The 288358-nt window shown below is 37.9% G+C and overlaps 1 protein-coding gene across 1 annotated transcript; it reads right to left on the minus strand.

Moving 5' to 3' along the window:
* Nucleotides 1-18254: 18254 nt before the first annotated feature.
* SNX7 (sorting nexin 7) lies at nucleotides 18255-142704 on the minus strand. The gene is made up of 9 exons (XM_003418432.3): nucleotides 142562-142704; nucleotides 109214-109396; nucleotides 107141-107251; nucleotides 106649-106813; nucleotides 104356-104554; nucleotides 95459-95658; nucleotides 91742-91828; nucleotides 50026-50178; nucleotides 18255-18656 (listed from the first exon to the last, which is right to left on the minus strand). Exons 2-9 carry the CDS (start codon nucleotides 109382-109384, stop codon nucleotides 18579-18581), a joined length of 1164 nt encoding a protein of 387 aa, XP_003418480.2. The 5' UTR covers nucleotides 109385-109396; nucleotides 142562-142704; the 3' UTR covers nucleotides 18255-18578.
* Nucleotides 142705-288358: the final 145654 nt, after the last annotated feature.

Genomic DNA, 288358 nt, shown 5'->3' on the forward strand with positions numbered 1-288358 from the left:
GAAGCAGGAAACCTGTGGTTTGAGAAGCAATTATTGAAAACAGGCATGTGTTCAATGAAAAGTCCATATAAATTTTAGGGTGAATTTTTCTTTTAAGTAAAAGGTGTTATTTTATTGTGATTTGAAAGCTTTTTGTGATGAAGTTCCCATTAATTATTCTTCCATATTACTAACAACAACTATCACAGCACATATCACAACAATCAGTTCAAGAAAGCTACATCAGGAGTTCTACTTCTGGCATAACAGTGTGAGGGGCTCCACGGGTCTGCTCCCCAGTGAAACTGGTGAAAATTATAAAATAAAAAACCATTTAAAATCTCTGGAAATGTCCGTAAGGGCATACAGCAAATAGAAAAAAAACAATCATTCAGGAAACCTACTAAGGTGAAGAAAACCAAAGACTCAAGGGAGCAATTAGTCCAAAGGACTAACGGACTATGTGTACCAGAGCCTACATGACCCCAAGACCAGATGAATCAGATGGTGCTAAGCTACCACTACCGACTGCTCTGACCAGGATCACAATAGAGGGTCCTGGGCAGAGTGAGAGAAAAATGTAGAACAAAAAATCAAATTCATAAAAAAGGCCAGACTTACTGGCCTGATAGAGACTGGAGGAACCCCCAAGACAATGACACCCCTCTGACTTGGAAAGGCAGCCATTTCCAGAAACCACGTTTCAGCCAAGCGATAGGCCTATAAAATAAACAATAATACCCAAAAAGAACATGCTCCATAGCATAAACAATTATACATGACCAAAAGGGCAACATGTGCCCAAAAGTAAAGGGGAGAAGACAGGAAGTGGTAGGAAAACCAGATGAAAGGAAACATGGAACACTGGGCAGAAATGGGGAGAGTACTGACACAGTGAGGGTATTGCAACCAATGTCATGGAACACTTCGTGTATAATTTGTTGACTGGGAAACTAATTTGCTCTGTAAGCTTTCACCTAAAATATAATAAAATATTTTAAAAAGGGTGGAGGACCCACTAAGAACTAGTAAGAACTGTGAGAGTCTGTGGTATTTGAATCAAGGCCCTTGCCCTCTTTTCCCTTGCCCCTTCCCAGGTCAGCAAATTAGAAACTCCACTCTAGGCTAGAATAGCCAATAACAATGGGCTCCCTTTGTCCCCAGCTCCCAGTTAAGGACTATCTTCCTGAGAGGAGCAGGATGTCAGCATTCTTATTCTGCTCCCAGCTACCTCTCACTGGGGCTAAGTTCTAGTCAAACGTGGCCAAGAGGTAATTGCTCCCTTCTGCCCAGTTCCCACTCAGGGGATGATGGCTCTACCTTGCGTGTGATGCCATTGTGAGTACTGGGCACTGATTGCCATTGTCCCAGATCATGGAGTGGGGGTTCCATGCCAAGAGAGGCAACCCTAGGACACCTGGACTTCCTACCTGCCCCATCCACTGAGTGTTCAGCTCCTAAAGTGGGAAAATACCATTGTCCCCAACCCAGCACCAGAGCCATGGCTTAGAGATTTTGCTATGATTGACAGAAGCATCCTATAGAAATGAGAAAACAAACCAAAAACCAAACCCAGTGCCATCGAGTCGATTCCGACTCATAGCGATCCTATAGAGCAGAGTAGAACTACCCAGTAGAGTTTCTAAGGAGTGCCTGGTGAATTCGAACTGCAAACCCTCTGGTTAGCAGCCGTAGCACTTAACCACTACACCGCCAGGGTTTCCACAGAACTGAGAGCTCCAAATATCTCCCCCAAAGAACTGCCTTTATTTGCAAATAGATTATGGAAAAGTTGAATCCTAACACCACTCTCAAAAACAGTGGAGGTTTTGGAGAAACGCAATTGGGAGAAGACTGAAGGTTAATTGGAGATACAATCTAAACAGTAGGCCTGCATGTTCTCCAAAGAAAACTGGGGAAGGAGACACCTGGGAAGAGTCCCCTGGGGTTAGAACAAATCTCAAGCACTTATCTTTGTAACTATTCCTTGAGAAGAGCCTATATTTTGTTGGTTTAATCTGTGGAGCAATTGATACCCCAGGGCATTGTTGAAAACAATAGAGCAATAAACCTGCAATTGGAGACCCAGTGGCACAGTGGTTGAGAGCTACAGCTGCTAACCAAAAGGTCAGCAGTTCTATCTACTAGATGCTCCTTGGAAACCCTACGGAGCAGCTCTACTCTGTCCTATAGGGTTGCTAGAAGTTGGAATCGACCAGACAGCAATCCATTAGTAGAGTTGAACAACTAAGTGTAGTCAGGAAAAGAAAGCCTTGCCAAAACCAGTCATCCCAGGAGCACTGTAGATACACATGTCTGTGACCCCTGAGAAGCAACATCAGAAACTTCACACGAAGTGGTTGTAGAGAGTCTTTACTAAAGTAATACAGAAAAACTAAAGTAATACAGAAAAAAAAAAAAAAAAAAATACAGCCAGTCATAAAACAAGTAAATAAGCAAATCACAATAACGAACCCCGGAGGGGGTGGACCAATACCCGGAGTCACTACAAAATATTGTCCAAAATGTTCGGTTCCCAGCCAAAAAAAAAAATTATGAGACATGCAAGGAAACAGGAAAGTATTACCCATATACTAGAAAAAAGCAGGAAGAAACAAAGAAAAAAACCTGCTTGTGAGAGTAATCAGATATCAGCTGTAACTGAAAAAGACTTTAAAGTGGTCACTTTAAATACGTTCAAAGAACTAAAGGAAACCATGATTAACGAAATAAAGGAAGGTTTGGTGCATCAAATAGAGAATATCAGTGAAGAGTTAAAAAGTAAAATAACTGTAATAAAAATTTAGCAGAGGAGCTCAACAGTAGGTTTTAACTGACAGAAGAATTAGTGAACATGTAGATCAATAGAAATTATACATTCTTAAGAACAGAGAGAAAAAAAGAAGAAAAATAAACACAACCTCAGAGAAATGAGGGATGCCATTCATTGTACCAACATACACATAATGGTTGTACCAGAAGGAGAGGAAAGGAGTAAAAATATATTTGAAGAAATAAAAGCTGAAAGTTTCCCAAATTTACTGAAAAATATTATTTGACACATCCAGGAAGCTCAATAAACTCCAAGGTGGATAAACACAAAGATATCCACATATCATAGTAAAAATGCTGAAAGACAAAGAGAAGGGAACATGTTGACAGTATTAAGAGAAATGTCTCATAACTTATAAGGGATTCCCAATAATATTCTCTCATCAGAAATAAAGGGAGCCAGAAGACAGCGGGATAGCCTATTCAAAGTCCTCAAAGAAAAACTGTCAGTCAAGAAGCTTATATCCAGCAAAGCTATCTTTCAAAAATGAAAACAAAATATATTCCCAGATAAACAAAAACTGAGAGGATTCATTGCTAGCAGGACCATTACTTACAAGAAATACTAAAGGCTACAAACTACTAAACTGACTCAAGAAGAAACAAGACTGACTCAAGAAAAAACAGATAATTCTGAATAGACCTGTAACAAGAGATTGAATTAGTAATCAAAAAATTACTCACAAAGAAAAGTGCAGGTACCCACGACTTTACTGGTCAATTCTACCAAACATGTAAAGAAGAACTAATACAAATTCTTCATACACTCTTCCAAAAAAACAGAAGAAGAGGGAAAATATCCCAAATCATTCTGCGAGGCCAGTACTTTCCTGATGCCAGGGTATCAGACAAGGATATCAGAGAAGAGCATCGTAAGAAAAGAAAACTACATGCCAATATATCTCATGAATATGCCTTAAAAAATGCTCAATAAAATATCAGCAAACTGAATCCAGTAACATAGAAAAAGAATTCTACACCATTATCAAGTGGGATTTATTTCAGAAATGCAAGATTGGTTTAACATATGATTATCAATTAGGTAATATACCATATTAATAAAATAAAAACCAAAAAGCACATGAATAGCTGCAGATAAAGTACTGGGCAAAATCCAACACTTTCATGATACAAACACTCAAAAAACTAGGAATAGAAGGTACCTTTCACAATCCGATGAAAGATATCTATAAAAAACCCACAGCTAACATCATACTTATTGGGGAAAAACTGGATGCTTTCTCCTTAAGATGAAGAGTAAGACAAGGATGAAAACTGTCACTTCTATTCAAAATTGTGCTAGAGGTTGAAACCAAGGAAAGAAAGGAAGGAAGGGAGGAAGGGCACAGATTGGAAAGGAAGAAGAAATACTATTTGCAGAGGACATGTTCTTATACACAGAAAATTCTTATATAAAGGAATCCACTAAAACCCCTATTAGAACTAACAAACAAGCTCAGCAAGGTTGCAGTATACAAGATCAATATACAAAAAGGAACTGCATTTCTATATACTCACAGCAACAGTCCAAAAATGAAATAAAAAAATAATAATAATTCCATTTAAAATAGCATCAAAAACTATAAAATATCTAGACGACATTGTTCGAAGTCAGAAAAAGAAGATCTAAATAAATGGAAATATATCCCATGGTGAAGGATTGAAAGATTTAACATTGTTAACATGGCAATACTCTCGAAATTAATCTATAGGTTCAACACAATCCTTATCAGAACACCATCTGGCTCATTGTCAAGATTGAGAAGCTGATCCTAAAATCCATATGAGATTCAAAGTGACCCAGAATAACCAAAAGAATCTTTAAAAAGAAGAATCAAGTTGGAAGACTAACACTTTCTGGTTTCAAAACTTACTACAAAGCAAAGGTAATCCAGAGAGTATGGTACTAGCATAAGTATAGACATATAGATGAAAGGAATAGAATTGAGACTACAAAAATAAACCTGTTTCTATCATTAGCTGATTTGTAACAAAGGTTCCAAGACCATTCAAAGGGAAAAGAAAGGTATTTTCTACAAATGGTGCTGGAACAACTGCGTATCAACATGCAAAAGACTGAATTTGAACCCTTATCTCGTACCATACACAAAACTTAACTCAAACTGGGATCAAAGACCTAAATCTTTGAGTTAAACTCTTAGAAGAAAAATTTCATGAGCTTGGATTTGGCAAAGGATTCTTAGATATGGCACCAAAAGCACAAGCAACAACAAGAAAAATAGATAAATTGGACGTCATCAACATTAAAAACTTTTATGCTTCAAAGGACATTATCAAGAATAAAGTGAGAATACGGTATCTGAAAATATCTGCATAAAATATTGGCAAATCATATATTTGATAAAAGTCTTGCATCTAGAATATATTTTTAAAAACTCAATAATATAAAGGCAAGTAACTTCATTTAAAAAATGGGCAGAGGATCAGAATCCGCATTTCTTCAAAGAAGATACACAAATGGACAAAAAGGATATGAAAAGATGCTTGACATTATTGCTTATCAGGGAAATACAAATCAAAGCAAAAATGAGACACCATTTCACACTTATTATCCATTACCCATTGCCGTCAAGTCAATTGCGACTCATAGCAACCCTATAGGACAGAGTAGAATTGCCCTATAGGGTTTCCAAGGAGAACCTGGTGGATTCAAACTGCTGACCTTTTGGTTAGCAGCCATAGCTTTTAACCACTACTCCACCAGGGTTTCACACCTACTAGGACGGATAAAATCAAAGTCAGATAATAACAAATGTTAGTGAGGATATAGTGATATTGGAATCCTCGTACACTGGTAGTGGGAATGTAAAATGGTGCAGTCACTTTGAAACACAGTCTGGTAGTTTCTCAAATGATTCAACATAGAGTTATGAGATGACCCAGAAATTCTACTCCTAGGTGCATACCCAAGAAAAATGAAATCATACGTCCACACAAAAACTTGTACGTGGATTTTTATAGCAGTTTTTTCTATTATTATTAATAATAATCAGAAGTAGATACAACCTAAATGTCTATCAACTAATGACTGAATAAACAAAATGTGGTATATTTATACAATGGCGAAGTATTAAGCTACTAAAAGGAATGAAGGGCCGATTCATGCTCCAATATGGATGAATCATGAAAACATTCTAAGAAGCCAATAACAAAAGACGAAGTATTATGTGATTCCATTATATGGAAGGTCCAGAATAGGCAAATCCACAGATGGAAAACAGATTAATTGTTGCTGAGGTCTGAGAGCATTAGGGGTAAGGAAGTCGATAGCTAAAAAGCATGGAATTTCTTTCTTTTTTATATAATATTTTATTGTATTTTTGGTGACACAGCAAATTAGGTTCCCATTCAATAATTTTTATGCATGTTGTTCAGTGACATTGGTTACATTCTTCACATTGTGTCAGCATTCTCATTATTTCTGTTCTAGTTGTTCCATTTCCAATAATCTAGTCTGTCCCACCCCTTCACCTTCTCATCTTTGCTTTAGAGTAATTGTTGACCATTTGGTCTCATACAGATGATTTTAAAGGAGTACAGTATGAGGCTTCTTTTTGAAGTGATAAAAATGTTCTAAAATTGACTATGGTTATACATATATGTGAATATATTAAAAATGACTTAATTGCACACTTTACGTGGGTAAATTATATGGCATATGAATTACATCTCAAACTGTTATTAAAAAACAACAATGCAGCTACACTATTAAAATTGTAGAGATCACTTCAACAGAAAAGTAAACTACTGAAGTAGTCATCATTTATTTTAGAATTAAAATAACTTTAAAACGCAGGGTTCTTTCTTTGATCTAATTCATTTCAAACTGAGAAATCATTTGGGAATTTAAAAACTGAAATCCCTCTAGTGAGGGTTCATTGAGGGCGAATGTTTAAACAGTAACACCGACTGTGGTCTCCCAAAGTTATAAACAAGTAGGACATGCTACAGGGGTCCATTGTTAAGCTGTGTGTTTATCATATTAAATGGAATGTGTTTAAGTTAAATATTATATCACACATAAAGAAGAGTTAAATATTAAATCACACACAATGAGGTGGTAAATATTAAATAATATGCAATGAATAGTTATATTCTTTGGCTGGGAAATTGATGGGTGTGGTTTCTCAGACTCAGTGAAGAACTGTGGGTACAGCTTGAGATATCCAAATCTTTTGTCATGCATCTTAGAAGGTCAGAAAAGAGACAAGGTAAGTTGTTCTACACTTCTGCTGCTTAATGGATACTCCTCTGCTATTATCTTACTATATCTCCGATTTCCCATATTCTTGAGAGTTTTTGTTTGCTTATCTTGATCTGAATGGGAAATCTGACCCTGGCACAATAGCCAAAGGTCCACAGAACAGGATATTGAACCTGCTTATAAACTTGTTAAGTAGTCCTGGTAGCACAGTGGTTAAGCACTAGGCTGCTAATTAAAAGGTCTGAGGTTTGAATCCACTGGCCACTGTACAGAAGAAAGATGTGGCAGTCTGCTTCCGTAAAGATTACGGTCTTGGAAACCCTGTGGGGCAGTTCTACTCTGTCTTGCAGGGTTACTATGAGTTGGAATTGACTTGATGGAAATGGGTCTGGCTTTTTTTTTTTTTTTTTTTTTGGTAAACTTGTTTCACTAAAGGAGGTGTATTAACTCAGGCTAATGCTGAATTGGTGTTCTGGTGGTACAGTGGTTAAGAGCTATGGTGAGCTATGACTGCTAACCAAAGAGCTGGCAGTTCGAATCCACCAGCTACTCCTTGAAAACCCTATGGTGCAGTTCTACTCTGTTCTATAGGCTACTGCCGGTCAGAATCCACTCAATGCCACTGGGTTTAGTTTTTTAGTTTTAGTTTAGTGTTGAATCACTTTATATAGTTTTTAATTCCTGCACATACACAAATTGTATTTATTGTAAAGGGTTTTTTCCTTCCTCCTTCTCATGCTGCTATAAAAAATACAGTAATGGCCTCTAGCTTAGGAAGTGAACACAGTAGGCCCATGTAAAAAAAAAAAAAAAAAGAGGTTCAGAGCATAGATGCTTAAGAAGTTCAGACATCTAGGGCTTAAATATCCACAATCCCCATAACAACTGCTAGCCTTCAGGTGATCCTGAAGATGTAGTTATAAAATATGTGGTGGTAAATTTTAGCAGAAGTTAAAATGGCAAGGGTGGCCAGACATGAAACCCTACAATAGACATTATCTAATATACTTTGTAGCTTGCCTGATCCTACAATACCACCCCAAAATCAAAACCAAACCAAACCAAACCTGTTGCCAACGAGTCTACTCCAACTCATAGTGACACTATATGACAGAGTAGAACTGCCCCATAGGGTTTCCAAGGAGTGGTTGGTGGATTCAAACTGCTGACCTTTTGGTTAGTAGCCAAGCTCTTCACCACTGTGCCATCAGGACTCCACTACCACCCCAGAGAACTCTTTGCCTTCATTGTTTACAGAACTGCCTCTACTTGTTACTCCAACAACCATAATGGAGTAAACTAACACATCTGAAGAAGTAAACTAACACATCTATGGTGCCCAAGTAGCCAGACAGAAGATCACAGTGTATGCCCCTCTCCCCAAATAGAGACTTATGGAAAACTGAGTAACAACAACAAAATAAAACAGTAATACACAAACAAGAGGAAATTCAACCGAAGTCTCAAAACAACTTTCAAATCTATGATTTTTTCAGTAGAACATTTCATAGAAGAACAAAAATCAGGACGGTTACTGAAATACAAAATGGTGAATTCAATAAAAAAATATCTAAAAGCACAGAGAAAACAGAAAGAGGTAGCAACATTAAGGGACAAAGCCAAAAAAAAAAAACCCAGACCCATTGCTGTCGAGTCAATTCTGACTCATACTGACCCTATAGGACAGAGTAGAACTGTCCCATAGAGTTTCCAAGGAGCACCTGGCGGATCTGAACTGCCGATCCTTTGGTTAGCAGCTGTAGTACTTAGCCACTACGCTACCAGCAATTCCATCATTAAGGGATAAGATGAGGAAATCTGAATGATAGGCCTAGGGGCTCTAACATGAGCAGAGTAGAGTTCTAGAAGAAAACGAAAAAAGATGGAAAGAGATATAAAACCATAATAAATAATGGAACATTACCCTGAGCTGAAATAGTACCCGAGTCTTCAGATTGTAAAGGAGTACAGGCAGCACTGAAGAGAAAAGACATGTAGGCATAAAAAAAAAAAAAAAAAATTCCTAAACTCCAAAAATAAAGAGAAAATCTTACGAACTTCCAGAAAAAAGAAAAAGTTACATACAAAGAAAAGATCAGACTGACATTGACTTCTCATCTATAACCTATTAAGCAGGAAGATGATTAGATAACATCTGCGGGCTATCAAGAATAAACGTCTATGGCCCAAGATTTTTACAACAAGCCAAGCTGTCGTTCACCAGTTAGGCACATGCAAAGATTTAGAATATGGCACATTGTATTGACCAATGTTTGGTCAGGAAAGAAAAAAGGATTCTAGACATTTTCAAACAAGAAAAGAGTAAATAAGGAGCTTACAAGCTGCTAGAGTAGCTAAAGACAGTGGTGGTGCTCTAGGTTTCTATCTGTCCATATCTCCCTCCCCCAAAACAAGAAGACAGCATAAAATACACATGTACACAAAATACCCTTATTGCAACTTGAAACAGGAGAGTGTCCAAATTTCAAAATACCTGTAAATAAAAAGAGATCCCTTATACTTTCATCCCAACCCCACCCTGCTGCAAGGCTTCGTTACCAGCTGCCAGTCTGACACAAAGGGTCCTTGTCCTTTCCCGAGTTAAGAATACATGCAAAAGACAAACTTTATCTTCAGCAAGATTTATTTTGCTTGAGTCAAGCAAAAGGAGTCTAAGCCTCTCCAAAAGGCTGACTTGAAAAGGGAAGCAAGGCTAGGGCTTATATGGGTTCAGTGGAGACAACAGAGTAATGAATATTTAGTGGGCTTCTTTCAAGGGATGGGTACTTCTCAGAATGGCGGTGCATGTTTGTTAGGTTGCTTGCTGTACATCTGGAATTCAAGTTGGAACCCGCTGATATGATATTCAAGATGGAGTCCTCTCGGCAGCCCTTGGCATCACTTATTATGGGATATAGAGCAAGCACACTGATCTTTGGCACTACATCACTATCGTCTGCCTGTGCAGGAGCCTGTAAAGGTGGAAGGGACTAGAAAAACACTAAGAAGGAGACAGTAATTCATGGGTTGTTTCAACCTTTTCTCATGTTGACAGGGTGTGGTTCCTGTTTACCCAACTTCTAGATGGTAATCTTTTAAGAGCTTTTTTGTTCCAGCAGCACAGTTAACCCTATCTGTCTCAGCTTTATGGTGAACATAGACAGGCGGAGAAAAACTGTGGAAAGAGCTTTGTTGTTAGTTGTTGTTAGGTGCCCTGGAGTCGGTTTGGACTCATAATGACCCCATGCACAACAGAATGAAACACTGCCGGGTCCTGAGCCATCCTTACAATCGTTGTTATGCTTGAGCTCATTGTTGCAGCCACCGTGTTGATCCACCTCATTGAGGGTCTTCCTCTTTTCCGCTGACCCTGTACTCTGCCAAGCATGATGTCCTTCTCCAGGGACTGATCCCTCCTGACAACATGTCCAAATATGTAAGACGTGGTCTTACTGTCCTTGCCTCTAAAGAGCATTCTGGCTGGAAAGAGCAGAGGCAAGCAAATGAGGAGCTTTTTTAAGGTTGATGCAAAATTACTGTTGGAAAAACTAAGTCTGCCCTAATCTTGAAAATATGGTAACAGTGCATAGGTGGATCAGAGCACAATCAACAGGAAAGTGACTTAAAATTATGTGCCTTTGAGAGAGGAGTCTTTGAAACACATAGCTTCTGGGTGGTAGGGCGGGAGGCAAAACAGAAGGGAGAGGTGCCCCTTGAAAACTGGATAGTGAAGGAGACAATAATTAATGAAAAGTGAAATTTTAGGATCCTGAAGGTGGCATAGTGGTTAAGTGCTACGGCTGCTAACCAAAAGGTCGGCAGTTCAAATCTGCCAGGTGCTCCTTGGAAACTCTACGGGGCAGCTCTACTCTGTCCTATAGGGTCGCTATGAGTCGAAATCGACTCAATGGCAGTGGAAGGACAAAAGAACGTGCATGTGTGTGTGTAATAAACAATAAATTATATGTGTTCATATATATGTGTGCACGTGCACACACACACATACACACCTATTAAAACGCCCCTCCTCCAATGAAATAAAAAGTCCACTGAAGTATCTGGATTTTGTTATACTAATAGAAGAGAACACCCTTTAAAAGGTAATCTTATAAAACATTACAATATCACAAAATTAGAACAAGAAAAAAAATTAAGAGATTCATATAGAATTAATGGGGGGTTGGCAGAAGGGAAATCAACACACAATAACGGGGGAAAATTCACCAGAAAAACAATCATGAAGCAAAAAAAAAAAAAAAAAAACAAGCAAACAAACTGTAGGTATCATGGATTGAATCATGTCCCCCCAAAAATGTGCGTATCAACTTGATTAGGCCACGATTCCCAGTATTGTGTGGTTGTCCTTCATTTTGTGATTGCAATGTTATGTTGAAAGGATTAGGGTGGGATTGTAACACCACCCTTATTCAGGTCGCCTCCCTGATCCAAGGTAAAGGGAGTTTCCCTGAGGTTTGGCCTACACCACCTTTTATCTCTCAAGAGATAAAAGGAAAGGGAAGTAAGCAGAGGGTTGGGGACATCATACCACCAAGAAAGCAGCACCAGGAGCAGAGTAGGTCCTTTGGACCCAGGGCCCCTGTGCCTGAGAAGTTCCTTGACCGCGAGAAGATTGAGGACAAGGGCCTTCCTCCAGAGCCAACAGAGAGAGAAAGTCTTCCCCTGGAGCTGACACCTTGAATTTGGACTTTAAACCTACTTTACCATGAGGGAATAAACTTCTCTTTTTTAAAGCCATCCACTTGTGGTATTTCTGTTGTAGCAGCACTAGATAACTAAGACAACACTCCAAACATAATTAAACATACTTGTGTTGTAAAGAAGTTAAACTGGCCCATAGAGAGATCTGGTTTTTGCCCTCAGCCCTTTGGAATGTCATGCCTAATAAGAGTGTCTTTGTTCACCTGGGGCTGTGGGACACATCAGATGTTCTAACAATATGTTTTAGGGTAGGGGCTCTAGGCCACACCAGGAAGTCTAAAAATGTGATTTACGGTTGTGGTTTTGGATCACCTTCACCTCCAGAAGGGCTGGAGACTGAGGTTAGCCACATGGGCAGCCAATCAAATTATTATGGGTTGAATTGTATCCCCAAATAAGATATGCTGAAGTTACAGTGCTAGTACCTGTGCATGTGACCTTTTGGAAACTGGGTGTTTACAGATAAAATCAAGTTGAGGCCATTAGGATAGGCCCTAATCTGACTGGTGTCCTTACAAGGAGGGAGTAAGAGACATAGACACAGGGGTAAGGCAACCTTGTGAAAATAGAAACAGAGATTGGAATTACATTGCCATAAACCAAGGAATGCCTGGGGCTACCGGCAGTTGGAAGAGACAAGGAAAGATTCTCTCCTAGAGGGCTCCAAGGGAGTATGTTTCAAACTGTTACTGCTGAGGGCATGGAGGCCCCCCGAACTCAATTGGTCTTTGTCCTTCTCTTGTACGAATACACAGAGGAGACAATTTTGGATTCAACTCCAACAGGTTTATTTTACTTGTGACAACTAAAAGGTGTCAGAGAGAACTCAAGCCGCTCCAAAGGTCTGACTTGGAAAGTGGGGGCAAGTTTAGGGCTTATATGCGGTCGGTGGAGACAACAGAGTAATGAATGTTTAGTGGATTTCTTTCAAGGGCAGGTACTTCTCAGAATGGCTACGCATACTATTAGGTTGCACGGGCATCTGGAACACCGCTTATATTCAAGATGGGGTCCTCTCAGCAGCCCTTGGCATCACTTACTATGGGATATAGCACAGGTGCACTGATCTTTTTGGTAGGCTAAGGAAGGTCAAAGACCAGTCACACTTTGTTCCTCCGCATGTGAAGAAGGAACCAGAAAAACAGAAAGAAAAAAAAAAAGGAGGTAGTAATTCACTGGTTGTTTTAACACTAAGAAGGACGTAGTAATTCATGGTCATTTTCACTTATTTCATGTTGGCAGAGTGTGGTTCCTGTTTACTCAACTTTTACATGGTAATCTTTTAACAGCTCTTTTGTTCCACCAGCACAGTTAACCCTATCTGTCTCAAAACCACCCTGTTTATGGTACTTTGTTATAGCAGTCCTAGGAAACTAATACATGGATCTATGTAACTGAGCTTCAATAATAACTGACACCAAAGCTCAGCTGAATTTCTCTGATTGGCAATTCTTCATGTATATTTTCACACAGCGTTGCTGGGAAAAGCAGTGTTGCCTGCAAGGCCACTTGGAGAGGACAACTAGAAGATCTGTGTTTTGAAATTTCCTGGCCTCTGCCCCATATATCTCTTCTCTTAGCTGATTTTAATCTATACCCTTTCATTTTAATGAACTGTAACGATAACAGCTTTCAGTAAGTTCTGTGAGCCCTTCTAACGAATTACTAAACCTGGGAGTGGTCTTGGGGACCTTCAAACTTGCAACTGGTGTCAGAAGTGAGGATGGCCTTGACAACTGCCTCCTGTACTTAATAATACTCAAAACAAATATTTGTGGATATGAAAAAAAAAAAAGAAACCTAGAATCAGAAATTTAAAAATTCTGAAATCCAGAAAAGGCAAGAAGAAATTTAAAGACAGAGTTGATTGAACTCAAGAAAGAAAAGGATTAAGAAAAAAAGTCCTAGAAATTAAATTATAGGATGATTAAATGATAATAAACTCAAGTAAAAAAAAAAAAATTAAAGGGCATTGAGGGAAGACATAAAAACAAATAATAGAATGAAAATAAGAAAAAGATTGTTCACAATAGCAAAAAGATGGAAACAACCTAGATGCCCATGAACAGATAAATTAATAAACTGTGGTACATACACAATGGAGTATTATGCAATGATAAAGACAACAATGAATCTGTGAAGCATCTCATAACATGGATGAATATGGATGACATTATGCTGAGTGAAATAAGCCAATCAGAAAAGGACAAATATTGTATGAGACCACTACTATAAAAACTCATGAAAAGGTTTACATACAAAAAAGAAACAATCTTCGATGCAAAAACACTTAATAAACAATAGACAAGTGGAAACTGGTGAAGGGTAAGACAGTACACAATACTGTGGAAGCTGGCACAAGGCAAGGTCATCGTAGTTCCATAGAAACATCCAAACTCTCTGAGGGACCGAATTACTGGGCTGAAGGCTGTGGGGACCACGATGTTGGGGAATATCTAGCTCAACTGGCATAACATAGTTTATAAAGAATATGTTCTACATTCTACTTTGGTGAGTAGCAAGCGTCCGGGGTTTTAAAAGCCTGTGAGCGGCCATCTAAGATACTCCACCGGTCTCTCCCCTTTGAAAGCAAAGAATGAAGAAAAATAAACATATAAGGGTAAGATTAGCCCAAATGACTAATGGACCACATCTACCATGGCCTCCACCAGACTGAGTCCAGAACAACGAGATGGTGCCCAGCTACCGCCACTGACTGCTGACAGGGATCACAATAGAGGGTCCCAGATGGCGCTGGAGAAGAATGTAGAACAAAATTCTAACTCAAAAAGAAAGACCAGACTTGCTGGTCTGACAGAGACTGGAGAAACCCTGAGAGTATGGACCCTGGACACCCTTTCAGCTCAGTAATGAGGTTACTCCTGATGCTCACCCTTCAGCCAAAGACTGAACAGACTCATGGAACAAAACAAGACTAAAGGGGCATCGGCCCTGGGACAGGGACTAGAAGGCAGGAAGGAATAAGAAAGCTGGTAATAGGGAGCCCAGGGTTGAGCAGGGAGAGTGTTGACATGTAGTGGGGTTGTTAACCAATGTCATGGAAAAATGTGTGTACTAACTGTCTGATGAGAAACTAGTTTGTTCTGTAAACCTTCATCTATAGTAAGATAAAAAAAAAAATGAGAAAAAGAAGTAAAAAAAAAAGGTAGTGGTAATGAAAGGTAAGCAAAAAAAGAATAACTTTCATATCACTGGATTCCTGAAGAAGAAAACAAAGGGTGGGGGGGAGGGAGAAAGAGAAAACAAACAAAAAACCTCTAATATTTAAAACTATAATCTAAAAAACTTAATAGAAATTACAAAAAGACTTGAATATATGCATTAAAAATGTCCACTGGGTAGCTGAGAAAATTAACATAAAATGACTAACTCTGAAATATATCATAGTAAAACAGATTGAAAAGATTAAAAAAAAAAAAATCTCCACTGCTTCCAGGCAAAATTATCAAATAACTTATAAAAGAAACAAACATTTGCTACACACACACTCACAATCTGCATGTATTCTTTGGTACTTCTGTTCCCCAAAAGACTGAGCTGGGTGCATTTTACAATCTAAAATGGCACTGCCCTAAAAGATACAAAAAGCAATTCAACAAATTCAAATTCGAAGACCATTAAAATGTTTTCAAGTTCAATTGTTAGTATAAATTACCATAGGTAGATTACTTAAAAAAAAAAAATTGGTTTATATCTGGAAGATATGCATACAAAGGGTTAAAAGATATAACCTTTTAAGATTTAGCTCTAATCCTAGATTGTTTCAGATTTTAAATCCTGGAAGTCATGCCTCTATTATTACATTGGCTGCCCGTCTGATACCATTGTCACACCAATGTATAAAGCCTCTGAACCACACTCGGAGTTGGCAAAGTAGGCTGTAGGGTTCAGCATAAGTATCATCATGGCTGTTAAAATTACAATTCACATTCATTACAAGTTGTAAATGTTATATTTCCTAATTAAAGGATGATTTTTTTAAAAGGAAAAAAAAGTGTTAGAAAACTCAAATATACCAATTACAACTGAAAATATTAGAAAGGAGGCTAAATACTTATCATTGAAAAAAACAACAAGCCTTGATGGCTTCACAACTGAGTTAATATTTAAAGAATAGGTAATTTTAACATTAAATTATTCTAGTTTATAAAAAAGGATGCAATCTTTTTCTTAATTCAATTTAGGAAGGGAGCATAGCTTTAATACTGACAAGATAAAATCATAGTTAATGGAAACTGCTGACAAATCTCACTTAGGAATATAGGTACAACATTTTAAAAAACAGCAATGCAGCAAACAAGTAATACACTATGACTAATTAGTGTTTATTCCAGGAATGCAAGAGGGGTTCATGTTAGCACACCTACCAACATAATCTACTATATCAACAACTTGCAAAATTAAATATATATATATATGAAAATAGTAATAAATATTGATAAGTCCTTTGATAAAATTCAGCACCATTCCTAAAAGAAAATTTATAAGTAGATTAAAGTAGAATAAATCTATTTCAGTGTAATAAAGCTATTTACAAAAAACTGGGAGCAAGTAATTTTTACATGCCAAAATACTAAAATAATTTCTACTAACATCAGTAACTAAACAAGAATGACTATTTTCACTATTATTATTCAGCAATGTTTATAAGTCTAGAAAATTTATTACAGGAAAAAAGATAAATAATGGGTGTTAATGTTTCAAAAGCAGCCCTGGTGGCACAGTGGTTAAAAGCACTCGGCTGTGAACCAAAATGTCAGTGGTTTGAACCCTCCAGCCACTCTGAGGGAGACAGACGTGACAGTGGGTTTCCATAAAGATTTACAGCCTTGGAAACCCTATGGGCAGTTCTACTCTATCCTATGTGGTCTCTATGAGGCGGAATCAAATTGACGGCAGTGGGCTGTGGGAATGTTTCAAAATTACGAGACATAGCTATCTTTTTGCTGGTAATGTGCTTGAATAATTAGAAAATCTTAAATTACAAAAAAATCATATTGGAATAAATATAGGAGGTTAGATACAAGATATACACATTAAAAACCAATAACTTTTACTTGCAATAAAACCCATTGCCGGCGAGTTGATACCGACTCATAGCTACCCTACAGGACAGAATAGAACCATCCCATAGGGTTTCCAAGGAGCAGCTAGTGGATTCGAACTGTCAACCTTTTAGTTAGCAGCCAAGCTGTTAACGGCTGTGCTACCAGGGCGCCTTCTTTGCAAGAAAGCTGTTGCTGTTGATTCCAACTCGTAATGACCCTATAAACCAAAAAAAAAAAAAAAAAACCCAAACCCACTGCCACCAAGTTGATTCCGACACATAGCAACCCTATAGGACAGAATAGAACTGCCCCCATAGAGTTTCCAAAGACTCTTGGAGGATTTGAACTGCTGACCTCTTGGTTAGCAGCTGTAGCACTTAATCACTATGCTACCAGGGTTTCCAAAGAAGAAAATATTTCACTTCGAATAGTAACAAAGCACATAAACTATTTAGGGGTGAATGGACAAGAAACAGGATCGCCATGAAAAATATTGATAAAACCTTAGTAAAAGTTATGAAATATAATCTAAACAAATGGCAGCAGACTATGGTCTTAGGTGGGAAGACTTAACAAATATACCACTGAAAATTATATAAAATGTACTGCATTCCAATTAGATTTCTAACAGATATTTTTGGAGAAGGATTAGCTAAAATTCTTAAATTCGTATGGAAAAATAGATGCTTAAGTAAAGCTAAGAAAATCATGGGGAAAAAAATGGTAAAGGTATTAGGCAATGCAATAAACACACTACAATCAAATTGATTTGGAATGTTCAAAGTATTAGACAAATAAATCAGTGAAACAGAACATACTCTAGAAATGGTTCTCAGTATTTATGAAAATTTTATACATAACAAAGTGATGGGAAAATGATCAGTACAAAAAACATTAGGCAACCAATGGGCAATTGCAAAGGAGCTCTGGTGGTGCAGTGGTTAAAACACTCACTTGCTAACCAGAAGGTCAGTGGTTTGAAGCCACCAGCAGCTCCATGGGATGGCTTTTTTTTTTTTTAATCTTTACAGAAGCAGACTGCCACATCTTTCTCCCATGGAGCTGCTGATGGCTTCAAACCACTGACCTTCTGGTTAGCAAGTGAGTGTTTTAACCACTGCACCACCAGAGCTCCTTTGCAATTACCCATTGGTTCAGCCTTGGAAATCCTATGGGTAAGTTCTACTCTGTCCTATAGGTCACTATGAGGAGGAAGCGACTCAACGGCAACGGGCTTTTGGGTTTTTTTTATTACATATTTACTTGGAATTCCTAATATCAAAGTGAGTAATATTTCAAAGAAAATTATGATGAAGTAAAAGTGAACACAGAGTATACATATTAACACATGCTGAATTCATGTTAAAATCTATTTCAGTGGCTTGAGGTACTGGTAGAAAAAGAATATACTATAGCCAGCCATTTCATATTAAACTTTTTATTAAAACTGTGTCTTTACAACGTATTTAAAATGGCATGTCCCACAGACAAATACTTAAGGAAAAAAAATTTCCAAATGCAATCATTGGTACACAAATTTAAGAACATAATTAAAACCAAGCTAAATATTTATATATACACATATTCTAATTCATGTCAGTGACCTGGAATACCTGAGTTTTCAAGCTGTTGATTTTCCAGATAGTGTAAAACATTTTTTTATCTACTTTATGGCAGACACAGCCCACTCGGAAAGATTAACTTTGGTCGATAAATGCTGTCTCCTAAGAATCACACAGAAGTCCTCAATGGGATTAAGATTTCTCTTCAGAGGTTTCTTCCAAGTGGAGGTCAGTCTGTGATGTAAGGAAGGATTCCCACGTAGCAAGGCACTAAAAAATGGAAACATACCACCATGAGATCAACAATAGTTACTTTCAAAGTCAAAAAGACTAATAAATACTGACGTATTTGTTCCTATAGCAGTCTGCCCTACTTTCTCCCATCAACTTGCAAAATCTTTGTCATTTTCTACATATTTCAACCCTTAATAAGGGATGTTATTGTTAAATAAGGGAAAAACTATATTAATGGTTAAAAGATTAGAACTATTGTTGTTCTTGGTAGGTGCTGTTGAGTTGGTGCCCAACTCATAGAAAGGACCATTATGCTTCACAGGTTTTCATTGGCTGATTTTCAGAAGTAGATCATCAAACCTTTCTTCCTTCTTTGACTTAGCCTGGAAGCTCCACTGAAGCTTGCTCAGCGTTATAGTAACATGCAAGCCTCCACTGACAGAGGAGTGGTGGCTGTGCTTCAGGTGCACTGGCCAGGAATCGAACCCAGATCTCCTGCATGGAAGGCAAGAATTCTACCTCTGAACTACCACTGCCCTTAGCACTAGTTTCTTTAAATAATCCACTACTACTCCACTGTCAGAACAGAAAACAGAGCTCTGATCTATGGACAAAAAGATGGACATGTTTTGATCCAAGGAGTCAGGCATTAAGCACCTAAAAAAGTAACACAAGCACGCCCTCAACCAGATTTGAATCCCACTCTATCAAGTGTGAGGCATGTGAATTTGGGAAAGCTGAGGAGCTTTTATTAGTTTCTTCAGCTATAAACTAGACTAATGATAGTACTTACCAATAAGGCGACTACGAAAATTAGATGAATAAAATCTAATTATGTGTAAATCTCTATGCAGAATGCTGGGCACAAAGTAAATGCTCCAAAAATTAGCAATTATTATGTTATGACGATCTGTTGGGATTCAGTGGTGAGCCTGGGGCATTAATGTGTCACAGGAAATGAAAAAGGATCAGAGGGGATTGAAGGTGGTAGTGACACACAAGCATAATGTGGCTTATTTCATGATTTTGCCTAGGGCTGTTTTTCTGATAAAAAAAAAAGATAGACTAGTCTAAATTATCCATGTGAAGTTTATCCACAGCATAATTTTAATACTCTGTATACATTTATGATTCTTCTAAAACATATTTACTGTAATGGTGAGTCAGCCTAAGCTATACCTAATTAGGGAAGAAAATGTGCTTTTCCCAAATGTGGGCAGACTGTTAAATGTACATGTTTTTTATACATTTCAAAGCTGGACTTTTCTTCCTAAATATTACCTGAATTTAGGAGAAGTACTATTTCATTTCTTTTCCCTCTAATCCTTTCACATTTTTAACATGCCCATATCTGACAACCAGTACTAACTGGCAGACCAGAGATTTTCCAAATACTATAAAAACATGAATCATGAAAACCTTCATTATAAGTGGGCTGTGTTCCAAAAAATATTTGTGTGTGTATGTATTTTCAAACTGATCATTTAGAACTTGAAAAGCATTTTGTCAAATCAGGTTTTTATAAAGGTTATATATAGTTATGTGATCCTGCGATAGCCCCCAAAAGAGTATGAAATTAATAATGTGGCCATTAGACTGTATATTTGCACAGGAACAATAGATAACACTGTTGAAAAACCTAATTATCAAATAAAAACAAAAATTCTGGATAAAATATACTTATTTTGTAATCCATTTATTTTGAAAGCCTGGCTTGAAAAAATGCAGGTCTTATGAGAATAATCAAGTCTATGGAAACTTTATGGGATATTTTTGCTTTAAAAAGCTCTAGAGAGTACTGGAAGTCAAGAAAAATGCAAGAAGCACAGCCACTGCAGTGAATCAGACATGTACAATAGTAATAATATATCTCATAAACCCACCAAAAAACCCACCGCTGTTGAGTCGATTCCGACTCATAGCGACCCTATAGAACAGAGTAGAACTGCCCATAGAGTTTCCAAGGAGTGCCTGGTGGATTCGAACTGCTGACCTCTTGGTTAGCAGCCATAGCATTTAACTACTACGTCACCAAGGTTTCCAATTTATCTCATTGGGATGGAGAAATAACTAAATAAGACAGGCATACAGAAAGAGTGGGTAGGGAAGACAAATAGGACCAGGTAGTTACTACAGAGACCGCCAGGTCATAGAGGCCTCTTTTTAGATAGGATACGAGAAGAAGACAGATGTCTTTAAGTACATCTACATATTTACACCCATGGAAGAGGATAAAAGATAAATGCTTCACATTTAAAAATACTATTCAAATTAGAAATCAAAGTAATATATAAGTGACCATACTATACCTGATTTGAGATGGGGGAGCATAAAACACCCATTCATTCAATAAGTAGTTTTGGGTTCTTACTATGTGCCAGGGACTATGAAAGTGTGGGGGTAACAGTCCTTGACCTCACAGACCTGTGATTTAGCAAGTAACACCAATGAGCAAAGATAATCACCTATAGGGACTATGAAGTTACAGGGTACCACTGGAGTAAGTAACAGTGGGATCTAAATTGGACTAGGGTATGCTAACTAATGTTTCCTAGTGGAAGTGATCAATGAGTTGAGACTGAAGAATGAGCAGAAGGTAAATCCATGTGTATGATTTTGGAAGGGAAACGGAAAAGACAATATAGTGTAGTGGTTAAGAACTCAGGCTCAGGACTTCTGCTGCTGGCCAACATAGTGTAACAGGGACTGAATTTACTCTTCTGCTGAAAATCAAGACAAACCAAACCAAAAAACAAACAACAAACACCAGTCAAAAATATGAACAATGTTTTTCAAGACCCTGAACATCAGGCAATTGAGGAGAGTGATCCCTGAGAAATGAGAAACAAATGGAGGGAGTCCTATTATTGTCTCAGCTTACTGCTTTAAGAGAACTTCCAGGCCATGGTGGAGGGCGGGTGAACTTGGATATGGCCTGGCAGATTCCCTTAGTTGAAGAGATGCAGATAAGGGAAAACAACGCAGCTAGAGTTCACAGGGCCGAGTGCCAGAGAAGAGAGAGATACAGACAGAGGGAGACCACCAGAGTACTGAAAAATCCACTGGAGATAATCAGAGTGAACAATGTCTAGCATTTTCATAGGGCACAGAATAGTGAAGGATTCCATCAAGCAGAGGGAAACCTCATAATTCATGGAGCATTGGGTAGAATACAAAGAAAGGTCTTACTTTGATAGTGAGAAACTGTTATCCCTACACTAAAAGCTGCCCAAGTAACACCTAATTCTAAAAGCTGACCCCAAAGGATCAAACTACTTCCAAGTAATATGACTGCGTCTCAGAACAAAGCTCAAGAATAGTTACACAAAAATATCCAGTATAATACAAGGTATAACTCACAATGTGTGGCATCCAACTAAAGATTACCAGGAATGCACAGAAGCAGGAAAAAACAACCCATAATGAAGAGAAAAGTCAATCGATTGTAACTGACCCGCACTTGACAAAAAATTAGTAGAAGAGGACACCGAAGCAGTTATTATAACTAAGTTCCAGATGCTCGAAGAGTTCAGTAGAGACATGAAAGATATTTTTAAAAGACTCAAATAGAACTTCTAGAGATAAAAACTAAAATGAGATGAAAAATATACTGGATAGAATTAATGGCATATAAGAAATTGCAGAAGAAAAGATTAGTGAAATTAAAGCTCAGTAATAGAAAATATCTTACCAAAAGAAGCCACACACACACACACGCACACACACAGAGAAAATAAAAGAATCAAGGAACGGAAAAAAGGTACAGAGCATCAGTGGGCTGTGGAACCACCTGAAACAGCGTAATATACGAATAATTAGATTCCTTAAAAGGGGTGGGCAGAAAACATACTTGAAGAAATAGAAGGCCAAACTTTGCCCAAATTTGATGAAAATTCTAAATCCACAGATCCAAGAAACCCAAGAAATCTCAAACATAAGAAACATAAAGAAAAGTGTCCTGTGCCACTTCATAATCATATTCCTCAAAACCAATGATAAGGAAAAATTCTGAAAAAAAGCACATAAAAAAATATGTTATGTACAGAGGACCAAGGATATGGATAGTAGCTTTTCTTATCAGAAATAATGCAAGAGAGAAGACTATGGAGCAACTTTTTTAAAGTTGTGAAAGAAAAAATACTATCAACCTACAATTCTATACACAGCAAAAATATCCACTATCAATGAAATAAAAAGACAGATGTTTCCAAATATACAAAAGCTACAGGAGTTATCACCAGTAGACCACATTACAAAGAGATTAAAAAAAAAGAAAAAAAAAGGTCCTTCAGGCAGAAGGAAAATGACACAAGGTGTAAATACGGATCTGTACAAACAAATGAGGAATGATGGACATGGTAACTACATGTGTACACATATAATTTTTTTTCTTATTTAAACTTATTTAAAATATAATTGACTACTTTATCAAAAATAATAATAAGGTCTTAGAGGGGGTCCTCTAAATATATGATAAAAACAGCAAAAAGGCCAGGGGAATGGGAATAGAAAGATGATATAACTGTAGGTTCTTATCTGACAGATAAAGTGGTATAACATTACTTGATAAGATGCATACAATAAGCCTAACATAACAACTAAAGTAATAAAAGAAACTGTTACACCTAATTTGCCAACAAATGATACAAAATGTAATTACGTAAAATTGACTATAATCCAAAAGAAGGCAAAAATGAGGAAAATGAGAGCAAAAAACAGATGGAACAAATAGAAAACAAATAATAATAGACTCGAATATAACCATATCAATAATCAGCTTATTTGTCAACAGCTTAAACACCTTAACATACAGCAGAAATTGTTCTATTAAATTAAAAAAAGACCCGACTATATTGTGTTCTTAAGAAATGTACTTTAAATATAAAGGTTAAAATAAAATGGATCAAAAAAATTTAAACCAGGTAACCTATGTCAAAATAAACTTGGGTTGGCAATATTAACATCAGAGGAAGTAGGTTTCAAAGGAAAGAATATTATCAAAAATTAAAAAAAAAAAAAGACCATTTCACAATGATACAGGAGCTAATTCATTTAAAGGAAAAAAAAAAAATTCCAAACATTTATACATATAATGAGAGAGCTTCAATATACATGACAGAAATGCAAGGAGGAAGACAAGTTCACAATTATAGTTGATTTCAATACCCCTCTCTCAAGAATTTATATCAACAATGATATGGAAAATTTGAACACTATCAACCAACTTAACCTAAATAACACCTACAGAACAAAATCAGAATACATGGTTTTTCCAAGTGAACACACAACATTTATCAAGACAGGCATATTCAGGTCAATAACTAAGTCTCACTAAATTTAAAATGATTCAGGTCATATAAAGTATGTTCTCTGAATACATGGAACTAAATTAGAAATCAGTAACAGACAGATAAGGAACCCTGGTGGTACAATGGTTAAGCGCTCAGCTGCTAGCCAAAAGGTCAGTGGTTTAAGCTCATCAGTCGCTCCATAGGAGAAAAGACCTGGTGATCTGCTCCATGTTCCCATAAAGATTACCACCTAGGAAACCCTATAGGGCAGCTTTACTCTATCCAATAGGGTCGCTATGAGTCAGAGTCAACTCAATGGCACACAACAGCAACCACAACAGCAGCAGAAAGATTTCTATAAAATCCCCAAATATTTGAAATCTAAATAGGACACTTAAATTAACCTAGTGATCAATTAGGAAATCAAAATAATAATTAGTACTTTTAATAAAAATGAAACCATATTGAAATGTATGGGATGTCTCTGAAGAAATACATAGAAATCGATAGTACTCAATGTTATATAAGAAGGTCACAAATCAATGACCTTAATTTCTACCTTAAGAATTAAAAAAGAACAACAGATTATACAATGTAAGCAGACCAAGAAAAAAAAAAAGACCCAGAAAAGATCAGAGCAGAAATTCATGAAATGGAAAAAAGAAAAACAATAGGGAAAAGTCATTAAAACAAAAAACTGGATCTTTTGGATCAATAAAATCAATAAAGCTCTAGTCAGGTTGATCATAAAAAAAGGAAGACAATATAAATTACCAATATAAAAAATGACAGAGGTGACATCACTTCAGATTCTACTGGTATGAGAAAGAATATAAGTATTATGAACAACTTCATGGCTATATATTTGACAAATCATGTGAAATGGACAAATTCCTTGAAAGACACCAACTACCAAAATTCTCTCCAGAAGAAACTGATAACCTTAATAGCCCTATACTTATTAATGACTTTTAATTTGTAGTTACATGTCTTCCTACAAAGAAAACCTCAAGCCCAGATCGCCTGACTGGTAAATTATACAAATAATACCAATGCAACATAAACTCTTCAAAAAAACTGAAAAGGTAGGAATATTTCCCAGCTAATTCTATTGGATATACACATTAGGCACATAACAAAACAAGGAAAACAAAAAACTGCAGACCCATATCTCTCATGAACATAAATATAAAAATTCTGAATAACATTTTGGCAAACCAAGTCCAGTAATCTATAGAAAAAATTATACATCTGGACCAAATGGAGTTTATCCCAAGAATGAAAGCTGTATTAGCATTCAAATATTACTTTATATAATTCATTATATTAAACTAAGAAAGCATGATCATATAATCATCTCAACTGACACAGAAAAAGCATTTGCAAAGTTAAAATGTCAATTCCTTTTTTTTTTTCTTTAATGTGAATCAATATTTATACTATTTACTGGTATGTGTGATCAGGCAGCAAGAGTGTGAACATTTGTCACACGAGTAGCAGAGGGGCTGGCTGGAGGGGAACAATTTTTCTTCCATGTTTGTGAATTACAAAGCCCCCTTCCCCCAAAAGTGAGCTTGGGTAGGGAGGCAGGAAGAATTACGGCTCACATAGCTGTAGACCCAGACACTCATTCTTACAATGTCAACTCTTGATAAAAACTCTTAGCAAATAAGAAATAGGAAAGAACTTCCATAACCCAAGGAAGAATGTCTGCATAAAACCTACAGCTAACATTGTAATTAATGTTGAAAGACTGGGTGATCAGAAACAAGACAAGGATGTTCACTTTCAACACTCTATTCAACCTTGTACTGGAGGTTTTAGCTAGGTCTGTAAGTCAATTAAAAGAACTAAAGGCATCCACTCTGAAAAGGAAGAAGTAAAACTGTTTCTATTCACAGAAAACATGATTGTACATGTAGAAAACACAAAGGAATCTACAAAAAAAAGCTACTAGAACTATATCAGCGTGTTTAGCTGCTCTGAAGAAAAGAAGATCAATATACAAAAATCCACTATTTTTACATACTAGCAGTGAACAATTGGAGTTGAAATTAAAAAACAGTAACATACAAGAGCACAAAAATATTAAATATTTAGGGACAAATTTGTCTAATGGTATTTAACCTGATATACTAAATTTACAAAACACTGCTGAGAGAAATTAAAGAAGACCTCAGTAAATGGAGAAATATATATTTTCACAAGCTGGAAGACTCAATAGTGTTAAAATGTCAATTTTCCCAAAATTGAGTTATATAGATTCAACACAGTTCCTATCAAAATCCCAGCAGACTATTTTTGTATAAATTGAAAAGTTATTTCTAAAAGTGATATGGAAATACAAAGGCTCTAGAATAGCTAAAATAACTCTGAAAAAGAACAAAATTTGAGGGTTAACAGTACCTGATTTCAAATTTTATTATAAACATACAGTCATCAAGACAGTGTGGACCACATGAGTCTCAAAATACACTCACATACACGGGCAACAGATTTTTGCCAAAAGTGCAAAGGCAGTTTAGAGGAGAAAGGATAGCCTTTCCAACAAACGGTCCTGGAAAAATTAGATACAACCCTACACAAAAAATGAGCTTCAGTTAAAGCTTGCATCAGTTATGAAAATACACGAAATGGATTACACAATTAAATGTATCATCTGAAATCACATTTCTAGAAGAAAATACAAGAAAAATTCTTTCAGATTTTAGGTCAAGCAGATGGTTTAGATATGACACCAAAAGTATGACCCAGAAAAGAAAAAATAAACTTTAACAATTTAAAAATTTTGTTCCTTGAAAAACACCTTTAAAAGAATAATAAGACAAACTACAGATTAGAAGGAAATGCTTACAAAGCATACATCTGATAAATTACTTATATCCAGGATACAGAAAGAACTTTCAAAATTTTCATATAGGAAAGAAAAAGGACATAAGATTTGAACAGATACTTGGCCATGCTCACAATAGTTGCTATGCTTGAGCCTATTATTGTTGCATCCACTGCATCAATCTTTCTCATTGAGGGACTTGCTCTTTTTCCTGACCCTCTACATTACCATGGATGACGTCCTTCTCTAGGGACTGGCCTCTCCTGCCAGTATGTCCAAAATACTTGAGATGAAGTCTCACCATTCTTGCTTCTAAGGAGCATTCTGGCTGTACATCTTCCAAGACAGATTTGCTCATTCTTCTGGCAGTCCATGGTATATTCAACATTCTCTGCCAACACCGTAATTCAGAGGCATCAACTCTTCTTCTGTCTGCCTTACTCACTGTTCAGCTTTCGCATGCACATGAGGTAACTGAAAATACCACGGCTTGAGTCAGGCACGTCATGGTCCTTAAAGTGACATCATTGCTTTTCAACACTTTAAAGAAGTCTTTTGAAGCAGACTGTCTCAATGCAATACACCACTTGATTTCTTAACTGGTCCTTCCATGAGCATTGATTGTGGATCCAAGTAAAATTAAATCCTTGACAACATCAACTTTTTCTCCATTTACCATGATATTGGTTATTGGTCTAGTTGTGAGGATTTTTGTTTTCTTTATGTTAAGGTGTAATCCATACTGAAGGCTATAGTCTTTGATCTTCATCAGTAAGTGCTTCAAGTCATCTTCACTTTCAGCAAGCAAGGTTGTTTTATCTGCATACCGCAGGTTGTTAATAAGTCTTCTTCCAATCCTGGCACCTCATTCTTCTTTATATAACTCAGCTTCTTGGATTATTTGGTCAGCATACAGATTGAATAAGTATGGTGAAAGGATACAACCCTGATGCACACCTTTCCTGATTTTAAACCATGCAGTATTCCCTTACTCTGTTTCAATGACTGCTTCTTGGTCAGTGTAAAGGTTCCACATGAGACAAATGAAGTGTTCTGGAATTCCCATTCTTCACAATGTTATCCAAAATTTATTGTGATCCCTAGTCAATTGCTTTTTGCATAGTCAACAAAACACAGATAAACATCTCCCTGGTATACCCTGCTTTTAGCCAAGATCCATCTGATATCAGCAATGATATCCCTGGTTTCATGTCCTCTTCTGAATCCAGTTTAAATTTCTGGCAGTTCCCTGCCGACACACTGCTGTAACCATTTTTGAGTTATCTTCAGCATAATTTTACTTGCATGTGAGATTAATGATATTGTTCAATAATTAATGCATTCTATTGGATGATTTTTCTTTGAAATGGGCATGAACATGGATCTCTTCCAGTCAGTTGGCCAGCTGTCTTCCAAATTTCTCCAGCAGCATTTCTATCACCAAGGCCGTATTTTCCAACTACCGATCCTTCTTCATTTCAAACTTTGCATTCCAATCACCAGGAATTATCAGTGCATCCTGATTGCATGTTCAATCAATTTCAGACTGCAGAAGCTGGTAAAAATCTTCAGTTTCTTCATCTTTGGCCTTAGTGGTTGGTGCGTATATTTGAATAATAGTCGCATTAACTGGTCTTCCTTGTAGGCGTATGGATATTATCCTATCACTGACAGTGCTGTACTTCAGCATAGATCTTGAAATGTTCTTTTTGATGATAAATGCAATGCCATGACTCTTCAAGTTGTCATCCCCGGGACAGGAGACCATATGGCTGTTCAATTCAGAATGCCCAATACCAGTCCATTTCAACTGACTAATGCTTAGGATATCGATCTTTATGCATTCCATTTCATTTTTGATGACTTCCAATTTTCCTAGATTCATACATCATACATCCCACATCTTGATTATTAATGGACATTTGCAGCTGTTTCTTCTCATTTTGAGTCATGCCACATCAGCAAATGAAGGTCCCAAAATCTTGATTCCATCCATGCCATTAAGGTCAACTCTACTTTGAGGAGGCAGCTCTCCCCAGTTGTCTTTTGAGTGCCTCCTAACCTGGGGGGCTCACCTTCCGGCACTATATCAGACAATGTTCTGGTGCTATTCATTAGGTTTTCACTGGCTAATACTTTTCAGAAGTAGACGGCCAGGTCCTTCTTCCTAGTCTGGAAGTTCAGCTGAAACCCGTCCACCATGCGTGACCCTGCTGGTATCTAAATACTGGTGGCATAGTTTCCAGCACCACAGCAACATGCAAGCCCCTACAGTACAACAAACCGACAGCCACGTGGGGGAGTTGGGGGCAGTTGAACATAGCATTGCCATATCACCCAGTAATTCTATTCGTAGGTATATACACAAAATAATTGAAAACAGGAACTCAAACAGACAACTTGTATGTCAATATTCACTGCAGCATTATTCACAAGAGTCAAAACCTGAAAATACCACATGTTCATTAAGAGATGAATAAACAAAATGTGTATACATATCAAAAAATACACATGTCCTAAAAAGTAATAAAGTTCTAATACATGCTACAACATGGATGAACCTGGAAAACATTATGCTAAATGAAAAAAGCCAGACACAAAAGGACAAATATTGTAGCATCCCACTTAGATGAACAATCTTGAATAGGCAAATTCATGAAGAAAGTAGATTAGATGTTTCCAGGAGCACGGGGTAGGGAGGACTGGGGAGTTATTGCTTAATGAGTTCTTCAGCTCCCTCACATTGGACATGTAGTCAGGAAAGACCAATTGCTAGAAAAGGACATTCTGTTTGGTAGAGCAGAGGGCCAGCAAAAATGAAGGAAACCCTAATGAGATGGACTCACAGCCACAACAACGGATTCAAAAATACTATCTTGAAGATGGCACAAGACTGGGCAATGTTTGGTTCTATTATGCATAAGGTTGCCATGTGTTGGAGATGACGCAGTGACAACAACAAAAACAACTGAGTTTCTATTTGGGGTGATGAAAAAATTTTGGAAATAGTAGTGACAGTTACAAACATTATGAATGTAATGCCATTGAATTGTACACATAAAAAAGTTTAAAATGGCAAATTTTATGTTATATATACATATATTTTACCATAGTGAAAAAATACTAAAAAATAAAAAAAAACCTTACCAAATATACAAACCCTGAATACTTTAGAAAATGAGGCTTTAATTCCAAAACTAACTTTTGTTTTGAGAATAAATCTCTTGTTATTTCAGCAAAGGTGTCAATGACATTTTGCCAACTGCCAAGGTAAATTCTCTTCAGTTCTAGTAAGTGGATATCAAAGCACAACAGGGTAGTGATCTTACCAGCAGAAGTAATCATGTTTTCTAAAGAGTAAATAGTGACAAAAACGGCATTTCAATAGATACAATATAGTTTTTCATGGAAACTTCCAAATTAGTTCCTCAAGCCCATAGAACATGAGGAGATTCTGTTCAATGGTGTAAGGTTCACAAATAAATGAGAAATATTTTCAATTACTACTACTGCTACTAAGGTGACTGGATGGGGTAAATGGTTAATGCTTGACTATTAGTTGGAAGGTTGCTGGTTCAAACCTACCTAGAGGTGCCTTGGAAGACAGGCCTGGTGATTTACTTCCAAAAGATCACAGCTTTAAAAACGTTATGGAGCAGTTCTACTCTGTATATATGGGGTCTTCAGGAGTCGAAATCGACTTGACAGCAATTAGCAACAACAGCAACTCCTGCTGTTATTGTTACTACTGTTACCCACCGCCGCTGAGTCAATTTCAACTCAAAATGATCCTAGAGGACCAAGTAAAACTGCCCCATAGGGTTTCTAAGGCTCTAATCTTTCTGGAGCCAAGACTGCCACATCTTTTCTCCTGTGGAGCAGCTGGTAGATTTGAACTGCTAACAGAAATACCACAAGTGGATAGCTTTAACAAACAGAAATTTATTCTTTCAAAGTCTAGGAGGCTAGACGTTCAAATTCAGGCTGCCAGCTCCAGGGGAAGCCTTTCTCTCTACTCAGCTCAGGGGAAGGTCCTTGTCATCAATCTTCCCCTGGTCTAGGAGCTTCTCAGTGCAGGGATCCTGGGTCCAAAGGACATACTCTCCTCCTGGCACTACTTTTTTTGGTGGTATGAGGTCCCCCTGCCTCTCTACTAGCTTCTCTCTTTTATATCTCCAAAGAGGTTAAGACACAACCTAGTCTTATAGACTGAGTCCTGCCTCATTAACATAACTATTTCTAATTCTGCCTCATCAACATCAAAGAGGTAGGATTTACAACACATTGGAAAATCACATCGGATGACAAAATGGTGGACAATCACACAATACTGGGAATCATGGCCTAGCCAAGTTGACACACATTTGGTGGGACACAATTCAATCCATAACACAACCGTCTGGTTAGCAGTTGAGGAGTTAACTGCTCTGCCACCAGGGATCCTTTAGTATTATTATTACTATTAGGCTAGATTTACTGAATGCTTACCATGTGATTGGCACTGAGTTGTGTTTTATATATTTTATCTTTTCCATTTACAGCTTTGAAATTTATTTTCTATTCTGGCAATGTCAGGTTCAAGTAAAGTAAGTAATGGCTTAAGGGATATGCTAGTTGAGACCCTTGGAGAGATATTTATAAGCATGGGAGCTTAAAAAATATTTTCAGTGACTAACTGGGAATATCAAACTTTGCTTCTATGATTTTTCTTTCATTTGAGTTATTTCATTACATATACATACATAAAAAAATACACATACATAAATACATATATGATTTAATACTCAGTAAATCTATGGGGTAAGTACTATTATTATCAGGACTTTATAGATGAGTAAACTGAGGATCATTGAAAAAAAGAAAAATCCTCAAGGCCCCTTATCTCAAGGTCAAAACTTACACCTATCTAAAGTCCACCCTGTTAGCCAACATGTGATAATGCCAACATAACATCTGACATCTCCCCAGGTAATGCCACCAGCCTGTTCAAAAAAAAATGGACAACAGAAAATTTTGTTTCATCTAGATTATTATACGTTAGAATTTGTAAGATGTTATTTATATATTTACATGGTAAATAAAATAACTAGAAGTTCACCTGCAACAATAAGTGATACCTATTATTATAAATGTGATAAAAGCCAAACCTTTATATATTTCATTTAAATATAGAAATCACATAAATTCTCACATTAAGTCAAAAATTGTTGTTCCTCGACTTTTCTTCTCTAACCTAAAAGTACCTTTTAAAGAGTACCATGGCAAATGCTTCTCTCAATAAATCAAAGAAGAGAAATATGGCTGAGTTTCCTATAATTATATTTAATGCTGTCTCAAATGATTTTGGACACAGATAATATCACCTAGAGTTAAGGACATATTGAAGCTCAAATTTGTAATCATCTGTACAGGAGGCCATTATCACTGCAAAATTATTTAGCATCTATAAAAAATGTGTGGTATGCCTAAAATGAGGCCAATGGGGTGTGTAAACTTTTAGTAATTGCTTTTTATCACTTAGACACCTAAGATTAGGAAGAGTATTGAAAACTTTCCGGAGCCGCATACTTCAAAATTCTGAAATGTAGTCAAATCCAGAGAGGAAGTAAAGTTGCCAAAAGAAAGAAACTTCTATTATTTTGCAATCACTCAAATTATTCATTAAATTTCATTTTAGAAAAGTCTAAATTCAACTTATGAAAATCATGTCAATTTATAATTTTAGAAATGTGAATAACTTTAAAATAACAGGATTTGCATATTATTTTTCTAAAAGCTACTACTTTTAGGTATCTCTCAAGAATGTCTTGTAAATAATGTCTGTACTTGGAATACTGTGAATACTTAAGCGATCATAGCACAGTTAATGCAAAAGGACTCATTAGCCACAAACGCCATCTTGTGGTCCTTTTCTTTTTATTATTCCACAGTTATAAACTAACTCCAGATCTGTTAAAGATAAAATCTTTAGAGATAATTCCATTTCTTTCATTTTTACCCATGGCAAAATTGGGGCTCAAAAAAGGTCTAATATATTGGAAATCCTTATAAGAGGAATTAATACAAGAACCAAAAATTGAATTCATATCCTTTTAACTCACACCTTTTTTTCTATAGCCTATCAGCATTCCCTTTTACTTATTATAAGTCAATTACATGAAATTTGTCCAGTTTAGTAGTAAACACTTCATATATTAAGCTTATTTGTTGTTTAATGATATGTTGCAAGTACAATAAACTATAAACAATAGCATCTTTACCTTTGAATTATTGAAGAATTATCTAGGCACACATTTTTATATTATGTAGAGAGCCCCAGTACGGCAGTGGTTAAGCGCTTGGCTGCTAACTGAAAGGTTGGCAGTTTGAACCCATCAGCCGCTCCATGGGAGAAAGATGTAGCAATCTGCTTCCATAAAGATCACAGCCTTGGAAACCCTATGGGGCAGTTCTATTTTGTCCTATATGATCATTATGAGTTGACTCAGCAGCACCGAGTTTCTATTATACAAAAACATTTTACATATATTTTCTAATTTTATTCTCCTAAAGACTCAGGAGGGGTGTGAGAGCATTGGGAGAGGGGGCAATAGGAGAAGAATCAATTCTTCCATTTGACAGTTAGAAATCTGGGGTATAGAGAGGACATGATTAAGAACTTACAATTAGTTAGTGACAGAGCAGGGATAAACATCCAGGCTTCCTGATATACAACTTCAGTTTTTTCATTAGTAAGCCCACACTCTTTTTTCAAATTGTTATATCATGCAGTGTGTGTGTGTGCAATTGTGTGTGTTCTTAGTAATCTCTTCCTTTTCTTTACAGGAACCGTATTGGCCCATAGTACGCAGTCTGTGATTTATAAAGTACCATAAGGAGAAAGCTATTGGTTCAGAAACTAGACATTTCTATAAATTATTTTAATATGAAATGTCCTTCATTTCAAATCACTAACTACAGAAAAATTACCTGGGCCAAAGGATGAGAAAAGACACAGAATGCCTATGCTCACCAACACCCAGCTCCATTTACATAGATAATTGATCAATAATTATATTGCAGAATATGGAGGACAGGTGTGGTGCAGTGGGTCGCTTTTATATGGCTTCCTTGCCATGGTCTTATAACTTCCATCAAATGATTGAGTGGGACTACAGAAATAAAGTGCTTGTGGCCCATCAAGGGGATCAGAAAGTGTGCTAATAATGCAAATAAGGTGCATGGCACCCTTGGGGGTGGGACCATGCAAATAAGGTATATGGAACACTAATGAGGGGATTGGTCAGTTTTCTTATCCTGCTAGAATCAAAACGAGCCATCCTGGAGGCAGAAAGGGGTACCTCACTACCACCAAGAAGAAGAGATGGGAGCAGTGCACATCTTTTGGACTGAGGGTTCCTGAACCGAGAATCTCCTAGACCCAGGAGATAAAGAGAGAAATCTGTAACACTGGAGATGGTGAGAGGTGGTGAGAAGCAGTGGCAAAGAAATGGCGGCAGCAGAGGCCGCAGAACCAGAAGACTGGCAGAAGATGGCGTGGTGGGCTTCCTGGCCCACAGAGCATCAAAACTTCAGGCAGAAGGCTTGCCAGCTCCAGGCACTTGTCGGTGCAGATAGACTTGCTGACCCATGGAGCTAGAGAGCTGAGAGCCTTTGGGCCAAGGCTTACTGGTGGAGTAGGGTGCCTCTGGGCATTTGTTAGTGGAGCTAAACAGCTTTGTAACACTTGCAGGACAGAGGCAAGTCCGAGAAGCTGAGGGGTCAAGGACCAGAGAGAGATATTGCTGAGAAACTGTCCTGATCGAAGGTCTGTATCCTGAGTTGTTTCTGATACTGAACTGCAACCTGCCACTTTCCTAATAAACCCCATAATCTTGAGCGTTGTGAGTTCTGTGCATTCACTGCGGCGAATTACCAAAGCCAGCAGAGGAGTAGAGTGCCGTGGGAGGGACGGCTAGTGTCAGAATTGGTAAAAAGGTCGAAGAGAGCAGGTATGTCTGACCTCCGCCTCTTAGGAATCAGCTTTGGGCTGTTGATACTGATAATGACACTCCCCCTTGTGAAGTCAGAGGAGACCAGATGCCCCTTGATACCATTTTTACAATTGGACAGAACATTTTTAATAACAGAAGGTTTTAAGAAAATAGACATCTTCAAAACAACAATAATCTTTCTTTAAGACTTATATGAGACATAATAAAAGATGGCATAGTTATGTGGAAACATGAGCTATTGCTATGACTTTAAATATTTAATTCAGAACAGAAAGTGTTACTTAAGAAAACAACAGAATAGCAAAGTGAATAATACTTTAGAATTCTAAAAATGACCAACATTCCATTTCAAAGGTTCCTTTTTTTTTTTTTTAACAAGTAAAAATCATGCCCTGATGCACTTAAACTATCACTGACTGTGTTTAAATACTTATATAATGCTTGGCTGTTACATAGACTACCCATAAACTCATTGCTGTAGAGTCAATTCCGGTTCATAATGACCCTATAGGACAGGGTAAAATTGCCCCATAAGGTTTCCAAGAAGCGGCTGGTGGATTTGAACTGCCGACCTTTTGATTAGCAGCCGAGCTCTTAACCACTGTGCCACTAGGGCTCCATTATATAGATTACAGGCCTTTAAATGAGAAAGGGCACTACTTATACTATGTGTAAGAGATGAAGATACTCTAAAAAAAAAAAATTTTAGAGCAATGCTTCTCAAACTGCCTGTGGCAAAAAACAGAACTTTTTTTTTTTAATTTGCAAAGGCCCTTAAGTGGTCCTACTGAGCATGACTAGTGTGTAGTTCATTCCACATGTGTGTCACTACAAAAGTTAAACAGTACCCAAACTGGTCAACAAGATAAGTCTACTAGTCACCTACATGGATATCATGGCAATGTCTTATTGTTATAAAAGATTTTATTCAATTCCTTTTAATTTCTGAATTTATCTTGTTGAGAACATGTAACGAACAATTTATACTTTTAAGTATCATTATTTCAGAGACACACATAATTAACCAAAGTTTTTCCAAACACGTTCCATGGAACACTAACAGTGCAAGAAAAAACACTGAGGAAAAGATGCTCTATTCAAGGAAATCATACATATTACGATTTACTAACCACAGGAGCACAAAAAAGACTTAGAACTTCTGTAGTAAATAAACCTGCTTAACTTTGTTTAACCCAAACTTATTTGACAGCTGAATCTTTTTTATTAAAGGATAATACTCATTAACATTAAAAAAAATGAGTTTTCCATAGCATGCACTGCTAAACTCTAGTATAGATAGAATTACTAATTTATAATATTCAGTAATTACTTAAAAACTTCCAGAGGAAGGGAAATTGTTTCTTTGCAAGGCAATACCATAAAATTTGGAAAAATTTAATATATTGGCAATACTTCTTTGTTGTGAGTTCAAATTAAACAATTTCGAAGAGTTCATTCTAGATATGTCCTCTCAAGCAGCAATTAAAAAACATATTCCTTCTCCTATGACTGCCCTCTAAAAACCTAAAAAGATCATCCTTTTTTCTCCAATTCTTTTAATAAAGATAAGCTTCTCAGATCACTATGCAGCTTGATAACCCTATTCTGGTCAATGTCTTACTGACCACATCTCAGTTTGCCAATGTAACTCTCAAAATACATCATCAGGACTGAACTCAGTATTCTGGATAGCTGGTGAAGAGTGGAGAAAATTATTTTACTCCAAAAGTTCTTAAAAGAAATGTCATCTAATATAACATAACCTTAACAGGACTCTCATGAAACTTAAATTTTTAAAAAAGACGATTCCAATGCTGTTGCCAAGATAACGACTGTAAATTAATTGAGTTGACCTCTTAAAAGTGCATTATCAATTTAAATGCTGAAAATTGTTTTATGTGAAATAATTTTGGTTTGAATATAAAGATTTCTTCAGAAAGACACTAGTTAGAGACAGATTTACCACTTGAAATATGAAAGCAGGAGCTTTTAATCAATATGGAGGACAATGTTTACCTTCTTATTTTCTGTGTTGGGGGAGAATTCATCTATCAATTTATTCAGACATAAGTTCACAAGGTAGTTGGCTACAACACAGCAGTGTTTTAAGCCACATTCAATTGACGTTTACCATCAAGAGCTCACGGCTACCTAAACTTCTTCAGATGGTAAAAACCTCTAATAAGCATTAGAAGCCCTACATCTCTACCATTTCTCTAAGTGTGTTATAGAGAGCATTTCAGACATTTATTCCACAAATGACTTCTGTGACCAAAAAATCTGGGACATAAAAATTTAAACAAAGGTGAACAGGTTTCTTTTCAGAAGAGTTTCTTAGATAATTTAATATGCTAAGGTGCACTGCCAACAAGATAACCTGGATGGAAGTCACTTAGCTTTCAAGTTGCTATACTCAATGGCTGTCAAAGTAATATCAATGGGAAGTAAATGACTGGGGAATCAACTATGTCCTCAAATATACAACGAATGGAGACCCAAACAACTACACCTGGTCTGCCTCTGACATTTGTAATAGTCAATTACAAAAAGCTATTTATTAAATGTCTTAAATGTAAAAAACTTCTACATAGATTTCACTGAGCACAGCATGTAATTCTCACTTCTTTATTTTATTCATGGCACAATTCATTCCTGGTACAATTTGTCAAACTAAGAAGCCAATCTCCCAATCAGTAATAGATGACCAGAAGAGCCTCCCAGTCCATCTGGGCATTCATTGATGATTTTAGATCCATAATCAATGGGGAAGCTTCTCAGCACAGTAACAATACAAAGTATGGGAACATACAAGATTGCTGCATCTGTGTTTCCCTTGCTCTGATCATTGTTATCGTATGTCTTTAGGTTTACCTAAAATAGGAACTGATTGCTCATCAAACAATGGTTTTCATGTTATATTGTTGCTGTTAGCTGCTGTCAAGTCAATTCTGACTTATGGTGGCCCCATGTATACCTAGTAGAATTGCTCCATAAGGTTTTCAAGGCTGTGGCTTTTCGGAAGCAGATCTTTTGCCTAGTGGTAAAGCGCTTAAATATTTGCACCACCTAGGGACTTCTTCTATGGTATGATGTTGTTGTTAGGTGCACCAAGCCGATTTTAACTCAAAGCGACACCATGTGACAGAATAGAATTGCCCCATAGAGTTTCCAGGTTGTAATCTTTACCAGAGCAGATCGCTGCATCTTTCCTTTGCAGAGCCACTGGGGAGCTACAAACAGCCAACCTTTCAGTTAGCAGCCGAGTGCTTACTCACTGTGCTACCAGGGCTCCTTTCCATGGTACAGATGGTGAAAAGAAGGACAACATTTATCATTAATCAATAGTGCTGGTCTCTTTGGAAACCCTGGTGGCATAGTGGTTAAGAGCTATGGCTGCTAACCAAAGGATTGGCAGTTCGAATCCACCAGGCACTCCTTGGAAACTCTATGGGGCAGTTCTACTCTGTCCTATAGGGTCGCTGAGTCAGAATTGACTCAATGGCACTAGGCTTGGCTTGGCTTTGGGCTGGTCTCTTTATAGGAAATTCAAGAAGAAATTGTCATTTAATAGCATTAAAGAGATGAGAACTCCTTTTGTTTTCCTTTTGATGAAGATGACCAACCCTAAATGAATTGAATGGTCCACAGAAAAGTGGTGTGATGTGGCCTGAATTTTTAATCCTGACATTCAGGCCTCCAGTGAGTACCTCACAACGGATGAGAAAGTAGGTAGAGTGGACTCAGAAGGAGCCTGGGTGGAGCGAGCTGTTTGCGATCGGTTGCTAACCTAAAGGCTAGCAGTTTGAACCCACCCAGCACTCTGGGGAACAAAGTCCTGGTGAACTGCTTCTGTAGAGATTACAGCCAAGAAAACCCTATACAGCAGTTCTACTCTATAATACATGGAGTCAGCCATGAGTTGAGGGTTGACCCGAAAGCAGCTAACAACAATGTGGGCACAAGGATGATCAGAAATGGGTCAGTAGATTTAACAAGTGTAAAAATGATTAGGCTGAGTAAATTTCTAAGCATCTTAAGCCTCTAATGCTGGTGTGTTTGCTTTACAGGAAATCTAGTCTACATACAATTGGGATCTATTCAATGTTGCTGTAGCTCTGAGATATTCTTTAAATAATTTCTAAGATAGACTACTCTTTTCTGAAGAGCTGTTTTATATCATCAGGAAGTCTGTCTTCTAGCGCCCTAGGGCTTATGTCACCTACCAGCTTTGGTGAATGTTAGGAGACATAATTTTTAAAAAGATAAGCACACTGATATGGATTTAAAAAAATCTCTGTATCATAAGCTCTGTGAATAATTCTAGCCCTAGCCAACTTCTTTGTTCTTACACTAAGAAAAGGTAAATTGAGGTAAATTACGTTTAAAGAAGGCATCTGTTCATTCAATTCATCCTAAGAGATGGCCAATGGAAAAAATAATTTTAACAATTTGGTCACAGACCATCTATTATGCCTCTGTCCAGAAATTTTTAAAAGAAGCTAAAAAACCATCTGCCATTTGTTAGGCTCAAAACTATACTAAACTCTTTCTGGGTAAATCCTCTACCACTTCCATCTTTCCCTCTCCAAGATAGATAAGTTGTTCAGAGCTGAGCAGCATCAGGTGATCACGCATGGTGTGCATTAAAAATTAGAGGAGGTAAACTTTTTTTCCAAACAGGTATTATTGCTCCAGTATTCCCAAAAAACTCTCTCTGGAGTTAATTTTAGTATTCACCTGGGAAAGAAATGTGGTTTGCATTTCTGGGGGGTGAGCGGAGGTCTCTAAATCTTTCCTACCTGAGTCTGTTCCGAATCAAGAGCTTCAAGTGGTGGCTCTGTGAGTGCTGCTTTGGGATTTGTAAAGGAAGGGCCTTTGCACCATTCATTGTATAAAAGAATATACCCAGCCTTCCCTTTTGGGGGCAATGGAGAGTTGCTGTTTTATCTCTTCAGATGTACTGGATTTTAGCTACCTTTTGTTTTTTTTTTACTTGTATTTGCCTAACCCTTTTAACTTACACCGTCATTCTCCTTGATGGAGAAAAGAAGAGCGAAATAATAGGTGAAATAGTTCTGCCTTCTCAGTTAGCATTACGTGACTGCCACTAGAGATTCATTTTATGATAGTTTATTTATTCCTAATTTTCTTGCTTCCTAAAGAGGCTCCACATACCCACTCCCATTTGACTCTGGTACGATTTGGAAGTCCTTGGCTATTTATTTATTCAAAAACCTTGCTTCTTCCCAAAAAGCAGCCTCCCAGACACTCCTTGTTTCTCCTGTATCCGTCCTTGGCAATACCTCTCTTCACAGAGCTTAATCATACTTGATTCTTTAGCTGCTTCACTCCTTTCATTTTCTAGAATTGCTCATTCCTCTTGAGTCACATTCTCTTTCAGAATCAGTGACCATAAAATTATAACTAAATTTTCTGTAATTTTTAAAAAGCATTTTACTAAGTTCTGGAGCCCTGGTGGTACAGTGGTTAAGAGCTAGGCTGCTAACCAAAAGGTCAGCAGTTTGAATCCACCAGCCTCTCCCTGGAAACCCGATGGGGCAGTTCTACGCTTCTTATAGGGTCGCTATGAGTTGGAAATGACTCGATGGCCAACAAGGTTGGATTTTTTTTTTTTTCCTTAACTCAATTCTAGAGAATATGACTGAGAATGCTAGGATTTGCTTCCTTTGCTTTTACCTCCTAGACTTTGAAAATGGTATTTTTTCCCCTAGGTTCCTTTTGTGTTACATTACCTGAGACTTTTTCTTAGTTAGAATTTAATCTAGAGAGGACATTCCTCTCGTGACTATTTTTAATTTATATGCTGTTGTTGTTGGTTGCCATCAAGTTGGGTTCAACTCACAGCAAACATATATAAACCAAACCGAAACTCGTCACCTTCGAGTCGATTATGCCCCTGTGGAAACCCCCACAGGGTTTCCAAGGAGCAGCTGATGGATTCCAATTGCCAACCTTTTAGTTAGCAGCCGAGCTCTAACCACTACACCAGAATAAAATGTTTCCCGGTTCTGCACCATCTTCACGATCATTGGTATGTTTCATTCCATAGTTGTGGCTACTGTGTAGTGCCTTCCAACCTAGGGAGCTCATCTTCTAGCACTATACTGAACAATACTCTGTTGTGATCCATTAGGTTTTCACTGACTAATTTTCAGAACTGTATCACCATGCCTTTCTTCCTAGTCTGTCTTAGTCTACAAGCTCTGCTGAAACCAGTCCACCATGGTGATCCTGTTGGTATTTGAAATACTGGTGGCATAGCTTCCAGCACCATAGCAACACGCAAGGCACCACAGTATGAAACTCTGGCACATAGGTGGTGGTGTAATTCATATATTAGCTCAAATCAATAATTTACCCAACTGTTAGCTTTAAAAAGAAAGAAATTTCTGGTAGGTATCTAAATGTCACCCATTAGAATCTTGCTTAGGTGGCAGTTTTATAATCACTACCAATATAGGACCGCTGTGATATCTGTTTTTTTGGTTTTTTTTTTGATGTCTGTGATTTTTACATAGATCATAAATAGCCGGACTTGGATTCAGGAAACCATGAGCAGTATTACTCATTTGGCTAGCTGGTGTATCCTTGTAATGATCTTTTTCTCTCTTCAACTATCTTACTGAAAATTCCTTCGCTATAATTGTTTTTCTCCTTCCTAGATTTCCATGTAGATACATATATTTTTGTCATCCAGTGCGGATAAAATCTTTCTATGAACTCTGTTCATCATGACTTAAGTAAATAAAACTAATTTTAAAACTTTTTCACCTAAAATATTAACATGTTGTAGAGCTTTATTAATCAACTGAAAATACGTTATTCTTCTCTAATAAACTGTAACCTTGTAATGGCAAGGCTTAAGTTTGATTTTAGATCCCTCATAGTGCTTAGTACAGGGTTGTAATGATAACAGAATCTTAAATAAATGATTATACATGAGGCAACTGACATTCTTAAATAAGACTGATAGCATTTGTAATGCAGTTACCTCTGATCTGGTTATTTGTTAAATTCTTATCAAGAAATGTTTTAAAAGACTAATGTTCATAAATATTTTTTGTAGTATTATTTATGAGAGCAAAAAAAGAGAAATAAGATAAATGTACAACTATCAGTAATTATCTAAGCTAAGAAAGGTATAGTAACATAATATACTATATGAAGAATATATTGTTACAAGGAACTGTTATAAAACAAATGAAAAATACGAAAGTCAAAACAATATATATCTACTGTAATCATCATGACACAAATATGTGACCACATATGCTTTTATGTTGACACATTCTAAAGAGCCCATATAGAATTAAATCATTAATATTTTTACCTCAAAATATCAAGTTATTTTTCTGCAATTGTATTTAAATGCACCACTGTCTAGGAGAAAAGGTTATGGGTATTCTTTATTTCTTTATACGTTAGTGTATTTACTTTTTGTTATTTTGCTTATATTTAGTTAAGTAAGCATGTATTAATTTTATAAACAGGAAAATAAATCTATGAAACAAGGGCTTGCATGTATTTAATAATAGTTCCTAGTTCAGTGGTAGAATTCTTGCCTTCCATGCAGAAACCCAGGTTCAATTCCAGGCCAGCGCACCTCAAGCGCAGTCACCACCCATCTGTCAGTGGAGGCTGGGCGTGTTGCAATGATTCTGAACACGTGTCACTAGAACTTCCAGACTAAGATAGACCAGGAAGAAAGGGTTAGCGATCTACTTCTGAAAAAAATCAACCAATGACAACCCTATGAATCACAATGGTCCGATACCCAGCCAATCATGGGGATGATACAGAACCGGGCAATGTTTTCATCGTGCATGAGTCGGAGGCCAACTTGATAGCAGCTAAAAACAACCGACAGCAATAATAACTCTAAAATAAACTATAAAAAGAAATGAATTATATTCCTTTAAGTGCTATAATTACTTAATTACAAACTGCTTTGTTTGGTGAAAATCAACATTATGTGGTCTCTTCTCAATTATGAGTGTTAAAATAAACTTTTAAAAAGAGGACATTTTTCCAATTTGTAGTAACTGCCAAGGACCTCTTCCTCTCAAGCATTCTTTACTACCATTACCATCATCATCAACAACAATAACAAAAACAGATACTCTTGTACTTAACTAGGGAACAATTAAAAACCATTTGTGCAATTTATCTAACACGTCACATTTTATTGTTTTAACATTCCTTAACGTTCTTGTTGTGCGGTGTCGAGTGAATTCCAACTCATAGAAGACTGTAGAGGACAGCGTAGAACTACCCTACAGGGTTTCCAAGACTGTAATCTTTACGGAAGCAGAACGCCACATCTTTTTCCCATGGAGCAGCTGGTGGGTTTGAACCACCAATCTTTCTGTTAGCAGCCGAGCACTTAACCATTGTGCCATCAGGACTCCTTTCTGCCACAAGAGCAGGAAATAATTTTCTTTGGTTAGTTTGGTACCAGTATATTTTGAAATGATTCACCAGTGTTCAATTGAATTTGGGGGTTTATTGTTTAGTCACTTTTTTTTTTTTAAAGACTCAAGGCTGGAACCATTCCTGAAGCCAACTCTTCAGACAGGGATTAGACTGGACTACAAGACAGAAAATGATCCTGATGAGGAGTAAGCTTCTTGGCTCAAGAAGACACATGAGACTATGTGGGCAACTCCTGTCTGGAGGCGAGATGGGAAGGCAGAGGGACACAGGAGCTGGCTGAATGGACACAGAGAATACAGGGTAGAGTGGAGAAGTGTGCTGTCTCATTAGGTGCGAGAGCAGCTAGGAGTACATAGCAAGGTGTGCATAAGTTTTTGTATGAAAGACTGACTTGATTTGTAAATTTTCACTTAAAGCACAATAAAAAGAGAAGACTCAACAAATTTATTAGACAAAAGGGGAATAACATTATTTTACCTATTCAAAGTTTATTTAGAGGCACCTGTTTTATATTTGGCATCAACTGTCTCTAAGTAAATTCACACATCTACGTGCAACATTGTAGTAGAAGATAATTGGAGTCTAATAGAGTCATAGCTCATATTTACACTCTGATTTTCCTCTGTCACACTGACACTTAAATTTTAAGATGTAAATGAGCTGTGACCATTTCAATTCATGCAAGCAAATCCAAAGGCAAGTGTTTACACCCCATTTCATCTATCACACTAGCAACAGACCCTTTGGGAATTTATCTATGCAAATGTTAATGAAAATAAAAAGTATTCCAATAAGAATGTGATTACATTTTTAAAAAGGGGAAGGACAGACAGGAAAACATTTCACTTATTGTATATGTGGAATATTCTGAAGTTAACAGATAATAGTAGACTGCTGCTATTTCAGGCCTTACAGCCTATATGCTAATTAAGAAAACTTGATTTATTTAGGGGCTTCAACTTCCTGATTATGCTTTACTGGACTGATGTGCCAAATCAGTTAAAGTTTTTCATTCAGAAAAACAAAGCAAAAAAAAAAAGTTAAATAGCCGGAGCTGTATGGGGCTTTTGAAGTTATAATAATGAAAACCAAAGATTCCTCCAAATTTATACATCCAAGATGCAAAGCCCTTGACACAGTTTTAGTGTAACACTGAGAATAGAATTCATCTAGGAAAAAGATTTAAACGTAACACACTGCTATACATTGCTGTGAAGAACAAAATTTATAATATGCTAGCTTAGGCAAAACAAAAATCCTCACAACTGGACTAATAAACATCATGATAAACAGAGAAAAGATTTAAGTTGTCAACAATTTCATTTTACTTGGATCCACAATGAATGTCCATGGAAGCAGCAGTCAAGAAATCAAATGACATATTACATTGGGCAAATCTGCTGCAAAAGACCTCTTTAAAGTGTTGAAAAGCAAAGATGTGACTTTAAGGACTAAGGTGTGCCTGACCCAAGCCATGGTGTTTCCAACTGCCTCACATAAATGCAAAGGCTGGACAATGAATAAGGAACATCGAAGAAGAATTGGTGCCTTTGAATTATGGTGTTGGTGAAGAATATTGAATATACAATGGACTGCGAGAAGAACGAACAAATCTGTCTTAGAAGAAGTACAGCCAGAATGCTCCTTAGAAGCAAGGACGGTAAGACTTCGTCTTATATACTTTGGACATGTTATCAGGAAGGATCAGTCCCTGGGCGACATCATGCTTGGTAAACTAGAGGGTCAGTGAAAAAGAGGAAGACCTTCACCAAGATGGATTGACACAGTAGCTGCAACAATGGGCTCAAGCACAACAACGATTGTGAGGATGGCCCACGTTCTAGCAGTGTTTTGTTCTGTTGTACACAGGGTCATTATGAGTCAGAACTGACTCAATGGCACCTACCAACAACAACAACGTTTATGCTAGTTTAACTGTTCTTAAGAAAACAGCATTTTGTGTAAAACAAATTCAAATCTTTGAGTATAATAAAAATATGTATTTATGTAATAGGAATGGCAAAAGCCAAAACATTTCACTTGGGGAGGGGCGGTCTATGGAACTGCTATGAATATTTTCTCTTAAAAAAATACTAAAAGTCCAAATCTAGAAAAGTTTGACAAATCTTATAATATAAAGGAAAATATATTAGGTTTCTTTGTCTTGTGATTTTATACCCTAATATATTTAAGTATATTAAGTATATAATATCTCAAGAATAGATTTGCTATGTTGAACACTAATGATTGAAGACCAGATGAGTTGTGGAATGACATCAAGGACACTAGACATTAAAAAAGCAAGAGGTCATTAAAAAGACAGGCAAGAAAAAAAAGACCAAAATGGATATCGGAAGAGACTCTGAAACTTGTTACTGAACATCAAGTAGCTAAAGGAAAAGGAAGAAATGATGAAATAAAAAAACTGAACAGAAGATTTCAAAGGGTGGCTGGAGAAGACAAAGTAAAGTATTACAATGACATGTGCAAAGAGCTGGAAATAGAAAACCAAAAGGGAAGAACACACTCGGCATTTCTCAAGCTGAAAAAACTGAAGAGAAAATTCAAGACTTGAGTTGCAACAGCGAAGCCTTCTACGGGGAAAGTATTAAACAATGCAGGATGCATCAAAAGAAGATGGAAAGAATACACAGAGCCATTATACCACAAAGAATTGGTTGACGTTCAACCATTTCAGGAGGTAGCATCTGATCAGGAACCAAATGGTACTGAAGGAAGAACTCCAAGCTGCCTGAAGGCATTGGCGAAAAACAAGGCTCCAGGAATTTAAAGAATGTTAGTTGAGATGTTTCAACAAATGGATGCAGCGCTAGAAGTGCTCACTTGTCTATGCCAGGAAGTTCGGAAGATAGCTACCTGGCAAACCGACTAGAAGACAACCATATTTATGCTTATTTCCAAGAAAGGTGACCCAACTGAATGCGAGAATTTTTTTTTTTTATCATTAATATCATAGGCAAGTAAAATTTTGCTGAAGATCATTCAAAAGTGGCTGCAGCAGTACATCAACAGGGGTCTGCCAGAAATTTAAGCCAGATTCAGAAGAGGATGTGGAACTAAGGATATCACTGATTATGTCAGATGGATCCTGGCTGAAAGCAGAGAATACAAGAAAGATGTTTACCTGTGTTTTATAGACTATGCAAAGGCATTCAACTGTGTGGGTCATAACAAATTATGTATAACATTAAGGAGAATGGGAATTCCAGAGCACTTAATTGTGCTCATGAGGAACCTGTACACAGATCAAGAGGCAGCTGTTTGAACAGAATAAGGGGGTACTACATGGTTGAAAGTCAGGAAAGGTGTGCATCAGGGTTGTATCCTTTCGCCATACCTATTCAATCTGTATGCTGGGAAAATAATCTGGGAAGCTGGACTCTATGAAGAGGAACAGGGTATCAGGACTGGAGGAAGGCTTATAAATAACTTGTGTTATGCAGATGACACAGCCTTGCTTACTGAAAGTGAAAAGGACTTGAAACCCTTACTGATGAAGATCAAAGACCACAGCCTTCAGTATGGATTACACCTCAATATTAAGAAAAATACCCTCACAACTGAACCAATACGCAACATCGTGATAAACGGAGAAAAGATTGAGGTTGCCAAGGATTTCATTTTACTTAGATCCACAATCAACATCCATGGTAGCAGCAGTCGAGAAATCAAAGGTCAAATTGCATTGGGCAAATCAGCTTCAAAAGACCTCTTAAAAGTGTTCAAAAGCATGGATGTCACCCTGAGGACTAAGGTGAGCCTGACCCAAGCCTTGGTGTTTTCAGTCACCTCATATGCATGCGAAAGCTGGACAATGAATAAGGAAGACTGAAGAGAGAACTGACGTTTTTGAATTGTGGTTGGAGGATATTGAATATACCATGGACTGCCAAAAGAACGAACAAATCTGTCTTGGAAGAGGTACAACAAGAATCCTCCTTAGAATCAAGGATGGTGAGACTAGTCTCACATACTTTGGACACGCTATCAAGAGGGATCAGTCCCTGGAGAAGGACATCATGCTTGGTAAAGCAGGAAAGAAAAAAAAAAAAAACGTTGCTGTTGAGTCGATTTCAACTCAGAGAGACCCTACAGGACAAAGTAGAACTTCCCCATAGAGTTTCCATGGCGCACCTGGTGAATTCAAACTGCTGACCTTTTGATTAGCAGCTGTTGCACTTAACTGCTATGCAACTATTTTTCTTATAGAGGGTCATCAAAAAAGAGGAAGACCCTCAGTGAGATAGGTTAACAAAGTGGCTGCTACAACGGGCTAAAGCATGGAAACAACTGTGAGGATGGCGCAGGACTGGCAGCGTTTCATTCTGTTGTACATAGATAGGGTCACTACGAGTCGGAACCCACCTGACGGCACCTAACAACATACTTAAGTTTTATAATCATAATCACTTACAGTATATTGCATATTCTAATTTTCAAGGAATTTCCTTATATATTATCTCAGTCGATTGTCACAACAATCCTGTAATGTAAATATGGTTGTATTGTAAAGGAAAAGTAAAGTTACTTCTGTGGATTTAATCTGCTAGGTGGTATACTTAGTGCTAGAAATCCATGTCTTCATGCTGCCCCAAGGCAGTGATGGCTTAGGCAATTACTATTAGAAAGCTTTAAGGTGACAAACGTGACTTATTCAAAAGAATACTCTAAGTCATTTCAAAATATGAGATGAATGAGAAATTCCCTTTATATATTTAAATTCACTTAAGGTTGTAATACAGAATAAAGAATGAAGGGGGGACAGAAATTCATAAGTCCAACTCCACCCCCTAAAAGTAAGTATCACTTGAATCTGTCCACCAGTCTCTAGTCCACTACTACAAGCCAGGTCGGTCCACATCTCTGCCTCAGTTATTGCAAAAGCCTCCTAACTATTCTTACCATCTCCAGTTTTCTACCACTCTCACCTATATATAGGGACCCTGGTGGTGTAGTGGTTAAGAGTTCAGCTGCTAACCAAAAAGCTTGCAGTTCGAATCCACCAGCCGCTCCTTGGAAACCCTATATGGCAGTTCTACTCTGTCCTACAGTGTTGCTATGAGTTGGAATCAACTTGACAGCAACAGGTTTAGTGTTTTCATTTGTTGGTTTGGTTTCTCACCTATACATAGCCAGAATTATCTTCCCAAAAGGCAAGTTTGACCTTGTGACTTTTTGTTGAAAACTCTTTTATGGCTCCCACTTCCTTTAGAATGAACGATAAAAGACTAACTGAATTTATAAGGTCCTCTTTAGCCCCATCCTTCAACTCAAAATTATCTCTATCCCTCCACCTTCCGAAAAGGACCTAAGTTACTTGAACAGGTCATATTCTCTCTCACGTCTGGGCTCCTGTGCATGTTTTCTCTACCTGGAACTCTCTCCCTCACATCTTTATCTGGTGACCTCTTATTCACCATTCTCGTCTCAACTTAAGCATATCCTCTGAGGAGCCTCCCTCATTCTCTCTAGGTTAGGTTAGATGTCCCTCCCTGCAATGTCTCCCCATCATGTAACTTATTACACTTTACTATGACCACTTGTTTTAACTGGCTGTTTCTGTCCTTGACTGTAACTACACGAAAAGGGCTGGTGTGTATCTCGCATGCTGTTCCCTCTAACTGCTCCCCCCCATCTTAGGAAGGTACGCCATTAACATTTGTTGGATGGAAATATCAATTTGCTTATCTTTCAAAATATATACTATTTCAGTTTAAACTATCTTTAAACTCATTTCAGTTTAAATTATCTTTAAACTGATGGGCACTGTGGACTATAACGCATAAAATAATGCTCTCGATTTAAACATTTTATATTCATTAATTCAGCCAGAGATGGTTGAAGATATGTTTAAAATATACTTGCTAGAGAAAGTACGCTTAGAATATGCTGAGTGGAGAAAGGTGAAAAAACCAAAACCTATTACTGTCAAGTTGATTCCAACTGATAGCAACCCTGTAGGACAGAGGAGAACTGCCCCCATAGGGTTTCCAGTCTTTACAGAAGCCAACTGGCACATCTTTCTCCTGTGGAACAGGTGGTAGGTTCAAACCGCAGACCTTTAACCACTGTACCACCACAGCTCCTTGAGAAAAGTGATAGTATTATAAAATTCACTTTAAAAATAACTGCTCTGAAAAAGTTAGTTGTAAAAAATGAAACACAATCATTGAAAATCAAAATGATGACCAGGCTCTTTTCTAAACTAAAAACAAACAAACAAAATGTTGTTACTCTTCAGCAAAAAGAATAGCATACTCCACTGCTGATTTTTTAAACAGCTACAGAAGATGGGGATGGCAAGGGCACAGGGTATAGGTCCTGAACTGGTTTTTGGCTTATTCCAACCTCTGCTCCTTTCCTCCCTTGGCAGAGCTTTATCTTTATAATAGAAGAAGGAGGGAGGGTGGAGGGCACGAGAAGATTTATCAAGTGCTTTTGACGAATTAAAAAATACTAGAACAGTATTGCAAATCCTTCCAAAAAAAGTAACTAAGAAAAATCAAACAAAACAAAACATGGTAGCGTACTCTTTCTCACATCAGGCTTAGCTCGGATTAGGCACTCAGGGCATGCTGTGTAAAAAGGAGAGGTAATCAGTCTTCCTCCACATAAACACAGTTGTTCCCGTCAGCAGGTCTGGTTACTCCTGACTTGTCAGGGAGAGAACCAAATGGAGGCATGGAGCCGCCAAAGAGGCTTTTGAGTGTGTCCCTTTGTTTCTTCATATACTCTTTCAACACAGGAAAAAAAGACAGCAAGAGAGAAAAGAATTTCTTTAAAGTGAAATAATATCAAAGAGCACTAATTACCTGTTCATAGTAGCTGATATTCTCCTCGGCCATATCTGTAAATGCTGACTTGATATCATTTTGCATATTTTGTTTCCATCTTTCCCAGTCTGCTTTCAGGGCGTTATTAGCACATTCCACTTTATCTTCAAGTTTTCCAATCTCTTCTGTAAGCTGAATTAGATCACAAAGAAAGATAAATTGATCTATGTATTCTCACCACTGGATGACTTCATTGAATCTAAGCTGAACATTACATCAAAACAGTTTAAGAATAACTTTTTCTTTGACAAGTCATCAGTGTTTATCATATGGACTAAAACCAAAACCAAACCTCTTGCCATTGAGTCGATTCCGACTCACAGCAACCCTATAGGACAGGGCAGAATGGTCCCACAGGGTTCCCAAGGAGTGGCTGGTGGATTTGAACTGCTGACTTTTCATTAGCAGCCAAGCTCTTAACCACTGTGCCATCAGGGGAGTTATATAAGTGTACTTAAAGGATTCACTGGTTAGTGTAAAAAGGACACTGGGCTCCCTCATGGACACTGAGACATTGAGTAGAGTGCAAAGTCTGTCACCAATTAGCTCACGACCTTGGCTAATTTCTCAATTCCTGGGCTTCAGTGTCACTATTTATAAAATAAAGGAAATTGAACTACTAGTTATCTCAAAGTTCTTTTACACTAACATTCTCATTACCAATAATGTTTGTGTTTAAAGTTTCATTCATTTGGGTTTTCCATTCCTAGACCTCATTTTTCAATTCTCTTTTAGCAGAAAGTTCAACTAATGAACATGTTATAACACCCACAGAGCTTATATACTCTAACCTCGAGGCCCGGGGGATTACTAGCCAAACTTCACTCAGATAGCTGGAAACAAAGGCAGGTTTATACCTCAAGTGCCTGATGGCCTAGTCCATGCTCCATTAGCCATATTTAGTGTGGCATTTGTACCTCTTTCTCCACCTTACCCACTAGCCTTTGAGCATGTGATCCATTGATTTATTCTTTTATTCATGTAGTCAGCAAATATATATATTAAGTATTGACTCTGCATAAGACATTCTTCTAAAAGCTGGGGAGATTTGGTAGTAAAGAAAACAGACAAAAATTCCTGCCTTTACTAGAGCTTATACTCTATTGGGAAACCCTGGTGGCATAATGGGTTAGAGCTACAGCTGCTAGCCAAAAGGTCGGCAGTTTGAATCCACCAGCCACTCCTTGGAAACCCTATAGGGCAGTTCTACTCTGTCCTGTAGGGTCACTGTGAGTCAGGATCTACCTGACAGCAACAGGTTTGTTTTTTTAGTACTCTATTGGGAGAGACAAACCATAAATAAGCAAGCAAAATACGAACTACGTCAGAGGGTTGTAACTGCAAAAGAAAAATAAAGTGGAAAGGGGGATGGGGAATGTTAGAATACTGTGATTTTGGATAAGGTGAGGAGGAAAAGGCTAACATGAGAAAGTGCCATTTGAATAAATATCCTAAATATGAGAGTGAGACATGGAATTCTCAGTAGGAAAAGGAAACAGCAAAGGCAAAGGCCCAGGCCCAGAGGTGGAAGCGTGCCTGGCTTGTTTAAGGAACAGCTAAGAGTGCAGCATGACTGTAACAGAATGAAAAAGAGGGAAAGTCCTAGGAGATGAGGTCAGAAAAGCAGTGAGTGACCCAATCTTGCCGAGCAATGTTTAAACAGGAGCACTTTACATTACCACTGTTGTTGGCTGAAACCATTTGTAAGACCCCATCATTTAAGATGAATTCCTATTTCAGAGATGCTAACGTGTGTGAAAAAATGTGGGCCTTAAAATCTATATAATATAGTACTTTGCTTCCAATGTTTTCTTGAATTATTACTTTTTTGGCTACAGAATGCCATTTCTCTTTTCTTATTTCATCACAATGATATTTGCTTTTATTTTCCTGGTAACAGATGTTTGGTATTACATAAATCCTCCATTACCTATGACAGATTTATTTCAACAGTAAGGTTGATTTTCATGTTTTTTTTTACTTTCTTGTTTTGTTGGTAGGGTAGAACTATCTCAATAAGGCTATTTATTACTCAGTAGGTATATGCAGTCCTTGGAGTAATTATCTCATTAAACCCTTAAAGAAGATATCTAATGGGATGTTACTTGAAGAGCTATTAATGGTAGGCTGTGGTCGCTAGGGGATGAGCTAAGAGTAAAGTTGTTCAAAGGCCAATGTCAAAAAGGATCTAGGCCTGCTGGAAAGAACTCAGGGGTTGATAGGGACCCACACTGCTCTGGGATGTCAGATGTTCTCTTGCCACTTTCATAGTCAGATGGAGATTATTAGCAAAATGTCTTTCCTGCAATCCCTACCAAAAAGTATATACAACTATTATAACCACAGTTACTCTCCTCTGATTAGGTTTTGCAGTCTAAAATTGTTATCACCAGAGTGGGATCACTGGTAGAGTATCAGTACCAGAACAAGTGGTCATCAAGTCAATTCTGACTCATGGTGAACCCCTGTGTATTAGAGTGCAATTGTGCTCCATACGGTTTTTAATGGCTGATTTTTTCAGTAGTAGATTGCCAGGACTTCTTTTGAGGTGCCTCTGAGTGGACTTTTACTTCCGACCTGCCAGTTAGCAGCCAAATGCATTAACTGTTTGTGCCACCACCCAGGGACCTACTTGCAGACTGGCTCTCCCGACTCTGCCATTAGGAAATACGGTACTTTAAAAAAAAATTGTATAATCTATCCTCCTCCTGTAGTGGTGTTACTACCATAAGAGATTTATAGCAAAGCAATAAGCTGCAAATCCCTCCTTCAAGTTCTGGGAAGAGAATGCCCCCAAAAGTGATGATCAGGCTGGGTGGTTCTTCTGCTCTGGCCAAAAGCTATGCTTTCCTAGACAAGGGGTCCTGTGCTGGGACCTGTTCTCTGAATCCCATTCTCACCTACAGAAAGAAGGTGTATGACCTTATCAGTACAGCACAGGGATCAGTACACTAGGGCAGCATACAAGCTGGCTGTGGGTCAGGCTGACCTCAGTTTAAGTCCCAATTCTGTCTTTTAGTTGCTATGTGACATTGGGTAAGATTACCTATTGCAGCTGTAGTTTCTTGATATGTGAAATGAATATTAAAATTTAACACCTATCTTCATATGGTTTTTATAAATATTACATGAGATAATAAACACTGATTCACACAATGCCTGGCAACTTGCCTATTACCACCATCACCACTACACCCTCACCATCACCTCCATCATCATCATCATTATTATTAATTGGTGAAAATGAGCCTGCCTTTCCTCTTCCAGAATTTTAACCTGTCAAAATGTGTCATTCCTCTGCCAGGGCCTAGGTCTTAGGTTAATTTCAAGTGCTGTTTATTAATCTGATCTCATCAGTGTATAAGATGATACATATGCTTTAAATAAGTATAATCAATTCCTGTCATTTTCTGTGTCTGTATTAAAGTTTTTTGTTTTTTCCTTCCTCTGATGACTTCATTGGTATTTTAACTGGAAAAGGAGAAAAGAGGCAGTAGGTATTTCCCTACAATGAATCATCTTCCCAGAATTTCAGTTCTAAGAAACTCTCATTTGTACTAAGCACAGCACACCTAATTCAAATTAAGAATGATCTGGATGCTATCTTTCCTCACAATTTATACATAAAGTATAGTATCATAGGCTGTGCTTCTTCTTAGTTGACTTCAGTGTTAGGGAAGTTCTTTGGTACAAGGTAGTATGCATTCTGACTATGCAAGTCAGGCATACCACCACATACACACTCAACAAATGGTCAATGAAGTATGAAAAGATGTGTTAGAGACTTGCCCTCCTCTAGTTTGGTAACTCTTCAAACACCACATAGCAAGTTTCAGAAACTCTAAAGGTAGAGCATTTAATTCACATTCTCTACTGCAAAATAGCATGCAAAAGACAGGGGTAGAAAGGACTTTCAAGTTAACATCAAGTTGATTTCAACTAATGGCAACTCCGTGTGTTCCAGTGTAGAACTGTGCTCCACGAGGTTTTCAACCGCTGATTTTTTCAGAAGTAGATTACCAGGCCTTTCTTTTGAGGAACCTCTGGGTGAACTCAACTTCCAACCTTTCACGTAGCAGTCAAATGCATTAGTCATTTTCACCACCCATTTTTATGGACTCCAAAAAGGCTCGTGTAATTCTTTCAACCAATACTGGCATCGATTTGGCCCCCCGTTAGTGATAGTGGAAAACTAAAAAAGCAAGCAGTCTTTTTTGCCAGTAAAAAAGATGTAATAATGGAATACGTAGTAATAAAATATTGGAAGACTGAAAAGAAAAAAAAAAGGTTTTACATTTAACAGCAAGGCCAATGGGTAATTTCTAGCTTCAGTTATATTCAGCTAGAAATTACCCACATGATTTAAATGAAAACCTTTAATACTAAGAGTTCTGACAAACAAAACAATACCCTTCTCCAATAATATATCTACTATTGTAACAATAACGGTAGTTAATATTAGTGACCATTTATAGCACTCCTACCAAGGGCCAGGAGCTCTGGGGGCGTAGTAATTAAGAGCTTGGCTGCTAATCAAAAGGTCTGCAGTTTGAATTCACCAGCTGCTCCTTGGAAACCCTATGGGGCAGTTCTACTCTGTCCTGTAGGGTTGGTATGAGTCGGAATCAACTCAGTGGCAATGAGTTTGGTTTTTGGTTTTGGTTTACCAAGGGCCAATGGATTAAGCTACATGCTTAGCATATATTATTTCATTTAATCTTCATAATAATGCTGCAAAGTTAAAATCTTTATCGTCCGTTTACAAGCTGTGAAACAGAGAGAGATGAAAATGGTCACACAGCTTGTTGTGGCATACTAGGGATTCAGACTAAGGTCGGTCTAAGTTGAAGCTCATGTTCTTTCTACACTGACAGAACAAACCAGACATAGAGCTAGCCTGCCCATGGCTTTCAAAGGTAGACTGGATGTAGCTCCAATCTGAAGGAATTGTAATGTATTAGGATACAGATGTTCAAAAACAAAAGCAAACAAATAAAAAGGCTATAATATAATATAGAACATGATACATGCCATAATGAAGGAAAAAACTGAAGCTGTATAGAAAGATACAAAATGGAGGGTTAATTCTGATTGTGGGGTAGAGGGCTCTATGACCATTAATTCACTAGGTAATAACTGGGGCAAGGGATACTTGGTGGAGAGTATGGCATAAAACCACAGAGATGGTATGATATAGAGTACAACAAAGAATGAACTGGTGTTGTGTTTGGAGTCTGGAGTGGGTAAAAAGAAACATAGGAAATGCAGCTGGAAAGGCTGGTTGAAAATGATGCCAAGAGGTTATAAAAGACATTGAGCACGAAATGACTTCTACAGGAAATGAGAAGCCACTAAAGGTTTTTGACCAGGGCAGAACAGTATTTTGGATAGATTCCTCAGTCAGAAGTATGTAGGAACGGTTAAAAGAGAGAGGAGGGGAGGAGGAAGGGAACCAGTTCACTTGAAATAGGACAATTGAGATAACCAAGGAAGGAGACAAGGGGAACTTGGTTCATTCACACTCACACAGCAGAATTCACTCAGCATCTCTCTACACTGTGTCAGGAACTAGGTGGAGGGCAAAGAAATAGAACTTGCCCTCAAAGACACATGCCTAAGAGGAGAAACTGAAAAGCAAATGGATGAAAAAGAAAATGTGAAGGGCATTACATGTAGAAGAAATAACCTATGGAAAGTTACATCATCATGTTTAGTTTGGAGTTTCTAGAGAACTACAGATGGTTCATTATGGTTAACGAGCCCTGGTGGTACAGTGGTTAAATGCCTGGCCGGTAACCAAAAGGATGGCGGTTCAAGCCCACCAGCCACTCCATGGGAGAAAGATGTGGTAGCCTGCTTCCTTAAAGATTTATAGCCATGGGAACCCTATGGTGGCAGTTCTATTCTGTCCTGTAGGGCCACTTTGAGTCAGAGTGACTCGACAGCAATGGTTTTTTTTTTTTTTTTTTTTTTTTCGTGCATGAAAAAGAGAAGAAAAACTGTAAGGAAACTACCCAGAGATGCACTTTACCTCTCAGAGCAGCTGATGTGCAGTTCCGATCTTTTGGGAGAGACCTCTCTCCATTATCACGGTTTTTAACTTGCTATTTTAATGATGCCTACATTTGCTTTAGAGTTCCTTCTAGAACAAAAACCAGTGGTATGGCTCATTTGAAAACTGTTAAAACACTTTCTCCTAGGAAAGGAATGCCTAATCCAACTTATGAAAATGCATAAATATAGAAGCCTGTTTCTATTTGTGGCCTGTGACCTCTTTTGGTACAAGTAATTGTTTTGACATGAAGCATACTAATGCATTATTGGAAGAGTTCTTTTTCTTCACTAGCAGAACATTAATTGATTTTAGAAAGAGTTAAACAAACCTGGACTTATGCATGGTTGATAAATGAAGTGACTGATCATACATTTTACATTTCGATAAAGATTGCAGAATTTAAAAAAATCACCTAATGAAGTTGTTAAATGGCACTTTAAATACAATTTAATCGAAGCCATATACATATCTAAATTCACATCATTTAAATAATAAATTGATCTTACAAAAAATTAGATAATAGAGCTGAAGTTCTTGGACTAAACCTGGAGTTTGGTAACAGTGGAGATTTGGGAACATTATGATCCTGGTCTGATTTTTGTAAGAGGAGCCACAGAACCATACCCTGATTCCATTTCCCAACATTTCTGATTCCCCACTATATGTAATTTATGGGTAAACAAGATAATGAACTTATATGTTGTAAGGAAGACAGAGGTATGAACTTTAATTCCAGGAAAAGTGTTATAAACATTAGAGCCTAGCTGTACAAGGTTTTGGATATAACTTGGAGGCACATATTTAACCAAAATTAACGGAGTAATAATAAGAACAATTTAATTGCTGCTGAGTAGCTTCTGACTCATAGCGATCCTATAGGATGGAGCAGAACTGCCCCATAGGATTTCCAAGGAGTGGCTGGTGGATTTGAACTGCCAATCTTTTGCTTAGCAGCCGTAGCTCTTAACCACTGCACCACCAGGGCTTCTTTTTATTTAGTGCCTTATGGTATGCTCTAAGACCTGGTGATGCAATGTCAAGCACTCGGCTGCTAACTGAAAGGTCGGAGATTAGAACTCTTTGGCAGCTCCACAGGAGAAAAGAACTGGTGATCTGTTCCTTTAAAGATTACCCAGTGCCGTCGAGTCGATTCCGACTCATAACGACCCTATAGAACAGAGTAGAACTGCCCCATAGAGTTTCCAAGGAGTGCCTAGCAGATTCGAACTGCCAGCCCTTTGGTTAGCAGCCATAGCACTTAACCACTATGCCACCAGAGTTTAGGAAACACAATGGGACAGTTCTACTCCAGTCTACATGGGCACGATGAGTAGGAATTGACTTGAAAGCACACAACAGTATGTTCTATGGACTTTACATATACCACTATATTTAATCCTCGTAACAACCCTCTCAGGCAAATATTATTTTCATTTTAGAGGGAAAAAAACTAGGTTCAAAGAAGTTGAGACACGTGCCCAAGTTTCCACCACTAAGAAATGGTAGAGCTGATCTATTTTGTCTGAACTTTTTCCATTGCTTTTTTATACCACGAGGCCTAAAAAAGGGATCAAAGAGAAGGCCGCATCTGAGTTAATTAAAAAAAAGCACGATGATTTCAATAGGTAGAAATGTGACAAAAGCATTCCAAATGCAAGGAATGGTATGAGAACAACAAAGTATCAGTAGAATGCTACCTACACTGTAGAACATACGAGGACGTGAGGTCACAAAGCTTCATTTCAAAACTTTGATTTTGATCAATATAGTGGACTAGATAACATGACCAACTTTCACAATACATAACTCTAAAATGGCTATATAAAATGTAGAAACCATCATTTTAAATGCATTCATGATATGGAAAGAAAATAAGAAATACTGCCTTTCACCCAGAGGGCATTTATAACCCCTAGTAGCACTAGTTTAGTTTTTCAAACTGTAAGATCTTCTTCTCGGATAAACTGAGAACATGAAAGGTCACAGCTTCAAGTGAGGGATAACAAGATATAAACTTGTCTCTCTTCCCTTCAGGGTACAGCAAGTGAAATTGCCTATTTCTAACTCAGTATATGAAAAAATAAAGACATCTCTCCTGAGTATGTAGAACATGGACTCTCAAGCCAGCCCTCATATACCTTTACAGTCTAAATTCATGCAACTAGAAGATTAAAAAACATCAAGCTAAACATTTGTTTTAAAGTGTTACTGGATTGGTGGTACTTAGGTCTACACTCCAGCCGAAGAGGTCTATTGAATTTTCCCCAAAAGAAAACCAAAATAAGCTCTGGAAAAACAAAATTTTATTCCAGGCCTAAGAGTTCTTACACCCCACGTGTCTGTTAGTTTGTCGTACTGTGGGGGCTTGTGTGTTGCTGTGATGCTGGAAGCTATGTCACTGGTATTCAGACACCAGCAGGGTCACCCATGGAGGACAGGTTTCAGCTGAGCTTCTAGACTAAGACAGACTAGGAAGAAGGACCTGGCAGTCTACTTCTGAAAAGCATTAAACCCAAAACCCAGTACCATTGAGTCGATTCCGACTCATAGCGACCCTACAGGACAGAGTAAAAGCATTAGCCGGTGAAAACCTTATGAATAGCGGCAGAACATTGTCTGATATAGTGCTGGAAGATGAGTCCCCTAGGTTGGAAGGCACTCAAAAGATGACTTGGGGAAGAGCTGCCTCCTCAAAGTAGAGTCGACCTTAATGACATGGATAGAGTAAAGCTTTCGGGACCTACATTTGCTGATGTGGCATGACTCAAAATGAGAACAGCTGCAAACATCCATTAATAATCGAAACCTGGAAATGTATGAAGTATGAATCTAGGAAAATTGGAAATCATCAAAAATGAAATGGAACGCATAAACATCGATATCCTAGGCATTAGTGAGCTGAAATGGACTGGTATTGGCCATTTTGAATCGGACAATCACATAGTCTACTATGCTGGGAATGACAACTGGAAGAAGAATGGCGTTGCATTCATCGTCAAAAAGAACGTTTCAAGGTCTATCCTGACGTACAACACTGTCAGTGATAGGATAATATCCATACACCTACACGGAAGACCAGTTAACACGACTATTATTCAAATTTACGAGCCAATCACTAGGGCCAAAGATGAAGAAATAGAAGATTTTCATCAGCTGCTGCAGTCTGAAATTGATCGAACATGCAATCGAGATGCATTGGTAATTACTGGCGATTGGAATGCAAGTTGGAAACAAAGAAGAAGGACCAGTAGTTGGAAAATATGGCCTTGGTGATAGAAACAATGCCTGAGATTGTATGATAGAATTTTGCAGGACCAACGACTTCTTCATTGCAAATACCTTCTTTCACCAACATAAACAGTGACCATACACATGGACCTCACCAGATAGAACACACAGAAAACAAATTGACTACATCTGTGGAAAGAGACAATGGAAAAGCTCAATATCATCAGTCAGAACAAGGCCAGGGGCCGACTGTGGAACAGACCATCAATTGCTCATATGCAAGTTCAAGCTGAAACTGAGAAAAATCTGAGCAACTCCATGAGAGTCAAAATATGACCTGAGTATATCCCACCTGAATTTAGAGACCATCTCAAGAATAAATTTGAAGCATTGAACACTAGCAACCGAAGACCAGATGAGTTGTGGAATGACATCAAGGACATCATCCATGAAGAAAGCAAGAGGTCACTGAAAAGACAGGAAAGAAAGAAAAGACCAAGGTGGATGTCAGAGGAGACTCTGAAACTTGCTCTTGAGCATCGAGCAGCTATAGCAAAAGGAAGAATTGATGAAGCAAAACAACTGAACAGAAGATTTCAAAGGGCGGCTGGAGAAGGCAAAGTAAAGTATTATAATGACATGTGCAAAGAGCTGGAGATGGAAAACCAAAAGGGAAGAACATGCTTGGTGTTTCTCAATCTGAAAGAACTGAAGAAAAAATTCAAGCCTCAAGTTGCAATAGTGAAGGATTCCACGGGGAGAATATTAAATGACACAGGAAGCATCAAAAGAAGAGGGAAGGAATACACAGAGTCATTATACCAAAATGGAAACCCTGGTGGTGTAGTGGTTAAGTGCTACGGCTGCCAACAAAAAGGGTCAGCAGTTTAAATCCACCAGGCACTCCTTGGAAACTCTATGGGGCAGTTCTACTCTGTCCTATAGGGTCACTATGAGTCGGAATCGACTCAACAGCACTGGGTTTTGTTTTGTTTTTTTAATTATACCTAAAAGATTTAGTTGACATTCAACCGTTTCAAGAGGTGGCATATGATCAGGAACCGATGGTACTGAAGGAATAAGTCCAAGCTGCTCTGAAGACATTGGTGAAAAACAAGGCTCCAGGAATTGATGGAATATCAATTGAGATGTTTCAACAAACAGAGGCAGCACTGGAGGTGCTCACTCGTCTATGCCAAGAAATATGGAAGACAGTTTCCTGGTGAACTGACTGGAAGAGATCCATATTTATGCCTATTCCCAAGAAAGGTGATCCAACTGGATGTGGAAATTATAGAACAATATCGTTAATACCACACGCAAGCAAAATTTTGCTGAAGATCATCCAAAAACGGCTGCAGCAGTGTATCAACAGGGAACTGCCAGAAATTCAGGCCGGTTTCAGAAGGGGACGTGGAACCAGGGATATCATTGCTGATATCAGATGGATCCTGGCTGAAATACCAGAAGGATGTTTACCTGTGTTTTATGGACTATGCAAAGGCATTCGACTCTGTGGATCATAACAAACTATGGATAGATAACACTGTGAAGAATGGGAATTCCAGAACACTTAATTGTGCTCATGAGGTACCTTTACATAGATGAAGAGGCAGTTGTTCGGACAGAACAAGGGGATGCTGATTGGTTTAAAATCAGGAAAGGTGTGCGTCAGGGTTGTATTCTTTCACCATACCTATTTAATCTGTAGGCTGAACAAATAATACGAGAAGCTGGACTATATGAAGAAGAACGGGGCATCAGGATTGGAGGGAGACTCATTAACAACCTACGTTATGCAGATGACACAACCTCGCTTGCTAAAAGTGAAGAGGACTTGAAGCACTTACTAATAAAGATCAAAAACCACAGCCTTCAGTATGGATTACACCTCAACATAAAGAAAACAAAAATCCTCACAACTGGACCAATGAACAACCTCATGATAAATGGAGAAAAGTTTGAAGTTGTCAAGGATTTCATTTTACTTGGATCCACAATCAACAGCCATGGAAGCAGCAGTCAAGAAATCAAAAGACTCATTGCATTGGGCAAATCCGCTGCAAAGGACCTCTTCAAAGTGTTGTAGCGCCAAGATGTCACCCTGAAGACTAAGGTGTGACTGACCCAAGCCATGGTATTTTCAATCACATTATATGCATATGAAAGTTGGACAATGAATAAGGAAGACCGAAGAAGAGTTGACGCTTTTGAATTGTGATGTTGGCGAAGAATATTGAATATACCATGGACTGCCAAAAGAACGAACAAATCTGTCTTGGAAGAAGTGCAGCCAGAATGCTCCTTACAGGCAAGGATGGCGAGGCTGTGTCTTATATACTTTGGACATGTTGTCAGGAGGGATCAGTCCCTTGAGAAGGACATCATGCTTGGCAGAGTACAGGGTCAGCGGAAAAGAGGAAGACCCTTAGCGAGGTGGATTGACACAGTGTCTGCAACAATGAGCACAAGCATAACAGCAATTGTAAGGACGGCACAGGACTGGGTAGCATTTCATTCTGTTGTGCATAGGGTCGCTATGAGTCGGAACTGACTCGACAGCACCTAACAACAACAACAAGAGTTCTTACAGATAAAGTTCTAAGTGTATGAGTCACAAACACACAAAAAAGAAGACATTATGAGCAAGAGCTGAAACACGACTCAGAAGAATTATTACCCAAAAATTTCATCGTAGAAAGTATACGTAGAAAGTATATAAAATAAGCATATTAAATATATTGAAATAAATAAAAGAAAGTATTAAAATCATGAGTAAGAAGCAGCAGACTATGGAAAATAACCAAGTACACTGGGAAGGAATCAAAAGAACATCAACAAATAAAATATTTAATGTAATCTGAATATAACCTCTATTAATGACTGACATTTCTAGTACAAATAATGGTAATTACAAATCATTCTTATTAAGAAATATAAATACAAAAGTGCTAAAAAGCAAATCAAATCCAGCAATGGCCAAGCTGGGATAACCCCAGAGATGCAAGGCTGGTTAAATGTTATTTCTTATAGGCCTCCTCAGTGTAAAACCAAAAGCCAGTGCTGTTGAATTGATTCCAACTCATAGCGACTCTATAGAACTTACAGCTGCTAACCAGTCAGCGGTTCGAACCCACTAGGTGCTCCTTGGAAGCCCTATGGGACAGTTCTACCCTGTCCTACAGGGTCACTAAGAGTCAGAATTGACTCGATGGCAATGGGTTTTTTTTTTTCAGTGTATGATACCATTTGATGGAAGAGAAAAATCATACAATTATCTGAATAGATATATAATATCATTTCATAAAATTTAACACCCATTTTTGAATCAAGCTCTAATCAAACAGGAGTAGATAAGAACTTCTTAACCTGATTAAAGGTGTTTACAAAAATATACAGCAAACATGATTATTAATGGAAAAAACATTGAAGGCATTTACTTTAAAATGAAAAATAGTGCTGCATCACTATTAAACACTAAAATGTATTTGTTAGCTATCTCTATAACAAATGAAAAAGATGTATAATGATTGGACAAATGAGATAATACTACCATTATGTACTCATGATAGAATTTTCTATATAGAAAACCTCGAATGGTATACAAATAAGTTATTAAAATTAAAAATAATTTAGAAGATTGTTGAACATAAGATAAATGTTCAAATGTGAATTATATTTCTATACTCTGGACAAACAAAAGCTAGAAAATAAAATTTTAATAATATATAATTTATAGTTAAAACAAACAAAAAAATAATGTAATTAGGAATCTTAGAAATAAATTTAACAAAATACCTAAGAAAAATACATAAAAATTTATTGAGATATATTAAAGAAGACCTAAATAAATGGCATGGTATCTGAAAAATTATTCTCCCTATTCAAATATACTAGCTCAAACTCTTGATTTTAGCTTAAATATCAGATTCTTAGATAATTTTTTCAGAACAGCATTTATGTACAAAGTAGATTCCTATTTGGTATTCCATATCTCAGTTCATTGTTTTTTTCTTCTTAGCATTCACTGTTGTCCTTAGGGGCCATCGAGTCAGCTCCCACTCATAGCAACCCTATGTATAATAGAATGAAACACTGCCTGGACCTGTGCCATACCCACAATCGCTGCTACACTTAAGTCCATTGTTGCAACCACTGCGTCAATCCATTTCGCCAAGGGTCTTCTGTTTTTTCACTCACTCTCTACTTTATTAAAAATGATATCCTTCTCCAGAGACTGATTCCTCTTGATAACATGTCCAAAGTATGTGAGACGAAGTCTCGCCATCCTTGCTTCTAAGGAGCATTCTGGCTGTACTTCTTCCAAGACATATTTTTTCATTCTTCTGGCAGTCCATGGTATATTCAATATTCTTCAACAACACCATAATTCAAAGTCGTCAATTCTTCTCCAGTCTTCCTTATTCAATGTCCAGCTTTCACATATGAGGCAACTGAAAATACCAAGGCTTGGGTCAGGTGCACCTTAGTCTTCAAGGTGACAACTTTGCTTTTTAATACTCTAAACAGGTCTTTTGCAGCAGATTTGCCCAATGCAACATGTCGTTTGATTTCTGGACTGCTGCTTCTATGGGTGTTGATCATAGATACAAGTAAAACGAAATCCTTGACAAAATTAATCTTTTCTCTGCTTATCATGATGTTGCTTACTGGTCCAGTTGTGAGGATTTTTGTTTTCTTTATGTTAAGGTGTAATCCATACTGAAGGCTGTAGTCTTTGATCTTCATCAGTAAGTGCTTCAAGTCCTCTTCACCTTCAGCAAGCAAGTTGTGTCATCTGCCTAACACAGGTTGTTAATGAGTCTTCCTCCAATCCTGATACCCCATTCTTCTTCATACAGTCTGGTTTCTCAGATTATTTACTCATCGTACAGATTGAAGAAGTATGGTGAAAGGATACAACCCTGACCCACATACACCTTTCCTGACTTTAAACCACACAGTATCCTCTTGTTCTGTTCGAATGACTGCCTCTTGATTTATGTACAGGTTCCTCATAAGCATAATTAAGTGTTCTGGAATTTCCATTCTTCACAATATTATCCACAATCTGTTATGATCCACACAGTCGAAAGCCTTGGCATAGTCAATAAAACACAGATAAACATCTTTCTGGTATTCTCTGCTTTCAGCCAGGATCCATCTGACATCGGCAGTGACATCCCTGGTTCCACGTCCTCTTCTCAATCTGGCTTGAATTTCTGACAGTTCCCTGTTGATGTACCCGTGCTATTGATTTTGAGTGATCTTTAGCAAAATTATACTTGTGTGTGATATTAATGATATTGTTCGATAAAATTTCAGAATTCTGTTGGATCATCTTTCTTGGGAATAGGCATAGATATGGATCCTTCCAGTTAGTTGACCAGGTAACTGTCTTCCAAATTTCTTGGCATAGACGAGTGAGTACTTCCAGTGCTGCATCTATTTGCTGAAAAATCTCATTTGGTGTTCAATACACTCCTGGAGCCTTGTTTTTCACCAATGCCTTCAGTGAAGATTAGACCTCTTCCTTCATTACCATCAGTTCCTAATCAAATGCTACCTCCTGAAATGGCTGAACATTGACTAATTTTTTTGGTATAGTGAGTCTGTGTATTCCTTCCATCTTCTTTAGATGCATCCTGTGTCCTTTAATATTTTCCCTGTAGATTATTTAATATTTTCAATACTGCAACTCGAGGCTTGAATTTTCTCTTCAGTTCTTCCAGCCTGTGAAATGCCACGCGTGTTCTTCCCTTTTGGTTTTCTAACGCCATCCAGGTCTTTGCATGTGTTATTACAATACTTTGTCTTCTACAGCCACCCTTTGAAATCTTCTGTTCAGCTCTTCATCATTTCTTCCTTTTACTTTAGCTACTCGACATTCAAGAGCAAGTTTCAGAGTCTCTTCTGACATCCATTTTGGTCTTTTCTTTCTTTCTTGTCTTTTTAATGACTTCTTGCTTTCTTCACGTATAATGTCCTTGATATCATTCCACAACTCATCTGATCTTCGGTAGTGTTTAACATGTCAAATCCACTCTTGAGACGGTCTCTAAATTCAGTGGAATATATTCAAGGTTGTACTTTGGCTCTCATGGACTTGTTCTAATTTTCTTCAGCTTCAGCTTGAACTTGCATATGAGTAATTGATGGTCTATTGGTGCATTCTGCCCCTGGCCTTGTTCTGACTGATGATATTGAGCCTATCCATCATCTCTTTCCACAGAAGTAGTTAATTTGATTCCTGTGTATTCCATCTGGCGAGGTCCACGCATATAGTCCCTGTTTATGTTGTTGAAAAAATGTATTTGCAATGAAGAAGTCATTGGTCTTGCAAAATTCCATCATGCGATCTCTAGCATTGTTTCTATCACCAAGGCCATATTTTCCAACTACTGGTCCTTCTTCTTTGTTTCCAACTTGCATTCCAATCGCCAGTAATTACCAATGCATCTCGATTGCATGTTCGATCAATTTCAGACTGCAGCAGCTGATGAAAATCTTCTATTTCTTCATCTTTGGCCCTAGTGGTTGGCTCGTAAATATGAATAATAATATAGTCGTGTTAACTGGTCTTCCGTGTAGGTGTATGGATATTATCCTATCACTGACAGTGTTGTACGTCAGGATAGATCTTGAAACGTTCTTTTTGACGATGAATGCAACACCATTCTTCTTCCAGTTGTCATTCCCAGCATAGCAGACTATATGATTGTCTGGTTCAAAATAGCCAATACCAGTCCATTTCAGCTCACTAATGCCTGGGATATCGATGTTTATGCGTTCTATTTCATTTTTGACGATTTCCCATTTTCCTAGATTCATACTTCGTACATTTCCAGGTTTCGATTATTAATGGATGTTTGCAGCTGTTTCTTCTCATCTTGAGTTATGCCACATCAGCAAATGAAGGTCCTGAAAGCTTGACTTGATTCACAGCATTGAGGTCAACTCTGCTTTCTTCCTCAGTCGTCTTTTGAGTGCCTTCCCACCTGGGTGGCTCATCTTCCAGCACTGTATCAGATAATGTTCTGCTGCTATTCATAAGATTTTTCCTCACTAATTCTTTTCAGAAATAAACCACCAGGTCCTTCTTCCTAGTATGTCTTAGTCTGGAAGCTCAGCTGGAACCTGTCCACAATAGGTGACCCTGCTGGTATTTGAATACTGGTGGCATAGCTTCCAGCATCACAGCAACATGCAAGCCTCCACAGTAGGACAAACTGACAGATGCATGGGGGAGTATTCATTAGAATTAGCAATTATTTTAATTTTTTTGTCTATGTACTTTCCTGTTGGAATGTAAGTTCTACCACTCAAAGGTAAAATCTCCCGTTTCACCATTGTATCCCTGGTACTGACACTATCTTATTAATATACTTGGCTGCTAACTAAAAAGTTGGAAGTTCTAGTCTACCCAGGGGCACCTGAGAAAAAAGGTCTGGTGAGCTACTTCTGAAAAATCAACCACTGAAAACCCTGTGGAGCACAGTTCTACTCTGACACACATGAGTTTGAACTGACTTAATGACAACTGTTTTCTATAACACTATGTGGGAATTTGGTATTTGTAGAATGAATGATTTTAGAAAAGCAAAATGTTACTTATAACTAGACTTGTTTTCCTACTGCCTTTTCAAAGATTTATTTAAACTTTTAAATGCCACAATACTTTAAAATTTATCTATACCTAACCATAAGGTATATCACCAAAATTTTTTAGCAAAACACTGCAATTTGAATACGATAGTTACTCTTACATAAAAATATCATCATTTTCCTTTTAAAGTGGTTTCTCTATTATTTCCTTTTATGGAAAAAAAATTCAACCATTCAATCTATTTATTCAAATGCTGAAAATTTCTCTTTATAATCAGAAAGGCTGGGAAATTATCATTTTGAAAAGTTCTTGAAAATAATATACCTAAATAAAAAAATTTAATTACCACTCCATCAGAAGACAATGGAAAAATCAAAAATTCAGTTCTAATGTGACAGCTACATCTCCTCAACAAGTATTAATTAAATTGCAGGGGAGAGATAAGAGGCCTCTTAACAATAAAATTATATTATTTTCTGATGTGTAACAGAGGTAAGATGTGTTTGAAGAAATTAGGGGCTTGATTATACAATGCTTTGCAGGCATACGTATGATTATTAAGCAGTGCTTTTTTATACATTTTATAATACAAATATACTTTGTAATTATATACTTTATAATACAAACCTCTCTCCCTGAAACTCTTTGTGGATTTTGTTACTCAAATGTAACTTGTTCAGTTAAAAACAATGTACTTTCTAAAAATGATAAATGGAGTCATACAACACCCACATACGCAGCTGATGCATCGTCCTGAAAGAAAGAATAAATTCCTGATTTCCTGGGACACTGCAGGCAACAGAAAGTCAGTGATTTAACTGTCACGTTTCATAAATATAGAGATCTCCTTTGAATCTCCTGCATAACGTTGGCTCAGTAAATACACGTTGGATTGAAAAGGGTTCATTTCTTTTCAGGAGATTCCATGAGTTGCATTAAAAGAAGCCACTAAAAAAGGAAAGATATGGCTCCTTAAAAGAAAAAAAAAAAAAAAACTCAAGGTCTTTTAAATATGTGAAGTTCCTGTATTTCTTTCTGTAGAAATAACCTAAGCCTAGAAATAATCTAGCCTAAGTAATATGCTATATTATCATTATGTTTTCCAAGGTTTAAAACCCCTTTAAAGCCAGAATCTAAATTTACTTATTTCACAGACTCACAGGCTATACCATTTTCTGTCATGAAATATTTATATTTCACTCACTACTTACTGAACAAGATCTAACAAATTATTTATTTAATTCTCTTTATGCATATATATTTACATATACTTATGTACATTTATATTAAACTTATACATCATATGGAGTCCCTGGGTGATACCAATGGTTAACAAGCTTGGCTGCTAACTGAAAGGCTGGAGGTTCAAGTCCACTCAGAGTCACCTCCGAAGAAAGGCTTGTGGTCTACTTATGAAAAATCAGTCACTAAAACCCCTATGGAAACCCTGGTGGTGTAGTGGATAAGAGCTATGGCTGCTAACCAAAAGGTCAGCAGTTAGAGTCCACCAGCTGCTCCTTAGAAACTGTACGGGGCAGTTCTACTCTGTCCTACAGGGTCACTATGAGTCGGAGTTGACTCGACGGCAATGGGTTTGGTTTTTTGGGTAAAACCCCTACGGAGCACAGTTCTGACACATGGAGTCGCCATGAGTAAGTGTACTCAACAGCTACTGGTACTGATACATATACATACCCAGATGGCAACAGCTCTGCAATTTGATAAAATTGGTCGTTAGGGGCTTGGCTGCTAACCAAAAGGTCAACAGTTCGAGTCCACCAGCTGCTCCTTAGAAACTGTACGGGGCAGTTCTACTCTGTCCTATAGGGTCACCATGAGCCGGAATCGACTGGAAGGCAATGGGTTTTTTTGGTTTTTATGTGTTAACACATTTAGTCATATAAGATAGGTACTATTATGATCTCTAATCTACAAATTAAAAATTGAGGCACAGAGAAGTTAACTAACCTGTCCAAGACCACAGAGTAAAGAGCTGTCAACATCTTATATCCTCTGATTTAGCAATTTCATTTCTACATATTTATCCTACAGATATACTGGTATGTTTATAAAATAATGTATGTACAGACTTATTTCCTGGAGCACTGTTTATAGCAGGAAAAGATTACAAAGAACAAATGTTCATCAGCAGGTTCCAGGTTAATACGTTCTGGTACATCCACACAATGGAATATCAACTAAAATAGCAGTAAGAGAAATGATCTCTAAGATGTTATGTGAAAAAAGCCAAGTACAGAAATATTTATAACATATGTTATCACTTTCACACACACACACAAAAGAAAGGAAATCAGAACGTATATTTTTATTTGTTGTAAATCCATAAAGAAATCTGGAAGGTTACAAAACATGAACAACAATATTTACCTGCAATGCAGGCAGTAGGAACTAGGAGGATAGGATATAGGAGTGGGAAGGCAACTTTTCCCTCAATGTGTTTTATAAATTTAGGAATTTTAAACCATGTGAATATATTACCAGTTCATATAAACCATCTTTCTTTTTCTGGCAATGTGCTAACTAGTTATATGTTAACGACCAAGAATACGTATCATATGGGAGAAATGAAAAATCAAAGTTACTGATATTATATAAAAGACTACTGATGGTTGGAGATTGTATTTGTAGGGACCCCATTACATAAGGATTCAAAAAGTGAGGCATGAGAACGGAAACACTAGGCTCTATTTTTCTGATTGATGAGTGAACATAGTACTTCTTCAAATAAAGTGCGTTAGATGACTCGAGAAGTAGCTCTAGTAATGATGGAGGCATAACTGTTGACAACGCATGTGAAGAGAGTACGGTTGGGTTATGAAATGTGAGAATGGAAAATAGTTTTATTTCTACATTACATATATATGTACGTATTACATGTCTATATACACATTAAAAACAAAAACCAAACTCATTGCCGTCCAGTTGATTCTGACTCATAGCGACTCTATAGGACAAAGTAGAACTGCCCTACAGGGTTTCCAAGGAGCAGTCGTTGGATTTGAACTGCTGACCTGGTGGTTAGCAGCCGAGTTCTTAACCACTCTGGCACCAGGGCTCCATATAGATAAATACACACGTGCATACATACACACGCATACGCGTGCACGCGTGCGCGCACACACACACGTCTTAGTCATCTAGTGCTGCTATAACAGAAATGCCAAATCTGGATAGCTTTAACAAACAGAAATTTATTTTCTCACAGTTTAAGAGTCTAGAAGTCTGAATTCAGAGTGCTGGCTCTAGGGGAAGGCTCTTTCTCTCTGTTGGCTCTGGAGGACCTAAGGTCCTTGTCTCTTCAGCTTCTGTTTCCTGGTTCCTTGGAGATCTCCATGTGTCTTGGTATCTATCTTTCCCCATTTCTCCTCTGCTGCTTGTTTAATCTCTTTTATATCTCAAAAGAGAGTGACTCAGGATACACCCTATACTAATCCTGCCTCATTAACATAATAAAGACAGCCCATTCCCAAAGTGGATTATAATCACCGGCACAGAGGTTAGGATTTACAATACATATTTTGGGGGGCCATAATTCAATCCATAGCAATACATAAATCACATACCTTTAAGTGTGTGATCTTAAATATTTGTAATTAAGTTAATCTACATATATAACTAGAGCCCTGGTGGCATAGTGGTTAAGTGCTCAGCTACTAGCCAAAAGGTCAGCACTTCAAATCCACCAGCCGCTCACTGGAAGCCTATAGTGTCCTTCAGGGTCACTATGAGGACAAAAGCCTTGTCTCCTGGTGAAGGATCTTCCTGGGAAAACTGTGTTGGGGTAGCCTTACATTTGCACTTGTACGTGTAATAAATGATGACCACCTCTGCTACTCCCCTTGTCCATCTGTCATATGTTCATGCCCCTTTCATCCTCTCATTTAGGGAAAACCCATAACGTGCCCGGCTTGTTTCCAGTGCAAGGGTCTGTGACAGGCCTTTTCGTGCACTGGTGATTTGCGTTGAACGCACTTCATTGATATCTCCATCTCTTACATGCTTTAGATTAAAAGTATGTAGATCAGAGGGTCTCACCAAAAAGAGTGTGGTATGTCTTGGGAAGGACAGGCTCTCTGGAAGTTTGTATACCCTGAAAATTCCTCCAGTGATCCTGCTCTTCCCCTCTCCTGGCCACTGAGAGCCACTTACACAGATAAAGGGAAGAAATTGCACCTCCTTCACTCATTTCATACCCTCCTTTTTACAGTGAGACAAGCAAGGCCGGTCAAATTACTCTAAAATAAATACCATTAAAACTTCCAGTTCATTATGACAAGATATTTCAAATCATCAATAATTTTCTGCAGCAAGGATGGCAAATAAAATTCATCACAAATGCAGACTCCAACTGATCGATGGTGTCTGAAGCATGCTCATAAGTATTTTCAGGGATTTGTCTGGGCTCAAAAGTAAAGGCCCACGAAATATCAGTGGTGTCTGCATTGGGTGAAAAGCAGAACTCTCTTTAAAGCTGTTGTCTGTTTTCAAGGCCTGGAATAAGGTTAATAGCACAGTTTCTGGAGTTTTGCTTCAACAATTCCTATGTGTGCAATACTGAGCCAGGAACTTTATTTCTCTGTGCCTCAGTTTTCACACCTATAAAATGATCATAATATATCCTAAGTGGGATAATACATGAAGAATACTTAGAACTCTGCCTGGCACATGTTGTTGTAGTTGTTGTCAGTTGATGCTGAGGCTGCCCCTAACTCATGGCGATGCCATGCACAACAAAAGGAAATGCTTCCTGGTCCTGCACCATCCCTGTGATCAGTTGCAGACTGAACTTTGTTATCCATGGGGTGTTCATTGGCTAATTTTTAGAAGTAGATCACTGGGCCTTTCTTCCTAGCAACACGTAAGCCTCCATTGACAGATGGGCGGTGGCTGTGCATAAGGTGTAGTGGCGGAGCATTGAACCCTGTCTCCCACATGGAAGGTAAGAATTCTACCACTGAACCACCACTGTCCCCTGAGAACCATTAAAACCAGTTGCAAAGGCCTAATCTCTAAAATCTACAAGAAAATCCAACACCTCTACAACAAAAAGATAAACAATCCAATTAAAAAATGGGCAAAGGAAATGAACAAACACTTCGCCAAAGAAGACATGCAAGTGGCTAACAGACACATGAGGAAATGCTCAGGATCTCTAGCCATCAGAGAAATGCAAATCAAAACTACAATGAGATACCATCTCAACCTGGCATTACTGGCACAAATTAATAAAAACAACAGATAACAAATGTTGGAGAGGCTGTGGTGAGATCGGAACTCGTATGCACTGCTGGTGGGAATGCAAAATGATACAACCATTTTAGAAAATGTTATGGTGCTTCCTTAGAAAGCTAGAAATAGAAATACCATATGATCCAGCAATCCCACTCCTAGGAATATATCCTAGAGAAATAAGAGTTGTCACACTGATAGATAGATATACGTACACCCATATTCACTGCAGCATTGTTCACAACAGCAAAAAGATGGAAACAACCTAGATGTCCATCCACAGATGAATAGATAAACAAACTGTGGAACATATACACAATGCAGTATCACGCAACAGTAAAGAGCAACGATGAATCTGTGAAGCATCACATAACATGTATGCATCTGGAGGGCACTATGCTGAGTGAAGTAAGTCAATCACAAAAGGACTAATATTGTATGAGACTACTACCGTAAAAACTCGTGATAAAGTTTACATACAAAAAGAAACAATCTTTGATGGTTATGATGGTGGGAAGGGGTGGGGGTGGAAAAACACTTAATAAACAATAGATAAGCAGTAACTTTGGTGAAAGGTAAGACAGTACACAATACTGGGGAAGCCAGCACAGCCTGTACCAGGCAGGGCCATAGTAGCTCCATAGACACACCCTAACTCCACGAGGGACTGAACTGCTGGGCTGAAGGCTGTGGTGGGGACCATGGTCTCAGGGAACATCTAGCTCAATTGGCATTACAAGGTTTTTGAGGAAAATATTCTACATTCTACTTTGGTGAGTAGCGTCTGGGATCTTAAAAGCCTGTGAGCGGTCATCTAGGAAACTCCACTGGTCTCACCCCTTTGGGGGCAAGGAAGAATGAAGAAAACTAAAGACACATGGCCTCCACCAGGCTGAATCCAATACAACGAGATGGTGCCCAGCCACCACCACTGAGTGCTCTGACAGGGATCACAATAAAGGGTCCGAGACAAAGCTGGAGAAAAATGTAGAACAAAATTCTAACTCAAAAAGAAAGACCAGACTTGCTAGCCTGACGGAGACTGGAGAAACTCTGAGACTATGGCCCCCAGACACCCTTTCAGCTCAGTAATGAGGCCACTTGTGAGGTTCACCTTTCAGCCAAAGATTGAACAGACGCATGGAACAAAACAAGACTAAAGGGGCGTACCAGCCCTAGGGTAGGGACTGGAAAGTAGGAAGGAACAGGAAAAGTAGCAATAGGGAACCCAGGGTTGAGAAGGGTGAGTGTTCACATGTGGCGGGGCTGTTAACCGATGTCATACAACAATGTGTGTACTAACTGATGAGGAACTACTTTGCTCTGTAAACCATCTAAAGATCAATTAAAAAAAAAAAAAAACAGCTACATGACACACAGTAAACATTTAGTAAATGTTAGCTGTATTATCATCAATTAGTTTTAGCATCATTTATTGATCTGTTTAAAACAAAAATCTATATAATTCCTTGAAAGAAAAAAGAATTTCTACTTTCTCTAATCTCTACATATTCCAAAGTGTTTTCAAGTTAAAGCTTCCACTTTATTGTGAAATCTAAGTGTTATTTTTAGAGAGGAAAAAAGAAGAAAGGACTAACTCTTAAAAGTCCTATTTGTTTTTATTTTAGTAGTCAAGCATTGTCATTTGCCTTCAATTTTTTCTACGCCTCTAGACTTCAAACCCACCAACTGGAGGATGAGGGGTGGAAGTATTTGTAAAAGATCAGGAATATAGTGCAAGGGTTATAGGTCTGGCTTTGCTATTTAACTAACTATAAAATTATGATCAAATCATTTAATGTTTCTTCTCAAAATCTTTATTACTACTAATTTAGCTTAAACCACCATCACCTCCGGCCTAGACTTTAATAGACTCATAACAGTTCTCTAGGTTTCCCATACAGAAAACAGAGTATTTGAAAATAGCTATCTGCTCTTCTTTTCTTCTTTCCCTTGCTGAACAATTCAGTCCTGGAGCTATCAAAACACCAAAAACCAAACTCATTACCATCAAGTCGATTCTGACTCATAGCGACTCTACAGGACAGAGTTGAACTGCCCCATAGGGTTTCCGAGGCTGTAATCTTTACTGAAGCAGATTGCCACATCTTTCTCCTGTGGAGTGGCTGGTGGCTTCAAACCACCAACCTTTCAGTTAGCAGCCGAGCACTTAACCACTGCACCACCAGGGCTCCATCGTATTGCTATCAGATAACTTTAAGAGCAAGGATGGTGTCTGTGCTGGCTGACGATAAGGGGACGAAGCCACAGTAAGTCCAGAGCAGCATGTCAGATCATTAGTAAGGTAAAGTACCTGCAGAAAATGGCCTGGTGTGTGTTGGCTAACAGTCCAGGAAGAGTGAGGAGAGTACTATGTAGACAGGTAGCCTGGCATGGGGAATCAGAGTCCAAGATAGGTAAAGAGGATGCCCTCACATGGGTTTGACCACGTGGGGAGAGGAATACTTCTAAGTGAGAAGATGGCACAGGCTATGTAAGATTGGTCATATACATGGGGATTGATCAAATTTGAAAACTTATGAAGGATAATGGGAGCCAGTTTCTCACTGTCAGAAAGAAGCTGCAAATATGGAAAGAAAGAAAACCAGAACAAACCACTACAATATTAAATTAGAATTGGAGGCATTGGTATGAACTCATTGTTCTGAATATACAAACAGAAAAAAACAGATACTAAAAATGTGTATATGTGTATTTTTGTGTGAGTGTACATAGATATATTCCCCAGCTTTATCCACCAAGATCTTAGATTCCAAATATTATTTTTTTTCACTAAAAAGAACAAAGCATCCTTGAACAAATGGCTAATCCCAGGGCTAGGGATGGGTAAGTACAAGAAGATCATGGAATGTCTTGTACCAGAAAGCAAAGAAATGTTAAAAGAATGATGAGAATGTGTCAAAAGGATACAGAAGCCTACCTGAAGGTGGTCCTGTTGGGCAAAATATAGGCAATTTGAGCAGCAAAACAAATAGTAGTAATGAACTGAAATCTACTGACTAAAGTAGGAAGTCACAGTTCATACACACACACACACACACACATACACACAAATTGAAAGTCTGATAAGAGATGAGACAATCACACAGACTTGAAGTAACTCCTCACAAAGGGAAAAGAGTGATTCTGCAGTGGAAAAGCCTGACACCGCCTGAATCCAGTGATCAAAGTGAACATCATTACTAATGGGAAAAATAAAAATTATGCACCCCTGATAAAATGCTGAGAAAAGATCACAGTGTGAATTTAGTTATTATTCCTGTTGAAAATTCATAAATTGTAACTAATCATAAGGAAATAGCAGACAAGCTCAAATTAGAGATATTCTACAAGATAATTGAAGTACAAAAGTGTAAAGGTCATGAAAGTCAAGCAAAGATCTAGGAATTTCTTCAAGACTAAAGGAGACAACTAAACACTGTCAAGAAGAATGTGGAAACAACTAGTAAAACAAGGAACAACTATGGCGTCTGAGCATTAGGTAATAGACATGCATTGACATTACCTTCCTGATGTTAATGACTGCATTGTGGTTATGTAGGAGACTATCCTTGTTGATAAGCAATACACACTGGATGTATGAATGTAAGGTTTGCAACTTACTCTCCAATGGTTCAAGGGAAAAGAGGTCTGTGAACTGGCTTGTAACTATTCTGTAAACTAGTCATTTCAAAAAAAAAAAAAAAGGTACCATATTTAAAAGCAATAACAATTACAGCTCTTCCCTGATCAAAACTACTCTGTGGCTTTTCATTGTAACCAGAATAAAGCTCAAGAGCTATAAACTGTGCCTTTGCTTGCTCTTAGTTTTCATTCCCCAGCCCTTACCATACCTTTGTTCTTTATATTCTACTTACACTGGACTTAAGCCTGCCCCTGAAACATGCTAAGCTTATTCCCATTTCACAGTTTAGCGCATGATTTTCCTTTTAGAGAACTTGTACTCCTTATCATCATTCCACTCTCCTCTCAATGTCACCTCCTCAGAAAGGTCTTCTCTGACCACTTTAGCTAAAATTCTATCCTCCTCCTGGCATTCTCTATTACTGTATCATATTTTCTTCACAGAACTAATCAATGTTAAAAAGTATGCTGTGTTGCTGTTAGGTACTGTCGACTCTCAACTCACAGCAACCCCATGACACAGCAGAACTACCTCATAGGGTTTTCTAGGCTATAATCTTTATGGGAACAGGTTGCCAGGTCTTTCTTCCACAGAGCTACTGGGTGGGTTGGAACTGCCAACCTTTTGGCTAGCAGCAGCATGCTTAACCGTTGTACCACCAGGGCTTCTTATCTAAAAGTATACTATTCATGTACTTATTTTTTTTTTTCATTTATTTTCAATCTCTTTCCATTGTAGTGTAAGCTCCTTAAGGACAAGCACCTTGTCAGTAGTGTTCACTACTGTTTCCCACCACCTAGTATTTGAACAATAAAGAAGCTAATAACTATTTGCCGATTAGTTCTATAAGCCTCAATTTTATCATTAAAAAATGTGAATAAACTATTAGCTACCTAACAAGATTACTTAATGGAAAATCTATGCAAATGATTAGCACAGCACCTGGCATATACTAGGAGTCCCTGGGTGGTGCAAACAGTTAAGTTAAGTGAAAGGTTGGTGGCTGCAATCTACCCAGAGGTGTCTCAGAAGAAAAGCCTAGCAATCTACTTCCAAAAGGTTACAGCCATTGAAAACCCTATGGAGTACAGTTCTATTCTGACACATACAGGACTGCCATGAGTTGGAATTGACTTGATGACAACTTGTTTTTTTTTTTTCTGGCATATCATATGTGATAAATAGATGTTCCACCACCTTTGTGTCAGTTTGTCTTACTGTGGTGACTTTCACATTGCTATGATGCTGGAAGCTATGCCACTGGTATCTCAAACACCAGCAGGGTCACACACAGTGTGCAGGTTTCAGCAGAGCTCCCAGATAAGACAGACTACAAATAAAGGGTGATCTACATCTGAAAATTAGCCAACAAAAGCCTTAGAGATCACAACAGAATATTGTTAATATAGTGCTGAAAGATGAGCCCCCTATGTTGGAAGACACTCAAAATACAGAGTGACCAAAACAATGGATGTAAACATACCAATGATCGTGAAGATGACACACGACCAGGCAATGTTTAGTTCTGTTGTACATGAGGTGGCCATGAGTTGGAGCTGGCTCGATGGCAAATAACAACAGAACAGATGTTAATTATGCTTACAGAAGAAAGCACTGCTTTGGCCTAGAGACTTTTGGAAAACTGAATGGTGATTTGATTGGGTTATTTTCCCCTAAATTTACTCTCCACCTGTCTGTGAGTTTGTCCTACTATGGGGGCTTGCATGTTGCTGTGATGCTGGAAGCTACGCCACCAGTATTTAAACACCAGAAGGGTCACCCGTGGTGGACAGGTTTCAGCAGAGCTTCCAGAGTAAGACAGACTAAGAAGAAAGTCTCGGAGGTCTACTTTTAAAGAGAATTAGCTAGTGAAAACCTTATGAACAACAGCAGAACATTGTCTGACATAGTGCCAGAAGATGAGACCCTCAAGTTGGAAGGCACTCAAAATACAACTGGGGAAGAGCTGCCTCCTCAAAGTACAGTTGACCTTAATGACTTGGATCGAGTCAACCTTTTGGGGCCTTCATTTGCTGATATGGCATGACTCAAAATGAGAAGAAACAGCTGCAAACATCTGCTAATAATCGGAACATGGGATGTACAAAATATGAATCTAGAATAATAGGTAATTGCCAAAAATGAAATGAAACACATAAACATCAATACCCTAGGCATTAGTGAACTGAAATGTACTAGTATTGGCCATTCTAAACTGGACAATCATATGGTCTGCTATTCTGGTAATGACAACCTGAACAGGAGTGGTGTTGTATTTATTGTCAAAAAGAACATTTCAAGATCTATCCAGAAGTACAACACTATCAGTGATAGGATATTATCCATATGCCTACAAGGAAGACCAGTTAATATGATTTTTATTCAAATTCACACATCAATCACTAAGGCCAAAGATGAAGAAACTGAAGATTTTTACCAACTTCTATAGTCTGAAATTGATCAAATATGAAATCAGGATTCATTGATAATTACTGGTGATTGGAATGCAAAAGTTAGAAACAAAGTAGGATTGGTAGTTGGAAAATATGGCCTTGGTGATAAGAACAATGCTGGAGATTGCATGACAGAATTTTGCAAGACCAATGACTTTTTCATTGCAAACACTTTTTTCACTAGCATAAACAGCAACTATACATGTGGACCTTACCAGATGGAATACACAAGAATTAACTACATCTGCGGAGACAATGGAAAAGCTCAATTATCAGCAGTCAGAACACAGCCAGGGGCCAATTGTAGAACAGACCATCAATTGCTCACATAAAAGTTCAAGTTGAAACTGAAGAAAAGTAGAACAAGTCCATGAGAGCCAAAGAATGACCTTGCATGTATTATATCTGTATTTAGAGACCATCTCAAGAATAGATTGGATGTGTTCAACACTAATGACCAAAGACCAGATGAATTGTAGAATGACATCAAGGACATCATACATGAAGAAAGCGAGAGGTTATTAAAAAGACAGGAAAAAAAGAAAAGACCAAAATCAATGTCAGAAAAGACAGAAACTTGCTCTTGAACTTCAAGCAGCTAAAACAAAAGGAAGAAATGATGAAGTAAAAGAGCTGAACAGAAGATTTTAAAGGGCAGCTCAAGAAGACAAAGTTTTATGATTACATGTGCAAAGACCTGGAGATAGAAAATGAAAAGGGAGGAATACACCTGGTATTTTTCAAACTGAAAGAACTGAAGAAAAAACTCAAGCATCGAGTTGCAATAGTGAAGGATTCTATCAGGAAAATATTAAATGATGCAGGAAGCATCAAAAGAAGATGGAAGCAATACACAGAGTCACTATACAGAAAAGAACTGGTTGATGTTCAACCACTTCAGGAGGTAGCATATGATCAGGAACCAATGGTAATGAAGGAAGAAGTTCAAGCAGCACTGAAGGCATTGGCAAAAAACGAGGCTCCAGGAACTGACGGAATATTTACTGAGATTTTTCAACAAATGGATTCAGCGCTGGAGGTGTTCACTCGTCTATGCCAAGAAACTTGGAAGACAGCTACCTGGCCAAACAACTGGAAGAGATCCACATTAAGCCTATTCCCAAGAAAGCTGATCCAACGTAATGTGGAAATTATTGAACAATATCATTAATATCACACGCAAGTAAAATTTTTGCTGAAGATCATTCAAAAGTGGCTGCAACAGTACATGGACAGGGCCCACCCACCACCAACCACATGGACAGGCAGCTACTAGAAATTCAAGCTGGATTCAGAAGAGGATGTGGAACCAGGGATATTACAAAATTAGAACATTGTTTATGTCAAATGGATCCTGGCTGAAAGCAGACAATACCAGAAAGATGTTTACCTGTGTTTTATTGACTATGCTAAACCATTGATTATGTGGATCATAACAAATTATTGATAACATTGAGAAGAACAGGAATTCCAGAACACTTAATTGTGCCCATGAGGAACGCATACATAAAGCAGCAGTCATTGAACAGAACAAGGGAATACTGCATGGGTTAGTCAGGAAAGGTATGCGTCAGGTGTATATCCTTTCCCCATACCTATTCAATCTGTATGCTGAACAAATAATTTAACAAGCTGGACTATATGAAGAACAACGGATTGGAAGAAGACTCATTAACAACCTACATTATGCAGATGACACAATCTTGCTTGCTGAAAGTGAAGAGGACTTGAAACATTTACTGATGAAGATCAAAGGCCACAGCCTTCAGTATGGAGTACACATCAACATAAAGAAGACAAAAATCCTCACAACTGGACCAATAAGCAACATCATGATAAACTGAGAAAAGATTGAATTTGCCGAGAATTTCATTATACTTGGATCCACAATCAACACCCATGGAAGCAGCAGTCAAGAAACCAAAGGATACACTGCATTGGCAAATCTGCTGCAAAAGGCCTCTTCAGAGTGTTGAAAAGCAAAGATGTCACCTTGAAGACTAAGGTGCCCCTGACTCAAGCCAGGGTGTTTTCAATTGCCTCATATGCATGTGAAAGCTGGACAATGAATAAGGAAGACTGAAGAAGAATTGATGCCTTTAAATTGTGGTGCTGGTGAAGAATATTGAACATACCATGGGCTGCCAAAAGAACAAACAGATCTGTCTTGGAGAAGGTAAAACCAGAATGCTCCTTAGAGGCAAGGATGGCGAGACTACGTGTTTTACATACGCTGGACGAGTTATCAGGAGGGATCAGTCCCTGGAGAAGGACATCATGCTTGGTAGGGTAGAGGATCAGCAAAGGAGAGGAAGACCCTCAGTGAGATGGACTGACGCAGCGGCTGCAACAGTGGGCTCAGGCATAGCAAGGATTGTGGGGACGGCATAGGACCAAGCGGTGTTTCATTCTGTTGTGCATAGGGTTGCTATGAGTTGGAATCAACTCGATGGCAGCTAACAACACTGAGCTAAACCTCAATAGAGCGAAAAAACTTATTTTCTAAATCCTAGAAATACAATAAATCAAATGCAGCTAATTTAGTGATATTCCACTGAGCTAGAAGAAAAATTACTCATTCTACTCTTTGTAGAAATCTTATTTTTTATTTTTAAAAGTACTATTTAAATTATTCATACTTTAAATAATATTTTTATGATACCATTACACATTCTCCATTATTCTTTTACACTTTCTTACTATAACTTAATAAAATTTTTACTGACACAAGTTCCTAAATTGGCTTCAAACAGATTTATAAACATTAATTTACCTTAAAAAATTCCTCAAAACAAGCATTATTTCTGCATGCTTATGGATAGAGAATAATTAATGTCTGATTAAGGTTACAAGTTAAGTAAAAGTGAATCAAAGCCCTCTCCAGGCTTCTGACTTCCAGAGTGCTATTGCTATAAGCATAATCAAATATTTATTGAATGCCCAGACAGGGCTGAGAGTAAAAGAGATATGTAAGACAGACCCTTAGGATACATTTCGTACTAACAAAAAGTCTAAATTAAAAGGAAATTGAATCTATTTTGAGTTTCTATATAGGACAGCTGTTTAAACTATCATATGAATTGTCGGCAAAATCCCACAAACCAAAGCACAAATCCATAAGGATGCTATAAGTAGCATTTGTTAAAAGTCCTGAGAAGAAATGACTGGAATTTTAAACTACCTCTTTTACTTATCCATCTGTTACTTTTTCTATTGCAGTTAAACACTGAAAAAAAAAAATGTTACTAGAGAAAGACAAAGCTTACAAGCTTTCTTTAGGAAAATGTATCTACAACGTTACACTGACTCTCTTTTTCCACAGTCTTTCATTGTCTTTCCCCTCCCCCCATCCTCACCCTTTACAAACATACACAGGACTTATTCATCAAGACTGTAAGTTTATATGTTCTTTTCTCAAACTAGTAAACCTTAATATGCAGTAACGTCCCTAAGCAAATTTCATTGGTCAAAATTTTGGAAGTAGTACAATTTCTCCACCTCGCCCTCAAATATCTCCTGCCTGAATGTTTTTGGTAACAGTTATGTGAATCAGTCAGTGTTCAGGCCTGTGATTCCAACAGACATGCTATTGTTTGTGGACTCCAAAAAAAAAAAAAAAACTTAAAACACAATTTTGTCACAGATACATTGTAAGAAAAAAAATGATGTTGATCTTTACGTCTAGATTTTAGTTTCTTTTCCTATATTAGATTTAAGATGGCTTCCAAAATTATACACTACCACTAGTTTAAAGATAGTTAAGTAAAGATACTACTGCAAAGGGAGAATAAGGGTATGGAGAAAACAAGGTAAAGCCAGGGGTGAGGTTAATACACAAAACACACACTTGCCAGGGAGAAATAGGGGATAATTGAGGTTCTCAGTAGTCTAGCAATTAATGCCAAGGGCAGGATAAAGCATGGGATAAGGTCGGGCACAAATACACATTTACAGGCTGAAAAGAAGCCAGTGAGTGGTTCAGGAGAAATTAAATGCTACTGCTGGTACTAAAACCTAAATGGAACTTTTCCCACAAGCCCTCATAATTTATAATGTAGTCAGTGATGTAGATGCTTATTATAAAGAGGTTCTAGCGCTCCCCTTCTTAAAATGCCCCTCATTATAGATCAATGATACACTATCAAGTACAGTTTAGTTAAAATAATTCTAAGGGGGTACAAAATACAACTTTTTCATAGGCTGCATGAATTCAGATACATTTTAAAGTACCTATTCAATTGCCAGGCATCCCTGGGTGGAGTAAATGATTAATGTGCTCATCCATTAACCCAAAGGTTGGCAGTTTGAGTTTACCCAGAGGCACCTTGGAAGAAAGGCCTGGTGTCCTGCTTCTGAAAATCAGCCACTGAAAACCCTATGGAGCACAGTTCTACTGTGGCACACAGAGGACTGCCATGAGTCTGAGTCCACTTGAAGGCAAATGTTTTTGTTTTTTTTGTTTTTTTATTCAATTGCCTAGAATGACTAGGTGGGGCCGATGGGGGGTGGTCACTATTTAGCTCAAGCTAACTGTTGTGTCATTTTTTAAAAAAATAATATGAAGGTCTAACAAGCAGAACTGCACTACTACTTTGCAACCTTTCATCTAGAAAAAGGATGAAAAACCCAATATATACTTCAAAGAAGTATTGTTTATAAAAATGTCTATGACCTAACACAGGTTTGGCACTGGGCTAAAGGTTTTCATGTGCCGATTTAACAATACTCTAGGGAAAATATTACCCACTGTCATGGATTGAACTGTGTCCCCCTCAAAAAAATATGTGTCACCTTGGTTGGGCCATGATTCCCAGTATTGTGTGGTTGTCCTCCATTATGTGATTGTAATTTTGTTAAAGAGGATTAGGGTCCTTACTAAGGTCACATCCCTAATCCAATGTAAAGGAAGCTTCCTGGAGGGGGGCCTACACCACCGTTTATCTTACGAGATAAAAGGATAGTGAAGCAAACAGAGAGTAAAGATCTCATCCCACCAAGAAAGCAGCACCAGAAGCAGAGAGTGTCTTTGGACCTAGGGTTCCTGTGCAGAGAAGCTCCTAGCCCAGGGGAAGACTAATGGCAAGGACCTTCCTCCAGAGCCGACAAGGAAAGAAAGCTTTCCCCTGGAACTGACACCATGAATTTGGACTACTAGCCTACTAGACTGTGAGAAAATAAATCTTTGTTAAAGCCATCCACTTGTAGTATTTGTCTTACAGCAGCACTAGATAACTAAGATACCCACATCTTTCACAGTTGAGGAAATTAACCAAGGAAATGTAAGTAACTTGGCTCAAACTACAAAGACATTAAGTGGCCTCTCTGCCACAGAATGCTGTGGTTGAGGTCACATGCAACACTGCAGTTGGGATTGTTGTTGTTGTTAGGTGCCCTCAAGTGGGTTCTGACTCATAGCGACCCTTTATAAAACAGAACGAAACACTGCCCGGTCCTGCACCATGCTCACAATTGTTGTTATGCTTGAAACCATTACTGCAGCTGTTGTGCCAATCCGTCTCATGGAGGGTCTTCTCTTTTTTCCTGACCCTCCACTTTACCAAGCATCAGGTCCCTCCTGGCAACATGTCAAAAGTACATGAGACGAAGTCTCACCATCCTTGCTTCTAAGGAGCATTCTGACTGTACTTCTTCCAAGACAGATTTGTTCTTCCTTCTGATACTCCATGGTATATTCAATATTCCTCATCAAACCATAATTCAAAGGCATCAATTCTTCTTCACTCTTCCTTATTCATTTTCCAGCCTTCTCATGCATATGAGATGATTGAAAATACCATGGCTTAGGTCAGGTGCACCTCAGTCCTCAAAGTAACATTGTTGCTTTTCGACACTTTAAAGGGGTCTTTTGCAGCAGAACTGCCCAATGCAATGCATTTGATTTCTCGACTGCTGCTTCCATGGGCATTGATTATGGATCCAAGTAAAATAAAATTCTTGACAACTTCATTATTTCCTTTGTTAATCATAATATTGCTTATTGGTCTAGTTGTGAGGATTTTTGTTTTTTATTGGGATTAGACCTTATATTATATCCTGTCCAGAGAATAATGATCTACTTGGAAGTGCCAGGGGCATAAAAATAAATGAGAGAGGGAAAAGGCCAATATGGTTAAGATTTTAAATACAGATCCTGTGCTCAACAGACTCTTGTTCATAGGGTAGACATATTGTTTGCAAATTAATCAAATACTCATTATTAAGTTTATATAAACAGAAACACACAGGTTTTTTTCCTACCACTCAAGTTGGGCCCCGAATGTGAGGCCTTCCAGTGTGGTTATGAAGGGAACGGGAATTATAGACACTGAATTCTGGAGAAGGTTGTCAAGGGCCTTTCTGATTACAGCATCACTCATTCACCCACCCCAAACTCCCCCAAGCTGAGTGTATGTGACGCCAACATGCCTCAACACTACTTGCGGGGGCAGACATTTATTAGTGAATCTGTCCCTACTCCCCTTCTTACTGCCTCGGAGAGTGCTAATTTTTTCAGGTATCTGTGCCAAGAGGTATACTGTGGCCAGTCTAAGACAATTCTTATGGTCATGGACTTTCTGCAATTCTAGCCAAAGAGATGTGAAAATGTCTGCTGGGGCCCTTTTTTCTTCCACTGGATATCGCCATGCCCTTAACTGTTGGGTGAGTGTGTGCATATGTGTGGGGTCTGAGTGTGTATGACCGAGAGAGACACACACACACAGATGTGAACAGACAAAAAAGAGAGAAAGGAAAAATGATTATATTACAAAATGAGGCACATAGAAATCAATGAATTTATAAAAAGGTCAGGGGACAAAGGTGAGCCAGCAAATAAATATCTGATAAAAGGGAAAGGCTAACTCCACCACAACCACAAAAACACTATGTCAATATGGTACTTTTCTGAAAGCTTCCCAGAACTAGAAAGAAGGCAAATCTTGGTCTGTGCAGCATTTAGTACACTACACTGTACATGTGAATATTAATAACCACTATTTGAGAATGACTAAAGTATTTGTTCAAAAATAGCAGTTATACAGAGCAAGGACCAGTTTGAATAAATTTGATGTCTGTTTCAATCTAATGAACGTGGCTATATGCAAATTCAGACTATAATGATCTTATGGAGAAAAAAAACTTTTTTTTTTTTTGCTCACATAAATACACTGCCAAACAACTATGGCATTATTTCTAGATCCAACTCTCAGATTCTATGCACATGTTGCTAAATGTCAAATATATTCATATTCATTTATATTTGAATGTTGCTTTGAGTAGAAAACTATAAACCATCCATTCAAAAATAAAAATAAAATGGATATGCAGCATTATTTAGCACCGCAGATGAACCTTATTTATCTTACAGTTCAGCAGTGAAGTGAATAAGCATTTTTAAACAGAAACTCTGGCTTTGAAAACTTCTAAAGAACTGCAAAAAACACAAGTTCCTCCACATATCTGAGTTTTCCTCATAATCTCAGTCATTGTTACACCTTTCTCTCCACAGTCCAGAATTTTCTTCCTTTGATAGGACAATATCTATTTCATTGACTGTCTTCTTTATTAGAGCACATAACACAACGCTCAATGTCTCTTCAAATATTTCATTATCTAAGCTTGCCTAATTACTACTAATTTGTATCATATTTTTTATAAATGTCTCACAAATGTAAAAGTGGTCTAAAATGTTAAATAACCCTAAATAGGTCTGTTTCATTCATCGTATTGATTCAGTTATCTACCACCAGCCAAAGTTACACTTTGCTTATCCTCACTAGCCACTCCTCTTTTTTCTCCATTATCATTATCTCTTAATGTTGGAATACACCAAGGCTCAATCCTAGGATTGCTTTCTCCTTTTTTTTTTTTTCTCATCCTTTAGTGACCTCAACAAATCCATGGCTTCACATACCATGTATTTAATAACAACTTCCAAATCTATATCTCCAGCTGGACTCCTCGCCTGAACTCGGAATTTCTATATCTAACTACCGACTGAACATCTCCACTTGGGTATCTGATAGGCACATCAATGTCACATGCCCAAATCTGATTTCCCCATCTTCCCCATTAAATCTGCTCTTCCCGAAGTCTGCCACAACTCAACCAATGCCAACTTTTACCTTCCAGCTGCTCAGCCCAAAAATCTCAAAATTATCCTTGAATCCTTTTATCTTCTCACAACCTGCAACCAATCCAACAACAGCTCTACCTTCAAAATATACCTAGAATCTAACTGCCTCTTACCACTTCTACCCTGGTCCAAGCTATCATGTATCACTAGGATTGTAAAAGCTAGTGTCTAGCTTTGGCCTTCCCCCAATCACCTGCACACACAATACAGACATCATCTTCTGTCTTTCACAACCACCGTCATTGTTTTATAATTTAAGTCTGATCATGTTACCCTTCAGTTCAAATGACCTTTAGTGGCTCTCTATATCATGAGACCAAAAGCCTTAGGCCTTATGTGATTGACCCCTGGTTCCCTCTCTGACCTCATTTCCCACAACTCTCTCCCTTACTTGCTCCATTCCAGCAACACAGACTCCCTGCTTTTCCTGGACCATGCCTGGCATACTTCCATTTTGCACCTATTGTTTCCTGTGCCTGGGATGCCCATCTCCCAGGTATTTACATGGCTCAAGATCTCACGTCTTTCAGATTTTATTTAAACACTATCTTCTTGGTGAAGACTTCCCTAACTCTTAATTTAAAAGTGCACCACCATGCAACACCCCGTCTCCTCCACACTTATCACTATACATTTTAATTAATTTCTTATTTTTTGTCTCTACCCACTAGAATGTAAGCCTCATGAGGGCAGGAATTGTTGCCTGTTTTCTTTAATGCTGTTTTTCCAGTACTGGGAATAGTTCTGTTATAGGTAGTCAATAAAATTTTCTGATTTATTTTTGTTGAAAAGCTCTACCTTAAAAATGTCATCTTATCATGACATAAAGTAGCACTTCTCCAAATTTATTCTTCCTTTCATATTCTATAGCTTAGTTTATAGGGCCATTATCTGCCATCCTCACAAGCTAGAAATGTCAGAATCACTAATCACTTGAAACATTGGCTTCCTTTTATTCTCTAGGAGTTCCTGCGTGCTGCAAAGGGTTAACACGCTCAGTTGCTAACCAAAAGGTTGGAGGTTCAAGTCTACACAGAAGTGCCTTAGAAGAAAGACCTGGTAATTTACTTCTGAAAAAATCAGCCACTGGAAACCCTATGGAACATAGTTCTGACACACATGGCACTGCCATGAGTCAGAATCAACTCACTGGCAACTGGTAGTTCATTCTTTAAGTCTATCACCCACCTCTCTCTCTCAAATTTACACCCTCTGTAACTCCAGCACCACCTCCTGAGTTCAGGCTCTCACTGGATCCAAACTGCATGAAGTCCATGTTCCTCAACATGAAAAATGAGGCCCTCTTTCCATCAGAATGCAGCCTACCTTAACAGCCTCATATCTTCAGTTCTCCCCGAAACCCTGCTCTCCACAGATCCTGCTTTCCTCAGTATAGCATGTTCTTTGAGTTTTACTGCTTTTCTTAATACCCCCTCTGCCTAGAAAGAACATTCCTCCTTTGATAAACAATTTCTGAGTCATTTTCCAGGACCCACCTCAAATATCACTTCTATCAAGTCATCAAAATCAGAACAGCTAACAATGACTAAGTGCTTACTGTGATCTAAATAATTTAATTGTATTATCTCATTTAATCCTTAGATTGGAAAGGTATTAATAATTTCCCCAAATTATTGATGATTAAAAAAAAAAGAGGCTAAAAGAAGTGAAGGAGCTTGTTTTAGATTACAAAATGAATGAGAAGATGAGCAAGGTTTTTGATTCTAGGTCTAATTCTAAAGTCTAAAGGAAAAACAGCTGAACTGACTTTCAGATGAGTATTCTGTGTATATTTTGAAGGTAAAGGTATTTGCTCATCTGATTGTCTTTACTGAATTAAGGTCATTTTGAAACTACTGATTTTATTGCCATGAGACAAGAACTACAAACCACAAAAGGTAAGAAGGAACCACTCTACAACTACCCAGATAATAAATTAAGGCGTACACTCTAAAAATTGTGTCAGTTTGCCCCCCCCCAAAAAAAAAAACCGTAGCTTTTGTGGGTAAATGTGTGTGATGAGAATATAACGCCATTACTGTCAATTTATAACTTTTACAAAATCATAGGCAAGGTAGAAAGAACAGAGCCTTGCATTTGTAAGCCATAAAGCCCACATAAAGGTCAATTTATACGTTGAGCATGACCACCCAGTAATTATAATTTCCCTAGTCCTTGCCCTTCTTGATAGAGCTTCATCACCCGACCCTTTCATTTCTGTCGCTTTGCTCGGTTTGCATACAGCATCTCACCCAAAGCAGATTTTGACGCAGCCTCTGAAGGCAGCTTCAGCAGGTCTATAGAAATGGCCCCAGGGTTGTCCCCAAAATGGCCCTGCCTGGGTTGCCATGGTAAACAGCCAGGCTAGAGTGCTATATTCAGTTCTCTGCCAGGGTCGCCATGGTGACTGCAAAGAACTGCTTCTTAGAAGGACCTCACAAGGGCACGTTTCCATGGTGACCCTAGCTTGCATATTTCTAAGCAACCTCCCTTCATTTATACCATGACCAATCACGGCAGGTTCATTTTTAGAGTAACCCTGGAAGGTTTACCCCAAAGACTCCATCATAACACATCAAGATTTGAAAGTTAGAATGTATGTAAACAAGATATAAATGGTGCCATTTGCAAATAAAATCAATCCCTATATATTATAGGAAGGATCTGTTTTGATGGGTAACAAATAATCATAATGATTACAATGCCTCTGTTAAATATGTGTTTCAAATATTAATTGAAAGTAATCTACAGAATATAAAACAGATAACTAAAGTCTCAAATTTCTCCAATCTTAGAATTTAGCAAATAATTAGGTATTAAATACTTTACAGTGGACATGAAACAAACAAATGAAATCATAGATACATATTGACCATTAGGTTATAATAAGAGCACCAAAGACATTTTGATGGAGCAAAAGATAAGTATTTGCCAACCAAATTAAGGAAAAAAAGCAAAAACTAATTTCCTTCAGCTGAGTTTGAAATGCCTACACATATTTGGGACAAATCTATTTTTTTTCCCGTGTTTCTGCTGTTGGAACCATCCCAAGAAATCTTCCTTTCATTTTAAAATACGAATATAGGCCATCCTGAACAGATGCTTGGTTTTTAAGCCATCTTACTCTTCTGGAACTTTAAAATACTGTATTTTTTATAGTACTTGGCCAACAGTAAAATTTTATCTATACACCAATTTTGACATTTTGAATAATTATTTAACAAATAGCAAACAAATTCTAAAGTTCAAGAGATGAAGATAAAATTTCTGTACAACTACCCAAAAAGCAAATAGAAGTTCCTTATTGGCTGGAAAAAGTTGATCTTGGGTACCCTTCCCTTCTCCTCATTTTAAGGTAAAAATATAGACAATTGTTCCCTCAAGCACTAGTTCCATTGATTCAGCATTTTCTATTATTCATTGCCCCAGATTCCTTTCTCCTACTCTGTCCACTGCAGCCCTCCATCTCTATGCACATTCCATTCAGGAGAAAAGAATTTCAGTTTACAAAACTATGGTTATGAAACATAGCAAGTAAAAGCCATACTAACAATTTAATTCATAATTACTATTTAGTGAAATCTCAGTGTTTTTCATAAAACCTGACTTTACAGACACCTGTTGCTAAAAGACACCCATATGTTTTCATGAATCAGATTAGTCACTAATTTTCATCCATTCATTTACTCATTCATTCAGCAAATATTTACTGAGTGACTACCATGGAGCCCTGGTGGCACAATTGTTAACAGCCAAGGCTGGTAACCAACAGGTTGGCAGTTCGAATCTACCAGGCACTCCTTGGAAACCGTATGGGGCAGTTCTACTTTGTCCTTCAGGGTCGCTATGAGTCAGAATCAACTCAAAGGCAATGAGTTACCATGTGCCAGTCATTGTTCTGAGGGCTAGGAACACTGCAGTGAATAAATTAAAAATTCTTCCCTTTCAGGTGCTTAGATTCTGGAGGTAGGGAGAGAGAGGAACATAATATTAGGAAAATCATATATTAGATAGTGATTAAAGCTATGGAGAAAACTAAAGCAGGGAGGAGGGATGCAGAGTCCCCAGCCCAGTCAGGACGGAGGCTACAACGCTACAGATTAACAGGGGACTTCAAGGACTCCTCTACTTACCTGACACGTATATATCCAATACAGTTGTTAATGTTTTTGTTGTGTGCTGTCAAGTTGATTCCAACTCACAGGAACCGTACAGGACAGAGTAGAACTGCCCTATAGGGTTTCCTAGGCTATAATCATTATGGGAGCAGAATGCCAGGTCTTTTCTCCCATGGAACCACTGGTAGGTTTGAACCTTTTGGTTAGGAGACAAGCATTTAACCACTGACCCACCAAGGTCCTTATACTCTGTGCAGTACTCAACTCTAATCTAAATTCTTAAACTAAAAAAAAAAAAAAAAGGAGAATGCATCTTTTATAGACTGCTCAACAGAAGTTAGCTAGAATAATAATCAATTTTTCCCAGCTCTATGCTTGCTTTCTGAGAGACAGCATTGTCTGAAGTGGCCAAGAGATACCATCACCTTCAACCCCACTTCTGTCTTTCAAGAGCTGTATAAACTTGGACAAGTTACTATACCTTCCAAGTCTCTTCCTCAATTTTAAAATGAGAGTAATTCCAATATGATGGGATAATTAAGAAAATATGGAAAGACAGTAAAACACAAATACTAAAATATCTGTGGGTAAAATATATCCTTTGGCATACTTCAGACAAAAAAAAAAAAAACAGATGGAACAGAGAGCTATGAAAAAAGTTTGGCAACATCCTATTGGGAACTGCTGAAGTCCAGTGATGAGTTCATTACATTATTAGATCTCTTTTTGTTTATGCTGGAAAATTGCCCTTATAAAGTATTTTAAGAAAAGCATTCATCTTGCAAAAGATGATAGCTCCTTTGTAAAGACATTTACAATAACTAGGAAAAAAAGCATATAGGAACACCAACTTATTTTATATAAATATCTTATAAACTAGCAATAAGTGGGTTTATTTATTCGGGATCTATTAATCTTCTGGAACAATTGTGGTACTTTCCATGTCTTTTTCTAACACACAATATCCTTTTTAAAAAATTTGTGCTTTCCTCAGAGTATAAGACTTTTAAGTCAGGAAGGCAGAAAGGCATGATTGTTAAACTTGCAGACTCACTTGGTATTCAATGTATAATAGATTCGTTGGCAGAGATTCTAGTATCATTTTCTGAATGCTTAGAAAAAACATGCAACTGAGCTTTACATTGCTAATAAAAATTTTTGACAATGAACTCTGTATGATTATATCAAGAAACTTGAAAACTTACCAGCTCAGTATCTGCCTTTTTGTAGGTCAAAGCTTCAACTTTGGAATCCAGTTCTGCTTGTATTTGGTCTCTTCTTTTCATAACACCCTTCATATAAAACATGAGTATAAAATAGGTATAAACTTTTCTATAATAAAAATATACATTTTAGAATATAAATTGCTTCTCCTCCCCAAGCCATCAGTCTTTTAGGGATAAAAATTGTTTTAAATCTTTAAAAGCTAAATCAAACAGAAGCACATATTAAGAATGTTTTCCATAAATCTTTTTATTAGTCTTCCCATTGCATATTTTACCTGTTTAAGCAACATATGTACAATTTTTGAAGGGGCACCCTAACCACATACAACTCTTTAAAAAGAGCAAAGAGCAAAACAATCATACAAAAGAAAACCAGCAGGTGCACTAGAAATAAAGTCTATAGTACAAACTGGTCACAGCTGAGAGGTTACCATGGGACTCTCACCTGAAAATATCTACAATTAGTGGCAGCCCTCTTATCCAACTCCAAAGAGATGGTTAATCAAAACAGGCAATTATAGTGGGGAATCAGAAAATTGAAGTGTGTATTCACATCTGAAGCATTTTATTTTAGCTCAAAATGTATAAATATTCATTAATTAGCCAAGCTTTTGATGAGAAATCATGGCCTTTTCTTTGACTGACAGGAATCCCAACTTGTTTTCTTGAATAAGCATGATTTCTTGTTTCTTTAACTTGAAACATTCTTGTGAAGAAATTGAATGCAGAATCCATCTACATTTTTTTTTTACTTTTGGCAATCTCTTATAATGTCTTTCTCTTGAAGACTCACTTTTCTCCAAATACATCCTTTTAGACTTTACTGACATAAGGACTCTTTTTATTTTTTAATTTGTGCTCATATTACTTTGATTTTCACACTATCAATTAAATAATGAAATTCTAATAATGAACATAAATAGCCTAAACAGATTAAGGAAAAAAAATAGAGCTAACTCTGGGTAAGTATAACAATCAATGAAAGGGGAAATGCAAGAAGAAAAGGGCCTTATGAGGTAGAGTTCTTTTGGTGTCTCACAGAGGAAGGGAAGAATGTAGAAACGAATCAGTTACACAGAGGTCAAAAAAGACAGCTCTACAGAGTTTGAGTGAGAACTGAGAGGTATTAAGGATAAAAACAATCCTGAGGGCCAAAGATTGAAGAGGCCCATGGAACAAAACAAGACTAAAGGGGCACACCAGCCCTGGGGCAGAGACTAGAAGGCAGGAGGGAACAGCAAAGCTGGTAATAGGGAACGCAGGATTGAGAAGGGAGAGTGTTGACATGTCGTGGGGTTGTTAACCAAAGTCATAGAACAATGTGTGTACTAACTGTTTGATGAGAAACTAGTTTGTTCTGTAAACCATCTAAAGTACAATAAAAAAAAAAAAAAAAAGAATCCTGAGGGCCTGTGTCTGGTGGAGTCACTTTTAAATCATTCAGGAGAGATTGATATTTCTCTATTTTTAAAGAAATCAATAGAAATATTCAACTCAGTACCACAAGTTCCTTTGTATATACTTCAGTGTTTAACTGCCATTAGTGCTGGGAAACCCCTTCCTTTCTCTAACTCAAATGACTCATACTGTAATTTAGTCCCATTTATTTCAGGTCTTTTTCCAAAAAACATGAAGGACGGTTGTGAAAATTACACAAACTTAATAATCATTTTGTCAAGACATATATTTTTTAACTCAGACTGAAAAACAATAATAAAAAAATTCTAACATAAAACAGAACCAGAACACCGCAAAATAAATACAGTAATCATACCCTAAAAGGCTGCAAAATAACACAATTAAATGAGGACCTCAAAAATAATTATTTCTGGTTGCTATTATAATTTTTCCACACCTTTAAAAACACAAGACTTAAAAAGCTCTGACTAGAATTTCCAGCTGACATAATAAGGGCAAAACATCATCCAATTAAGGAAGAAACATATACTATTTTTAATGATACAAATCAGATTTCTTTGTGAACTCGCGCAAGACAGAGATCAATAATAAAGTAAAATGAAGAACACCAAAGACATAAGGAAAATATGAGCCCACAAGAAAGAAAGGGCCACATAAACCAGAGATTCCATCAGCCTGAGACCAGAAAAACTAGATGGTACCTGGCTACCACCAATGACTGCCCTGACTGAGAACACAAAAAAGAATCCCCAATGGAGCAGGATAAAAGAGGGATGCAGACCTCAAATTCTAATTGAAAAAACCAGGTTTAATGGTCTGACTAGGACTGGAGGAACCCCAAAAGCCATGGCCCCTGGACTCTGTTAGCCCAAAGCCAAAACCATTCTCAAAGTCAACTCTTCAGACAAAGATTAGACTGGGCTATAAGACATAAATGATACTGGTGAGGAGTGTGCTTCTTAGCTCAAGTAGTCACATGCGACTATGTGGGCAGCTCCTGTCTGGGGGCCTGATGAGAAGGCAGAGGGGGTTGAATGGACACAGGAAATACATGGTAGAAAAGAGTGTGCTATCACATTGTAGGGAGAGCAACTAGGGTCACTTAACAAAGTGTATATAACTTTTTGTATGAGAAACTGACTTGAATTGTAAACTTTTACTTAAAGCACAATAATAATAACAATGAAGTACAATCATAGGCTATAGCTGAGGAATTTGACAGACAGGACGGAGACTCCACAGCAGTGAACCATTAGAAGATTCAGAAAAGGAAGAAAGGTTTGTTTATAGGGGAACCTCAATAAAGTCAAGCAACAGCAGAAATCTGAAGTATCCCACAAAATATTTAAAGGCTCTGTCAAGGAAGGACCTAAGGATGTGGAAGGCAGTCCATTATCACAGCTCCGCAAGGCTAGGAGAGCTTTCCTTACCAAGACAAAGGCAAAGTTTTAAAAAAGAAAAAAAATTCTAGAAATCAAGTGTACAGGAAAACAGAAAACAGACATGGCTTCAGTTATAAACAGTAGAAGAAATGGGCTATATCTGAATGCAAGCTGACTTCCTTCCCCGACCTTCATGTGAAAACACCAGAGACCTAAGGGTGCCAGTCTGGCTGTACAGGGGACTGTGAAAGGAGAGTACTGAATGATAAGCATTAAATTTGCAGAAATCATTGCCAAATCCCAAATATCTAGAAACCTTAACTTGAACTGAGGACTTAAAATGCAGAACTTTAATTTAAAAGAATAAAAGACTTTTTAAACAGTGAGAGAGAAACATTTTTAACTTCAAGGATTTTTTTTTTTTTTTTTTGAAACATCCTCAATAGGATCTAGAGGATAGAACAAGCATCGAGATCCTACTCGAGTACTTTTTCCAGAATGGTGCTTAGTAAATTGTTCAATCAAATGTATCTGGAAAAGTAAAAGCAACTCTTTGATAAAAGAAATACCCAAAGCACTAAAAGTTCTTAAAAAGTAAAATTAAAAAGGGTGTGGAAACTATTCATTTTCTTTAAGTAGATCTTGACCGAGGATGCTTCCAATCTATACGTAATCTTACGAACATTTTTTTGTGGCTGTTGAGTATTCCTGTCTTTCAGTAATGTATTCTTACATTTAACCATTCATTCAGTGAACTAATATTTATTACGCATTTACATGCAAAGCATCCTGCTAGGATAGGAAGATAGTGCTGAACAAAATAGATATAGAAGCTGCCTTTAAAGAGTTATAATCAGGTAAGGGACTACATAAATGTAGAATTAGGTGTTCTTACCATTAACATTTCACTATAAAGCACGTACTCGTGTACAACAGGCAGCAGGGTCTCTGAGAGTCCGGACATTCGTTTTTCAGTGGCCTTACAGCATTTGTCAATGCAGCTGGCGACACCTTTTAGGCTATCAACCAGGTCCTCTTCTGACGCCGACCAAAGGATATGAATTGGGCCATATTCTTTCATTTCCTCAAAATATTCTACAAAAAAAAATTAATGACTTCTTAATAACTCTTTCAATTTCCACTAGTTTTCAAAGTCCCTATATCATAGTAAGAAAAGACTTTATTTCTCTCATTGTGCACATGTTCTTGCATATGACCATAAGAAAATGGATTTTATCTGTCATTAAATTGACCAGTCATTCCAGTTTGCCCTGGTTAGTCCCTGAATGACTACTGTCCAGGTGTAATCAGTAATAACATCCCTTTTCACCCTCAAAAGTGTCCTGGTTTGGAAGATGAATTACATGACCACCTATCTATCATGGACTTCTAAATGAGCACTAAGTAGTATCAGAATTACAAGTTCTGACTCTTTTGCTATGTCTCTAGGCTCAACATTACTAGGATAAGAATCTCCCCTTCCTATTTCTTCTAGTGCCTCTGCTCTGTCCTTTCCCAATGTGTCAGTCCTCTTTATTTTTGTTTTGCTTCTTCACTTTTTTTTTTTTAAGTCTAAACCAATCTTTTATTTCTTGATATCACCTTAACGTCCTCTCCATATGGAAGTTCTATGATTACGCTATTTAGTTCCTCTTTTTTGTTTTAATGTTGTCATCATTCACATATTGACATCTTTGTTTCCCTATTTTCAGTCATTTAGCTTTAACTTATTTTGTGGCTTCCCCATCTGGGTTGCTATCTGGTTGCTCTGTCCTGTGTTCTAGTCTTAGGTTTTTATCTGATATTGTTGGTTCTCTAACTGGTGGACTCCCTTTAATATTTCTTGTAATTTTGGTTTGGTTTTAACAAATTCCCTTAACTTCTGTTTATCTGTAAATGCCCTAATCCTGCCTTCATATTTAAGAGACAGTTTTGCTGGATATACAATTCTTGGCTGGCAATTTTTTTTTCCTTCAAGGCTATATATATTTCATGCCATTGTCTTCTTGCCTGCATGGTTTCTGCTGAGTGGTCAGAGCTTAGTCTTATTGACTCTCCTTTATAGGTGACTTTTAATTTATCCTTAGCTGCTCTCAAGATTCTATCTTTATCTTTGGCTCTGACAAGATTGATTATAACATGTCTTGGTGACTTTCTTTTGGAAGCCACCTTGTGTGGGGTTCATTGAGCTTCTTGTATAGCTCTTCACTTTTGATGATATCCTTCTCACCATTTTCTCCAAGAAGTGGCAATAAAAATATTAAGAACACTCACCACCTATTTAGTGATTACTGTTGCTCTACATGCTTTATTTAGAAGCGTTACCTCCTTTTTTTTTCCTCCTGATAACCTCCAAAGTGAGTATTACTTACTATTCCCGGAGGAGGAAATAAAGGCCTTCCCCAGCCCCAAGAAGAGGCAGGGCAGAGATATTAGTTCTGTTCTCCTGACTCCAGGCCTAGCATTCTCCACACTACAAATCCTTAGTATTGCCTAAAAACCAAAAACCAAACCCAGGGCCGTCAAGTCGATTCCAACTCATAGGGACCCTATAGGACAGAGTAGAACTGCCCCATAGAGTTTGCAAGGAGTGCCTGGCGGATTCAAACTACCGACCCTTTGGTTAGCAGTAAAAGCACTTAACCACTGCACCACCAGGGTTTCCTAGTATTGCCTAGGCCCTTATATATACTTATCAATCTGCTTGGAAGCTGTCTTTTGGGAATTACACAATTTTGTGTTTATTTCTCTAAGATACTATGTTTCTGCTGACAAGTTTTTTTTAATTTCAGCACTACACTGTGTGGATAACCAGAGGTTCCAGGTTCTAGTTGAGCAAATGAAAAAGAGAGGTTTGGACATCCAGCAGTCCTTGCCCTGCCAAGCTGATATCCTCTCGATAGGCTATCATCCAAAAGGCTACACCCTTCACCTACCACAGGGCACATACAATGAGGCTAGAGAACTATTCCTGTGTGAATCAGCATGGAGAGATTGTTAAAACCTCCTGACCATGCATTCATAATTCTTACTCACAGGACTAATACCCTCAGCTCCAGAACTATATATCTATACCTGCCTACCACACAACAAGAATCCTTGGGTGGTGCAAACAGTTAAGTGCTTAACTAATAGCAAAAAGGTCAGCAGTTCGAACCCACCCAGAGGTATCTCAAAAGACAGATGTGGCAATCTGCTTCTGAAGGTGACAGCCTTGAGAACTCTAGGGAGAAATTCTACTCTGCATATATGGATCACCATGAGTCAGATTCAACTTGAAGGCAAACTAACAACAACAACAAGAACCTGAAGGTCTCCAAACAAAACTTGTCTTCTTTTTCTTCATTTCCCCAATTACATACCCTACTTAGTGTGTAATCCATCCATCTATGCAAAAAATCTGGGTTAATCCTAGACTCCCACTTTCACCAAGCCAATCAATCACCAATTCCAGTATTTCCAGATCTCTCTCTTTCTCCATACATATTTTGGAGATATTCTCCATAGATATTTTGACTTGAGTCAAAATACTTGCTCATTCATAATTTTATATTTATATTAAAGCATTATCCCACTGTATTATAATCATGCGTATAACTTGCTTGATTCTTAAAACAGGACGGAGTTTTCTTATCTTTGTATCCCAAATCCCGATACATAATGTGCTTAATAATATTTTCATATCAATGAAAGAATGATTAATGAAAGACTTCAATATTTGATAAGCTGTTTATTAAAAAATCTAGAGTTCATTTTAAAATCTGAATATTTTTACTTTTTTTTTTACTTTAACAGTATCAACATTCAATGATAAATAACTTTTTATATCTAGGAACTTACTAGCAGTGAGTAATTTTCACTATTTCAACATTCATATAAATACAATGTATTATTTTGTCTAATATTCATACGGAGCTCTGGTGGTCAAGTGGTTAAGAGCTCGACTGCTAATCAAAAGGTTGGCCATTCAAATCCACCAGGTGTTCCTTGGAAGCCCTATGGGGCCATTCTGCTCTGTCCTATGGGGTCGCTATGAGTCAGAATCAACTCGATGACAACAGGTTTGGTTTTGGTTTAATATTCATATGAGTACGACAATACATTTAATCACCTGACTACTCATTAATGTTGGCTGAAATCGGTCATATTGCTCTAAATTAAACCATTACAACTTCAAAATCTTGCATGTTCAAATAAATGGAAAATATAAAGAAAGAAATTTTTTTAAGAAGAAAATATTAGATGTCACCTAATTAAAGTATTAAATTTAATGACCTTTAGAGTTCTTCCAAACTCCAATCTCCTGAGAATATGCCTGGCCTTTATTTTAAATAATGACCACATTCCACTAATATTTCTAGAAAATTTCCCACTTTTTTAATTTCTCAATTTGTGTGTATATCAATGTGTCATTATTTATACCTGTACAATATTTATTCTTACATACAGAGCTTCTGTAAAATTCTAAACAGTGTTTACACAGCACTCAAATCACATCTTCATGCAAATATTTAATGAGCTGCGCTATAATTTGTTTCCCCAACTAGATTGTGAGCTGAAGAACAGGCACCATATTATTCTTCCTTTAATCACCAGCACAAAGAAGTAACACAACAGGATCAGTAAAATTTTGCTGAATAACTGGGAAAAACAAAACAAAACCAAAGAAAAAAATAGTACCCAAAAAGACATAAAAAGGAAACCCTCGAGTTATAATCACCAAATTCTTTGTGATATGAATATGAATGAATACTCTATGTTGCTAAAATAAGATTTTATTTCAAAAAAGAAGAAACCATCTCATCATTTTGCATAAAACTTGGCCGGGGGGCTTCACATTTTAAAGACTAAGAAGCCTTTGAAGTTTGGGCCAGTGACCTCCAAATATGTAATGCTGTTACTGTTAGCCGCTGTTGAGTCAGCTCCTGATTTACAGTGAAGCCATGCACAACAGAACAAAATGAAGCCTGGTATTGCATAAATTCCCATGATTGTTGTAGATAAGACCTTGCGATCCATTCGCTGGTTTTCAGAAGTAGATTATCCAGGCCTTTCTTCCCAGTCCATCTTAGCCCGGATGCTCTGCTGAAATCTGTTCAACATCATAGCAATACACCAGCCTCCATTGACAGATGGGTGGTGGTGGTTGCACATTAGCTGAGAATCGAACCTGGGGCTCCCGCATAAGAGATGGGGATTCTACCACTGAACTGCCATTGTCCCCTAAATATGTAATTAAAAAAAAAAAAAAGGAAATCAAACCCATTGATGTCAAGTCAATTCTGAGTCATAGTGACCCTACAGGACAGAGCAGAACTGCCCCATAGGATTTCCAAGGAGTGGCTGGTAGATTTGAACTGCCAACGTTTTGGTTAACAGCTAAGCGTTTAACCACCGTGGTAGCTCACATTAACAGGAAAACCATTTAATGCTCTCCTTTAAAGACAGTTCAAATTTATAAAGTCTAGCACAAAATCCAGTTTTCCTTCTGAGCAGTTCATAAATAGTATAACCTATCAAAGATTTGGTGGCGTAGTGGTTAGGTGCTATGGCTGCTAACCAAAGGGCTGGCAATTCGAATCTGCCAGGCGTTCCTTGGAAACTCTATGGGGCAGTTCTGCTCAGTCCTATCGGGGGGTCACTATAAGTCAGAATCGACTCGATGGCACTGGGTTTGGTGTGTTTTTTTTTTTTTTGGTTTTATCAAAGATTTTAAAACTATTCCCTTGCACAAATCAATATGACATTCTATAAAGCTCTTAAGTGTCAGGAGTTTCCAGAAGCTTCTTTGAATTACTATCCCACCTAACTACACATTAGCAATCTATGTAACAAAATTGGACTCACAGAACCTTATTAAAAGAATTCACTGTTTGACATCAAAAACAACAGATGGTAAATGCAAGGGCAAACTATAGGGTCACCATGAGTCGAAATCGACTCGATGGCACTGGGTGGGTTTAAGGGTAAACTAAGAAGTCTTAAAGCAAACCATGTTCTGTCACCACATGCCACGATGATCTCAGGCGCAATGCATGGAAATGGAAGGTAGAGGGAAGAGAAAAGTAGAAGCAGCTATAACAATTTTCCATATTTTATCTCTATTTGATGAATAATTATTTCATTATAAAGAAAATTTTCCTATCCCCATTCCTAAATCTTATGTTCATTATTTTTTTAAACACTGAACAAATCTATGTATTCGGCACTTTCTAGATGTTAGATGCTAGAGAGCAGATACCAGATATTGCTATTTCTAGATACTAAAAATAAATTAAAACTTTCCCTTCTTACCTTCATGGACCTTATTGTCTACTGACTTTTGTTTCTCTTTAATTCCTCATCTCGAATACCAACTCGTGCTAGGATATATATTTCCTAACTCAGTTAAAAAAAAAAAAAAAAACCTACCTATTTTTAATGTAGGCAAATGCAAAAATATACCTCCTTCCAATTAGGAAAGAATCATTGCAGAATAAAGTCTAACTTATAAACTGAAAAAATAGAAAACAGAAGTGAAATGGTAATAGAAAATAGAAGAGACCTATTTTCTAAAATATAAATCCATCTACCATGCTTGGGGAGGTCTAGTACAGAGTATTTGTCCCAAAAACTCATTAGAAAATATGGAAACCATTTTCCTTGAAACATCATTTTTTTTTTATCATAAGCTCTGTTCCATATTAAACATGTGATGGCAACTTCATATAATTATATCCAAATCCTTAAGTTTACTTTTCCATTACCCAAAATGGAAGCCAGAACAGCTAGTATCTGAGTAAAGCAATAAGGACTAGCCATGGCTACCTCCATAATGGTTTAGGAATTAGAAAATTTCACAGCATGGCTGGGCATAAGCCACTCCTTAAAGGTGAAATTCTAACTTAATATTGCCATATTGTGCCAGCAAATGTAATGGTCCATCAGAAACTGTTGTTGTTGTTAGGTGCCATCAAGTCCATTCCGACTCATAACGACCCTAGGCATGACAGAACGAAACACTGCCTGGTCCTGCGTCATTCTTAAAATCTTTGTAATGCTTGAGCTCATTGTTGCAGCCACTGTGTCAATCCACCTTATAGAGGGTCTTCCTCTTTTCCACTCTGTACTTTGCGAAGCATCGTGTTCTTCTCCAAGGACCGATCTCCTGACAACACGTCCAAAGTATGTAAGGCACAGTCTCGCCATCCTTACTTCTAAGGAGCATTCTGCTCGGACTTCTTCCATGACAGATCTATCTGTTCTTTTGTCAATCCATGGTATAGTCAATATTCTTCGCCAACATCACAATTCAAAGGTGTCAATTCTTCTTCGATCTTCCTTATTCATTGTCCAGCTTTGACATGCATATGATGCTATTGAAAATACCATGGATTAGTTCAGGGGCACCTTAGTCTTCAAGGTGGCATCTCTGCTTTTCAACACTTTAAAGTGGTCCTTTGCAGCAGATTTACCCAATGCAAATCGTTGTTTGATTTCTTGGCTGCTGCTTCCATGGCTGTTGATTGTGGATCCAAGTAAAATGAAATCCTTGACAACTTCAATCTTTTCTCCATTTATCATGATGTTGCTATTGGTCCAGTCGTGAGGATTTTTGTTTTCTTTATGTTGAGGTGCAATCCATACTGAAGGCTGTAGTCTTTGATCTTCATTAGTAAGTGCTTCAAGTCCTCTTCACTTTCAGCACGCAAGGTTGTGTCATCTGCATAATGCAGGTTGTTAATGAGTCTTCCTCCAATCCTGATGCCCTGTTCTTCACACAGTCCAGCTTCTCAGATTATTTGCTCAGCATACAGATTGAATAGGTATGGTGAAAGAATACAACCCTGACGCACACCTTTCCTGACATTAAACCACTCAGTATCCCCTTGTTCTGTCAAAACAACTGCCTCTTCATCTATGTAAAGGTTTCTCATTAGCATAATTAAGTGTTCTGGAATTCCCATTCTTAGCAAGTTATCCATAATTTGTTATGATCCACACAGTCGAATGTCTTTACATAGTCAATAAAACACAGGTAAACATCCTTCTGGTATTCTCTGCTTTCAGCCAGGGTCTATCTGACATCAGCAATGATATCCCTGGTTCCATGTCCTCTTCTGAAACCAGCCTGAATTCTGGCAGTACCCTGTCGATATACTGCTGCAGCCATTTTTAAATGATCTTCAGCAAAATTTTGCTTGCGTGTGATATTAATGATATTGTTCTATCATTTCCACATTTGGTTGGATCACCTTTCTTGGGAATAGGCATAAATATGGATCTCTTCCAGTCAGTTGGCCAGGAAGCTGTCTTTCATATTTTTTGGCATAGATGAGTGAGCACCCCCAGCGCTGCATCTGTTTGTTGAAACATCTCAATTGATATTCCATCAATTCTGGGAGCCTCGTTTTTTGCCAATGCCTTCAGAGCAGTTAGGACTTCTTCCCTTCAGTACCATCAGTTCCTGATCATATGCCATCTCTTGAAAGGGTTGAACATTGACAAATTCTTTTTGGTGTAATGACTCTGTGTATTCCTTCCATCTTCTTTTGATATTTTCCCCCATAGAATCCTTCACTATTGTAACTCGAGGCTTGAATTTTTTCTTCAATTCTTTCAGCTTGAGAAACGCCGAGTGTGTTCTTCCCTTTTGATTTTCTATCTCCAGCACACGTCATTATAATACTTTGCCTTCTCGAGCCACCCTTTGAAACCTTCTGTTTAGTTATTTCACTTTATCATTGCTTCCTTTTGCTTTAGCTGCTCAACATTCCTGAGCAAGTTTCAGAGTCTCCTGTGATATTCATCTTCGTCTTTTCTTTTTCTTTCTGTCTTTTCAATGACCTTTGCTTTCTTCATGGATGATGTCCTTGGTGTCATTCCACAACTCATCTGGTCTCTGGTCACTAGTGTTCAGTACATCAAATCTATTTTTGAGATGGTCTCTAAATTCAGGTAGGATATACTCAAGGTCATATTTTGGCTCTCATGTACTGGCTCTGATTTTCTTCAGTTTTAGCTTGAACTTGCATATGAGTAATTGATGGTCTGTTCCACACTCGGCCCCTGGCCTCGTTCTGACTGATGATATTGAGCTTTTCCTTCGTCTCTTTCCACAGATGTAGTCAATTTGATTCCTGTGTGTTCCACCTGGTGAGGTCCATGTGTATAGTCGCCATTTATGTTGTTGAAAGAAGGTATTTGCAATGAAGAAGTCATCGCAAACATCCATTAATAATCGGAACCTGGAATGTCTGAAGTACAAATCTAGGAAAACTGGAAATCGTCAAAAATAAAACGGAATGCAAAAACATTGATATCCTAGGCATTAGTGAGCTGAAATGGACTGGTATTGGCCATTTGAATCAGACAATCATACAGTGTACTGTGCTGGGAATGACAACTTGAAGAGGAATGGTGTTGCATTCATCATCAAAAGAACATTTCAAGATCTATCCTGAAGTACAATGCTGTCAGTGATAGGATAATATCCATATGCCTACAAAGAAGACCAGTTAATACCACTACTATTCAAATTTAAGAGCCAACCACTAGGGCCAAAGAGGAAGGAATGGAAGATTTTTATCATCTGCTGCAGTCTGAAATTGATCAAATACGCAATCAGGATGCATTTGATAATTACTGATGATTAGAATGTGAAAGCTGGAAACAAAGAAGAAGGATTGGTAGTTGGAAAATATGGCCTTGATGATAGAAACAATGCTGGCGATCAAATGATAGCATTTTGCAAGACCAATGACTTCATCAGAAACTAAACAACTGAAATACCAGATCAGAGAGTCTACATACCCCTTTCTTCCTTGTAAATTCTCTGAGATATTTTATCGATCAAATTTATTTTCTGGCTAAATGTTTCAATAAAGTTATTCATATCCATGAACTCTTCTGGGCGATTTTTAACTCCTCTCATTGAGGATGCAACAGCTCTGACTGTTTGCCCCATCCGGCTTAGCAATCCAGGCCCTTGCTTCTTGTGAGAAGAGAGTTCCTAGAAACAAAACATGAAATATTTGCACTGAAGCAAGCAACAATATTCCCAGATTCAATAACAAAAGGAACCTAATTAGACGAATAAAATAAAGACAATAAAAATACTCATATAGGTCTTTTTAGTAGCATGGAATAGAAATGTTTTAATGCTAGTTTGAAGAAAATGAGTTTCATTAGGGTACAATTTCTCCTCTAAGTCCGTCTCTTTGGTAATATTCCCTTGCTAAGTACTTACGTAAAACACGTGTACAGACTTTCCTTAAAGCATTCATCTTTATAAGAACAGGGTTTTACGGAGGGAATAGTGCTCAAGAAGATACTAGAGAAGATATGAGGATGACATAATGTGCAACCTATATTTTATAACAGGAACTTAATGGAAAAAATAAAGGAAGATTTCTCAGGACCTGAGTTATTCCATTAAAAAAAAAAATTGGAAAACTCCATTTATTCTTTGATCTTAATAATAGCTAACATTTATTGAGAACTTAACGTATTCTAGGCATTATATTCACATTTTTATATACACAATTCACAACAACTCTATGAAGCAGATTCTATTATTACCCTTATTTTACAGAAGAAAATGGAGGCATAGAAATGTTAGGTAACTTGCTCAAGGTCTAAGAGCTAATAAGTGGTAGAGCAAGAATCTGAATGCTGCCAGTCTGACTCCATAGACTGCTGTTTAGCATTAGCCTATTTTCCTTCTGTAAAGTCACGGGGTGGGTTTACAAAAAAAGATACTACCTGGCCATAGCTTCTCAACCAAATGAGGTGGGGGCTAATTGTGATACCCATTCTACTGGCTGGTTTAATAAGATTTTTGATAAGATATCTAACTAGCTCTTTCATAGTGAATCCATAAAGGACAGTTACAAATGTGCTGAATGAAAGAAATGCTATAAAAGGATCTACTACATAGAAGTATCCCTTCAGAAATATGGCCATGTCTAAAAACAACAACAAAAAGAGGACAAGGGTTCTAAATGATGGCTGTAGCGCTTCTTGAACATAGATCTGGGGACAAAGAGAAGTTGAAGAGGAACACACAAGAAAAAAATCTATAACAGTGATGACTACCTAATTCACAGATAATAATGTTATGTATTATTTACCCAATTATTAAATAAAATATTGTTCATCTTTCTCCAGATTTTCTTTCCCAAAGGTCTTACAGAAAATAATATACATAAACATGTTTATTTCTAAGTCAGTATGATTTGTGTCCAAATAATAACAGATCCCATCTTTGACCAAGCAACATATCCATCTAGGAGTCTGTGGCATCATTTGATACAGTAAGCATTATCAGAGATACCACAAGTCACAACTGACGAGCTGTTACTGCAATTGTTGACTACAGAGAATGTTTCTAACAGCTTCTAAGGTTCAGGAGCTGGGCTAATTTCACATTAGCCACAAAAGGTTTCCCAACAATAAGTCTATCTGTTAAGATTGAGATGAGCCACTTTTTAGGTTCTACCACTTTGGCAAGAACTGACAGACAGAAAACTCAAAAGTGGTCTGTATTTAATAGTGACCGTTTGTCCATCCATTATCTTTCCTCAAGGAGGAAATTAAAAGGAAGAGGACATATACATTTTCTATATTAGAAATGAGACCCTCCATGAGGTAGCTGACAGACAAGTAAGAATACTGTAGCATACATCTATCTAATCAATCTACCTATTGATCTATATCTATCTAATGAAATTTTCATATTAACTTGGAAAACACGGACCCAATCTGACTGCAAAAAGTCTCAATATAAGAATATATTTGCATACGATCTGTACTGGCTATTATATGAACCCCAGCATTAAAAGAAAATTTCTTTCATCTATCAAGAAAAATGAGTGTTTGTACGTGGGGAAGGTATCAGATTTATAATGGTTATAATGTAGAATTGACACAGGGCTATATTTGAAGGATATCGCTCCAAGGTTTTTTTTTTTTTTTTTTTTTTTTTTAAGCCACCTTAAGTCAAGCATGATGATACCTGATTATAAAGGTAAAAAAGAGGAAGTGTACAATCAACTATACACATAGGTACTCAAGGATTATATGAATATAAATCAAAATTCTTTACCCACGCTTGTGCAGTCAGAAAAACTTTAAAGTCTTCATTAAATGTTAAAGTTGGATGATCAGCAATTCGGTTCAAAAATTTATGCAATGCCTTTCTCCGTGTCTCAATGAAGTCATCGTTGAAGCGCTCCACCATTCCTTTCACTATAAACTTTTCTGGCAATGGCTGAAGCAAAAAAAAGATGTCCGAACATTATATTGCACAAGTTTATAAGCTCCTCTATAGGTCATTTCCTTTCTGGAAGACTAGTGTGCATTTAATCATTTCCTACAAAAATCTATTTTTTACATTCACAGTGTTAGAACCAAAATCTTAGAAATAATGTTACAATAGCTCTTTTAAAAATCTATACATAGATTAAAAAGTTAGAAACAAATACTTCTACGATAAATGAATTACACTGAATTTAAAGGTCTCAGATTAGTGTTTAGGCATTCGAAAGACTCACAGAACAAAATGGTAACCAGTCAACGAAACACTTGTAAAGCTTACAGGAATAATCAGAGTGGGGTGTGCTTCTTCAAGTTTTCCCTTCAACCACAGGAAATCTTGATATCGTCTTCTAACTTCAAATTCACTAGAGTCAAATTCACCACGAGATGTCTGAAGAAAGCGGGAAAAAAATAACATCCCATGCAATATGAGACAGGAGACAGTTGCCTAATGTTATTTTAGACATTCTGAAATAAATGGATCTCTAAGAAAAAATAATAAGCCTTAATTATTCAGTGTTTGCCAGCCTGCACTTTTTTTTTTTACAGTCATCTACTCATGTAGCACATGAAACAAAGCAAACTTTCCTGTATTTCCAGAAAGAAAGCAAACATTATGCTGAAATTTAAAATCCACACTCAAAAATCTGTCTCATAACAACCATCTGTCTTCTACAAGATTTTAACTACTATTATCTTTGGCATGACTTTCTTGCTAACAAGTGTGCTCTGAATTTAGGCTTCAAATATATATCTTCTCTCCAGATGATTAGAATTCAGAATTTGAGGAAGGTCCTATTTTTACAGTTTGGAAAATAACCTGGATGTAACTGAGAAAAATGTTTTCCTGGGATTTGCTCAAATGAATTGCTTTGCTAAAATGTGATTTCAGTATATGAAAATTCTAACATTTTACAGAGTGATTTTACCACTGTTTTAAAAATGTTATTAATGGATATTTGATGTGAAAAGGAAATCTTCCTGCCATTTCCCAAGGAATTTTGTATAGAGCTGTATGCCCAAGCTCGTAAAAATTAAGCAAAGACATTAAAATATATGTTCTCAACAAACCGAAAAATCTATGCCAACATGTATGGCAAGAAGAAAACATGGGAACAATCTCAATCTCACTTCTATTGCCTGAATTCCAAGCCAAATACAAAAATCTGGATTATCTAAAGCATACTCACCTCTCACAAGAAAACAGTTACTCCTATCAATATTTCCACATACAACGTGACTGGACCATTGTAATCCACTGGGTTTTCATTGGCTGATTTTTTCGAAAGTAGCTCGCCAAGTATTTCTTCCTAATCTGTCTTAGTTGGACTCTCTGCTGAAACTTTGTTCAGCATCATTGCAACATGCAAGCCTCCATTGACAGAGAGGTGGTAGTTGTTCCTGAGATACACTGGCCAGAACTGAACCTAGGTCTCCCTCATAATAGGAGAAAAGAATTCTACCACTGAACTACCACTGTCCCCTGCCCTAAATCAATTCTTAAATCAACTATACAGTACTAAGTTCTATTATCATCTCAGTTTTATTGAAGCAAAAACTGAGGCCTGGAGGAATTAAATTTATGCTTTTAATTTCTTTGCCATACTGACTCCAACATTTTACATTCTATAAGAGAAAAGTTAGAACAGCATGAGAATACAGAAAAGAGGACTAGTTCAGCCAGGGGGCAATAAACAACCAGAGAAGCTTTCAGTGGCAACTAATATTTTGTGCTGTGCCTTAAAAAATAAATAGGTGTTCTTGTGTCTAAGAGATGGAAGGACACACCAGACAGGAAGAAAAACATGTGCGAACTCCTGAGAGCAAGAAATACCCTAGAATATTCGGACAACAGAAGCAGTTCTATGAGAGTGGTAAGCAAGGTATCTCATGTGGGGAGTTAGAGATGAGTTGCGTATGGTAGGTTGCTCTTTATAAAATGTCATACAAAGGAGTGTGCACTTTGTTCTATAGGAAACGAGGAAGCAAGGGAGATCTTAAACATTTGAGTGAAGAGATCAGATTTCTACATTTTTAAGAATTATTACTAGCAGCAGTGTGGAAGGTGCATTGAAAGATGTGAATATTGGAAGACAGTCCAGAAACTATTCAGCTATAAAAGAGGTTTACTTTTACATTTATAAACTACACTGGGCTAGGTTGAGGCTTCAAAAATAAAATACTATAACTTATAAAGATAGGGCAGATAAGTTGCAGTCTTACCCAAAATGGTTGAACACATAAGTCTATTCAGCTAAGATCTTGTAATGTGGAGAGTTATAATGTACAAGAAGTAATTCTGATAGTTGAAAGAGAGCAGCTATATTCAAGAAAATGCCCATTAAATGTTTACCTTAGTAATAATCCTATAAGTAATGAAAGTTTCAATTGTAGTAACATGGCTTTCAGGTTCATCAACTGTAATGAATAGATCCTTCAAATCTGGCTCATCTTCAAATTTAATTTGGTTTATCATTGACAAAGGGGATGTTGGTATCATAGGGCTGAGGGAATTCACGTCCATCAGTGAGGCATCCTAACGAAGAAAACATTCAAAAAATTACCATCAATAGAAAATATAGTTAAAATCCTGTTTTTTTAAACATCAATAATATTAATGAAACATGTCAAGAATAAAAAGGATAACTGAATTTCTGGTTAAATACATTATACCCATTGCCATCGAGTCGATTTCGACTCATAGTAACCCCATACAGAGTAAAACTGCTTCATAGGATTTCCAAAGAGTGCCTGGTGAATTCGAACTGCCAACCTTTTGGTTAGCAGCCGTGGCTCTTAACCACTATGCCACCAGGGTTTCCTAAATATGCTATAGTGAATATCTATGTTTATCTCTGCTGCCTCTTAAATTCTCACCCCAAAAATGACAGTAAAGAAACAAACTAAATAAATAAATAAAGCATTAAACTTCAAGGATAAAGAAGAGACTATAGCAAACAAGATATGTTAACTATCTTTTGGAAACTGGAAATTTGATCACCGGCAGGATAAGTGAAATAACAATACAGAGAAGGACGGCAAACTACAAATGAAGCAAGCACACTCGACTGAGAATCCCAGGGAGACTCAGGAAGTAGAGGCTCAGGAATCTGTGGGCACAGAGGTACTGTACAGAGCTAAAACCAGAAAGACTGGATGAAAATTTAGTAAAACAAAAAAGAGAATCTTAGATTGTCTCACCTACCCCATGCAATCAGGTGACTGCCCCTCTCCCATTTGGCTGAAACCTAGAAGAATTACTTTTTGAAGGGTCTCTAGGTGACTGCCCCTCTCCCATTTGGCTGAAACCTAGAAGAGTTACTTTTTGAAGGGTCTCTGTACTCAAGGGTAGCAGGCAGAATGAGAGGAGGGGCCTTATGAAATTGCAGGTATCAAATAAAAAGTCCTACATACCAGATAGACACACATCCAACCTCTTTTCTCACTTGCCCCAACAATGTTGGCAACAAGGGGCAAAACCCCAGGGGTTGGAGGTTTCCTCTTTGCTGACCAAGTCCAAAGAAAACTGAGAGTTAGAGCCCCTTACTGAATTAGCCAGGTCTCTGCATAATCACCCTACAGCAGAGGCCCACCATGCATGCAGAATGTCTACTCAGCTTTTCAGTCACACGTGTAGGAACCACCAAACATAATGAAAGCCTGTAAAATGACAGAGAGTCACAAGTCACAAAGAAAAATCAGAAAACCAGAGGAGGCAGATGAAGTAGATAGAGTAGAGCACTAAAAGCAAAAATAAATAAATAAATAAATAAACTATGAAATCATCAGAGAGATAAGAGAAAATATTAAGTCCATGAATAAGAACATGACATTGTAAAAAGAATACTCAGAGATTAACGACAATGAAAAGAGGTTAATAGAAATCAAATGATGACATCAGAATTAATAAAACTACAAAAGTTTGAAAAAAGGACCTCAAGAACCCTTCTGCTAAGTTGAACCAAAAGAACAAGAAACAGGAAATCAAAGAGAACAGACTTTTTTTTTTAATTAAAGGATCCAGGCAGACAGAGCGTAAATAAAAAGAATTCCAGAAAAGGGAAAAGATGGAATTATTAAAGCAATAACATAGGAAAATGTCCTTGAAGTGTTTTCAGATTGATAGGGTCTGTCAAGCCCCCTCAAAATTGATGGGTCAGTGGTGGGGTGGATAGCAAGTGTCATCTGACACTTCAGAATAATAGATGTTAAAGAAAAAATCCTAAAAGCTTTCAGAGAGAATATAAATAGGTAACATACAACAGAAATCTTAGCAATCAGAATGGGATCAGATTTCTCAAAAGCAACACTGGAATCTAAAGGGCAATAAATATCTTCAAAATTTTGAGAAGAAAATATTTTCCATCTAGAATTCTATAGCCAAGCAAATTATTACTCAAGTGTACAGGCATAATAAAGCCATTTCAGACACCTTAGACTTCAAAAACTAATCCCCACCCCTGCCATGCACCTGTTCTTTGGAAGCTTGTTTACTTCTCCTAAACAAGATTATATACCATGAAGAACTAGGATTTAAAAACAGGAGATCCAACAAAATAGAAAAGTAAAGGGAATTTCCTATATAGTGAAAGGAAGTTCACAGTTGACAATCTGCAGCAGATCTAGAGCAAACCTATACAGACTGGACCAGGGAGACAGAGTCTCCAGGGAGGCAGGGAGAAGAAGAGGATCAAAGAATAAAGGAAGAGAAGAAGGAAGGAAGGAGCAAGGGGGAAAGAGAGAGAGATGACTGAGGGAGGGAGGAAAAGAGAGAGAAAGAGAAGAGGAAGAAAGGAAGGAATTAGGGAGGGGAGAGGGAGGTAGGGAGGAAAGGAGGAAGGAAGGAAGAAAGGAAAGGAGGGAGGGAGGAAGGGAAGGAAAGGAGGGATGGAGGGAGGGAGTGAGGAAGGGAGGGAGGGAGCAAGGAAGGGAAGGAGGGTGTGAGGAAGGCAGGGAGGGAGGAAGGAAAGTCATAAATGTCTTATGTGTTTAAACATAATGAGAGAAGGCGCACTTCCATTAGATTTTGGAGAGGAATTACAATTCACATAAGGAAACCAAAAGGAAGGAAGAAAGCAAGAGAGGAAGAAAGGAGAAGGGGAGGAAGAGGGGGGAGGGAGAAAGGGGGAAAGGAACACAGAGGGAGGGAAGAAGGAAGGGAAGAAGGAAAAAGGGGGAGAGAATGAATATGAATATATTAATCCCGAAATCTCAGGAGAAAAAAAAGCTGTACAAGAATGAAAATGTAATCATAGTTCACTATACGGATTGGCTGTCGATAATAAATTGATCTTAATCCTGGATGTAACTAAAAATGGTCATATAATTTGATTAAGATGATGGGAGGAAGGAAAACATATGTATATATTTGAGGGGAGAGGACAATGCTTATAAAATAGCTTCAAAAATGTCAATGCCACGAAGGAAAAAGGATGAGGGAGTGTCCCAGATTGAAGGTGACCAGAGAGACACAATAGCTAAATGTAAGCCATGATCCTGGATTGGATCCTGTACCAGAACTTTTTTTCCCCGAATCTCTCTAAAGGATTATTAGGACACTTTTATTATTACATTAAAAACTTGCCAAAATTCTTTGTTATAGTTCCCTGAACCTTTTTGAGGCAAGAGTGTTTAGAACAGTGTTCTGGGTGTTGCTGGTGCTCCAGAAGCATTTGAATTGATTTGTTTTGGGGGTAAAACCAGTCCCTGTTATGATTTCACCCATTTTTTTCTTTTTCATTTATAGTACCAAAAAAAAAAAAAAAAAAAGGATGCCTTTCCTTGAAGCATCAGAATTTACTATATTTTACTATATTAAAGCATTTGGAATTTTTATTACTTTAGCCATTGAGCTGGAAGAGGTTTTGGAGTTCATCAAGTCCAACTTTTCAATTTCACCTAAAAGGCTAAGTAAACCAGGTTAAGAAAAAAATAGTGCTATTGAGTCATTTCCGACTCATAGCGACCCCATAGGGTTTCCTAGGAGCACCTGGTGGACTTGAACTGCCGACCATTTGGTTAGCAGCAATAGCACTTTTACCTGATGGTTATTAGCTAATGGCAGAGACAGAACTAGGACCCAGTTTCAATTTCCTTATCACAGTTTTCTCTCTCAGAACTGGCCAGCTGTGTTCCTAAGCCTAAGATGGGCTTCGTTGCAGATTTCATCCCCGAATGTGTCAGTTAACTTTACTGTTTCTCATAACAATAGGCAGAATTTTTACTTCTAACTTCTATATCCTTACCTTTGGGAAAAAAAAAAAAGTTATCTAAAAGAGAAAGTATAGAGTTGGAGAATAAATTTGGAGTATATTTTTAGTCTTTAGTTTACTGTATATTATCCTTTTTTCATTTTAAAATGAACATGTAGCCCTTCCTTTCCCATTCGTTCTTTTTTTTAATTAAAAAAAAAATCTATTGAAGGTGGCTGAGAAGATGACCAGTGTGTGTGTGATCAGTGGAACTGGGGCTGAGGAGGTGTCCAACGTGATTGGGATTGAGAATGAGGCTGCCTTGGCCAAAGTGCTCAGGGCTGAGGAGGCAGCTAGCATGGTCCAGAGGTTGATTACATACAGGAGGATTGAGTAAATAATAGATTCAGGTAATGGGAGCCAGACTTCTCACTACTGGAGAAGGGAGTTATAAATATGGAAAACGGGAAGGCTAGAATAAGCCACGTGGTATCAAATCAGTATTGGAGCTACCACTGTGAACTCATGATATTTGGTATCTACTTATTTTTCTATGGAGTCTGGTGGTGCAGTTTGAATCCACCAGCCACTCCTCGGAAACCCCATCGGGCAGTTCTACTCTGTCCCATATGAGTCGAAATTGACTCAATGGCAGTGGGTTTGGTTTTTTTGGTATATTTCTACCTATATATCTGGATCTCAATGTGTGTTTGTGTGTGTGTATCATATATACATTCCCTAGCTTTCCAATCTCCTGTAAAAGTAATGAGGGCTCCTTGGGAGAAATGCCTGATTCTGGGACCCGGACAGGGAAAGTACAAGATGAACACTAAACCTTTTGTTATACCAGAAAGTAAAGAAGTACTCAAGGAATGATGAAGACATATCAAAAGGGAAGCACAGGTACCAGCTTGAAGGAGCTCCCACCAGCCAAATTCCGGGCAGTCTGAGCATCAAAACAAAAATATATTAATGGATTATAGCCCATTGAGTAAAATAGGAATCTATAAGTGATATAATTAAACAAATAGATAAATAATACTCTTCATCCTCCTTAGTAGGCAGCTTACTGATAACATCTAAATTGAAAAATTATAAAAATAGCAACACTGTATTTGAAAGGAGAAAATAACAAGAAAAAATAGCTAAGAGAGTTGTGATCTGCTTCTGAGGAAGATGAGCTGGTAATGACAATACTAGAGGTGGGAATGCTGCCTTTTCAAAAAATTTTGTTTCATTTTAAGCATTATAGAATGATTTCAGTTTTTAAAACTACATACATATTTTTATTTTAAAATAATTTCAGACTTGGAGAGAAGTTGCCAAATTACAAAGTACCTAGATTCCCCAATTGATAACATTTTACCACTTCTGCTTTCTTTGTGTGTAAAGTTGGAGACATATCTCATTATTCGTAAATAGCCCTGTCCATATTTTCTAAAAACAAGGACACTCCTCTACATAGCCAAAACACAAATATTCAAATCAGGAAACTGACATTGATACAATACTGTAGTCTATTCCATAGTTCCATTCACGATCCTCCAATTGTCCTAATAACAAACCATTTTGGCAAGTTTTTAAAGTGATAATATGTAGGACATACTAACGGAAGATGTCAGAAAATAACCGTTATTTAAATTAGGGAGATACAGGCTATTTTTGATCACAAAAACATTTGTAAAAAGAAAAGTATTTAGGCATGATTTGGACCATGGAGTAGAAGGCAATTCCAGTTGGGTTAACCAGACACACAAAAATGTAGAAGCAATAAATATATCACAACCAAAGTTCAGTGAAACAAATTATGCTATATACCTATGATACAATAAAGACTATTCATATGATAAAATACAATAGAGTGATTAAAAATAATGTTTTAGAAGAATATATAGTAACTTGGAAAAAGGTTCACGATTATCTTAAGAGAAAACAGCAGATTATAAAACAGTTGTACAACCCAGATTCAATGTGCGTATGGGGAGAGGGAGTGGGGAGGAAGAAAGAGAGAGAGAAAACAAATTTAGAAGCTGTCATGAATTGAACAGTGTCCCCCCAAAATACTGGTCAACTTGGCTAGGTCATGATTGCCAGTATTGTATGATTGTCCACCATTCTGTCATCTGATGGGATTTCCCTATGTGTTGTAAATCCTACCTCTATGCTATAGTGATAGTTACGTAAACTCAATTAATTATTAATCTACAACTTAAGCCAATATCTTCTGAGATATAAAAGAGAATTGAGCAGAGTGACAGGGGACCTCACACCACCACAAAGGCAGCACTGGGAGCTGAACGTGTCCTTTGGACCTGAGGTTCCTGCATGAAGAAGATCTGAGACCAAGGGAAGATAGATGACAAGGACCTTCCTCTAGACCCAAAAGAAAGAGAAGGCCTTCCCCTAGAACTGGTGCTCTGAATTTGGACTTCTAGCCTCCTAGACTGTGAAAGAATAAATTTCTCTTTGTTAAAGCCATTCACTTGTGCTATTTCTGTTACAGCAGCACTAGATGACTAAGACAGAAGCTATACAGGAAAATACGAACAGAAGTTATTCCAGGTGTTAGGATTACTATTAAATTTAATATTTTTCTATGTGCATGTCTCCATCTTCCAAATATTCTAAAATAAACACACTGTTTTTCAATCGGGGGAAAAAATAAAGGTTAAACTTGATAGAGGCAAGGGTGTATACAATGTGTCCGGAGACAGTAAGAACCACTGTGATAAACCAAAATAATTGTCTAGGGCCACCTGGCAGAAGACCTTGGATTACATTTGATTTTTTTTTTTCTTTTTCTTTTTCCTTAACTCACCGAAGTCGCAGAGTTAAATATAAAACTTAAAAAATAAGTATGGAAAAACAAAAGACAAGAATCACATGATTTTATCAATTGATGCAGAAAAGGCATTTGACAAAGTTCAACACCCATTTATGATAAAAACTCTCAGCAAAATAGGAATAGAAGGAAAATTCCTCAACATAATAAAGGGCATTTATACAAAGCCAACAGCCAACATCACCCTAAATGGAGACAGCCTGAAAACATTCCCACTGAGATCGGGAACCAGACAAGGATGCCCTTTATCACCACTCTTATTCAACATTGTGCTTGAAGTCCTAGCCAGAGCAATTAGGCTAGATAAATAAAGGGCATCCAGATTAGCAAGGAAGAAGTCAAAGTATTTCTATTTGCAGATGACATGATCTTACACACAGAAAACCCTAAGGAATCCTCCAGAAAACTACTGAAATTAATAGAAGAGTTCAGCAGAGTATCGGGATACAAGATAAACATACAAAAATCAGTTGGATTCCTCCACACCAACAAAAAGAACATCGAAGAGGAAATCACCAAATCAATGCCACTTACAGTAGCCCCCAAGAGGATCAAATACTTAGGAATAAATCTTACCAGAGATATAAAAGACTTACACAAAGAAAACTACAGTACACTTCTGCAAGAAACGAAAAAATACTTACATAAGTGAAAGAACATACCTTGCTCGTGGATAGGAAGACCTAACATTATAAAAATGTCTATTCTACCAAAAGCAATCTATACATTTAATGCAATTCTGATCAAAATCCCAAGGACATTCTTTAATGAGATTGAGAAACAAATCACCAGTTCCATATGGAAGGGAAAGAGGCCCCGGATAAACAATGCATTACTGAAAAAGATGAACCAAGTGGGAGGCCTTACTTCACCTGATTTTAGAACCTATTATACTGCCACAGTAGTCAAAACAGCCTGGTACTGGTACAACAACAGATACATGGACCAATGGAACAGAATTGAGAATCCAGACATAAATCTACCCACATATGGCCAGTTGATATTTGACAAAGGCCCCAAAACAGTTAAATGGGGAAAAGACAGTCTTTTTAACAAATGGTGCTGGCATAACTGGATATCCAGCTGCCAAAAAAAGGAAACAAGACCCATATCTCACTCCATGCACAAAAACTAACTCAAAATGGATCAAAGACCTAAATATAAAATCTAGAACGATAAAGATCATGGAAGAAAAAATAGGGACAACGTTAGGAGCCCTAATACATGGCATAAACAGTATTCAAAACATAAAGAATGCAGAAGAAAAACTAGATAACTGGGAGCTCCTAAAAATCAAACACCTATGCTCAACCAAAGACTTCACCAAAAGTAAAAAGACTACCTACAGACTGGGAAAAAGTTTTTAGCTATGACATTTCTGATCAGCGCCTGATCTCTAAAATCTACAGGACACTGCAAAAACTCAAATGCAAAAAGACAAATAACCCAATTAAAAAATGGGCAAAAGATATGAATAGACACGTCACTAAAGAAGACATTCAGGTAGCTAACAGATACATGTGGAAATGTCTACGATCATTAGCCATTAGAGAAATGCAGATCAAAACTACAATGAGATTTCATCTCACTCCAACAAGGCCGGAATTAATCCAAAAAATACAAAATAATAAATGTTGGAGAGGCTGTGGAGAAACTGGAACACTTATACACTGCTGGTGGGAATGTCAAATGGTACAACCACTTTGGAAATCGATTTGGCACTTCCTTAAAAAGCTAGAAGTAGAACTACCATACGATCCAGCAATCCCACCCCTTGAAATATATCCTAGAGAAATAAGAGCCTTTATACGAACAGATATATGCACACTCATGTTTATTGCACCACTGTTTACAACAGCAAAAAGATGGAAGCAACCAAGGTGCTCATTCATGGTTGAATGGATAAATTATGATATATTCACACAATGGAATACTACGCATCGATAAAGAACAGTGAGGAATCTGAAACATTTCATAACATGGAGGAACCTGGAAGGCATTATGCTGAGTGAAATTAGTCAGAGGCAAAAGGACAAATATTGTATAAGACCGCTATTATAAGAACTTGAGAAATAGTTTAAACTGAGAAGAAAACATTCTTTTGTGGTTACGAGAGCGGGGAGGGAGGGAGGGTGGAGAGGGGCATTCACTAATTAGACAGTAGATGAGAACTATTTTAGGTGAAGGGAAAGACAGCACACAATACAGGGGAGGTCAGAACAATTGGACTAAACCAAAAGCAAAGAAGTTTCCTGAATAAACCGAGTGCTTCGAAGGCCAGCATAGCAGGGGCAGGGGTCTGGGGACCATGGTTTCAGGGCACATCTAAGTCAATTGGCATAACAAAATCTATTAAGAAAACATTCTCCACCCCACTTTGAAGAGCGGCATCTAGGGTCTTAAATGCTAGCAAGCAGCCATCTAAGATGCATCAATTGGTCTCAATCCACCTGGATCAAAGGAGAATGAAGAACGCCAAGGACACAGGGCGATTACGAGCCCAAGAGACAGAAAGGGCCACATGAACCAGAGACTACATCATCCTGAGACCAGAAGAACTAGATGGTGCCTGGCTACAACTGATGGCTGTCCTGACAGGGAACACAACAGAGAACCCCTGAGGGAGCAGGAGAGCAGTGGGACGCAGACCCCAAATTCTCATAAGGACCAGACTTAATGGTCTGACTGAGACTAGAAGGACCCCAGTGGTCATGGCCCCCAGACCTTCTGTTGGCCCAGGTCAGGAACCATTCCTGAAGCCAACTCTTCAGACATGGATTGGACTGGACAATGGGTTGGAGAGGGATGCTGGTGAGGAGTGAGCTTCTTGGATCAGGTGGACACTTGAGACTATGTTGGCATCTCCTGCCTGGAGGGGAGATGAGAGTGTAGAGGGGGTTAGAAGCTGGTGAAATGGACACGAAAAGAGAGAGTGGAGGGAGAGAGCGGGCTGTCTCATTAGGGGGAGAGTAATTGGGAGTGTGCAGCAAGGGGTATATGGGTTTTTGTGTGAGAGACTGACTTGATTGGTAAACTTTCACTTAAAGCACAATAAAAATTATAAAAAAAATATGTATGGAATCCTATAAAAATGAGACTGTCAAAGTAAAATACAGAATGTTAACAATGGAATACCAGTCATTAGAAATCAGAATTTAGAGCTTCCAAATAAATGTGCAATCAGCCCATACAAAAACCTCTCTCAATAACCATCTCATATACATAGTAGTTTTCCACCTTAAAAAATTAAAAAAGCTGACAAGTTTTAATTTCACAGGCTAGTGTACTTTAAATCTTACTGACATTGCGTACAAGCATGTGCTTTGGGGTTCTTTGTACTCACCCTCCTAACATGTCACAACCCACTCCTTTTACCACTCTTTTTACTGGATAATTTAGCATTCTATTTCTTCTGCTTAAAATGCACCCTTTTGTAGAGTGGGAAAGAGCTGTATGAATTTACAAAGGCTCACGATTCCAATGAGTAGTGTGGTGTCATAAAAATATGCTTCAACATCTAGTGGAGGAAGAAAATTACAGGCTAAAATTTAGCAACATCCAAGATTTCAGTGGAAAGATTTAAATTACTATGAATCACTCAAAAACATTCTTAAAACTTCAGTAAAATGACTATCTAAAGTGTTTTGTATTCACTTCAAAAAAAAATATACTGATGATACTTAAAAGATTTACATTTGGATATGAATAACTGAGGAAAATAAGTGAGAAGATCCAAAAAAGTAATTAACCAAAAAATTCCATTTAACCTTTTGTATTTGATGCTTTTCAGGGGAATGGATCATTAAAATTTGTTCTTTCCAAAAAAAAGGTCCACCATTATATGTGCTTTCTCTCTCCCTTTCTTCCTCCCTTCTTTCCTTTTTTTTTTTTTTCTTTCACTCATTCTTGACATTTGGATATATGTCCATTATCTTATGGCTTTTTCACAGTAAAAATACATCTTCTCATTTTTTTCTTCAAGAGATTTAAAAAGTCAGAAAAATTATCTCTGTAATACCATTCTCATAGCTAATAAAGTGAAAACACACACACATACACACATAACCAAAAACAAAACAAAAAACCCTGGGATAGTTTCAGGCAGATACTGAATATGTGCAAGAGAGAAATAAGCACAACTTGTTGCTGGAAATCACTGGCTTTTATCCTTACTGTAAAACAACACATCCACTGGAAAAAAACAACTTAAGTAATTTTACTGAAACGACATTAGAATTGTGTTACCGCAATTGGAATTTATTGGCAAAGTTACTTTCAGAGTAACATTTTCTTGTAGTTACTCTTGGTTTACTATAAGCATTTCTGTACATACAAGCGTGTTGTTCTGCAGCTGTGTTGTTAGGTGTCATGAGTCGGTTCCAACTCATAGCGGCCCTATGTACAACTGAACAAAACACTGCCAAGTCCTGCGCCATCCTCATAATCCTTGCTATGTTTGAGCTTCTTGTTGCAGCCACTGTGTCAATCCATCTCATAGGTCTTCCTCTTTTTCATTGGCCCTCTACTTTACCAAGCATGATGTCCTTCTCCAGGGACTGACACCTCCTGAGAAGATATCCAAAGTAGGTAAGACGAAGTATCATCATCCTGGATTCTACGGAGCACTCTGGTTGTACTTCTTCCAAGACAGATTTGTTCGTTCTTCTGGCAGTCCGTGGCATATTCAATGTTCTTCGCCAACACCATAATTCAAACGCATCAATTCTTCTTCAGTCTCCCCTATTTGTTGTCCAGCCTTCAAATATGACAAACAAACAAACAAACAAAAAAAAACCCAGGGCCGTCGAGTTGGCTCTGACTCATAGCGACTCTATAGGATGAGGTGACTGAAAATAGCGCGGTTTAGGTCAGACACACCTCAAAGTGACAACTTTGTTTTTTAATACTTTACAGAGGTTTTTTTGCAGCAGATTTGCCCAACGCAACACGTTCCTTGATTTTTTGACTGCTGCTTCCATGGGCATTGACTGTGGATCCAGGTAAAATGAAACTCCTGTCAAATTCAATCTTTTCTCCATTTACAATTATGTTGTGTATTGGTCCAGTTGTGAAAATTTTTGTTTTCTTTATGTGGAGGTGTAATCCATACTGAAGGCTGTAGTCTTTGATTTTCATCAGTAAGTGCTTCAAGTCCCTTCGCTTTCAGCAAGCAAGGTTGTGTCATGGGCTTATCGCAGGTTGTTAATAAGTCTTCCTCCAATCCTGATGCCTTATTCTTCTTCACATAGTCTGACTTTTTGGATTATGTGCTCAGCATACGGACTGAATAAATATGATGAAGGGATACAACCCTCACACATACATTTCCTAGTTTTAAACCACACAGTATCCCTTTGTTCTGTTCAAATGACTACCTCTTGCTCTTTGTACAGGTTCTGCATGAGCACAATGAAGTGTTCTAGAATTCCCATTCTTCGCAATGTTATCCATAATTTATCATAATCCACATAGTCAAACGCCTTTGCATAGTCAATGAAACAAAGGTAAACATCTTTCCAGTATCCTCTGCTTTCACGCAAAATCTATCTGACATCAGCAATAATATCCCTTGTTCCACATCCTCTTCTGAATCTAGCTTGAATTTCTGGCAGTTTACTGTCAATGTACTGCTACAATCATTTTTTACTTATTTTCAGTAAAATTTTACTTGCATGTGATATTACTGATACTGTTTGATAATTTCCACATTCAGTTGGATCACCTCTCTTGGTACTAGGCACAAATATGGATCTCTTCCAGTCAGTTGGCTAGATAGCTCTCTTCCAAATTTCTTGGCATAGACGAGTTGAGCGCTTCCAGTGTTGCGTCTATTTGCTGAAATATCTCATTTGATATTCTGTCAATTCCTGGAGCCTTGTTTTTTGCCAATGCCTTCAGTGCAGCTTGGACTTCTTCCTTAAGTACCACGGTTGAATGTCGACCAGTTCTTTTTGGTACAGTGACTCTGTGTATTCCTTCCATCTTACTTTGATGGTTCCTGTGTCATTCATTATTTTGCTCATAGAATCCTTCAATATTGTAAATCAAGGCCTGAATTTTTTCTTTAGCTCTTTCAGCTTGAGAAACGCTAAGGTTATTCTTCTCCTTTGGTTTTTTAACTCCAGGTCTTTGTACATTTCATTATAATACTTTGGCTTCTCGAGCTGCCCTTTGAAATCTTCTATTCAGCTCTTTTACTTCATTATTTCTTCCATTCACTTTAGCTACTCTACATTCAAGAATAAGTTTCAGGGTATCTTCTAACATCCATTTTGATCTTTTCTTTCTTTTCTAATTTTTAGTGACCTTTTGCTTTCCCCATGTATGATATCCTTGATGTCATCCTAGAATTCATCATGCCTTTGGTCATCAGTGTTCAATGCATCAAATCTATTCTTGAGATGGTCTCTAAATTCAGGTGGGATATACTCAAGCTCATCCTTTGGCTCTCGTAGGCTTGTTCTAATTTTCTTCAGCTTCAACTTGAACTTGCATATGAGCAACTGATGGTCGTCTATTGGCACATTCTGCCCCGGCCTTGTTCTGACTGATGACATTGAGCTTCTCCATCATCTCTTTCCACAGACGTAATCGATTTGATTCCTGTGTATTCCATCCACGGAAGTGCACATGTATAGTTGCCATTTATGTCATTGAAAAAGGTATTTGCAACAAATAAGTCATTAGTCTTGCAAAATTCTATCATGTGATCTCCAGCTTCATTTCTATCATCAAGTCAATATTTTCCAACTACCAATTCTTCTGTCTCCATCTTTCGCATTCCAATCATCAATAATTATCAATGCGTCCTGATTGCATGTCTGATCCATTTCAGACTTAGATGTTGGTAAAAAAATCTTTAGTTTCTTCATCTTTAGCATGAGTGGTTGGTGCATAAATTGATGTACTTGGTGTGTGCACAGAAGTGTACTCATTGAAAATTTGTCAAAGGAAGCAAGGATGAAGGAAGGAATCATGATTAAAATATTTCATCCTCATTTTCATTCATTCATTTCTTTTCAAGTTAACAATCAGCTCCAATAATTTCTGGAATTTTTTTTTCCTCCCTTCTTTAATGCTATTAGAAAGTTTCAAAAATTCTACTACTGAAGTAAATGGAATATATAGCTGAAATTTAAAACAATGACTTGTTAATATTTGAGTGCTCAGGAGATAAAAACCTAAAGAAACAGGTTAAAAGGTGAAATATGACCTCTCTAAGATATGTCTCTCCTTAATGTGTCTCTATAAAATGCTACTTAGGAACATCTCATAAATATAACATGAATTACTCTGATAATACTAAATCTCAGCCACCATCTGTGCACAAACAGCTATTTTCTTTTTACAAGTAGAGGGGAAAAAAAATCCACGTGTGAAGTGTGATAAATCAGAATACTGGCATGAAAAGGCCATGTAAATAAAATAGCTGATGCACAAGAAACACGCACACCAAGAGACATCTGGTAAAAAGGCAACTTAAAGTGGAAGGAGTTTGAGAAACCATGTTGTTAAGAGGGACACTCATCTTGACAGGCCTAAATTTAGACTTACCAGCTGTGTTTTGGTTTACAAATCCTTCCAATCTGCCTGCTTATAATAATAATAAATGAGAAAGGCCTTCTGTGGAACGTAGTTGAAAAAGTGATTTGGCGGGGAGAGCTGACCTCTGTCATGTTTTATAAAGGAGTGTACAACACTTAACCTTGTTTAACAAATATTCACTCTGTCAAAAAAAAAAAATGTAGTATATTAAAAGGAAAAGTCTCCGTTGTCAGCAGAGCTAAATTTAATCCAAGTTTAGACATACACTAGCTGTGTGAACTTGGTCAAGTCACTTTTCTGAGGTTAAGTTTTCTCACTTGTAACCTCTCAGAAAGGTCGTATCTCACTCACCTTGGATAAGGAAGGATTATCAAGAGATTAAAGAAAGAAAATAAATGTCCATACATATTGGCTTCTTGATATGTGCCACACAGTATGCTGAAGACTTTATATGAATTATTGTATGTAAACCTCATTACAAACACATAGAGTATGTGTTGCATTTTTCCCTCTTTTTAACCAGACAGCAATGCTACTAAGTAGATATTCTTTTACCTCTGTTTTTAGATGAAAAAATAGAGAAGTTAAATCATTTGCTCTTAACTGGAGAATCAGGGTCTGACTTCCTAACTTCCAGTAACTCAAGGTTACATCAAGATACGCTACTGATCCTGGGTTCTGTCACTGAATTCACTTTCGCAGTTTTCCACAAGAGTAAATAGAAATCTAAAGCCAGAGCAGATCAATTTCTCTGGTCAATATACAGCTATGTAGTACACAAAACCTGGGGAAGAACAAGTAAATTCAAGGCAGCACTACTGGAAATTAGATAAAACTAGAAACAAAAGCATGGATAAACAATCAATGTCACAAAACAATTTGTACAGTAATTGTTTAATGAGAAGCTAATTTGCTCTGTAAATTTCACCTGAAACACAATAAAAAAACAAATAGAAGGGATAAATAAATTGTGGTATATGCATACAAAGGCATATATACCACACAGAAGTAAAAATCAACTACAACTTCATGCAACAACATGGATTAATCTCATAAACCAATGTAGAAAAAAAAAGTTATAAAAGAATTCATATAGGATACTATCAATTTGGAAACACTGGTGGCCTAGTGTTTAAGTGCTACGGCTACTAACCACGAGGTCAGCAGTTCAAATCCACCAGGTGCTCCTTGGAAACTCTATGTGGCAGTTCTACTCTGTCCTATAGGGTCACTATGAGTCGGAATCAACTCAATGGCAGTGGGTTTGGTTTTTTGGGGTACTATCAATTTAAAAAGTCTCAAAACATACAAAGTCCAAATATGCATAAATCCTTAAAGTATATTGCTTAGGGGTGCATATGTACAGTAAAATTTTATGTAAAGCAAAAAAAGAATAAACATAAAATTCAGATTATCAACTTCTTTTAAGCAAGAGAAAGATAATCCAGGGAGGAGTCTATAGAGGACATCAAAACTTTTGTTTACATATTACTTCTTAAACTGAGTGCTGAGTACATGGATGTATATTTTATTATTGTTTATACCAGAAGTCTGCAGATTGTTCTGCAAAGGGCCAGACAGTAATAGTTTGTACTCTATGGGCCATATGGTCTCTGTCACAACTACTCAACTCTGTCATTAAAGGGTGAAAGTAGCCACAAGCAATACATAGTGTATGGGAGTTGCTGTCTTCCAATAAAACCTTATTTACAAAAATTGGTGGCAAGCACATTTGGCTCACTGGTCATCGTTTGCCTGTTTCATCCTATGGATGCTACAGAGATAGCTGTTTAATACAGATACATAGACAGATGTAATATAAACACATATATTTATGTATATTCTTTTGTATGCATGAAACCATTCTATGATAAAGACATTTTTAAAGTTTAAAAGGGTATATTCAAATAGGATAAGGATAAAGACTATTAAAATTTGTCCATTAATTTTCTTTTCACAATTTTCTTATGAAACTTAGAAGAAGTAAAAATAAAGTTTTCCTGAGGCGGAAGGTAAGTTCTACATTTTTATCATTTGTGTTTCTTTTAGGGGCTCCTTTTTACTCTGAACCACACACACACACTCACAATCATTGTTTTAATCACCTCTATTTTTTTATAAAGATTACTGCATATGAAAGCAAAGAAAAGTAAAGAACAACCAAAATGCTAAGGATGAAAGATTAGGTAGGCCCATAAAACAAAATGAGACTAAAAGGGCACATGGGCCCAGGTGCAATGACTAGAAGGCAAGAGAAGTCAGGAAATTATAATAAGGAACCCAAGGTCAAGAAGGGGAAAGTGTTGACATGTCGTGGGTTTGGTAACCAATATCACAAAACAATATGTGTACTAACTGTTTAATGAGAAGCTAGTTTGTTCTGGAAACCTTCATCTAATGTACAATTTAAAAAAATAAAATGCTAAGGCAGAAAGGCAAGGCTCCTTCACTAATGAAGCGTGTCCTCTAACACACTGATGTGGTTCATATGTATGCCTCAACAATATGTTGTATTACTATATGCCAGAGATATAGAAAGCCATACATACATACTAACTCTATAAATGATAAAAGAAACAAACAAACCTGTTGCCATCAAGTCAATTTCAACTCATACAGACCCTATAGGAAACAGTAGAACTGCCCCATAGGGTTTCCAAGGACAGCCTGGTAGATTCAAACTGCCAGCATTTTAGTTAGCAGTCGGATGCTTAACCACTGAGCCACCAGAGCTCTGTAAATGATAAAGACCTACTGAAACTGCCTTAAAACAACTTTGGGTACTGGATACACATGAAACACAGTATCAGCCAGCTACCCAATTGTGGATTCAGTGATGATTAACTGAAAGCAGAACAGGCCAAGAAAAATAATTATAGTAAACTGAACTTCTCAAGAGATTGAATACATGTCCTATGGACAGATAATACTGCAGACCCCACTCAGGAATATAATCAAAATGGTGTCTAAGGAGAGCAACAAGCTGACTGCGAGTTTAAGAGGCATGGATCCTGGCCTACAGTGAATTAAAACTACTCCCCTAAACCAAAGTTCTATCGTTGTCGATGTTATCCAGCAAAGGGGTTGAGCGGCCTTCTTTATCTAGCTTCACCTATAAACTTATAGGGCATTTCTGAACAGACTGAATATACACATATGTATCAGAAAAACTGGCAGATAAAACAACTATACCAACTATATTCTCATCTCCTAGTATTTCTAAATAAAGCCTGGCAGATACTATTATGTAATGATTCATTCAGTGGGGGAGGTATACCCGTAAGATAGCATTTAAGAAACAATATCAGAATTTTGGTATCACTCTCAACAGTAACTAGAAAACATATGCTTTAATTATTCCCAAATTAAAAGTAGTCTATCTCCTACATGTCATCTCCATGGAGCCTCCTCTGCCACCATGGAAGTTTTTATCACATTTTCCATTCTTAACTAAGTGGTTCCGTGATTAGTCCTATCTCCTGTTCCCGTTAATTCTGACTCATGGCTATCCCATGTGTTACAGAGTAAAACTGCTCTGAAAAGTTTTCTTGGCTGTCATCTTTAGGGAAGCTACGGCACCACGGGTTAGATTCAAACTGTCAGTATTTAGGTTAGTATACCCAACAAAAAAAAAAACCCAAAAAAATTTAGGTTAGTAGTTGAGTACAAACCTTTTATGCCACCCAGGGACCTTAGTCCCATCCAAACTACTAACATATTACCACAATAAAAAACAAAACCCATTGCCATTGAGTCAGTTCCAACTCATAGCGACCCTATAGGACAGAGCAGAAATGCCCCACAGGGTTTCCTAGGCTGTAATCTTTACAGCCTAGGAAACCCTGGTGGCGTAGTGGTTAAGTGCTACAGCTGCTAACCAAAGGCCTGGCAGTTCAAATCCGCCAGGCACTCCTTGGAAACTCTATGGGGCAGTTCTACTCTGTCCTATAGGGTTGCTATGAGTCAGAATCAACTCGATGGCACTGGGTTTGGTTTGGTTTGGTTTTTAATCTTTACAGGAGCAGATTTCCAGGTCTTTTCCCCTGTGGATTCCAACCATGACCTTTCGGTAAGCAGCCAAGTGCTTAAGCACTGCACCACCAGGACTCCTCATTACCTCCGTTAAATAACTATAAACTCCTGAAAAAGAGGAACAAATATACTTTTGTGATCCTCTGAAGATGTCACTACAAATGAAAAATGGATGCTTATACGATAATAGCAAACACTGTTTCCTAAGTGTCACGAACTGATTCTCAGCACCACATATTTGTATTATTTCATTTAATCCTCTCAACAACCTGATCATCATCCCTGTTTTACAGATAATTAAACTTGTGGCATAGAGATGACGACAATTATCTATTTGCACACAAAAAGCACCTAGTGTAATAGCAATTCCATTTCATTCAACAAATGTTGCTTGAAATGTCTACCATGTGCCTGGGGATACAACAGTGACCAAGGCTGCTCTCTTCAAGCTTGTACTTTAGTTAGGAGGGTACAGATAATAAATAAGCAAACAAATAAACAAGATAATCCTGATATGAATAAGTATTAATAAAAAAGGGAATAAAGAACATTATGCTGATTGAAATAAGTCAATCGCAAAAGGACAAATATTTTAAGATCTCACTTATATAAAATGACAAGAATAAGCTCGTATGGAGACCAAAGTTTATTACTGGTTACCAGGGACAGGAGGCAGAGGAAACCCATCGTTTAGGAAGCAGTGAGTTTCTGTTTATGGTGATGGGAAATTTAGCACTGATGGTAATAGTTGCACACAACATAATTAATGTAATTGATATCCCTAAATTGTTCACCAAAAAAACATTGAACTAGCAAATGTTGTGTTACATATACATTTTTACAACAATAAAAAAAAACAACAACGAAAGGAGGGGGGATAAGTTCTAGAGAGGGTTGCTGGAGTGAGGGATTAAGGCAGGGAAGAAGAATGCTTCTGATAGAGTGGTCAGGGAAGGCATCTTTAAAGAGGTAAAGTAAGGAGTCAGCCATCGAAAACACTGAGGGAAGACAACTACAGGCAGAGGGACCAAGAAGGCCCAAGATAGGAAAGGATATAGGTGGTAAAGACCAAAGAGGAGAACCAACAAAACTCATTTTGACATTTACTGTGATAGAATTTCAAGTATTTACATTGTAACTGTATAGATCGTAAAAAAAAAAAAGGAATGGGAGAGCTCCAGGATAAATGAATGTTGTAGCTGAAAATCCAAAAGTAAGAGATCTGTTGCACAGCCAGATATTTTTAAGGATCTGTGTGGTCTTACTCTGACTACTTATGAACATTAGTCAATTGGAGGTTGTTAATCATGACTAATGCATTTCCATTCATCTCAGTTATGCTTGGGCTATTTCTTAACCAGTAGAAAATTCTGTTTTTTGTATTGAATATTCCATAGGAAAACAATGATCTTCCTTATTTGAAAAGTTTCAATATGACTTTTGCCTGTAACTTTTCCACATAACCATAGTGGGAGATGGTACGACTGTCAACGATCCCTTGTCTCTCAGTGGGAGGATTACACATTCTCACCCATTGCCAGGTGACTTTCAGTGTCTCCTGTGGAAGGGGAATAGTGCCTCACTAATGGGTTTGACCAGTGACTGACTGGACAATGCATGTGTCTGGGGAAGATATGGGGGCCACTACTTGCTTCCATCTGTGCTCATGTTCTTTTTCCTCGCTACGAGAATGACATGTCCCAGTAAGAGGTGGCTCTAGTCAGTTTTGACTCCAAAATTAAGAAAACGTGGAGCAGCCCAGAGCAGAATTACTACTGAGCCACAGCTGACAAGCAAATGAGCAAAAGTAAATCTTTGTCGTAGGTCAGCCAATGCAGTCATGAGGTGGTTTGTATTATAGCATAAACTAGTAAAGGCTAACAGAGATAACATTTGATTTTCAATTATACTACAAAATATATACATTATACATATGAAGTCCTGGTGGCACAGTGGTTAAAAGCCATGGCTGCTAACCAAAAGGTCGGTAGTTGGAATCCACCAGCCACTCCTTGGAAATGCTACAGTGTAGTTCTACTCTGTCCTATAGGGTCACTATGAGTCAGAATCAGCTCGACAGCAACAGGTTTGGTTTTTTTTTGATTATAGATATGTATGTACGTATATACATACGGCACTGGGTTTTTGGGTATGTATGTATATAACCTTAGACTTTTTTTCCCCAGTTTTGAAGATTCATATACCAAGAGTATGCCATTCATTTTTGGCCACACATAATAAGGTTTTCACTTGAATTCGAAACAGAATTTTTATTCTTAATATTTCATTTTAAATGACTAAGTCCTCTGTGTTCCATTTTAAAATAAAAACTTTCTTATATAAAAAAAAAGTGATTAAAAAATAATACAATTACAACAAAAATGAACCTTGAAAACATTACACTAAATGAAAGAAACCAGGAACAAAAGGCCACATATTGTATGGTTCCATTTTCATGAAATGTCCTGAAAAGGCAAATCTGTAGAGACAGAAAGGAATAGATTAGTGGCTGCCTACAGCTGGGAGGGGCAACTGGGATTAACTGTAATTAGACATAGGGACCTTATTAGGGTGATGAAAATGTTCTAAATATGGATTATGGTGATAAATTGAGTACAATTTAATAAATTTGCTAAAAAAAAAAAAACAAATTTTAAACCCCAAATGGGTGAATTTCCTGGTATGCATATTACACCTCAATAAAGTTGGCTAAAAGCAAGAAAAAAAAAAGCATGTTGTATAAAAGCATTTCTGGAAGTCAAAACAACAATAATGATGAAATCCTTTCAGTTTCAACTCTAAAAGCTCTTGGTTTAACTTTCTGCTGTTTTGTCATAAATGTGCTCTGCTGATTTTTTTACGTCAGTATTTGCCTAATGGCTATGATTGCCTGACTATATCCTTTATCATTCATCCTACAGGTAGCACTGTGTTATCCAGCACGATGGATACAAACATGTCAGAGTTAATCAAACACTGTTTAAAACAGACATCTTTTAAGCACATACTTTTCACTTGTTTATTGAAAAAAATTTTTTTTTTCTCTTGAGAAAACTTAAAATATCTGTTTAAAGTAACTGTAATGTCTGTTTTAACTTTTAGTCTTACATCCTCTTTGGGAAGTGCAGGATATACCTAAACTAACACATAGAATAAATTGTAAACACTCTAAGAGTACCGCACCCCACGTGTATGTCAGTTTCTCTTACTGTGGGGGCTATTCAAATTTACCCAGCAACCACAAAGGCAAAAGATGAAGAAACTGAAGATTTTTACCAACTTCTGCTGTCTGAAATTGATCAAACATGCAATCAGGATACACTGATAATTACTGGTGATTGGAATGCGAAAGTCAGAAATAAAGAAGGATTGGTAGTTGGGAAGAACGACCCTGGTAACAGAAACAATGCTGGAGATTGCATGACTGAATTTTGCAAGACCAACAACTTCTTCATGGCAAATACCTTTTTTCACCAACATAAACGGGGACTATACACATGGACTTCACCAGATGGAATACACAGGAACCAAATTGACTACATCTGTGGAAAGATATGATGGAAAAGCTCAATATCATCAGTCAGAAACAAGGCCAGGGACTCACTGCAGATCAGATCATCAATTACTCATATGTAAGTTCAAGTTGAGACTGAAAAAAATTAGAACAAGTCCATGACAGCCAAAGTATGACCTTTAGTATATCCTACCTGAAGTTAGAGGCCATCTCAAGAATAGGTTTGACGCACTGAACACTAATGACTGAAGCCAGATGAGTTCTGGAATGACATCAAGGACATATACATGAAAAAAGCAAGAGGCCATTAAAAAGACAGGAGAGAAAGACAAGATGTCAGAAGAGACTCTGAAACTTGCTCTTGAACATTAAGTAGCTAAAGCAAAAGGAAAAAATATGAAATAAAAGAGCTGAACAGAAGATTTCAAAGGGAAGCTCGAGAAGACAAAGTATTAAGATGACATGTGCAAAGACCTGGAGATAGAAAACCAAAAGGGAAGAACAAGCTCAGCATTTCTCCAGCTGAAAAAAATGAAGAAAAAAATTCAAGCCTCAAGCTGCAATACTGAATGATTCTACAGGGAAATATATTAAATGACACAGGAAGCATCAAAAGAAGATGGAAAGAATACACAGAGTCGCTATAGCGTAAAAAATTGGTCAACGTTCAACCATTTTAGGAGGTAACATATGATCAGGAACCCATAATACTGAAGGAAGAAGTCCGAACTGCACGGAAGGCATTGGGGGAAAACAAGGCTCTAGGAATTGACAGAACACCAATTAGATGTTTCAATAATCGGATGCAGCATGCTTACTCGTCTATACCAAGAAATCTGGAAGACAGCTACCTGGCCAACCAACTGGAAAAGATCCATATTTATGCCTATTCCCAAGAAAGGTGATCCATCTGAATGCAGAAATTATGGAACAATTTCATTAATATCACATGCAAGCAAAATTTTCCTGAAGATCATTTGAAAGCAGCTGCAGCAGTACCTCAACAGGGAAATGCCAGAAATTCAAGCTGGATTTAGAAGAGGACATGGAATCAGGGGTATCGTTGCTGATGTCAGATGGGTCCTGGCTGAAATCACAGAATACCAGAAAGATGTTTGTTTACCTGTGTTTTACTGGCTACACAAAGGTATTTGATTCTGTGGATCCTAACAAATCATGGATAATGTTTCAGAGAGTGGGAATTTTGGAACACTTAATTGTGCTTATGAGGAATCTGTACATGGATCAAGAGGTAGTCTTTCGAACAGAACAAGGGGATACTGCGTGGTTTAAAGTCAGGAAAGGTGTGCATCAGGGCTATATCCTTTCACCATACCTCTTCAACCTGAGAGCAAATAATCCGAGAAACTGTACTATACGAAGAAAGGGGCATCGGGATTAGAGGAGACTCATTAACAACCTACATTATGCACATGACACAACCTTGCTTGCTGAAACTGAAGAGGACTTGAAGCACTTACTGTTGAAGATCAAAGGCCACAACCTTCAGTATGGATTACTCCTCAACATAAAGAAAGCAAAAATCCTCACAACTGGACCAATAAGCAACATCATGATAAACAGAGAAAAGACTGAGGTTGTAAAGGATTTCATTTTATTTGGACCCACAATCAACAGCCATGGAAGCAGCAGTCAAGAAATCAAAAAGATGCACTGCATTGGACAAATCAGCTGCAAAAGACCTCTTTAAGGTGTTTAAAAGCAAAGATGTCACCTTGAGGACTAAGGTGTGCCTGACCCAAGCTGTGGTGTTTTCAACTGCCTCACATGCATGTGAAACCTGGACAATGAAAAAGTAAGACTGAAGAAAAATTGACGCCTTTGAATTGTGGTGTTGGAGAAGAATATTGACTATACCATGGACTGCCAGAACGAACAAGTCTGTCCTGGAAGAAGTACAGCCAGAGTGATCCTTGGAAGTGAGGATGGTGAGACTATGTCTCATATATTTTGGACATGTTATCAGGAGGGATCAGTCCCTGGAGAAGGACATTATGCTTGGTAAGGTAGAAACTCAGTAAAAAAGAGGAAGACCGTCAATGAAATGGACTGACAGTGTGGCTGCAACAATGGGCTCAAGCATAACAACAGTTGTGAGGATGGCGCAGGACCGGGCAGTGTTTCATTCTGTTGTGTAGGGTCACTATGAGTTGGAACCAACTCGACAGCACTTACCAACAACAACAAGAGCACTGCCACTTGTGAAACTGTAGCAGGCCATCAGTTTAGAGTTGTGCTACGGCATCCTATCTGGAATCCCAGGAACGCAAAAATGAAACTCCATCTTTAAACTCAAAGGAAACAAATATGCTTTTAAGAGTATATAAATTCAAGTACAGAATTTTTAAACAATATTTTCCCAAATCATTTGCAGTAATTTCCCCCACTGCCCCTGACCAATAAGTAAGTAAGTATTATCGCTACATAAAACTGAACCTCTCTTGTAGGTTCCTATGGATTTTTCTTTTGGCTATACAACAACCGATCGTTTTCCAAATATAGTATTGAGTAAAGAGCCCTGGTGGTACAATGGTTAAGAACTTGGCTGCTAACCAAAAGGTTAGCAGTTCAAATCCACCAGCTGCTCCTTGGAAACCCTATGGGAGAGTTCTACTCTGTCCTATACGGTTTTTATGAGTTGGAATCAACTAGACAGTCACAGGCTTGGGTTTTGTTTATAGTTCCCTCTAGTGCTTGTCCCTTTTTGCACCTGCCTTTCTAACCTTGTGATCTCTGTAAGCTACCTAGTATTCATCACATTCCTTTCTTGCCAGAGTTGGTTTCCACTGCTTACAACCAAATTCCCTAAGACAGGTCCTATTAACCTGTAAGAATTCATTTTCCAATTAAAAGAAGATTCTTAAATGCTTCCCTTGGGTGTTTGATACTCTGTGTTTATTTCTTCTAATGCAATTTAAATAGGAGATATAGTGTAGAATTGAGGCTCAACATATCTGCATCATGCAGCAATAACATTTACTTACCATTGATTAAAAATGAATTTGTCTTAATTCTGTTTGGTTTAGTATCTGAAAGACCAATACAATACAAACTGAATTTATTAAAATTCAGATCACTGGCAAATTATCATGCTAATTGTGTCTATACCTATGGAAAAAGCCACAGGCCATGTCACTCCTTAATGTATTTATTACATAAATATTCAGAGTTCCTATGCTCTCTATCTTCAAAGAGTTTAATCTACTCCCAGTGCCGTCGAGCTGATTCCAACTCATAGCGACCCTATACGACAGAGCAGAACTGCCCCATAGAGTTTCCAAGGAGCACCTGGCGGATTCGAACTGCCGACCCTTTGGTTAGCAGCCATAGCACTTAACCACTACGCCACCAGGGTTTCCTTTAATCTACTAGAGGTAGACAATCATCAGGTTTTAGAGAAGAGAAATAAGTGCCTATTTATTCTGCAGAATGTATTCAGTATTACAAGACTCAAAACACTATTAAGGGGAGCACAGAGTGGGGTGCTGGGCAGCTCTTGGGGAAGAGATACCTTCTCACAGAGCCACAAACATGAGAAAAGATTTTGTTTTGCTGATTCAGAACTAATTACACAGAAGTAGAGAAATACAGAGTCAGCTCAGGTAATAGCAAGTAGACTAACCTAGATCACTGCTTCTCTATGGGTGCTTTTCAAATTGCAAGGTATATACGAATCACCAGGGAATTCTGTTAAAATACAGATTCATTGGGTCTGAAGTGGGGTGTGCGACTCTACATTTCTAAGAAGCTCCCAGGTGACACTGATGCAAGTGGCTCATGGAACACACTGAACAGTAAGGTTCTAGAGGGGAGAAAGTGGTGAAGAAGAAGGCAGGAGAGCCAGGATACAGGCAGCTTGGTCACCAAGGACCTTCAACGGTAAAATGTGATGGTCTAATCACAACTTGGTGCTCTGGAAACATTAATTTGCTTGGAGCTGGTAGGACTGACGGAAGACGGGAAGAACAAAGATCTAATGAGACTACTGTAATGGTTCCCAGAGGCAACCACATAACTACTCTGTGTCAGTGGGAATGGAAAGAAGACACTGATTCCAGAGACATGGAGAAGGTAAGAGTGATGGGGACTTTTCAAATATATAGATGGAAATGGAAAGAGAGTGAGAGGGATAAGTAGAAGGCAATATTAAGTATTTCATCCTGGATAACCATGACAAATTCTGACATCATTTGCAGAGAACTAAATGGAAAAGAAACAGGTTTGGGAAGAGAAATATAAAAAAAAGGAATAAAAGAAGACAGCTCAGTCTGGGAATTGAGTTGGAGAGGTAAATAAGACCATCTAATAAAAAAAAAAAATTTTTTTTTCTTTTTTTAATTAAAACTGTACAGTGCTCTTACAGTTAAAGTTTACTAAGTTAAAACTTCTTAATAGTGGAAAGGCAAAAGTTCAACTGTCACACCCTCTTTACTTCTGGGACAATTAGTCATTCAGCTTGCAACAGAACACTTTTAGTGACAGTACTCACAAATGTACTGGGTAGTCCCTTTCATTCAGGACCTGCAATTAAAGCGCTATTCCTTAAGCTGACTTAAAACTTGTCTCCAGGTATTTTTGACCCAGTGGTCCTAGTTTTGCCCTTCACAATCACATAAATTTAATCCACCTAGACCACAGCAACTTCACAAAGAGTTGTTAAAAGAACTAACATAACACCCAAGTCTTTACCAAATAAATCCACTTTTATTTATTTTTCTTGCTTCCCCAACCATTCTTCACAGGCCATGATTGCCAGAATGTATTATCATATCATCAGTGAAACTCCTTTGATTATTCTCCTTCATGGATATGTGGCAAGGCTGTTGCTACTTCAGTCCTCCCCCACCCACCCACCTCCTGTGCCAACGAAAGACAGTGCTAATAGAAGCAAGCTCTTCTACAAAAACCAGACAAGATTTCAGGCACCAAATGAACACAGCATTCCAAAGAATCAATAATGAGGCACTGGCATCAGTGGATGAGATAATATCCTTTTGCCATTTTCAGAGAGAGTACGGAATGCAATGGCAAAAATGATATGGAGAATTCAGATTACAGTACAACTAATACTCCATATGACCTTGAAAATATAGTGTCTGTTAAGCTTCAATACTATGTTAATTGTGTAATCTTTCAGTCAACCGAAAACCTCTAGGAATACTTGTACATAAAATACTCGTATACCAGGTGTCACAGATTGAATTGTGTCCCCCCAAAATATGTGTCAACTTGACTAGGCTATGATTGCCAGTATTGTGCGATTGTCCACCATTGTGTCATCTGATATGATTTTCCGGTGTTATAAATCCTACCCCTACGATGTGAATGAGGCAGGATTAGAGGCAGTTACCTTAATGAGGCAGGACTCAATCTACAGGATTAGGTTGTATTTTGAGTCAATCTCTTTTCAGATATAAAAGAGAGAATCAGTAGAGAGGAGCAGGACCTTCTATCACCAAGAAAGCAGAGCTGGGAGTGAAGTGTGTCCTTTGGGCCTGGAGTCCCTGTGCTGAAATGCTCCTAGACCATGGGAAGATTGATGACAAGGACTTTCCCCCAGAACCAACAGAAAGAGAATGCTTTCCCCTGGAGCTGGTGCCCTGAATTCAGATTTATAGGCTTCTAGACTATAAGAGAATAAATTTCTTTTTGTTAAAGCCATCCACTTGTGGTATTTCTGTTGTGGCAGCACTACATAACTAAGCCACCAGGTCTCTCCAAATTTATTCTGAAGTTTTCTTATTTTAATTTTATTGTTGACCACATACACAAACTTATAAAGAAGAACCTGAGGATTTTTCTTCTTCTTTCCACTTGACTTACCTACTCTTCCTCCCCCAGGAAAGGAAACTTTTATATAAAAGAGTACTTAAACATAGAAGAAGGAGCCCCTAGGTAGCATATTTATGCACTCAGCTACTAACCAAATAAAACCAAAGCCAAACGCAGTGCCTTCGAGTCGATTCTGACTCATAGCGACCCTATAGGACAGAGTAGAACTGCCCCAAAGAGTTTCCAAGGAGCGCCTGGTGAATTCGAACTGCCTACCCTTTGGTTAGCAGCCGTAGCACTTAACCACTACATCACCAGGGTTTCTAACCAAAAGGCTGTTGGTTCAAGTCAGCCCAGAGGCACCTCAGAAGACAGGCCTGGCAATCTACTTCTGAATGATCACAGTCACTGAAAAACTATGGAGGACAGTGCTACTCTGACACACATGGAGTCACAGTGAATCAGAATCAACTCCACAGCAACTGGGTAACATAGAAGAGCGCTATTATGGTACAGAGTAGAGCTTGCAGTGGGAAGAATATAAATAGGCCTAGATTAGCCCTACTTTCCTTTGTTTTCTTTCTTTCTTTTAAATTACCAAAATGGTAAGAACCCATTGAGCCAGTATCAGGGTGCAGGCCTTGTGGAAAGGGGAATATGTGGCCTATCTGCATTCCTGCATGCTAGATTTTAAGTTGGGTAATTGAGAATAAATACAGATGCACACGTGTGCACACGCACACCCACACATATGTACATAGTAGCTAATGGCTTTTTGCTACTACAAGTCTCTGAACCAAACCAAAAAACCTGTTGCCGTTGAGTCGATTCCGACTCATAGCGACCCTATAGGGCAGGGTAGAAGAGCCCTACACAGTTTCCAAGGAGCGCCTGGTGGATTTGAACCGCTGACCTTTTGGTTAGCAACCATAGCTCTTAACCACTATGCTACCGGGGTTTCCACAAGTCTCTGAGTGCCTCAATATTCCCTGTTCCTGACTCTACCCACACTTCTATAAATAGTCCTGCCTTAGACTCTCTTCATGTAAACCATTGAAGAATTCTGAGTCTTATAAAGGCCGTGACTGCTACAGACACAGAACAGAAACTAAATAGTGACTATTCAGAGAATGACTCTGAAAAATTAATATGACCTCCAAAGTCTTCCCCCATGTATCTGATAAAATTGTTAAACAGTACATTATGTCTCTTCCACACTATGTTGAATTTCCACATTGGCAGCAATCCGATAGACATAGGAGCTGGATGTCTAAAGAACTATAATCTATTATTCATTCAGCAATAATCTTTTCCACAAAAATGAGTGATTCTTTCAAAAGCCTTGCTCAGATAAACAGTTTCTTTGTTATACTTCTGATCTACCATTAAGACAATCACAGTGTTCCATCATTCTTAAAAAACATGCTACCTTGTATTGATCATCTCCCCTTTTTTAAAAAGTGTTTATAAACAAAATATTAAATAATTCACTATATGATTTTGCTGGAGACTGAAATTAAGGCTATTGATCAGTAACTTCCATAAATTCCTTTTTGCCCATTAATTTAAATAATAAAAAAAAAAAAAGAATTTATCTACTTCTGGTTTGGGGGCATTACTTGGGTGGTGCAAACAGTTAATGTGTTCTGCTGATAAATGAAGGGCTGGAGGTTCAAATCCTCCCAGAGGAGCCTTGGAAGAATGGTCAGGCAATCTACTTCCCAAAAATCAGCCATTGAAAACCCTGGGGAGCACAGTTCTACTTTGATATGCTTAGGGTTACTGAAGGTCAGAATCGACTCAATAGCAACTGAGTTGGGTTTGCGGGGGGAGGTTTGTTAGTTTTGGGGCACTACTCCTACATTCCATGATTTCTCAAAGATCACTAGCGGTGGTACGAATGATTATATCTGCAAGGTGCTTGATTACCTTAGATGATATATGTCTCACTTTATGGTCCTAAATACCCTGAAGAGGCCAATAGTGAGAGATATTTACTGACTGCCGGATAAGCATCTCAATGCTTTATTGTGATCTAGTCACACACCTCTGGGGCCCTGGCAGTGCAGTGGTTAGGCCTTAGGCTATTAACCAAAAGGTTAGCAGTTCCAACCCACCAGCCACTCCTTGGAATTCTATGGGGCAGTTCTATTCTGTCTTAAAGGGTCAGAATCAAGTGGACGGCAATGGGTTTGGGTTTTTTGGTTTAGTCACGTATGCTATGTTTCTTCTACACATTACAGTATATAGTAAAAATAAAGGCAATTTATTTTATTTTTAAAATACTATTCTCCCCCCAAAAGGAGGTTTTTTTTTTTTTTTCTTTAGACGTAGAGAAACTGGCCCTAGACAAAGTTTACTTACCAAGCTATATTATCCTGGCCTAGTTGTCCTAACACTGTTCTTAACAAGGATCTTTTCTTTTGCTTTTCGTACCACTAGTTTTGCCCTTTTACCTTCCAACATTCATGAATACCTATTCTTTTAAGCCAACTCAAGAGAACATCTTCTGTATTCTCAGTGGTGTCTTGAGATGTGGCATCATTTTTCTCCTCAGTGGATTATTTGAAAACTCAGAACAATACTTTGTTTTACTTTCCATCCCTATTGTTTATATTATCATTTAGAGTTTCTGTAATATCTGCCCACCTAGACTGCAGGGTTGTTATAGCAAAAAACAAATTTCATATTTCTTTCTTTCCAAAGAGCACCCAGCACAGTGCCTTACACAAAATTATTGAACATGTTATTTGCACGTACTTGTAGGAAGAAAAGGAATAATTTGTCTGAGTTCCTACTCTAAAATGTTGATCATCAAGAGGGGCAATAGGTACACACACACAAATAATATTGAGAATAAGGGGGCTACGAATGTGAATGTAAACTGAACACACAAGTAGTGAATCTCAAAGTTCTAAAGGGTGGCAACTGTACAATTCGTAACTGTTAGATACCATCCTAGGTAGGCTGGGCAATGGTACTGTACAACTGTACAATCCATAACTCTTAGATACCATCCTAGGTAGGCTGGGCAACGGTACTGTACAACTGTACAATCCATAACTGTTAGATACCATCCTAGGTAGGCTGGGCAATGGTACTGTATGACTGTACAATTCATAACTGTTAGATACTATCCTAGGTAGGCTGGGCTATGGTACTGTACGACTGTACAATTCATAACTGTTAGATACCATTCTAGGTAGGCTGGGCAATAGTACGGTACAACTGTACAATTCATAATTGTTAGATACCATCCCAGGTAGGCTGGGCAATGGTACTATACAACTGTACAATTCGTAACTGTTAGATACCATCCTAGGTAGGCTGGGCAATGGTACTGTACAACCGTACAATTCGTAACTGTTAGATCCTAGGTAGGCTGGGCAATGGTACTGTACAACTGTACAATTCGTATCTGTTAGATACCATCCTAGGTAGGCTGGGCAATGGTACTGTACCACTGTACAATTCATAATTGTTAGCTACCATCCTAGGTAGGCTGGACAATGGTGTTGTTCTACAGAGGAACAGGCTAGAAAGGGAGTAGTACCAAGAGTAGGGCAAATGCAGGGACTTCCTTAAATTTGGCTGTTGAACTATGGTAAATGGTAAAAAAAAAATTCGACTTAAGGAAATGTAAGCAGGCAGCTAAATTTAAAAAATTTCCAAATGTTCTTTCCAGACTTCAACCATTATTATATCTTTACCCTAATGCATGTGGTCAGTTTCTACAGAAGAGGTTCTTAACATTTTTCGCAGTATCTAACACATGTACTTAACACAACACTAATAAGCAGGGTGGATCCCAGTTGTATGAGCCTAAAGCTTACATAATTTGAAATGTATCCTTTTAAAAAGGTACAAAATTACAAATAAAAAATTAGGCTGAAAAGCCAATATTTACTTAGAATGAAAAAAAGACATTTCAACAAATGATTGGAGCCATGGAGATCCAGATTTCTGTCTTCTGAGATAGGTTTAGGCAACTGACCAGAAAGGCTTACTAAGAAATGCTTTTTACTACAACCTCTTATTCCCTTCCCACCTAAAACATCTACAACTCCCAGCAGCTCCCAATACTCCCACAAGCCTAAGCAAATGAACAGCTCTAAAGCTTAAATTTCATTGGCTTCACCTTAGATCTGAAAACAGGGGCTCATTAAAACAGTGATACCTATGAGGAGGCTGGGGCTTAGGGAAAGAGAAACCATATGACAACTTTAAAACAGTCCCACATGGTTCTAATACACAGTTTCTACCTCAGGCCCCCTTCCCATATTGGAAGTTTCATAAGGCATAGCCATACACTAATAATGATGGTGCAGTGGTTAAGAGTTCAGCTGCTAACCAAAAGGTGAGCAGTTCGAATCCATCAGGCACTCCTTGGAAACCCTACAGGGCAGTTCTATCCTGTCCTATAGAGTCCCCATGAGTCAGAATCCACTCAACTGGCAACGTCTTTTTTTTTTTTTTCTTAATAGTATTTAGGAGATGTAAAGAAGAAAGGAGTACAGTAAATAGTCAGCCGACTGTCTTTGATCTGAACATGAAGTATACTAATATATGGAATAGAAAAAGGCAATATTAACTTTTTATAACTGAACATAAAATAACTCCATTATTTTATAATTTCAATAACTTGAGAAGTCCAATAACCTTATCAAGAACACAAAACTGATATAACTGGTCCTACTGTTTCATTTAACCCTAAGAAAAAAATGAGTTTTACGTATTCCTCTTTGGGGTCAAGGTATGCATGTTCGCTATCTAACTTCAGTCAGTTCATTCTCCCAGAATAAAGTAGGGGTTTAAGTAGGTTACTTTATCTAACACCCCAAGTGTTAGGTAACTATTGCCCAGGCATCATAGTAATTAATACAATGTATTGATCTCAAGTGTATACTAGCAGTAACTTGAGAAATTAGAATGACATTCAACCGCCCCATAAGAAAGGTATTTTTTCCAAAACCTTTAGGAAACTTAAATCACCAGTCTACATACACCAAAAGTCTAAAACACACACCCCACGAGCCAATCCCTCCCTAACTCTAACACAAGCTAAGGTGACTTTCGGTCCTAGGTTTCCTGGACATGGGGAAAATGAAAGCTGTTGTCTGTAAACTGGGTGAACGTCTGAGAAATCCTTAGCTCCGCAGTGGAGAAGCTTCCTTTTGGACACACTGAACCGTTTTCTAGTGTTGAGAGAATTCTCTCACACTTAATTCCTACTGAACGTGGAGACTCTTCTCTGGTTTTACTCAAGTCTCAAATTCACAACTAGCCGCTCTAAATCGAGAGCAATTTCCCTAAACTCGGGTTATTTTTCTCCCTAAATTCAGGGCTGGCTGGCCGCGCCCAGAAAGAAAGGGAAAAAAAGAACTGGCAGGGGAGGGCACGGCGTCGAGTCACCCGCTCCCGAGCTCCGGCACTATCCTGAGGACGTGTCCCCGTCAGAGAAGAAAGAGAAAGTGGGGGGGGGGGGCAAACACTACAACTTTGTAGGTGGCACTAAGCCACGGCTAGTCGAGCCGAAGGTCAAAGTGCGGAGGAGGGAGCGGCTGAGATTCAGGGCCCTACCCGGACGCAGCCCCGGGTGCGGCGACAGCTCCAGGCAGGGTCAAGCATCCCGAGGAGACCCCACCCACCTCCGCTCCGAGCCTCAGCTGTTAAGTGTCTTCTCCAAAATTGGGGGCTTTTTGGAAAGCATTACTCGGGCACCGTGGAGGCAACTCTCAGAGTTGACGTGGGAACTTTGCCGGGACGCGCCGCCGCCGCCCTCACCTTACTGAACACCTCCAGGTCGTCCTCGTCCTCGTCCAGATCCAGCACCTCCCCCTGCAGCAGGGTGGAGGAGCCACTGCTGCCCGAGACTGGGGCGCCGCTCCCCGGGCTCTCCGCGCCGGCGCCCCCAGCCGGGAGGCCGGAGGAGCGCGGCTGAGATGCCCGGCGCTCGCCCTCCATCCCGAGAGTGCGCGCCGGGCTGGCCGCCGCCGCCAGCCCAGCTCCCCCGAGCGTGCCCATTGGCTCCCTCGCATCCAGCGCCTCCCGGGCCGGCCCCGCTCCAGCCCCTCGCCCGCTGCGCAGACGCGGAACTGCTGGGACCAGCTCCCCGCCCGGGAAGGGCTGCCGCGGGGCCCGGGGGCATCCCTACCTGGCCTGAGGCCTGCTGGAGACCAAGGAGTGGTCGGACTCCCGCTAGGGTGGGGAAAGGGACGGTAGTGTCCTGGAGGAAAGGTGGGGCTTGAAGGTAGGAGGCGGGCGTTCTCGCGCCGACCTGGCACTGAGGCCGCAAGAGAGGCTTTCCGCCGTGGACGAGGTCTGGGAAGAAGCGAAGGGGAGAACCGTCAACTTTAGGGGATCCACAGCCGCCCTGGAGGCAGCTGACCCATCCCGCAAAGAGGAAAAATCAATACTGTATTTTCATGATTGCTTCCTTTGGTTGTGATTTTCGAGTCGGTCTTTATTAAGACTAATGCAAAAATATGACACATGAAAACCTCTGTTTTATAATTGATTGTTGACCCAGTGACCGGACTGTGGTCATTTCACTGTCAGTCCAGGGAAATTGATATTTAAGAGCTATTTTCAGCCAGTTTCAAATGTATCTCTACTTCTGGAATTCTTCCTGAAGTTAATGACCAAGACTGTTTTTAAGAGCCAAGATCAAGATGGGGCTGTACATTGCTCCGTGAAATGATCTTTGATCTTTGCGTTGCCAGTGCAAAGCTGTAATTATTTAATTATTCACTGCTTATTAAAAAAAAAAAACTATATTTTAAAAATAATGGAAAATTGAATGCAAATTGATTGTTTTGTTGTTGTTGTTAACTATCTTCAGGTTTTGTTATTACTCCCCTCAAGCCCCACCTCTTTTGTTCAGTTGCCTAGCCTGGAAAGAATGTCTAAGAAGTTTGGCTACAGCCAGGGAGGAGGCTAAGTCAAACTTGATTTCTGAAGCTTCTCCTGCCAAAATATTTAGCCCAATGTTTACAATTTTTAGCTTTTATATATATATATATGTAAAATTTATCACTTAGGGAAATAGAGAATTTCTGTGTTTCTGATTACAGGACAAGGTCTTTGTAATATACTCCCTCTTAACCATTTACACGGTGGGTACACCAATGGGCTCAAGCATAACAACTATCATGAGGATTGCACAGGACCAGGTGCAATCTGTTGTACATAGGGTCGCTGTTTTCTGACTGCCTGGCATCTAACAACAACAACCAGTATTCAAATGTACCTCCCATCCATGAGCTAGCTGCTCCTTGGAAACCGTATGGGGCAGTTCTACTCTGCCCTGTAGGGTCGCTATGAGTTGGTAATAACTGCATGGCAATGGGTTTTGGGGTTAATTTCAGTACATGTATCCACCTTTCCAGTCAGGCTGGTCTTGCTACTCCGTGAACATCCAACCTCATTTCTATGCTTTATGGCTCCTGTACCCAAAATATCATCTCCTGCCCATCATTTAAGAATTAACTATAGTCCCATTTTTTCAAGATAACTTTCCAAATGACACAGTTGGCTGCACCCAATTGAGCATTTGATTTTATTCCATCTTACAGATTATATTTGTTTCATAAATATGTCTTGTATTCCTTAGTAAACCATAAGATTTTTAGGTCAGGGATCACATTATGTATTTTTAAACCACATTATCAGATAAATTAATTCAAAGAGGCTCTCTTCTAAGGCCTATTAGGAATACAGGTTATTAAAGGACTTTATTTATTTTTTCCTCTCTAACTTGTTTTCTAACTCATTCTGGCTAATGATAGAGATTCAGGGTTTTCTAATTGCAAGCTGAACCAGGAAATTCTTAACGACACTGAGTGGACTCACAAAATTGTCAGGAAGCATAGAGAGCAGGCTCAGAAAATGAACAGAATAAACCAAAGCTACATAGCTTGGATCACAGCCGTACCACAGAGCTGGTGGTGCAGACATTGCTGACACCATTGCTGAATGCTGGATGCCTGCACATCCTGCCTTAATACCGATGTCCCTGGACACCAGGTGCTGTCACTGAGCACTACCTCAGCTGCCTCTGAGGACCGCCCTTGGTATTACTCAAACAAAAATGTCCGCAGTCCTTTCTTTGTATTAATAGTTCTACCTTCAAAACCATCTGTAGTTATTGGAGAAATAATATCATAAAAGTTTTTGGTTCAGAGCATATGCAACATCTTGTTAAAAAGCCCCACCCCCCCAATTTTTTTCCAGGAGGGTCTCCTGACAGTATAACGGAGCCTTCAATGTGCCTTCCCACCGTTCCTGAAGTCAGCTGTTTCTAGTAATGGGATTCATGATAAGACAAGCCACCCCACGCACACTGGCCAATGGCCTTACTTCTTTTGCTAGAAAATGATTTAATTGGTAAGAAAACGTGTTATGTGCAAAATATGAGAATAGAGCAGTAAGTCCATGGATGATGGTGTTGGGAGAAACTTGCTCAGCAGAAAAAGCACACCCAAGGTGTTTTTCCATTAAGGACAAATCATAGCACCCTCCACATTATGTGGCATTGGGAGCAACATAAGTAGTTGCTGCTGTGGCAAACTGAGCATTTAGCAATGGAAGTAGCCACTTCTTTAACAACAACAACAAAAAAGTTACAGTTGAGTCCGTTCTAACTCATAGTGACCCTATGGGACAGAGTAGAACTGCCCCATAAGGTTTCCAAGGAGCAGCTGGTGGATTCAAATTGCCGACCTTTTGGTTAGCAGCTGCAGTTCTTAACCACAGAGCCACCAGGCCTCCAACGTTGTTGAGCCAACACAAAATATCCATCCCTGGCCCCTGGCTGCTGGGTCTGTGAGGCCATGGAATAAACACTGGAGTACCTCGGAAAGCCATAGGATTAGCATCCACAGAACATGATTTCTTTTCCAATTTATTGTTAAGCATTTTCTCCAAAACTGGGGGTTTTGGGAAAGCATTTCCCTGGGCTACACATATGCTTTTGTTCTGGGACCATTTCAAAAGGTCCACCTGCATTTTCCCAAACCTCCTTAACACCAACATCTAACCTTGTTCTAAGTCCTATACAAAAACCAAACCTATTGCCATTGAGTTGATTCCGACTCATAAATTTCCATACAGTCAAACCATTATTCTTTGTCTTTGAAATGGCATTGGGTCATCACCTAGACTCTACCTCCTTTGAAACAAGTGGGCTTTGTTATGTATCACTGGGAGGATTTCCCTTGTCCACTGTCCTTTAAACTCACAGCAGTTCAGCTGTAGATGATTCCAGCATATGATGAAGAACCATGTGTAAACCACATTTGAATTTTTTTAGTCCTTACTTAATCGTTCAGATGGAACTCTATGAGATCATAGGCGTAGGCTTGCTGGGAGTGAGAGCCACATGTTTTTAGGACCACTTTTATGTGCACCATTTCTATGCAAGTGTGGTGTCCTGAAAACTCATCCAATCTTATGATTTTGTGTATACTATATCACCCAATTCATGATGTGCTTCTCAGGTCACATGGTCATCTTGATAGCCCATTCTCACCAATTTAAAACCAAACCAAACCCATTGCCATCGAGTCAATTCCAACTCATAGCTACCCTATAGGACAGAGGAGAACTGCCCCATAGACTTTCCAAGGAGCACCTGGTGGATTTGAACTGCTGAACTTTTGGTTAGTAGCTGTAGCACTTAACTACTACGCCACCAGGGTTTACCTCAGCAATTTAGTCATTGTCAAAACCTAGTAACAAGCCAGGGGCTGGTTTCTTAAATAGAGAAGAGGGTGTGTTTTGCTTTAAATATTTAGAGGCCTATTCTCAGTTTAGAAACCCTGGTGGCATAGTGGTTAAGTGCTACGGCTGCTAACCAAAAGGTCAGCAGTTTGAACCCACCAAGTGCTCCTTGGAAACTCTATGGGGCAGTTCTACTCTGTCCTATAGGGTCTCTATAAGTCGTAATCAACTCGACGGCACTGGGTTTCTCAGTTTGATTCTCTTTCAGAATTTGTCACAGGTTTCAGAGAACATCCTTTTTTTCCACAGACAAATCAATAATGTTACCATTAATAGCTAATCAGTGCCTATTATGAGTCAGACACTATTATCAGTACTTTATGTAATTAACTCATTTAATCTTCAGGATCATTCTATGATGTAGATGTTATGATTCTCATCCTTATTTTACAGATGAGGAAACTGACAAACAGAAAGGTTTAGTAAGTTACTTGAGGGCTTAACTTGCTCAGCTAGTTAGTGACAAACCTGGGATTTCAACCCAGGTAGTTTGGATCTGGAAGGGTCCTCGTGGCGCAGTGGTTACACATTCTGCTGCTAACCAAGGGTCAGTGGTTCGAACTCACCGACCACTCCAAAGGAGAAACATGTGGCAATCTGCTTCAATAAAGATTTACCAAAAAACCAAGCCCATTGTCATCAAGTTGGTTCCAACTCATAGTGACCCTAAAGGACAGAGTGGAACTGCCCCATAGGGTTTCCAAGGCTGTAATCTTTACGAAAACAGACTGCCACATCTTTCTCCTGCAGAGCAGGTAGTGGGTTTGAACCACCAACCTTTCAGTTATTAGTCGAGTGCTTAACCACTATGCCACCAGAGCTCCTTCCATAAAGATTTACAGCCTTGGGAACCCTATGGGGCAGTTCTACTTTGTCCTGTAGGGTTACTATGAGTTGAAATCAAATGGATGGCTAGTCTTTTTTTTTTTTTTAAGTTTGGATTCAGAGATCAGGTTGCTTTTAGGGTCTAAAAGAGATCATAAAATCAAGTAATAGAGTTGCTTGATTTGCAGCCTGGTTGAGTCATAGGGCTTTTATTTACTCAGTCCACACTCACCAGTGACGTACTTTCAGGTGACCCAGTATAATGAATCAGAGTACAACATTAAATGTTATATATGTTGCCTTCAAAAAATAAATAAATAAATACAAATAGAAAAGAAGAATTATAAGGATATTGGAGGTTCTCAGTTCTTGGAACATAGCAGAACAGGTAAGTCTAAAATCTCCCCACTACAAAGTCTGACAAACTATAACAAGAATCTTTTAAATGCATGGCTGAGCTTGTAAGAAAGTAATTGACTTCCAAGGAAACCGAGAGAATGAGAGTGGTAAATATTTGAGCTGATACTCGGCCTGCCCCCAGGGTTGGGTGGTTTGGGTTGGCCTCAATAGTCTAAAGGTTTGAGTTTGAGTTATCATGAAGGAATGATGAAGGTGTAAATTTGTAAAAATTGTCACTCAGTAACAAAATGCTTCTGAATCATTCTGTACTTTTATTTTGGCAAGAGACCTCCTGCGAAAAAATGGTAACCATGGGTCAGGAAGACACAATTCAAAAAACTAAGATTGTTCCTGGGTTAGTAATATGCTTGAGACCTCTGGCATAACAAACACAAAATCTCTCTTTCAACTCACTTTTAATAGAGTTTCTATAGATTGTTAAAAAATTATAAAACTTCAACATAAGCTTTACTCTGAGCAGTTATTCTATATGCATAAAAACAAACAAACTCATTGTTGTCAAGTCGGACTAGTAGTGATCCAATACAACAGAGTAAAACTGCCCCACAGGGTTTCCAAGGAGTGGCTGGTAGATTGGAACTGCTGACCTTTAGATTAGCAGCCCAGCTCTTAATCACCGCGCCACCAGGGCTCCCCATATGCATATAGGGAGACCATTTTGATTCCAGGACATCAAATGGCTCAAAGAAGCTAGGTACAATGAGGCTTATAAAGAGAAGAAGAGGGAGAAATATAGAATCAACCATTGGCTAATCTTAACGTAAACCGTGCCTTCTTCCCTTTACTGAGATTAACTGACATCAGTTACTTCTGGCTTGGCTGATAGTAATTTGACCTTCCACCCACCTTCAGCCAAGAGACTTTTTAAGATTTAAATTAAGAGGGAATGGTTTGACAGTTATCTTTTTCAATAGGATGAGATAAATTTACTTTGCCATAGAGCAGTTTCTGGCAGGCTTTTTATGGTTTTAATATTTGGCTTCTTGGATAAGAAAAGCCTTAAGATCAAAGTAGCATGTCTGTTATTGATGTTCCTATTCAACAAGATAAAGTCATACTGTAGATGAGATCACAATACAAAATTAAAAACATTCAAGGAAGCAATTTACCATGAGCCAGAATCACCATACAAAATTAATAGAAGGATGAGAGCCTCACAGGACTTTAAATAATCAAACAATACCTCAAAAGTATAAATAATTAAATAATAAAAAGTAATAAAAATAACTACAGGGTACTATAAAAAAGAACTAAAAAGTCTAAAAATGAAAAATATAGTCATTGTGCCAATTGTCTAATTATTGCCTCTCAGCTTCAAATTCACTTTTTGTGCTCGTTCTCTGATAACGGAACTGGGCCTTATAAATATTTCTCCTTTGCCAGCCAGCATAATATTAAGCCTTGTCCATAGTGGGCCTGGAGGGACACTGGAGGAGGAAGGGTTTTTTGTCTTCCTGTTTCTGGTATGCTATCTTACCAGGCTCCTGTGGAGAGCTTTTGCTCCATTATTCGGTTCCTACACAGTTTGTCCTGTGCAAGTCTCCTGCAGGGTGTAGATTTTTACAGTTTTTGACCCACTGGCAAACTCAGGCAGCTGTGATGGCATAGTCCAGAGTCCCAGATATTGTGGGCCTGCCTCATAGTCCATGCTGTTGCATCTTGGAACATACCTTTTCGTTGGTCCCAGGTATTCACACATACACCAAGGCCACTAGCTGCAAACCATCTCCCAACCTTTGTCCTGTTCAGGCACAGTAGTTAAGTGGTCAGCTGGTAATTGAAAGGCCAGCGGTTCAAACCCACCAGCAGCTCCACAGAAGAAAAGACAATCTACTCTGGTAAAGATTACAGCCTAGAAAACCTTATAGTGCAGTTCTACTCTGTGCTATAGGGTTGCTATGAGTCAAAATTGACTCGATGGTGCACAAAACAACCAGCCCAGAGCTGACCCAGCCCGAGATGGACATGGAAGTGTACTAGACACCTGAAGAGGAAGGCCCCTCAAGCTCCTAGCTCCAGCAGTATCCAACAGCCAGCAGCTTCTCCTGGCACCTAACAAGCTCTGAGGCTCAACAGCTTCCAGAGGGTAGATTCTCAACAAGTCCCACCAATGAGGTAATCAATGACTTCTTTACCATCCAGCAAGCCAAGGTCATACTCTTTCCAATGAGTCTGAATCTCAGCTGTAGTAGGGAGAGGGCATTTCTCCGGATGCTTATTTCAGCACTAGGGTAATTCCCACTTCTTATATCTGCGGGTTTTTTTATATCTGCTATTCCTATATCTTTACAGTTACCTTTAGCTCTCATTAGCCAATTCCCCTTTACTGCATTCCCCTGGTAATAACTATTTATATGAAACTCTCTCTATTCAAATGACTATGTGGTTTCTGTCTCCTGACTGGACCTAAACAACAAAGAATTGATACCAGGAATGGTCCCAGGAGACAGGAGATAGCCCTACCAAGATGGCCTCCTGGAAATCTCCTTACAACCAGTTGACTGAAGAGAAAAATCTTGTGCCTGATATGCCAGTACCACCCGAAAGTGGGCAGCTGCAGCACTACAGCCCCAGTCAGGAGTAACATGCAGGAAGTTCCCTCCCAATAGTCAGAACATCAAGTGTTACATTTGGTTGTCCACAATATCTAGAGTGAGAAATGGCTAGAAATACAGGTCTATGATTTATGGGCAGTCGCTAATGGTTTGGCTGGATGGTCAAGGACTTGGAAAGAACAATATTAAAAGATTGGTGAAAAGGAGCTTATGGGCAAAATGGACACAGACTGTGTCCCATGTGAATGCCTGCCAAAAGGCCACTATTGCAAAGGAGGCTCTTAATGATCAGGTGGACAAAATGTACTCTGTTAGATGTCAATCAGCATCACAGTCCTTGCTTAGTGGTCCTGTGAGCAAAGTAGCTGCGGTGGTAGAGATGGCAGAGATGAAACCTATGCATGGGTTTAATTGCATGGACTTTCCTTCGCCAAAGCTGACCTGGCCTGTTGAGTGCCTAATCATTCATCAGCACAGACCAACATTAAGCCTTCCATATTGCATTATTTCTTGGGTTTGTGGGGGCTAAACCAACCATCTAGTGGCAGGCTAGTTACATAGGACATCTGCAGTGATGAAGTGGGCATTGCAATAGACACATTCTGGATATAAATTTACCTTCCCTGCCATCAATGCTACCACCATCCATGGACCCACAGAATTCACCATTATGGCATGTCTTGCAGCATTATATCTGATCAAGAAACTCATTTCACAGAATAGGAAGTGCAACGTGGGCCCTTGCCCATGGAATTAACTGATCTTACCACATATTCTGTAACCTGAATGTGGCCAGCTTAACTGAAGATAGACTAGCTTGCTAAAAATTCAGTTGTGATGCCGACTGGGAGACAACATCCGGAAATAATGGATTTTTGTTTTAGAAGATGCAGTATATACTCTGGATTCATTAAATGATGCTCTCACTCACATAGGTAGAAAATATGGAACCAGGAATCAAGGAGTGAAAGTGAGCTGTTCCTCTCACTGTTACACCTAATAATGCACCTGAAGAACTTTTGCTTTTTTCATCCCACCTCTTCTGGCCCAGCACTAACTTGTGTCTCTTTTGGTCGCAACTTATTTTCCAGAACTGGTCACATGGCTCTATCTAACTATAAAAAAAAAAAAAAAAACCATTGCCATTGAGTTGATTCCGACTCATAGCAACCCTATAGGATAGAGTAGAACTGCCCCATAGGGTTTCCAAGGAGTGGCTGGTGGATTCAAACTGCCAACCATTTGGTTAGCAGCAGAGCTCTTAATCACTGTGCCACCAAGTCTCCTACCTAACTATAGACGGTCAGAAAGTACCATAATCCCAGTAGGCAGATGTGCTGGTTAAGGTTATGTCATCTTGGCTGGGTCTTGATTCTCAGGGGTTTGGCAGTTATGTAATGATGTAGTTCTGCAGTTACATAATGATGTTGTTTGGTAGTTATGTAATTTGGCAGTTATGTGATGATGCAGTTATCCTCCATTTTGTGATATAATATAATCAGCTCCATAATGTGATCTGATATGATCAGCCAATCAGTTGTAAGGGGAGTTTCCTTAGGGGCGTGGCCTGCATCCAATATATATGGACATTCTGGCAAAGTGTGCTGGCTTTTGCTTGCTCTAGATGCTGCATCCAGTTCATCATTATCTGACCTTTGGTTCTTGGGACTTGAACCAGCAGCCTGATGTATTGCCTTCCAACCCTGGGATTCATTGGCCTCTATACAGCTTGTGAGCCAACAGCTTGCTGTCTTATTTGCTGATCTTGGATTCATCAGCTTCCACAACCCATGAACCAGTAGCCTGCTGTCTGACCTGCCAATCTTGTGTTCATCAACTCCTGCAGCTATGTGAGTCAAGTGAAGCCTCCAGCCTGACACCTGACCCAGACTTGGGACTTGCCAGCCTCTACAACCATGTGAGGCATTTCCTTGAGATAAATCTCTCTCTCTACTCTCTCTCTTCCTCTCTGTCTCTATATATATGCTTCACTGGTTTTGCTTCTCTAGAGAACCCAATCTAGGACAAGAGAGGTCAGAAATACTTGGTGAATAGTACAAATGACAGTTACACCCTATAACTGGTTAATTCTGGGTAATTAGCATGAAGCAAAAGCAAGCTGATGGAAGGGCCATAATCACCAGCTTGTCATTAACCCCAATTATTCTGCTAGTTTACGGTTCTCTACATGAAATTACTTACCAGCTTAGAGAACTTGGGCAAATGTTTTACATTATTAGCTGCAGTTTTCTCATCTCCAAAGTGGGGATAACTAATAATATATACTTCAAAGTTTATGCAAATCAAAGAAGCTAATACATGAGAAATTATTTGTGAAGATCTAATTAAATCTTAATTGTTTTATTACTATAACTGTTAATCTATTAATTTAAGTAGTAGCATGTCATAGCCATATTTGATCCATAATTTCATTTGAACCCTCAACCAGTAATTTTTGGTTAGTTCGGTAATGCGACATAAGGCTTTACAGCTTTGACTAGCATATGTGTTTTAAAAAGGTTTGCCTCACTATTAAGACACTAGCAATTTCAAGTCCTCTGTCATTTATAAGTAACACAGAAATAAGTAAATGCATTAGAATAATGAGGCAAAATTTTAAACATCAAAACTCAAAAGAACATGGAATATGCATGTAATTCTGTGACTGATGGTGGCCTGCTCTACTCTTAAATGGGGTGCAATGCTCCTACTATCAAAGGCAGAGACCAAGGAATGACCTTCATTAAAAATGGGAAGCAAATTTATTATACAGCATAACTTGAAATAAAGACAGGGTGAACTCTAGGCATAGTAAGGTAATTGTTCGATAAATATTACTTTATGAATTGGACAAATGAGTCAATTTAAAAATTGCTTAATATTGCCAAACTTGTTGTAAATTGTTACTGTTTTTTAACTGAAAAGGAATGCTTAGGAGTTTCTAACAGCATCTCAGAACTACTATACTCTGTTTCTGTGGGTAGATCTATAGGATAGATTATAGCTATCATGGAATTTCACTCAGGTGGTGCCCAGTGTGATGGGAATTTATGGGCACTCCCTTTCATTTCTAGAACAAAAGTTCTTTGAAGATCTTCACTTTAAGAAAGCTTCACCATGAATTGTTTTAATAAATTATATGAGTTTGGTGATGGCTCTAAATGAAGAGGTTAATGGACATAAAGGAACCATGTTTTAGAAGTTAGACTCTCATACTTACTGTGTTTTTATTTTAATAACAGGCTTTTAGAGATATAATTCACATTACCATACAATTCACCCATTTAAAGTGTACAATTCAGTGGGTTCTATTACATTCACAGAGTTGTCCAACAATCATGACAATCAATTATAAAACTTTTTCATCACTCCAAAAAGAAGCTCTGTACCCATTAGCTGTCCCTCCCCATTCCCTCTCCCCACCCGCTGACCAACCAGCCCTAGCTGACTACTAATCTACTTTCTGTCTCTATAGATTTGCCTAATCTGGACACTTTATATTAATGGAATAATATAATACATTTCATATTAATGGAATTATACAATATATGGGTGGCTTTTTCAAACAGAATAATGTTTTCAAGATTAATCCTTGTTACTGTATTTTTATGCAAATAACACGCTGGTATACGTTTTTTTGCCAACCGCGAAACCCCCTCGTACATTATTCCCCTAGCCACGCTATGCGCGTTATATGTGTGAGTGCGTTATTTGTAAAAACATACCATATACCATGCATCAGTACTTCATTCCTTTCTATCACCAAATAATAGTCCATAATACGAATAGACCACAATTTATTTATCCATTTATCAGTTAATGGACATTTGGATTGTTTCTGCTTTTTGACTATTGTAAACAATGTTTGTATTGACTTCCTAGGGCTGCCTTAACAAAATGTCACAAAGTAGGTGGCTTTAAAGAACAGAAGTCCAAATCAGGGTGTTAGCCATGTTGATGCTTTCTGAGGGCTCTTGAGAAAGAAACTGTACCATGCCTCTCTCCTAGCTTCTCCTGGGTCCCAGTAATACTTGTCTTTCCTTGGCGTGCATCTTCCTCTGTAGTTACATAGCTGTATTTCCTGTCTGTATCTGTCTCTGGGTCTCTTTTACAAAACACCACTCAGATGGGATTATAACCCACTCTTCTCTAGTAGGATCTCATGTTAACTGATAACATCTTCAAAGACCCTATTTCCAAACAAGGTCCCATTCAGAGGTACCAGGGTCAGGACTTAAGCATGTATTTTGGGAGGATACAATGCAATCCATAACAATGTTGCTATAAACATTTGCTTACAAGTTTTTGCATGGACATATATTTTCATTTCTCTAGGGTATATACCTAGGATGGAAATTTCTGGGACATATAATAATTTTGATGGAAACCCTGGTGGCATAGTGGTTAAGTGCTACAGCTACTAACTGAAAGGTCGACAGCTCTAATCCACCAGGCGCTCCTTGGAAACTCTATAGGGCAGTTCTACTCTGTCCTGTATGGTTGCTATGAGTCAAAATCGATTTGATGGCCACAGGTTTTTAAAATAATAATTCTGTTTAACATTTTGAGGAATTACCAGGCTGTTTTTTAAAGCAGCTGTACCAATCATTTACATTCCCTTCAGCAGTTTATGAGTGTCTCAATTTCTCCACATTTTTCCCAACCCTCGTTATTGTCTGTGTTTCTGATTATAATCATCTGTTATGTATTGAATATGTCCTCCAAAAATATGGGTTGTAAATCCTAACCCCTATTCTGCAGATGTAATCCCATTTGGGAATAGAGTTTTCTTTATTCTGTCCTATAGGGTCGCTATGAGTCAGAATTGACTGAGGGCACTGGGTTTATTATGTTAATGACGCCATATCAGTGTAAGGAGTGTTTTAAGCCAATCACTTTTGAGATATAAAAGGGACAGACCAGGCACAGAAGAAAGCAAGCACAGTTGGAGGAAGATAGATACCATATCACCTGAAGATTGTGAAAGAACCCAGAACAGAAGTCGAAAAGAGAAAAGGACCTTCTCCCAGAGATGAAAGAAAGAGAAAGCCTTCCCCTAGAGCCAGTACTCTGAACTTGGACTTCGAGCCTCCTAAACTGTGAGAAAATAAATTTCTGCTCATTAAAGCCAGCCACATACGGTATTTCTGTTATAGCAGCACTAAGAAACTAAGACACCATCCTAGTGGGTATAAAGTGATCTCTCATTGTGGTTTTGATTTGCATTTCCCCAATGACTAATGATTTTGAGCATCTTTTCATGTGCTTATTGTATAAGGTATGAAGAAATACCTATGCAGATCCTTTGCCTATTTTTTTATTTGTATTATTTGTCGTATTATTATAATGTTCTAGGAGTTCTTGTGAGATGCGTGATTTGGAAATATTGTCTCACATTCAGTGGATTGCCTTTTCACTTCATCATGATGTCCTTTGAAGCAAAAATATTTTTACCTTTTTTGTTGTTGTTGTTGTTAGGTGCTGTCAAGTCAGTTCCAACTCATAGCGACCCTATGCACAACAGAACGATACACTGCCCAGTCCTGAGCCATCCTTACAATCGTTGTTATGCTTATGCTCATTGTTGCAGCCACTGTGTCAATCCACCTCATTGAGGGCCTTCCTCTTTTCCGCTGACCCTGTACGCTGCCAAGCATGATGTCCTTCTCCAGGGACTGATCCCTCCTGACAATGTCTCCAAAGTATGTAAGATGCAGTCTCGCCATCCTTGCTTCTAAGGAGCATTCTGGCTGCACTTCTTCCAAGACAGATTTGTTCATTCTTTTGGCAGTCCATGCTATATTCAATATTCTTCGCCAACACCACAATTCAAAGGCGCCAACTCTTCTTCGGTCTTCCTTCTTCATTGCCCAGCTTTCACATGCATATGATGTGATTGAAAATACCATGGCTTGGGTCAGGTGCACCTTAGTCTTCAGGGTGACATCTTTGCTCTTCAACACTTTGAAAAGATCCTTTGCAGCAGATTTACCCAATGCAATGTGTTGTTTGATTTGTTGACTGCTGCTTCCATGGCTGTTGATTGTGGATCCAAGTAAAATGAAATCCTTGACAACTTCAATCTTTTCTCCATTTATTATGATGTTGTTCATTGGTCCAGTTGTGAGGATTTTTGTTTTCTTTATGTTGAGGTATAATCCATACCGAAGGCTGTGGTCTCTGATCTTCATTAGGAAGTGCTTCAAGTCCTCTTCACTTTCAGCAAGCAAGGTTGTGTCATCTGCATAACACAGGTTGTTAGTGAGTCTTCCTCCAATCCTGATGCCCCGTTCTTCTTCATATAGTCCAGCTTCTCGGATTATTTGTTCAGCCTACAGATTAAATAGTTATGGTGAAAGAATACAACCCTGCCACACACCTTTTCTGACTTTAAACCAATCAGTATCCCCTTGCTCTGTCTGAACAACTGCTTCTTGATCTATGTAAAGGTTCCTCATGAGCACAATTAAGTGTCCTGGAATTCCCATTCTTCGCAGTGTTATCCATAGTTTGTTATGATCCGCACAGTCGAATGCCTTTGTGTAGTCAATAAAACACAGGTAAACATCCTTCTAGTATTCTCTGCTTTCAGCCAGGATCCATCTGACATCAGCAATGATATCCCTGGTTCCACGTTCTCTTCTGAAACCAGCCTGAATTTCTGGCAGCTCCCTGTTGATATACTGCTGCAGCCATTTTTGGATGATCTTCAGCAAAATTTTGCTTGCATGTGATATCAATAATATTTTTCCATAATTTCCACATTCAGTTGGATCACCTTTCTTGGGAATAGGCACAAATATGGATCTCTTCCAGTCAGTTGACCAGGAAGCTGTCTTCCATATTTCTTGTCATAGACGAGTGAGCACCTCCAGCGCTGCATCTGTTTGTTGAAACATCTCAATTGATAAGCCATCAATTCCTGGAGCCTTGTTTTCTGCCAGTGCCTTCAGAGCAGCTTGGACTTATTCCTTCAGTGCCATCGATTCCAGATCATATGCTCCTGAAATAGTTGAATATCAACTAATTCTTTGTGGTATAACGACTCTGTAATCCTTCCATCTTCTTTTGATGCTTCCTGCGTCATTTAATATTTTCCCCGTGGAAGCATTCACTATTGCAACTTGAGGCTTGAATTTTTTCTTCAGTTCTTTCAGCTTGAGAAACACCAAGCATGTTCTTCCCTTTTGGTTTTCCATCTCCAGCTCTTTGCACATGTCACTATAATACTTTACTTTGTCTTTTCGAGAGGCCCTTTGAAATCTTCTGTTCAGTTCTTTCACTTCAGCATTGCTTCCTTTTGCTTTAGCTGCTCAACATTCATGAGCAAGTTTCAGAGTCTCCTCTGACATCCATCTTGGTCTTTTCTTTCTTTCCGTCTTTTCAGTGACCTCTTGCTTTCTTCATGGTTGATGTCCTTGATGTAATTCCACAACTCGTCTGGTCTTCAGTCACTAATGTTCTACACGTCAAATCTATTCTTGAGATGGTCTCTAAATTCAGGTGGAATATACTCAAAGTCATATTTTGGCTCTCGTGGGCTTGCTCTGATTTTCTTCAGTTTTAGCTTGAACTTGCATATGAGCAATTGATGGCCTTGTTCTGATTGATGATATTGAGCTTTTCCATCGTCTCTTTCCACAGATGTAGTCAATTTGATTTCTGTGTGTTCCATCTGGTGAGGTCCATGTGTATAGTTGCCTTTTATGTTGGTGAAAGAAGGTATTTGCAATGAAGAAGTCGTTGGTCTTGCAAAATTCTATCATTCGATCTCTGGCATTGTTTCTACCACCAAGGCCATATTTTCCAACTACTGGTCCTTCTTCTTTGTTTCCAACTTTTGCATTCCAATTGCCAGTAATTATCAAAGCATCTTGATTGCATGTTTGATCAATTTCAGACTGCAGCAGCTGATAAAAGTCTTCTATTTCTTCATCTTTGGCCCTAGTGGTTGGTGCATAAATTTGAATAATAGTCATATTAACTGGTCTTCCTTGTAGGCATATGGATATTATCCTATCACTGACAGTGTAGTACTTCAGGATAGATCTTGAAACGTTCTTTTTGACAATGAATGCAACACCATTCCTCTTCAAGTTGTCAATCCCAGCATAGTAGACTATATGATTGTCAGAATCAAAATGGTCAATACCAGTCCATTTCAACTCACTAATGCCTAGGATATCAATGTTTATACGTCCCATTTCATTTTTGACAATTTCCAATTTTCCTAGATTCATACTTTGTACATTTCCAAGTTCCGATTATTAATGGATGTTTGCAGCTGTTTCTTCTCATTTGGAGTCGTGCCACATCAGCAAATGAAGGTTCCGAAAGCTTTACTCCAACCACGTCATTAAGGTCGACTCTACTTTGAGGAGGCAGCTCTTCCCCAGTCATATTTTGAGTGCCTTCCTACCTTGGGGGCTCATCTTCCAGCACTATATCAGACAATGTTCCGCTGCTATTCATAAGGTTTTCACTGGCTAGTGCTTTTCAGAAGTAGACTGCCGGTCCTTCTTCCCAGGCTGTCTTAGTCTGGAAGCTCAGCTAAAACCTGTCCTCCATGGGTGACCCTGCTGGTATCTGAATACCGGTGGCACAGCTTCCAGCATCACAGCAACACACAAGCCCCCACAGTATGACAAACTGACAGACACGTGGGGGATTTTTACTTTTGGTAAAGTATAATTTATTTATACATTTTCATTTATGCTGTAGATGCATTATCTAAGAAGGCTTCTACAAACCCAAGGTGTCTTAGTTACCTGGTGCTTCTAGAATAACAGGAATACCACAAAAAGATGGCTTTAACAAAGAGAAATGTATTTTCTCACAGTCTAGTAGACTAGAAGTCCAAATTCATGGCGTCAGCTTCAGGGGAAGGCCTTCTCTCTCTTTTGGCTCTGGAGGAAGATCCCTGTCATCAATCACCTGCTGGACTAGGAGCTTCACCTTGCAGGAACCCCGGGTTCAAAGGACACACTTTGCGCCTGGCACTGCTTTCTTGGTGGTATGAGGTCCCCCCTTTCTGCTTGCTTCCCTTTCCTTTTACCTCTTGTGAGAGAAAAGGTGGTGGAGGCCACACCCCAGGGAAACTCCCTTTACATTAGATCAGGGATGTGACCTTAGTAAGGGTGAAACAATCCCACCCTAATCCTTTTAACATAAAATTACAATCACAAAATGGAGGACAACCACACAATACTGGGAATCATGGCCTAACCAAGTTGACACATATTTTTGGGGACACAATCCAATCCGTGATATAAGGTTACACTGATTTTCTTCCAAGAATCTTATAGTTTTTGTTCTACAATCCATTTTAAGTTTATCTGTATGTATTATGTGAGGTAGGCGTCCATCGTCATTCTTTTGTATGTGGATATAGCACCATTTTTTGTAGATACAGTTCTTTGCCTTTGAATTGTCTTAGCACCCATGTCAAAAATCAATTGACCATAAATATGAGGGTTTATTTAGGACCTCTCAGTTCTATCTATCTTATTTATCTGTATGTTTGTCCTTATGCCATTTACCACACTGTTTTGATTAGCTTTGTAATATGTTTTTAAATTGGGAAGTGTAAGTCTTCCAATTTTGTTCTTTTTCAAGATTTTTTGGTTATTCTGGATTCTTTGCATTTCTGTATGAATTTTAGGATGAGCTTTTCAATTCCTACAAAAAAGGCAGGTCAGATATTTATAGAGGTTTTACTAAATTTGTAGGTCAATTTAGAGAGTATTGCCATCTTAATAATATTAAGCCTTCTGTCCACAAACATAGGAACCATAACTGTAACCCAGTGCTGTTGAGTTGATACTCACTCATAGTGACCCTATAGGACAGAGTAGAACTGCCCATAGATTTTCCAAGGAGTGCCTAGTGGATTCGAACTGCCATCCCTTTGGTTAGCAGCCATAGCACTTAACCACTATACCACCAGGGTTTCCAAACATAAGAAGCCTTTTCATTTACATAAATCTTCTTTAATTTCTTTCAACAGTGATGCTGTGCTACCAGTATGTCAAATACCAGCAGAGTCACACATGGTGTCAGGGTTCAGCAAAGCTTTCAGACTAAGACAAACTAGGAAGAAAGGCCTGGAAATCTACTTCCAAAAATTAGCCAATGAAAACCTTATGGATCACAACATTGTCCAACTAGCTTGCTTTGGACACATCATCAGGAGGGCTTAATCACTGGAGGAGGACATATATTTAAAGTAGAGGGTCAGGAAGGGTGAGGGAGACCTTTGGTGAGCTGGACTGGAAGAATAGTCACAACAATGGACTCAAACATGCCAACAATCATGAGGATGACACAGGACTGGGCATTTTGTTCTGTTGAACATGAGGTTGCCATGAATCAGATCAACTCAGTAACAGCTTTCTTATACCCTGCAACTCATTTATTAGTTCTAATACACCCTTTTAGTGGGTTCCTTAGAATTTTCTTGTTTACTAACCTAAAGTTTGGTGATTTGAGCCCACCCAGTGGCATTGTGAAAGAAAGGCCTAGCGATCTGCTTCTATAAAGGCTACAATTGAGAAAACTCTATGGAGCAGTTCTACTATGTAACACATGAGGTCACCATGAGTTGGAATCAACTCAGTGGCAATGGGTTTGGTTTGTTTTTTTTTTAAAGGATTTTCTAGATCATGTCATCTACAAATACTGTATTTTCATACAAATAACATGTGCCTTCTATGTTTGTTTGGCAACCACTCTCTCTCCGACCCCTGTGAGGTGTTTTGTAAGTGCCATTATGCCAAATTTTTCACATGTTGCTGTAAAAAAATTTAGGATAATGTGCTTGCAAAAGTATCTCACAAGGGGAGAAAGCTGTTGGCAAACATAGAAGGCGTGCATTATTTGTGTAAAAATACAATAGTTTTATTCATGTCTTTTCAATCTGGATGCCTATTATTTCATTTTCTTGCCTAATTGCCTTGTGTGGAATCTCTAGTTGAACACTGACTAGAAGTGGCTAGAGCAGACATCCTTTCTTTGTTCCTCATTTTAGGGTAAAAGCATTCAGTCTTCCACTAATAAATGTGGTGTTAGCTGTTGGATCCCTGGTGGCATAGTGGTTAAGAGCTTGGCTGCTAACCAAAAAGTTGACAGTTTAAATCCACCAGCCGCTTCTTGGAAACCCGATGGGGCAGTTCTACCCTGTCCTATAGGGTTGCCACAAGTTGGAATTGACTTGATGGCAACAGGTTTGGTGGGTTTGTCCTTTATCAGATTCAGGAAGTTCCCTTCTATTCATAGTTGGTTGAATGTTTTTATCATGAATGGGTTTTCTCAGGTACTTTTTCTTCATGTATTGAGACGATCAAGGGTTTTTGTTCTTTATTCTACTGATATGGTGTATCACAGTAATTCCTTTGTTTTCCTAGGATAAATCCAACTTGTTCCTGGTGTATATTCCTTTTTATATGCTTATGTGTTCAGTTTGCTAATATTTTGTTAAGGATTTTTGATCTATATTTACAAGAAATGTTGGTCTGTAGTTTTCTATTCTTGTAATGCCTTTATATGGTTTTGCTATTGGGGTAACACTGACCTCAAAGAATGAATTGGAAAATATTCCCTCTTTTTCAGTTTTCTGGAAGAGGTTTTGAAGAATTGGAATTAATTCTTTTAAAAAAAATGTTTTATATAATTCACCGGTAAAGCCATCTGGGCCTGAGCCATCTTTATGAGAAGTTTTTAAATTAAAATTAAATCACTTTACTTGTTTTAGGTCTATTCAGATTTTCTATTTTTTCCTGAGGCAGTTTCACTAGTCAATTCACTAGTGAATTTCTAAGAATTTGTCCATTTCCTCTAAGGAATCTAATTTGTTGACTCACATTATTTACAGCATTCCTTTATAATCATTTTTATTAAAGTTGGTCCCCTTTGCTGGGATAGTTTTTGAGGTTAGTGTTTGGTGTTTGTTCTGACTGCAGAAGGACTGTTCTTAATTATTTCATTCCCTGGTTCTTCTTGGTAAACTAGCTTACCTATGGGTCAGTTTGTTGCTCCCATGATCCTACCAGCCTCATTTTAACTGCTTACCACCAAAAATCTCCACTGTTCTTGAGAATGTCTGTTGTTTTGAATAATCCCCACACTCTGTTCCAAGTAAAGTGAATTCCTTTGGGGAGAATTTTAGAGTTCTCTGTTCTTAGGGCATGACTTTCTCCCTGGACAAAATCTCCAAGCCACTGCTCTGGAGCTGGAGTAGACTGATATTAGCCCACTTCTCTTGGAGTGACGTTCTGCTTTATGAGAAGGGTGCTGGGAAGAACTGGTAGCCTCTGGTCTTCTTAGCTTGCCTCTCACTATGTGAAACTTATTCTCAGTAGGTGAACTGGGGCAAGAATGCTCAGGACCCCATTATTCTTGGCCTGCATTCCTGAAGTAGAAACTCTGACCTATGAATGGGGCTTGGAGGAGAAAAAGACACCTAACTCCTTATTCTCTTACCTGGAATTTAGTTCTGCCGCACAGGGGTGGGGGAGAGTATAGAAACGCTGATAGCCTATCCCTCACTGGGAGATACTCTGCCCTTGACTATGACCTGGGGGAAAGGGAGCCCTATAGTCTTGGTGACCTGCACCCAATGTGGTACTTCCATCACCCCGAGCTAGGAGAGAGAGTAGAAAGGAAGTAGGTCATGGCTCAGGTGTCATAGACTCTCAGTGTTCCTACCAAGCTTTAGTAGATTTTCTTGAATAAATGATTTTTTATTTTCTATATGTCTTTAGGAAACCCTGGTAGTGTAGTAGTTAAGTGCTATAGCTGCTAACCAAAAGGTGAGTAGTTTGAATACACCAGGTGTTCCTTGGAAACTCTATGGGGCAGTTCTACTCTGTCCTGTAGGGTCACTATGAGTCCGAATTGACTCAACAGCAATAGGTTTTTTTTTATATGTCTTTAGGATAATTTCCAGAAACTTTAGGTTTTTTTTTTTTTTTTTAATTTTCACCATTTATGGTTATTTCACTTGGAAGCAGATCTGTGAAGCTCCTCATGCGGCCATTCCAGAAGTTGTCTCTAATGCTTATTTTCTGTAAATAACAAAAAAGCCTAAAAAACTACTTAGAGGAAGAGTAGTTTTCACACCTCTTTTTCTTATGTTGCAGAGTTTGGGAGCTAATTTTTTTTTAAATGTCTTTGGTTTTTGCTTATTAAAACTGCATTTCGGTTTCCAAATGGAACTTGTATAACAATTTTCTTAGTATCTGTAAGAGTCCCTGGGTGGCACAAATGGTTAAGCACTTATCTACTAGCTGAAAGACTGGTGGTTCAAACTCACCCAGAGGTACCCCAGGAGCAAGCCTGGCGATCTGCTTCCAAAAGGTCACAGCCTTGAAAACCCTATAAAGCAGTTCTACCCTGCATACATGGGGTCACCATGAATTGGAATCGACTCCACAGCAACTAACAGCAACATAACAGTCTTCTTAGTATCTGCACTTGGTATCTAGACTTTGACCTGGATAAACATTTTAAATGATCTACATTACATAATGTTTAAGAAAATTAAAGTGTTCTTGTTAAAAAAAAAAACTCTAAAATTTCTACTTGATTGTAAATAATGATGTAGCAAAACAAATATACAAAAAGAGGTGAATAAGTAGATTAAAACATTTAAAACCTTCAAGAAAAAAAGAGCAAATGTACAGTGAATTATTAATATGCTCTGAGAGCAGAGGAAACAGTTGTGCTCATAAGTAATCAACACAAGTTTTAACCTTGACCTAACCTTTTGAAAAAATAATAGTTGTTATCATAGAATAAGACATTGCTCTAAACATTTTATGTAAAAGTTTAGTCTTGTAAGGTAGAACTTCTTTTGTTGGTTTTGTTTTTTAAAAAAGCTGACAAGAAGCATTTATATGAGAAGTCCTAGGTAAAAATATTTCTTATATCATTTGAATGGCTGTATCAAAAGAATTATTTTTAAGTGAAAATCCTGGTGAACTTACTCGAAGGCAAAGACCTTATATCGTCTTTCCCACGAATCTGAAGCATATCAGGCATATGCCATTTGGATGTAGCACGTGCTTGATAATGTCATCTACTTACTTCTCTATCACTTCTCTTAATTTTTGACACTTTTGGCCTCAGGTTCACAGTATTTCTCTCTACTCAAGACCCTACAGTCATCCTGAGTGAATCTCTTCATCATGATGACCTCTACGTTCCATATCTTCCTTATCTCAAAATGCCTCTTGACCACTTTAAGTCAGCCACTCATTCCTACTGTCAAAAAATATAAATAAATAAACTTTAAGCATATAAAAAGATTTTGAAACTCAAAAATTATAAAAATATAGATAAGAACCATAAGTTCCACTTTTCAAATTTTGTTATTGGAGTGTAATTTAGTAAAATTCCTTTAAGAAGCAATTTGATGGTATTTATCAAATGAAAATTGTATATATTTTTAACCCAGAGATGCCAGTTATTAGTGTCTTCCCTAGATAGAAACGTGGATGCTTATTACATTATTGCATTTTTGTAGTTGCAAAGAACTAGAAATAATTCAGATAGCCTTCTTCAGTGTTGCATTTTGTTAATCAGTTCACTCAACTTTCATCTTACCTTCTTCTGTTCTCATCGGGCAGTTCTGCTCTGTCCATAGGGTTGCTATGAGTCAGAAACGACTTGAAGGCATTGGGTGGGGTTCTTAAAGGTGGGGCCCTGGTGGCACAGTGGTTAAGAGCTACACCTGCTAACCAAAAGGTCAACAGTTTGAACCTACCATCTTCTCCTTGTAAATCCTATGGGGCACTTCTACTCTGTCCTTTAGGGTCATTATGAGTTGGAACTGACTCGACGACAGTGGGTTTGGTTTGTGGTTTATTCTTAGAGGTCTGGAAGCTAAAAACTTTGTTTCCCAGACACTGTTGCAACTAGGGTTCTGGGTACAAAATAGGATTGATGAATTGCATGCACTCATATGAAATGTGGAGGGCAAAAGTAAAGTGGCCACCATCTTCCTATTTTTATTTGGTTAATTTTGGAGGCAAGCGAGGTTGTAGAAATGTGTGGGAGTTTTGTTGTTGCTGTTGTTGTTTGATGGATTGTTTCCTGCAGCAGCAGCAGCATTCCTGAATCCACTCCCCAGCTTCCTGGGTGCTGAGAGGAAGTGTTGGTGGCATCTAACTTTGGTGTAGCTACAGCGGTGGCCTCAAAGGTAGTAGCTTCCTTAGTTGGTCGGTTAAATACAACAAGCAAGTTGCTAGTTGTATAAACAACAAATATCTATTTACCTATCATCTTTTTTTTTTTTCTGTCTACCTATTTAACTAAACATAAAAACCAGTAAGATATATTTTCTATGGGGACATATGTATGTACATAAAACATACTTCAGAGTCTTATCTTGGTTTATCTTTGCAGAGAGGGAGAAGGTGGTATGGACAAAGGAGACTGGCTTTTTCAAAAATGTGTTAAAGAACTTTGGCTTTTCCTCTAATGTTTTATAGGAGAATGTTTTCCCTGTTTATAAAGAATTAATTTTTCAAAAGCTTCCTTGCCTTCAAAAACACTAATTCCTGACCACAATTTCTATTGTTCTAATATACTCTTTCAACTGCTCCCTCTATGACCATGCTTGTGTGTACCTGGGCTCCCATGGTATTGATCTCCCTACTTCTCCTTATGCAGCGCAGCTCAGATTTCAAGGTCCTTCATTCCTGTCATTCTGTTTCTAAGCCTCAAAACCCTTGCCCTTCTTTCTTTCTTTTGCAGGTGCCGATAAAGCCCCCAGCCTGGATAATTTGAACTATTCAGTTTCTCAGTGGTCACACTTGAGTAACTGAGTGCTCTGGAAGAGACAATCACTGAACAAGGCAGATTGTTATCAGTATAAATTCACAGTCACCCACCCCAACTGGGCCCTCACTGATGCTCAGCTTTTCTATTGTGTTTCTTTGTTCAACTCTCGTTCTTACTCCCTGCAACGACTATTTCAAACGTCCTCTGAAACTTGCTTGCCCAACCTCCCTCCTTACTCTCAGCAGGAGACTTTACATCCTATTTTATAAAGAAAATAGAAGCTTCCAATTATCAAATATATAGACCCATTCATTTCTTCTTACACGCAATCATTCTTCCCTCTCCTTAAAGTGGAATACTTGGCCTGCCTCTGCAGACCTGGAAGTTGGTGATTCTGGATACAACAATAGGAAATGTTGAACCCATTTTGGGACCACAAGAGAATTTATCCTGAAAACAAAACCAATGTTATGAAGTTGGCAGACCTGGAGATGGAAAATGCTTCAGTCTTCGATGATAGTACTAGATATTTTATCAATCAAATTTGGAGGTGTTCTTATCAGATACCCCATGGTTGTACAGTACAGCATGAAGTGATACGTGTCTTTATTGTTTGTTACTTGAATTACATTTTTTCCTATTATTTTACATCCCAAAGCCTTTTACATTCTGAAAAAACATCATGTTCAAGGCGATTTGAAAATGGCTATAACTTTTCACAGAGGGTTGCGGGGAGGGATCCATTGCCAGTATACTCTTGTGCAGCCCTTTGGGAACCTAGCTTATTGGGGAATGTGAGATGGGGTACCCCTGTTAGATTCTCCTATTATATAAGACATGCACTTTCGTTCCTACTTCTGCAAGACTGGTTGGACTAAAATTCTACTTTTTAAAAAATTTTTTATTGTGAATTAAGTGAAAGTTTACATAGCAGATTAGTTTTTCATTAAACAGTTAATACACAAACTGTTTTGTGACATTCACTGCCAACCCAGCAATGTGTCGGCACTCCCTAAAATACTACTTTTCTGAATTGTCATATGCCTTCATGACAAAAACACATTTCATATCCTTTATATAATTAATGCAGTAATACTTTTTTTCTGGTAAAGGGGTTGACCTGAATAAATATCCTATTACTGGAAATAGGTGCTATAGCTTTTAAAATTTAAATCAGCTTTATTATAATATAATTTACATTTCATTAATTTCAGCAGATTTACACGTACAATTTGATGAGTTTTGACAATTGTATACAGTTGTATAACCACAACAAAAATTATGATATGGAGTATTTCCATTACTCAAGTCAGTTGTTAGTAGTCATTTGTCACGTATCAGCCTGAATTCACAAAGTTTGAGTTAAAATCTTAATAAGTTCTTCATACGCATATATTCTTTAAATCTATTATGTTTGTGAATACTTTGTAAACAAGTATTATTTACCTTTACCTCTTCTCTATGTGCTTTTAAGAACTGTGGAAATTTTGTGATTGTAAAAGTGAGAGAATGAAAAGGGCTGGTGTGTAGAGGGGCATCCTGAGTCCACTGATAAAGCTGGGTCCTTTAATGAATGAGTGAGCTTGCATTAACTGGAAGAGAAGACACATATCGGGATAGGAAGAGAGCCAACGTTATTGTGAGTTTGCTATGATAGATAGTTACATAAATAATTCCAGTTTGTGATCACAAAAACTCCATAAAGTAGATATTTTTAAATCCCCGTCCTGGAGATGTGGCAGTATGTTTCCATAAAGATTACAGCCGTGTAAACCCTATGGGACAGTTCTACACTGTCCTATAGGGTGGCTATGTGTCTGAATCAACTTGATTGCCACAGGTCTGTGTGTGTATACGAGGTTATCCAGTGTAGCTGCCATCGAATTGATTCTGACTCATGGTGATCCCAAGTGTTTAAGAGTAGAACTGTGCTCCATAGGGTTTTCAGTGGCTGATATTTTGGAAGTAGATTGCCAGGCCTTTTTCCGAGGTGCCTCTGAGTGGACTTGCACAGTCAATCTTTCAGTTAGCAGCTGAGCGCTTAACAGTTCTTTACATGAAATTCCTTAGCAGCTTATATAGAGTCCTATACTGGTTCAAATCCTTCGAAACCGTACGGGGCATTGCATAGGGTCACTATGAGTTGGAAACGACTCGATAGCACTACACTGGATTAGGAGTTAGGTAAATTACCCCTCAGGAGCCAGTAAATTGTAAAACTGGGATATGAATATAGATCTATTTTTTCTATTTCACATAACCTTCCAATGTATAGGAAGTAAAACAACAGTAAGTTCTTTAGTGATAGAAACTCTGCCCAAGGAACAACTGGGAATTTGTAATTATATATGTATGCATGTCTATCTTCATTCATTCCACAAATATGTATTCAGTGTTGTCATCGATTGAATTGCGTCCCCCAAACACATCTGTCAACTTGGCTAGGCCATGATTCCCAGTATTGTATGACCATCCACCATTTTGTCATTTCATGAGATTTCCCTATGTGCTGTAAACTCTATCACTATGATGTAATGAGATGGATTAGCGGCAGCTATATTGATGAGATCTACAAGATTAGATAGTGTCTTAAACCAGTCCCTTTTGAGATATAAAAGAGAGAAGCGAGCAGAGAGGTGGGGACCTCAAACCACCAAGAAAGCAGTGCCGGGAGCAGAGCACGTCCTTTGGACCTGAGGTTCCTGCCCTGAGATGGTCCCAGATTGAGGAATCACTGATGACAAGGACCTTCCTTCAGAGCCAACAGAGAGAGAAAGCCTTCCCCTGGAGCTGACACACTGAATTTGAGCTTCTAGCCTCCTAGAGTGTGAGAAAATAAGTTTCTCTTTTTTAAAGTCATCCACTTGTGGTATTTCTGTTAAAGCAGCACTAGATGACTAAGACAAGTGTATATTGGTCTTCAGTATAAAATGGTGAACAAAACAGACAGGAACCCTGCCCCCAAGGGGCTTGAACTTTAGACAGGGTTGTGGAATAGAGATAAATGGTACTAGGGGAATACACACAGAGGTAACCTGACCCACATATTTGGGGTCTGGGAAGACTTCTTGGAGGAAGGAGCATCTATGACGGACTTATGAGGCAAATAGGAGTTATGCAGGTAAAGTAAGTGAAGGGTACAGGTGGGGATAGAATTTCAGGAAGAGGGGACTGAATATGCAAAGTTTTAGAAATTAAAGAGCAGCGTTCTCCAGGAATTTCCTAGGAAGATGTTGAGAGAAGAGGCTACAAAAGCATGTAGTCAAGTTAGGGGTATAACAATAGATATCACTGTCATGAGTATGCCTTTGCATAGGTTGAGTCTCCTGGGATTGTGTTTGGATACATACCATCTACAGTGTTTGTTTTAAAAGTGTAGTTTAAAAAAGAGAGGAATTATTACTATTGTTATTTTAGGTATCAAGAAGTTCAAAGATAGGCATTCCAAATCTTAGGCAGCTTGTCTAAGTCAGATGCTCCTAGCTATCTCCTTGACCATGCTGTACTAAGGATTTTATCTTTTCCTCTCTCCTCTCTTATACATACTCTCCCTAGGTTACATCGTCATTTCAATGGCTTCAACTGTGTCCATATGTCAATAATTGTTAAACCTATATTTCTATTTTTCTTTCTCTTTAGCTTCAGATTAATAAATCTTACTGTATTCAGGATGCCTCCCCTTTCAGAGTTATCAAACTTAACATTTTTAAAGTTGAATTCATTATTTCCTTTCTCAACCATGGTTTTCTTCCTGTTTTCCCTATCATAGTGAATGGCATTGTTACCCACCTAATTACCTAAGTAAGCATGATCAGCACATTCTTTCCCTGTAGTCAAGCAACAGAAGAATCCAAGTCGTAATAAGATACGGCTGTACTGATTTACCACAATACATCACTGTCATAGAGTTGGAATCCTTTGCAATGTACCCTTTGTCCATTTTGGCAGATCAACATGGGTATCAGAAAGTGACTTTTGAAATTGGAAATGGATTAAAGGAAGGTAGAGATACGATTTGTTTAATAGTGTTAGGCTAAGTAAGATACCCTGATGTATCCATCTCATGATTTGATGGTCTTTCTGATGCAACTGGAAAGACTTGAAGACATTGGCTATAATCCCAACATTCCTCTCCACTGAAATGTAAAATACTTGAAATCCATTTGCTGAGACTTCATGTGCCCAGGAGTGTGCTTGGATAGTCATAGCCAATGTTTACTTCTCTCACTCAAGATTTGTTTTGTTTTGTTTTGTGACAAACATGTAATACTGCTGACACAGAGAACATTTCTGATGCTTTCAGTTGACCATGAATTGTGAAACTTTTGGTTTAATTCTTAAAAGACAGTCTGTTTTTCTCATTTCCAAGAGTTTTAATTTTTTAACGTTAAAAAAATTCCAAGTTCATAAAAGAGGTCCTTTTCAATCCAAACATTGACGCATAATAAATTGTTACTACTTATGATGAATTCACTTTTTTTTCTTTTCTCATATTTTTTTTGGATTGAAAATTATAAAAGTTCTATATTGTGTAAGAACTAAAGTGAGATATTTTTCCAGAAATAAGCATTAAAGCTAAATTAAGTGCAAATGGTTAATGTGTTCAGCTGCTAACTGAAAGATTGGAGAGGTTCCAGACCACCCAGAGCAGCCTTGGAAGAAAGGCCTCGTGATCTACTTTTGAAAAATCAGCCATTGAAAACCTTGTGGAGCACAGTTTGTTACTCTGATACACATGAGATCACCATGAATCAGAATCAATTTGATGGCAACTGGTTTATGACTCTTCTTATTTCCTCCCTCACCAAAGCAATTATTACGTCCCTTTCTTTTCTCCTTAAATTTCCACCTCTGACAGCCTATCCCTCTTGTCACCTAAAAAAAAAAAACTAGTAATTAGTCACACATTTCATCAAAAAACTTGAAACTATTGATGGGAACTTAATCATCTCCACACTGATGCCAACCTTCTTTGGTTGTTAAAGGGGTAGAAGTGTCCTACCTTTTATCAAAGACCAGTCTTTCCTCACATGCTTTTACTCCCAAGCCTTCTCCTTATCTCAATGGCTTTGACTTATCAGTCATGGCCCTTTCTTCCTGTATAATCAATTTTTCTTTCTTTTTCTATTGAAACTGGATCACCCCCCAAAGCATAAAACATGTTGTAGAAGCTCCTATCCTAAAAATTCAGCATCTGACCCCATGCCCCACTTCGGCTACTCTGCTCCCATTTAAGCCATATCAGTTCAATCACCTGTACATGCTGTCTCTATTTTCTCACCACTCATTCACATATCTGCCCTCTTCAGTGTGTCTTCTCCCCATTCAACTGCACTAAAATTAAATATAGTTGATGATTCCTTCATTCTTAATTCAGTCTCCTACCTTAAGACCCATGATATTTACCAATGACATTTTGGTTGTACAACATCCACTCCATTCCTCTCCATTAATCTAGTGGATGCGTAGTTTAGGTAGGATTGACCCCACCCCAGTTTTATGGGTAGGCCCTTATTGGTCTTATTGCCCTTGGCACAGTAATTGGCTCCATACTGAGAACTGAGCTGAGATCTAAGCCACTCTGGTCATGGCATTTCCCTGGTCGTGCTGGTGGAATTCTTCTCAACGATTCTTGGAAGATGTCATCTCCCCTTCTTGGAAGTAATAGAAGACACGTGTAGCCCTGTGTTCTGCTGACATCCATTTTGTGAAAAAAGGGAAAAAATTGGGGGGAAAAGCTATTAAGACAGGGAACAGAGGGGCCCCCAAATCTGCAATTCACATAAACAAATTAAAGTAACTAAGTAAAAGGAAAGGGTCCAGGGCACAGAAACAAAGCCATTCCCCAGAACAATGGGGCAGGGTATCAGAAAACAGGCCACAAACTTCCTTAATGTTGCCTTTCAGAAGCAGCCGAATGAAACCAGCCCCAGGGACATGTGCAAAACATCCACCTGTGACGGCTGTGTGACCTTCCATCAGAGGCAATGAGGGGCTGCAGCTGCAACCAGGGAATCGAACTCAGGGAGCGAGAGACTGTGCAGATGCAACACCCCATAACAAGTCCTGCTACAAATCCCAGAGGCCTCTGGGACAGGAGCCATCTTAGAAAGCTGCCATGCGTGCACCATAGTTAACATATCCCCACCTATGCCTATGAATAAACATGAATCTTTTCCCTCCCAAAAACTTTAAAAAAGTTTTTGTTCTGTGAGACTTGGTAGTGTTGCCTAGGCCCTCCTCGTCTCCGCTTGCAAGCCTCTTTCAATAAAGCTTTGCTTGTGTGGAAAACTCTCCATGCTTTACCTGCTCATTCTTGACCAGTGAGAGGCAAGAATCCTATTGATCTAAAGGCGTAGAGTCTCCGGCAACACTATCACATGGAAGGGGCAACAATAAAAGAACTTCAGCGAAACAGAATCAGAGTCCTGATAGACCCATACTCGAAGTTTTCTGTATCTCTGGGCTTTTAAGCTAGGTTTCCTCTTACTTTTTCTCTTACTTTTCCTGTGGGATGATGGGACAAGATGAAAGGCAGGGCTGCGGTGATCTCCTATTTGTCAGAGATGGGCTTTCTCACAGCAATCGATATAATTTATGCATGTTTGTACAGGACAGTAGAAATGGGAAAGTAGCAAAAAAAAAAAAAAAATACTCTTGCCATACTTTATATGTCTTGATACATTTTCATTGGCCTTTAAGTTTTTAACAGGGAAAAACATGATCAAATTTATATTAAAAAAAGATTTCTTTGACTGCTATAGTGAGAATAGAGAGACTAAAGAGTGATGCAGGGACTCAAGTAAGGAGAACAGTCCAGGGAACAGATAGATAATGGTGACATTGTTTAGGGGATAGACATTTCTAATCTAAATGTTTGCCACAAGCAACAAGTCCTTAAATAATAAAAACCCTGATAACCTTTTCAATTGAACTCTGTTTCTATTTCTCCCCTGCTCTTATGCTGTAGCTACACTGGACTTCTTTCAATTCCTGACAATAACCAAGATTAATCATAAACTTAAAATATTGTTTCCTAAGTGAAATCTATTCTGAATGTTTTATACAAGTTAATCATTCCTGTTACCCGTTGTTCTCTATCATTTCACCCTGTTTGTTTTCTACACAGTTCTTACCAGAACTATGTAATTATTTAGTACTCTGTTTGCTTCCTCGTTTATATTCTTCTTCCCACAGTGGACCTTGGAGAGGAAGAGTTCATAGAGAAGGTGCCACATCCCTTTTGCTTAACACTTGTCTTAGTTATCTAGTGCTGCTATAACAGAAATTACTTGAACAAACAGAAATTTATTCCCTCTTAGTCTAGTAGGCTAGAAGTCCCAATTCAGGGCACCATATCCAGCAGAAGGCATTCTCACTCTGCTGGCTCTAGAGGAAGTTCCTTGTAATCAATCTTCCCCTGGTCTAGGAACTTCTCAGCACAGGGACACCGTGTCCAAAGGACGTACTATGCTCCTAGCACTACTTTCTTGAGGGTATGAGGCCACCATGTCTCTCTGTTCACTTCTTTCTTTTATACTTGAAAAGAGACTGACTCAAGATACAACCTAATCTTGTAGATTGAGTCTTTACTCATTAACATAACAGCTTCTAATCCTGCCTCATTAACATCATGTTGTTGTTAGGTGCCACTGAGTTGGTTGGGACTCACAGCAACCCTATATACAACAGAACAAAACAGTGCCTGGCCCTGTGCCGTCCTCATAATTGTTGTTATGCTTGAGCCCATTGCTGCAGTCACTGTGTCAATCCATCTTGTTGAGGGTCTTCCTCTTTTCCACTGACCCTCTACTTTACCAAGCATGATATCCTTCTCAGGGCCTGGTCTCTCCTGATAACACGTCCAAAGTATGTGAGACATAGTCTCCCTATCCTTGATTCTAAGGAGCATTCTGGCTGTATTTCTTCCAAGACAGATTTGTCCATTGTTTTGGCAGTCCATGGTATATTCAGTAGTTTTCGCCAACGCCATAATAAAAAATCATCAATTCTTCTTTGGTCTTCCTTTTTCATTGCCCAGCTTTCTCATGCATATGAGGTGATTGAAAATATCATGGCTTGGGTCAGGCACACATTAGTCCTCAAAGTGACATCTTTGCTTTTCAACACTTTAAAGAAGTATTTTGCCCAATGCAATATACCATTTAATTTCTTGACTGCAGCTTCCATGGGCATTGATTGTGGATCCAAGTAAAATGAAATAGTTTACAACTTCAGCCTTTTCTCCATTTATCATGATGTTGCTTATAGGTCCTGTTGTGAGGATTTTAGTTGTGTTTATGGTGAGGTGCAATCCATACTGAAGGCTGTAGTCTTCGATCTTCATCAGTAAATGCTTGAAGTTCTCTGTACATTCCAGAAAGCAAAGTTGTGTCATCTGTATAACAGGTTGTTAATGAGTCTTCCTCCAATCCTGGTACCACATTCTTCTTCAGATAGTCCAGCTTTTAGGATTATTTGCTTAGTTTACAAATTGAATAAGTATGGTGATAACCCTGGTACGCACATTTCCTGATTTTAAACCACGCAGTATCCCCTTGTTCTGTTGGAATGACTGCCTCTAGGTCTATGTACAGGTTCCTTATGAGCATAATTAGGTGTTCCGGGATTCCCATTCTTCAAAATGTTATCCATAATTTGCTATGGTTCACACAGTCAAATGCCTTTGCGTAGTCAATAAAGCACAGGTATTCTTTCTGGTATTCTCTGCTTTCGGCCAGGATCCATCTGACATCAGCAATGATTTTGCTCATTCCACATCCTCTTCTTAATCTAGCTTGAATTTCTGGCAGTTACCTGCCAATGTATTGCTACAGCCACTTTTGAATGATCTTCAGCAAAATTTTTTTTTGTGTATGATATTAATGATATTGTTCCATAATTTCTGCATTTGGTGAGATCACCTTTCTTTGGAAAGGGCATAAATATGGATCTCTTCCAGGTAGCTGTCTTCTAAATTTCTTGGCATAGACGAGTGAACACCTCCAGCACTGCATCTGTTTCTTGAAACATCTCATTTGGTATTTCATCAATTCCTGCAGCTTTGTTTTTTGCCAATGCCTTCAGTGCAGCTTGGACTTCTTCCTTCAGTACCATTGGTTCTTGATCATACGCTACCTCCTGAAATGGTTGAATGTTGACCAATTTGTTCAGGAACTATGACTGTGTATTTCTTCCATCTTCTTTTGATGCTTCCTGCGTAGTACGATATTTTGTGCATAGAATCCTTCAATATTGCAACTTGAGGCTTGAATTTTTTCTTCAGTTCTTTCAGCTTGAGAATGCTAAGCGTGTTTTTCCTTATTGGTTTTCTAACTCCAGGTCTTTGCACATTTCATTATAATCCTTTGTCTTTTCAAGCTGCCCTTTGAAATCTTCCGTTAAGTTCTTCTATTTCATTACTTCAGTCATTTTAGCTACATTCAAGAGCAAATTTCAGAGTCTCTTCTGACATTTATTTTGGTCTTTTCTTTCTTCTGATATTTTTAGTGACCTTTTTCTTTCTTCATGTTTGATGTCATCCCATAACTTATCTGGTCTTCGGGCATTAGTGTTCAATGTGTCAAATCTGTTCTTGAGATGATCTCCAATTAAGTTGCGATATACTCAAGTTCATACTTTTGCTCTTGAGGACTTGTTTTAATTTTTTTCAGCTTCAACTTGAACTTGTATATGAGCAATTGATGGTCTCCTCTGAATTCGATCCCTGGCCTTGTTCTGAGTGATGATATTGAGCTTTTCTATTACCTCTTTCTACTGATGTAGTCATTTTGATTCCTGTGTATTCCATCTTGTGAGCTCCATGTGTACAGTTAGTTGCCTTTTATGTTGATGGAAAAGGTATTTACAATGAATAAGTCATTGGTCTTGTAAAATTCTGCCATGCAATCTCCTGTGTCATTTTTATCACCAAACCCATATTTCCCAACTACCAATCCTTCTTCTTTCTTTCCAACTTTCGAATTCCAAGTACCAGTAATTATCAATGCATCTTGATTGCATATTTGATCAATTTCAGACTGCAGAAGTTGGTCAAAATCTTTAATTTCCTCATCTTTGGCTGTGTAAATTTGAATAATAATCATATTTTCCTGATAGCATTGTACATCAGGATAGATCTTATAATTTTTTGATAATGAATCTGACACCATTCCTCTTCAGAATTTGTCATTCCTGGCGTAGTAGACCATAAGACTGTCTGATTCAAAATACCAGTCCATTTCAGCTCACTAATGCCTAGGATATTGATGTTTACGCATTCATTTCATTTTTGATAATTTCTAATTTTCCTAGTTTCAGACTTTGTACATTCCACATTCTGATTATTAATGGATGTTTGCAGCTGTTTCTTCTCATTTTTAGTTGTGACATATCAGCAAATGAAGGTCCCGAAAGCTTGACTCTATCCATGTCATTAAAGTCAATTTTACTTCGAGGAGGCAGCCCTTCACCAGTCATATTTTAAGTGCCTTCCATCCTGAGGGACTCATCTTCTGGCACTATATCAGACAATGTTCCACTGCTATTCATAAGCTTTTCACTGGCCAATTTTTTCAGAAATAGACCTCCAGGTCCTTCTTCCTAGTCTGTCTTAGTCTGGAAGCTCTGCTGAAAACTGTCCAACATGAGTGACCCTGCTGGTATTTGAGGTACCGGTGGTATAGCTTCCAGCGTCACAGTAACACATAGAGTAAGACACCAGAGTATGACAAACTGACAGAAGTGTGTTGGAATGATTGAGTGTGGTTAATTTAAAGGAAATTTCTTTACAATTGTTATATTGTCTTTATGGTAGTGAATCAAAAGCAATTTCTATCCAAGATATAAGTTCCATATCTCAGGTTGAATAGCCAAAATTTTGAGGTTTTTATCATGCTTAATCTAGTTTTATTTGCACTTACGAGAGATCTCAGAATTGCTTGACTTACTTACCAGTGCTTCTTGATTTCTAATATCAAAATTTTCTTAAATTGCAATTTGGGAAGTTATTCAAGCTTTGAATTTTTCTTGGTAAGAAGGCAAATTTAAAACTTAGGAATGTTATTTAATGCTTTGCTCGAGTTGGAATCAAGTGAAAGGGGATTTCAAAAAAATCTCCATGGTAATAGTATGTTTTCAGTTGAAAGTAAGAGAAAACTCAATGAACACAGATAATCAATAAAGGGAATTGGTTAAATCTCATAACTGAAAAATTGAATGATTCTGACTCTAAGTAAAACAACAATTCTTGCCTAATTGGTCAGATGGCCATGAAATATAGTCAGTCATTATTATTGTTAGTTACCATTGAGTTGGCTCCAACTTCCAAATACCTTATGTACAACAAAACGAATCATTGCCTGGTCCTGGGCCGTCTTCACAATAATTCTTACATTTGAGTCCATTGTTGTAGCTATTGTGCAGTTCCTTTCAACCTAAGGTGCTCTTCTTCCAAGACTATACAGAACAACATTCTATTGTGTTCCACAGGGTTTCCATTGGTCAGTTTTTGGAAGTGAATTTCCAGGCCTTTCTTCCTAGTCTATCTTAGTCTGGAAGCTCTGCTAAAACCTGTCCATCATGGGTGGAACCTGCTGACATTTGGAAATACTGTTGGCATAGCTTCCACCATCATAGCAACACAAGCCACCACAGTAAGACAAACTGACAAGACAGGTGGCTTATACTACCATCACACCTGTTACTGAATGATGAGTGGTCATATAATATGCCAAATTCCTAGCTATAAAATATGCACCATTTAGGGGGCCAAGATGGCAGACTAGGTAGACGCTACCTCGGATCCCTCTTGCAACAAAGACTCGGAAAAACAAGTGAATCAATCACATACATGACAATCTACGAACCCTGAACAACAAACACAGATTTAGAGACGGAAAACGAACAAATATGGGGAAACAGCGACTGTTTTTGGAGCCTGGAGCCAGGGTCCCAGTCAGCGGATTTTCTGGAAAAACTAGTTTCCCAGTGATGGCTCGGAGACAGCAGTCCACATCAAACCACATAAAGAAGCAGACCATGACAGCTTCTCCAACCCCCCAAACAAAAGAATCAAAATCTTTACCAAATGAAGATACAATCTTGGAATTATCAGATACAGAATATAAAAAACTAATTTACAGAATGCTTCAAGACATCAGAAACGAAATAAGGCAAACTGCAGAAAAAGCCAAGGAACACACTGATAAAACTGTTGAAGAACTCAAAAAGATTATTCAAGAACATAGTGGAGAAATTAATAAGTTGCAAGAATCCATAGAGAGACAGCATGCAGAAATCCAAAAGATTAACAGTAAAATTACAGAATTAGACAACGCAATAGGAAGTCAGAGGAGCAGACTCAAGCAATTAGAATGCAGACTGGGATATCTGGAGGACGAGGGAATTAACACCAACATAGCTGAAAAAAATCAGATAAAAGAATTAAAAAAAATGAAGAAACCTTAAGAATCATGTGGGACTCTACCAAGAAGGATAACTTGTATGTGATTGGAGTCCCAGAACAGGGAGGGAGGACAGAAAACACAGAGAAAATAGTTGAAGAACTCCTGACAGAAAACTTCCCTGACATCATGAAAGACGAAGGATATCTACCCAAGATTCTTATCGAATCCCATTTAAAATTGATTCAAAAAGAAAAACACCAAGACATGTTATCATCAAACTTGCCAAAACCAAAGATAAAGAGAAAATTTTAAAAGCAGCCAGGGAGAAAAGAAAGGTTTCCTTCAAGGGAGAATCAGTAAGAATCAGTTCAGACTACTCAGCAGAAACCATGCAGGCAAGAAGGGAATGGAAGACATATACAGAGCACTGAAGGAGAAAAACTGCCAGCCAAGGATCATATATCCAGCAAAACTCTCTCTGAAATACAAAAGCGAAATTAACGTATTTACAGATAAACACAAGTTTAGAGAATTTGCAAAAACCAAACCAAAGCTACAAGAAATACTAAAGGATATTGTTTGGTCAGAAAACCAATAATATCAGATACCAGCACAACACAAGGTCACAAAACAGAACATCCTGATATCAACTCAAATAGGGAAATCACAAAAACAAATTAAGATTAATTAAAAAAGAAATGCTCATAACAGGGAATCACTGAAGTCAATATGTAAAAGATCACAATAATGAAAAAGAGGGACTAAATACAGGTGGCATAGAACTGCCATATGGAGAGTGATACAAGGCGATATAGAACAATACAAGTTAGGTTTTTACTTAGAAAAATAGGGGTAAATAATAAGGTAACCACAAAGAGGTATAACAACTCCATAACTCAAGATAAAAGCCAAGAAAAACGTAAAGACTCAACAAACATAAAGTCAAACACTACAAAAATGAGGATCTCACAATTTACTAAGAAAAATGTCTCAGCACAAAAAAGTATGTGGAAAAATGAAACTGTCAACAACACACATAAAAAGGCATCAAAATGACAACACTAAACACTTATTTATCTATAATTACGCTGAATGTAAAGGGACTAAATGCACCAATAAAGAGACAGAGAGTCTCAGACTGGATAAAGAAACATGATCCGTCTATATGCTGCCTACAAGAGACACACCTTAGACTTAGAGACACAAACAAACTAAAACTCAAAGGATGGAAAAAAATATATCAAGCAAACAATAAGCAAAAAAGAAGAGGAGTAGCAATATTAATTTCTGACAAAATAGACTTTAGACTTAAATCCACCACAAAGGATAAAGAAGGACACTACATAATGATAAAAGGGACAATTGATCAGGAAGACATAACCATACTAAATATTTATGCTCCCAATAACAGGGCTGCAAGATACATAAATCAAATTTTAACAGAACTGAAAAGTGAGATAGACAGCTCCACAATTATAGTAGGAGACTTCAACACACCACTTTCAGAGAAGGACAGGACATCCAGTAAGAAGCTCAATAGAGACACGGAAGACCTAATTACAACAATCAGCCAACTTGACCTCATTGACTTATACAGAACTCTCCACCCAACTGCTGCAAAGTATGCTTTTTTTTCTAGCGCACATGGAACATTCTCTAGAATAGACCACATACTAGGTCATAAAACAATCCTTTGCAGAATCCAAAACATCAAAATATTACAAAGCATCTTCTCAGACCACAAGGCAATAAAACTAGAAATCAATAACAGAAAAACTAGGGAAAAGAAATCAAATACTTGGAAAATGAACAATACCCTGCTCAAAAAAGACTGGGTTATAGAAGACATCAAGGAGGGAATAAGGAAATTCATAGAATGCAACGAGAATGAAAATACTTCCTATCAAAACCTCTGGGACACAGCAAAAGCAGGGCTCAGAGGCCAATTTATATTGATAAATGCACACATACAAAAACAAGAAAGAGCCAAAACCAGAGAACTGTCCCTACAACTTGAACAAATAGAAAGTGAGCAACAAAAGAATCCATCAGGCACCAGAAGAAAACAAATAATAAAAATTAGAGCTGAACTAAATGAATTAGAGAACAGAAAAACAATTGAAAGAATTAACAAAGCCAAAAGCTGGTTCTTGTAAAAAATTAACAAAATTGATAAACCATTGGCCAGACTGACTAAAGAAATACAGGAAAGGAAACAAATAACCCGAATAAGAAACGAGAAGGGTCACATCACAACAGACCAAACTGGAATTAAAAGAATCATATCAGATTATTACGAAAAACTGTACTCTAACAAATTTGCAAACCTAGAAGAAATGGATGAATTCCTGGAAAAACACTACCTACATAAACTAACACAATCAGAAGTAGAACAACTAAATAGACCCATAACAAAAAAAGAGATTGAAACGGTAATCAAAAAACTCCCAACAAAAAAAAGCCCTGGCCCGGACGGCTTCACTGCAGAGTTCTACCAAACTTTCAGAGAAGAGTTAACACCACTACTAGTAAAGGTATTTCGAAGCATAGAAAATGACGGAATACTACCCAGCTCCTTCTATGAAGCCACCACCTCCCTGATACCAAAACCAGGTAAAGACATTACAAAAAAAGAAAATTACAGACCTATATCCCTCATGAACATAGATGCAAAAATCCTCAACAAAATTCTAGCCAATAGAATTCAACAACATACCAAAAAAATAATTCACCCTGATCAAGTGGGATTTATACCAGGTATGCAAGGCTGGTTTAATATCAGAAAAACCATTAATGTAATCCACCACATAAATAAAACAAAAGACAAAAACCACATGATCTTATCAATTGATGCAGAAAAGGCATTTGACAAAGTCCAATACCCATTCACGATAAAAACTCAGCAAAACAGGAATTGAAGGAAAATTCCTCAACATAATAAAGGGCATCTATGCAAAGCCAACAGCCAACATCACTCTAAATGGAGAGAGCCTGAAAGCATTTCCCTTGAGAACGGGAACCAGACAAGGATGCCCTTTATCACCACTCTTATTCTACATCGTGCTAGAAGTCCTAGCCAGGGCAATTAGGCTAGACAAAGAAATAAATGGCATCATGATTGGCAAGGGGGAAGTAAAATTATCTCTATTTGCAGATGTCATGATCTTATACACAGAAAAACCTAAGGAATCCTCCAGAAAACTACTGAAACTAATAGAAGAGTTTGGCAGAGTCTCAGGTTATAAGATAAACATACAAAAATCACTTGGATTCCTCTACATCAACAAAAAGAACACCGAAGAGGAAATAACCAAATCAATACCATTCACAGTAGCCCCCAAGAAGATAAAATACTTAGGAATAAATCTTACCAAGGATGTAAAATACCTATACAAAGAAAACTACAAAGCTCTACTACAAGAAATTCAAAAGGACATACTTAAGTGGAAAAACATACCTTGCTCATGGATAGGAAGACTTAACATAGTAAAAACGTCTATTCTACCAAAAGCCATCTATACATACAATGCACTTCCGATCCAAATTCCAATGTCATTTTTTAAGGTGATAGAGAAACAAATCACCAATTTCATATGGAAGGGAAAGAAGCCTAGGATAAGCAAAGCATTACTAAAAAAGAAGAAGAAAGTGGGAGGCCTTACTCTACCTGATTTCAGAAGCTATTATACAGCCACAGTAGTCAAAACAGCCTGGTATTGGTACAACAACAGGCACATAGACCAATGGAACAGAATTGAGAACCCAGATATAAATCCATCCACGTATGAGCAACTGATATTTGACAAAGGCCCAGTGTCAGTTAATTGGGGAAAAGATAGTCTTTTTAACAAATGGTGCTGGCATAACTGGATATCCATTTGCAAAAAATGAAACAGGACCCATACCTCACACCATGCACAAAAACTAACTCCAAGTGGATCAAAGACCTAAACATAAAGACTAAAACAATAAAGATCATGGAAGAAAAAATAGGGACAACCTTAGGAGCCCTAATACAAGGCATAAAGAGAATACAAAACATTACCAAAAATGATGAAGAGAAACCAGATAACTGGGAGCTCCTAAAAATCAAACACCTATGCTCATCTAAAGACTTCACCAAAAGAGTAAAAAGACCACCTACAGATTGGGAAAGAATTTTCAGCTATGACATCTCCGACCAGCGCCTGATCTCTAAAATCTACATGATTCTGTCAAAACTCAACCACAAAAAGACAAACAAGCCAATCAAGAAGTGGGCAAAGGATATGAACACAGACTTCACTAAAGAAGATATTCAGGCAGCTAACAGATACATGAGAAAATGCTCTCCATCATTAGCCATTAGAGAAATGCAGATTAAAACTACGATGAGATTCCATCTCACACCAACAAGGCTGGCATTAATCCAAAAAACACAAAATAATAAATGTTGGAGAGGCTGTGGAGAGATTGGAACTCTTATACACTGCTGGTGGGAGTGTAAAATGGTACAACCACTTTGGAAATCTATCTGGCGTTATCTTAAACAGTTAGAAATAGAACTACCATATAACCCAGAAATCCCACTCCTCGGAATATACCCTAGAGAAACAAGAGCCTTCACACAAACAGATATATGCACACCCATGTTTATTGCAGCTCTGTTTACAATAGCAAAAAGCTGGAAAAAACCAAGGTGTCCATCAATGGATGAATGGGTAAATAAATTGTGGTATATTCACACAATGGAATACTACGCATCGATAAAGAACAGTGACGAATCTGTGAAACATTTCATGACATGGAGGAACCTGGAAGGCATTATGCTGAGCGAAATCAGTCAGAGGCAAAAGGAAAAATATTGTATAAGACCACTATTATAAGATCTTGAGAAATAGTATAAACTGAGAAGAACACATACTTTTGTGGTTACAAGGGGGGGAGGGAGGGAGAGGGTTTTTTACTGATTAATTAGCTGATAAGAACTGCTTTAGGTGAAGGGAAGGACAACACTCAATACATGGAAGGTCAGCTCAGCTGGACTGGACTGGACCAAAAACAAAGAAGTTTGCGGGATAAACTGAATACTTCAAAGGTCAGCGGAGCAAGGGCGGGGGTTTGGGAACGATGGTTTAAGGGGACTTCTAAGTCAATTGGCAAAATAATTCTATTATGAAAACATTCTGCATCCCACTTTGAAATGTGGCGTCTGAGGTCTTAAAAGCTAACAAGCGGCCATCTAAGATGCATCAACTGGTCTCAACCCACCTGGAGCAAAGGAGAATGAAGAACACCAAGGTCACACGACAACTAAGAGCCCAACAGACAGAAAGGGCCACATGAACCAGAGACCTACATTATCCTGAGACCAGAAGAACTAGTTGGTGCCCAGCCACAATCGATGACTGCCCTGACAGGGAGCACAGTAGAGAACCCCTGAGGGAGCAGGAGATCAGTGGGATGTAGACCCCAAATTCTCATAAAAAGACCATACTTAATGGTCTGGCTGTGACTAGAGGAATCCCGGCGGTCATGGTCCCCAGACCTTTTGTTGGCACAGGATGGGAACCATCCCCGAAGACAATTCATCAGACATGAAAGGGACTGGACAGTTGGGTGGGAGAGAGATGCTGATGAAGAGTGAGCTAATTATATCAGGTGGACACTTGAGACTGTGCTGGCATCTCCTGTCTGGAGAGGGGATGGGAGGATAGAGAGAGTTGGAAGCTGGCAAAGTTTTCAGGAAAAGAGAGACTGGAAGGGCTGACTCATTAGGGGGAGAGCAAGTGGGAGTAAGGAGTAAGATGTATATTAACTTATATGTGACAGACTGACTTGATTTGTAAACGTTCACTTGAAGCTCAATAAAAGTCAATAAAAAAAATGCACCATTTAAAATTTTTCTGAGGATGATCTTCAAAAGTCTTGAACCACAATTTTGTTAAATTAGCCCTATTTATGTTGAGTCAGCATGTTTGACAGACCAATGTTTCTTGAGTGGTCTTGAGGAAAAAAGATCCACAAAGGAATGGATTTTGGGACTGCAGAGTGGTTAGCCACATGGAGTTTGGAGGAATAAAGCATGGAATCCTGGCTCAGTCACAGACAAATTACTTAAACAGTCTCTAAGCATTGCTTTTCTCATACCAGAAATGTGGCATATTAAAACTGGCCTTGTGGATTTGTGAGGACTAAATGAGATCGCATACCACGGTACAGAATACTTAATGGAATGCTGACTATGTGCCAGGCACTTCTCTGAGACCTTCAAGTATATTAACTTATTTAATCCTAGCAAGAATTAGATAGGTAGGTAGGTCATAGTATTGTCATCTAAGAAGTACACTGAGGTAAGTTATTATCTCCATTTTATAGATGAGGAAATTGAGGCACATAGAGGTTAAATAACTGCACAAGCCCACGTAGGTAGTAAGCAGCAGTCAGAATTTGAATTCAGGAACTCTGGATCCAAAGTCCATGCTTTTAATAAATGTGCTGTATTCCTTCTCACTTGGTCAATAAAGAATTGTATTTTATTTTATTAAACCGAGAATTCCTCCCACCCACATTTGATCACAAAACAGTTTATTTGTAATCCTCGTGAACATTCTAACTTTAGAAAATGTTGCTGTTATAAATACACTTGAGGAGGCGAAGAAGCAAAGGCAACCAGCTCAACAATCAGGCCCCACTGCTTCTAAGACATAAAGCAGAGCCAGCCTCAGGGATAGCAGTAGCAAGAGTTCATAGCCATCTGGGTATAACAAGATCTTCAGAATCTCAATTGCTGTGACACTATCTTTTTGTGGACCCTTTAAAGTGTGTACATTTGTACTAGTTTTTTATTCAAGGTGGATCTCAATTTCAGATCTTTTGAGAGAATTATCTTTGGGACAGTTTGTCCCTTTCTAATATCAAGACACAGTCTCTTAATAACTAAATCAAAGGAGGATGAACTTCTTTATGTCAACCCTATTCTTCCTTAGGTACACTGTTTGCCTTGGGCATGAATCCCTGGTCTGTCTTAGTCTGGAAGTTCTGCTGAAATCTGTTCACTACGGGCAGGGCCAGATTAAGGCATGTGAGCACCCTAAACATTGATAACCTGAGATGCACCCTCCTGATAAAATATAAATTTAATGTTCTGATAAACATCCCTTGTTGCTTTCTTGGAAGTCAAATTTGGATACACACTCATTATTGCAAAATAGAAACATTTTGCACAATAAATAAATATTGAATTTTGTGTCCTCTTAATGAGGTCATCATATGAATGTGAATGCCAGACAATGAATAAGGAAGACTGAAGAATTGATGCCTTTGAATTGTGGTGTTGGCGAAGAATATTGAATATACCATGGACTGCCAGAAGAAGAAACAAATCTGTCTTGGAAGAAGTACAGCCAGGATGCTCTTTAGAGGCAAGAATGGCGAGACTGCATCTTACATACTTTGGACACGTTATCAGGAGGGATCAGTCCCTGGAGAAGGACATCATGCTTGGCAGCGTACAGGGTCAGCAGAAAAGAGGGAAGACCCTCAACGAGGTGGACTGACACAGTGGCTGCAACAATGAGCTCAAGCATAACAACGATTGTAAGGATGGCTCAGGACCGGGCAGTGTTTCGTTCTGTTGTGCTTAGGGCCACTATGAGTCAGGACTGACTCAATGGCACCTAACAGCAACAACAACAAACTAATGGGAGATCAGCATCTCAAATCCACCAGCTGCTCCTTAGGAACCCTATGGGACAGTTCAACTCTGTCTTACAGTGTCACTATCATTTGGAATCGACTCGATGGCAACAAGTGGTTTTTATCTTTGGTTAGTGTGCCTAATACCTCATTTATTAGCATACATAGAGTAATATCAAGCACTGCATCTCAAGCAACAGACAATTAAAAACTAAACTCACTTGATACATAAATGAAAACTTTTCATGTTAGATAAATATTAACATTTCCAGTATTTTTGGATATTTGCTATGTTAGTATTAAATTATTGCCCATGTCAATATTATATTAAATGTGTACTCGACTGCATCTACCTGTATACTGTGTGCATGTTTAACTATTGTAAAGCTAAAATTATAAGTATTATTTCTTACAACACTTATGTCATAATTCTGTATGTAAATGCTATACAGTTAAAAAGTAACTTGATTGAATTCATTACAATGGTCAATTTACTAGACTTCCCTTGCTTTTGTACATCATCTGGGACTGGAGTTCCCACTGGTTGTTCACCAGGACATGCTCAAGAGCACACTCTTGTTTTTGTGTCATGGCAAAGAACGTTGTTGTCCCACCTGTTTGGAGTTGATGGATCAGCAGATGTGGATGTAAAAGACAGTTCTCTCAGAATGGATCAGGGCCCTGTTATCTATGAATGTAATCTGTTCTTGCCAAATAGCAGCTCATATTGGATCTAGTTGCATATTGGGTGAATGTGGTAAGAGTTAGACTTGACATCCCAGCCCCAACTCTTGTTTATTAGAAAGACATAGTGTACTTTCAAGAGACCCTCTGAGATAAGGAGTTTAAATCACAGGGGAGGGTCCATAGGAGATAGATGTCAATGAAGTTGTTGTAGTGGTAGCAGCCTCATAGCTTAAACAACCTTGCACATGGCTACCCTTGTGACCCTTCGTGACCTTTATTTCCGGCCAGCAGAGTCTCATGCACTGGAGCTGGTATCAGTATCATTTAGTGCCTTGCCAGTTCCTTTCCACTTTGGTGCTTACTTTTCCTTGTGTGCTGTCTACATGGCATCTATGGATCTTTGGTTTGGACAACCGGTGCCCCTGTTTTATTGATTCCCTAAGCGTGTGCTTACCTTGCTTATTGGTAATCCACCCCTGCCCTTAAGTGACCTGCTGTTATTTGAAGTACTGGTAGCATAGCCTCCAGAATGATAGCAACATGCAAGCCACCACAGTACAACAAACTGACAGACAGGTGGTGGCATCAGGATATAGATGGCATTTCAAAGGAAATTCAATATGCTCACCTAATGTGTAAAGAGTAGAGAAGAGATCTGAAGATTGAGCCTGTAAAACTCCAAAGCTTAGATTGGGCAGATGAGAGGAAACCAGCAAAAGATACTGAGAAACGGTAACCGGTGTGGTGGTGGTGGTGTAGTTAGGTGCCATCAGTTGGTTCCGACTCATAGCTACCCTATGTACAACAGAAGGAAAAACTGTCCTGTCCTGCGCTATCCTCACAATCAGTGTGTTAGGAAATAATAAATTATTTAAAAACATTAATTTTCAAACACAGATACTCACTGTAGGGATAACTAATCACTGTACTTAAAATATGCAATATTTAATAATGGAATCAGTAGAAAAATAAGGTTTTAGTTTCTTAAAAATGAAAAAATTTATTCTCTGCCTGTATCTTTGCTTCTATAAAAGCAGAAACATGCTGATTGTTTTTGGAAAAGCTAATAAAGATGTGCTAAGTAATTTAAACAAAATTCTAGTAAGTCTTCTTGATAAACTACATTAAAATAAAAAAAAAATCACAAGGGCTTCCAAATTCCCCTCTCTTGAGAGGCATTTGAGTTTCTCAAACTCTTTTGCTCAAGATGTCCACTGAGGAGACATATATGAGCAACTTCATGTGCTCGGGTTTAAATTCTGATTTTTCCTAGAATTAGTATCACAAAGATAGTGGAAACAACAAAGAAAGCATAATTGTGATCCCATATGAAACCAATTTGGTTTGGATTGTCACTTACAAGATGGCTGTATGTCTTTCATTTAAAGATATAACATTAGAAATATTTCATCCCAGAAAATGAAAGTAGAATTGGATGCATTTTGATGTTAGAGCGCTAGAAGAAGGTTTTTATGATTACTGATCAAAAGTGGGCACCATTTTCATCTTCTTTTAAGTTTCAGAGGTAATGTAATATGCATCCAAAGATAAATCACTGCCATCCACTCTACTCGCATTCTTCTTAGTGTGTCATTTCCTTCTTTTTAGTTTTATAGCTGATGTGTACACCCAAATAGATACATACCAGAGTGGGACATTCTAAACGTTCTAAGATGCTTATTCAACTGCATTAAAACCTCTGTTTGACTTTGAAGAAAATGCATTTCGTTTACTACCTATTGTGTTAATACATTCTGTGCTAGCATAAACGTAAGAATAAATATAGAACCACAAATAAATCAACACTTATTAGGAAAGGCATATAAATCTATGTTTTCCTTGTTAGGTGCCATCGAAGCAATTTTCATAGTGACCCCATGTGACAGAGTAGAACTGCTCCCATAGGGTTTTTCTAGGCTATAATCTTTACGGGAACAGATTGCCAGGTCAGTCTCCCACAGAGCCAGTGGGTGGGTTCAAATCATCAACCTTTCAATTAGCTGCCAAGCACTTATCCACTGTGTCAATAAGGCTTCTTTATAATATGGTATAAAATATGATGTTAGTAATATAATCATAGCACTTACAAGCTCTATGGGGGACAGGAATTTTGCTAATATCTTAATCTCCTAGCACAATGCCTATTGCTCAATAAATTTTTGTTGACTGCGTTATTAAGTAGTCTTGCACGATGACATTGGAGAAAGTTGTAATGGAAGTGTCAGCTGATTCTTGAGACAAGAGGGTGTTTTTGAAAAGTGGAGAAGGGAAGACTTGTGGAATCCACACAGAGAATAAAGCATGCACAAAGACACGGGGTTTGCATAAGCAGGGCTTTGCGGGGGAGCTGTAATAGACTATAGAGTAGGGTTCCTGCACAATGGAAAGAGAAGGGAAAGTGGCCATGTTCAGCTTGTCAAAGGCCTAGAATGCTCCATTTGAAGAAGTTTTGACTAAATACTACAAAAAGTATAGAGATGTCAAAGTGTGTTTTAATAACATGGAAGTTTTCTGTTTATGTTCACCATGTTAACCAAAATGATAAAAAATTTTATAATAATTTTTGGTTCAAGTTGGTTGACTTAGTATACAAATTTGCATGCAAAGCAGTACATGAAGGGAGGATGTGGTTGTAGAAGAAAAGAAATCACTGACTTTTGACACCAAATATGTCGAAGAGCTGAAAAAGTCACGAAGCCTGTTTAAAATTAAAAGCAAGAGAGTTTTTATTGAGGTTAAAGAGCAACATGGCCATAGAGCCATCGCTGGGGGAAACACTAAGCCAGGGGCTAAATGCTCTCTGCTAAGTGCTCCCAGGAGTAGGATTTTTACAGTGCCTTTTATACAGGTTTGGTTGATATTTCTAAAGCAATTACAGAATATGATTAATGTGAAATATTTACAGAATGATGACAAATCCTGGTCATAAGGTTTTCACATATGATTACTGACAGGGACACATTCCATATAGGAACACATTTTTCTGGGGATGGTTTTAGCACAAACAATCTTAAGCAAAATGTGGTCTTATGTATGTACATCCTGAGAACAAAAGAATTTTGAGCGAAACATGGTTTTATTAGGTAGTTTCTGAGAACAAAAGCAATCTTAAGCAAATTACATCTTATCATATATTTCCTGGAACATTATCTCCTGGTTTAAGCATAATCATATTCATGCTACCCCCTTTTGTTACTTGTAAAGCTAGTACAGAGGTTAATTTTAAACACAGAATAAAAAGACGAACAGAAATAAAATGGAGTTTTGGTCTACTCCTTTGTCAATTCCTTCAGTAATGCTAAGTGCCTTGAAATTTTGAGTGCTCTTTGTCAATGTAGTTGAAAGTTTGTCCAATGGATAACTATACTAGTTGTCTCTCCACAATTCCTTCTTCTTCCTCTACTTCCTTCCTCACGTCTTTAAAAAATGAACCTGGAAGTCTAGAAATTAACTGTAGGCAAAAGACTGAGGTCTCTTCTCCAAAGAAATTAGAACTGCTAGGGAGAAATATGGGTGCTGGGACATTGCACTCCTTCTTCTCTCCAGCATGTGTATTCACCTTTCCTGATCTGAAGGCCAGCTCCCCACCTACTCATTATAATGTGAATATTAACAAACCGAACTCACAAATACAGAGCTCTAAAGTAAACATCCTATTCATGAGAGGTACTGTGCAGAAAAGAGTTAATTTGGTAGATCTGAGACTACTATCTTTACAAAGGCTTGATTGAAAGGTTTACCATTTGCTGGAATCTGGGAACTTGGCCAGTTCTAGATAAAAGCCGTGGGCTCTAAGCCTCTATTAAGCTTCCCTGGTAGAGAATACTTTGCACACATTGTCCCAACCCGTTGCTGAAGACATTAAATGCATCCTGTGCAACTCCAGAGGACTGTTGGAAGCTTGTATGTGGTTTGCTCCAGAATCCTCCCCATGTACCTTTTCCCTTTGCTGATTTTATTTGCATTCTTTTCTGTAATAAATTGTAATATGAGCACAACTCTATGTTGAACCCTGTGAGTCCTTCTAGTAAATCACTGGATCTGGGCATGAGCTCTTGACTCCTTAACACAGAAACCTAGCAGAAAAGAACAGGCCTACAAATATAATCCGTATCAGCTCTTTAGAAAAATCATCTGAATCTTCCATTTTTTTGGATAAATTCACTCAAAATGGATGAAGAAAAGGAGTAGCATAAAAGGGAAGGAGAAGACATAGTATAAAACAAGTCACCCAAGAAAAAAATATAGATAACCAGAGAAAATCAAGAAGGGATTTAAGAATAAAAATAATACAAAGCAAAAACTAATTAATACTTGTGAAATATTTTAGGATAGTTTATGCAAAAATTTTTGAAACAGGTATCTTAGGCTGGGTTCTGTGAAGAAGCAAAACCAGTGAAGCATATAAATATAGGTATATAGAGAGAGATTTATATCAAGGAAATGGCTCATGCAGTTGTAGAGGCTGGAAAGTCCCAAATCCGTGGGTCAGGCTGGAGGCTTCTTCCGACTCATGTAGCCACTGGGGCTGGTGAACCCAAGATAGGCAGGTAAGACAGCATGCCTCTGGCTCACAGGCTGTGGACAAACTTAGAGACAAAGCATGCGAGACTTCAAAATAATTACAGGAAAAACAATAAGAGAGTTTACATATTGAATCTGTTCACAGAGGTATTCCAGGTGTTGTGAACTGTTCTGGGAACATAGTTGGCCCTCAGTGAGTATTTATTGACTAGATGAATAAAACTAGAGATAAATAAAAAATAAATCTCCAAAAAATGTAACTGCTTTGGAATTAAGAAATACATCCCATAACATCTTTTTTTTTTCCATTGATTCATGCATTTATTTATTTATTTTGTTGTGCTTTAGATAAAAGTTACTGAACAAATTAGTTTCTCATTAAACAATTAATTCATAAATGGTTTTGTGACATTGGTTGCCAACTCCGTGATGTGTCAACACTCTCCCCTTCTCGACTTTGGCTCCCCATTTCCATTCATCCAGCTTTCCTATCCCTTCCTGCCTTCTCGTCTTTGCTTTTAGGATGGTGTGCTCATTTAGTCTCATATATATGGTTGAACTGTGTGTGTTATTGTTTGTTACATAGGCTTCTAATCTTTGGCTGAAGGGTGAACTTCAGGAGTGACCTCGGTGCTGAGTTAAAGGGAATCTGGGGTTACGCAGGGTTTCCCGAGTCTTTGTCAGACCAGTAAGTACGGTCTTTTTTTGGTAAGTTTGAATTTTGTTCTACATTTTTCTCCCTCTCTGTCCAGGACCCTCTATTGTGATCCCTGTCAGAGCAGTTGGTGGTGGTAGCCAGGCACCATCTAGTTGTGCTGGACTCAGTCTAGTGGAGGCTGTGGAGGTTGTGGTCCATTAGTACTTTGGATTAATCTTTCTCTTGTGTCTTTGGTCCCTTGCTCCAGATGGGGTGGGACCAGTAGAGTACCTTAAATGGCCACTCACAAGCTTTTAAGATGCCATATGCTACTCACGAACAGTTGGATATACAACATTTTATTTATAAACTATATTACGACAATTGATCTAGACGTTACCTGAGACCATGGTCCCCAGAGCCTTCAGTCCTGTAACTCAGTTCCTCAGGGAGTTTGGATGCATCTATGAAGCTCTCATGCCTCTGCCTTGACCAAGTTGTGCTGACTTCCCCAGTATTGTTTACTGTCTTACCCTTGACCAAAGTTACCACTTACGTATTGTCTAACCTAGTGCCACTGAGTCGATTCTGACTCATAGCGGCCTATAGGACAGAGTAGAACTGCCCCATAGAGTTTCCAAGGAGCGCCTGGCAGATTTGAACTGCTGACCCTTTAGTTAGCAGCTGTAGCACTTAACCACTACACCACCAGGGTTTCCATATATTGTCTAGTTAGTGTTTTTCCCTCCCCGTCCCTTCCCTCTCTCATAACCATCAAATGTTGTTTCTTTCCATGTGTAAATCTTTTTATGACTTTTTATAGTAGTGATCTCATAGATTATTTTCACTTTTGTGATTGACTTATTTCACTCAGCATAGTGCCCTCTAGATTCACCATGTTGTGAGATGTTTCATGGATTCATCATTGTTCTTTATCATTGCATAATATCCCATTGTGTGTATGTACCGTAGTTTGTTTAGCCATTCATCTGTTGATGGACACTTAGGTTGTTCCCAACTTTTTGCTATTGTGGAAAATGCTGCAAAGAACACAGGTATGCATATGTCATTCATTTGACAGCTCTTATTTCTCTAGAATATATTCCTAGGAGTGGGATTTCTGAATCATACCGTATTTCTATTTCTAGCTTTTTAAGGAAGAGCTGTATCATTTTCCAAAATAGATGTACTATTTTGCATTCCTACCAGCAGTGAATAAGAGTTCCAATCTCCCCTCAACTTCTCCAACATTTGTTATTTTCTGTTTTTTTTTTTGGTTAGTGCCAGTAATGTTGGGGTGAGGTGGTATCTCATTACAGTTTAGATTTGCATTTCTCTAATGGCTAGCTGGAGCAATTTCAATCTACCAGCTGCTCCTTGGAAAACCTATGGGGCAGTTCTACTTTAACCTATAGTGTTGCTATGAGTCGGAATCAACTTGAAGGCAACAAGTTTGGCTTTGGTTTAATGGCTACTGATTGCGAACATTTCCTCACTTGTCTGTTAGCCACCTGAATGTCTTCTTTGGTGAAGTGCACTCCGTAACATCTTTATAAATAAACTAGCAAACCATCTAGAAAAGCAATGAAAAAGGAATACATCACACCAAAGCCTATGGACCCAGTGAAATATGCAGCCAGATGAGTATGTTTGGCTTTCTTTACCTTCATCAGTAAAGAAGAGAGATGAACAACAAAACGGTTAAATACACATGTTAAGAAATTAGAAAGCTACAACAATACAAAAGTAGGAATAAGTAATTATAAAATAAAATCTGAAATATTGAAAAGGAAAAAGTTAAAGTAAATGCAAGAGCTACTTTTGTGAAAGACAAAATGAACTCCTCATAAGCGTAGTGAAGGAGAAGAGAACCAAAATATCAAAGATTAAAAATGAGAGAGGAGTCACAACTATAAATAAAAAGATTAAGATAATTATAAAAGGATATTGCATGAACTCTATGACCACATATTGGAGAAACTGCAGCAAGCAGATAATGGAAAAATATAAATAACCAAAACTGACAAAAGAATACCAAACAAACTTAGAAGAAATGAAAAACTAGAGTAGACTGATTACATAAAATCTGAAAGTTGAATGAATAGCTACCAATGAAAGAGTTCACAGGGGAAACATACTCGTCTAACTCTGTTCCTTTCTGACACCTCAAGAAAATTAGTGTAAAAACAAAAAATAAATGAAAGGCTTTAACCTGCAAAAAACAAGGACAAAGCAAATTGGCAAGCATGTAACAAAAGACCAGACAGGAAGCCAAAAAAACCAAAAAACAAACCCAGTGCAGTCAAGTCGATTCCCACTCATAGCGACCCTACAGGACAGAGTAGAGCTGACCCACAGAGTTTCCAAGGAGAGCCTGGCAGATTCGAACTGCAGACCCGTTGGTTAGCAGCCCTAGCACTTAGCCCCTACAGCACCAGGGTTTCCAGACAGGAAGCCCGGTAGCATGAAATGAGACGGGGGAGTAGTAGCTGATTTAGCACATCAAAGAAAGCTAAAAAAACAAGTCTCTTGGGGTTGGGGAAAATATGGGGACCCAACCACAGGTCAACTAAATTCCACTTCAGACACCCAGAAATGTTCAGGAATTGGAGGCCGTAAGTATATTTGAGGAGATCTGGTTGTGCAGTGGTTAAGTGCTCCGCTGCTAACCAAGGTCAGCAGTTCCAACCCACCAGCCACTAAGCAGGAGAAAGACGTGGCAGTCTGCTTCCATAAAGATTTACTGCCTTGGAAACCCTATGAGGCGGTTCTACTCTGTCCTATAAAGTTGCTGTGAGTGGGAATCAACTAGATGGCAATCCGTAAGTACCTTTGACTGTAAATATATGGGCTGAAGGACACTTGGGTCCTCAGGTCCCTTTCCTCGTGCCCTGGAGCCAGGTACCTACCCTCCCCTACTGCAGAAGAAAATTAATCATACCCGCTACTATTGTGGATGCGGGTAAAATCTACCCTCATAAATACCCATAGGTAGGTAAATTATTGCAGCAATTAATTCTCACAGCTCTTTTGGGAAGTAATTTCATAATATCTCTTAAGAGATAAAATATATGTATTAAAACTTTTTAAAATGATTTATATTCCTTAAAAATAAAAGAACCAGTATATAACAATTTTTATTTATATAATAGTTTTTTATTTCTATAGTGACTACATTTTTATTTCTATAGTGACTAACCCTGAAAAGAATGTGAATGGCTACTTATATATAACTAGAGGAATACATTATAAAACACTCATACTGTGGAATGTGATGTAGGCAGTATAAGTAATGAATTTCTTTCATACATATTGACTTGGAAGGGTTTTCCAAAATATTGTTATGTCTATAGGTGACATATATTTATAGGCAAAAATATATTTATTTTGTAAAACCAAGATTTTTAAAATCTGTATTTGTGTATGCATATGTATTTACATGTAATCTTATAAATGTTTGGATATGATCATATATGATCATGAAAAAAGTACAGAAGCTGTGAGTTAATTGTTAAATTACCTGGACATTGGGGTTTGTGGTTGGGAAAAAAACAAAAAGACCCCCGGCATGTATACTAATGTTGTCTTTTTTCATTTATATAAAATTATATGTATGTGAATATGATGTATAAAGGAACCAAGAAAAGAAAATAAAAAAAATTAACGACTAAAAGAATTTACATAGGGTTACTTGACTTGCGAAGAGGTAAGGGCTTTTTCTTTTTTCCCCTATAAGACAAACAGGAAGAAAACAAAGGTAGTTAAATCTATTAGGTAAGTTGTGAATTGAAGTAATACTCAATTATGGAAAGAGAACTAAATTTGAGAGACTTGGTGTTCATAACTTTATATTCTCAGTAAAGTCATCTAAAGAAAATTCGCAAATTTGGAGTGAATGATTAAAAAAAAAGGCTGCTTAGTTAGTTTGCTTCCAGTGGTTCACCTGGCCTGCAGGATGAGTAAGCACTGAAATTCAGTCTGAGTTTGACTCACCAGGCCCTCTGTTCTGATGTGACATCATTTTATAATTTACACAAAATACCATCTTCTTACTAAGCAATGCCTCTTGGGACTTCATTTTCCTGAAGGAGACGTCTTCTTCTAATTCCCTCAAAGGTGCTAAATGATCACAAAAAATGGTTATTGGATTTGGTTAGACTATCAAACTCACAGGACAAAATACGTTTAACTTTGGCACCATTTTTTTTTTTTTTAAGTTTCAGGAGAGAATACAGGACAAGAAGTATAGCATGTGCGGAAACATCATCTGGACCCACAATGAACCAGACACTATTTCCCATCCTTTAATCGTCTACCACCACTTGGAATATGCTTGACTGCAAGAGGTGAGACTGACCTGGGCACAGACCACTTGGCACTGTTTGATCCTCCCAGTTTCCATAGTCTTGAAGTTGCAAAGGGGTTTTCTCTAGCTAGTTCCCATTCTTTGGTGTAGCTGAAGTCCATAATAAAGATCACACAACAAACAATCTCAATAACCAGGTAAAGTCAGCTCAGGACAACCCCAGAATATTACAAAGATCATAGCAACCCTACCAATATTTCTCACTTATCATCAGTTCCGTGGTATTCTTTGAGCAAGAATTTCAGTCCAAGGTCAACTTTCAGTTTAATTCTCAGGGTTGTTCCCAGAAGGCAGATAGACTACTCTTCTCCCTAACAGTGGTGCCTATCCTAATAGCAAAGGAGAATTGAACTTTAGGGGAAGTGGAGTTAACAGACAGTAATACAGACATAAGAAAATGAGGCAGAACAGAAACCTCCGCAGGGTTTGGGATGGTTTGGGAGGTGGGAAGTAGCCAACCAGCATTCTGGGAGCATGCAGTCTTATTTTAGGCTGGGTTCAGGGAACTAAAGGATCAGATTGATCTTAGGAGATGTGATTGGGGAAATGGTAGAAACAGCTTTGCAAATGCTGAATAAAGATTTTAAAGTGTGTCCAATATAGAGCTGGGTATGTCATTCCAGAAATTCCTCCCGACAGAAGACTAAGGAGAGAAGAAGTGTGTAGGAAATGGAGCCAGCTGACTGGAGGTGAGGCAGGGCTTCTCCCATAAGCCTCAGTGTCCTGGGAGAGATAGCAAACTAGGCATCTAAAAGATCTGGTCAAAATATTCCAATGAGATGGCTAGTTGTCCTGTACCAGTTTTGGGGATGTGGACTAATTTAATTGCATAAGCTTTAGATTCTCGATCGGGAAAAGCAATGACAGTTTCCAGGCCTTGAAGATTCGTGGAGCAACACTATTTATCAGCTGAGCAGCTGTGTTGTTACTGGCTCAAGGAGGCAAAAAAAGAAGCTTAAAAGCACTTAGTTGGCTTGATGTAAAAGTCAACCAATTGGGCAGACAACGTGAACAAATGTTATTATTATGACTATTTTATTATCCTTATAAGATCAATTTTTAAAGTTTTTCACATCAACATATTCTAAATATGACCATTTCCGTTGTAATTATTAAAAAAGCTTTATGAAAATCATTTTTGTGACTTCCATTGTTATTTGATGCATTTGCTAGGGATTCATTTATATTTCAAAAAGAGATTTTCCATAACTTTTTTTATAAGTGTTTTTAAAAATCTATTTAGGCTATAAAAACAGTGACTCATGTTATGCTTGATGTTATTTGTCAATTCATTTGACAACTGAGTAGCTTTTGTTAAGTAATTGATGGTACTATAGAAATGGAAATATTGTGGAGGTATGGTGTGATATACGAGCCTTCATGGTACAGTTCAGATAGTGTGAGAGGAAGTAAAGTGGCTTTGCCTTTCATGAGTATTTATTAATGCGAGAAAGAATAGGAAAGTGGTACAAATTCTAGCAAACAATAGTGTCAAAGCCATTGAAAAAATAATAGTAGTCTTTTCAATAGAATTTGCTTTGAACATGGGATCACATTTTAAATTAACAAAAGTCATCATTCGGAATAATTATGAAAGCTTACATATTCACTTCAGAAACTAATATGTAGTAATTTCCATTTTCCAGTGTTAGAAAGTTTTGATAACCACTTTAGTAAAGTTATTAAAACTTTCTAACACTGGAAAATGGAACCACTTTAGTAAAGTTAGGAGCCCTGCTGGTGCAGTAGTTAGGTGTTTGGCTGCTAACCAAAAGTTCAGCAGTTCCAATCCACCAGCCGCTCCCTGGAAACCCTGTGGGGCAGTTCTAATCTGTCCTATAAGGTTGCTATGAGACAGAACTGACTCAGCAGCAACGGGTGCGGGTTAGTAAAGTTAAGGAAATTTCAGTTGAGTGTTAGACTTCAACTGTTTCTATCAACTTTATTTTTAAAAAATTATTTTGTTTCACATTTCATAACATGGAGGAACCTGGAAGGCATTATGCTGAGTGAAATTAGTCAGAGGCAAAAGGACAAATATTGTATAAGACCACTATTATAAGATCTTGAGAAATAGTATAAACTGAGAAGAACACATACTTTTGTGGTTACGGGGTGGGGAGGGAGGGTGGGAGAGGGTTTTTTACTGATTAATTAGTAGATAAGAACTGCTTTAGGTGAAGGGAAGGACAATACTCAATACAGGGAAGGTCAGCTCAACTGGACTGGACCAAAAGCAAAGAAGTTTCCAGGATAAACTGAATGCTTCAAAGGTCAGCGGAGCAAGGGCGGGGGTTTGGGGACTATGGCTTAAGGGGACTTCTAAGTCAATTGGCAAAATAATTCTATTATGAAAACATTCTGCATCCCACTTTGAAATGTGGCTTCTGGGGTCTTAAATGCTAACAAGCGGCCATCTAAGGTGCATCAGTTGGTCTCAACCCACCTGGATCAAAGGACAATGAAGAACACCAAGGTCACACGACAACTCTGAGCCCAAGAGACAGAAAGGGCCACATGAACCAGAGACTTACATCATCCTGAGACCAGAAGAACTAGTTGGTGCCCAGCCACAACCAATGACTGCCCTGACAGGGAGCACAACAGAGAACCCCTGAGGGAGCAGGAGAATAGTGGGATGCAGACCCCAAATTCTCATAAAAAGGCCTGACTTAATGGTCTGACTGAGACTAGAGGAATCCTGGTGGTCATGGTCCCCAAACCTTCTGTTGGACCAGGACAGGAACCACTCCCGAAGACAACTCGTCAGACATGGAAGGGACTGGACAATGGGTTGGAGAGAGATGCTGATGAAGAGTGAGCTATTTGTATCAGGTGGACACTTAGTGTTGGCATCTCTTGTCTGGAGGGGAGATGGGAGGGTAGAGAGGGTTAGAAACTGGCAAAATTGTCACGAAAGGAGAGACTGGAAGGGCTGACTCATTAAGGGGAGAGTAAGTGGGAGTATGGAGTAAGGTGTATATAAGCTTATATGTGACAGGCTGACTTGATTTGTAAACGTTCACTTAAAGCTCAGTAAAAATTATTAAAAAAAATTATTTTGTTTCAAAGTTACATTGATATGCAAATGATTATTCACTCCATTTTTAGTTCTAATATAAAAATTTCATTTATTCATTCAGACATTTAGGATGAAAATGTTCGTTTTCACAACTTTGTTAAAGAATACTTCTATATAGGAGACGTTAAAGTGTAATGATTCAATGTGTGGGCTCTGCATTCAGAGTGCCTGGTATAAAATTTTGGCTTTGCCCCTTACCAACCATGTGATAATTCTTTAACATCTCCAAGCCCTAGTTTTTTCATCTCTAAATTGGAGATAACAATAGTTGTGAGAATTCAGTGACATAATCCCTGAAAAACACTTAGTAAAATGTGTTGCAAATAGTAAGTACCAAAGTATTCGTTATTACTGAAAAAGAGAATGACATGCTAAGGTTTACAGGGCTCCCCTTAAGCATGTTATTCCTTTTTGGCCTCAAAAGAGGTTAAGTCTACAGTGGAAGGCAAGGTGATTTGTGGACAATACATTGGATCTTATATTACCAGTTGCCATTGTCAGCTTCAACTCACGGTGACTCCATGTGTGTCAGAGTAGAGCCGTGCTCCATAGGGTTTTCAATGGTTGATTTTTTGGAAGTAGATTGCCAGGCCTTTCTTCCAAGGTACCTCTGAGTAGACTGGAAACTTCAAACTTTGTTTAGCAGTGGAGCTTATTAACTGTTTGCACCACCCAGGGACTCTTGGATCTTATTTCAGAGAATCTAAATTCTAATGGAATCTTTGTCTATTGTAAACTATATGACTTTGGGTGACCTATTTAAAACCTTAGTTTTTTCCAATTGTGAAACTACAAAAATAATATCTACACAGGCAATTTTACAGTGTTATTGAAAAAAGCAAAGTGAATAATATGTGTGAACCAGCAAGAATTTCGCCATTAATAAGGTTGAGTGTAATGGTCATTAATCTGTTCCCAATTGTATTCTTATCTGTGGATTAGAGCATTACTTCTCAAACTTTATTTTTTTTTAAGCTGAAGAACTCTCTTTTCAAACAAAATCTTACAAAATTCTACTTAGAAGCAGAGTTGCTCAAAGTCACTGGTCGCTTGATTAAAATTACCACAAACTGAGAAGCCTAAAACAACAGAAGTTTATTCTCTCCCAGTTCTAGAAGCTGTAAGTCTGAAATCAAGGTGCTGGCAGGGCTGTGCTGCCACAGAAGGCTCTAGGGAAGAATCTTTCTTTGCCTCTTCCCAGCTCCTGGTAACTCCCGGCAATCCTTGGTGCTTCTTGGCTTGTAACTGTATCATTCCGATCTCTGCCTTTGTCTTCACAAGGCCTTCCTCCCTCTGGCATCTCTGTGTGCTCTCTTCTCTTCTTAAAGGGCACCAGTCATTGGATTTAGGGTCCCCCCTAATTGAACATGACCTCATCTTAACTAATTGCTTCTAGAAAGACCCTATATCCAAATAAGGTCACATTCTGAGATTCCAAGTAGACATGAACTATTCAACCAACTAGAGTATCTAAAACATTAAATTCCTAGAAATATAGTGAAATTATATATAATCTATATATACTTCTTCACAGTCTTCTATATAAAAAAAGATAGAAAACTAAAAAATGTCATTGCCTTTAGCCTTATACACTCTGTTCATTTTTGAAATCACTTACATCAGCACCTTTCCTTCCACTCCTTCCAATGAGGTGTTTTCATACATTTTTAACAGAGTTAGATTCTCTTCTCTACGGTGACTCTGAGTGGCACAAATGGTTAAGCTCTCAACTAGTAGCCAAAAGGCTGGCAGTTCAAACTCACCCAGAGACTCTTTGGAATGTAGGCCTGGTGATCTGCTTCCGAAAGGTCACAGCTTTGAAAACCCTATGGAGCAGTTCTGCTCTGAAACACGGAGGGTTACCATGAATCAGAATTGACTTGAAAGCAACTAACAACAACCACAGGTTCTCTTCTCACAATCTGCATTTTTTCCTGGGATTACCCCAACCTCCCAAATGTTTTTTTTTTTAATTTTTGAGCACTAAAGTTCTATTTTGTGCTGTAAAGTTCTGTGGGTTTTTACAAATGTATAATGTCACTAATCTACCACTAAAGCATCATTCTGAATAGTTTCACAGCTCTAAAATATCCCCAGTTAAAAAAAAGTACGTCACTTATTTATCTCTCTCTCTCTCCACTCTAGCACCTGGCAACCACTGATCTTTTTTACTATCTGTATGGTGTTGCCTTTTTCAAAATATCATGCAGTTGGAATCATACAATATGCTGCTTTTCAGACTGGCTTCTTTCATTAGCAATATCATTTAAATTTCCTCCAAACCTTTTCACGATTCAATAGCTTATTTCTTTTTATTGCTGAATAATATTCCCTTGTATGGCTGTGCCACACTTTGTTAATTCTTGCATCTATTAAAGAACACCTTGTTCACTTCCAGTTTTTGGTGGCTATAAATAAACCTATACAGATATCCACGAGTAGGCTTTTGTGTGAACATAACTTTTCAAATCAGTTGGGTAAATACCTAGGAACACAATGACTGAATAGTGCTGTAAGCCTATGCCTTGATTCTTAGGAGACTACCAAGCTCTCTTCCAAAGTGGCTTTACTATTTTGCATTTCCATCAACAGTGAATAAGAAGTCCTGTTGCTCTGCACCTTCGTTAACATTTGGCCTTGTCACATTTTTGGATTTTAGTCATTCTAAAAGTTGTGTAGTGGTACCTCATTGTTTTAATTAGTCACTACAAAAGGATATCACCTTTGATAAAGTAGAGGATTAGCAAAAATGAAGGAAACTTTAAATGAAATTGATTGACACGATAGCCACAATAAAGGACTTAGCATATCAACAATCATGAAGATGGCAGGCACAGAATCAGGCAATGTTTCATCCTGTTATGTATATAAGGTCACCATGAGTCAGAGCCAACTTGATGGTAACTAACAGCAACAACAATGACAAGTGATATTGAACATCATTAAACATGATTATTTGCCATCTGTATATCTTCTTTGGTGAGGTCTCTATTCTGATCTCTTTCCCATTTTGTAATTGGATTGTTTATTTTCTTATTTATTGAATGTGTGTTTTCTGAATATTTTTTCCCAGTCTGCAGCTTGCCTTTTTATTGTCTTAACAGTACCTTTTGGAAAGCGGAAGTTTTAAATTTTAACGAAGTTCAAATTGTCAATTTTTCTTTCATGGATTTTGGTTTTGGTTTTGTATCTAAAAACTCTTCACCAGACTCAAGGTCACCTATATTTTCTTCCATGTCATCTTCCAGAAGATTTAAGTTTTGCATTTTACATTTAGGTTTATGATCCACTTTAAGTCAATTTTTGTGAAAGTTGTATGGTCTCTGTTAAAATTCAGTTTTTTTTTTTCTTTTTTGCATATGACATTTGTCCGTATGAAATCTGGGTCTTTTGAAAGTACCAACTCTTCTTCTTTTCTTAAATTTTTTTCTGCTGATTTCTTATTTTAAATTCTGTTGATTTTTGCTCTAAATTTTATTATTTCTTTTCTTCTGCTTGCTTTAGGCTTATATTGCTCTCCTTTCTCCAGTTTCCTAAGGTGAAAGCTTAGATTATTGATTTTTGATTTCTTCTTTTCCATATGCATTTAACACCATAAATTTTCCTCTAAGTACCACTTTTGCTTTATCCCACAAACTTTGACAAATTGTATTTTCATTTACAACTAGTTCAAAATATTTTTTAATCTCTCTTGAGACTTCTTTAGTCATGCAGTATTTAGAAGTGTGTCAGCTAATCTCCAAATATTTTGGGATTTTCCAACCATCTTTCTATTTTTGATTTCTAGTTTAATTATGTTGTGGCCTGAGATTATACTTTGTATGAGTTCTATTCTTTTAAAACTGTTAAAGTATATTTTATGGCCCAGAATTTAGTCTTCTTGATGAATCTTCCATGTGAGCTTGATAAGAAAGTGTATTCTGCTATTTTTGGATGAAGCATCCCATAAATGTCGTTTAGATAAAGTGGAGTAATGCTGTTATTCAGTTGAAATATCCTTAATGATTTTTCTGCCTGCTTAATCTGTCAATTATTGAAAGAGGGACCTTGAAGTCAACAAATATAAATGTACTATCTCTGTTTATTAAACACTTCTATCAGTTTTTATCACACATATTTTGATGCTCTTTTGTTAAGTGTATACATGTTAAGGATTGTTGTGTCTTCTTGAAGAATTGACTTCTTTCTTACTATGCAATGCCCCTCTTTATTCCTGAAAATTTTTCTTGTTCTAAGGTCAAAAATCATATTGCTACTCCAGGTGTCTTAAATGTAAGAATGGTATATCTTTCTCTATTCCCTTACTTTTAACCTACTTGTTCCTTTATAAGTATAGTAGGTTTCTTGTAAATAGTAGTTAGTATATAGTTGTGCCTTATATTTTCTATCCACTGTGTCTCTATATTTAATTGATATATTTAGATCATCTGCATATAAAGTGATTACTGAAATGCTTGTAATGGTTTTCTGTTTGATACACTTAATTTTTGTTTCTTTTTTTTAATTTTTGCCATCTCTGGTTTTAAAGATTTTGTATGATTCCATTTCTCTCCTTTTTTAATGTATTAGTTACACATGTTTTAATTTTTTTTAAGTGATTGTTGTTGGTATTAAGTGCCATCAAGTCCATTCTAACTCATAGCAACCCTGTGTACAACAGAATGGAACACTGCTCGATCCTACACCATCCTCATAATCCTTGCTATGTTCGAGCCCATTGTGGCAGCCACTGTGTCAATCCATCTCACTGAGGATCTTCCTCTTTTGAGATGACCTTCTACATTTACCAAGCACAAAGTCCTTCTCTAGGGACTGGTCCTTCCTGAACATGTCCAAATTAAGTGAGAGAAAGTCTGTCCATTCTCACTTCTAAGGAGCATTCTGACTGTACTTCTTTCAAGACAGATTTGTTCGTTCTTCTGGCAGGTCATGGTAATTCAATATTCTTCACCAACACCATAATTCAAATGCAACAATTCTTCTTCTGTCTTATTCATTGTCCAGTTTTCTCATAGTTATGAGGCAATTGAAAATACTATGGCTTGGGTCAGGTGCACCTTAGTCCTCAAGGTGACATGTTTAGTTTTTAAAACTTTAAAGAGGTCTTTTGCAGCAGATTTGCCCAATGCAATATGTTGTTTGATTTCTTGACTGCTGCTTTCATGGACATTGATTGTGGATCCAAGTAAAACAAATTCTTGACAACTTCAATATTTTCTCCATTTGTCATGTATGATGTTGCTTATTGGTCCGGTTGTGAGGATTTTTGTTTTCTTTATGTCGAAGTGTAATCCACACTGAAGTGTCACGAATTGAATTGTGCCACCCAAAAATATCTGTCAATTTGGCTAAGTCATGATTCTCTTGTATGATTGTCTACCATTTTATCATCTGATGTGATTTCCCTATGTATTGTAAATCCCATCACTAGGATGAAATAAGATGGATTAGCAGCAGTTATATTGATGAGATCCATAAGATTAGATGGTATCTTAAGCCAGTCTCTTTTGAGATATAAAAGAGAAAAGCAAGCAGAGACATGGGGACCTCATACCATCAAGAAAGCAGTGCCAAGACCAGAGCATGTCCTTTGGACCAGATGGTCCTACACTGATATGCTCCCAGATCAACGGAAGACTGATGTATCACAAGGACTGTCCTCCAGAACTAACATAGAGAGAAAGCCTTCCCCTGAAGCTGATGCCATGAATTTGGACTTGTAGCCTACTAGACTGTGAGAGAATAATTTTCTCTTTGTTAAAGCCACCCACTTGTGGTATTTCTGTTATAGCAGCACTAGATGACCAAGACATGAATGCTGTAGTGTTTGATCTTCATCAGTAAGTGCTTCAAGTCCTCTTTACTTGCAATAAGCAAGCTTGTATTATCTGTGTATTGAAGGTTGTTAATTACTCTTCTTCTGATCCTGATGCCACACTCTTCTTCATATAGTCTAGCTTTGTCTGTCAGTTTGTCATACTGTGGTGGCTTGCATGTTGCTGTGATGCTGGAAGCTATGCCTCTGGTATTTCAAATACCGACAGGATCACCCATGGTAGACATATTTTAGCAGAGCCTCCAGATTAAGAAGAAGGATTTGGTGATCTATTTCTTTAAAAAATCTGCCAGTGAAAATCTTATAGATAGCAGCAGAACATTGTCTGACATAGTGCTGGAAGATGAGCCCCTCAGGTTGGAAGGCACTCAAAATATGACTGGGTAAGACCTGCCTCCTCAAATTAGAATTGAACTTAATGATGTAGATAGAGTAAAGCTTTTGAGACCTTCATTTGCTGATGAGACAAGATTTAAAATGAGAAGAAACAACTGCAAACATCCATTAATAATGGGAACATGGAATGTATGAAATAGGAATCAAGAATATTGGGAGTTATCAAAAATGAAATGGGCCACATAAAGATCAACATCCAAGACATTGGTGAGCTGAAATGGAGTGATACTGGCCATTTGGAATCAAACAATCGTTTGGTTTACTATGCTGGAAATGACAAATTGAAGAGGAATGACATCACATTCATTGTCAAAAAGAACATTTCAAGATCTATCCTGAAGTACAATACTGTCAGTGACAGGATAATATCCATATACTTACAAGGAAGACCAGCTAATACAACTATTATTCAAATTTATGCACCAATCACTAATTCCAAAGGTAAAGAAATTGAAGATTTTTACCAACTTCTGCAGTCTTAAATTGATCAAACATGCAATCCAGATGCATTGATAATTACTGGTGATTGGAATGAGAAAGATGGAAACAAAAAAGAAGGATCAGTAATTGGAAAATATGGCCTTGGTGATAGAAACAATGCTGGATATGGCATGATAGAATTTTAAAAGACTAGTAACTTGTCCATTGCAAATACATTTTTTTCAACAACATAAGTGGTGACTATACATGTAGACCTCACCAGATGGAATACACAGGAATTGAATCAACTATATTGGTGGGAAGAGACAATGGAAAAGGTCAATATCATCAGCCAGAACAAGGCCAGGGGCCGACTGTGGAACAGACCAACAATTGCTCATATGCAAGTTCAAGTTGAAACCGAAGAAAATTAGAACAAGTCCACGAGAGCCAAAATACGACCTTGAGTATATCTCTCCTGAATTTAGAGACCAAAAATAGATTTGACACATTGAACACTAATGACTAAAGACCAGATGAGTTGTGGAATGACATCAAAGACATCATATATGAAGAAAGCAAGAGATCATTAAAAAGACAGGCAACAAAGAAAAGACCAAAATGGATGTCAAGAGAGACTCTGAAACTTGCTCTTGAATGTAGAGTACTAAGCAAGCCAAAGAAGTGATGGAGTAAAAGAGCTAAACAGATTTCAAAGCAAGGAGACAAAGTAAATTTTTATAATGAAATGTGCAAAGACCTGGTATTAGAAAATTAAAAGGGACGAACATGGTCTAGGCATTTTTCAAGCTGAAAGAACCAAGGAAAAAATTCAAGCCTCAAGCTGCAATATTGAAGGATTTTATGTGTAAAATATTGAATGCAGAAAGTATCAGAAGAAGATGAGAGTGGATGAACCCCTGAAACTATTGCCCTGATATAATCTTTAAACCTTAAACCAAAAATAGTCCCTGAAGTTATCTTAAAACTGAACAATAGTTTAGCTTACCTAGTAAAAAAGGTGTGCCTTGAGCGTATGCTCTTTTAAGAACTATCTATATAGGATCAAACTGACAACAGCAACTGATAAGATTACATAGGAACCTTAGGGGCAGTGTGTTTATGTTAATGAGGGAGGAACATCTCAGAAAAGGAGGGTGAAAATGGTTGCACAACTCGAAGAAAGTTATCAGTGTCACTAAATTGTACATGTAGAAACTGTTCAATTGGTATATGTTTTGCTGTGTATATTCTCAACAACAAACTAACATTTAGAGAAAAAAATCTTCCTATACTATTCAGAGGATACTGAGTTAATGGTGGAGGAATAAGTCAAAAAAGGATAGTGGAGTCATCATACCCAGGGGCCAAGATGACTGACTAGATAGAAGCTACTGTGGATCCCTCTTACAACAAAGACTCTGAAAAGCAAGTGAATCGATCACAGACATGACAATCTAAGAACCCTGACCATCAAACACAGATCTAAAGAGTTGACCTGAGTGACAGGGGAGTGAAAAGCTGAGCCCTGAAGCAGCGACTGCTACTGGAACCGGCGTCCCACTCCACACTCCACAGCCTTAAGCCCTCGCAGTTCCCTGGTGCCGAGTGGTGGAGCTGATTGCGGCTTGCTGGGGCGGGGCAGGCATGGGACACAGCCCTAGCCCCTAGCCTCCAGGGGTAACCTTGGTAGAGACAGCCAGCTCAAGCAGGCTGTACACTGACGTGGCTAAAGAGAGAATGAGCAATCACGGGAAGCCAGTGACTGTTTTTGGAGCCTGGAGCCAGTGTCCCACTCAGAAAACCTTGGCGCCGGGCTTTGGACGGGGCACAGGGGAGCTGAGCACGGCTTCCTGAGATGGCGTAAGCACGGGATGCAGCCCTAGCCCCCTGAAGTGACCTCGGGGGAAGCCCAGCCAGCGCATGCAGGCAGTGCAACGATGCGGCTGACAGGAGGAGAAGTCACTAGCAGGCAGCGACCGGTTTTGGAGCCTGGAGTGCCGTGTCCCAGCAGGGGAACCTTGGCGCTGGGCTTTGGACTGGGAGCAGAGGAGCTGACCATGGCTTCTGAGATGGCACAAGCGCGGGACGCAGGCCTGACCCTCAGGGGCAATCTCGACCCAGCCATCGCATACAGGCTACACTCCGCCCCTTGGGAATCTCAGATAAAACAGTCATCACCAAGCAAGATAAGCAACTTTGTCTATATTGCTGGATGCTACTCTTTCCTATCTATCTGACCCCTCCCCTCCCTGCCCAGGTGGCTTCATTAACATTGGAATTTCCTGGGCCAGGGAGTGAAGTGCTATAGGTTTTTTGACTTTTTTTTTTTTCCTAAGCCATTCTCCTGGCCTGAGAGAAGCAGCTACTAACAACCCAGGGTCGAAAAATGCTTCTCTGACTTCCCAAAACTGGAATAAAAATACAGAACCAGCTCCAGCCAAGCATATGAGATCCACAGTTTTTGGCTTTCACCTGTACAGGGAATAAGGTGGCTATTATAATGCAAAGGCAATTCTGATAGAGATCTGCCTGTAATTGTTTTAGTGGATCACTGGAAAGACAAGTTTTTCAGGTCTGATATCTCTACCTATTAAACAAAGCCCTCACTGATCCACAAAGGGAAACTGAGGGCTGAGCTCCACCCAAACCACCTAGCCACCTGCCAAAGGGATCTGAGGATACTGATGCCTACCAATCTTTATAGGTACAAGCTTTGGGTGCCTAAAGTACAGCTACAGAGCCCACCCACCAAAGTGCTTTAGGAATAGAGACACACCTACCTCACTGGCACGTGGGGGAAGCCTGTCAGCATCCTGCCCCCCCCCCGGAGTGTGACCTCCTGCCACTACTAGAATCTGGTGCACACAACTATCACCACTACTCCTCTAAGTTAATAGGTGACAGCCTACAGCACACACTTGGTGACCCAAAATCAGAACACCTAAGCTGATTCTATTCAAGAATAGTGAATGGACTCTTAGGCTTATATATCTGGTAACAGCCCAAACCACCTGGTAATAGGACAAAAGTGATTCAAAGGTTACAACAATCAAGACAGCACAATCTAGTAGCCCATCTACGTATATTGAAAGAAAACTAAACAAGATAAGACTCAGTGAGCAAATATAAAATAAATCATTACAATATCTTATAGATGGCTCAGAGACAGCAGTCGATATCAAACCACATAAAGAAGCAGATCATGATTGCTTCTACAACTCCCCAAATTAAAGAATCAAAATCTTTCCCAAATGAAGATACAATCCTGGAATTGCCAGATGCAGAATATAAAAAACTGATATACAGAATGCTTCAAGACATCAGGGATGACCTCAGAAATGAAACAAGGCTATCTACAGAAAAAGCCAAGGAACACACTGATAAAGCAGTTGAAGAAATCAAAAAAATTATTCAAGAACATAGTGGAAAAATTAATAAGCTGCAAGAATCCATAGAGAGACAGCATTCAGAAATCCAAAAGATTAACAGTAAAATTACAGAATTAGAAAACGCAATAGGAAGTCAGAGGAGCAAAATCGAGCACTTGGAATGCAGAGTGGCGGAGCTGGAGGACAAGGGGATTGACACCAATACAGCTGGAAAAAAAAAAAAAAAAAACAGATAAAAGAATTCAAAAAAAAAATGAAGAAACTCTCAGAATCATGTGGGACTCTATCAAGAAGAATAACTTGCGTGTTATTGGAGTCTCAGAACAAGGAGGAATAACAGAAGATACAGAGAGAATAGCTGAAGATCTGTTGGCAGAAAACTTCCCTGGCATCATGAAAGACGAAAGGATATCTATCCAAGATGCTCCTCGAACCCCATATAAGATTGATCCAAAAAGAAAATCACCAAGGCATATTATCATCAAACTTGCCAAAACCAAAGATAAAGAGAAAAATTTAAAAGTACCCAGGGATAAAAGAAAGGTCTTCTACAAAGGAGAATCAATAAGAATAAGTTCAGACTACTCAGCAGAAACCATGCAGCCAAGAAGGCAATGCGATGACATATATAGAGCAGTGAAGGAGAAAAACTGCCAGGCAAGGACCATATATCCAACAAAACACTCTCTCAAATATGAAGGTGAAATTAAAACATTTACAGATAAAAACAAGCTTAGAGAATTCGCAAAAACCAAACCAAAGCTGTAAGAATTACTAAAGGAAATTAATTGGTCAGAAAATCAATAATATCAGATACCAACACAACACAAGGTCACAGAATAGAACATCCTGATATCAACGCAAATAGGGAAATCACAAAAACAAAATAAGATTAATTTTAAAAAGAAAAAAATGCTCAAAACAGGGAATCATTGAAGTCATTATGTAAAAGATTACAATAATCAAAAAGAGGGATTAAATACAGGAGGCATAGATCTTCTGTATGGAGAGGAAAACAAGGTGATGTAGGACAATACAAGTTAGGCTTTTATGTAGAAAAATAGGGCTAAATATTAAGGTAACCACAAAGAGGTATAACAGTTCCATAATTCAAGATAAAACCCAAGAAAAACATGATGACTCAGCAAACATAAATTCAACTACTACGAAAATGAGGAACACACAATTTACAAAGAAAAACGACTCAGCACAAAAAAGTAAGTGGAAAAATGAAATTGTCAACAACACGCACGAAAAGGCATCAAAATGACAGCACTAAACTCACCCTTATCTATAATTACGCTGAATGTAAATGGACTAAGTGCACCAATAAAGAGACAGAGAGTCTCAGACTGGATAAAGAAACACGATCTGTCTATAGGCTGCCTACAAGAGACACACCTTAGACTTAGAGACACAAACAAACTAAAACTCAAAGGATGGAAAAAATATATCAAGCAAACAACAAGCAAAAAAGAGCAGGAGTAGCAATAATAATTTCTGACAAAATAGACTTTAAAGTTAAATCCACCACAAAGGATAAAGAAGGACACTACATAATGATTAAAGGGACAATTGACCAGGAAGATATAACCATATTAAATATTTATGCACCCAATGACAGGGCTGCAAGAGACATAAAACAAACTTTAACAAAACTGAAAAGTGAGATAGACAGCTCCACAATTATAGCAGGAAACTTCAAAACACCACTTTCAGAGAAGGATAGGACTTCCAGTAATAAGCTCAATAGAGACACGGAAGAACTAATTGCTACAATCAACCAACTTGACCTCATAGACTTATACAGAACACTCCACCCAACAGTTGCAAAGTAAATTTTTTTTTTCTAGTGCACATGGAAAATTCTCTAGAATAGATTAGGTCATAAAACAAACCTTTGCAGAATCCAAAACATCAAAATATTACAAAGCATCTTCTCAGACCACAAGGCCATAAAAGTGGAAATCAATAACAGAAAAGTCAGGGAAAAGAAATCAAATACTTGGAAACTGAACAATACCCGGCTCAGAAAAGACTGGGTTATAGAAATTCATAGAATGCAATGAGAATGAAAACACTTCCTATCAAAACCTCTGGGACACAGAAAAAGCGGTGCTCAGATGTCAATTTATATCAATAAATGCACACATACATAAAGAAGAAAGAGCCAAAATCAGAGAACTGTCCCTACAACTTGAATAAATAGAAAGAGAGCAACAAAAGACTCTATCAGGCACCAGAAGAAAACAAATAATAAAAATTAGAACTGAACTAAATGAAATAGAGAACAGAAAAACAATTGAAAGAATTAACAAAGACAAAAGCTGGTTCTTTGAAAAAATTAACAAAATTGATAAACCATTGGCCAGACTGACTAGAGAAATACACGAAAGGAAACAAATAGCCCGAATAAGAAATCAGATGGGCCATATCACAACAGACCCAACTGAAATTAAAGAACCGTATCAGATTATTATGAAAAATTGTACTCTAAAAAATTTGCAAACTAGAAGAAATGGATGAATTCCTAGAAACACACTACCTACCTAAACTAACAAAATCAGAAGTAGAACAACTAAATAGACCCATAACAAAAAAGAGATTGAAAAGGTAATCAAAAAACTCCCAACAAAAAAAATCCCTGGCCCAGATGGCTTCACCACAGAGTTCTACCAAACTTTCAGAGAAGAGTTAACACCACTACTACTAAAGGTATTTCAAAGCATAGAAAATGATGGAATACTACCTAACTCATTCTATGAGGCCAGCATATGCCTGATACGAAAACCAGATAAAGACACCACAAAAAATGAAAATTACAGATCTATATCCCTCATGAACATAGATGCAAAAATCCTCAACAAAATTCTAACCAATAGAATTCAACAACATATCAAAAAAATAATCCACCATGACCAAGTGGGATTTATACCAGGTATGCAAGGCTGGTTCAATATTAGAAAAACCATTAATGTAATCCACCATATAAATAAAACAAAAGACAAAAACCACATGATCTTATGAATTGATGCAGAAAAGGCATTTGACAAAGTCCAACACCCATTCATGATAAAAACTCAGCAAAATAGGAATTGAAGGAAAATTCCTCAGCATAATAAAGGGCATCTATACAAAGCCAACAGCCAAAATCACTCCAAATGGAGAGAGCCTGAAAGCATTTCCCTTGAGAACAGGAAGCAGACAAGGATGCCATTTATCACCGCTCTTATTCAACATTGTGCTAGAGGTCCTAGCCAGAGCAATTAGGCTAGACAGAGAAATAAAGGGCATCTGAATTGGCAAGGAAGAAGTAAAATTATCTCTATTTGCAGATGACATGATCTTACAAACAGAAAACCCTAAGGAATCCTCCAGAAAACTACTGAAAGTAACAGAAGAGTCCGGCAGAGTTTCATGTTACAAGATAAACATACAAAAATCACTTGGATTCCTCTACATCAACAAAAAGGACATCGAAGAGGAAATCACCAAATCCATACCATTCACAGTAGCCCCCAAGAAGATAAAATACTTAGGAATAAATCTTACTAAAGATGTAAAAGACCTATACAAAGAAAACTATAAAGTACTAGTGCAAAAAACTAAAAGGGACCTACATAAGTGGAAAAACATACCTTGCTCATGGATAGGAAGACTTAACATAGTAAAAATGTCTATTCTACCAAAAGCCATCTATATATACAATGCACTTCCGATCCAAATTCCAACGACATTTTTTAATGTGTTGGAGAAACAAATCACTAACTTCATATGGAAGGGAAAGAAGCCCTGGATAAGTAAAGCATTACTGAAAAAGAAGAAAGTGGGGGGCCCCACTTTACCTGATTTTAGAACATATTTTACAGCCACCATAGTCAAAGCAATCTGGTACTGGTACAACAACAGGCACATAGACCAATGGAACAGAATTGAGAACCCAGATATAAATCCATCCACATATGAGCAGCTGATATTTGACACAGGCCCAGTGTCAGTTAATTGGGGAAAAGATAGTCTTTTTAACAAATGGTGCTGGCATAACTGGATATCCATTTGCAAAAAAATTAAACAGGACCGATACCTCACAGCATGCACAAAAACTAACTCCAAGTGGATCAAAGACCTACACATAAAGACTAAAACAATAAAGATCATGGAAGAAAAAATAGGGACAACGTTAGGAGCCCTAATACAAGCCATAAACAGAATACAAAACATTACTAAAAATGACGAAGAGAAACCAGATAACTGGGAGCTCCTAAAAATCAAACACCTATGCTCATCTAAAGACTTCACCAAAAGAGTAAAAAGACCACCTACAGATTGGGAAAGAATTTTCAGCTATGACATCTCCGACCAGTGCCTGATCTCTAAAATCTATATGATTCTGTTAAAACTCAACCACAAAAAGACAAACAACCCAATCAAAAATTGGGCAAAGGAAATGAACACACACTTCACTAAAGAAGATATTCAGGCAGCTAACAGATACATGAGGAAATGCTCTCAATCATTAGCCATTAGAGAAATGCAAATTAAGACTATGATGATATTCCATCTCACTGCAACAAGGTTGGCATTAATCCAAAAGACACACAGTAATAAATGTTGGAGAGGCTGCGGAGAGATTGGAACTCTTCTACACTGCTGGTGGGAATATAAAATGGTACAACCACTCTGGAAATCTATCTGGTGTTTCCTTAAAAAGTTAGAAATAGAACTACCATACAACCCAGAAATCCCACTCCTTGAAATATATCGTAGAGAAGTCAGAGCCTTTACATGAACAGATACATGCACACCCATGTTTATTGCAGCACTGTTTACAATAGCAAAAAGCTGGAAGCAACCAAGGTGTCCAACAATGGATGAATGGATAAATAAATTATGGTATATTCACACAATGGAATACTACACATCGATAAAGAACAGTGAGGAATCTGTGAAACATTTCATAACATGGAGGAAACTGGAAGGCATTATGCTGAGTGAAATTAGTCAGAGGCAAAAGGACAAATATTGTATAAGACCACTATTATAAGATCTTGAGAAATGGTTTAAACTGAGAAGAACACATTCTTTTGTCATTACGAGAGGGGGGAGGGTGGGAGAGGGTTAGTTACTGATTACATAGTAGATAAGAACTACTTTAGTCGAAGGGAAGGACAACACTCAATACAGGGAAGATCAGCTCAACTGGACTGGACCAAAAGCAAAGAAGTTTCCGGGATAAACTGTATGCTTCAAAGGTCAGCGGAGCAAGGGCAGGGGTTTGGGGACTATGGCTTCAGGGGACATCTAAGTCAATTGGCAAAATAAATTCTATTATGAAAACATTCTGCATCGCGCTTTGAAGTGTGATGTCTTGAGTCTTAAATGCTAACAAACGGCCATCTAACATGCATCAATTGGTCTCAACCCACCTGGATCAAAGGAGAATGAAGAACACCAAGGTCGCAAGATAATTATGAGTCCAAGAGACAGAAAGGGCCACATGAACCAGAGGCTTATATCATCCTGAGACCAGAAGAACTAGATGGTGCCCGGCCACAACCGATGACTGCCCTGACAGGGAGCACAACAGAGAACCCCTGAGGGAGCAGGAGAATAGTGGGATGCAGACCCCAAATTCTCATAAAAAGACCAGATTATTATGGTCTGACTGAGACTAGAGGAATCCCAGAGGTCACAGTCCCCAAACCTTCTGTTGGCCCAGGACAGGAACCATTCCTGAAGACAACTCATCTGACATGGATTGGACCGGGCAATGGGTTGGAGAGAGATGCTGATGAGGAGTGAGCTACTTGTATCAGGTGGACCCTTGAGACTGTGTTGGCATCTTCTCTCTAGAGGGGAGATGGGAGGGTAGAGAGGGTTAGAAACTGACAAAACGGTCAGAAAATGAGAGACTGGAAGGAAGGAGTGGGCTGACTCATTAGGGGGAGCATAAATGGGAGTATGAAGTAAGGGGTATATAAGTTTATATGTGAGAGACTGACTTGATTTGTAAACTTTGACTTAAAAAAGCACGATAAAAATTATTTTTAAAAAAAGGATAGTGACAGTTGTTGCACAGGATGAAGATTGTAATCAATGTCACTGAATTATGCAGATAAAAACTATTGAAGTGAAAAATGATTTGTTATATATATTTTACCATAATAGTAATAAACAATTCCTGCTAAGAAAAAGAAAATGAGGGAATAAGGGAGTACACAGAGTCACTATACTGAAAAGAATTGGTTGACATTCAACAGTTTCAGGAGCTAGCATATAATCAAGAATTGACAGTACTGAAAGAAGAAGTCCAAGCTGCACTGAAAGCATTTGTGAAAAACAAGACTCCAGGAATTGACGGAATACCAATTGAGATGTCTCATCAAATGGATGCAACGCTGGAAGTGCTCCATCTATGCCAAGAAATTTGGAAGACAGCTACCTGACCAACCAACCAACTGGAAGAGAACCTTATAGGTGTCTATTCCAAAGAAAGGTGATCCACCAGAATGTGGAAATTATCAAACAATATCATTAATGTCACACACAAGTAAAATTTTGCTGAAGATCATTCAAAAATTGTTGTAGCAATACATCTTCAGGGAACTGCCAGAAAATCAAGCTGGATTCACAAGAATGTGTGGAATTAGGGATGTCATTGCTGATGTCAGATGGATCTTGGCTGAATGCAGAAAGTACCAGAAAGATATTTACTTTGTTTTATTGACTATGCAAAGGCATTCGACTGTGTGCATCATAAAAAATTATGGATTAAAAAAAAAATTTTTTTTTTTTATGGATAGCATTGCAAAAAAATAGGAATTCCAGAACATTTAATTATGTTCATTCAGAACCTGTACACAGACAAAGAAGCTGTCATTCAAACAGAACAAGGAGATACTGTGTAGTTTAAAATCAGGGAAAGCGTGTGTTACGGCTGTATCCTTTCACCATACTTACTCAATCTGTATGCTCAACAAATAATCCAAGAAGGTGGACTATATGAAGAAGAATGCACCATCAGGATTGGATTGGTGGCTGCCCTAGAGAATACATTTCCAATGAATCTAAGGTTACTTTCAAATATCACTATACCTCTTCATGGTTAGCACAACTAACTTATAGCCGGGTGTTCTGAATTCTCCCTTTCTCTATTATAATATTCCTGTCATTCATTTCATTATCAATATACTATAATCACCCAGTGCATTGTTACTATTATTACTTTGAATAAAAAATGATCCATTAGATAAATTAAGAATAAGAAAAATATAAGATTTTATTTTAATTTCTTTTGTTCTTTCTCTGACACTTTTCCCCTCTTTATGTAGGTCCAAGTTTCTGACTTGTATCATTTTCCTTTTCTCTGAAGAACTTCTTTTAACATTTCCTGCAGAGAAGTTTTGGAAATGAATTCCCTCAGTTTTTATTTGTCTGGGAAAGTATTTATTCTTTTGAAGTATAATCTTTTGCCTGTAGAATTCTAGTTTGATGTTTTTGGTTTTATCTTTTAACACTTTAAATATTCTATTCTACTCTCTTATTGCTTGAATGGTTTTTGATGGGAAGACTGATGTAATTCTTACTCTTATTCCTCTATAGGTAAGTACCTCCCAATCCTGGCTTCTTCCCAGGTTTTCTCTTTGTCTTCAATTTTCCATAGTTTGAATATGACATGCCCAGGTGCAGTTTTTTCAAAATCAATCCTGCTTAGGCTTCTCTGAGCTTCTTGGGTTTGTGATTTAGTGTCTGTCATTAAATTTGGAAAATTCTTAGCCACTATTACTTCAAATAGTCCTTCTTTCTTCTCTTTCTGGTATTCCAATTATACATACATTACAACTTTTGTGATTGTTCAACAGTTCTTGACTATTCTGCTTTGGTTTTTCATTCATTTTTTTCTGTTTTCATTTCAGTTCGGGGAAGTTTCTATTGACATATCTTCAAGTTCACTGGTTCTTTCCTATTGATAAGCTCATCAAAACAATTCATTATTCTTTTTATAATTTTATTTTTTTAATTTCTAGCATTTACTTTCTATTCTGTCTCCCTGCTCACATTACCCATCTGTACTTGCATGTTTTCAATTAGTTTTCTATTAGCTCTCTATTAGTCATAGTTATTTTAAATTTTGTGTCTAATAATTCCAAAATTTGTGTCACACCTGAGCCTGATTCTGATGCTTTCTTTGCCTCTTCAGCTGTACCTTTTCTTGTCTTTTAGTTTGCCTTGTAATTTTTTTGTTGACAGTTCTACATGATATAGTGGACTATAGGATCTGAGGTATATAGACCTTTAGTGTGAGAGTTTTTGTTAATTTGGCTTATGTTGGTTTATGTTGGGCTGTGTTCAATGTTAACTGTAGCTGTAGGTGACATGGACTTCAATTTCCTTTCATGTGCTTATTTTTTTCCCACTTGTTTTCTTTCCTAAGAAGGAATTCCCTAAGAATGGACTCTGTGCCTTGTAGCTCTTTTTGTTTTAATCCACTGTTTTTGTACAGGAGTCCTAGTGACACTGTGGTAAAATGTGAAGAAGGGAAAGCATTCTATCTTTTTATGATTAAATCTCAGTCTCTGTAGGCCTGACTCCTACAGTTATGGTCTTCAGTATTTCTAGATTTTTGGTTTCTCCCCTAGATGAGACAGAATGGCTAGAGAGGGTTTTAATTGGCTAACTGATGTTTCTAAAGCGTGATTAAGATCAAAAAAAAAAAAAATTTTTTTTTGAAGTTTTTTGCCTTCTTGGGGAAGACTTTGTTATGGATAACGTCCTGGGTGTATTTCAAATGATTAATTTCCCTCTCCCCCTGTCAGAAAAAGGGGATTGTTCTTAGATATTTACCATGAGAACCTAGTGGGTTTCCTGAACTTAATACCTACAGAAGTGTGGGGATCCCCCAGGAGTTTCTCACTCTCAATTTCCAGCAATTCATTAAGATTACCATTTAAGTGTTTCTACCAGTTTATGACTCCAGTGGTTTCTGCTCTAGGTAAACTGATCTCAGCTGTGACTCTTGGTATTTACCTGTCTCTCCATATTTCAGGGTGGCGGTTTGCCCTGTGATATCAGTTCTCTGATGGATGCCAAAAGTCTTTGGTTTTATTTTGTTCAGCATTTTGTCATTATAAGGATTGGAGTAACAACTCCCAATCTCCTTACAGGTCAGAGCTGAAACCCACAATCCTACTTATTTATTTATTATTCTACTTATCTTTCATCTGACAACCTTTTAAACTTTCACTCTATGCTCAATCTCATCTTACATGTCTTGTTTTATAAGTAACTTGTTTTCTTTAGTTTACTGAGAGTTTTATAAAGTTAATGCTTTATAAAATTATGCCCAAAATTAATTTCTATTTCTCACAGTAAATCTTTTTGTATCACTTATTCTTTCTATACTTGTTATTTCCCTGTGTTCTTCCTACATTCAACGATATTTCCATAGTTCTCATATTATTGCTTTTCTACTTCCAAACCAATTGAAACTCATTGCCGAAGAGTCGATTCTGACTCACAGTGACCGTACAGGACAGAGTAGAACTGCCCCAAAGGGTTTCCAAGGAGTGGCTGGTGGATTCGAATTGCTGACCTTTTGGCTTGTAGCCAAAGTCTTAACCACTACACCACCAGGGTTTTCTCAGAAGGTGGTACATTTAATATTCTTAAATTTCTTCACTGTTTATGCAACTTCTTTTAGAAATCTCCTTTTAGATCTGAAAATGGGGGTTTTGTTATTCCTGTATTTTTATCCAACTAACGCACACCTTCTGCATTTGTCTGCTGGATGGACCCTCCCCCCATGAGCACTATGCTAATTTTTTTTTTTTTTACAACGATATGTGGAGGAGTGTTAGCATGGTGACGCTTGTGAGGGTGCCTCGCAGGGAGAAGGTGTGGCCAGCAAACAAATGCAAAAGGCATCTGTTTATTTGTGTAAAAAATATGGTAATTTTGTGATCTAGGTCTCCAGGATGACCAGAGAGTGAGCTGGGGTCATAGGGAATCACATTACAATTAATTTTTATTTCTTCTCTGATTTTTGTAACAAATTTTGTGGGATGCTACAATTGATATAGTTAGGTCTGCTCCATGTTGCCAGATTAGCTGAACATCTTTATTCCAGTGTTTACTAGATATGTGTTCTTCAAAATGAAGAGTATAACTCATCAATGGCTTATAAAATCAGTTTCGTTGTTTGCAGCTATTATTAAAAAATAAAACAAGACAGAATAGGAACTATCAAAGTGTTTTGCATGTAGTAAAGGCAATTATTGTTTTGTGAAGTTTTGCTTTAATTGTGGGCGTGTTCTGACTACAATGCATTGTTTACCATGGGTCATGGTTAAAAGGCTTGAAAAACACTGCCCCTGGCAAATATCACATTGAATAAGAACTCCATTGCCTGGGAATCTGCTGCTTCAGAGCTGCTGCTGCAACTGACTTATACTTTATGTTCACAACTCTCAGCGTCCAGAGGTAGCTGTTTTGGAATCTCGCCAGTAAGAAATACTTAAATGAGCTAAAATCAGAGCTTTTCCTCTAGGTGTCACTGCCTGCCCACTCTTCTAGCGCTCATCCATTTCTACTCGTGGAGTCCAGGAAGTCCTGTATTTACTTCCTGCAAGTATCTGGTTTTCAATGTTAACTTAGGTTTATTTCCATTTTTTGTCTCTTTTTCTAATGGACCCAGGAAGCTGCAATCAAACATGAACTTAAGATGCTTAATATAGTGTATATATTATATATCTTATCGTCAGTTCATCAAATAATATCAATCATTCTTATTTTTACTCTTTTCAAAATAGTGTAAAAATATGTTTTATTTCCTTAGATTTACTCCTTAAAAATCATTTTTTAAACTCCAAATGATTTTTAAAATACAAGCTCTTGTTATTCATTTCACGTTTTATGGTTTTACTAAAGGTGAGTGTGTGACATTAATATTTTATCACAGGTATAATATAAAGTGGGCAATCTGAGGGGCCATTGCATCTTGTTTTTCACTTAATTTGTTTTTAAAGTATTCCATATCAAAGCATAGAGATATAGATATAGATATACTTCATTCTTTTGTATTACTACAAAACATGTCAATGTTTGAGTGAACTGTAAGTTATTTAAGTACTGAAAGTCATCTATACAATCCAGCCTTTTGTACTAAAAACAATACTGCAATATATAAATAGGTACATATGCTATTAGATAGTTGTGCTAGTCCAAAAACCAAACCTGTTGCCATGGAGTTGATTTGACTCATAAAGACCCTATAGGACAGAGTAGAACTGGCCCTATAGGATTTTCTAGGCTGTAAATCTTTATGGAAGCAAACTGCCACATCTTTCTCCTGCGGAGCAGCTGGCGAGTTCGAACCGCTGACCATTCACTTAGCAGCTGAGTGCTTACACACTGCACTACTAGCGTACCTTTATTTTACTGGTAGACATGTACATATTTCTTGAAGGTAAACAACGAGATGAAGTGTATACGTTTCTAATTTTGATAGACTTTGCCAAATTGTTCTGCAAAGAGTTTATGCCAATTTACACTCCCTCTGGCTGTGTCCTAGGATACCTTTTCTCCATAACCTCTCCATCAGTGAATTTTCAAATATTTTCTTAAAATAATAGGTTAAGAAATTGTATAGCTTTTAAGTCAAATGTTTTTTTAAAACATATTTAAATGCCTAATATTTTTTGTTTTCTCAAAATTATTCTTTTACCCCTTTGTTGTTGCTGTTTTTTTTCTTTTTTCTTATTGCTTTGAAACACCGCTACATTTAGTTTTTTTTTTGAAACACTGCTACATAGATGAAAAACACTAGCCATCACTTATGCACAATGTATTGCATTGTTCTTAGTTTCTGTCTTCTGACTTTATGTTTTTGTGCAGATATTTTCTTGCAGTGAAATTTAGTATTCTTTCCCTATCGTTATTGGGCTTTGTGTCTTACTTAGAAAGACATTTCTAATTAAGATTATTAAAAAAAAAAAATCTCATATGCCAGTTTAGAACTATCTTAGTTTTACTAAATCTTTGCAGGTTTCAAAGTTAATTTGATAAAAGAAATATGGTAATGGTTCATTTTTCCAGATAGTTGATCATTACTTTAATACCTTTTATTGGATAATCCATTTATTCCTACCTTTGGCATATGCATTTTTCTATCTGTAGAGTTTAACTGCTGTGGCTTTAAAATATCTGGTAGCATTAGTTTTTCTTTACTTCCTTTTTTCAAAATTCGCTAACTATTCTCACTAAATTTATTTTTTCATATAAATTTTAGAATCAGCTTACCTAGCTTCAAAATTTAGAGAGAATTCTCATCTTTGCAATATTGACTTCTCTTATCCAAAAATATGATAGTTCTTTGCATTTATTCAAGTCTTATTTGAATGTCTCTCAACAGCATTTTAAGGCTTTCATTATATAAATATACTGTCTTTCTTCTTAAGTCTTTCCTCAGTTGTACTGGTTTCTTAAGGCTGTGGTAATGAAGTGCTACAAATTGGGTGGCTTAATATAAGAACAGAAATTCATTGTCTCACAGTTCTGGAGGCTAGTGGTCCAAATTCAGGGTGCTGGCATAGCCATGATCGCTCTGACAGCTCTAGAGGAAGATTCTTTCTAGTCTCTTTCAGCTTCTCATAGTCCCATGTGTATTTTGTCTCCTAGATGCATTTTCACATGGTCGTTGCCCCTCTCTGTTTCCCTACGTCTCTTCTCTTTTATAGGACACCACTCTGATTGGATTAGGACCCAGCCTACTCTTGTATGATCTCATGTTAACTGGTAACATTTCATCAAAGATTCTATTTCCAAACAAGGTCACAAGTGCCAAGGCTTAGGCCTTCAACATAAATGCTTTGAAGACACAATTTAATCCATCACTTCTGATGTTTCATATCGAAGGTAGTTTTGTAAACACGAATTTTATTTCCGTTATATTTTCTAACTGGCTGATGTTTCTATACAGAAATGCATTTAATTTTTATGTATCCAGCATACCTATTTGTGTCTAATAGCTGTACAATTTTTTCTCACTATTTCTAATAGCTGTACAATTTATTCTCTAAAAATTTTCAGGTACAATAATAGTATCTGCAACCAAAGATAATATTGCATTCTCCTTTTAAATTTTTATTCCTTTCATTTCTGTCTTTTGCTGCTTACCTTGGCTAGTTCTGCCTGAGTAATTGATGATAGCGACAATAATGAGCATTTGTCTTCTTTCTGGTTTCAATCTGAATGCTTTTATTGCTGCAACATTCCGCCTGATGTTAGCTTTTGGACTGATGTACACACACGTTCACTTTAAGGTTTTACATTATGTGTACAAGAACATATGTATACTTATTTATTTATTATTGTAGAGAGGCACCCCTCATTCCCAGTTTAATGAGGCTTTTTCTTTAAATGACTGCTTCGAATTTTATCTAGTGCTTTTTAGTCTACGAAGATAATTATCTCCTTCCCTCTACCCCACACACATTAAGATGGTAGATCATATTAAAAGATTGCTTTATATTAAATCATCCATCTATTCCTAGTGGCGGCCTATTTGATCATGATGAAATGTTCATTTAAATCTAAGAATTTTTTTTTGCATTAATGTCCAATGGTACTATTGGTCCTCACTTTTATTATCTTAGGCTGGCTTTGGACAATAACTAAAGGAAGTGTTTTCTCTCCCTGTATGCTATGAATGGAACTCTAGCTCACAGAGAAGTCTGGTAAACACTGTTTTTGTGTGACTCAATCTAGTCTGGATCCTTTGTTTCTCTTATGCTGGGGAAGGTTGGCAGTCAGAGCCAGCTGGCCACGCATGGCTTCTCCTCCACCCTGTGTTCTGCTAGCTTGTTTCTGGTGAAGATGGTGCATCCTGGAATTTTTCTCAGTTAGTCTTGCCTCTCCTGTCTTTCTTGATATCCATTATATATTTTTAGAGTGTGTCTATGTGTATACTTTTTTAAGTGCAGACCCGTTATTTATTTTTGTGTCCTTGAATTACATTTTATTCCGTCATATTCCTTTTCATTTCTGTCTTTACCTTCACGTGTTCCTTACTTATGGTACATTGTAGAGGTACCTGTTTGATTTTACTGAAGATATGAAGTATGTTTCTAAAATGTCCTTCTGTTTTCTGTATTAAATCATTTTCAAAGTTAATACTTTCTCCTAGTTTTCTTTTCCATAATTCTTTTTTCCCTTGGCAGCAAAATGTTTTTCAAAGGCTTCCTATTGTTATTGTTGTTGTTCCTGTTTCTTCCTCATTACACCTTTGCAAATAGATTTATGCAAGTCTTATATTTACTGTCAGAAGATACATGGAATTTGTTTTATAGCCTCTTACATCCTACTTGTTCACTGAAAGATTTTACTTGCCTAGATCTTGACCTGGAAATTAGGCTGACATGCACATACAGCCTTTAGCTAAATTTCCGTTGCCAAGCACGTGGAGGTTGGGTGTTATTTGGACAGCAGAGCTGGGAGCCTGTAACACTTGATGAGACTTTCCGCAGGAATGTCCTTAAAGCCACACACACAGACACACACAAACATACTACACACACATACACCCAGCATCCATGCTTGAAACTAAAGACTAAAAATAAATGTCACTTGAAAATTTTTTCCTAACAGCATTTTCTTTGGGGATTTTGTTTGTAAGAATAATCTAGTAATATGCATGCTCTACATCCTGAATCACAAAAGTATGAATAGCTAAAAGAAGGTATAAAAGACTTTGAATGACCTCTAGAGGCAGCACCTAACCTTTGGTTGCAAAGGCCACTCTTATCAGAACACCTGGTGTGCACACATAAATGTCAGTGTCCTTCCCTAGTCTTTACTCCTCTGCCACACCAATATCTAATTCTTTCCTTCCCTTTATTCTTTTAATGCACCAGCGTCTACTCTATTTTTATTTCCATTGGGAGATTAGTATTCCCAGGAAGCAAATGTTGGAAATAGTTGATGATGTATTGCATATTTTGTACTAGAATATGTAGCCATCTTGAGGGAAGTCCTCCTGATGGGGCAACAACAGGAAGAATCCTTGGAGAATGGGTGGTTGATGTACATGTAAACACACACACTAAAATATACAAAATAATTAGAGACATAATTTGGCCTTCAGTTACTAGCTTGTTCTTATTAAAATGAGGTTTTTTTCTTTTTCTGTTTGAGAATATGCTGTGCTACTGTAAGAAACATTCAGCGTTGAATAGAAAGTGTACATTATACTCGAGTAAATTATAATTCAGTTAAGTAAGTTCTTAGTTTTGTCTGAAAAGTCTAACAAAAATAATCTTAGCACATGTCCTACTTTTGTGTGAGAAGCTAAAATACTTCATTTAATCTGTTAATTTCACGTTTCTTTCCAATTAAACAGAGATGAAAACATTAAGCTAGATCATTGACAAATGATGAAGCAAAACTTAGAAATAATTGCACAGCACCTTAAACATATGACTTTACGTAAATGCTATGAGAAGCTGAAAACAATGAATAATCCATAAAAAGTATTGGATTTATATTTCCATTAAAAGCTATATTCTCTCAGGCTCTGAATATTCCATGAGCAATTCCATTAATCTTTTATTGATAGCAGACACGATATAAATAACCAATAAGATATGTAATATATAAACCACATAACAATGAGATTTTTAAAATTATATTTTTACTCACCTTTTCGTTTTCAAAAGTTACAGTAAGTGCAAAAGATAAAATATTTTTCTCATAATATAGTTTTAGCTTAATGTATTTTTAAGATGAGCTTTCTCTGATCCATTATATATTATGCTTTCCACTGTTTTATATTGTCATCCAAAAGTAAAACAGGTAAGTATAAATTTTTAATAAGTGGGTTCTCTATAGCATGCTGGTCATTTCAGCATCTTCAGTTACTCTCTTTGATCCCTCCTTCTTCATGCCAAGCATTGTGGAGATGCTTATTTGGTTTTACTGAAGATGGATGCATTTTCTCACTGGTCTCCCTTACTGGGATTCTTTTAATCACGATAGAAAGAAAATTCCTGTGGTCTGTTTATATAATGAGCTTGAGGGTGGAGATTGTTGGGTAGTTTTCAGACAGCAAAACTGAAATATTTGTACTTTCACAAATCTTTCTGGATTGTGGTGGCTGTGTTTCTTTCTGTTTCTATATTATAAATATTATCCATTTATTTACCTATGAGAATGCATACTACGAAAACTGTACTTTAGAGAACCAAGAGTGGACAGCTGCTAGTGTGAATTAAATTTTAAATGACCCATAATGATAGTCCTAAAATGAAAGTAATTCGAACATGAAAATAAAAATTACTTTAATTCTAAAAAGATTTTAGATTTGAGAATCTAAAGTACTGAGAGAGTTTAACTATCATTCCAAGTTAAAAGAGAAACTCACTGTACAAAAAAAAAAAACATAGGTGAAAGGAAAATTCTAAAACTTTTTAGAATAAAATATAGAATGATATCTTTGCAATCTTTTGAAGAAGGAAGACATTTATTAAAATAAGTATATCATGTGACTAAAATTACAGTGTCCGAGGCTAAAGTATATTTAAATCTTAACTGTTGTCTTAAACTTGATAATTGACTTCAGCTCTTTTTGCTTCAGTTTCCTCATCTGTAAAATGGAGAGAATAAACATAGCCACTTACTTCAAAGCATTGTTGCAAGGATAGAATTTGCTTAAATTATGTAAAACATTTAAGACAATGCCTGTCATTAAGTGGTCTGTGGGTTAGCTGGGGCCCGGACTGAGGGACAGTAGTTATCACGGACATGTTCTTATTGTGGTCAAGGGTGGAATTAGTCAAAGGGACAAGTGGAAACATGGGGATGCCTCTTAAGGCCTAGATACATTGTTACTCCTTCTCTTACACTTCAGGAAACCAAAAGTCCAAAATCAAGGTGTCAGCAAATTTGGTTCCTTCTGGAGGTAGGGAAAGAGATACCATGCCATGCTACTCTCCTGGCTTCTGGTGTTTTCCAGCTATCGTTGGCATTCCTTGTCTTATAGGTGCCTCACCCCAATCTATGTCTTTATCTTCACATTGCCTTCTTCTCTGTGTCTCTCTGTGTCCTCTCGTCATCTTATAAGGACACTGACCATTGGATTGAGGGTCTACGCTAAATCCAGGGTGATTTTATCTCAAGTTCTTTAACTAATTACGTATGCAAAGACCTTATTTCCAAATAAAGTCACATTCCGAGGTTTCAGGCAGACATGAATTTTGGGGGAACACTTTTCAACCCTGCAGTCTTCCCCATGACCCCCCAAATTCATGTCCATTCCACGTGCAAAATATATACACCTCATTCCAAAGTTCTCAAAAGTCTTAACTGATTGGAGCATCAACACTATCATCTCATCTTAATATCATCAACCCCAAAATTCTCAAATCTCATTATCTAAGTCTTTTAAACCAGGTATAGGTGAGACTCTCAGTGTGGTCTATCCTGAGGTAAAATTCCTTTCCATCTGTGAACCTGTTTAGCCTAAAAAAAAGATATTTGCTTCCAAAATCCAATGGTGGGATAGGCATAAGATACACATTCCTGTTCTGAAAAGGAGAAAATGGAAGGAATAAAGGGGTCACTTGTCCCAAGTAAGTTCTAAACCAAGGAGGGAAATTTTTATTAGGTTTCAAAGCCTGGGAATAATCTTTTGTGCCTGGCGGCTCTGCCCACTGGACCCATGGCTTCATCCTCTGGGCTCAGACCTCTGCCAGCCTCTGAGCCACCTGTGGCATCATTCTTTTTCAGTTGAATACCTCTATCAGGCCATTTTCTGCCTATGGAATTTTGGAAGTCTCATAGCCTTCCTTCATTTTACAGTGTCTCTGCCTCTTTCAGTCCAGACTAGTGCTATTTCTGCTGGTATAACATTCTCAACAAAAACTTGTTGATCTGTGAAATTCCTGGGGGCCTAAGTCATCAAACAAAAGGGTTCCCCACAGTTTTTTCTTCAATACCCCATCTCTACTCCTGGCTCCTGCTGAGATGGTTGGTTGGATCCGTGAGTCACATGCCAAATCTCTTCAGCAAAAAGTTGTCCAGGTACAATCTTGGTGTCCTTTCCAGAACATTCTTTCTCATTTTTTGCTACCAGGAAATGCTGAGAATTTTACAGGTCATCAAGTGCTGTTTCCTTTTTGCTTAACATTTCCTTTCTCAATTTACCTCTTTTCTTTTGCATTTTTTTTTTTTTCTCTTGCATTTTACTATAAACAGCAAGCATCAATCAGGCCATACCTTTCACACTTTGCTTGGCAATCTCTTCAGCTTAATATACAAGTTCATCACATACAAGCTCTACTTTCCACCCAACAGTAGAACAAATTCAGGTAAGTTTTCTGCTACTTTATAACAAGGATTTCTTTCCTCAAGTGTTCAATATCATGTTTATTATTGCCTCCTAAGGCCTCACCAGAAGCACTTTTAATGTTCATGTTTCCACCAACATTCTATTTATCATAATATATGTATTCTCTAAGACAATTTTAAAAAATTTTATTTTTATAAGATGGTAGAAGTTTGCTTTACAGTTCTCACTTGTTTCAAAGTTGTCATGCAAATTACCTTTAACATCCGTATTTTCACTGACAGTATCTTCAAGGCAGTCTAGGCTTTTTCTAACATGTGCCTCTAAATTCTTCTAGCATCTACCTGTTATTCAATTCCAAAGCTACTTTTGCATTTTAGGTGTTTGTTACAGCAGCATGCCATTTCCTGCCACCAAAATCTGTATCAGTAATGTTCTCTGGAGAAACAGAGCTAGTAGGACTAAATGATGTATCATCTGTCTATTTACCTGCCTATCATTTATCTATCTATCTATCTATCTATCTATCTATCTATCTATCTATCTATCTATCTATCTATCTATCATCTATCTATCTATCTATCTATCTATCTATCTATCTATCATCTATCTATCTATCTATCAATCATCTATCTATCTATCTATCTATCTATCTATCTATCTATCTATCTATCTATCTATCTATCTATCTATCTACCTACTTACCTACCTATATATCTATCATCTGTCATCTATTTACCTATCTATCATCTATCTATTAATATATCCACTTAAAGGAACTGGCCTATGTAATTGTTGCAACTGGAAAGGCTGAAATCCATAAGTTGGAAACTCTTAGGCAGGAGCAGATGCTGCAGCCTTGAGGCAGAATTTCTTTTTCAGCAAGGAAACCTCAGTTTTGCTCTTAAACCCTTCCACTGAATGGATGAGACTTACCAACATTATCAATGTAGTTTTTCCTTAAAGTCTACTGATTGTAGAGTTAACCACATCCACAAAATACCTCTGCAATAGCACCTAAATTAGTGTTTGACTGATTAACTGAGTACTGTAACTTAGCCAAGGAGCCCTGGTGGTACAGTGGTTAAGCACTCGACTGCTAACCAAAAGGTTTGAGGTTCGAACCCCCCAGTCACTCTACAAGAGAAAGGTGTGGCAGGCTGCATCCATAAGGACTAGAGTGATAAAGGACTACAGCCTTGGAAATGCTGTGGGGCAGTTTTACTCTGTCCTGTAGGGTCACTATGAGTCAGAATCGACTTGTTGGCTACGGGCTTGGCTTTTGGGTTTCTAACTTAGCTAAGCTGACACACAAAACTAATCATCACAGTACTGTACTCTTTTGATCATCATTGCTTTTTAATAAGATTTATTGTCTGGTAAGGCAATTTTCTTGAAAATTCTCATACATTATGAACTTTAGAATGATTTTGGTCAGTTCAAAAAATTCTATTAGGAATTACAACACAATGTAATTTAATTGCTTTAAATATACATACACAGAAGGGACACATAAATTTAGAAAGGACTGATATTTGAAAGATATTAGACCTAACACTGGAATATGGAATATTTCTGCATTTATTCAGGTTGTATTGTATGTATGTCAATACCATTTAATAGTTTTTTTCAGTAAGTAAAAAAAAAAAAGTACTTTTCTTGTTAAAATAGTTGTATATGATATAACATACACCATTTAATTATATTTTAATAGTTACTAAAATATTAAAATACTTTTTTCACTTATTCAAATATTTCATTGTCTTCTCTTATACAATGATTAATGAGCCCAATGATTAATTTCTTGAGGAATTGCCATATACTTATCAGTGACTATATCCATTTTCCAGAAGTCATAGACCAATTTATCAAGAATTTGAATTTATCAAGAGACTCAGATGTGCCTGCAATTTTATAAGCATTTTATGCATTATATTCATATGCAAAATAGTTAACATGTTAAATGTTAAACAACACAGAAATTTAAATTTGAATTATAAAGACAATATATATTAATGATCATAAACAATGACTACTTGTTAACTGTTAGCATTAACATATAACAAGTGTGATTTTTTTCCCCCATAAGATCACAAAACGCAAGTCAATTATTGGCTAGCACCATCAAAAGAAAACTACATCAGCTGAAGTTTGGCAAAACAGATCTAAACTTAGAAATAGTTATTTTAAAGCAATAATAATAAAAAAAGGAAACTCTGGTGGCGTAGTGGTTAAGTGCTATGGCTGCTAACCAAAGGGTCGGCAGTTCAAATCTGCCAGGCTCTCCTTGGAAACTCTATGGGGCAGTTCTACTCCGTCCTATAGGGTCACTATGAGTCAGAATCCACTCGAGGGCACTGGGTGGGTGGGTTTAATAATAAAAATGGTCTACTAAAGCATTAAAAGACCTTAGTTTTTTCCTTTCTACGTGTCAGGAGCCCTGGTGGCATGGCAGTTAAGAGCTTGGCTACTAACCAAAAGGTTGGCAGTTCGAATCCACAAACTCCTCCTTGGAAATCCTGTCGGGCAGTTCTACTCTGTCCTGTAGGGTCACTACGAGTTGAAATTGACTCGATGGCAATAGGTTTGGTATCCCTAAGTATAGGCAGGGAGAGGACATCTTCCAGATTAAGAGAAAGAGAACAGTTCTCTCAGCAGTATACTATCCTACCATGTAAATCGGCTTCAGGGGAAACAACAGCATGTGGAGAGCAGCAGTTCCTCTTTGTGTTCTGAGGGTTTTTTTTTAGATGCAGGGATGGATTATCCAACAAGCAAGGTAAGCACTTGTGCTTACTTTCTAATCTATAGTGAGTAATTTCACATTTTCTTACCACATCAAAGGTTCCGTTTATACGTATGGTTGGCATCCGTCTCTCCCCCAACCCCACAACACCTTCCTACTGAATCAAAGCCTCTTTTCAAATTTAAAATCCCTGACAGGGGTAGATGATGTGATTAAACCCATGTGAAATTATTCACTACAGATTAGTAAGTAAGCACAAATAAGCCCACGCTTACCTTGTTTATTGGATAATCCACCCTGTGTAGAAGTAAGTGTTAGGCAGTAATAACACAAAGGCTCAAGAGGAGAAATGAAAGTATACTGTTGTAAGGAATTTATACTTGAGATAACTTGGGAATAATATTATTTAAGGGTAGACTGTGATAAAGATATACCCCATAAATGCTAAATCAACCACTAAAATAACAAAGTATTATAGCTAATCAGTCAACAAGAAAGATAAAATGGAATTATAAAAAATACTAAATCCAAAAGGAGACAAAAAAGGGAGAAAGAACAGATTGAACAAATAGGAAACAAATGCTACCAACATTCAAAATTAAGTGGCTACATTAAGAAAAAGTAGACTTCAGAGCAAAAAAGTATTACCAGAGATAAAGAAGTTCATTTAATAATGATAAAGGGGTCAATTCATCTAGAGCACATAACAATTCTAAGCATTTATGAAGCTATTAACTGATTTCGAAAGTAATGAAGCAGAAATTGCTAGAACTACAAGGAGAAACAGACAAATACGCAATTATAGTTGGAGATTTCATCGTCCTTCTTGCAAAAATGATAATACAATGGAATATCTGAATAATGGAGTACAATACAATACTTAATAATGGCATAGAAAACTTAAACAACACTGTCAACCAACTTGACCTAATTCTGGGACATTCTGCCCAACAACAGCAGAATACGCATTATTTTCAAGAGCACACATAGTATTTACCAGGATAGGCCATATTCTGAACAATAAAACAAGTCTCTGTAAAACAAATGGATTCAAATCATATAAGGTATGTTGTCTTACTACAATGGAAGTAATTACAAATCAAAAATAAAAAGATCTATGGAAAATTCCCAAGTATTTAGACACAAAATAATACACAGCTAAATTGTCCATTGGTCAAAGAAGAAATAAAAAGACAAATTAGAAATAATTTTTATCTGGATGAAAACAAAAACATAACATGCCAAAGTTTGTGGGACGAAGCAAAGCAGTGCTTAGGGAAAATTCATGCCACAAAACATTTATACTAGAAAAGAAGGAATCTCAAATCAACGACCTCAGCTTCCACCTTAACAAACTAAAAAAAGAGGAACCAATAAAACCCAAAGTAAGCAAAAGAAAGGAAACAGTAAATATCAAGGTGGAAATCAACGAAATAGTAATGAGAACAAAATGCTTGTTATTTAAGATGATAAATAAGACTGATAAACCCCTATTCAGACCAATCAAGAAAAAAGTGAGAGAAGACACAAATTACCAACATCAGGAATAAGAGATGCCATAATTACAGTTTCTCCAGATACTAAAAGGATTATAAGGAAATTCTATAAAAATCATTGCAATAGTAAGTTCAACAGCCTAGGTGAAATGGACGAATTCCCTGAAAGAAACTCAGTAAGAAATATGAGATATGCACAAATGGAATAGCCCTGTATTTATTAAAGGAACTGAATTTGTAGTTAAAAATCTTCTCACAAAAAATTCAGTCAGTGAGTGAGCTTCACTGGTAAATTCTACCAAATATTTAAAGAAGAAATAATACCAACTATCCATCGATGGCAGGGGGTTTTGGTATACACCAACTTTTTCGAGAGTATTGAAGAAGACGAAATACATCCTAACTTACTCTATGAGTCTAGAATTACCATTACTAAAACCAGAAAAATTGGTTGCAAGAAAACTACACACCAATATTCCCATGAAAATCATTGCAAAAATATTAAGACAATTTTAGCAAATTAAATCCAGGAATATATATCATGAAAAGGTGGGGTTTATCTCAGTAATACAGGATTATTATTAGTAAATCAATTAGTGCAATTTATCAAATTAACAGATTAAAAATGATACATGTGATGCTGAAAAGGATTTGACAAAATTCAACATCCTTTCCCGAAAAAATAAAATCCTCAGCAAACTAAGAATAAAAGGAAATTTACTCAATTGGATAAAGGGTATCTTCAAAAATCCTGTAAATTATATCATACTTATTGGTTAAAGATTGAATTATTTCCTCCTAGAATTTGGAACAAGGCAAGGATATCTGCTCTCATCATTCCTATTAAGCATTTTTATGGAAATTCTAACCTGTGCAATAAAAATAATTGAATAAAAGCATCAGACTGGAATGGAGGAAATAAATCTGCCTATATCCACAGATGAAAGGTCATGTATGTAGATGGTACCATGAAGTGTATGGAAAATCTACTAGAATTAATAAATGAATTTAGCAAGGTTTCAGGATACCAGCTCAATGTGTAGAAATCAGTCTTACTTTACACACTAGCAATAAAAAATCAGAAATTAAGATTTTAAAATACCAATTACAATTGCATTAAAAAATGTGAAAGTGTGCAGTGAAACCCTGGTGGTGTAGTGGTTAAGTGCTACGGCTAACCAAAAGTTGGCAGTCCGAATCCTCCAGGTGCTCCTTGGAAACTCTATGGGGCAATTCTACTCCGTCCTATAGGGTCGTTATGAGTCGGAATCGACTCAACAGCACTGGGTTTGCTTTTTTTGGTTTTTTATAACAAATATATCTTAAGTTTTTAAAAAGAAAACATAATAAAAGGAATGCAAAAGACAGAATCTCAAAGCTAAACTAAGACATTTTGTTCAGAACAGGCAAAAAAATCATTTTTATTTGGAAAATTGGAAAAAACAGAAATGCAGAAAAAGTCTGGAGAAAAGAAAGACCTAAAAATTCAAATGAGTTATGTATTTTGTGTTTGCAGTTTGCTGGTTTAGTATTTTAAAACACTATTTTTATCAAACCAAGAATCACATTGATTTATAATTAGAATTTGTAACTGCTTATTTTGAAATATTTTAAGAATTGCAGATTGCAACCAATGTCACAGAACAACTTGTATATAAATTTTTGAATGAGAAACTAATTTGCACTGTAAACTTTCATCTAAAACACAATTAAAAAAAGAATTTCGGAAGTATTGCAAAAATCGCAGATTCTGACTCGTGGTGACATTCTCTGTTACAAAGTAGAAATGTGCTGCGACCTTTTAGAAAAAGATCATGAGAACTTTCTTACGTGGCACCTCCGGGTCAGTTCGAACCACCAGCTTTTTGGTTAATACCTGAATATGTTCATAACCATGGTTGTTGCTGTTGTTAGGTGCCGTCGAGTCAGTTCTGATTCATAGCGACTCTATGTACTACAGAATGAAACACTGCCTGGTCCTGCACCATGTTCATAATCGTTATGCTTGAGCACATTGTTGCAGCCACTGTGACAGTCCATCTCATTGAGGGTCTTCCTGTTTTTTGCTGATCCTGTGCTTTACCAAGCATGATCTCCTCCAGGGACTGATCCCGCTGGATAACATGTCCAAAGTATGTAAGATGTAGTCTCGCCATCCTTGCTTCTAAGGAGCATTTTCGTTGTGCTTCTTCAAGGGCAGATGTGTTTGTTATTTTGGCAGTCCATGGCATATTCAATCCTCTTCTCCAACACCACAATTCAAAGGTGTCAATTCTTCTTCAGTCTTCCTTATTCATTGTCCAGCTTTCGCATGCGTGTGATGTGAATAAAAATACTGTGGCTTAGGTCAGGTGCACCTTAGTCTTCAAGGCGACATCTTTGCTTTTCAATACTTTAAAGAGGTCTTTTGCAGCAGATTTGCCCAACAAAGTGCGTCTCTTGATTTCTTGACTGCTGCTTCCATGGCTGTTGATTGTGGATCCAAGTAAAATGAAATTCTTGACAGCTTCAATCTTTTCTCTGTTTATCATGATGTTGCTTATTAGCCCAGCTGTGAGGAGTTTTGTTTTCTTTATGTTGAGGTACAATCCATACTGAAGGCTGTAGTCTTTCTTTGATCTTCAACAGTAAGTGCTTCAAGTCCTATTCACTTTCAGCAAGCAAGGTTGTGTCAACTACATAAAGCAAATTGTTAATGAGTCTTCCTCTGATTCTAATGCCCTGTTCTTCTTCATACAGTCCAGCTTCTCAGATTATTTGCTCAGCATACATACTGAATAGGTATGGCAAAAGGATACAACTCTGACGTACATCTTTCCTGACTTTGAACCACACAGTATCCCCTTATACTGTTCAAACGATTGCCTCTTGATCTATGTACAGGTTCCTCACGAGCACAATTAAGTGTCCTGGAATTCTCATTCTTCCCCATGTTATCCGTAATTTGTTACGAATACCAAAAAGTTGAATGCCTTTGCATAGTCAATAAAACAGAGTAAACATCTTTCTGGTATTCTCTGCTTTCAGCCATGTTCCATTTGACATCAGCAATGATATCCCTGGTTCCAGGTCCTCTGCTGAATCCAGCCTGAATTTCTGGCAGTTCCCTGTCATTATACCACTGCAGCTGCTTTTGAATGATCTTTAGCAAAATTTTACTTGCATATCCATGGTGCAATTATCAAAATGGTAAAATAGTATTTACTAAACTACAGACTTAATTTGGATTCCTCAGTTTTCCATTAATGTTCTTTTCTAGGACCCATACACCACATTGCATTTAGTTGTCATGTTTCCTTAGTCTCCTCCAATAAGGATAGTTCCTCAGTTGTTCTTTGTCTTTCATGACTGATACACATTTGAAGAGTGCTGCTCAGGTATTTTATAGAATGTCCCTCAATTTGAGTTTATTTGGTGTTTTCTCACAATTAGACTGACTTTAGGAATTTTGGGGAAGAATACCAAAAAGTAATGTATGCTTCTCATTAAATCATATTAGGTGGCCCATATTATAAATAGGGGAAAAGATTGAAGTTGTCAAGGATTTTGTTTTACTTTGATCCATAATCAACACCCATGGAAACAGCAGTCAAGAAATCGAAAGACACATTGCATTGGGCAAATCTGCTGCAAAAGACCTCTTTAAAGTGTTGAAAAGTAAAGATGTCACTTTAAGGACTAAGGTGTACCTGATGCAAGCCATGGGGTTTTCAATTGCCTCCTATGCATGTGAAAGCTGCACGATGAATAAAGAAGACCTAAGAAGAATTGACACCTTTGAATTGTGGTGTTGGAGAAGAATATTGAATATACCAGGGACTGCCAAAAGAATGAACAAATCTGTCTCAGAAGAAGTACAACCAGAATGCTCCTTAGAAACAAGAATAAAGAGACTACATCTCATATATGTTGGACATGTTCTCAGGACGGACCAGTCCCTGGAGAAGGACATTATGCTTGGTAAAGTGGAGGGTCAGCGAAAAAGAGAAAGACCCTCAATGAGATGGAATGACACAGTGGCTGCAACAAAACCAAAAGCCGGTTGCTGTCGAGTCAATTCTGACTCATAGTGACCCTATAGAACACAGTAGAACTCCCTCATAGAGTTCCAAGGAGCGCCTGGTGGATTCAAACTGCTGACCGTTTGGTTAGCAGCCTAGCTCTTAACCCATATGCCACCAGGGTTTCTGCTGCAACAATGAGCTTAAGCATAACAACAATTTTGAGGATGGTGTAGGACCAGGCAGTGTTTCATTCTGTAGCACATAGGATTGCTATGAGTCAGAACCCACTCAATGGTACCTAACAACAACAACAACAACATGATATAAAAATGTCTCATTATGGTGATGTTAACTTTGAACTCTTGGTTAAAGATATGTTGCCAGGTTTCTTCACTGTAAATTGACTTTTTTTTCCTTTCCATACTCTATTTTCATATCCTATTTTTCATACTCATAACAATTACTAAATTTATCCCATGCTTATTTTTTTTAAGAGGAGGAGGATAGGAATTAGGCTCCACCTTCTTGGCTGATAACCAAAAGGTCAGCAGTTTGAATCCACCAACAGCTCTCTGGAAACCCTAAGGTCACTATGAGTCGGAATCGACTTGATGGCAATGGGGTTACTGGAGAGAAGTATCAACGAATTTGTGAATGTATGTTAAAAAAAAAATCACGATAATTAGTAAAATTTAGGGGGAGCTATTTTGCGGATATGCAAATATCCTGTTTCTTCTCAAAGTTTCACCCACAAACTTTATTTATTTTTTATTGTGCTTTAAGTGAAAATTTAGAGCTGAAGTCAGTTTCTCATACAAAAATTTATACACGCATTGTTATGTGACCCTAGCTGCTCTCTCTGTAATGTGACAGCACACTCTTCCTTTCTGCCCTGGATATCCCACTTCCATTCAACCAGCTCCTGTTCCTTTCTGCCTTCCCATCTCACCCCTGGACAGGAGCTGTCCATTTAGTCTTATGTATCTACTTGAACTAAGACGCACACTCTTCAGGAGTATCATTTTATATCTTATAGTGCAGGCTAATCTTTGCCTGAAGAGTTGGCTTCAGGGATGGTTTTAGTTCTGGGTTAACAGAGAGTCTGGAGGCCATGTCTTCTGGGGTTCCTCCAGTCTCAGACTGTTAAGTTTGGACTTTTTACTAGAATTTGAGTTCAGCACCCCATTTTTCTCCTGCTCCCTCAGGGACTCTCTGTTGTATTTCCTTTCAGGATGGTTATTGGTGGTATCCAGGCACCATCTAGTTCTTCTGGTCTCAGGCTGATGGAGTCTCTGGTTTATGTGGTCCATTCTCTCTCTTATGCTCATATTTTCCTTGTGTCTTTGGTTTTCTTCATTCTCTGTTGCTTCGGGTGGGTTGGGACCAATTGATGCATCTTAAATGGCCACTTGCTAGCTTTTAAGACCTAAGACACCACTCACCACAGTGGGATGCTGAACATTTTCTTTCTTTTTTTAAGTTTCTTTACTTTATTTTTATTTTTTTTTAGATAATTTTTATTGTGCTTTAAGTGAAAGTTTACAAATCAAGTCAGTCTGTCTCTCCCCCTAATGAGTCAGCCCGCTCCCTCCTTCCAGTCTCTCCTTTCATGCTGGTTTTGTCAGTTTCTAACCCTCTCTACCCTCCCATCTCCCCTCCAGACAGGAGATGCCAACACAGTCTCAAGGGTCCACCTGACATAAATAGCTCACTCTTCATCAGCATCTTTCTCCAACCCATTGTCCATCCCCTTCCATGTCTGACGAGTTGTCTTCAGGAATGGCTCCTGTCCTGGGCCAACAGAAGGTTTGGGGACCATGACCGCTGGGATTCTTCTAGTCTTAGTCAGACCATTAAGTCTGGTCTTTTTATGAGAATTTGCGGTCTGTATCCCACTGTTCTCTGGCTCCCTCAGAGGTTCTCTGTTGTGCTCCCTGTCAGGGCAGTCATCAGTTGTGGCCAGCATCATCTAGTTCTTCTGATCTCAGAATGATGTAAGCCTCTGGTTCATCTGGCCCTTTCTGTCTCTTGGGCTCAGAGTTATGGTGTGACCTTGGTGATCTTCATTCTCCTTTGATCCAGGTGGGTTGAGACCAATTCATGCATCTTAGATGGCCACTTGTTTGCATTTAAGACCCCGGAAGCCACACTTCAAAGTGGGATGAAGAATGTTTTCATAATGGAATTATTTTGCCAATTGACTTAGAAGTTCCCTTAAGCCATAGTCCCCAAGCCCCTGTCCTTGCTCCGCTGACCTTCGAAGCATTCAGTTTATCCCGGAAACTTCTTTGCTTTTGGTCCAGTCCAGTTGAGCTGACCTTCCCTGTATAGAGTATTGTCCTTCCCTTCTCCTAAAGTAGTTCTTATCTACTAACTAATCAGTAAATAACCCTCTCCCACTCTCCCCCCTCTCGTAATGACAAAAGAATGTGTTCTTCTCAGTTTAAACCATTTCTCAAGATCTTATAATAGTGGTCTTATACAATATTTGTCCTTTTGCCTCTGACTAATTTCACTCAGCATAATGCCTTCCAGGTTCCTCCATGTTATGAAATGTTCCACAGATTCATCACTGTTCTTTATCGATGTGTAGTATTCCATTGTGTGAATATACCATAATTTATTTAACCATTCATCCGTTGATGGACACCTTGGTTGCTCCCAGCTTTTTGCTATTGTAAACAGTGCTGCAATAAACATGGGTGTGCATATATCTGTTCTTGTAAAGGCTCTTATTTCTCTAGGATATATTCCGAGGAGTGGGATTTCTGAGTTGTATGGTAGTTCTATTTCTAACTTTTTAAGGAAATGCCAGATAGATTTTCAAAGTGGTTCTACCATTTGACATTCCCACCAGCAGTGTATAAGAGTTCCAATCTCTCCGCAGCCTCTCCAACATTTATTGTTGTGTGTTTTTTGGATTAATGCCAGCCTTGTTGGAGTAAGGTGGAATCTCATCATAGTTTTAATTTGCATTTCTCTAACCGCTAATGATCGAGAGCATTTTCTCATGTATCTGTTAGCTGCCTGAATATCTTCTTTAGTGAAGTGCGTGTTCATATCCTTTGCCCAATTTTTAATTAGGTTGTTTGTCTTTTTGTGGTTGAGTTTTAACAGAATCATATAGATTTTAGAGATCAGGCACTGGTCGGAGATGTCATAGCTGAAAATTCTTTCCCAATCTGTAGGTGGTCTTTTTACTCTTTTGGTGAAGTCTTTGGATGAGCATAGGTGTTTGATTTTTAGGAGCTCCCAGTTATCTGGTTTCTCTTTGTCATTTTTAGTAATGTTTTGTATTCTGTTGATGCCTTGTATTAGGGCTCCTAATGTCCCTATTTTTTCTTCCATGATCTTTATTGTTTTAGTCTTTATGTTTAGGTCTTTGATCCACTTGGAGTTAGTTTTTGTGCATGCTGTGAGGTATCGGTCCTGTTTCATTTTTTTGCAAATGGATATCCAGTTATGCCAGCACCATTTGTTAAAAAGACTATCTTTTCCCCAATTAACTGACACTGGGCCTTTGTCAAATATCAGCTGCTCATATGTGGATGGATTTATATCTGGGTTCTCAGTTCTGTTTCATTGGTCTATGTGCCTGTTGTTGTACCAGTAGCAGGCTGTTTTGACTACTGTGACTGTACAATATGTTCTAAAATCAGGTAGAGTGAGGCCTCCCACTTTCTTCTTCTTTTTCAGTAATGCTTTAGTTATCTGGGGCTTCTTTCCCTTCCATATGAAGTTGGTGATTTGTTTCTCCATCACATTAAAAAATGTCATTGGAATTTGGATCGGAAGTGCATTGTATGTATAGATGGCTTTTGGTAGAATAGATATTTTTACTATGTTAAGTCTTCCTATCCATGACCAAGGTATGTTTTTCCACTTATGTAGGTCCCTTTTAGTTTCTTGCAGTAGTACTTTATAGTTTTCTTTGTATAGGTCTTTTACATCTTTGGCAAGATTTATTCCTAAGTATTTCATCTTCTTGGGGGCTACTGTGAATGGTATTGATTTGGTGATTTCCTCTTCGATATTCTTTTTGTTGATGTGGAGGAATCCAAGTGATTTTTGTATGTTTATCTTATAACCTGAGACTCTGCCGAACTCTTCTATTAGTTTCAGTAGTTTTCTGGAGGATTCCTTAGGGTTTTCTGTTTGTAAGATCATGTCATCTGCAAATAGAGATAATTTTACTTCTTCCTTGCCAATCCAGATGCCCTTTTTTCTTTGTCTAACCTACTTGCTCTGGCTAGGACCTCTAGCACAATGTTGAATAAGAGCGGTGATAAAGGGCATCCTTGTCTGCTTCCTGTTCTCAAGGGAAATGCTTTCAGGCTCTCTCCATTTAGAATGATGTTTGCTGTTGGCTTTGTATAGATGCCCTTTATTATGTTGAGGAATTTTCCTTCAATTCCTGTTTTGCTGAGTTTTTATCGTGAATGGGTGTTGGACTTTGTCAAATGCCTTTTCTGCATCAATTCATAAGATCATGTGGTTTTTGTCTTTTGTTTTATTTATATGGTGGATTACATTAACGGTTTTTCTAATATTAAACCAGCCTTGCATAAAAAAAAAGCCTTGCATACCTGGTATAAATCCCACTTGGTCATGGTGGATTTTTTTTTTGATATGTTGTTGAATTCTATTGGCTAGAATTTCGTTGAGGATTTTTGCATCTATGTTCATGAGGGATATAGGTCTGAAATTTTCTTTTTTTGTGGTGTCTTTACCTGGTTTTGGTATCAGGGAGATGGTGGCTTCATAGAATGAGTTGGGTAGTATTCCGTCATTTTCTATGCTTTGGAATACCTTCAGAAGTAGTGATGTTAACTCTTCTCTGAAAGTTTGGTAGAACTCTGCAGTGAAGCCGTCTGGGCCAAGGCTTTTTTTGTTGGGAATTTTTTGATTACCGTTTCAATCTCTTTTTTTGTTATGGGTCTATTTAGTTGTTCTACTTCTGAATGTGTTAGTTTAGGTAGGTAGTGTTTTTCTAGGAACTCATCCATTTCTTCTAGGTTTTCAAATTTGTTAGAGTACAGTTTTTCATAATAATCTGAAATGATTCTTTTAATTTCATTTGGTTCTGTTGTGATGTGGTCCTTCTCGTTTCTTATTCGGGTTATTTGTTTCCTTTCCTGTATTTCTTTAGTCAGTCTAGCCAATGGTTTATCAATTTTGTTAATTTTTTCAAAGAACTAGCTTTTGTCTTTGTTAATTCTTTCAATTGTTTTTCTGTTCTCTAATTCATTTAGTTCAGCTCTAATTTTTATTATTTGTTTTCTTCTGATGCCTGATGGATTCTTTTGTTGCTCACTTTCTATTTGTTCAAGTTGTAGGGACAGTTCTCTGATTTCGGGTCTTTCTTCTTTTTGTATGTGTGCATTTATCGATATAAATTGGCCTCTGAGCCCTGCTTTTGCTGTGTCCCAGAGGTTTTAATAGGAAGTATTTTCATTCTCGTTGCTTTCTAAGAATTTCCTTATTCCCTCCTTGATGTCTTCTATAACCCAGTCTTTTTTCAGGAGGGTATTGTTCATTTTCCAAGTATTTGATTTCTTTTCCCTAGTTTTTCTGTTATTGATTTCTAGTTTTATTGCCTTATGCTCTGAGAAGATGCTTTGTAATATTTTGATGTTTTGGACTCTGCAAAGGTTTGTTTTATGACCTAATATGTGGTCTATTCTAGAAAATGTTCCATGTGCACTAGAAAAAAAAGTATATTTTGCAGCAGTTGGGTGGAGAGTTCTGTATAAGTCAATGAGGTCAAGTTGGTTGATTGTTGTAATTAGGTCTTCCATGTCTCTATTGAGCTTCTTACTGGATGTCCTGTCCTTCTCCGAAAGTGATGTGTTGAAGTCTCCTACTATAATTGTGGAGGTATCTATCTCACTTTTCAATTCTGTTAAAATTTGATTTATGTATCTTGCAGCCCTGTCACTGGGTGCATAAATTTTTAATATGGTTATGTCTTCCTGATCAATTGTCCCTTTTATCATTATATAGTGTCCTTCTTTATCCTTTGTGGTGGATTTAAGTCTAAAGTCTATTTTGTCAGAAATTAATATTGCTACTCCTCTTCTTTTTTGCTTATTGTTTGCTTGATATATTTTTTTCCATCCTTTGAGTTTTAGTTTGTTTGTGTCTCTAAGTCTAAGGTGTGTCTCTTGTAGGCAGCATATAAATGGATCGTGTTTCTTTATCCAGTCTGTGACTCTCTGTCTCTTTATTGGTGCATTTAGTCCCTTTACATTCAGCGTAATTATAGATAAATAAGTTTTTAGTGCTGTCATTTTGATGCCTTTTTATGTGTGTTGTTGACAATTTCATTTTTCCGCATACTTTTTTGTGCTGAGACGTTTTTCTTAGTATGTTGTGAGATCCTCATTTTCATAGTGTTTGACTTTATGTTAGTTGAGTCGTTACGTTTTTCTTGGCTTTTATCTTGAGTTATAGAGTTGTTATACCTTTTTGTGGTTACCTTATAATTTACCTCTATTTTTCTAAGTAAAAACCTAACTTGTGTTGTTCTATATTGCCTTGTATCACTCTCCATATGGCAGTTCAATGCCTCCTGTATTTAGTCCCTCTTTTTGATTATTGTGATCTTTTACCTATTGACTTCCATGATTCCCTGTTATGTGTATTTTTTTTTTTTAATTAATCTTAATTTGTTTGTTTTTGTGATTTTCCTATTTGAGTTGATGTCAGGACGTTCTGTTTTGTGTCCTTGTGTTGTGCTGGTATCTGATATTATTGGTTTTCTGACCAAACAATATCCTTTAGTATTTCTTATAGCTTCGGTTTGGTTTTTGCAAATTCTCTAAACTTGTGTTTATCTGTAAATATCTTAATTTCGCCTTCATATTTCAGAGAGAGTTTTGCTGGATATATGATCCTTGGCTGGCAGTTTTTCTCGTTCAGTGTTCTGTATATGTCGTCCCATTCCCTTCTTGCCTGCATGGTTTCTGCTGAGTAGTCTGAACTGATTCTTACTGATTCTCCCTTGAAGGAAACCTTTCTCTTCTCCCTGGCTGCTTTTAAAATTTTCTGTTTATCTTTGGTTTTGGCGAGTTTGATGATAATATGTCTTGGTGTTTTTCTTTTTGGATCAATCTTAAATGGGGTTCGATGAGTATCTTGGATAGATATCCTTTCGTCTTTCATGATGTCAGGGAAGTTTTGTGTCAGGAGTTCTTCAACTATTTTCTCTGTGTTTTCTGTCCCCCCTCCCTGTTCTGGGACTCCAATCACACGCAGGTTATCCTTCTTGATAGAGTCCCACATGATTCTTAGGGTTTCTTCATTTTTTTAAATTCTTTTATCTGATTTTTTTTCAGCTATGTTGGTGTTGATTCCCTGGTCCTCCAGATGTTCCAGTCTGCATTTTAATTGCTCGAGTCTGCTCCTCTGACTTCCTATTGCATTGTCTAATTCTGTAATTTTATTGTTAATCTTTTGGATTTCTACATGCTGTCTCTCTATGGATTCTTGCAACTTATTAATTTTTCCACTATGTTCTTTAATAATCTTTTTGAGTTCTTCAACAATTTTATCAGTGTGTTCCTTGGCTTTTTCTGCAGTTTGCCTTATTTCATTTGTGATGTCTTGAACCATTCTGTAAATTAGTTTTTTATATTCTGTATCTGATAATTCCAGGATTGTATCTTCATTTGGGAAAGATTTTGATTCTTTTGTTTGGGGGGTTGGAGAAGCTGTCATGGTCTGTTTCTTTATGTGGTTTGATATGGACTGCTGTCTCCGAGCCATCACTGGGAAACTAGTTTTTCCAGAAAATCCACTAAAAAAAAAATGCAGTCAGATCCCTATCAGAGTTCTCCCTCTGGCTTAGGCTATTCGGATGTTAATGAAGCCGCCTGGGGAGGGTGGAGGAGGGAACAGAGAGATAGGAGAGTAGCACCTCAGAATATAGCCAGAGTTGCTTGTCTTGCTTGGAATGACTATTATATCTGAGATTCCCGCGGGGTGCGTCGCCTATGTATGCTGGCTGTGTCGAGATTGCCCCCGGGGGGTCTGGCCCGCTGGAGTCACGGTCAGATCCTCTGCTTCCTGCCCCATGCCCAGGGTCAAGGCTCCCCTGCTGGGACGGTGCACTCTTGACTCCTAAATCAGTCACTGCCTCCCAGGGACATCTCGTCCCGCCAGCCGCGTCGCCGTGCCGCCTCCGCGAACTGGCTGGGCCCCCTCCCGGGGTTAGTTCGGGGGGTGGAGCCGCTCTCCGTGTTTATGCCGTACCTGCGTCCAGTCCAAATCCCGGCGGGACGGTTCCCCGGCTGGGACGCTGCTCTCCACGTTCCAAGACCGGTCACTGCCTCCCGGGGACTTCTCCCACCGGCTGCGTAGCCACGCTCCCCGCGCGAAGCGGCTGGGCCCCCTCCTGGTGTTAGTTCAGGGGAGTGGAGCAGCTCTCTGTGCTTGTGCCGTACCTGACTGGTACGCTGGCTGCAGGCTCTGAAAACAATCACTGCTTCCCCGTATTAGTTCGTTCTCCGTCTCTAAATCTGTGTTTGTTGTTCAGGGTTTGTAGATTGTTATGTATGTGGTTGATTCACTTGTTTTTCCGTGTCTTTGTTGCAAGAGGGATCCGAGGTAGCGTCTGCCTAGTCCGCCATCTTGGCCCCGCCTCCTCCACTATGTTCTTGAATAATCTTTTTGATTTCTTCAACTTTATCAGTGTGTTCCTTGGCTTTTTCTGTAGATAGCCTTATTTCATTTCTGAGGTCATCCCTGATGTCTTGAAGTATTCTGTAAATTAGTTTTTTATATTCTGCACCTGGCAATTCCAGGACTGTATCTTCATTTGGGAAAGATTTTGATTCATTAATTTGGGGAGCTGTAGAAGCAATCATGGTCTGCTTCTTTTTGTGGTCTGATATTGACTGCTGTCTCCGAGCCATCTATAAGATATTGTAATGATTTATTTTATATTTGCTCACTGGCTCTTATCTTGTTTTGTTTCAATATACCCAGATGGGGTACTAGATTGCGCTCTCTTGATTGTTTTAGCCTTTGAATCACTTATGTCCTATTACCAGGTGGTTTGGGCTGTTACCAGATATATAAGCCTAAGAGTCCATTCACTATTCTTGAGTAGAATCTGATTTTGGGTCACCAAGTGTGTGGTGCAGACTGTTACCTATCCACCAAGAGGAGTAGTCGTGCTAGTTGTGTGCACCAGATTCTAGTAGCACCAGGGGGTCACCCTCGGGGGGGCAGTATGCTGATAGGCTTCCCCCAGGTTCCAGTGAGGTAGGTGTGTCTCTATTCTTAAAGCACTTTGGTGGGTGGGCTCTGCAGCTGTACCTTAGGCACCCAATGGATGTACCTCTACAAATTAGTAGGTATCACCATCCTCAGACCCCTAAGGCAGGAAGCTAGGTGGTCTGGGGGGAACTTCAGCCCTCAGTTTCCTGTTGTGGATCAGTGAGGGCTCTGTTTAATATGCAGAGTTATCAGACCTGGGAAACTTGTCTTTCCAGTAATCTGCTAAAACAGTTACAGTCAGATCCCTATCAGAATTTCCTTTGCATTATAATAGCCACCTTGTTCCCTGTAGGGATGAAAGCCCAAGACTGTGGATCTCATATGCTTGGCTGGAGATGGTTCTGTAATTTTACTCCTATTTTGGGGAGTCTGGGAAGGATTTTTGGTCCCTGGGTTTTTTGTATTGCTTCTCTCAGGCTAGGAGAATGGGTTAGGAAAAGACCTAAATAAATAAATAAATAAACCGAAGAGCACATCACTCTCTGGCTCAGGAAATTCCAATGTTAATGAAGCTGCCTGGGAGGGGGACGGGAGGGATCAGATAGATAGGAAAGAGTAGCACCCTGGAATATAGACAAAGTTACTTATTTTGTTTGGTGATGACTGTTTTATCTGAGATTCCGGAGGGGTGTGTAGCCTGTGCACATTGGCTGGGTCCAGACTGTCCCAGAGGGTCAGGCCCTCGTCCTTTGCTTGTGCTGTCTCAGAAGCCGTGGTCAGTTCCTCCTCTCCCAGTTCAAAGTCCAGCGCCAAGGTTCCCTGGCCGTGACCCTGCACTCCAGGCTCCAAAACCATTTGCTGCCTCCCGGTGACTTCTCCTGTCAGCTGCGTCGCTGCGCTGCCTGCGTGCACGGGCTGGGCTTCCCCCGAGGTCACTTCTGGGGGCTAGGGCTGTGTCCCGTGTTTGTGCTGTCTCAGGATGCCATGCTCAGCCCCCCTGGGTCCAGTCCAAAGCTCGGTGCCAAGGTTTTCTGACTGGGACGCTAGGTCCAGGCTCCAAAAACAGTCGTTGCTTCTCCATGGTTGCTCGTTCTCAGTCTCTGACACTCAGGTCAACTCTTTAGATCTGTGTTTGATGGTCAGGGTTCGTAAATTTTCATGTATGTGATTGACTCACTTGTTTTTCCGAGTCTTTGTTGCAAGAAGGATCCGATGTAACGTCTACCTAGTCAGCCATCTTGGGCCCGCAGAACATTTTCTTAATAAACTTTGTTACGCCAATTGACCTAGATATCCCCTGAAACCATGGTCCCCAGACCTTCATCCCTGCTACTCTGTCACTTGAAGTGTTTGGTTGTATTCAGGAAACTTCTCAGCTTTTAGTTTAGTCCAGTTGTGCTGACTTACCCTGTATTGTGTGTTGTCCTTCCCTTCACCTAAGATAATTCTTGTCTACTATCTAGTTACTGAACACCCCTTTCCCTCCCTCCCTACCCTTGTAATCATCAAAGAATGTTTTCTTCTGTGTTTAAACATTTTCTTGAGTCCTTATAATAGTGGTCTTATACAATACTTTTCCTTTTGCCACTGACTAATTTCACTCAGCATAATGCCTTCCAGATTCATCCATGTTATCAGCTGTTTCACAGATTCGTCGTTTTTTATCGTTGTGTAGTATCCCACTATAACCCACAAATGATGGTAGCAATTATTAACGTTATATTCTAATGGTGATTTTATATTCCCCTCATATCTTCTACATTTATTAATTGGAATTCTTCTAAAAGGAAAAATTGTCTCTTCCCACCTATTTATTTATTCAATCATTTGTTTATATAGTATGAACTCTTTGATATTTATTTATACTTTGGGTTATAATCCATTAGTATGTTTTTTATTTTGTTGTATAAATTATTCCAGCTTGGGTATTGGAGAATTTCTGGTTGGCATACCTCATCCATTTTCTTTCTTTTTTTTTTTTTTTTTTTGAGCACTTCTTTCCTTTGTGAGACACCATAAGATGCTTCAGACTCACCTTATTTTTTTCCCAGCCAGAGCCTAAATTCAACCACTTCACACAAAATTCTGGTTCCTTGTATTGAATAATAATGTTTAGAATTCAAAACCTAGGTGTTGGGTTTGTTCATTGCTTTTAGAGTACCATTGTTTTTAAGGCCCTCTAAGTAAACAAAGAAATGTAACTAACCCATGTATATATATATATATATATATATATATATATATATATATATATATATATATATATATAAAATACATTATCTATATTTATATTCCTATCTTTCTGTCTCTCTTATCTATCTATCTTCTGTTTATCTATTATAAAATTAGCATAGTTCATGCTGATATCTTCAAAGACACTAACCCAACACTACAAAATTCATTATAGCCTTATGCCTTATTTGTTAAGTCTTTTCCTAACAGTGAGATACCCAATTCTCATTATATACAATATATTTATTTATTTATTCAGCCCTATAGGGGAAATTCAGAGCCCAGGTGGTGCAATAGTTAAGCGTACTGGTGCTAACTGAAATGTCAGTGATTTTAACCCACAGCTGCTGTTTAAGAGAAAAGACCTGGTGATCTGCTTCCATAATGATTACAACCTAGGAATCCCTATGGGACAATTCTACTCTGTCCCATAGGGTCTCTATGAGTCAAAATTGATTTGACAGCACACAACAATAACAAAAAGATAGGGGAGTCCTGGGTTCAATTCCAGGCTAATCCCCCTCAAGTGCAGCTGCCATTTACCTGTCAGTGGAGGCTTGAGGGTTGCTATGATGCTAAACAGAGTTCAGTAGAGCTCCCAGGTTAAGACAGACTAAGAAAAAAGGTCTGGTGATCTACTTTCGAAAATCAACAAACACTCTATGGATCACAATGGTGCAATCCTGTCTTGTAGAGAGTCACTGTGAGTCAAGAGTGACTCAATGGCAGCTAACAACAGCAATTATGCATACAAAGTACTTTCAAATTTACTCACCCATATCCCTGAGAAACTATTAGAGTAAAATGTTTGTGTACCATTCTTTTTGTCTTTAACCTCAAAATATCTAATTAAAGTACTGTTTTACAAAGTTACATAAGTCATCTCCTTTCTTTCCCACCTCCTTCGGTGTGGTTATGCCATACATTTGTAATAGTTAGAGTCATAAATCACAGTCTACATTCCATCTTGGGCTCCTCCCAACATTCTGGCTGGTTTTTTAAAAAAATTGCATGTAGTGAAATCACTCCTTTTTGTGTATAGCTTTGTGTATGGGTTTTGACAAATATATACAGGCATGTATCACCCCTATACCACCACAATACCATTCAGGCTGTTTCTAATACCTTCAAAATTTTCTCATTTGCCCATTTGTTATCTATTCTTCCCTCCACTCCATTCTCAGCAACCACTGACCTGTTTTCTGGCCCCACCCTCCAGATTCTGGGTGTTGGCCATGCCTTCTGAATCCTGGGTAGAGGCCCCTTGACCCAGAGCTTCACCTTTGTTTTCCAGGCCCACTGGGATGCAACTCTGCTGTCTTGGCTTTGTGCAGCCTTATTCTCATAGTCCATCTGAGTGGCAATCTCACCACCTTGGCCCTGGCAGGCCCCATTCTTTTGCCTCTTGGGCATGGCAGCTCTGCCCACTCAGCTTGTGCAGCAGCCTCATCCGCTGACACACCTTAATGTCAGCCTGACACTTCAGAACTGAGTTGGCAAAGATCCAACTCTTTGAAACCTAGGAAGCTGTAGCCCCACTCTTTGAAAATAAGAAGACCCAGCTTCCCATGCTCCTTCCAACAGTTCTGCTGATCTTCAAGCTGCTCCAGAGATGGTCTTTTTCTTTTCTTGGAGGGCAACAAGTGTAGTTCCTTTGGCTTGTTTCCTGCCTGTAGAATTCCATGAGAAAGACGGTTTTCTTTCCTTTCTCTGACCCCTTTACTCTAAGCTGATGGGTTTTCTGATATGGTAGTTGGCTAGATCCAACAGTCACAGGCTTAATCTCTTTAACAAAAAATTGTGTGGCCATGTTTTTGCTGAAAATTCTAGGACACATACCCTTAGTTTGTACAACAGAATTTTCCAAGTTTTTAAAGTTTTGTTTTCATTTTGCACAGTTCATTTTTAAGTCCATCTCTTTCTGCTCACATTTTACCATAAGCAGCAAGGACAAACCATGTGGCCTCTTTCAGATCTTGCTTAGAAATCTCATCAGCTAGATATCCAAATTCATCACATACAAGTTCTACCTTCCACCAAACATTTGAACATAATTCAGACAATTTCTTTGCCACTGCATAAAGATCAACACCATTCCTCCTTGTCCAATCTCATGATAAACTTTTTTTCTAAAGCCTCACCAGAAGCACATTTAACGTGCACATTTCTAGCAACATTCTGTTGCCAGCACTGTAAGTATTCTCTAAGGTGATAGAAAACTTCTCTATAGCTCTCCTCACTTCCTTCTGAACCCTCACCAGAATTGCTTCTGACATCCATAATTCTACCAACTGTCTGTTCAAGGTGATCTAGACTTTTACTATTAAAAACAAAACAAAAAGCCATTGCTGTCGAGTCAATTCCAACATATAGTGACCCTATAGGACTGAGTAGAACTGCTCCATAGGATTTCCAAGGAGTGGGTGGATTTGAACTGGTTAGCAGCTATGCTCTTAACCACTGCACCACCACTATTTGGCACCTAAAATCTCTTCCAGCCTGTACCCATCACCCAATTCTAAAACCACCTCCAGATTTTTAGCTATCTGTTAGAGCAGTACTCCAATTCTTGGTACCAAATTCTATCTTAGTTATTTAGTTTTTTTTATAATGAAAGTACCATAAATGGGTGGCTTTAACAAACAGAAATTTATTTTCTCACAGTTAGGAGACTGTAAGTCTGAATTCAGGGTGCAGGCTTTAGGGTAAAGCTTTCTCTCTCTCAGCTCTGAAGGAAGGTCCTTGTCTCCTTGAGCTTCCGCTCCTAGGCAATATTCAAGTGGCTTGGCATCTCTCTTCCCTCATCTTTGCTTCTTTAATCTTTTTTTTTTTATATCAAAAGAGTTTGATTTAAGGCACATCCTACACTAATCCTGACTCATTAACAGAACAAAGACAACTCATTCCCAAATGGGATAATAACCACAGGCATAGAGGTAGGATTTACAGCACATAATTGGGGGACACAATTCAATCCATAACACGTATGAAATTTAGAAAAGACAGACCAAAAGGGTAAAGAATTGACATATATAGATTAGCTACTTAACAGCCATCACAATTCAGGGAAGATAGACACTGAATCTCAAGAAAATGAACAAGGTTTCTCTTGTAGACAGGAATGATTCATCATTTCTGTACATGACCAGAATAAAATTACCTACATGTGTCTGATTTCATTTTCTCCAAGCATACTATTGATTATCATTTGGCATTAGGTTCTGAAGTCAGAATGCTTAGGTTCTGTCTAGCCCCAACATTTAGTAGTTCAATGCAGGTTTCTTCATTTCTTTGAGCTCTACTTTCCTCGTCTGTAAAACGAAGTTAAGAATAGTCCTTGTTTCATAGGATTGTTGTGAGAATGAAATAAGATAATGCAGGCAAATATGCTAAAGTGGACAACCAGTAAGTAAAATGGACATGGCAGGTATCTGGATTTCCAGTGTTCTTACTGGTACCCCAGCCTGGTATCCCTTTCAAGAATGCTCTCTTGCTGGATGAGAGGACCCTACCATCCAGAGGCTATTGATATACCAAAGGCACCAGGAACGTAGTGGAGCCGGAGATAGAGGGCACCTTCCACATGAGGAAATGAGCACTGGCAATTAGACATCTCTCATGGGTGCACCCACTTGTGCAGAAGACATCATCAGCCAAGAGTAGACTATAACAGTCCCAGTTAGTAAGACTCTTACCCCTTTTCTCCAATGTCTCTTCCCCTTTCCCAACCCCAGAGAAGCCGAAAGGAGGAGGCACATTGTGAGGACAGGAGGAATTAAAGCCTCCACCACACTCACACTTCCTTTCCACTTGATATCTGGCAGGCACTGGCAGTGGGTAGAACATGAACACTGAAATACCTATGAGATAGAACCAACCAGATTTTTAATATCTAAAAATGAAGGCATGGCCATGCATTCTGCCCAAGATGTCATAAGAGACCAAAAAGGAAAAGTAAACATAGAAATTATTGAAGAAAAAAAAAGGGGGTTTTCATTTTTGCACTTTGCAGAAAACAAACTGCAATTTTTTTTTTTTTTTTTCCTTAACTAGGAACGGTGTTTTCCTAATTGGGAGCAGTTTATTATTTTTTTTTCCTTAACTTATTTTTTCATTTCAAAAAATATTTTATTTTTTCTTTTATCATTTTAATGAAGTGTTGAAAGAATAAATGTAAGTTATAAAGCATAAGAATAAAAGTACCAACACCAGCCTACCCTTACCAGCTGAAATTCAAGAACTAGAAAGTTGCATACATTTTATCTACTAAGTGATTTCCACTATTTCGTACACCTGTTTCAACACCAGAGGTAATTACTATCTTGAATTTTGTGTTTATGTTTCTTTGTGTAGCAGATACTGTCAGCGCCCTGCCTACATTCTTTTGGCACACACCACTCTTACAAATCAAAATGAAATCTTACTGCAAAGCATCTGCAAATCTCTGCCTAGGGGATTTCTGTTGAGTACACAAGGCAGGCTAGAGATTCCAGAGAACTTTTTTATTATTATTATTACATACCTGTGTGTGTGTCTTTACTGTTTAGCTTTGTTGCTATTGTTAGGTGCCATCAACTCGATTTCAACACATAGCAACCCTGTGTACAACAGAATGAAACACTGCCCAGTCTGGTGCCATCATCACAATCATTGCTATGTTAGAACCCATTGTTGCAGCCACTGTGTCAAACCATCTCTTTGAGGGTTTTCTCTTTTTCACTCACTCTTTACTTTATCAAGCACGATGCCCTCCTCCAGGGTCTGATCCCTTCTGATAACATGTCCAAAGTACATAAGATAAAGTCTTATTGTCCTTGCTTCTAAGTAGCTTCCTGGCTGTACTTCCTCTAAGACAGATTCGTTTGTTCTTCTGGCAGTTCACGGTATATTCAATATTCTTTGTGAACACCATAATTCAAAAGCTTCAATTCTTCTTCAGTCTTCCTTATTCATTGTCCAGCTTTCACATGCATATGAGGCAGTTGAGAACACTATGGCTTGAGTCAGGCGCACCTTTGTCCTCAAAGTGACATATTTTCTTTTTAATACATTAAAGAAGTCTTTTACAGCAGATTTGCCCAATACAATACGTCCTTTGATTTCCTGTCTGCTGCTTCCATGGGCATTGATTGTGGATCCAAGAAAAATGAAATCCTTGACAACTTCAACCTTTTCTCCTTTTATCATGATGTTGCTTTTTGGTCCAGTTGTGAGGATTTTTATTTTCTTTATATTGAGGTGTAATCCATACTGAAGGTGGTAGACTTTGATCTTCATCAGTAAGTGCTTCAAGTCCTCTTCAATTTCAGCAAACAAGGTGGTGTCACCTGCATATCACAGTTTGTTACTGACTCTTCCTCCAATCTCATGTCATGTTCTTCTTGATTTATTTGCTCAACATACAGACTGAATAAATATGGTGAAAGGACACAACCCTGACGTACACCTTTCCTGATTTTTAAACCACTCAGAATCCCCTTGTTCTGTTGGAACAACAGCCTCTTTGACTATGTACAGGTTCTGCATGAGCAAAATTAAGTGTTTTGCAATTCCCGTTCTTTGCAGTGTTATCCATAAGTTGTTATGACCCACACAGTCGAAGCTTTTGCATAGTCAATAAAACACAGGTAAACATCTTTCTGGTATTCTCTGCTTTCAGCCAAAATTCATCTGACAGCAATGATATCCTTTGTTCCACATCCTCTTCTGAATTCTGCTTGAATTTTTGGCAAACCCCTGTCAATGTAGTGGTTCAGCAAAATTTTACTTATATGTGATACTAATGATGTCATTCGATAATTTCCACATTCTGCTTGATCACCTTTTTTTTGGAATGGATCCCTTCCAGTCTGTTGGCCAGGTATCTTTCCACAGTTGCATTCTTTTGTGGAAACATCTCAGTTGGTATTCTCTCAATTCCTGGAGCCTTGTTTTTCTCCAATTCCTTCAGTGCATCTTGGGCTTCTTTCGTACCATTGGTTCTTGATCATATACTGCCTCCTGAAATGGTTGAATGATGCCCAATTCTTTTTGGTACAGTGACTCTGTGTATTCCTTCCGTCTTCTTTTGGTGCTTCCTGCATCTTTCAGTATTTTGCCCATAGCGTTCTTCGATATTGGAACTGGAGGCTTGAATTTTTTCTTCAGTTCTTTCAGCTTGAGAAATGCTGTGTTCTTCCCTTCTGGTTTTTTGACTCCAGGTCTTTGTATATATCATTATAAAATTTTACTTTGTCTCCTCGAGCTGCCCTTTGAAATCCATTCAGTTCCTTTACCTCATCATTTCTTCCATTCATTTTAGCTACTCAACATTCAAAAGCAAGTTTCAGTGTCTCTTCTGACATCCATTTGGGTCTTTTCTTTCTTTTCTGTGTTTTCAATGACCTTTTGCTGTGTTCATGTATGATGTCTCTAATGGCGTCTCACAACCCTTCTGGTCTTTGGTCATTGGTGTTCAATGCGTCAAATATATTTCTTAGATGATCTCTAAATTCAGGTGGGATATACTGAAAATTGTATTTTGGCTCTTATGGACTTATTTGATTTTTCTTCAACTTCAACTTGAAAAAAATGTCTATGTTGACTTATATTGTATTCACAAGACAATACTCATAACAGCAAAATAAATGAACTACTCAAAAACACAGATGAACTTTAAAAACATAATTTTGAATTAAAAAGAAGGTCCCAGGAAACTATATGATGCATGATACAACAACAATGTACTCAAACATATCAAAGATCATGAAGCTGGCATGGGACCAGGGAACATTTCATTCTTTTATACCTAAGGTCACCATGAGTTGGAGTCAACTGGACAGGAACTATCAATAACAACAACGTCCTTTAAAGTTTTGAAGTTTTGTTTATAGAGGTACTATGTATTTTTTTTTTTTATGTATTTCTTAAAGTTATTCCTAGACAATCTATTTTTGTTATCACTTTGTGAATGTTGGAGCCCTGTCGGCTCAGTGGTTAAAAGCTTGGCTGCTAACTGTGAATGTCGGCTGTCCGAAATGACTAGCCACTCCTTGGAAACCCTATGGGGCAGTTCTCCACCCTATAGTGTTGCTGTGAATCAGAATTGACTTGATGGCAATGGATTTTTTCCATTTTCTGAATGTTATCCTGTTAAAATTAACGTCTATTCAATTATTGTTGGTATAGGAAACCCAATTGTAATGATTAATTGTTGAATCTTTTAATTTTCCCAAGTGGGTGACTACATTATCTGTAAATAATGGCAATTTTATGTCTTACCTCCTAACTTTTGTATCATTTATTTTTCTTTCTTTATAGCCTTTGCCAGAATTTCCAGTACTGTGTTAAACAGTAGTGGTGAGAATGAACTGTCTTGTTTTGTTCCCAGTCTTAAAAGGAATACATTAAAAATTTTCCCATTAGTTACAATATTTGGCACATATCTTTTACTGAGTTAAAAACAGTCTCCCTCTATTCCTAATTTGCTAAGGCCTTTTATGAAAAATAAGACTTTCTTTTTATCAAATGCCTTTCTAGCCTTGACTGTGAAAATTCCATATTTTTTTCTTTAGTATATAATGTAGTGAGTTACAACTGACAGATGAAATCCAATTTCTTTTATAATTACAGGAGTATTCACTGAATGTGAAAAGAGGAAAACGTGAAGCCTGGAGTTGCTGTAGCTCAGGCAAAGACCTTATATGAGAATGAAGCCAACACAAAAAGAAAGCAGAATTAAAATAAGAGATGAAGAGAACCAGGTCCCGGTATTATCGTTTCCTCTGTGGCATCACACTGCGCATGAACTCGCTACTCCTGCTAACGACTCATTGGGTAAGCCCGTAAATCCTTTGCTAAACCATTTGAGTGTGTTTTTCTGACACTTGATTTGAAAACATTGCTCATTAATTTAGGTCTAACTTTTTTATCAGATGGATACCAATGTCTTATGCTGTTTGTAAAATAGTTGTTTTTGTTTCATGATTTGAAATGCCTCCTTCGTTCTGACGTCAATTTCTAATTTGTATGATTCTGTTTCATAATACTAATACATTTCTTTGTCTGTGTTGTCTATTCCTATACCAATACTACTTTAAATTTTTGAATTTTCCATTGATTTTTAATTTTATTTATTTTTTAATTCTATTTTGAGTCAGTACATTTAAAACAGTATACATTAAACACTCCCTCCAATCCCCCAATCTCCAGCCATGGTGTTTTCCTCCCAGGACACATGAAATACATTCTCAAGACTGAAATTTATCTGCATGTAATCTCAAATTGTCTGTATTTAAAGATCTTATTTACTTTTGTCGTATGTTATCAGTATCCAAGCAAATGTTCTTGGTGTACTTGAATGTAATTTAATTTTTCTCTACAATATTATTTCATTTACTATTTATTAATTTAACACATCTTTTGATGGTTTCTATTCAATAATATTTCCTTCTTTATACTTCATCTAAGATGTGAGATGTGTTCTGAGGGCTGACAGAATCATATTTCTAAATGGTTGCATTTGCCATGCGTGATGTTCAATGTTACATGCCAACTTGCCTAGGCCATGATTCCCAGTATTGTGTAATTGTCTTCCATTTTGTGATCTGATATAATTGTCCTCCATTTTGTGGTACTGTATATTTATGTGCTGTAAATCTTAAACTTCTACATGTTAATGAGTCAAGATTAGCGTGAGATGTATCTTACCTTTATTAAGGGTCTGAAGATATTACTCCATCTTTGTCTCATAAGCCCTACTCCCCAAGAAAACCATTATCTCTACCACCCCAATTTGATGCCATTGACCCAGTTGTGCCTGAAGCTGAGATATCCCCTAGGGCATTAATTGGGGCATCGTCCGAGGCAAATGCCTTACAAGACATTGCTGAATGTTCCCAGAATCCACTCCCACCACCTGTTTTTGTTTCTAGACCTATAACTAGACTTAAGTTCCAACAAACCCCAAAATGTGAAGTATAAAGTGTGACTCAGGAAGAGGTATTCTACACTTCAAAAGAACTGTTTGACTTTTCTAATATATACAAACAGAAACCTGGGGAATATGTGTGGTAATGACTATTAAGGGTGGAGGATAATGGTGCAAGGAACATAAGGTTGCATCAGTCTGAGTTTATTGATATGGGCCTACTAAGCACAGATTCTTCATTCAATGTTTCAGCGCGAGAGGTTAGAGAAGGATCTAATCATTTATTTGGTTGGTTCACTGAAGCATGGATTAAGCAGTAGCCTACACTAAATCAAATTGAAGTACCAGATCTGCATTTGTATACTGTAAAGGAAGGCATCCAAAGGCTTAGGGAAACTGGTGTGTTAGAGTAGATTTATCAGATTGGATCCATAGACCCAACCATGGACTGCCAAGAGGACACACCTTTTACTGCAGTGGTGAGGAACATATTTGTGAAGGGAGCCCCAGCATTCTTAAAGACTGCTGTGACTGCTATTTTATATAAGTCGGATTTGACAGTGGGAACTGTCCTAACTGAATTAAGACACCTAACTACAATAAGGCTGATTAGATCCCGGGGTGGTAAGGGCCAAGTGGCAACACTTAATTGATAAAGACAATGTGGGTGTGGTTACCATAATGGACAGCAGAATCAAAGCAGTAATCGGAATAGTCTGACTCATGTGGATTTAAGGCATTGGCTACTTAGTCATGGTGTCCCTAAGAGTGAAATGGTTGGGAAATCTACTAAATATTTACTTGATCTATACAAGCAGAATTCTAAATCAAGTGAATGGCAGTCTAACTCAAATCACCAGAATTGAGAGTCATGGCCCCTCAATCAATTCCCAGACTTCAGCTAGTTTACGAAACCCACAACCCTTTGAATGGTAGGGGAGGCCAGGTCCCTTTGAGGAAGGACCCCACTGCACTGCCAAAAATGTATACTGTTAACGTTTCTCCCAGCCTTTCCCAAAGGGATCTAAGGCCTTTTATGAGAGGAACTGTTCACTGGGGAAAAGGACATAATCAGACTTTTCTCAGGTTACTGGATACTGGCTCTGAACTGACATTAATTCCAGAAGACCCAAAATGTCACAATGGCCCACTAGTCAGAGTGGAGGCATAGGGATGTCAGGTTATTAATGGAGTTTTAGTTCAGGTATGGCTCACAATGGGTCCATTGTGTCCCTGAATCCACCCTGTAGTGATTTCCCCAGTTTCACAATGCATAAATGGAATAGATATACTCAGCAAATGGCAGAACCCCTACATTGGATCCCTAATATGTGGAATAAGGACTTACTGTAGGACAAGCCAGTGGAAGCCATTAGGACTGCCTTTACCTAGGAATATAGTAAACCAAAGGTAATACTACACTCATGGAGGGATTGCAGAGACTACTGCCACCATCAAGCACTTGAAGGATGCAGAGGTGGCGATTCTGACCATATCCTGATTTAACTCGCCTACTTAGCCTGTGCAAAAAACAGATGGCTCTTGGAGAATGACAGTGGATTATTGTCAATTTAATCAGGTGGAGACTCCAATTGCAGCTGCTTTTCCTGATGTGGTTTCACTACTTGAGCAAAATAATACATCTCCTGCTATCTTCTATACAGTTAATGATTTGGCTAATGCCTTTTTCTCCATACTTGTTCAGAAGAACCACCAGAAACAGTTTGCCTTCAGCTGGCAAGGCCATGAATACACTTTCACTGTCCTACCTCAGATGTATACCAACTCTCCAGTCCTATGTCATAATTTAGTCCACAGGGAACTTGATCAAACGTTTCCCTCTCTTAAAATGTTACTCTGGTGCATTATACTGATGACATTATGCGAATAGGACCTTGTGAAGAGGAAACGTCAGTGGCTCTGGATTTATTGATAAGACATTTGAATGCTAGTGGGTGGGAAATTAATCCCACAAAAATTCAGGCACTTTCTACCTCAGTGAAATTTCTAGAGTCCAGTGGTCTGGGGCATGTCAAGATAATCTTTCTAAAGTGAAGGATAAATTGTAACATCTGGCCCATTCTACAACTAAAAAGGAGGCACAGTGTCTGGCACAATATCTCTTATTTGGGTGTGCTAATCTGGCCTATTTATCAAGTGACTCAAAAAGCTGCTAGTTTTCAGTGGCCCTGCAACAGGTTGAGACTGCCATGCAAGCTACCCTGCTACTTGGGCCATATGATCTTGCTGATCCAGTGGACCTATGGCCTCATGGTGAATTTCTTATGATCAATTGACTGAGGAAGGGAAAACTTGTGCCTCATTTACAAATGGTTCTATGCCATATGCGGGCACCACTCATAAAGGGACAGTGGCAGCACTGCAGCCTCTTTCTGGGACCTCCCTGTGAACAGTGGTGAAGAAAATCATCCCAATAGGCAGAACTTTGAACAGTGTACCTTGTTGTTCTCTTTTCTTAGAAGGAGAAATAGCCAGATGTGCTATTGTATACTGATTCATGGGCCAATGGTTTGGCTGGATGGTCAGGAAACTGAAAGGAGCATGACTGGAAAATTGGAGACAAGGAGGTGTTGGGAAGACGTACATGGATAGACCTGTATGAATGGAGCAAAGAAGTGAAAATACTTGCGTCTCATGTGAATGATTACCAAAGGGTGGGATTGGCAGAGGAGTTTTTTAACAGTTGAATGGAGAGGATGATGCGCTATGTGGAAACCAGTCATCCTCTTGCCCTAGCCACTCCTGTCATTGCCCAATGGGCTCATGAACAGAGTGGCAGTAGTGGAGTGGATGGAGATCATGCATGGGTTCAGCAACATGGACTTCCACTCACCAAGGCCAACTTGGATACAGCCACTGCTCAGTGCCCAATCTGCAAGTAGCATGGACTAATACTGAGTCCCTGATATGGCACCATTCCTCAAGGCAATCAGGTAGCAATCTGGTGGCAGGTTGATCACGTTGGACCACTTTCCTCATGGAAAATGCAGTGGTTTGTTCTTGCTGAGATAGACACTTACTTTGGATATGGATTTGCCTTCCCTGCACGAAATGCTTTTGCCAAAACTACCCTCTGTGGACTTACAGAATGCCTTATTCACTCTCACGGTATCTCACAAAGTATTGCATCATATAAAAGGACTCACTTCACAGCAAATGAAGTTTCGCAATGGGCCCATGCACATGAAATTCGCTGGTCTTACCATGTTCACCATCATCCTGAAGTAGCTGACTTGATAAAACAATGGAATGATCTTCTAAAGACTCTATTATTGCCCCAGGTAGGTGCCAATACTTTACAATGTTGGGACAGTGTTCTCCAAGAGACTGTATATACTCTAAATCAGCATCCAATATGTGATTTCTCCCACTGCCAGTGTTTGTGGGTCCAGGAATCAAGGGATGGAGATGGGAGTGGCACCACACACTATTACCCCTAGTGGCTCATTCACAAAATTTTTGCCTTCTGTCCTCATGACCTTATGCTCTGCAGGTCTAGAGGTCTTAGTTCCAAAGGGAGGAATGCTCCCACCTGGAGACACAACACTGATTCCATTGAACTGGAAGTTAAGAATGCCACCCAATCACTTTGGAGTCCTCATGCCTCTGGATCCACAGGCAAAGAAGGAAGTTACTGTATTGGCTGGTGTGATTCATCCTGATTATCAAGGGGAAATTGGATTGATATTACATAATGGAGGTAAAAAAGAGTTTGTCTGGAATACAGGAAATCCCTTGGGGGATCTCTTAGTACTACCATGCACTGTGATTAATGGAAAACTACAGCAACCCAATTCTGACATGAGTGCTTATGGCTCAGATCTTCAGGAATGAATGTTTGGACCACTCCGCCAGGAAAAGAACCATGACCACTTGAGGTGCTTGCTGAGGGTAAAGGGAATATGGAATGGGTGGTGGAAGAAGGTAGTTCTAAATATCAGTTATGACCATGTGACCTGTTGCAGAAATTAAGACTGTAATTGTTATGAGTATTTCTTCCTTGTTTTATTATACGTGTGTGTGTATGTATATATAGCAATTATTTTTGTTTTCTTCCCTCCCTTATAAAATATAAGATGTAAATGGGGCTAGTCCTTTTTTGGTTGTACACAGGCTAGTTGCATCATTTTAGGTGTAAGTATGACCTTCTAATTGTCTTTATTTAAACATTATATATATTTTTAAGGAGATGTGTACAAGTGCCAAGTTGACAAGGGGTGGACTGTCCCAGTTAATGTCACGTGTCAAGTTGGCTAGGCCATAATTCCCAGTATTGTGTAATTGTCCTCCATTTTGTGTTCTAATATAATTGTTCTCCACTTTGTGGTATTGTATAATTAAGTGTTGTAAATCCTAAACCTCTATATGTCCATGAGGCAGAATTAGTGTGGGGTGTATTTTACCTTTAGTAAGTGAATGACTAAAGTCAAGCCCTTACTAAAATCACACCCTTCCTCAAGTCTCACCCTTACTCAAGTCACCTCCTTGGTCAAGTAAGTGCAGTTTCCTTAAGGGTGTGGCATGCATCCAATATATATGAATACTCTGGCTAAGCTCTCTTTCACTCTAGATCCTGCATCTGGCACATCATTATCTGACCTCCAGTTCTTGAGACTTGAGCCAGCAGCCAGCAGTCTGATCTGATTCATTATCTTCTTCAGCCCTGTGGGCCAGCAGCCTGTCTTCTGACCTATTCTGTGTTCGGCAGATCCTGCAACCATGTGAGCTCACAGAAGTCTCTAGCCTGATGGCCGACCCATGTGTTTGGGACTTGCCAGCCTCCACAACCATGTGAGCCTTTCCTTGAGATAAATCTCTTTATACACATATATACATAAAAAAATACATATATATATATTTACTGGTTTTGGAAACCATGGTGGAGTAGCAGTTAAGAGCTCTGCCTGCTAATCAAAAAGTTGGCAGTTTGAATTCACCAGGCGCTCCTTGGAAACCCTATCGGGCAGTTCTACTCTGTCTTATATGGTCGCTATGAGCCAGAATCAACTTAATGGCAAGAGGTTTTTTTTTTTTTTTTCTTCTGGTTTACTGGTTTTGCTTCTTTATAGAACCCAGTCTAAAATACTATGCATTCTTACTATGAACCTTTAATTTGAAGCATTATAAATGGCCTAGCTTTTAAGGTACATTTTATAATAGAAAAGTAATCAGGCTCTTTGAATGTTTGCCAGCATCTTCCTAGCAAAAGTGACAGCAACAACAGATAATTGAAATTCAAACATGCACTATGATGTAGCATATACTCTCCTGTGTTCTTCCATGAGGAATTGTTCAGAAAGAGCTAGCTTAAATTTTTACATTTTTTTGGAACTTATTTTAAAACACAAGTTTAAAACAATGTTTGTTAAAACAAAACCATTATCTCATTTCATTTCTCTCTTCATTGTCACCATTGTTGTTGTTAGCTTCCATCAAGTTGGCTCCAACTCATGGCAACCTTATATATAATAGAACAAAATGTTGCCTGGTCTTGTGCCATGTTCATGATTATTCACATGTTTGAGTCTGTTGTTGGAGTCACTGTGTATTTTGAGTGCCTTCCAAGCTAGGGGTTTCACCTTTCAGAACTATATCAGACAATATTCTGTTATGATCCGTACGGTTTTTATTGGCTAATATTTGGAAGTAGATTGCCAGACTTTTCTTCCTAGTCTATCTTAGTCTGGATGTTTTGCTGAAACTTGCCCACCAGGGGTAAACCTGATGGTATTTAAAAAGCCAGTGGTATAGCATCCAGCATCCAGCATCACAGTAAAATGCAAGCCACCACAATGCAGCAAAATGACAGGCAAGTGGTGGTAAAACCAAAAAACCAAAAACCAAACCAGTTGCCGTCGAGTTGATTCCAATTCATAGCAACCCTACAGAACAGAGTAGAACTGCCCCATAGTGTTTCCAAGGAGTGGCTGGTGGGTTCGAACTGCCTAGCTTTTGGTTAGCAGCCAAGCTCTTAACCACTGCACCACTAGCGCCTAATTAAAATTAGGAACAGTCGTATTTACTGTGAATTCTCAGAGAATATTTAGTTATACATTGTTGCTATATTTGATAAAGAAAAAAAGAGCTTCAGAAAAATAACCATTTCTCTAGATAAAGACATATTGAGAGCTTCCTATCTGTCAGACGTGCTAAGTGTTGGGGAAAGGATAAATACCTCAGACTTAAAGTACATCATTGGTTGTGAGGAGACGAATAAAGAGGCAACAAAAGAGGAGGATAGCTGCTGTGATAAGATAGATTAGTGGCCAGCAAATTATTTCTGGAAAGGGCCAGATAATAAATATTTTGGGTTTTGTGGGCCACACAGTTTCTGTTGCAGCTAACTACCTAAGTCTGCTGCTGTGTGAAAGCAGCCATAGACACAATGTGAGTGAATGTGGCTGTATTCCAGTAAAATTTTATTTATGGACATGGACTTTTGAATTTCATATAATTCCCATTAGTTTCTTTTTTATTTATTTTTTAACATTTAAAAACATAAAATCAGAGGTGGGCCAAGATGGTAGAATAGTCAGATGTTTCCTGTGGTCCCTCGTACAACAAAGACCTGAAAAAACAAGTGAGTTGATTATGTATGACAATCTAGGAGCCCTGAACATCAAAGGCAAAGTTGAGGAATCAGACTGAGTGGCAGGGACAGGGAAAGACGGTTCAGAAGTGGCAAGGAGTTGCCAGACCTGACTTGGTGGGAACTGGCACCCAGAAGGCCAGGTCAGCTGGCGCCAGCAGTGAGGCAAACAGTGGTGCTCAGGACGTGTTTTCCACGTGCAGAGAGACCAAGTGGTAGAGAGTCTACTTGAGCCTCCAGAACCAGTGAAAAGTGGCATTCAATTGATAAAAGATAAGTACATGTGTCTAACCTACCATTGGATTAAAAATATCCCTTTGGGAAAAACCTCTTTCCCATTTATCTGCTTCCTCCCTGCTTGGATCCAGTCTGGGCTGGTTTGAGCAATTGTCATATCCTCTGAGCCAAAAGTAGGAGCCTTTAAGGGCCCTGAGCCATTCTCCCAGCCTTGGAGAGGGAACAAATTAACAAACAGAAAAAAATAATCTGCCAGTTCCCCTAAGCTGGGAACTCAAGGCAGGCATGGCTCCTTTGCCTAGGCACAGGCATAAGGGGTCCATGGACTTTGAATGCGTTTCACACTTGCATAGCCCTGTGTGGGCCCATTTCAACAACATAGGCCCTCATTAGAAAGTACAACAGGGTATATACCCAAAGCCTAACTTCAGTGTATCAGCTATATGGTGGAGTAGAAGGCTTGTGACATTAGACACCACTCTATTAAGCAGGTTCCTCACCTACCCACATCAGGGGCCTGAAGACTGGTGGCTCTGCCCACACCACCTAGCCACCTGTGAGAATAAGTGGTCCAGGAATAAGTGGTGCCTCCCATTCCTTACTGCCAACAGCATTGGGTGTCCACTTCAGCTGCAAAACCTACCCTCCTATGCACTCTAGGGAACAGGGACATGCTTTTCTCCCAGACACTCAGGGGCAGCTGTCAGTCCCCTACCTTGCTCACTGCATGACCCCCTACTGCAGCCAGATACCTGTGCCTGCACTAATCACCCCTGCCTATTTAGGATTGTAGGTGAAAGCCTGCACCACACACTTGGTGACCAACTACCTGAACACCTGAGCTAAATCCATATGAAAAGTAAATGAACTCCTGGGCTCACATACCTAATAAGAGATCTAACCCTCTGGTGACAGGGCGTTAGAGCTTCAAAGACACCAAAAATCAAAGTAGCTTACCCAAGCACCTTATTTGGGCATATCAAAACAAAACAAGAAGCTAGGATACACTAAGCAAACATAAAATAAATAAATATAATAACTTATTGATAGCTTGGAGACAATAGTCAGTATCACATCACATAAAAAGGCAGACCATGATGGCTTTAGCAAGCTCCCAAAAAAAGATTCAAGAAATCTTCCAGAGGAAGATAATTTCCTGGAATTACTGGAGGCAGAATACAAAAAATTAAAATACAGAACTCTTCAAAAGATCAGGAAGGAGATCAGGCAAAATGCAGAGCAAGCCAAGGAACACAGAGACAAAGCAATAGAGGAACTTAAGAAGATTATAGAAGAGCATAATGACAAATTTAACAGGCTGCAAGAATCCTTAGAGACATAGCAAATAGAAATCTAGAAGATTAACAATAAAATTTCAGAATTAGACAGCTCAATAGGAAATCATAGGAGCAGAATTGAGGCAATGGAAGCCAGAATTAGCACAATTGAAGATAAAGCACTTGACACCAAATTATTTGAGGAAAAAATCAGATAAAAGAATTTTAAAAAATGAAGAAACCCTAAGAATTATGTGGAACTCTATCAAGAGGAATAACCTACAGGTGATTGGAGTACCAGAACAGACGGGGATAACAGAAAATACAGAGAGAATTGTTGAAGATTTGTTGGGAGAAAACTTGCCTGATATCATGAAAGATGAGAAGATAGCTATCCAAGATGCTCATCAAACCCCACAAAAGGTAGATCCCAAAAGAAAGACAACAAGACATACTATAATCAAACTTGCCGAAACCAAAGGTAAGAAAGAATTTTAAGAGTGTCTAGGGATAAACAAAAAGTCATCTACAAAGGAGAATCAATAAGACTGCACTTGGATTACTCAGCAGAAATCATGCAGGCAAGAAGGCAATGGGATGACGTATATAAAGCCTTGAAGGAAAAAATTTGCCAGCCAAGAATCACATATCCAGCAAAACTGTCTCTCAAATACTCTAACTTTGTCATCATATTTGAGAGACAGTTTTGCTGGATATGTGATTCTTGGTTGGCAATTCTTTTCCTTCAAGGCTTTAATTAGAGTATTTCCATATGAACAGAAGTTTAGGGAGTTTGCAAAAACCAAATCAAAATTACAAGAAATACTAAAGGGAATCCTCTGGTTAGAAAATCAATAACACTGAATAAAACTTTAAGACTAGAACATAGGACAGAGCAACCAGATATCAACCCAGATAGAGAAGTCACAAAATAAATCAAAGGTAAAACACTGAAAATAGGGAAACAGAAAGGTCAATATGTAAAAGATGACAACATTAAAATAAAAAAGAGGGACAAAAAAAATGTAGTCATAGATCTTTCATATGAAGAGGAAGTCAAGACAATATAAAGACATAAAAGATTGTTTCAAACTTAGAAAAATAGGGGTAAATATTAAGGTAACCACAAAGGAAACTAACAATCCTACACATCAAAATAAAAAATAAACATAAAGACAGCAAACACAAAATCAACAACAATGAAAAAGATGAAAAGAAAATACATAAAGAAAAATGACTCAGCACAGAAAATGACAGCACTAAACTCATATGTATCAATAATTACACAGAATGTAGTAAATGGATTAAATGCACCAATAAAGAAACAGAAAGAGGTAGAATGGATAAACACAATCCGTCTATATGCTGCCTACAAAAGACACAACTTAGACTTAAAGACACAAACAAACTAAAACTCAACGGATGGAAACAAAACATATCAAGCAAACAATAATCCAAAAAGAACAGGAGTGGCAGTATTAATTTCTGATTACAAAGGATAAGGAAGGACACTATATAATGATTAAAGGGTCAATATACCAGGAGGGCAGAACCATAGTAAATATTTATGCACCAAATGACAGGGCCCAAAATACATAAAACAAGCTCTAACAGCACTGAAAAGAGAGAGAGACAGCTCCATGATAATAGTAGGAGAGTTCAACACACCACTTTCAGTAAAGGATGGAACATCCAGAAAGACGTTCAATAAGGATATGGAAGATCTAAATGACACAATTAACCAACTCAACCTCATAAACATGTACAGAACACTCCACCCAACAGCAGCCAAGTGTATTTTCTCTTCCAACGCACATGGAACATTCTTCAGAATAGATTACATTTTAGGCCATAAAGCAAGCCTTAGCAGAATTCAAAGCATCAAAAAATTACAAAGCATCTTTTCCAATCATAAAACCATTTGAAGTAGAAATGAATAACAGAAAAAGCAAGGAAAAAAATCAAACACATGGAAACTGAACAACATCTTGCTCAAAAACTACTGGGTTATAGAAGAAATTAAGGACAGAATAAAGAAACTCACAGAATAAAATGAGGATGAAAACACATCCTAACATATCCTTTGGTACACAGCAAAAGCAGAGCTCAGAGGTCAATTTATAGCAATAAATGCACACACGCAAAAAGAAGAATGGGCCAAAATCAAAACATTAACCCTACAACTGAAACAGAGACAGAGTAGCAAGAGAAGCCCTCAGGCACCAAAAGAAAGCAAATAATAAAAAATTAGAGCAGAATTAAATGAAATAGAGAATAGAAAAACAACTGAAAGACTTAACAAGACCAAGAGGTGGTAATTTGAAAAGATCAACAAAATCGATAAACCACTGGCAAAACTGACAAAAGAAAAACAGGACAGAAAGCAAATAACCCAAATATGGAATACCCCCAAACTCATTCTATGAAGCCTGCATAACTCTGATACCAAAACCAGGTAAAGTTACCACAAAAAAGAAAATTACAGTCCAATATCCCTCATGAACATTGATGCAAAAATCCTCAACAAAATTCTAGCCAATAGAATTCAACAACATATCAAAAAAAGAATTCACCATGACCAAGTGGAATTCATACTGGGTATGCAGGCATGGTTCAACATTAGAAAAACAATTAATGTAATCCATCACATACATAAAACAAAAGACAAGAACCACATGATCTTATCAACTGATGCAGAAAAGGCATTTGTCAAACTCCAAAGCCCATTCGTGAAGAAAACCCTCAGCAAAATAGAAATAAAAGGGAAATTCCTCAACATAATAAAGCCTCAGCATAACACAAAGCCAACAGCGAACCTCATCCTAAATGGAGAGAGCCTGAAAGCATTCCCCTTGAGAACGGAAACCAGACAAGGATGCCCTTTATCACCACTCTTTTTCACCATTGTGCTGGAGGTCCCAGCCAGAGTAATCAGAAAAAGAAATAAAGGGCATCCAAATTGGTAAGGAAGAAGTAAAACTATCTGTATTTGCAGATTATAAGATTTTATACACAGAAAACCCCAAAGAATCCACAAGAAAACTACTGAAACTAATAGAAAGTTTCAGCTAAGTATTAGGATACCAGATAAACATACAAAAATCAGTTGGATTCCTCTACACCAATAAAGACAGCTTCAAAGAGGAAATCACCAAATCAATACCATTTACAATAGCCCCCAAAAAGATAAAATACTTACAGAATAAATCTAAGCAGAGACGTAAAAGACCTATACAAAGAAAACTACAAGACACTGTTGCAAGAAACCAAAAGAGACATACATAAGAGGAAAAGCATACCTTGCTCATGGACAGGAAGACTCAACATTGTGAAAGTGTTTACTCCACCTAGTGCAATCTACAGATACAATGCAAACCCAATCCGAATTCCAATGGGATTTTTTAATGATATGGAGAATCAAATCGCCACCTTCATATGGAAAGGGAAGAGGCCCTGGATAAGTAAAGCATTATTGAAGAAGAACAAAAACAAAGTGGTGGGGCCTCACACTACCTGATTTTAGAACCCATTATACCACCACAGTAGTCAAAACAGCCTGATACTGGTACAATGACAGACACATAGATCAACGGAACAGAATTGAGAACGCAGACTTAAATTCATTCACCTATAAGCAGCTGATATATATATATTTTTTTAATTTATTGTGCTTTAAGCAAAAGTTTACAAATCAAGTCAGTCTTTCATACAAAAATTACACACACCTTGCTATGTACTCCTAGCTGCTCTCGCCCTAATGAGACAGCACGTTCCTCCTCTCCATCTGCGTTCCCTGTGTCCATTCAACGAGTTCCTGTTCCCCTCTGCCTTCTCATCTTGCCTCCAGACAGAAGTTGCCCACATAGTCTCATGCGTCCACTTGAGCCAAGAAGCTCACTCCTCACCAGCATCGTTTTCTATCTTATAGTTCAGTCCAATCCCTGTATGAAGAGTTGGCTTCAGGAATGGTTCCATTCTTGGACTAACAGAAGATCCAGGGACCATGACCTCTGGGGTCCCTGTAGTCCCAGTCAGACCATTAAGTCTGGCCTTTTTTAAGAAAATTTGAGGTCTGCATCCCACTGTTCTACTGCATCAGGGGTTCTGTATTGTGTTCCCTGTTAAGGCAGTCATTGGGGTAGCCATGAACTATCTAGTTCTTCTGGTCTCAGACTGATGGAATCTCTGGTTTATGTGGCCCTTTCTGTCTCTTGGGCTCATATTTACCTTATGTCTTTGGTGTTTTTCATTATCCTTTGCTCCAGGTGGGCTGAGACCAACTGATGCCTCTAAGATGGCTTGAGCCCCTGACATTTGACAAAGGCTCAAAGTCTGTTAATTGGGGAAAAGACAGTCTCTAACAAATGGTGCTGGATGGGCTGAACTGGATATCTGTCTGCAAAAAAATGAAACAAGGCCCATACCTCACACCATGCACAAAACCTCACTCGAAATGGATGAAAGACCTAATATAAAATCTAAAATGATAAAGATCATGGGATAAAAAATAGGGACAACGCTAGGAGCCCTCATACATGGCATAAACAGAATACAAAACATTACTAACAATGCACAGACACTAGAAGATAAACTAGTTAACTGGGAGCTCCTAAATATCAAACACTTCAGCTCATCCAAAGACTTCATCAAAAGAGTAAAAAGACAACCTACAGACTGGTAAAACATTTTTGGCTACAATAAATCCGATCACTGTTTTATCCTAAATTCTACAAGATACTGCAAAACCTCAACAATAAAAAGAAAAAGAACCCAATTAAAAAATGGGCAAAGGATATGAACAGGTACTTCACCAAAGAAGACATTCAGGCGGGTAACAAATACATGAGGAAATGCTCACAATCATTAGCCATTAGAGAAATGCAAACCAAAACTACAGTGAGATACCATCTCACACCAACAAGGCTGGCATTAATCCAAAAAACACAAAATAATTAAATGTTGGAGAGGTTGTGGAGACTGGAACACTTATACCCTTCTGATGGGAATGTAAAACGGTACAACCACTTTGGAAATCGATTTGGTACGTCCTTGAAAAGCTGGAAAGAAAACTACCGTGTGATCCAGCAATCTCACTCCTTGGAATATATCCTATAGAAATAAGAGTCCTCATACTAATAGATATATGCACGCCCATGTTCATTGCAGTACTGTTCACAATAGCAAAAAGATGGAAACAACCTAGGTGCCCATCAACAGGTGAATGGACAAATTATGGTATATTCACACAATGGAATACTATGCAGCAATAAAGAACAACAATGAATCCACAAAACATCTCATAACACGGATGAATCTGGAAGGCATTTTGCTGAATGAAATTAGTCAGTTGCAAAAAGGACAAATATTGTATGGGACCACTATTATAAGAACTCAAGAAAAGGCTTAAACACAGAAGAAAACATTCTTTGATGTTTACTAGGGTGGGGAGGAAGAGAGGGCATTCACTAGTAGACAAGAATTACCTTAGGTGAAGGGAAGGGCAACACACGATATAGAGGAAGTCAGCACAATTGGACTAAACTAAAAGCTAAGAAGTTCCCTGAATACAACCAAACACTTTGAGGGATGGAGTAGCAGAGGCGAGGGTCTGGGGACCATGGTTTCAGGGGACATCTAAGTCAACTGGCATAACAAAATTTATTAAGAAAATATTCTGCATCCCTCTTTGGTGAGTGGCATCTGGGGTCTTAAAATCTAGCAAGCAGACATCTAAGATGCATCAATTGGTCCACCTGAAGCAAAGGAGAATGAAGTACACTAAAGACAAAAGGAAAATATGAGCCCAAGAGACAGAAAGGGCCACATAAACCAGACTCCAGCAGCCTGAGACTGGAAGAACTAGACAGTGCCAGGCTACCACCAATGACTTCCCTGACAGGGAATACAACAGAGAGTCCCTGACAGAGCAGGAGAAAAGTGGGGTGCAGAACTCAAATTTTAGTAAAAAGGCCAGAGTTATTAGTATTACTGTGACTGGAGGGACCCTAGAAGACATGGCCCTTGGACTCTCTGTTAACCCAAAACTAAAACCATCCCCGAAGCCAACTCTTCAGACAAAGCGTAGATTGGACTATAAGACATAAAATGATACTTGTGAAGAGTGTGTTTCTCAGCTCAAGTATATACATGAGATTAAATGGTCAGCTCCTGTCCAGAGGTGAGATGAGAAGGCAGAGAGGGACAGGATCTGGATGAATGATCATGGGAATACAGGGCAGAAAGGAGGAGTGTGAGGATGGAGAGCAACTAGGGTCACATAACAACGTGTGTATGAATTTTTGTATGAGAAACTAACTTGAACTGTAAACTTTCATTTAAAGCGCAATAAATAAATAAAAATGTAAAACCAAAAACTCGTTTCTGTCAAGTCAATTCTGACTCATAGTGATCTTATAGGACAGAGTAGAACTGGCCCATAGAGTTTCCGAGGAGCGGCTGGTGGATTCAAACTTCCAGGCTTTTAGTTGGCATCCGGAGCACTTAACCACTTCACCACCAGGGCTCCAAAAGTGTAAAATGCATTCTTAGCTCACAGGCTCTACAAAAACAGGCGATAGACTAGATTTAGCCCATGGACAGTTCATTCGGCTACCCCTGAGACAGAAAAGAGTCCAAGTTCCTGTGAGAAGTGATTGTAAGGGAAGCCTTCCTGAAGAAGAGTAATTCAGGTGAAAATAAGTGAAGAAAGAACATTCTAGGCAGAAAATGGTATGTGCAAATAAACAGGGCCACCACTTACTGAGTACATGCTTTGTGCTATGCACTTTACAGAAATGATTTGGCTTACTCCTCCCATTAGCCTTTCAAGATATTATTATATCTATTTTGCAGGGAAGACAATTGAAGCTTAAAAAAAGTTAAGCAACTTGCCATAAACACACAGATGTTAAGTACCAGAGTGGTGTATTGAAACCAGATGTAAATGATTCCATGCTCTTAAACACTGTGATACACTGTCCCATCAGATAGGTAGATATTTTGGAAACAGCAAATAGCATGACCAAGGCATTGAATGGATTTGATTTGGTGTAAGAAATGGGGCAAGAACAATGCTCTATTAATGACTTTGGAATTATCCTGAGGGTGAAGGAAGAACTATTATAGGATTTTAAGCAACAGAATGTGATGATCAAATCTGCATTTTAGAAAAATGATCCAGCAGTGTGGTGGAGGAAAACTCCAGGCCAGGAAATGCCTTCAATAGATATTTGTTAAAAAAAAAAAAAGGTGGGGGAGGGATGGATTAAAGAAACTATACATGGGATCCAGTTGGAAGCTACAGCAGTGATCTAGACAAGGGGAGATGAGGGTCTAAATGCAGACCAAAACTAAACAAACCCAGTGCCATCGAGTCGATTCTGACTCATAGCGACCCTATAGGACAGAGTAGAACTGCCCCAGAGAGTTTCCAAGGAGTGGCTGGCAGATTCAAACTGCCGACCTTTTGGTTAGCAGCTGTAGCACTTAACCACTATGCCACAAGTGATAGGGAAATGGGAGATAAGGTAACAGAAATATAGTGGTTCACAAACTTAATCCCATAGCGTTAATTACCGAGGTCCTTTTAAAAAAATTGCACATGTTAAGCCTCATCTCTGGAGATTCTGATTCCTTAGGCCTAGGTGGAAACTAAGCATCTGCATTGGTTAAAGGTTTATGATTCTGATGTTAGCCAGGGTAGAGAAACACTGGGTTACAGAGATACTCAGGAGGCAGAATTGAGGATCAGGCAGACTAGGAATAAACAGGGGAGAAGATGAGTTTCATACTGAGCAACCTGCAACTGAGTCATTTTGAATGCCTTCTGATGGAGACACCTGATCGGCACCTGGGCAGAGTGGTCTTGAATTCAGGAGGGAGGGCTAGACAGGAGACAGAGACTGGGAAGTCAGCAATCACTTGAACAAAGAGAATCAAAACACAGTTTCTGTGAGTTAGGTATTCTTAAACATTGAATTCAAGATCAGAATGCCTCCAAGGGTAATCAGGCATTTGAACAGGGGCCTATTGTGCTTCTTTGTACCTTTAAAACACACCACTTTTCAACTTTGGGTTTTGTCCTTAATTAGGGTCAGTAAGGCTCTACACACCAGCATGGTGCCACGAAATAACCAGAAATGAGGCATTTTCTAATACCCTAGCCAAACAGGGAGTATAAAGTTGTTTGGATGGGGAAGTGTTGGCCAAGAGGAGATAACCAGCAGCAGCAATAACGCTCAGTGTGTATACTTGCTAATCAGCAGCACCCCGGGGGAGGCAGTTGCCACAATTAGCTTAACTTCAGCTTCGCAGAGCTTTGCAGAGCTTTGCAGAGGCTGAGTACAAAGGAGAACGGCTGCACATGTAGACAACTCGTACAGCATTTAACAGGAATAGTCCCTGCAATCAGTATGAATGAGAATGCTTGTGTTTTCTTTTCGCTAGAGAGAAAATATATATCCAACACTTATAAGGCTAACTGAAACTATTTTGACTAAGAAATGGAAAGCTACAGCACAGACAGGTTTGACAGTTTCTATAGTTTGGATCTGTCATGAAATTCTTGATGCTGAGTCAGGTTAATAATAAGCTTTTGATAACTACCATGAAGAAACATCATAGAAGTGCATTTTCATACATTTTTGCTCAAGGGCCATTATCTTGTAAATCAATGACTGATGGTATATAAAGGACTGAAGAGAGCCTTATTTATACAATTTCAACCCACTGAATTTCCCAAAGAATTTGAGATAGCTTACAATATTGTTAATATGCACATTTTTAAATAACTTTCAATTTTTATCCAGGTAATAGGTGTACATAATTTAAAAAAATATGATAGCATTAAAAGGTCTATAATAAAAAGCCCCTATCTGCCTCTTCCCTCAGTCCTTCTCCCCAGAAACAATCATTTGTTCAATTCTTTCTAATTTTTTCCTGGTAATTGTAAATAATATGCTTATGTGGCTATTACTTGACTTAACTTTCTAATGTGTTATTGTGACTTCATTTTACATTAGTTCTCTTATCCCCCATTGTTCGTCCTTCCCCATCCTTCTAAAATAGTTGTATCACAACATTTGATTAAATCACTAGTTGAGGTCTACCTCATTATGTCTATTCATTGTGGGTATTGTGGCAAACTAAGTTGGAATAATGGAGGGAGTTCAGTTCTTGTTTATAACAAAAGAATGATAGACTGAGATAGGGTGCGGATGAGGTGGTTGGAGGGAAAATTTGAAAAACTGAAAATCCGTGGTACAGGACTGATTATTTGTGTATTTTTTGAAATCTCCAAGAATCAAGACATGAGTCCTGTCAGAGAAAGTGACAGTGAACCAGGAGCTAAAATATCCAAAGAATGAAATTGAGTCTCCCATCTATGGGTTTATACATGACTGCAACATGGGGTGAGGGGGGGTAGTCGATGGGATACGTTAATACTATGAAATTCAAAACTGGGCATGTTCCCGGAGGAGGGAAGAAGGATAATCTGAAAGGGGTAATGAGGAACAAGGCAAATGCACAGGGCTGTGTGTCTTAGCTATCGAGTGTTTAAAAAAAAAAAAAAATTTTTTTTTTTTTAAGTGGATGTCTTTAAAGAACGCAAATTTATTTTCTCATAGAGCAGGAGGTTAAAAGTCTGAATTTGGTGTGTAGATCTAGAGGGACAGAGTAAAACTACCCTATAGGGGTTCCGAGGCTATAATCTTTATAGGAGCAAACTGCCACATCTTTCTCCTGAGGATCAGCTGATGGGTTTGAACCACTGACCTTTCAGTTAGCGGTTGAGTACCTAACCACTGCACCAGCGGAGATACTTTTTATTGTGCTACCCTGAAACTGGAAATCCTGGTGGCGTAGTGGTTAAGTGCTATGGCTGCTAACCAAGAGGTCTGCAGTTTGAATCTGCCAGGCGCTCCTTGGAAACTCTCTGGGGCAGTTCTACTCTGTCCTATAGGGTAGCTATGAGAAGGAATCGACTTGAAGGCACTAGTTCTTTTTTGGTACCCAAAAACCAAAACCACTGCCATTGAGTCAATTCCAACTGGTAGCGACTGTATAGGGCCGAATAGAACTACCCCATAGAGTTTCCAAGGAGCGCCTGGTGAATTTCAGCTGCCAACATGTTTTTGGTTAGCAGCCATGTTTCTTAACCACTACACCACTAGGGTTTACCCTTATTGTGCTAAGGCAGTAAAAATCTGGTGTTCTTTCTCCTTTTTCTATATCTCTACCTACTGGCTGAATGCAGACGATTATGTGGCACCAGAGAAGGGTAGCACCATAAGATAGAAAGAATGACCAAATGGAAAACAACCAGGCAATTGGAAATACACATTTTCTATTGCTTTAGGAGTAAACATTTACTGGGTTAAGCCACTGAAATTTTTGGTTTTGATGCTTATAGCAGATGGAATTTCCCCTAATGGAAACACTAAATATTGTTAAGTTGCTTTGCAAAATTGTTATAGCAATTTTTCATGTACCATTACTTTATTGGAATTCAATTTTCTCCACATCTCATGTAGAACTAATTGTTAAAATTGTTGCTAATATGTAAAGTGGGTTTAAAATGGCATCTTGTTGTTGCTGTTAGGTGCCATCAAGTTGGTTCCGACTCATACCAGCTCTGTGTACAGCAGAATGAAACACTGCCTGGTCCTGCGCCATCCTCACAATCGTTGTGATGCTTGAGGCCATTGTTGCAGCCACTGTGACAATCCATATTGTTAAGGGTCTTCTTCTTAGCTGATCCTCTACTTTACCAACCATGATGTCCTTCATCAGGGACTAGTCCCTCCTGATAACATATCCAAAGTACGTGAGACAAAGTCTCATCATCCTCACTGCTAAGGAATATTCTGGCTGTACTTCTTCCAAGACAGATTTGTTCATCCTTTTGGCAGTCCACGGTACATTCAATAATTCAAAGGCATCAATTCTTCTTCAGTCTTCCTTATTCACTGTCCAGCTTTTGCATGTATATGAGACAACTGAAAACACCATGGCTTGGATCAGTCAAAAGTGACATCTTTGCTTTTTTAATGCTTTAAACAGGTATTTTGCAGCAGATTTGCCCAGTGCAAATCTGATTTGATTTCTTTTAATTTCTTGACTGCTGCTTGCATGGGTGTTGATTGTGGGTCCAAGTAAAATAAAACAATGTCAATCTTTTCTCTGTTTATCATGATGTTGTTTACTGGTCCAGTTGTGAGGATTTTTTTTTTTTATGTTGAGTTGTAATCCATACTGAAGGCTGTGGTCTTTGATCTTCATCAGTTAAATGCTTCAACTCCTCTTCACTTTCGGTAAGCAAGGTTGTGTCATTTGCATAACACAGATTGTTAATGAGTCTTCCTCCAATCCCGATTCCCCTTTCTTCTTCATATAGTCCAGTTTCTTGGATTATTTGCTCAGCAAACAGATTGAATAAGTATGGTGAAAGGATACAACCCTGATGCGCACCTTTCCTGCCTTGAAACCATGCAGTATCCCGTAGTTTTGTTCGAACAGCTGCCTCTTGATTTATGTACAGGTTCATCATGAGCACAGTAAAGTGTTTTGGGATTCCCATTCTTCGCAATGTTATCCATAATTTGTCATGACTCACACAGTCAAATGCCTTTGCATAGTCAATAAAACACAGGTAAACATATTTCTGGTATTCCCTGCTTTCAGCCAGGATCCATCTGACACCAGCAATGATATCCCTGGTTCCACGTCCTCTTCTGAATTTGGCTTGAATTTCTGGCAGTTCTCTGTTGATGTACTGCTGCAGCTGTTTTTGAAATGTCATCTTAATTTTGTTTTGCGATAAATCCAGGATTTATTTGGCCATTCCTAATTAATAATGACATTGATCATGTTTTCACATGTTTATTGGCCGTTTGTATTTCTCTAAGCATAATTAATATATGTGAATTACCTTGTTCTACCCTTTGATAGAGGAAACCCAGTGGTGCAGTGGTTAAGTGCTCAGCTGCTAACTGAAAGGTCAGTGGTCTGAACACACCAGCTGCTCCGAAGAAGAAAGATGTGGCAGTCTGCTTAAGTAAGTATTACAGCCTTGGAAACCCTATGGGGCAGTTCTTCTCTGTCCTAGAGAGTCGCTATGAGTTGAAATCAATTTGATGGCAATGGGTACCCTTTGATATTTTATTTGGTTGTCTTTTCAAATTGATATGTACAGTTTCATTTGTTCATTCATTCATTCATTTGTTCACTTATACAAAATATATCTAGCACTCTTGCCATTACCAAGCATTATTTGAGGCATTAAAAAACCCATTGCTGTCGAGTTGATTCCGACTCATAGTGGCCCTATAGGTCAGAGTAGAACTGCCCCATAGAGTTTCCAAGGAGCACTGGTGGATTTGAACTGCCGACCTTTTGGTTAGCATTTAACCACTATGCCACCAGGGTTTCCGTTTGAGACGTTAGAAATATAGACATGATAAAAACACAAGTCCCTACTCTCACGGAGTTAATATTTTAGAAGAAATTCTTTAAAGAAATCATCTCATTTATCTATTTATCTACCTATCCATCACCTACCTTACTTTTTTGTTACAGGAGCTGGGATACCTTCCCCTACTCTGTTCCTTATAAAACATTATGGTGACTTTTGTTCCACACAAAATAATTATAAAAATTATCATGTCAAGTTTAATCAATTTTTCTTTTATAATTCAGTTTTCATTATCCTTGGTTAAGAAAGGTTTTCTATCTCAGGTTCATAAAATTAATCTGATATTTTTTCCAATCATTTTAAAGTTTATTTCTTATGCTTAGGTTTTCAATCCAGCTGAAGATTATTTTTTTTTAGTATAGCATGAGGTGATGGTATGATTTCATTTATTTTTATATAGAGAAAGCCTACTGGGCCAATGCATTTAACAGAATATATTTTCTTAATTAATTTGAAATACACTATACGTCTTATACCAGGTTTCCAAAATGGTTGTGCCTGCTTCTACGTTCTCTCTTCTATTCCATTTATCTACCACAGCTATGCCAAAAAAACATTGTTTTAATGCCTTTAATTTTGTAGTGTATCTTAATATATGGTAGTTTCCTTTTCCAAGTTCTTTTTTCCAAAACTTTCCTATTTTGTGAAAATTTTAGAACGATTTTGTGAAATCCCTCAAAAAATCTTATTTGAATTTTTATTGGAATGGCATTGGATTTATAAATTAATTTGAATGACTTAACATCTTTACAGTATAGATCCTTTCCATTCATAGAAAAGTTTCTCTCAAGTTAAACAGATCTTTTATATCTTTTAGTAAAATTTTGTAACTTTCTTCATGACGTTTTTGTTATTTTTTCTTAGTTAATTTATAGTTTTGGTTGCTATTGAGTACATGCTCTTTATTTCTATTACTTATTCTATTTGGTTATTGCTAGTGTATTATAATGGTATGATTTCATATACACCTACTCCTCGTTTATTGACTATCTCGTTATCTGACATTTTGCACTTATGACAATAGTAAAAATCCTACTATCCAACTATTTTGTGCATTAATGAAATATACTTGGTAGTAACCAATGCTGAGGAGTGGGGTGAGAGTAACGCTGGCTGTGATGCTTAAGGTTTTGTCAACTTGGGTAGGCCATGATTTTCAGTGACTTGGCTGTTAGTAATGATGTAATTTGACAGATATGTAATGTAGTCATCCTCCATTTTGTGATTTGATGTGGTCAGCCTCCATTTTCACATAATGTTGATTTTTGCATAACAACCTGGTCTATGCAACCTAACCATGTTGATAAATGAGGACTGGGTGTATTTGTCTTATATCCAGAAATCTTGCTGAACTCATTAAGAGAGCCCATGGTTTGTATGTAATGATGACCTCATCTTTTTTTTTTTTCTTAATCCTTATACTATTGTTTTCTTTATCCCGTTTTTACTGCATCTGTTAGGGCTACCAATGTGATATTGACTTGTATCAGTAATAATAAATATCTTTGTTTTATTTCTGATTTTAAGGGAAATGCTTCTGAAGTTTGACCAACAGGAATGATGCTGGCTGTATGTTTCTAAAGATGGGGTAATGTTCTCTTTTCCCAGTTTGTTAAGTATAGAAGGTATTATTGGTTTCCCATTTGAATCCTCAGGCCTTACAATTTCTATACTCATCAGTGATATTTCCAGCTGCCAGAATATATACCTCTGTCCAAGGACTTTTACCTTTTCCTAGTCTTTATGACAGGCCAGAAGTGACAGACAAACACCCGAAAGCAGCCTTCTACCAATGACTGGTAAGAGTTGTTAGGTAACTATCCAGAACTCTTGCCTCTCAAATGGGCTAACTTTGAGATGTGTGCTCTATAATGCTTCCCAATTTCTTAGTAAAATTAAGTTCAAGTGGCCTACAGAGTAAAATTTTTTTTTTATATCACTTATTGGCTTGTTTCCCTCTCTGTCTCATTTTCCCACTCCACTGCTTTTGCTTTCTGGGATTGTCTCCTAAACAAAATGCTGTACTTTAATCCTTGTCTCAGGCTCTGAGAGAGCCCAAACGAAGACACTAATGAATATCTACAGTTATAAAATCTGTCTTTCTGTAAAATAAAAGGTTTTGAATTTTATTTTTCATTCTGAATTTAAGGAGATGATCATGTTAATGTAGTAAATTGTATTGATATAATTTTTATCTTAAATTTTAATTTAGAGAATAGAGTTCCTTTTTTATAGTAAGATTTATTGCAGTTCAATTTACACATAACAAAGTTTATCCTTGTTTTGTATACCATTTTATGAAATGAATATTGATACTTACAGTCCTGTTACTACCACCATTGTAATCAAGATCTAGAACATTTCCATTATCCCCCAAAATTCCCTTGTGATCCTGGTTGTCAATCCTATCCCCTCTTTACAGCCCCTGACAATGACTGTTCTGTTTTCTATACCTATGTAGTAGCCTTTATCAGGTTGTCATATGAATTGTATAACAAAATACATAAACTTTTGAGTATGGTTTCTTTTACTGATCATAAGATTCATTTAAGAGTCATCCATGTTGTTGCATGTATCAATAGTTTCTTCCTTTTTATTACTCAGTAGGCTTCCATGGTGTGGATGTTCATCTGTTTAATTATCCCCCAGTTTATAGACATTTGAATTGTTTCACATTTTTGATGATTGTGAATAAAGTCACTATAAATATGCTTATCTAGATTTTCTTGTAGAAATATATTTTCGTATTTTCATCTAGTGCTGCTATAACAGAAGTATCACAAGTGGATGGCCTTAACAAACAGAATTTTAGTTTCTCTCAGTTTAGGAGGCTGGAAGTCCAAACTCAGAGCACTGGCTCTAGGGGGAGGCTTTCTGTCTCTGTAGGTTCTGGAGGAAGGTCCTTGTCTTTTTTGTTTCTGCTTCCTGGTTCCTTGGAGATTTCCATGTGTCTTAGCATCTATCCTACCCCATCTCTCCTCTGTTGGCTTGTTTAATTTCTTTTATATCTCAAAAGAGATTGTCTCAAGACATACCCTCATTAATCCTGCCTCATTAATATAACAAAGACATTCCATTCCCAAATGGGATTACTACCACAGGCGTAGAGATTAGGATTGACAACACATATTTTTGGGGGGACATAATTCAATTCATAACATATGGTTAGTGTATTTTTAACGTTATAAGAAATTTATAAACTGTTTCTAATTACTAATTTAATTTCTTTAATATATATGGTATCTCTTCTTTGAGGTAGTTTTGTTTGTGTCTTTCATTAAACATGTATATTTCATTTTTGTGAAATTTATTGGAAAAATCATTTGTAACATTCCCTCATATTTTTACTGTCTGTAGGATTTGTAGTGATGTCTTTATTTAATTCCCAGTATTTGTAATTTGTGACTTTTTATTTATTTAATTTTCCTGATAAATGTGGCTACAGGTGTAGCAATTTTATGGATGTTCTCAAAGAAGTAGCTTTTGGTTGCATTTATTTTCTCTACTGTATTTCAATTTCTTTGCTTTCCCACCTTTGGCTTGCTTTAGTTTTAATTCATTCTCTTTCCGTTTTCCTAAGGTGGGACTTCAGATCATTGATTTGGCTATTTTTTCCTTTTCCATCATTTAATGCTATAAATTTTTTTCTAAGCATTTTTTTTTTTGATGCATCCAAAACTTTTTGATCTGTTGTGTTCTCATTTTCACTCAATTCAGAATGTTTTCTAATTTCCATTGTGACTTTTCTTTGGCCCATTGATTATTTAGAAATGTGCCATTTCGTTTCTAACATTAGGACTTTTCCATAATTTTTTTGGCTATTGATTTCTAACTAAATTTCATTATGGTCAGAGGATATACCTTATATGTTTTCAATTCTTTTAAATTTGTTGAGATTTGTTTTATGGTTCAATATGTTCTATTCTTGGTAAATGTCTGTGTGTATTTGAAAAAAAAAAAATTGTACCCTGCTGTTATTGGGTGGAGTGTTCTATACTGTCAAATAGTTCAAGTTTCTTGATAATGTTTTTCAATTCTTCCACATACTTATTGATTTTCTGTATTAATGTTCTATCAGTTGTTGAGAAAGGTGTGTGAAGTCACCAACTATAATTGTGGATATGTCTATTTCTATTTTCAGTTCTGTTAGTTTTTGCTACATGTATTTGGAGCTCTGTTGTTAGGTGTATATATACATTTAGGATTGTTATATATTCTTAAACCTTTTATTATTACTAATGATAATTATTATTATGTAATGTCTCTCCTTATTTCTGATAATAATCCTTGTTTTAGAAGCCTACTTTGTGTGATACTGATATATCCAATCCATTTTTTTTTAATCAAATTTTGTCTTGCGTATCTTCTTTTTCCATTCTTTTATTTTTAACATATCTATGCCTTTATATTTAAAGTGGATTTTGCTTTCTTTTCTAAACCAATCTGATCATTTCTGTCTTTTAATTGGGTGCTTAAAGCATTTAAATATAATGATTGTTATTGTTAAATTGAAATCTAATATCCTGATGGGTTTTTTAAAAATAATTTTCCCACGTGTTATTTCATCTTTTGTCCTCTTTTTTTAACTTGCTTGCTGCTTGGCTGAATATTTTATATAATTGTACTTTATCCCTACCATCATCTCATTAGTTATATTCTTTTTTTTTTTTTTCAAACTGGTTGTCTAGTGTTTACAACACACATCATTACTTTATCACAGTCTAGCTTCAAATATTATAATACCAATTCAAGTATCCTATAAGGAACTTATAATAGTGTACTTTCAATTCTTCTCTCCCATCCATTGTGCTATTATTGTCATTTTTTATCACAACTTCCTTTATAGCCTAATACATACTAATTTTTATCAAAATGTCCTCTGTGAGTGTTTGAAAGAAATGTGTTTGTTTCATAGGCATATTTATGCGCACATATTTCAAGCTGTTTAATAATATTATTGTATTATTCACATCATTTATGTCTGCTGTTTTATGTTTTTAAAACATAGATAATTAGCTCTAAAACTGAATGTTTCAAGAATGTGTTTGAAGTCTGCAAGTAATAAAACGATGAAAGTATGGGCTATTCACTAGGCATAGTTACAATGATTTAAATGGAAAGTTCCTCACTATTTTTATTAATAATAAAAATCCTGGTATTCCAAATGGAAAAAAAAATACTTTGGAAAGTTCAATTATATTGCTATTCTAAGGTCAAATGTAGGATATAATTTTATATTTATCCCTTCTGTGCTTGTTTCAACCTTTCTAGAATGATTAATATTGTCTGTGAAAAAAAATATTCATTATCACTTTACTCGATATTTTTATCTACTCCTTTTGGAGGCTATCTGAATTGTACCCAAAGTAGGAATGCTAGATTATGGGGCAGAGAAGAATAACAGGGACCAAAGTATCCAGGTTTTTTTTGCTATTTCTCTACTACTCAAGATTGTCTTAATGCTCTCTTGGGAACATTGAAAGAGATCTCTCAGTCCCAAACAAATGGTCTACTAGTCACTTGAAGAAACAGGGTACAGGATGATGAGGGTGTCTACCAACCAGAGACTGGCTCTCTTAAGTTTTAAAGGTGTGTACTGCATTTTTACTCAAATAATGCATCTGTCTATGTTTGTTTGCCAACCCTTCCTTTCCACTCACAAAATATTTTCGTTCAGTGAGCTATGCTATTTTTCTACGGTAACGTAAAAAATACTGGCATAGCGGCGCTTGTGAAAATATCTCGCAGGGAAGGTGCAGTGGGCAAACAAACTTAGAAGGTACACATTAAAAAAAAAGTAAAAATATGGTAAATATATAAAGGGAACCCTGGTGGTGCGATGGTTAAAGCATTTGCCTACTAACCAAAAGGTTGGTGGTTCAAACCCACCAGCATCTCTGCAGGAGAAGAGACCTGGCAACCTGCTCTCATAAAGATTACAGCCCAGGAAACCCTATGGGGCAGTTCTACTCTGTCCTATAGCATTTCTATGAGTTAGAATTGATTTCATGACATACAATAACAACAGTGTGTTAAATCTCAGAGATATAATTTTGAAAAAAAATTTTTTTAATTAAAAAAAAAAGACAGAAATAAAAAGGGACACGGTTAGCTATGGGCATTAGACTGACACAGTAGAATTGTTTGAAACTATACCCAGTTTTATATATTCTACTTAAAGTTAAACCTTGGTGTTGTACTTTCAGTCTTCTACTATGGGTACAACAAATATTCATGATCAGATTAGTGGGTGCTATATAAAACGAAATATGAAATATAGAAGAGGTTAGGAAATATAAAGATAGAATAGAAAAATGAGACAAGGAAAAACTAGTATATAGATATTCTAGCCATGGTACTGCCAAATTCCTGAGGTTGAGCTTCATGACAGCCAAAACACAATGGTAAACACTAATCTAAATTTTCCAGAAGGAAAACATGAACTAGTTCCTTAGAAAAAAGTTTTTCCTAATATTCAGGGAAATATGTGTTTTTCAAAAAAATGATCATAAAGTAGACACTTGTTGGAACAGGAATGAACAACACATCAATTTCCTTACAATAAATTTAGTAGTTGAACAGTTTCCATTTCCACGTCTCCATTCAGGTCTTTTTCAATTCACAACTCTAGGAAACATCATTTGCAATGTCTTTTGTATGAATGGCTCTCATTGACATTATTTAGGACTTTGCCCAACTATAAACACAGTCCCTGTACTGCATAAGCCAAACTCACAACACTGAATACAGCTTAGTGAAAGGCATTCATCCAGAGGTAGAATGCTGTGATTCCTTTAAATAATTCCTTGCAGACAATGGTCCCAAAACCAAGAGCCATAGAAAGACCCAGAGTATCATGCATAGCAGTATAGTTTCTGCCTCCTCTAAGTGGTTCCACAATTTTAATAACCATGTGATCTTGAGCAAGTTAATTAACCTTTCTAAGCCCCAGTTTGCTCACATGTAATACAGAGATAATATTTAAATCTGCCTCATAAGGTAATTATAAGATTTAAATTAGAAAACTATATAAAACACCAAGCAAAATATAAAACTATTATTATTACTTTAGAATTGGGATAGTTCATAAGAAGTCACTATATTTCAGGATGATAATGAAAATACAAATATTTAATTCCTTATATACTCTCCTGTATTGGTTTTAATAAAAGAAGAACCACTTAATAAAAATCAAATAAATGATTAACCCTTACAAAGGAAGTATAGGTAATGACTAACCCAGGCCAAAAATTTGTTCAGGGAAGGTCATCTGTAGTACAGTGGGAACTACTCTGGTGAAGAAATCAGAAGACCCAATTTCAAGTGCTGTCATTACAGTTAACTAGGTGTGCCTCCTTAATGGATGTAAGTTAATGTCTCTTCATTCATTTCTTCATTGTAGAACTAAGGGCTTAGAGTGGATGATTATTGAGGTCTCATCTGTTAATTCACCCTTTGTGATTCTTTGTATCTTGTTGGTGCTACTTTTTGACTGGTTCAAAACAATAGCATCAATAATTTTGGAATCCATCAAGGCCCAGAAGTCTGAAATTAGTGGAATATGTGGTAGGAAAGTTCCAGTGTATCAACAAATCAATACCTAACTGCCATTTTGCTGTCTTCAAAATGCAGGCCTTTATATTAACAGAATGATGCTCTATTTATTGGAAAGCAATCCAAGAAAGAGTGATTTAGAGAGAGATGCTCCAGGAAAGATAAGCAAGTCAAGTAAAAATACAAAGGGGACTTACAAAATTGATCGAAATCAGGAATCAAATTGACACTTGAATTTGAGCTAATATTTAGTTTCTTAGAAAAATTCCCTTGCAGGAAGAAAGCAATCGTTGAAAGGATATAAATTTGTAAGGTGCCTATAAGCATTAAAAAATATACGAAAAAAAAAGAAAAAATATTGAAATCCCTGAATCTCTCAGATTATGTTAGCAGAAGAAATTAAAGAACATAGATTGAGTAGGCTAATTATGTGCAACTGAAACCAGGGCTTCAAACCAGTTCAAACCGGTTCAACTGTGGCCGATGAAGTAAAACCTGAACAGATCCTTGTTTTTACAATTTGGATGATTTGGAAAAGTAATTGGAATGGGAAAAATTACAGGTTGAAGCCCTGAATGAGAGACTTGGAAGAGGCATTGTGAGCCCTTTCAGGAGCCTAATGCCTGTGATTGGATTATTGCCAGGATTGTGGAGGGTGACACACATTGCAAGCATCTCAGCTGGCCATCTTTGAGCGAGGCAGCATTGTTTCTCACTTGGCTCAAAAATCAAGGGGCAAGAGATTTGGCTGCTGTGCAGTGGGTATGCTGCCCGTGTTTTCTAAGAGCAAGATTAAGTTTCTAGCAGGGCTTCGACCTGTAAGTTTCCGTTCTGGTTACCATTCCAGTTACCCAAATTCTAAAAATTCAAGTCTGTTCTGGTGTCGCTTCCCTGGCCATGACTGAACCGGGAAGGACCTGTTGGGATCACTAATTGAAGCTGCCACACCTATATAGTTCTTTCGTTTGTTCCCCTTAACCCATTGTCATACAGTTAATTCCAACTCATAGCAACCGTACAGGGCAGAATAGAACTGCCTCATAGGTATTCCAAGGCTTTAATCTTTATGGGAGCAGACTGCCACATCTCTCTCCTGCAGAACGACTGGTGGGTTCGAACTGCCAAACTTTTGGCTAGCAGCTGAGTGCTTAACCACTGTGCCACCTTTGTTCCCCTTAGCCAGTCATATTGTTTCACATAATAATGAAAGTCCGAATTGCATCAGTTGCTTTTTTCTTACTTACAAGCAAACAATATTATTAAAGTTGCTAATAGTCTCTTCCATATTTCATGAACAAACAAATTGTGCAGGTGTCCAATCAGAATAAAACAATCCCCGTAAGCTAGGGCGAGCTCCATGGGATTCCCTTATGCTATCTTGCCTCTGTGAGTCAGCTTTCTAAGCAATGAGTTCATATCTAAGTTCTGTTTGGATTTGGTGGTGCAAATGGTTAAGTACTCAACTACTAACCTAAATGTGGGAGATTTGAACCTATGCAGAGGCACCTCAGAAGAAAGTCCTGGCAATTCTTGGTGACCTGCTTCTAAAAGTCACAGCCTTGAACATCCTATGAACATAAAATGACCAGACTTTAAGGTCCAACAGAAACTGGAGGAACCCCGGAAGCTATGGGCCCCAGACGTTTTGTTAACCCAGAACTAAAACCATTTAGGAAGACCACTGTTCAGACAAAGATTAAACAGGACTACAAAACATAAAATAATACTTGCGAAGACTGTGCTTTTTCATTCAATCAAAAACACGAGACCAAATGGTCAGCTCCTATCCGGAGGCGGGATGAGAAGGCAGGAAGGGACAGGAACTGGTGAATGGACACAAGAACCCCTGGGTGGAAAGGGGGAGTGTGCTGTTGCATTGTAGGGATTGCAGCTGGTGTCACGTAGTTAATGTGTGTATAAATTTTTGTATGAAAAATGGACTTGACCTGTAAACTTTCACCTAAGGCATAAAAAAAGAAAGAAAACCCTACGGAGCACAGCTTTACTATGCGACACATGGGGTTGCCTTAAGTCGGAAACGACTTGGAGGCAACTGATTTGTTTTAGTTTTGGTATAAACCACAAAACAGTGGGAGGAGAGCATGGCCGCTTCCTTTCCGTTTTATTGTGGTGGATAGATATCGGATGTATGGGGAGCTGAAGAAAGAACAAAAAAAGAGCACATTTAGCTGATGCTAAATATGGTATTTTCACTGATTCTGTTTCTAAACTCAGGATATTTGATTGCACCTTAGAGGAATTGTACTTTTTATTCTTTATCACAAAATTAGCTAGGGATCCAAAATAAAATTTGCTGTTTGTAGTTGGCTCAGTTCTCTGTAGATTTCAAATAGAAACATTGAAGCACCGAGGGGAATGGTGAATTGGCATTGATTTTGAGCAGAATTATCTAGTATGCTAGTGGGATGTTAGATAAAACTCTAGGAGTTTTATACTACCTTTTAAAATGACAAGGCTTCAAAATTTCTCCCACCTCCCTCAGAAAACCTGAAAACTCGAAATCAGTACTAATTGGTGTTAAGAACTCATTCAATTTGTATTATTAGATGAATTAAGTTTATTTATTTTTTTACTTAGTCTTTAGTATATAAAGAAAAAAGTATACTGGTAAACAATAAGCTTCTTTCTGATTTAGGAAATTCTAATATAAATGTGATTGTATAGCTTGTTTCTATAGTTACCATTTTTATGATATTTTGATGCTGTATATCCTTTGTCAGTCAATATTTTTGAGAATTTTTTACGTCTTAAGTTTTGAAAGTCTGACAAATCTTAAGCCAAAAATGTTTGCCAGGTGAAATGCTCCCAAGTTCTCAATTTTTTGGCAAGATCTAAGAACACTTACTAAGACCCCTAGAGCTAGAAGTATTGATTTTTTAATGGGTACACTTTCCTCAAATGGAGTCCATCGCTTAAATCCAACATCCGTTCCTTTGTTGAAGGAGCAGTTTCTTATTTCCAAGTAATTACTGTTCTTTTTGCCACTTATAATGCTGTGTTTAAGAATCTATATATTCTCCTAAGAAAATTTAAAATTAGTCTTTCATGCCAGAAAGCAAAGAGGCAATTTGGCATTCATTATTAATAAGTTGTTATAATATTTACTCAAAACATAGAATTTTGAGCTCCATTCTACATTAAAAACCATACTGTAGATTCTCTGAAATCAGGTGGGCACATCTCCCAGATTGGGGTGGGCAGGGATACCAGTTTTGTCACTTTTTACAGATTCTTGCAAGAAGTTAGGGATTGCAGTGCCTGCCGAAAAAGAAAAATTTCTTTTTCTACTTTTACAAAAAAGAATAAAAGTTCTTGAGAGCGAGGGAGTCATGGTAACCCTTTGATCATAAGTTCCAATCACTTTGCTGATCATATAACCACTAGACTATCTGCTAATGACTGGTGATGTATGGTGACAGTGATAGAAGAGGACATTCTGTTATTGATTTGCAATAATTCTCTCACCTCAGGCAAGGTGAAGTTAAAAATTGTCTGATCTCTCTCATTTCTTCCTAGTTCTCTGAATAGGCCTAACTCATCTATCCATTTTGATACCTACCTCTTAAGATGGCCTTGCTTGTACACCTACTCTACCGGCCAGTCATTAATAATAATAACAAGAAACCCCTCTCATATTTTAGTAGTTCAAGGACAGTTTTCTCTGGCTCTGCACAGCCTGGG

This window comes from Loxodonta africana, chromosome 3 (assembly GCF_030014295.1).
Source record: "Loxodonta africana isolate mLoxAfr1 chromosome 3, mLoxAfr1.hap2, whole genome shotgun sequence".
Lineage (NCBI taxonomy): Eukaryota > Metazoa > Chordata > Mammalia > Proboscidea > Elephantidae > Loxodonta > Loxodonta africana.

Coding starts and splice junctions, on each gene's coding strand:
- SNX7 (XM_003418432.3), bottom strand. CDS start 109,384: ATGGACGTGAATTCCCTCAGCCCTATGATACCAACATCCCCTTTGTCA. Junction 107,252..109,213: donor CTTATAGGATTATTACTAAG/GTAAACATTTAA, acceptor CGCTTTCTTCAG/ACATCTCGTGGTGAATTTGA. Junction 18,657..50,025: donor ATATCAGCTACTATGAACAG/GTAATTAGTGCT, acceptor TCCATTTTTTAG/TGCCTTGCTACGTGGGAATC.